Genomic DNA, 288,358 nt, shown 5'->3' with positions numbered 1-288,358 from the left:
CGTCGCTTTTAGCAATATTCCTGCAATATCACGGCGGGGGACACCAGAAATGGGCTTCGCACATTGTACCCATGTCGGGAATCGAACCCGCGTGAATTGGTTGAGCATATAGAGATCAGCTGCGCAGCATGGTTTTTACAACAGTAACTTAGTTGATCCTTCCGCCAGCATGTCACGCCCCCGTGGCTCATGCTCAAACATGATCGAGTTCTGAACTCAATTTAATTTTAAATAGGAAAACGGACCAAAACATATTAAAAGTAATAACTCACGACTTTCCAATTTCACACACAAAGACACTGATGGAGCAAGACTCATCCCGGCATGGTACTGATGGGGCGTATTGGAAACCCGGTTTCGCCATCTCCAACGTGTGAATACACAATGCCATTTAGAAAGTGGTCAAATGTAACACATGTTATATTTGGGATAACAATGTCTTAGTAAAGCACAGATTCTCGTACTTTTGGGGGGTTAAGTCCCGTCCGGGATTCGAACCCACACTTGCCAAGGTGAGGCACCTAATCGCCAGCACACAAGGTCAGCGATCCAACCCACTGAGCCACCGAGGCTTCCACAAAAATGAAAGTCCGACAACTAGACTACGAGAATCTGTTCTTTACTATGAAAGTGTTATCCCAAATATAACATTTGTTACATCTCCAGCGTGGTTAGATTCCCTCATCATCTTCCTGTTTTTGCAGCTGAACATTTGTCCATTTTGCACGCCCCGAGGACGGTAGATAAACATGACCACGAAGCGGTTATCGTTGCAGATTCCAAGGCAACAATTAAAGCTATAGTGAGTGAGTTAGTATGGTTTTACGCCGCTTTTAGCAATATTCCAGCAACATCACGGCGGGGGCACCAGAAATGGGCTTCACACATTGTACCCATGTCGGGAATCGAACCAGGGTCTTCAGCGTGACGAGCGAACGCTTTAACCACTAGGCTACCCGACCGCCCCATTAAAGCTATAGAAGCTGGTGCAATGGACTCGTGGATGATGGTTTTGTATGAAATATTAACATAAGACATTTTGTTAGGACAAACAACATTGCATGGGATAGTGTTTGGATTACAGCACATGTTGGAATACGTGGAAAGATATCGCAGATTTTTTAACCAAATCTAGATTACAAACTCACGTAGATGTATTAGGAAATTCGACCAAGCGCTGAAGATTTTGAAACTGTTTACTCAAAGTCTATTTCAAAAAGTTGTCAGCAAGTGTGGGATGCTGGCACGACCCGCCGAAATAAGTACAAACTTTGGCCATCTTTAAAATCTGGTCATAAATGTTGCCGTCGTAGAAGGCGTGATGAGGTCTCTCTGACCCGGCCCCGCCTGTGGACTGAATGCCTACAGGAGTATCACCGATAAGCGATCTCTTCTATAAGTAAAATGTGGCCATTGAAATTTGGAGACGCCTGAAAATGTGGAACACTACCTAATTAAAAGCTCTGGGCGTAATAATATAAGAGAAAAACTCACAAGTGCTGTGCTTGAAGTCGGCGATACATTTCTATAGCTACAGTTTTGTCTTTTCATCGTGAAAAATATTATGTAATTTAGCTTAAATATTAGCTAAACATGGCTTAGTTCGATTATTTTGAATCATTTTAACATTTTATTCTCTCTCTTCTACTTGTTTTATCGAACGAGTATTTAATGTTTCAGAAATGAAAGTGTCTGTTTAAGGTTTTCATTCATATCAAGTAGCAGAGGTTTTTCTTCTGTCTTTTATTTTTTCCCATCATTAATGTTCATCTATACGCGCATCCAAATGATAATAACTTATGCTGACGTCTCATTGATGTTATCTAAACGATTTGGCGATGGCTTTTTTGCGCTATAATACTTTATGATTCTTATTAAGTAAAGCCAATGTATTGGGCGCAAATACGCCTTCTGTGGGCCCGCGTCGCACTTACACTAAAACACCACCGGCAACAACGATTCTGCAAGGACAAAGGGACACAACTCTAGATCTGTATGGTGGATTCGGGCCACAGGACGCCGTGGTTGGTCACGAAAAAAGCCCGAAGGTGATGTTGCCCACTAGATAATCCAAGAGGGCAGAATGTTTCTCTGTCGTGTAATCTAAATGTTAAACTGATCCCCGTCACATGTGGAGACTCACTACTTTAAACAACCAAAGCACAGAAGGATGACAGCAGCACCACGTGCACATATCAGCTGCCACACAGAGTCACACTCATGGTGTTCATTCACATTTATAAATAGATAATTGCCAATCAAGGTGAATAGTTGGTAAATAGCAATACATTAATACATGATTAACTAAAAAAGCAAGTTAGTAAGGAATTAAGTAGCCATGACCCCAGTCGTATGTAAAGTTTTGAAGGAGCTCTGAATGATTTTTGTGCTGTTTTTTTATAATTTCTTCATTTTTCTAATCCATTCATAAGATAAAAAATGTATAATTTGTTAATTTCTAACATTCAGTGAGCTCCTTTTGTATAAATTGCAATTTAGGTGGATATTTCTTATTTCTAAATGTGAAAATTATTCATTTTGAGAACAATAACCATACGTTTTAAAGGACTTTTATTTTTCGATAATTAATCCAAAAGATTGGGATATTGTTATCGAGCTTGGCCTATGCGGGATTTCAGTTATATTAGCTTAAAGAAAAGTTACATATGATGCAGTGACGTTTCGAAATTGTGTATGGAGACTTGATATGTTTAAAACTAGATATATGTTCATATAAAACTATCAGCCTTAATATTTAAGAAAAACATCATATTTTTCTTTTTCATGCCTTAAGCAGAATCTTTTTTCACAATCGGTTTCCTGGGACAGTATATTTATTTCGAAAACATCCCTGCTCAAGAGCATATGTTTGGGCTAACAAATCTGGAAACACAATACCTTTTGATCAGAGCCCAAGATCATAGATTCCTGGCACGCCTAAGGGACGTAACCCTCACAAATAGTTTATAATTGATCAGCAGTAAGTTTTAATTTTATAATGTGTTTCACAACTGTCGATAGTGTAGGGCGGTTTCGATGTTAAAACACGTTAGAAGTGACTTGTTGTTACCCTGCGTAGTGCTTGGCATTAAGGGGGAAGAAACGACTGGTCGGCTCGGAGTCAATACATTGTGTCTGAGTGGGGTATCCATGTTTAATTGCGGCATAGTATCTCAGTAGAACTATAGAACCGATATTAGTCCGGACTACTACAAGCACGCACTCACGTACATACACGCACGTGGCTATATAAGTGCAATTCCTCTGAACATTTCAACTCACCTTCGAACACGGGTATGGTGCTGACAAACCTAGAAACATAATCAGGGCGAACCAGGATTCGAACCCACAATCATAGGTTTCTAGCGTGCCGAAGGGACGCAATTCTGCACAGGGAATCGCGGCGCCAAATACGACTGGGCCACCCGTGCCGCCTCTTAACATACGATAGTGATAGACAATGTTCATAAACTACCTGGCAAAACAAAGTGTACACTCCTGTATGATAGTGGCTAAATATTAAACAAAAGAAGAAATGGTTGTTTGAAGGAGTGAGTGAGTGAGTGAGTGAGTGAGTATGGTTTTACGCCGCCTTTAGCAATATTCCAGCAATATCACGGCGGGGGACACCAGACATAGGCTTCACACGTTGTACCCATGTCGGGAATCGAACCCGGGTCTTATGCGTGACGAGCGAACGCTTTAACCACTAGACTACCCGACCGCCCCTTGTTTGAAGGATGAATACGGGAATTATAGTTGTATTTGGGGCCTAAAATGTGCAATGGCCGACCGACTGTTTTCAGCCTGGTAACGTTTTGATAATGTTTGTATTTTACCGGTCAGTTGTCGAATAGCCTCCATTTTCCTTTCAGGTAACACTGTTTTTATCAAACTAAAAGTAAATCACATAATATAGAGTGGCACCTCATTAGTCCGAGCCTCGTTAATCCGGAAACCCCTCATTCCGGACGGTAGGTTTTGGGAACGTATATACAGCATTAAAGGGACAATACGAGGGTTTGTTTGTTAGTTTGCTTGTGTGTTTAAGGTCGCGCTCAGCAATATTCCAGCAATATGGCGACGGCCTGTTAATAATCAAGTCTGGACCAGAGAATCCAATGGTTGATATTGTAAGCACCAATCCACTCCATCGGGGTAGGATGACACGCTATTAACCAAGCCTGACCACCCGATCCATTTGGTTTACGGCCAGCACAGGTTGTTATGGATCTATGCTAACCTGGAATATACACGGGGAGAAAATACAAGGTACCCAGATTAATTATCTGGGTATTTGTTAATCCACATGATTCTCCAGGACAGGCACAGTCCGGGTTAACGAGGTTCCTGTCTTCCACCAGACCGCTTCAGTGCCGTCTCGTCATGGCTGTACGTACCTTTTGCGATGATTGCAGAAGTTGAGCACACGCGTGATAACGAGATCAATGTTATCAGTCGTACCAAGGCAATGTACAACCTTCTATTGTCAATCTCACACTGACCTACTTATCTGGACTGTCCGATCAACAGGTACGTTACTTTGACGTGATGTTAGTTTCAGTACAAAACGAATTATGGTTGCTATTCCATACATTATTATGAAGCTTATATACCATCTTAAGTAACGTAATTTAATCCTTAACCTTGGATGTTTTCACGCATTGTGCTCAGAGGCAAGTATATATGTGTTCAAAACTGTGCGTGTGACACCAGGTAGACACGTTCAAGTCGATTGTGAGTTTGTGGTCCATATATTATATATTTTCCAATGAGCATTCATATCTAACTTGATGAGGTGATATGGGTTTAACGTCGCGTCCAAGATTATTGCACTTATATAGCGACGTGCATGTACGTGTGTGGCTGCTTGTGCTAGTCCGGACTGATGCCGATTTATAGTGCTAGCTCACTGAGAAACCATGCCACAGTTTAACATGAATACCTCACTCAGACACAGTACACTGACTCCGAGCCGACCAGTCCTTGTTTTAGCCCCTAATGCCGAGCGCCAGACACGGTTACAACAAGTACCATCTTTTAACGTCTTTTGGTATGACGCGGCCGGGGATCGAACCCCGGACCTTCCGCTCTCCGGGCGGACCCTCTACCTACATATATAGGATGTAGATATATTATATAGCCAACTTACATATTTATATATATTTATATATATTTATATATGTGTGTGTGTGTGTGTGTGTGTGTGTGTGTGTGTGTGTGTGTGTGTGTGTGTGTGTGTGTGTGTGTGTGATGTTATACATTGTACAATGTACTGTGAATGTTTACTTTGTATCTGCATGTATGTATAGTAATTTAAGGGGCGTTGTGGTAGCCTAGTTGTTAAATTGTTCGTCACACAAAAGGCCCGGGTTCAATTCCCCTCATGGGTACAATATGTGAAGCCCATTTTGGTGTCTCCTGCACTGATATTGCTATTCCATTGCTAAAATCATACTCACTCACTATGTAATATAATATATATAAGTTTATGCGTACCCAAATAGGTGTATATTACGCAAATATTATTAATATTACTACTATTCATTTTACATCAGTATATAAGGGAATTTCTCCATTTATTCAAATATGTGAGAGAGAAAGCGCGTTTGTGTGTGTGAATGACTGTCTCTGTGTGGATAGGTGCTTGTGGGTGCCTCTGTGTCAGTGAGTGTGTATGTTTGTGTGACTGTGTGAATGCGTTTGTGTGTGTGCGTGTGTGTTTGCGGGTGTTCCTGTGTCTGTGAGTATGTTTGTGTGACTGTGTGAATGTGCTTGTGTTTGCGTGTATGTGTGTGTGTGTGTGACTGTGTGCTTCTGTATGTGTAAGTGTGTGTGTCTGTCTATCTGTGTGTGTTTGTGGCTGTCCCTGTGTCTGTGAGAGTGTATGTTTGTGTGACTGTGTGTGAGTGTGTGTGAGTGTGCTTGCGTGTGTGCTTGCGTGTGTGGTGACTGTGTGCCTCTGTGTGAGTGAGTGAGTGTGTGTTTATGTATGTCGGTGTGTGCGTGTGTAAGTTTGTACATGTGTTTGTGTGCTAATGTGTGTGAGCGAGAGTGTGTGGGTCTCTGCGTGTGTGTGAGTGTGTACTGTGTGTGTGCTGTGTTCGTGTGCTTATGTGTGTGAGTGTATTCGTCATTGTGTTGGTAAGTGTGTGTGTGTGTGTGTGTGTGTGTGTGTGTGTGTGTGTGTGTGTGTGTGTGTGTGTGTGTGTGTATTAGTGTGTGTGTGTGTGAGAGAGAGAGAGAGAGAGACAGACAGACAGACAGAGAGACAGAGACAGAGAGAGTGAGAGTTGGGTTTAACGCCGCTTTTAACAGTATTCCAGTTATATCGCGGCGTGTCAGCTTAATGTGGGAGGAAAGCCCGAAGTGATGCAGGTCTTAGACGTTTACCACTTCGGTGAAACCCACGAGCACGGGTATGGTGCTTACAAACCTAGAAACACCATTGGGGCGAACCGGGATTCGAACCCACAATCAAAGGTTTCTGGTGTGCCAAAGGGACGCAACTCTGCACAGCGAATCGAGGAGCCTTAGACGACTGGACCACCCGTGCACCCCTGTGGAATGAAAAATACGTGTTGCGCAGTGGAATGTTAACTATTAACCAAAGTGACAGATGTACGTCCTATCGCGACGACATCTCAAGCCAAAAGTGACGTTAACTCAAGCAAGTCCGATCTCCTCGCTCCGCACGTGCTCGAACAGCCCGTGCCATGCAATACTTTTTTCCGCGAAGCAAGATGCGTTTCCGCTATCTGTTCCCTCTTTGGCATGTCTTCAAACCAATACGTTTCGTACAGTGGTTCTCCGATCATCATGCTGAATGTATACAGACAATTCGTTAAAAAATCATTGTTCGGTTGTAGAATGTTGAGTCTCCTGATCGTGTGTCTTCTCTGTGTGCCGGCTGTGTCCGTACTACATGGGAGGGATAACGGCGTGTGTACTGTGCCCCAAAACACCAACACAGGTAAGTGTGTGTGTGAGTGTATGTATATGTGTGATAGCGTGTGTGTATGTGTGTGTATGTGTATGTGTGTATGTGAGTGTATATGGGTGTGTGAGCATAGTTCATAGAGAGTGTGTGAATGTGTGAATGTGAATGTGAATGTCAGTGTGAGTATGTGTATATGTGAGCGTGTGTGTATGTGTGTATGTGTGTATGTGTGTATGTGAGTGTATATGTATATGTGTGAGCATAGGTCATGGCGAGTATGTGAGTGAGTGTAGCCCCTTGTGTATGTGTGGCTAAATGTGCGTCATGTGCGGTAGATGCATCCCATCGATCCCAATTACGTGAATCGATGAACATGATTTAATCACCGGATTGTCTGGTCCAGACTCGATAATTTACCGACCGTCCTTATATAGCTGGAATACTGCTGAGTGCGGCGTTAAACAAACAAACAAACAAACTTGTGAGGGTAACTCATTGTAAGAGTATGTACTGCGTGTTCGAGTTCAGCCCATTGTGTGAGTAGTTTAGTCTGTGTAGCCCATTGTGTGTGTGTGTGTGTGTGTGTGTGTGTGTGTGTGTGTGTGAGAGAGAGAGAGAGAGTGTATCCCGTTGTGTGTGTGTTTGTGTGAGTATATCCCATTGTGTGTCTGAGTGTATCCCATTGTGTGTCTGAGTGTATCCCATTGTGTGTCTGAGGTATCCCATTGTGTGTCTGAGTGTATCCCATTGTGTGTCTGAGTGTATCCCATTGTGTGTCTCAGTGAGTATATCCCACTGTGTGTCTGAGTATATCCCATTATGTGTCTGAGTGTATCCCATTGTGTGTCTGAGTATATCCCATTGTGTGTCTGAGTGTATCCCATTGTGTGTCTGAGTGTATCCCATTGTGTGTCTGAGTGTATCCCATTGTGTGTCCGAGTTCATCCCATTGTGTGTCTGAGTGTATCCCATTGTGTGTCTGAGTGTATCCCATTGTGTGTCTGAGTGTATCCCACTGTGTGTCTGAGTATATCCCATTATGTGTCTGAGTGTATCCCATTGTGTTTGAGTATATCCCATTGTGTGTCTGAGTGTATCCCATTGTGTGTCTGAGTGTATCCCATTGTGTGTCTGAGTGTATCCCATTGTGTGTCTGAGTGTATCCCATTGTGTGTCTGAGTGTATCCCACTTTGTGTCCGAGTGTATCCCATTGTGTGTCTGAGTGTATCCTACTGTGTGTCCGAGTGTATCCCATTGTGTGTCTGAGTATATCCCATTGTGTCTGAGTCATTTTAACGCTATAAGATTGTCTTCAATACTGTCCTGCAAGGATCTTCTGATACAACATCAACTGGCTTTGTACGTACATCATTTTTGTTACGAAGTGAATTGTTACTTTGACTTTGTATGTTATGTAACTCCGTTGTTTACGGGCCTAAGGCCTTTCATACAATATTGAGTTGAGTTGAGCTGAGCTGAGCTGAGCTGAGTCATAACGTCACTTCCGGGTGTATCAGTTTTATTGATGTAAGTCAATATATACCTGCCCAGGCCCGACTCGCCCTAAGCTTCCGCCCGTCTACTCCGTGCACACTGAGTGCAACATCTTGAACAACGACTACACCATCGACACTCAGGAATGGTACGACGGCAGCAACAACAGGGCCCTGCTGTCACAGACGTCCGATGGCCAGAGGGCTCTGGGCTACTACGACTATAACCACAATGAGCTGCTTGTCGTCAACCCCCAACCTGGTAAGGCGAGAGGCATGACGGGCGATGGAAGGGGTTTGAGAGTGGGGTAGTGGTGGAGAGGGGGCTGGGGAGAGGCATGACGGGCGATGGAAGGGGTTTGAGAGTGGGGTGGTGGTGGAGAGACGGGCGATGGAAGGGGTTTGAGAGTGGGATGGTGGTGGAGAGACGGGCGATGGAAGGGGTTTGAGAGTGGGGTGGTGGTGGAGAGGGGGCTGGGGAGAGGCATGACGGGCGATGGAAGGGGTTTGAGAGTGGGGTAGCGGTGGAGAGACGGGCGATGGAAGGGGTTTGGGAGTGGGGTAGTGGTGGAGAGGGGGCTGGGGAGAGGCATGACGGGCGATGGAAGGGGTTTGAGAGTGGGGTAGTGGTGGAGAGGGGGCTGGGGAGAGGCATGACGGGCGATGGAAGGGGTTTGAGAGTGGGGTAGCGGTGGAGAGACGGGCGATGGAAGGGGTTTGGGAGTGGGGTAGTGGTGGAGAGGGGGCTGGGGAGAGGCATGACGGGCGATGGAAGGGGTTTGAGAGTGGGGTAGTGGTGGAGAGGGGGCTGGGGAGACGTATGGCGGGGACGGAAGGGGTTTGAGAGTGGGGTAGTGGTGGAGAGGGGGCTGGGGAGAGGCATGACGGGCGATGGAAGGGGTTTGAGAGTGGGGTAGTGGTGGAGAGGGGGCTGGGGAGAGGTATGACGGGCGATGGAAGGGGTTTGAGAGTAGGGTAGTGGTGGAGAGGAGGACTTGTCATCGGCGGTAATGTCATGATGCTTGAGATCTACAGAAACACTAGACAGAAACCCTATACTGAAACACTACACTGAAACACTATGCAGAAACACTGTAGTGAAACACTACACAGAAACACTACACAGAAACATTGTACAGAAACGCCATACAGAAACACTATACAGAAACACCATACAGAAACACCATACAGAAACACCATACAGAAACGCTATACAGAATCACAATATAGAAACACTATACAGAAACACCATACAGAAACACCATACAGAAACACGATACAGAAACGCTATACAGAATCACAATATAGAAACACTATACAGAAACACCATACAGAAACACCATACAGAAACGCTATACAGAATCACAATATAGAAACACTATACAGAAACACCATACAGAAACACCATACAGAAACGCTATACAGAATCACAATATAGAAACACTATACAGAAACACTACACAGAAACACCATACAGAAACGCTATACAGAAACGCTATACAGAAACGCTATACAGAAACACCATACAGAAACGCTATACAGAAACGCTATACAGAAACACAATATAGAAACACTATACAGAAACACTATACAGAAACACTATACAGAAACACTATACAGAAACACAATAAAGAAACACTACACAGAAACGCTATACAGAAACACTATACAGAAACACTACACAGAAACACGATACAGAAACACTATACAAAAACACTACACAAAAACACGATACAGAAACGCTACACAGAAACACTATACAGAAACACGATACAGAAACACGATACAGAAACACTATACAAAAACACGATACAGAAACACCATACACAAACACGATACAGAAACAATATACAAAAACACGATACAGAAACACTATACAAAAACACGATGCAGAAACACCATACAGAAACACGATACAGAAACACCATACAGAAACACGATACAGAAACACTATACAAAAACACGATACAGAAACACTATACAAAAACACGATACAGAAACACTTTACAAAAACACGATACAGAAACGCTATACAGAAACACGATACAGAAACACTATACAAAAACACGAAACAGAAACACGATACAGAAACACTATACAAAAACACTACACAGAGACACAATACAGAAACACTATACAAAAACACCATACATAAACACGATACAGAAACACTATACAAAAACACTTTACAGAAACGCGATACAGAAACACCATACAGAAACACGATACAAAAACACTATACAGAAACGCTATACAAAAACACGATACAGAAACACTATACAGAAACACTATACAAAAACACGATACAGAAACACCATACAGAAACACGATACAGAAACACTATACAAAAACATGATACAGAAACACTTTACAAAAACATGATACAGAAACACCATACAAAAACACGATACAGAAACACTATACAAAAACACGATACAGAAACACTATACAAAAACACTATACAGAAACGCTATACAGAAACACGATACAGAAACACTATACAAAAACACGATACAGAAACACGATACAGAAACACTATACAAAAACACTACACAGAAACACGATACAGAAACACCATACAGAAACACTATACAGAAACACTATACAAAAACACTACACAGAAACACGATACAGAAACACTATACAAAAACACTATACAGAAACACGATACAGAAACACTATACAAAAACACTATACAGAAACACGATACAGAAACACTATACAAAAACACTACACAGAAACACGATACAGAAACACTATACAGAAACACTATACAAAAACACTACACAGAAACACGATACAGAAACACTATACAAAAACACTATACAGAAACACGATACAGAAACACTATACAAAAACGCTATACAGAAACGCTATACAGAAACACGATACAGAAACACTATACAAAAACACTATACAGAAACGCTATACAAAAACACGATATAGAAACACTATACAGAAACACTACACAGAAACACGATACAGAAACACTATACAAAAACACTACACAGAAACACGATACAGAAACGCTATACAGAAACACGATACAGAAACACGATACAAAAAACACTATACAAAAACACTACACAGAAACACGATACAGAAACACGATACAGAAACACTATACAAAAACACTACACAGAAACACGATACAGAAACGCTATACAGAAACATGATACAGAAACACTACACAAAACACGATACAGAAACGCTATACAGAAACACTACACACAAACACTACACAGAAACACTACACAGAAACACTACACAGAAACACTATACAGAAACACTACACAGAAACACTACACAGAAACACTATACAAAAACACTACACAGAAACACGATACAGAAACGCTATACAGAAACACTATACAGAAACACTACACAAAACACGATACAGAAACGCTATACAGAAACGCTATACAGAAACACTACACAGAAACACAATGACGTCGGATCACCTGATGACAACTCGTTAATATTCGATAGTTTCCGGAATAGGAGTGGGTTTAAACGTTGTTGTCACTAACATTGCCTTTAGAATGTCTTTTTTCGAGATACTCGATGTCATATGCTTTATACATTTTTTAATCCCATGTTTGTAGTTTACTGTACCTCTCCTTCATCACTTTGTTCCCCAGCTTCCGGATACCCAACGTGCAAAGTCCAGAATCTCGCCACATCCGACAACAACTTCTTGTTTGGGTTGCAGAGGTTCCGAAATGGATCGGATGGGACATATCCGGCAGGTAGCGCTTTTGAGTTTGGCGGGAATATCCCCGAGCAGTACCTGGGTCACGTGACGGTGAGAGGCATCCAGACTGACGCGTGGAAGTCCTGTGTGTACTGGAAGTCACTGGACGCCACCATGAACGTCACGTGGTACTACACAGGTCAGTGGAGGCGATTCAGTGGTCAATTAAATGTACAATGCGTTTGCGAAATTAGAATACAATGTACAAAACATTTTTTCTCTTCATATCCTGTATGAAGGCCACATAGCCAAAAGAACAGTGAGTGAGTGGTTGGGTGGGTGGTTGGGTGGGTGGGTGAGTGAGTGAGTGTTTGTGTACATGGGTGGGTGAGTGAGTGAGTGAGTGCATGTGTGATCGAGTGAGTGCTTGTGTGAGTGAGTGAGTGAGTGTTTGTGTGCATGGGTGGGTGAGTGAGTGAGTGAGTGCATGTGTGATCGAGTGAGTGCTTGTGTGAGTGAGTGAGTGAGTGGGTGGGTGAGTGAGTGAGTGAGTGAGTGAGTGAGTGAGTGAGTGAGAAAGGCAATGTCTCTGTCATATTGTGACTTGAACAAATATTATACTGAAAACCTGCCGTCGAAGGACAGTAAACAACTAGAAATATTTGAAAAAAGAAAATATTAAAAGGTTTCGATTATTAAACACAGTCAACGAAAAGAAATACGATATTGATTCCCAGTTTGGCCACCATACTGGGGACCGTGGGGACTGATAGTACATCTGCTACCTACATGATACGACAGGGGGATTTATGCTACACCTTTACTTGGGATGGCCAGTGAAGAATTTGGAAGTAGATGACTTCGGCTATGTCAAAATTCGGAGTGAAGAGATAGTCATTCTTAAAATCTATTACTGTTGGGGAGTTATTTCAAACCAAGTGGTACATGAGAACAACTTCAGACTAACTAAAAAACTCTACTAATATATTTTTTGCCACTATTTCGATAACCTGCTACCCCATACAATGGAACCTGTCGTGTTGATTTCCAAGAAATAAATTGGTTGCCTCTAAGCAGTGCCATATGCAACAGGTTGCGATGAAATAAAACACGGATCTATGCGGTATTATATATTTCATCAAGTTTTTTTAGACTATTATTTGTCAAGAGATAAATAATTAATCTTGAATTTAAGTAATAAGTTTAATGTTTGTCACTACCGCTTTTCGGAACGTTCAAAGACAGCGGACCTCTTTGCCGATGTATAAGTACGCCTTCCACGATAGCGGACCTCTTTGCCGATGTATAAGTAGGGCCTTCCACGATAGCGGACCTCTTTGCCGATGTGTAAGTACGCCTTCCACGATAGCGGACCTCTTTGCCGATGTATAAGTACGCCTTCCAAGATAGCTGACCTCTTTGCCGATGTATAAGTACGCCTTCCAAGATAGCGGACCTCTTTGCCGATGTATAAGTACGCCTTCCAGGATAGCGGACCTCTTTGCCGATGTGTAAGCACGCGTTCCAAGATAGCGGACCTCTTTGCCGATGTGTAAGCACGCGTTCCAAGATAGCGGACCTCTTTGCCGATGTGTGAGTACCCGTTCCACGATAGCGGACCTCTTTGCCGATGTGTAAGTACCCGTTCCACGATAGCGGACCTCTTTGCCGATGTGTAAGCACGCGTTCCAAGATAGCGGACCTCTCTACCGATGTGTAAGTACGCGTTCCAAGATAGCGGACCTCTCTACCGATGTGTAAGTACGCGTTCCACGATAGCGGACCTCTTTGCCGATGTGTAAGTACGCGTTCCACGATAGCGGACCTCTTTGCCGATGTGTAAGTACGCGTTCCAAGATAGCGGACCTCTTTGCCGATGTGTAAGTACGCGTTCAAAGATAGCGGAACTCTTTGCCGATGTGTAAGTACGCCTTCCACGATAGCGGACCTCTTTGCCGATGTGTAAGTACGCGTTCCAAGATAGCGGACCTCTTTGCCGATGTGTAAGCACGCGTTCAAAGACAGCGGACCTCTTTGCCGATGTGTAAGTACGCGTTCCAAGACAGCGGACCTCTTTGCCGATGTGTAAGTACGCCTTCCACGATAGCGGACCTCTTTGCCGATGTGTAAGTACGCGTTCCAAGATAGCGGACCTCTTTGCCGATGTGTAAGCACGCGTTCAAAGACAGCGGACCTCTTTGCCGATGTGTAAGTATGCGTTCCAAGACAGCGGACCTCTTTGCCGATGTGTAAGTACGCCTTCCAAAATAGCGGACCTCTTTGCCGATGTATAAGCACGCGTTCCAAGACAGCGGACCTCTTTGCCGATGTGTAAGTACGCCTTCCAAAATAGCGGACCTCTTTGCCGATGTGTAAGTACGCGTTCCAATACAGCGGACCTCTTTGCCGATGTATAAGTACGCGTTCCAATACAGCGGACCTCTTTGCCGATGTATAAGTACGTCTTCAAAAATAGCGGACCTCTTTGCCGATGTGTAAGTACGCCTTCCAAAATAGCGGACCTCTTTGCCGATGTGTAAGTACGCGTTCCAAGACAGCGGACCTCTTTGCCGATGTATAAGCACATGTTCCAAAATAGCGGACCTCTTTGCCGATGTGTAAGTACGCGGTCCAAGATAGCGGACCTCTTTGCCGATGTGTAAGCACGCGTTCCATGAGAGCGCCATTTCTAAAGCGCCCTGTCGTTCTGGTAGATAAACCCTCTGTGTTTTCAATTGTGAGGTAGTTTCTGTATGTTAGCTGCCGCGTATTTATACATTAAAAACCGCTAACGCGCTCGCTTAACAAATACAATTCAGATGCATCTAATTTACAGTTAGACAACCTCATATTTCTATTCCTAAACACAGAAGGTTTATCTCCTTATTTTATAAGAAAGTTAAAGTAGCATCAGATAAAAAACTGTTTGTGTGGTTTTGTATACGTAACATTAACGGGTCAAAGACTGAACAGCCAATTTATTCCATAAGCTCAGAACAACTGGCAGACGGCCTCGAACACCAAACAGGTTCCGGTGCGATGTCATGTGACCGGAAGACGCTACACAGATGCGACAACATCTTATAACTTCGACCACATATACGAATTCTCGGATTATCTCCCCTACATTGACCTTGGTCCAACAGTTTTCGAGGTAAAGCTGTCTCCATCATTACAACGTGTGGTGTCCACTGTCATTGCAGCATTCACCCCCCCAGGCCCTGATACATACAGACAGACACATACACACACACACAAACATACACGTATATGCATTTACCCTGTATGCTGTATCAATGAGTGAGTGAGTATGGTTTTACGCCACTTTTAGCAATATTCCAGCAATATCATGGCGGGGGACACAGAAATGGGCTTCACACTTTGTACCCATGTCAGGAATCGAACCCGGGTCTTCGGCGTGACGAGCGAACGCGCTAACCACTAGGCTACCCGACCGCCCCGCTGTATCAATAAGTTTCGTTAAGAGTATACAGAAGCCAAAGACTACCAACACAAGATGATAAACTTTATATCAGAAGCAAAATAAAGGAAAATGAAAAAAAAGTATATAATTGTATTATGAACAGCTGTACATTTCCCATTTGTCATGATATCAAAGAAACATTAACAGTAATGTGTTCCATTATCCGAGATGTACCAACCAGAATAGTCATTTCTTGACGCCGGCAGACACCACAACATTCAAAGTGTGAAATAGGATGCACATTTTGTAACCTAATCAATATCGATGTATCGTTTCACCTTCATATGTCCATCCTCAGTAAACTTTCAAAAGCAAAACATACCTAATCAGACCTGCCATCCAACAATGTCCTCGCAATGTGACATCCACAAATTATCAACATTTAATATCTGTCATGTCATATTTCAAGAATGACTTCAAGAGCAGAAGTGGACTCAAATGAAACATTTGAATCTATTTGTAAACGAACCTACACTGTATTGTATACACTTTATGTAGTTGAGCATATGGCCTTCGGGCAATACGATCTGAAATGAACTTAACTTGTATTACCTCCTTGACAGGTGCCCGACAACACGATCTGTCCGGGGCGGAATAACACGAAGCCCTTCCCCAAGTACAGTGGTTACTTCAAGATGAAGTCGGAGATGGTAGTGCCGACATCCAACTTCGTCAGCTTTCTATGGGTAAGAGTGTACAGACGCGGGCCCAGAGAGGGTGTGTGTGCGCGCATGCTATGTATGTTAAACTTTGGTTTACACGACCAACAAAAGCAATGTTCCTACTACTTATATGCAAGTTGTATGGTAAATGCACCATCCCCTCCACCAAAACAACTACCCACCCCTGAAAGAACCTTTCCGCAAGAACTGTATCCACGGTCGGAATATTCAAGTATTCTTTTCGATATATGACATCATGATGATGTGAAGGTGTGACGGACACGTCATGCAAATGACATCTACAGTCCGTACATCCTGAGAGACTGAAATGTCCTGGTGATCAACGACGAAAGAGACGAAGTAAAAGAGGTTTGGCGACCGTAAAATTCTCTTAATCGATGTATCGAGGTTATAAATTTTACGTTAATGACGACGTTTCCCTGTATTGATCATAATGACATACGTTAATGACAATGCTTCTCTGTATCTATCATAATGACATACGTTAGTGACTACGTTTCTCTGTATTTATCATAATGACATACGTTAATGACGACGTTTCTCTGTATCTATCATAATGACATACGTTAATGACGATGTGTCTCTGTATTTATCATAATGACATACGTTAATGACGACGTTTCTCTGTATCTATCATAATGACATACGTTAATGACGATGTGTCTCTGTATCTATCATAATGACATACGTTAATGACGATGTGTCTCTGTATTTATCATAATGACATACGTTAATGACGACGTTTCTCTGTATCTATCATAATGACATACGTTAATGACGATGTGTCTCTGTATTTATCATAATGACATACGTTAATGACGACGTTTCTCTGTATCTATCATAATGACATACGTTAATGACGATGTGTCTCTGTATTTATCATAATGACATACGTCCACCGGTAACTCTTGCTGATGGGTTTCACCAAAGTGTAAAAACGTTTTCTCCCGAGACTTTCCTCTCCACTACCCCAGGAAAGCTGAGGTGCCCGACACGAATCGCCCCTGATGCACCCCGACACGACCGAGACACCTCCTTGACATTCCCTGACACGTTTTTGACTCACCCCTGATACGCCCCGACACGCCCCAGACATTACATGGTACGTTTATGGCACGCCCCGACACGAAACTGGCACCTCCCTGACATTCCCTGACAAGTTTATGGGACGCCCCAACACGCCCCGGGTACCTCCCTGACTTTCCCTGACACGTTTATGGCACGCCCCTGACAAGACCTGGATACGCCACTACACGCCCCAGACAACTCCCTGACATTCCGTGGCACCTTTATGGCACGCCCCCATTACGCACTCGATACTACCTGACTTTCCCTGACACGTTTATGGCACGCCCGACACGCACTTGATACGCCCCGACACGCCCCAGGTACCTCTCTGACTTTGCCTGACACGTTTATGGTACGCCCCTGACACGCCCTGGATACGCCACGACACGCCCCAGGCACCTCCCTGACTTTCCCTGACACGTTTATGGCACGCCCCTGACACGCCCAAACATGAAACTGACACGCCCCTCACATTTACCAATATTTGCCGTGTTAAACCCATTCGCTCACTGATTCAAGGAATGGTACGACTTCTCCACGAAGATGTCCAAGTTTCAGTACCGGCCGGCGCCCACAGCAGCCGTCTACAGCACCCACATGGTGTCCGAGATACACGACTACAACACAGGTAACCCTTCTTCCAAGGTGAAATGCAGCAAAACAGCTTCAGTGGCATGGGAGTGATTTGATTGTGACGCCATAGTAGCGATGACGCCACAATGGCCTGCAAAGCATTGCAAAGCAAAGATGTCACTCGATCTCCTTGCGCTCTGGTAAGGTTACCTTTCTTGAGACCTTACGCTCTGAACTGTTATAACGTCTTGTTACAGGTACAGCCTATGTGATTGACTCTGTGGGCGGCAACTGTACTGTCAGCGCCGTCAATGGTTTGGACGCCGTCAACGTGGACCCAACTCACGTCAAGATGGTGTCAACACAATACTATAAGAACTCCATATCTGGAACTCTAGCTTACGATGGGGTGGTGTGTATTTGGGCTTTTGTTTCCCACAGGAGAAGTACCCGTAAACATCCGGGGTAGAATAAGTCTTCAGCAACCCATGCTTGCCGTAAAAGGAGACTATGCTTGTCGTAAAAGGCGACTAACCGGATCGGGTGGTCAGGCTCGATGCCTTGGTTGATGCATGTCATCGATCCCAATTGCGTGGATCGATGTTCATGATATTAATCATTGGATTGTCTGGTCCAGACTCGATTATTTACAGACCGCCGTCATATAGCTGGAATATTGCTGAGTGCGGCGTAAAACAACCAACCGACCAACCAACTTTTTTTATCAAATTAGAGGACTGTATACGACATACGTTAGTCTTAACGAACTTTCTACAATTAATATTTTGAATAAGCCGTTAATAAGCCAGTTGTGACAGGGATGATGGTATGGTAGCTGTAGCAGACAGACTGACAGTCGTTGTTACGTGCGTCACTAGGTTATTAGTACGGCATTGACCTTGACATGTGTCCTTTGGCAAACATCGTCCTCACCAGAAGTGCTGAATTCTAAAGATGCACTTGGGTGTAAACTGACTGGGGAAAAGATAGGAACCACATTATTGATATATTGATGACACGAAGCTCGCAGATGTCACTGCATGCAAGAAGCCATGCAATACAATACACGTTTATGTATACAGCAGCTGTTCAGTTTGGGAAACGCCTTTGTTCATGTTCACAATTCATGTCAAAGATTTTAGATGAAGTTTCAGAATTAATTGGGGTGTAACGTTGCACTTCTATAGCGACGTGCTTGTACGTGTGTGTGTGTTTGTGTGTATGTGTGTGTGTGTGTGTGTGTGTGTGAGCTTGTACTAGCCCGGACTGATGCCGATTTATAGTGCTAGCTCACTGAGGTGAATCTGAAGATTGTGACAAGTTCAAATTTTGAATCTACTGTCATCACTCCACAGGTTTCTGAGTGCGGTGACAAACGTTGCCTTACTTGCAGCACTATAATTGAAGGCTGTTCAGTCCAAATTACAAAAGACACTAAATTTACTGTAAAAAAAAATATGACTTGTGATACTAGAAATGATATTTACTTGATTGTTTGTAGTGGATGCAATGAAAAGTATATCGGGAAGACAGAACATAAATTAAAAAGAAGAATGAATCTTCACCGTTCACAAATAAAGCAGCCACAAAACCGCACGATTCCACTAGTGAACATTTAGATACATGTGGAAGCGGCAACATGTTTAGTTTTCCCGCTTTAACCCTCTGGATGCCGAGGTTACTTTTATGGCGCGCATTTTCCTAAGATCGGAAAAGTGAAGGTTGTGCGAGAATTGCGCTCACGCGACACTGGATCTTCCTCTGGCTATAAAATTACGCAGCGGTGGGAAATATCAGATTTCCTATTTGATGGTGTAAATTTAAGCGCAAATATTAAACCTGTTTTTTTTTAAAAGAGACATTTCTAAGTGTTGTCCGAGAATTTATTCTGCAAGGAAAAACAGTAAATTTCTCCGCTTTTTATCGTACACCGATAAAAGTACTGTGCGACGATTTTTTTTATTTAGAAGCTTTACGGAATCTGTGAGCGAACAAAATACTGCCTAATATCTGAACGACATAGCTACATATCAAATAGAGTTATATGCGTATGTATAACGACATACATTCAATGCCAAAAATAGCGTAAATAACGAAAAGTAAATTATATTAAATTGTATATATTCATATTTGCCGATATTCATGATATATTTATTTTACCATCATTGTTTAAAACTACTCTGCACGACTTGTATGTATAGATCTTCTTATTTGTAAACAGATGGCACACTTATTATTTATATTATTGATATAACTGTCTGCTCAAGTTCTATATTATGTAAAATGCTGTCAACATAAACAAATACAAATTATTTCATAACACTCCAAATAGAGTTGTCATAATTGACAATAGTATACACTTGTCACATACAATAATACTGCCCGGTAAAATTGTATATTTTGTATATATTGGAATTTCGCCTTGTGGGTGGCCCATAAGGGACATGGAGTCTGTTTTTCAATATTTTTATATTTCACTTACTTTAATCATAACCTTTTGCAAATAAACACAATTTGGCATACAAATATGTGATAAATCATGTATAAAAACAACCGAAAATATACTTTCAAGTAACTATTGAATCGCCGAAATGTGAAGCGAAAATGTCAAAAATAAAATGGAAATGTCAAAAACAAATACGAAAAGGTCAAAAACTAAAATGAAAATGTCATAAACAAAAAGGAAAATGTCAAAAAAAAGCGAAAATGTCAAAAAATAAAATAATAAAACAAAAATATTTTCACCGCTGTGGAAATATTATCACCTCGTTGGAAATAGTTAGCACCGCGGTAGAAATAGTTTTCTGCATTTTCATTTTAGTGTTTAACATTTTCGCTTCACATTTCAGCAATTCAATATCTTCTTTATACATGATTTATCACATATTTGTATGACAAATCGTGTTAATTTGCAAAAGGTTACGATAACAGTAAGTGAAATATCAAAATATTGAAAAACAGACTCCACGTCCCTTATGGGCCACCGTATAATACAAATGGCGACATCTTGTTCCGAAAGGGTGCACCTGGGAATTGAAAATCGTCCTACAGTGACGTTACGTGTAACATCCTGAAAACAGATCACCCTGAAGAATGTACCTACTCGCTGTTACAGAGGTCAGTGCGTGGGATTGACTGCGACGTATGGGTGGAGGAACGGAACGACTGGCCGGCCCGGGGGTCAGGCGTTAACTCAACGTGGGAGTTTCTGTTCGCCACGGTAAGCACCAACCCAACGTCGTGAATCTTCATATTTGATGCGATATCTCACTTGATGTTGGCGGACGAACAGGCTGCGATTTTGGCATGGAAACGGCAGATTTTGGCATGGAAACGGCAGCATGTTATTTTAATTTTAAATAACAATAACAACGATTAACATGGGAGCGATATAGCTATTGGTGCCGCGTAGTTTAAACAACGGGTGTTTGTGTTAAGACACTGAATGGGACGAAGTTAATCCTTGTGGCACACATGCTTCACTTCTCTCCCAAAAGGGCGACTAAATTAGCCCTATGTGTGATTCTGAACAAAACTGATCTCAGGATAGGGTAACTGTGCGAGCTCACTCTCTCGCAGACAAAAAAGCACATGAAATTTTACTTTTGTAAATTATAGAATTAAGCTCCACACACTTCAGATCCAGGCCAAATCTCATTCTATTCGTACAACCTCTCAAAGATCCGCACACATGTATCCCCTCCTACGGCTCATTTATGACGTCCCCCGCCATGATGTTGCTGGAATATTGATAAAAACGGCGTAAAACAATACTCACTCACAATCCCCTCCTAGGTACATAACTTCATATCGCGTTTGCAGTCTTTAAGTTCTCAAAACGATCGAAAACAACATTTTATATGTATTCTTCTTCTCGTCAAGAACATGGTATTTTTGTGTTCACCAAAAATACGTTTATTCATTGAACGTGAGATCAGGCCCATGGCCATTAAAACGTTACATTTCAACATTTCAACTTCATTTTAAGTTCTTCAAATAATATGAAAGAAGTCATGATTTCTAGAATGCTCAACCGGAAGTTGCAGTGAGTAGTTTCTAATGATCCCGTTTCAGCCACTCTGGTTGTTTCAACATGGCTTCGGAAACAACTCTATACTTCCGGTCCAGCTGTCAATCGCCGCGGCATCGGTAATGTTTCGTTAATAAGTTAATAAGTGTGTGTGTGTGTGTGTGTGTGTGTGTGTGTGTGTGTGTGTGTGTGTGTGTGTGTGTGTGTGTGTGTGTGTGGTGTGTTTGCGTGTGTGTGGTGTGTCTGTGAGTGTTTGGCGTGTGTGTGTGTGGTTTGTCTCTGTGTGTGTGTGTGTGTGTGTGTGTGGTGCGTGTGTGTGTGGTGCGTGTGTGTGTGGTGCGTGCGTGCGTGCTTGCGTGTGTGTGTTGAATGTGTGCGGTGTGTTTGGCGTGTGTGTGTGGTTTGTTTCTGTGTGTGTAGTGCGTGTCAGTGGTGCATGCGTGTGTGTGTGTTGAGTGTGTGCGTGTGTGTTGAGTGTGTGTGTGTTGAGTGTGTGCGTGTGTGGTTGCAAAATATTATCTTTGTAGTTTGTTTATTTTCTGCAAACCCACTGGCACTGGTATGGTTCTGACAAACCTGGAAAGATAATTCGGGAGAAGCAGCATCGAAACCCACTATCTTTATTTTCTGCAGAGCTAATTGCTACCCCTCAATCCGTGCCCCCTCCCCCTCACCCCTCCCCCTCCCCCCTCCCCCCTCGGTTAAAGCTGCAGGCCACATGAATACAACGATCTTCGCCAGACAAGGTAAATCATATCCTCATTCCATAGCAGGAACGTGTTTAGGAGATTAATTTCATCCAGTGCCTCCTCCAACAGGTGAATTTCTACACCACCTTCAACATCTACGAGTACGACGACGACGAGCCGTCTCTCCTTGACTTTGACATCACACCTTGCTTCGGCCCCAACCACAAGAAGGATATAAAGTTTATTTTACCAGGTAGCTTTGACCGTGTACAACTCCAGTAGTGGTACCCCCCTCCCTCAACTCACAAGCTTCCGTTTATCAACTCTATCCCTCTGGGAAAAATACAAATTTAATAAAAGAAAGTTAAATTTTAAAAATACACAACTTACACAACTTTCAAATAAAGCCCAATTTCACTGATATAAATGCTGCATCGTTAATAGATTTTTAAAAGATACGAACCATAGTGGTAAACTGAAAAGGTTCTGATACTGGTTGATAGATGGAAGAAAGATGAAAGGAACGTTTTAATCTCATTCTCAGAATGTCTTTCAGGACATCCCACTTACCGAACGATTACTCACAGGAATGCCTGAACTTGGTCATCCGTTACATTGTGGTAGTTGTTGTTGATGTCCAAGGACTTGTAGTAATGTAGTAGCAGTTGTGGTAGCCGCAGTAGCATTTGTGGTAGTTGTTGTTGCAACTGTTGTTATGGTAGTTGTCGTAGATGTAGTAGTAGATGTTGCAGTAGAAGATGTGCTCACATCATTATCAGTAGTAGTAGTACAAGAAGTGTTAGTAGTAGTGTTAATAGTAGTAGTAGTAGTAGTAGTAGGACTTATAGTAGTAGTAGTTGTAGTAGAAGTAGTAATAGTTGTAGTAGTAGTGGTGGTGGTTGTAGTAAATATATCAGCTCTAGGAGAGTGGTAGTGGCAGTAGTGGTGGTTGCAGTAAATATATCAGCTCTAGGAGAGTGGTAGTGGCAGTAGTGGTGGTTGTAGTAAATATATCAGCTCTAGGAGAGTGGTAGTGGCAGTAGTGGTGGTTGTAGTAAATATATCAGCTCTAGGAGAGTGGTAGTTGTAGTAGTGGTGGTTGTAGTAAATATATCAGCTCTAGGAGAGTTGTAGTGGTGGTTGTAGTTAATATATCAGCTCTAGGAGAGTGGTAGTGGCAGTAGTGGTGGTTGTAGTAAATATATCAGCTCTAGGAGAGTGGTAGTGGTGGTTGCAGTAAATATATCAGCTCTAGGAGAGTGGTAGTGGCAGTAGTGGTGGTTGTAGGAAATATATCAGCTCTAGGAGAGTTGTAGTGGTGGTTGTAGTTAATATATCAGCTCTAGGAGAGTGGTAGTGGCAGTAGTGGTGGTTGTAGTAAATATATCAGCTCTAGGAGAGTGGTAGTGGCAGTAGTGGTGGTTGTAGTAAATATATCAGCTCTAGGAGAGTGGTAGTGGCAGTGGTGGTGGTTGTAGGAAATATATCAGCTCCAGGAGAGTGGTAGTGGCAGTAGTGGTGGTTGTAGTAAATATATCAGCTCCAGGAGAGTGGTAGTGGTAGTAGTGGTGGTTGTAGTAAATATATCAGCTCCAGGAGAGTGGTAGTGGCAGTAGTGGTGGGTGTAGTAAAGATATCAGCTCTAGGAGAGTGGAAGTGGTAGAAGAGGTGGTTGTAGTAAATATATCAGCTCTAGGAGAGTGGTAGTGGCAGTAGTGGTGGTTGTAGTAAATATATCAGCTCCAGGAGAGTGGTAGTGGTGGCAGGGGTGGTTGTAGTAAACATATCAGCTCTAGGAGAGTGGTAGTGGCAGTAGTGGTGGTTGTAGTTAATATATCAGCTCTAGGAGTGTGGTAGTGGTATTGGTGGTGGTTGTAGTAAATATATCAGCTCCAGGAGTGTGGTAGTGGCAGTAGTGGTGGTTGTAGTAAATATATCAGCTCTAGGAGAGTGGTAGTGGTAGTGGTGGTGGTTGTAGTAAATATATCAGCTCCAGGAGTGTGGTAGTGGTAGTGGTGGTGGTTGTAGTAAATATATCAGCTCTAGGAGAGTGGTAGTGGTATTAGTGGTAGTTGTAGTAAATATATCAGCTCTAGGAGTGTGGTAGTGGTAGTGGTAGTCATCCATCGTTTAATATCCATCCTGTCTCTCTTTCAGCTCAGTATAGTAAGCTCGTGGCAGATGAACTGACGATGTTCCGTTATTTCATCTTGGTGACAGTGGCAGGCTACACCACTATCTCTCCCATCAGAATAACAAACATCCAGGTACTCTCCAACTCAAGTCTTCCCTATTAGTGTGATAATCATCAAGGTACTCACCAACCCCCGTCGTCTCTATTAGAGTAACATTCAGCTATTCTCCAAATCTCGGGTTCTCCATAGGTGTAACAAACATTATGTTCTCTCCAATCCCCGTCTTTCCTATTAGTGTAAAAAAAATTCAGGTACTCTCCAACCCCCGTCGTCCCTATTTGTGTAAGAAACTCTCCAACGCCCGTCTTCCCTATTTGTGTAAGAAACTCTCCAACTCCCGTCTTCCCTATTTGTGTAAGAAACTCTCCAACTCCCGTCTTCCCTATTCGTGTAAGAAACTCTCCAATCCCCGTCTTCCCTATTCGTGTAAGAAACTCTCCAGCTCCCGTCTTCCCTATTCGTGTAAGAAACATTATGTACTCTCCAAACTCCGTCTTCCCCATCAGACTAACAAACGTAATTGTACTCTCTAACCTCAGTCTCCCCTTCAGTAAACAAACATTTAGTTTCTCTGCAACCATCTTAATTCAAGTTTGTGTAACACAATCAATATGGATTATGGTTCGAGAGTGCCGTGATGGAATGATGTGACCGCGGTTACAGGTGGATTTTCTGGACAGCAAGGATGTCCTGGTGTCGTTCCGACTGCTGGACAAGGCCCCCCTCCCCGGCGATGTCGCTAACCCCGTATCTCAGCTGCCATTGCAGGACGCAGTGGACATTCTCAAATACGGCATCAACTCCGGAAACTTCACCATCAACATCAACGTAAGAATTTCCCAGACAAGGCAATACTGATTTGTCATTCTCATACTGGACCCACGTGGGTACAATGTGTGAAGCCCATTTCTGATGTCCCCCGCCGTGATATTGCTGGAATATTGCTAAAAGCAGCATAAAGCCATACTCACTCACTCATACTGGGCTTGATACAGACTATAGTAGCCACGCAAATACGTCCTGGTGAACGCGTGATCGAGTGAGTTAGTGAGTGAGTTGAGTTTAACGCCGTTTTGAACAGTATTCCAGTTTTACCACGGCGTCTCAGCTTAATATGGATGGAAGCTTTTAGTGATGCAGGTCCTAGACGTTTACCACTTCGGTGAAACCCACGAGCACGGGCACTGTGCTGACAAACCTAGAAACATAATCGGGGCGAACCGGGATTCCAACCGACGATCATAGGTTTCTGGTGTGCACACGGGCCGCCACCCTGCGAACTGCGGCACCTCAGACGACTGTGCCACCCGTGCACCCTAGATTAATGGAATCATACACAAAATACAAATATTTCCTTTGTCTAAATTGCGAGTATTGTTTTACGCCGCTTTAAGCAATATTCAATGACTTTCACGGTGGAAGAGACCAGATATTGGCTTCACATATTGTACCAAAGTTGGATGAAAAGAACCCGTGCCTTCGGCGTGACGGGTGAACGCTTGACCTCAAGGCTACACCGCCGCCCCTCCAAATTAGACATTATCTCATTAAAGTGAATCGAGATCATAGGTATATTTATTTAATATATTTACGATGTCAAATCATAGTCTGTCACCAATACCCAGGACCACCTCCCAGGTGGGACCGGGGAGCGGAAGGTCGGTGGTGCTATCCTAGTCTGCGGCAAACACCAAAGACGTTATATGATGGTACTTGTTGTTGCCCTGCCTCACGCTCGGCATTATGAACGAGAGAGTATTTCTTACCTGTTGTTTCTGAGACAGTCTTCATTAGGGAGTGAATGAGTATTGTTTTACGCCGCTTTTAGCAAATTTCCAGTAATATCGCGGCGGGGGACACCAGACATGGGCTTCACACATTGTATCCATGTCGGGAATCGAACCCTGGTCTTTGGTGTGACGAGCCAACACTTTCATCACTACACTACCCCACCACCCCCTGTCTTCTGTAAAGTGGATGTATAGTTACGCTATGACTGTTGAGGAGAGACAATATTAATAATGATGCACGTCTCTGCAGGGAGTTATAATGAAGCCACGCCCCTACTCTGTGAGTGCTAAGGACACGGTGATAGTGGAGCATCCCTGGAAGAACGTCAAGCTGGAGTATACGGGAGGTGAGATATAAGCTGTAAACAGAAATGGTATCTACCGACGTCACATACAACAAACAGACGCTTTTTACAGGCAGCTGCCATATAGCTGGATCATTGCTGAGTGCGGCGATAAACAATAAACAAACAGACGGCTGTACAAGCCACCGTCATATAGCTTTGTTATTGCGGAGTGCTGCGATAAACAACAAACAGACGGCTTTACAGGCAGCTGCCATATAGCCGGATCATTGCTGAGTGCGGCGATTAACAACAAACAGACGCTTTACAGCCCACCGTCATATAGCCGGATCGTTGCTGAGTGCGGCGATAAACAACAAACAAACAGACGGCTTTACAGCCCACCGTCATAAAGCTTGATCATTGCTGAGTGCGGCGATAAACAACAAACAAACAGACGGCTGTACAAGCCACCGTCATATAGCTGGAATATTGCTGAGTGCGGCGATAAACAACAAACAAACAGACGGCTGTACAAGCCACCGTCATACAGCTTGAATGTTGCTGAGTGCGGCGATAAACAATAAACACAAATAACGTGAACATCAAAGGCCATACATATGACTGTTCACAGGGAGCGTGGTCGGCCTGGGGATAGGGATGCTGGTGGCGTCGTCTGTCGCCGGCTTCATCATCTACATGGTCATCAGGAAGAAGACGGTCATGAAACAGCAGCTGTGTGCGGTGAACTGTATCAATAAATGCATCGGGTGTCCACACTTCCTGGGACGAACAAGGAAGACACTGGTGATGGCCTGACGGCGTCCACATAAAACTGTTGTTTGAAAGTAGACATATCATTGTTGTTTTCATTACCACCAGAGACGTATATAATGTAAATATTCTCTTGAATAGATTCTGTTTAACGCATGAAGGACATGTTTGGTTATTTGAATATACTGCAAGTCAAAAGAAAGTATACACTTATGTTAGAGGGTGGTTAAAATGAAACAAGAAATGGTTGTTCTAAGGTATTCCATGTGATACGGGTATAAATGTTGTCTTGGATCTCAAGTTTGCAGTGTTTCGGTGACTGTTTTCAGCCCAGTAACGTTATGGTAATTGTTGTATCAAATCCTGTTTTCAAGCGTATACTTTCTTTTGCCCGTCAGTTTAGATGCAATGTATCATCGTGTAACATTATTCTTTATAAATGATACTTTTAATCAAAATTAGAGGGTTGTTCTTTAGAAGAACCTGCGTCCGTGTGGAATGGAGATGCATATCATTTTGTTTGTTTGTTGTTTAACGCCTCGTTATGCAATATTCCAGCTATATGACGGCGGTCTATAAATAGTCGAGTCTGGACCAGACAATCCAGTAATTGATATTGTAAGCATCGATCCATGCATTTGGAATACGATGACATGCACCAACCGAGTAAGCGAGTCTGACCACACGATCCCGTTCGTCGCCTCTTACGACAAGCATGGTCGCCTTTTAGGGCAAGCATGGGTTGCTGAAGACCTATTCTGCCCCGGAGTGATGCATCTCAGTGCGTATAGATCTGATACCTTCGACCTTCACCTTTACATCGTATGCAATGGTTGGTGTTTCCAAGTGAACATGCAATGACAGATGGAAACCCATGTCGTAGGCCCCGCCGGATGGGATGATCTCCATAAATTGGGGAGCAATGGCAAATTGTACGTTTTCACAAGGGATTGTTATGAACACTAAACCTGACTTCATGAGGACAGGGTGTCGGTACGACATTCCAGCCAAGTTTCTCCATATCCATCCAAGCACAAGCGGGGTCATGATTTGGCTGACAAGGCAGAGGCAGAGTAGTCCAGGCTAAGGAGGCCAGTTTTTCACTCAACTTGGAACAAATTGCAACAGAATTTATTACACCACAATTCATTTCTACAAGGTCCCGAAAACAACATACTAAAACTCCAAAGCAATCCCAGTTTGGGAAATATGTCGTATTTGCATAATCCAATATGGCCACCAATTATCAATATATCTTCCATATTACAGATGAGGTTCAATGTTTTGATGAAAAAAGCACGTGAAGATTGTGTTTAGAGATGTGATTAAAGATGTTGTGATTAGATGTTTTGTGATTAGAGATGTTGATATAACAGCTGTTTAACAGCTGGGGGGCATCACAGTGGAAGTGCAGTTGATTAGGTATCTTGTTATAACATGTGGAAACCCATCTAAATTAGGAATAGCGACTTTTACTTCCAGGGAATGGGAAGAAACTGCGTTGTTGGAACCATCCTACTGCTGACTGTGGCCCGTTTGACCAGCATGTATCTGAATATACACCATGGTACATGCGTATCTTCTATTAATAACCTTCGTTGGATCAATAACCCCAAAGTTACTGACTTGTACAACACACATGTCCAGACACATACAGCAGATGGAAGTGAGACGGAATACCTTGAAGATAGCCATGACGCACAGCGGAGTAAGACAGATGAAGCTTGTCCCTGGAACAATATGTCACCACCACTTGACGACAACACAAAGAAGAAATATAAAATCCACGATCTATTTCGAGTGGTAGGTTTTGGATTTTTTTCATCATTAGATTAATGTATAAGGACACTTTCCTGTATTCACAATAGATCCAGATTGTACAGCATGTTCAGAAAGGCGACACAACTCGTTCCATAATCATGAGAAGTCCTCACTAAAGGCAACAGCAATTTAAGATTCCCGATCCACTGGAAGAAATATATGTTCATCAACACGATCTATTAACGTTGACTGTCATGTATATCATTGCCCCCATATATACCGTAGATATAGCAATACATTTACGGGACATGGGTAATACATACGGCCATGGTACCACACTCTAAGCCTTCATATGTGCAGACCAATCCTTAAATTGCGCTGTGGAGTACATAGAGCAATGAATGTAAATGTCTTATAGAGTTTACACAGTCATGGTACAAGCATCAACGCTGAATATGCCTTATTATTTAGTTTGGGAGATTGTCATCCGTTGTGCCCCAGTCTTAGAACATAGCCGATGGATTAAGGAGTTCATCATACCATTCCGTGAAAAGTTATTTTCAAAATACATGTGTGCGTTTTAAACCTAATAATTACACAACGAGACTGAAGGTGATGTGATGATGGATATGTATTATCTATAAACATTGTGTGGAACACATTGACAAAAATGTAATAGCAGAGAAAACCGCAAAATATTTGCACAACGGAATGCAATACTATGAACGTCTTTATCTCATGAGTGAGTGAGTGAGTATGGTTTTACGCCGCTTTTAGCAATATTCCAGCAATATCACGGCGGGGGACACCAGAAATGGGCTTCACACATTGTACCCATGTCGGGAATCGAACCCGGGTCTTCGGCGTGACGAGCCAACGCTTTAACCACTAGGCTACCCGACCGCCCTTATCTCATGATAATTACCACAAGCTGAACCTTCAACATACGTATGTATTGCTTTTCATTGCACAGTTCGACGTGTTGTGTGTTCTCTCTCATTACCTATTGTCAAAAAAGTCCCGAACAATGCCACCTGGGTTATATAATGCAACCCTGGTAACAATGCCTGGTTACAATGCCACCTGGGTTATATAATGCAACCCTGGTTACAATGTCTGGTTACAATGCCACCTGGGTTATATAATGCAACCCTGGTTACAATGCCTGGTTACAATGCCACCCGGGTTATATAATTCAACCCTGCTTACAATCCCTGGTTACAATGCCACCTGGGTTATATAATGCAACCCTGGTTACAATGCCTGGTTACAATGCCACCCGGGTTATATAATGCAACCCTGGTTACAATGCCTGGTTACAATGCCACCCGGGGTATATAATGCAACCCTGGTTACAATGCCTGGTTACAATGCCACCTGGGTTATATAATGCAACCCTGGTTACAATGTCTGGTTACAATGCCACCTGGGTTATATAATGCAACCCTGGTTACAATGCCTGGTTACAATGCCACCTGGGTTATATAATGCAACCCTGGTTACAATGCCTGGTTACAATGCCACCTGGGTTATATAATGCAACCCTGGTTACAATGCCTGGTTACAATGCCACCTGGGTTATATAATGCAACCCTGGTTACAATGCCTGGTTACAATGCCACCCGGGTTATATAATGCAACCCTGGATACAATGCCTAGTTACAATGCCACCCGGGTTATATAATGCAACCCTGGTTATAATGCCAATTCCAATATTTTCAGTCCGAACGTTCCAACTCCCTGGTTGCAAAGACAATTTTTATATCAATTTCCAAACAGTTGAGATCATTCCTTCTTCTAAATCAACAAACTAACTGCATTGATGTCAGGCGGTTTTACAGCTAACCCCTGGTCAGTTCATTTATGCCTTCAGTCCCTTAGAGTAATTATCACCGGATCATTCAAGTCCCAATACAGTAAACCCGATGTAATAGACTGTATTGACAATCAACAGCCCCCAATGACGATGATGTAGTGACTATAACCTCACCCTGTTTATAATGTCAACATGATTATAATGCCTCCCTGTTATAACGCCACCCTGTTTATAATGCCACCTTGATTATAATGCTACCCTATTACAATGTCACCCTGTTATAATGCCACCTTGTGTATAATGCCACCCTGATTATAATGCCACACTGTGTATAATGCCACCCGGTTTATAATGCCACCCGGTTTATAATGCCACATGTTCTGCTGTACGAAAGGTGGCAACACAACCAGGGAGGACTGTAGATCATTTGTTTTGCTGTCTGGATTAACGTATATCATATAATGCTAGAATCTATAACATACACGCCCTTTTTACTACTGTGTCGATTACCGTCAGATATGATGCCAGAATCTATGAACATTTATATCCTTTGAAATGCCGTGTGGAATATAATATGCTATATAATGCTAGAGAATCTATTAACATATGTAACACATGTTATATTTGTGATAACACTTTCTTAGTAAAGTTCAGATTCTAGTATTCTTTTGGGTTTAGTCCCATCCGGTATTCGAACCTACACTCCCAGAGTAAGGCACGTAATCGCCAGCACACAAAGTCAGAGATCTAAACCACTCAGCCACCAAGGTTCCCACAAAATGAAAGTCCGGCAACTGGTAGCCTAGGTCACGTACTTTGTGTACCCCTCTGATAAGTGTAAATTCACATTACACGGTGACTCACGTAGACATTTGTCAAGTCACGCCAAACACGTGTAACAAACAAAATAGCCGCTCTTCCCAGAGAGTACTGGATTGTCGATTATTTACAGACCGCCGTGTTACAGCGGGACTATTGCTGACAAACAAACAACATTGTATCCCAATTCCGTGGATCGATGCTCATGATATCATCACTGGATTGTCTGTTCCAGACTCGATTATTTCCAGACCACCGTCATGTGGTTGAAATATTGCTGATTGCGGCGATAAACAACAAACAATCAATTAAAATCAGTCTTCCTAAAGCCTAACTATTTCGTGCTAGTTTCGCAGCTGGTCAATCCCTCTGATTTGGCGTTTTTCCATATTTCAGAAGAAACCTGCCTTCTTGTCAGACTACAAAAATCCATGTTGGAGGAAAAGCAACACCAGAAGACTAGTATGTCTCCCGTACTTTTATCTTGTCGGGTTTCCCAAATGCGGATCGACCTTCACCTTCAGTACCATAGTCGCTCATCCGGAAGTGGCCAAGCCTAAGAAAAAGGAAACTCATTGGCTTGCCAGAGGTAGATATAACGGTAAGTCCAGTTATTTCCTTTATGAAACCTAACCTGAAATAAAAGTGCTGCTAAAAAACATAAATAATTTTGTAAACATGTTTCAGCTGAGAGATGTGAAAAGATAAAGTGTGAAAAATGTAAAGGTATTACAAGAGGTAATGTAAAAAATATAATAGTGAGTGAGTGAGTTAAAATTAAACGTCGCATCGGCATTATTCCAGCCATATAGCGACGAGACCAAGTTAACATATTTACAATTCAGTCATTTATGCAAAAGAAATTATAATAGTTTATGCAGCACAATATTAGCAGCAATTTTTATTGGCAGTAAACAGTTTGGAACCATATAACAGCCAAATAGAAGCAAATTGTGGTATAAGACTTCACTTTATTACCCACGGGGTTATAAGTAACCGAGTACATAAAAGTCGCACTCGTGTAAATATCACTTCTCGGGCACCAGTGCATTGTTTCCGTCACCCGGACGGCATTGTTGACGTCATTCAAATCTCATTGTGACGTAAAGACGGAATGACGTCACACTAGAAATGACGTCATAGCTGCTGACGTCATTCGACAAATTGTGGTTTTCTATTACAGCGGTGGTGATCAGTGCATTTTTTTTTAAAAGGGGAGCTCATAAAGGATTAAGAAGCAATCGGTAAAAAAAGAAACTGCTACACTCACATGTGCGTCATACTGATGTTACACAATTCGTGCAAGAATTCATGTATAAATACAAGAATTCTGACATTCGTTTCCTAAAACCAGCATGACACACATGCTCGCATAATAAACCCTAATTACATTATATGCTTTCATTTTCAGTGAACTCAAATTTGAACAGATTCTTGGGCATGTTCTCAACAGTTGCAAAAGTGATAGAAGAGAATGTGATTGCTGATTCCCATACAGACAGAACATTCCACCCATTGATCACAGGTACGGCACAAGTCAAATTCCAGTCAGTTATGAATGTATAGTTAATTATTAATAAACCCTGACAGAATACAACAAAATTGGCCTTGGATCTTTGATTCCCAAGTGGCCAACATATAACTACATATGTCAAACATACACAGTGGCTTGTCACCGTGGATAATATAGTGACAGATGTCAAATACACATATATGGTTGTCTCCACGTGGATATGCAAAATAATGATCCAATAGAAAATAGTAACCTTCAATTCTCTTTTGTACTGGATTTTAAAGCTCCATAAATAGAAAAATATATTGCTGGGTCCAGCAAATCCCTCTCTCAAAGATTAGTCATAGTTTTTCTTAAAATCAAGAAATGTATTGAGACTAGATATGTTTTACAGCTGCATCCGCAAAAACAGATACTTATTTTAACTAAAACTGAGCGAAAAAGACCAATTGATTTTTTTGTGGCAGACATTTGTTTTTTATACTTCAACAGTCTGAAGTATGGATCACGTGGTCGGTCCCTCGGTGATCTTATTTCGTGCAATAATGGTCAAATAGACAAGTTCCTTCCGTTAAAGATCAAGACTGTATGATCAGAGTGATGACTTTGAAAGTCACATTTGATGTCGAGCAGTATTCTAACATCTACAGCCTTTGGCATCTACATTTCACAACTTTTGATGTACCGTCTAACATGCTCTTTCTTCGAAACACTCAACGTGTGTCATGCTCAAAAGTTATTTGATCAGGGTTATAACATTCGAGACCTCAGTAAGGATTTCAGAAAATCTATATGTTACATGCGTGCACCAAACCTATGTCCGATACAAATCCCTAGTTTGACTTAACCGTTTGTTCCCGTGATTTTTAAATGAAGAACACTTGACTTGCCTTTGTATGTTTTTGTAACGATTGCCATCGGTGGGGTAGGATACGCTTACCTTTTTGCGATCGCGAATTATAGTAATTTATAAAACACATGCTTTCGAAATATTTGGAATCGCACAATCGAATGTATAAGAGTTTATTCATATATATGTTATAGGAAATATGTATAATCAGTGAACATGTGGATTCCCTGAAATTTTCAGGGGTTATATTTAATGTCTGATTCACTCAAGGGACATACATAATCCCTTAAATTTTCAGTTATACACATTCCAAGATTTAACATCAAGTTGTTTTTTTCCCTGACTTATTCCCTGAAATTACTTTTGAGGCTCTCATATGCTCAAACTTGATGAAAGACATCGGGAAGACAAATTTATTTTGCATGATAACAAACACTTTTCACTTAACTTAAGAATTAGTCTTAACTGTAATCAAAACATAGGATAGAAATGAGATTAAAATACTGTAAATCGTGAAATGTATGCGTCTCCAGAAGAATGCGACCGATATGAATGTAACTCAATGCCACTCAAACACTAAATTGTTCTTGTTTGGTAGGGGTATATCCTAAGTTTGATGTAGCATTGTTTTGATTACAGTGAAGAAAAATTGTAAGTTAAGTTAAGTGAAAGGTATTTGTCATCATGTCAAATAAATTTGTCTTCTCATAAATAATTTGTTTGTTTTTTATCAAGTTTGACCATATAAGAGTCTCAAAAGTAATTTCAGGGAATATGTCTAAAAAACTTGATGTTAATCAGGGAATGTGTTTAATACCTGAAAAGTTTAGGGACAATGTGTATTCCCTGAGTGAATCAGACATTAAATATATTCCATGATTATACATAGTCCCTGTAACATATATATGCCAAGCATACAAGCTGAACCTATTATTATACATATTTATGTCAAGTAAACATATATGGTTGTCACACCCTTTCTGTAATCCAATCTAGCATAACCATCAACTTACCCTTTTGTCACAAGGTGATGGCTCCCCTTCTACAGTGTGGAACAACCCCAACTGGCGTTACCTCCCGGGCAACTACAACTGCACCGAGCCTCGTGTCCTCACCCCGCACTATATCCATCATCTCAACCCCTCCACTAACATCATCATCGTCATCAGGAACCCTACTGATATGTAGGTCTGCTACCTCCAGTACACATAACGATCTTCTCAACTGTCTTCATTTACATATTGGGGGCACGGGGCACGGGTGGCCCAATCGTCTAAGGCGCCGCGATTCGCCGTGTAGAGTTGCGTCTCTTGGGCACGCCAGAAACCTATCATCATGGGTTTGAATCCCGGTTCGTTCCGTTTATGTTTCTAGGGTTGTCAGCGTCATACCCGTGCTTTAGGGTTTCACCGAAGTGGTAAATGTCTGAGACCTGCATCATTTCGGGCTTTCCTCCAACATTAGGCTGACACGTCGCGATATAACTGGAATACTATTTGAGTCAAACCCAACTCACTCACTCACTCGCTCATTTACCTATTAGTCAGCACAGTTACAGTAATGGCTGATGCTACAAGAATGTATTACATTGGAATATATCACATTTATTCATGCTTATATTACGTTATATTAAATTATGTAATGCATCATGCAGTATGTGGGCTGGTGACGTAGGCTAGTGGTTAAGGTGTTCGTTCATCAAACCGCAGGCCCAGGATCGATTCCTCCCATGTAGGTAAACTTCTCAGTTCTAGAGTCTCCCGCCATGATATTGCTGGAATATTGCTAAAAGCGGCGCAAAACCATACTCACTCACTTACTTCGACCAGCATATGTTGTTCATATTCTAAAACGGAATTCCCACCATGTGAGATTTCTATGCGATGAACTATGCAACGTGAATGTATCTTACTAAATTTAAGTGTCATACATGTAAAGGGTGTAAAGTCTTTACTTTGCATCAACTAAATGTCCATATCTATTTCTTACTAACTAGGGGCACGGGTGGCCCAGTTGTCTAAGGCGCCGCGATTCGCTGTGCAGAGTTGCGTCCCTTGGGCACGCCAGAAATCTATGGTTGTGGGTTCGAACCCCGGTTCGCCCCGATTATGGTTCTAGGTTTGTCAGCACCATACCCGTGCTCGTGGGTTTCACCGAAGTGGTAAACGTCTGAGACCTGCTCACTTCAGGCTTTCCTCCCACATTAAGCTGACACGCCGTGATATAACTGGATAAACTGTTAAAAGCAGCGTTAAACCAAACTCACTCACACACTCTCACTAATTGCAGGAGGATATCCGACTACAACTACTTCTACAAAGGTCATATAACGGCAGAAAGCTTCCATGACAAAGTGGTTGATGACTTAAGAATGTTTAAAGATTGTTGTTCCAAGTTTCCCATGAGGACCTGTGCATACAACAGCAGCTTTAAGGAAAGAGTGAGTGGTTGGGGTGCAAGCTCTTTTTCTCCTGACAGGTGCGACCATGTAATATGATTTATAAATATGTTCCGTGTCCCTCCAGGGTTTAGATAAGGACATATATCTTTATATAAATGATAAATCGCAAAGAACAATGAGAAACGAAGCTTGGTTTATTACACGATAAAACATCATGGCGCCATTTCTGGAGATTCAAACATCCGCTCGCATCTTGATGACGTCGTAAATGTGGACGACCTTATGTTTCATGAGTTTAGTGAATTGATCCCTATAGATGTAGCTGGAAAACGTAGAGGAGCACATTGGCCGAACGAACGCATTCAAAAGTGGGAGAGATATGACAAACGGTATTGGGAGAAAGGGTGCAGACAATCGACGTGTGAATTGTGAGAATATTAAATAACAAACATAACTCTCCTGTTCATAGAATTGGCTTGTCCGACATTGCAGAGGTGGGGCTGTATTCAGGCAATCATCATTATTCAAATACGTGTAAATGTTTTAAAATTTGAACATGTTATTGGTATCAATAAAGAGGCTGCATCCCCCATGGCAGTGTTTTATTGTACGATAAACAACTCCCAATTGTCGTTTATTATTTTAATTGAACTTTTAGTTACCTTCATTAATTAAAGTCGATTGTATTGAACGATAAACAACTTCCACTTGTCGTTTAGTTACCTTCATGAATAACAGGAGATTCTATTGTACGAATATATATAGTGCCAAATCAAGACTGTTTATCAAATTGATCATGAATTGAACATGTGCTTAATTGCCCAGTTCAACAATTTGAAAACCAGGGGAGATAGTCCTACAGTATACGTCTTCTGTATTACCATGCATATCCACAGGATTATCTCCCTTGTCCAGCATACCACCCTCTAAATGCCAATTGATCAAGCAACTTAATCACCAAAGGGTTTCTGCAGGAGAGTGTTCCGATGACTACACGCGATGGGTCGAGTGTTTTGTTCTTAACAGGTATGGGGTTGAACACAGCTAATGCATTCTTAAAGTGAATTAATATTAATAATGACGTTGATGGATGTGTCACGTGCATGTTTACGTCTTCTCATTGTCAGATGTTGATCGGCCTGTACCACGTGTTCATCAGCGACTGGATGAAAGTTTTCCCTCGAGATCACATCTTGATTGCCAGACTGGAAGACATGCGCGATGATCCTTACGCGTCTTACTCAAAAATATTTGAGTTCCTCGGCCTGAGTATGATATAGTTTTCAGTACTTTGAAATGTTTGGTTAAACTTTGAATGGTAGTTATAAGTCAACATTAAATATCTGGTTCATTGTGAGTGAGTGAGTGAGTGAGTTTGGTTTTACGCCGCTTTAAGCAATATTCCAGCAATATCACGGCGGGGGACACCAGAAATGGGCTTCACACATTGTACCCATGTCGGGATTCGAACCCGGGTCTTCGGCGTGACGAACGAACGCTTTAACCACTAGGCTACCCGACCGCCCCTGGTTCATTGTGACCTCCTGAACAAAGGGTTATGAGGTGTAAAATTATGTTTCATGTTTAATGTTCATTAAGCCTCATAGTTACCGTGCATGTTAATACTTGACGTAAATATAGGGACACAACCATTTCCATAGCCACACGATTGTACGCTTCCGACCATGTCGTGAGCATCTGATGTCATTGGTGTGAGTGACGTAGTCTTTGTTTAAACTGCTCTTGCTTTATTTTTATTGCTTCCACATTAATCATTTGTGATTAAGGAGACTGACATGGTTGTTTATTTTGTGTGTAAACACGTGGCTTCATGATCGTTCTGGGGGCAGTCGGGTAGCCTTGTGGTTAAAGCGTTCGCTCGTCACGCCGAAGACCCGGTTTCGATTCCCAATATGGGTACAATGTGTTAAGCCCATTTCTGGTGCCCCCCGCCGTGATATTGCTGGAATATTGCTAAAAGCGGCGTAAAACCATACTCACTCACTCACTCATGATCTTTCTCCATCAGGTCAAGTGTCTCGATCAGAGCTACATCAGATCCTGAGCAAAAGCAACATGAATCAAAGCAGAAAGCGATTTCAGGTGAAGAACGAGACACGCCGTCTACTAGAGGACTTTTTTAGACCTCACAACATTGAGCTTGCAAAATTGATGAAAAATACGATTCCCATATACATTTAAACATGTACATTAGTAAATTGGTATAAAATTATGTTAATTTACAACTAATGCTTGATGTGTCATTGATATTATCTCCACGTGCTGCATGTATCATCACTACTTGTTTGGTGATGTGAAACTTATACAGTGACGACGATGCACGTGTGTGTCGGACTCCGTGCACAAACAAGTGCGGTTTCAGAGTGACATGGGGGGCGGTCGGGTAGCCTAGTGGTTAAAGCGTTCGCTCGTCACGCCGAAGACACGGGTTCGATTCCCGACATGGGTACAATGTGTGAAGCCCATTTCTGGTGTCCCCCGCCGTGATATTGCTGGAATATTGCTAAAAGCGGCGTAAAACCATACTCACTCACTCACTCAGAGTGACATGGATACCCCACGCAGACACAGCAGATTCACTCCGAGCCGACCAGTTAGTGTTTTACCCATTTAATCTCGCACGCCAGGCGGGGTAACAACTAGCCCACTTAGGATCGAACCACCGACCTCGGATTCTCAGGGCAGATGCTCTATCCACTAGACTACGGAGGCGGTCTCTGGTTCATAGTGATTTCACAGCGCATTCTTAGACGGTTGTAATCGAAAAATGAACTAAGTTTCATATGTTTTCCCGATTTAGCGAGGGACCGAGAAGAAATGTTTCGCGAGGATATATACTGAACCGCAAAAGAAACGTCACCATGGATAGATGTATGAGCAACCTTATTTGTCCAAACACTGTAAACATACTTTGAGACACATTAAAAAGATGAAACTTGCAAAACTGATCATCAAGGTTGAAATTAAAGTGTCAAATGTTCTTAAAGTGAAACACAACACCAGTCTCTGAGAAAATGGCATCACAAGTCAGTATCTCGTGTGTCCGCCATGTGCATTGATGACTGCCGTGCAATGTCGATACATGGAATGGATAAGGCGGCTGATGAAGGCCATAGGCACTTGAGCCCTCACTCTTGAAGAACGCCTGACGCAGTTCAGGTGCAGTTGTCGGCCTTTGTCGGACGTCATTCAGCCGTCTTTGAATCTCGTCCAACAGGTGCTCAATAGGATTTAAATCGGGACTGAAGACGGTGCAGGCGATAACGTGGTGTCAGAATGGGTCCTCGGTGTGGCCTGTGACAGTGGAGGTGTCTGCTCGTCAGTCGTCGACGCACGGTGTCCGCACTAATGTGTCGCTGGTGTGTCCCATGGTCTGTCGAGCAGTTTCCGCAGCAGTAACAAAGCGATCTTGAAGATGCTGTCGCACAATCTGACGATCCTGACGTCGGGTGGTGACCCTTCAACTACGTGGACGGCCATCTGTAGTATTGATGGTCTGGTACCGTTGCTGGAGCCTGTATATGGTCCTTACGTAGACTTGAAATGCATTGGCTACTAGCCGGGTGGCTTGTCTAGCTTGCAATCGTCGCTTTCTTCTCAATCTTGGCATGTGGTAGCAATTCAATAACGAATGGATGTTTTTCGATCTGGGTGGATTTTTATAGGGCAAGAAATGGGTGAACGCTTGTGCATATCAATTTGCACGGAACTCATGTGCATCGGGTTACCATGGCCGTTGCCGTGATGCTTTTGGGCGATCGGTTTTATTGTCATCTGCTTTGTTTTTTCATCATCAAATTTCATTTTTCCGGACAAGGTAATGTTAAATTTTAGAAACTTTGACAAAAATTACCTAGATATTTCAATGACAACCTTTCGTGCAATGTTACTTGGGTGACGTTTCTTTTGCGGTTCAGTATATTTGAATTGGAACGAGTTTTCACCTGTCATGAGCTTTACATATCATGACAGCAACATAGGTAAAACAAGAAAGAAGTGAGCAAAGCTCACATACCCCCGTTATCCCCGCTGGTCAACATCAAATAGTTAATAGTTTGTAAATTAATTAAATATTACATATTTCTAATTGATTTTAACTTCAATGTGTTAAAAACTACGATTGAGTTCCAGTGACAATTCACCCCCTCCCCCCCCCCCCCCCCCCCCCAATCTCCCATGTTACCAGTGTTCACTACGAGGAAGTAGATCAATTTTTGAAATTATATTAGCTATACAAAACCAGTCATCAAAATTTCTAAATTCCATCATGTTTCCATGAAAACAGCAAAAGAGAAAACTTTCAGAATCTTATAAAAAGATAAAAAAAACAATCATAGCGGTTAATGTAGCAAGTTTACTGAAGCTAGGATACATAATATTGTAAACATGGATCGTACAAAAACTCTACCCCAAATTTATGTTTCACCATGATTCCATGGAAACGGCAAAAATAAAAAAATTCAGAATCTTCAAACTAGCAAATAGCACAACTACTCATTGTGGTAAATGTGTGTAGAATGTTTGGTGAAGCTAGGGTGCATAGTTAAAAAGATATAGGCCGTACAAAACACCCACCCTAAAAATTTAAGTTTTTTAATGTTTCCATGGAAACGGCAAAAATTAAAAACTTCAGAATCTTCAAACTAGCCAAAGGCACAAGTACTCATTGTGGTAAATGTGTGTAGCAAGTTTGGTGAAGCTAGGGTGCATGGTTAAACAGTTATGTGCTGTACAATATTACAGTGTAGACATAAAACAAACATGAGCAATATTAAACAAAGATGTTTTCAGTCAATTAGTTATTAGAAAATAAAACCAGGCTATAGACCACAGGCCCTCAAAGCTAGACCACCTAACTGGGGATCATGGGGACTTACAGTGCTTTTGCTTCTGATTCCCAGCAGGATTTAGGCCATCACTTTGGACACGAATGGTTGTACGCAATGTTAACCAATATTAAAAAATCAAAGCACAATCAAGGAATTAAAACACTATGGATATTTAATAGTTCAATATAGATGGACTCACGTGCCACTGTTAGGGGAACAATAAATTTACACTACTTTAATCCCCTCAGTGGCACCGCCATCATACATCTCATTTGAGAATAATATCCCACTATTCTAAAACAATTCAAAATTATCAAATAATACTTCTTTTTTTAAAAATACGAGAATTAAATGAGCACTGATATTATATAAAATAAAATATCCTAGATGTTGAATGATAATAGTTATCCCTTATGAGCGAAAAATCAACGCAGTCAAGCAAAACATGCTTGACTGTGATTCTCTCATCACAAGGGACACAGAATGGAGTATCCTCGCCTTTTAATAGATACTCTTAGGCATATCGACTGTGTCCAATACGACATCGTCGCAAAACTACTTCGTCATGTCTCAAATGACAACCCAGTAAGTATATCCTATGGTTGTATTTTTAGCATGAAATTTGTTTATACCTTCTTGAGTGTTTCACTTCTTTTGCATTAGATCTTTGATGTGGCATCTAATTATTGGCTTGTAATCACTGTATGGTAACAGAATTGGTGTTACTGATTTTTTTTTAGTGCTGCCTTTGCAGCAATATCAGCCATAGTGTTGCCGGCGATTCCAAACCAGCAAAAGACGATGTCGTATTGGGCAGTAGCGAAAAAATTATGCAATTCTAAAATATTAAGTATCAACGGTATGACAAGGAATCAGAAAAGATGATGAACGGTTGAGATGATTGGTTAAACCAGGAAATAATATTTAATTAATGTACAAATTTTCAGTTGTGTCCTGTACTTGACACGACTGATAGGGAAATATGTTTATGACGTTGTAATATTGTTTTCATTTCAGTGGAATCGTAACTACTTCACCTGGAATCACATTTTATTACTTAAAACAGTTTAATTTCACATGCTGTTACGTGTCGATTCCCAAATTGAAGCATAACGTTAATCCTGAAGTCTTGCTGAAAATAAACGCTGTCTATAGTCATCAGAAATCCTTACTGAAAGCAGTCAGCTGAACGACGTATAAGCATGTGTTTACGAATCACTATCTGATAGTGAGGATACCTGAGGCGAAAAGGTGGGCGTATCCTGCCCAACCAGTGGCACAGGTCACAAACGCAGGCAAAGGCAAGTCTAGTGTTCAGTTGAACAGACACGGGCACATGGTGAACAAGTCGAAATAGGGAATTGCATCGAACCATTACATTCTCGTCACAACTTTTAAATATATATGGGGTTGGCAATTTGATCCAATATGTGCCTATGGTGGAAAATGCATCATCTTCCCGAGGCAAGTGAGTTAACTGACTATAAAAGTCCAGTTTCCACCCTTGCCGAACTAGGCTGGTATTATGGAGTTACATTTTTGCTGGGCTAACGAGTCTATCCATAGTCGAAATCCGGTTTGTAAAATGTCGTGCAGATTTCTGTCGATTGCAGGATTTGCAAAGCATGTGCACCGCCAACTCGTTGTCAACAAATATTTTCCAAGTCTTTTCATGTTTTTAATCAAGGTGATTTGATGCACTTCGCTATGTAAGACCCGTTTTATCACAATATAGATCTTGATTATCAATCAGATCGTTTTGACTGGGCGCCACCATTTTGTTTGAAACAAATGCAAGTGATTCGAGAGGTGGAATCTGATTGGTCCATAAAAGAGGCTTAGAAGAAACATAACTCGTAATAACCACTGGTGGCGCTACGGTCGAGCCCGGAAATTCCAGCCTAGTTCGGCAAGGGTGGAAACTGGACTTTTATAGTCAGTTAACTCCCTTGCCTCGGGAAGATGAAAATGCATATGGACAGCAATATGTATATAAGTAAGACCATACATATAAGTGTGAAACCCTATCGTTGATACGCGTTGCATGCTACACGTGAACTGAAGCAAGGCACTAAATCGCAAAACAGCAATATCGTTGCGCATTTGTAGATGGATGAATGTAAATATCTGATAATGATTTCTTGGTTATTAAATAAACTGCAACACTCTCATCGAAATGAAAATTTGTTTGAGAGATGATCTATATTATTTTAAGAGGCGTACCAACCAGTGACGTGGTCCTGAAATTCATAGTATTTGAATTTAAGGTATACATCGGATTATAAATATGATTTCACCTTCGTTTCTCTACAATTGCATCGATCAACGCAAGTGGGATACGATAACATGCCTCAACCAAGTCAGCTAGTCTGACCACCCGATCCCGTAAGTCGCCTCTTACGACAAGCATAATCGCCTTTTACGGCAGCATGGGTTGCTGAAGATCTATTCTATCCCGGATCTTCACGGGTCGGGATCTTTTCTTGAGGCCTTTGAGACGATGTTTTGGTGTCTGCATCTTATGCGTGACAACGGTATAAGGATCTATATCGAAACGTCGGCTTAACAGTAATTGCAGACGTTGTTATCCATAAAGTGGGTCTACTTTGTCATCCGTGAACTTCTAAGAAATGCCTATCAAACAATTCAGCTTTAATCGGGCCTTGTAATGTTGTAACGTTGATCAAACAGCCTCTGAGTCGTATGACGCTATTTAAAAGCTTGAGAAATATATTAACACCCGTCAACACTCTTGTGATATTATATATTCTCACAACATCGGCGGTTGTTTCAATAGCTACCATTGAGCTAGCATGTCCAAATATCACACCATGGAGACTGAATAGGCCATGTACATTATACGGAACACATTCATTGACAAAGACAAAGTACCAGTATATACAAATCATAGAATGTTCAAGCTGGGAGGGGGAGGCCAGAGTTGCGTCCCTTGGACCAGCCAGAAACCAAGGATCGCTGTTCTAGGTCCATCAGTACTCCAACCGTACTCGTTGGTTTCACCAAGGTGGTAAATATTTGAGACCTGCATCATATCGGCCCTTCCTCCCAGTGTAGCCGTGACATAACTGGAATACTGTTCAAATCAGCATTAAAACCAACTCACTCAATCACTCATTCACTCACGCAAGCTGTGAAAGGAAAATACATATTTCACTTTTCCGGTCAAACAGTAGGTGCTTTCAAATGTACAAACTGCGTGCTTCAAAATAATTTGATTATTCATTGATACCGATTTCTATGTTAACCTTTGCATTTCTAATTTGGAAATCCCCTCGTAACAGTTGGTTCATTGATACATAACACTCGTTATATTAGTAACAAGCATAACGTTGTTTGGAAGTATCATATTAAGGATACATCACCTCTTCTTTATACACAGTATACACGTGGCCAAGCGAACCAAAGGATCTTTATGACATCCTTTTCAGTATGAAATATGTACGAACACATTGTCACATAAATCACATCAAACATGTAACATAGAATTATGATGAAGATACACACTGACATAGACAGGCAGTGTATTGATGCCTTGGGAACACAGGGAATACACAGGTATCAACCAATAGCTGGAATATTGACCAGAAAGTTATTACCATTGTTAAGAGCAGGTATGCACATGTGATAGCATTTGTCTGTATATTCCAGAGGTCATCTGGACCTTTGGTTCAGATGAGGTAAGACCAAAATAATGATTTGAAATATTCATCAGGGAAGCTTCATGTTTAAGAACGGCACTGCACTGGAAAATGTTATAACTTCAGCGAAACATCATGTCGGCTCATCACTATGGCATCTTTTGCGCAGATTTGCCCATATCTTTAAAGTGAAAATTGTTTAGTTGCCGGGTTATCTGTGGTTTGTCTATTGTTATCTTTCTGAGAAAATCGTCTTTTTGAATGTCCCCACAACTGCCAGCGAACATCAGTCTCTCCACCACAGTGTCATGTGAGCCGAGAACCGCAAGATGCAAAGCTGTTCTGTTCTTAAGAGTACGCAGGTTGACATCACTACGGTCAGCAAGTAGTACCTCCACAACCTCCGTATGGCCATACAGTGCAGCCAGGTGAAGGGCACTGATACATTCGCTGTCATACTCTGACGTGCATGTGTCCTTTGTAATGTAATTTTGCCATATGTTTATGGACGCATCTAAGTAGTTATGTGATTCTCCTCCAGGTGATCTTGCACTCGTGAGTCCTGCATCTTCTCTATATCTTGTGGATCTCGGTTGTACCTTTCCTGTTGGTTCTGAGGGTATCTGTTGCATATATTGAGGTAGTGCATGGTACTTTTGTTGTACCGCCTCTGTTGACCATGAATTTATTTGTGTGCTGCTATCGGGGTCTGTTGAGTTGACTTGTACTGTAGGATCTGGACTCAGTGCAGAGTCCGACACTGCAATAATTTTACCATTGTTCCATGTCTGTGGCATCACCGTGGGAAATGTTTTAACGTTAGTCTCATCATCAAGGTGAAGTTTCTCATTTTCCGCGGAAACAGACAATTGTAGACTGTGTGGTGGATCATATGGCTGATTCTGTACGTTACCTTTCCTCAATTCAGATGCTTTATTGGACCTATGCATTCTCGTATCAGATACCCCTGCTGTCAGCAGTGCCTTGACTACACATGCGTATCCCCCTTTTGCTGCTAAGCGTAGAGCAAGTGGGAGCGGGGAGCATTCAGTCGTCCCACTCTTGACTTCATTTTCCTTGTCAATGAGAGTCATAGCCAAATCAACACGTCCACGTTCAAGTGCTGTGATGAGTGGATTCGTTGAACATGTTTTGGCACAGCTGTGATAGTCACACTTTTCAATAAAGAGGTTAACGATACCCAGGTGTCCGTTCATGCAACCAACTTCAAACAGTCTCAATCCTCTATGATCTCTTTCATTAATAGCTTCTTGTGCTGTGTAATATTTTAGCAGAAGCCCAGCAATGCCAGTATGTCCCTTCTCTATTGCAAGATGCAGAGGAGATTTCTCTTCGAAATCTTGTACTTTTCTATTGGGCATGTACCTTAATGTTTTTTCCAGGAATTCTTTATTTCCAGATAAGGCTGCCAAGTGGATAAATTGTTGGCCATTCTGTAGACACATTTTCACATCAGCCCCATTCCTCCTGAGTATGTCAAATATTTCATAGCTCTTCGTTTTAGCTGTTAAGTGTAGAGGAGTGAAGCCGCTTTTGTTTGATTGGTCAATTAAGAACCCATCTGTTCCTAAGACCTTATTGATTAAATATTCCACAGAATCACTGTTGTTGCTCTCCACAGCTAAATGTAGGGCTGAGTTTCCATCATTGTCTACTTCTCTGACGTCACAGTTGGTTCTCAAAATGTGTTTAATTATATCACAGTTGCCTGTAGCACATGCCAAAAGAAACTGAGTTTTCCCTTGTTTGTCCTCTATCTCATCACTGCAGCATGGAAGAAGTATATCAACTATTTCCAGATGTCCATTTTCAATTGCCAAATGAAGTGCAGTTTTGCCATTTTCATTTTGACAATTTACATCTGCACCATCATCTAACAATACCTGAACACATGGTGCGTGTCCAGCTTCTGCGGAAATATGCAGTGCAGTGTTGGATTCATTATCAAATACATTTGAATCTGCAGAATTACGCAAGAGCAGTTCTACGATGCCGGTGTGCCCAAACCGACAACACACATGCAAAGGTGTTTCCCCAAACTGACTACAATCCACAATTAGTATTTCTGCCCATTTGGCTAATATGCCTTGTAATCCTTGTATATTCCCAAACTCACAGCAACCATACATAGCATTTATTAACAACTCACTCGACAGTTCTGTGGTTGACAGAACGTTATAAAGAATGACGTTGGATCCACCGTGTGATATCAGATAAACGTTCATTTTCATAGATGGTGGATCTCTCCCGAGCAGGAACGTTTTATCAACAAACACAGGCATCATTCTCTGCATGAGTTCCGTTTTTCTCAGCAGCCTGCTCTTCAATGCACCAAGAAGATCACTTTTTGCCAAGTTAGTTAATCTTTGCAGAACAACATCCAGTAAAAAGTCTGGCACAGAAATATCCATGTCAGATTGCGAATTAGCTTCCATGGTAATATGTTCTTTGAGAAAGCTATCATCTCCATGATGCACAATGAACTCAGGATCTTCCTGTCCAATGGCCAATGCTGTGCTGTCATACACATGTCGGTGACAAAAAGTGGCAAAGTTACCATTTACTTCTATTATGGTTTCTGACAGGTTGTCCAGGCACCTTGCAACTGTCCTCAGTGGCGTTTGTAAGTCCACGTCTGCCAAAATATCTTCATATTCCTTTCTCTGTAACTTAGAATTTGATTTTAGTTTTACAACATCTAAGCGGCCACCTTCAGACAACATCAAATAGAAAAGACTTTTCTTCACCTCGTCTCTTGTCAGCGATTGCATCAGTGGTAAGAAGAATTTCATAGAGAAGGTGTTAGCATTCTCTAGGGTGTCAAGCATTTTGAATATCCATGGATATCCAAGCTGCGGGACAATGGCACACGCTGTGCTAATGTCCACACTTCTCTGTAGAAAATGTTTTGCAAATTCGGATTTCCTCAGTTTTCGTTCTGCATGATCATCATACAACTTGAAAACAGTAAATCTGCTTATCAGCTGTACAGTTCTTTCACGTGTGTCTCCCCTTGATTCTTTCAAAATATAATCCCTGCTGAGCAGTAGTATTCTTATATCGGTTGAGCTGGTGTCTAATTGGTGGAGAGCAGAAGCCCATTCCTTTGCTATTTGCCTGTCAAAATTGTGGTGACCAAAAACATCATCAATCATGATAACAACTTTCTGTCTCAAGCGTATTTGTAATATTTCGTTAGGTACTTTACATATGAATGGCGTAAACCCATCGCTACACATCCTGTTCAGGACTTGATACCCTATGGTTGTTTTGCCCTCGCCGGCCGGCCCCGTGAGCATGACAATTGGATTCTCAGCTAGGCAAGTTGATAGTTTCTGAACGACCTCTGTGTCCTTAAACAATTCCTCGAGACCTATCATCTCCTTTCCGGTTCTCTCTGAAATGTAGATATAAAAAACATTAGATACAACGGCATGTATTACACCTTGTCATGAGCACCTGGTACCACAACTATTTGATAGTGATACAGTCGGGATCGTTCAACAGTCTGCTCTCAGCCCAGATATACTATGATTAAGTGAAATGTATATATAGAAAAACATTACAAGTTCATTGAAACAACGTCATGTAATACACATTTTCGTGAGCACCTGGTATCACAACTATTTGATAGTGATACAGTTGAAATCGTACAACAGAGATATACTATGATTATGGAATAGGTTTTGTCGCATTTAGTATTGTGATAAAGTCGAAATCATACAATGGTCTCTGATTTTAGCAGACAAGTCTTATATTTATTGATAGGGTTTTGTCACTGTCTTGCATATTTCATGACATCAGTATCATTGTACTTAACACAGCCCATGGCTGGGACAAAAATAATTGTGTAATATCCATCAGTACATTATAAGCGTGTTCGTTATAAACGTAGTGTACTGCACGTGGGTACAACCACTAACAACGAGCTTTACGCTACTTGTTGTATTTTTTAAATATCACAGTGGGACGCACAAGAACTGAACTTCACACATTCCGGATAACTAAGTCCACGACGTTGGCATGACGAGCAAACGTTTAAATCACAGGGGATACTCAAAAAGATAAAGCAAGAATCATCACAATTAGTCTTACCTTGTAATTGTCGACTGATATTGGCATCTGATGGCTCGTCATTGCGACTGGGATCTTGCTTACCGGATGGTAGGTTGTCTCCAATATATGATCTTCCCACCCCTGTTGGTAAGATGATAAGTTAATAGATACACCTGTTTGGTGATTTTACAAAGGTAATGACAAACGTGGTTTGGTTGAATGATTTTTTAAAGGAAGTAATAATCAATTATGTAAAGTAATTATTGTTTACACACTATTGCTATTTACTTATGAGAGGAACACTTCATCAGATATTTCTCATGATTCATTCACACCGTTTTCAATTGACTTAGTTCGGTGAATTCAGGCTTGTCGTCCTTACCGTCACAATTGGCCACTGTGTATCTCGGTCTTTCAAGTATCCAATCGTTCGGCTCGATTGCTATAGCAAATCAAGTAAACATCATTTAAATTGACATCGCTATATGTGACATAGATCTACTATTATGTAAATTAAATATTTTTGCTAATTTAAATTGCGCACCACGGTTATATCTTTTTTATTCATATTAATTTTCAAGTATCATCTACACATGCCCTTAAATCTCAAATTAGCAACTACCAAATTCAAGTGATGATTCTTTGAATTTACGCTGATTATTTCCAGACTTTCGTGACAAAATCCAAGGCGCTATCTGTATTTAACGGATTACGACTGGATACAACGAACTGTGTTTTCAAATAGCTCACTTTCAAGAAAAATAACTTTTATCATCCCTCATAGGGTTTTGTAATATTCGCATACAAGTTGCTATGTTCTTTATCTAAGCAGGTTGCTATGTTCTTTATCTAAGCAGGTTGCTATGTTCTTCATCTAAGCCGGTTGCTATGTTCTTTGTCTAAGCAGGTTTTTATGTTCTTTATCTAAGCAGGTTGCTATGTTCTTTGTCTAAGCAGGTTGCTATGTTCTTTATCTAAGCAGGTTGCTGTGTTCTTTGTCTAAGCAGGTTGCTATGTTCTTTATCTAAGCAGGTTGCTATGTACTTTATCTAAGCAGGTTGCTATGTTCTTTATCTAAGCTGTTGCTTTGTTCTTTATCTAAGCAGGTTGCTATGTTCTTTGTCTAAGCAGGTTGCTATGTTCTTTATCTAAGCAGGTTGCTGTGTTCTTTTCTAAGCAGGTTGCTATGTTCTTTATCTAAGCAGGTTGCTATGTTCTTTATCTAAGCAGGTTGCTGTGTTCTTTTCTAAGCAGGTTGCTATGTACTTTATCTAGGTGTTTGTTATTAATACGTACGTATCCTGTGTTTGCTTGATAACAAATCTGAAACAGCAGAGAAAATGTATATATGCAGCAAAGGATGTAGGGTTAATAGGACACTTGTTGGCGACTTTAGTTGAACACCGCCTTGAACAGTTTTCCAGTTACGTAACGGCGTGTGAGCTTAATTTTGGATGAAAGCCTGAAATGATGCTCGATTGCAATTTGGTGACATCCCCGAGCACGGGTATGGTGCTGAAAAACCTTAAAACATAATCGGGGCGAACTGGGATTCGACCCCACGATCATTTTTGGCACAAATTGTTGACTGGGCTACTTGTGGTAAAGATAAAGATTACAATTATTTTGACATGTTTTCATAGCTTTATTACGCGATTAAAGATACTTGCGTTGCATCGATAGTTTGATCAATACATCCAAACTATCAAACATCAACTGCATAGGACATATTTTTTTGGTTGGGTTACACAATGCAAACATACAAGATGTTTCGGTCATACATGTATTTGTGTCAACAAGGTATGAAAACATATATACCTGACTCTGTATACAATGTATCCAGTGGGCCATGGAAGATCTACGAAAAGAGCAATGTGAATGAAAACATTTATTATTGTGTATATGTATTTTTCATAGCAATATAATTACAGTAAACTAAGGTTATAACGAACTCAAATGAACCACTAATTTTAGTTCGCTATAACCGTAGTTCGTTATAAGCGTATAACGAACATCTATACAGCAAATGGCTGGGACCAAAATTTAAGTTAGTAATATCCGTCAGTTCGTTATAAACGTGTTCGTTATAAACCCTTTTTACTGTATTGATAATATTCACTATGAGAAACTAAATTGGATATGCAGTAGAAGCCCATTGTCTCAAACCAAGCGTGAACGTGATGTAACTTCGAGATACCCGGACATGCCAGATAACGAGACATGAATATTGAGACAGATCAAGTGACAGTATTATAGATACGCAGCAATACGATTACATGCACAAGAAGTTAGAAACACAATACGTGGGTGTGAGGACATATTGAAATCTATTTCACCAGCAATAATTAATAACAACTGTGACAAAGTATGTACAGAGTACATGTACCTCATTAGGCATAGCAACCGACACTATATTAGTCTGGTCACCTGATAAAATAACAAAACCATTCTTGCCTCAAGCTTGTTAATTCACACCTTGAATATTGTGAGTAGCGTCAAACCTGTGAATGTGGCAAAGCCAACTTCGAGATAAAGGTACAAAACTCAATTCAATACTAGAAAACTAGAAAACTAGAAAACTAGTAAATATATATTGTCAATGCAAGACAAAGTAAGGACCTACTACAAGGTTCGACTTAATGCATTTTCTATCTAGAATTCGAGATAAGCCGGAACATTTATATGGTGTGACGGTCGGGTAGGGAGAATAGGTTCGACTGTAGTCAACACAATTACATTGATCTAATAACACATTACGTTATGTTGAAGATACGTCAATGTATATATTTCTAAATACACTTCTTATTCCTTCTTTTACTTTACTTTTCAAATCATACCAACCTCATTTTTCTTTTCATACAGTGAAGATGCATCCACGTTCTTCAATAAATCATCTTCATCTATGAATGTAAACATAATACAACCCTTTGTGAAAATACTTCCATAATTTGGATGCTGGCAAATAATAATAAATTAAAGCAAGGAAACACTGTCCTGATTCAAAAGAAAGCTCTGCCAACGGCAGAGTCGATTGTACGATTTTAACTTTATCCGGAGCATGCGTTTATGAATCATGTTCAAGTAGTGATGATACCAGGTGTTCGCGAAAAGTTGAGGGTATCCAGCCCCACCAGTGGCACCCGTCACAAATCCATGCAAGGCAAGTCATTTGTTCACACGAAAAAACACAAGATAAAAGGTACAAGTAATCTTTGTCACCGATGCGTCAAATTTGGAAATGTCCTCCACATGTCTACCATAAAACCTTATGAAAGCTCTACTGCATCTTCCTGAGACAAGGGAGTTAATTGACTTTAAAAGTCCAGTTTTCACCCTAGATGAACCAGGCAAAAATTGTGGTTTTACATGGCATAGTCTTATAAGGTGTATAATATAATTTCGTGTAACGAAATCGACAACAGGTTCATAAAGAACATGACAACTGCAGTGCAGATTTCGGTCGATTGCACAATTTGCAGAGCATGTGTGCCGTCTACAGGACGTCGACAGATATCTTCCATTTTTTTTCATGCTTTTAATCAAGGTGCTCAAATGATTTGATGCACATCGGGAGGTAAGACCTATTATAGTACAAGAGAGATCTTGATTATCTTGACTTCGGTGCCGCCATTTTGTTTGAAGCAAAAGCAGATAATTTGAGAGGCGGAATCTGATTGGTCAATAGGAGGGACATACTACGGACATAACTCGTAATAGCCACTTGTGGCACTACAATCACGCCACGAAATTCCAATCTTGTTCGGCGAGGGAGGAAACTGGACTTTTATAGTCAGTTAACTGACTGAGGCCTTGAATATTGTAACCTTGATCAAACAACTTCGGCGCAAGAGTCGTGTGAATTCTTGGTAGAAAGTACACGCTTGATTGTACCTCAAAAGTTGTGAAATGTAAACCAAAAAGTATGAAGCTGCAGAAATGTTAAAGGGATTCATAACTAATATAATGTGTATTATAACTAGCGATTTTACTGACGCCTCAATAATTGTACTAATCACCTAGATTGCATGTGTTGTTCGCCAAACAACGTCGTGTCTCAAGAAACATGGGTTATATAGTGTTGACAGAACTGTGGTCGTGTATGACGAGACAGACAGTATTACAGTGGGTAATCAATTATTTAAAAAAATGTATGTCTTCTTGTTCTTCGATCTTGTAAATACTTCAAAAACATGATCAACAATAGTCTTTAGTCGGTATGACTTTTGTGTATTTGAGAGGGAAAGTCAAAGACAATCAATTAAATAACATTGAAGGGGGATATCAAGCAGCTCTCACTATGGAGACAAGCAGCTATCATCTTTATGTGTCTAGAAAATATGAAAGTATAAATACCTGATTTTGTATTCAGTGAAGGAGCCAGTTTGTTGTTTCGGAGATTGTGATCACTGCCACATAACACTGAAAAAAATAAATAATAATAATAATAATAATCTGTACATAATTAGTTTAATCTGTACATAATAATGATAATAATCTTCACATTCTCCGAAGTCATCGGATAATCATGTACAACGCTCAATGACAACGTGTAAGAGCTTATTTGAAGTAAACCTAGGATGGGTGGGTTTGACTAGGCAGCGCTGCCTGGAAGAAGTCCCATTCGCTGTCTGGGATGCATGTAGAGTAGGGGGGCAAGGGCCCTGAGCTGATGATGAGCCTAACCAATATGACTGTGCCAGAATCAACCAAACCCTCTTTGCTGCATTTTCTTTTATTTTAGTCTGAACAAAATATCAATAAGAAGAAGAATGATGGATGAAGTCGTCTGGCCTGAAAGGTGAAACATCACTTTCGAAACGTCACCCTTACATCCCAAGTACCAAGTTGTCCGACTCCCCGTTGTTCGGGGTGCCTGAGGTTTTGAACCTCCCAATCTGTTGACTGACATTGGGAGAGTACCCGGGTTTGCTAGCAGGAATACAGCCCTGCTCACAATCTGGGCAATGCAGAAGTCTGCAGTGTTGGGGGGTCTTCACATGTGACAATATATGCCCAATTTCATCAGTGGAAAGCCAGTGATTTCAAAGAATTTGTAAAAATGATAAATACTTGAATTTAAACGTCACTTTCAAACACAAGAAAACGCTAACAAATGTCGGCACACCCCTTATCATAGGATGGAACCCCTGCCACAAGATCTAAATTACATTGTTTATAAAGCTTTAAGCAAGATACTAATTGAGTAGAACTAACCTTGTTCTGTAACTTCCACCACTTCCCTACTGGGATGATGTCTTTGCGTCGCTACAAAATACCATGCTCATTTCAGGATATTTAGGTAATTCATGTTCATATACATTAGTCTTCTTGGGCTTACATATTGTACCTCCTGATCAATAGTTCGAATTAAAGGCATTATAAACAGTTACGACATATATCCATTTCTATCCTTCTTGCAATGAAGTAATTGGTTATCGCTAATCACCGCATATACATGAGTTGAGTCGTTGCACGCAATAGTTGGGCCTAATCAGGATGACTTGTATGTAACTGTGCTTGGACAGGCAAATCGCATGTAACAAGAGGGATGGTTTAAATGCCAGGGTAACATTCAGGTAACAGATGTACCACATGTCCCCATGGTCCCCATTGTAGTGGCCAAACTTTTGTTGCTGATGACATATAGCCTGGTAGTTATGGCTTCGTTGTCTGATTGTCTAAATGAAAGTAAATATGTAATGTTCAATGCGAGACACAATCGAAAACCAACTTATATCAGCGAGCTTCTTGAAGAGTACGTGCCTGGGAGATCTCTCAGATCAAGCTGCCAGTCCCTACTCTCTGTGCCTAGTGCACTTTGTTTTACCTGTTAGAAATTAAGGGAATGGTAATGAAACTTACAATTGTCATGGTTGAAAAACCAGGTATTAGAAATATGACGGCGACTTTTGGAGGTCGGTGTTTCGCCAAAATTGCCCCTGAGCTATGGAATAGGCTGCCATTGGATATCAGGAACATTGACACTCCTACTTTGTTCCGATCAAGACTCAAAACCTTTTCACCAAATCGTTCTTAGAGTATTGAGGCTTTGTGTTTTTCTAGCTGTGTAATGTCTCTTTTTTTGTGTAGACTCAAATGACGCGCTTTTGAGCAATTTGAGCAGCGCTTTATAAATCTGTAGTTATGAATATATTACTCAGGATTGTCCTTGACTTCAGCTATTATAAGATACTGTTTTGTGTAAACTTGTTCACTATTGTAACATATTTCGGATTAGTTTTATCAATCCATAATTTATATAATAACCAGAGGAATTCAATGGTGTAACATGTGCGAGGGATCTACAATTAATTCTAAAATGTCATCTGGGCCAAATGTTGATATGTAATGCCCATCAAAAGATGGCAACCCTGTAGCGGAAATGTGGCCAAGATTACAGTAATTTGAACTCACGCACTTTCTTTTACCTGTTAGAAATCAAGGGAATGGTAATGAAACTTACAATTGTCATGGTTGAAAAACCAGGCATTAGAAATATGACGCTGATGTATGATGTCAGTCATCATCTCTTCTTCAATATCCAATGCTACAATATTCACAAAGTCTTCTTGTGGTTGTTTGTGAAACTCTGAGACCTCTGACACTTTAGAACACACCTTCCAACTGGAGAAGAACATCATGTTATCATTCATATAGCTCTTGCCACCATCACGTAGAACTGGAACTTCCTGACTATTATTGAACCTTCAACCATTTCTATCAATTTGATATTTTACATTATATGATCCAGGTCTGTGTGCTACAGATAATTCCCTCATATACTGTAAATATATTAGATTTTACTCAATTTAGAATAGAAACGAAAGTTTATCGAAATAATCTAACCAGTTATAATTGAGAACAGATGATGCAAACAAATCATTTTCGAAACAATATAACTTTCAATAATTTAGCAAAAGAAATAATCACCTTTGAATCTGGGCCATGTGCCTCTTGGTTGTTACTACAAGAGTTTTCCCCAAAGTTGTCAATCTATTGATTATCTCCCTTGTAATATCTAGCATAGAATGTTCACTTCTGCCAATAACTAAAACCCGGCTGTGATCAATGTTCTCTGAAATGACACAAAAATGTTCTTTACAAAGGAGTGACAAACCATCGTTTGCATTTGAACTCTTGACATGAGCAGTCCTGGTTGCTGCAGATGCTATGAGCGCTTCAGTCAAATGTCTGCACTTTTTATCTCCCATGCTCAGAGACTCTGGGATTGCGAACTTCGAGCCCTTCTCCTCTATGCACCGTATAGCATTTTGAAAGAGTTCTTCTGACTCTAAGTCAGATTCACTGATGACACCAGACAATAGAGTGAAATGTTCATCTGTGAATCCCTTCATTGTTGTGATTAATTCTTTGGTGAGAAACAAGTTGTAAGCTTTGGTATCCTTTGATATCAGGATACTTTTGCTGAGCGTCAGCACCAGTCCAGTCTGTCCTGGGACAAGCATACAAACATCGAGTACAGCATCCTCTGTGATAGCTTTGTTTGTGTTTAATCCAAAGGAGACTTTCAGTGATCGCCCAATATACACCAAACCGTTCTGACCAATATTTGGCAGTGCAGCTATTCGTCTCAGAAGGGATGCTTCTGTCTCTTTTAGGTATTGAGGTATTGTCCGTGGAAATGTCCTAAATGGAACTGCAAGGAAATAACAAGCATGTACACAAGTAAGATCGTCTAATTCATGGAAATAGTGGTAAGTACAATAAACATATTACCCATTTTGGGTAGCTAAAGGGTGTAAGATTTCTGTTTGATGTTTGTATTTTGATTTATACACTTAATGAATTATATATAAACCAAATACATCCTTTGAGTTAATGTACCAGTCCTAGGGAGAAATGTGCTTTACCGAGCTTGACAACCCATGGTTTATACAGTTAAGATATATATATATATATATGTGTGTGTGTGTGTGTGTGTGTGTGTGTGTGTGTGTGTGTGTGTGTGTGTGTGTGTGTGTGTGTCATTAGTGTCATTTGGGGGTTATCATCGTTACGTACAAGTACAATTGGATCCGCGCTTTATAGGCTATGCACTGGCTTTCAGATCTTAAAGTACTTGCCCTTGTGTGTAAGGTTCTGCATGGACTGCCACTAGAGAGCCTGGCTGACCTTACAGAACCAAAGAAATCCTTCATGTCCATCCATCATTCTACTCGCAGTGCAGAAAGCACACGCCAATCTGATGGCGATCGGGAATTGCTCACAGACGAACACCTTTGGTACGTTCCAGCTCAGATCACAGTGGGAAGCCGAGTACATCTTAGTGTATACTGAAGACCCACTGTTTTAGTGTGGAATATATTATCTTCAGCAACAGTGAACGTTTCAGGTCTGTATCATAGCGCTCACTCACTCACTCACTCACCCAACTAGAGTGAGGCACATGCTAACAAATTCACAAGCTATACTTACACTCCTGCCCATCGTTCATGAGAACATAGTTTACAATTTGATTCTTCGCATCCTTTGGTTCTTTGACAGAGGATGTAAAAGGGTATGAGGTCGGCATGCCCAATTCCACCAGATTACCATAGGTAGTGCAGTCTGGAATACGGATTTTACTTTAAAGCGTACTGCTGCAAAAATGTTAGCAAGCTTATATGCTCATGCTATATAATGAATTTACTTTTGTCACATATTTGCGTCAATCATGATGGAAAGTGATACAGGAAGCAGGGTATTTTACATCCCTATGATCCCCAATAAGCTGCTCTAGATATCTGAATTTGCACCTGGTTTATTTGATAACACTTGATGTACTGATTAATAATGTGCTTTAATTTTGACATGGATTGTTTTGTCCCAAAGTGTCATACCCGAATAAACTCATTTAATATCCTTTGTCTTTTCTATGTTCTCACCGCGTTATGGCTGAAATATTGCAGATGTGATGTAACATTTTAAGACACTCAATCACTGGATTCACTAAGTCTTTCCTGTCTGGCTCTGAATATGCTAATGTCTCACCTGATAACTGAACTCTACGGATCCCTTCTCGTCGGCTGGTATCTGATAACAAAAGTCATATTTTAAACCTGCCCAAGAGTTTACTCGTTTATCCCGTCTAAGAATTATGCGATGTCTTTAGTTTAAAAAGAAGTTGTATGACCTGTTCATAACACTATGTAGGGCGTTAACAGATTAAGTGTGTTTGTTTAATACATTCAGCATTCAGAATTCCAGAAATATGACGGCCTGTATATAATCAAGTCTGGACCAGACAATCCAGTGCTTGATGTCATGAGCAACGGTACACGTCATCAGAGCACGATTAGTATATATCAAACAAATCACCACGCGATCTGTTTGGTCGCCTCTTACGACCAGCGTAGGTTGTTGGGGACTGTTCTAACCTAGACCCCCCATGAAGCTGTATAAACATTACGCGGAGGCCTACCAGCTGCCGGAAATTCGTTCACTGGATCAGAGAAACCAGTGATTGATATTACGAGAGACACCCCATGCCATCGGACTACAATGGTAAAGTAAGTGCAGTTGTCATCAAATACTTTCTGAATAGACAATGAAAATTGAAAAGATATTGGAATTCTAATGAATATATTGTATATCGTTACCGTCTTTGTCCATAGTTTCGCTTGAAGTAAACGATATTGAGATGGCACAGGCGACTGAAACAGAAATATGTATTTAAATGTGATACAGGTGTCATTCCACTACAGGGTATTGTCAAGGTCACAAACTTACATGACAACAATGAAAAAAATGATTTAATTCGGACATTAATTTATTACCACACTGTAACCCATTAAATTATGTCTATTTGTAAAATACGTGTGTATACTTGTCCAATTATGCTTACTTGTATATACTTGTCCAATTATGCTTAGTTGTATATACTTGTCCAATTATGCTTACTTGTATAGTATCTGACCAATCATTGATGTCTTTTGGTGTGAAAACATGTCCATCCAATGCTCTCCATTGATATATTATTTGTCCATCCAATAATATCTATTTGTATAATGCGTGTCCATCTAATTACGTATACTTTCAAAACCAATAAGCAATATTCGAAAAAGCTGATCATTATAGAAATACACAGAGGTATCGAGGGATGTCAGTGTGGATGGGACAAAGGAAAGACTAGAAACAACCAATAAAGACCACAGGGATCTGTCGTCTGAAAATATGAACGTCAATGACGGGTCCAACACGTGAACGCCGAGTATGCAGATTAGCTGCAGGCAGACGAGTTACATTCTTCTGGTCAGTAAACTTGAACTAAACTGGTCTGCTGCAACTAAACAGCAAGTTGATTGGCTGTTTGGGCTTGATTTCTGAAAGCATGGTTAATGATTATTCGATGCTGGACTTGTGTTGTTGACCTAGGGCGCCGCGTTCTCGCGCCTTATTGATTTGGTGAATTTTAAACGTCCATATTTGAAACAGATATGTTTAACTTTCATGTGAAGAAAGGTATTGTTTCATTCTGTTTATACTTGTCTCTGGCTAAGTACATGTGTGTATGTTTTAACATGTTGATAGGGACTTCTTTACCACATTGAATATATAAATATTTTATGTTGCAGGTTTATTTGCAATTGGACATGCTGTAATTCTATGAATGTTAAAATCCATCGTCACCCGTGACGTTCACAGATAAACACGGATTCTAGACAAGTTTGGTCGTCATTGACATAGAATATATGAACTGGTTGAGTGGTTTCCCACGAAGAATGAAAGGATTAAAAATCCTTCGCACATCCTATCTGAATGGTGTTCACAAGTATTCACTGCCAATTTCTTCCAATAATAAACTGTTACCTTTGGTATTCCCAAGCACCAATACTCGGTATGGTCATTAAGCAATTGGAAAAAAACACAAACACACATGAAATCCTGTCTACATGGTCACATTCGATGATTGTTAAAATCACAATATAGAATACTAAACGAGCTCCCGTGTCATACCAATTTTATGAAATGAGTGAATAGTTCTGGTATTTGACGAGCGAAAAATTGGTATTACACGGGAGCAAGTTTAGTATTTTATTTATTACTTGCCATTTATAACTATTTTTAGAATGTCATTGTCGTGTATGAATTAGGCAGACACCTACACGATCCACAACGTGATCCAATTGAGTTTAACAGAATAATACTTCAAACACGTCAAACATTGATAGATATTGATTTAATGAAATACAGCGGCCCGCCTTTAGAATCCAGGCGTCCGTTCCACAAAGTTATGGTGGCGCTAATGTTATCGTTACTCACATGCTTTAACAGAAACTTACGACTGTCGTTGCGCTACAATCCGATCGCCTTGTGGAACGAGACCTCCACCACAAAGTTTACAATCACTTCACAATACTCTATGACGTGATTTGAATAATTTTGTTGCATGATCCATCGGCGAAACAATGTCATGTGACATCAGCCTAGCAACGGGGTTGCTGGGGTCATTGAGTGTGCATAAGCTCCTCTCAGTGTTCTATCATCTCCTCGCGCAATGTGGTTGAATAATCCAAGAGATGTTGAGAGCTTTCAATGTTTGTCAGTGGAACTGGTTCCCGCAGTACATGAGCACGAGCTTTGGTATTACACAATGTGTAATACAGCTGTATGTTGATTAAACAGGTGATCTCTTCACGGGCAAGTAATAAAATCCTATCTACAACACGGCAGTCTATATTCATTTTCAATATCATGTTATAATTAGTGGGGTTCACTCACAAAACGCAGGCCATAGGTTGATTTCTATTACAAAATGAATGCCGATCATATCTAATTAATGAATGAATCATTCCAAAATTCTACATACTTTATGAAGTTTAAATATCTTGTATTTAGAATAAAGATCAATGGGTCACTATACTAAGTTTTGATAACAAGACCTAGAGCAGATGGCTTATCCCTCAACATCTGTTTCATTTCAATTAATCAACACATATTTTATTGACACTAGACCATGGGCGGATACAGCTTTTTTGAAAAGGGGGGGTGCACAAATAAGATCTATTTATTGTCTTTGGTGGTAATTCATACAGAAATAAAAAAAAAAATTCGAAATAAAAAGAGGGAGGTGCGCAAATTCGCCATTGCTAGACTATTCAGTTTATGACGACCCATGTGCAACAGATACTCAACAAATCTTTGGAGGATACCAGTAGTGGCATATATTAGAAATACGCATTCTGAAAAGATATCCAGAGTCTCCGACCAAATTTCACCTTAAATATTCTTACAAAAAAAACACAAATGGGATAACTACAAAGTCACACCATTTTTTTCCTGAGATACCATTTGCCCCTCAACACGATAATATTTTGGTTATTCATATTTCAGTTTATTTTATTTGTCGTTAATTATTCACCTGCCTCCCTTATGTTTTAAGAAAAGTTTATTACCACTAGCCATAGAGGTAAGCCTAAAAAACTATAGACAAATGCATTTCCTTCATTGTAAGTGTGTATCTAACAAACTCCTTGACCACATTCTTTACCACAATTTTTATAACATATATGGCAGTGTATATTTCACCATTACGATGGAATATATTTACAATTCATTTGATCAATTGCGAAAATTAAATGCTGCACTAAACTTAAGTGATTTATGATTGTGTATCTCTTATAATCACGATGAAAAGAGGGACGGTCGGGTAGACTAGTGGTTAAAGCGTTCGCTCGTCACGCCGAAGACCCGGGTTCGATTCCCGACATGGGTGCAATGTGTGAAGGCCATTTCTGATGTCCCCCGCCGTGATATTGCTGGAATATTGCTAAAAGCGGCGTAAAACCATACTCACTCACTCACTCACTCACGATGAAAAGATACTATTTCAAATGATATGCAACTGACACTGAGTAATTTTAAGTTGGCATTGGTCGTTGTGCATGGCTGGCTTTTCCTGGTATTTCACTAGTTTCTTGCAGTTTCTCTTTTTTTTCGAGTGATTGATGTTGGTATGGATAATTTTGTATGTTTCAAGGAAATATTGTTGTCAGGGGGGTCATAATATCGAACCAACTTTTTGTACACATATACCCGTAACTCAATACTAATGAAGTCGACGTAAACAATAAAGTGGTTGTTATTCATGAACAAGTGTCACATATTCATCATGTGTCATACTTTGTTTTGACAATACGCGCCGAAAGTTTTTCTTTGGGGATTTCAGTATACCCATGGGCACCATCTATTGATAGACAACATATGGTGCAGGGATATGTCACAATGTCCTATTGGCTGCGTTGAAATGTTATCACTATGATATATCCACAAACAGGGCCGTTCAATTGACTTAATTGAATACTATTGGACATTAATTCCCCTAGGAAAATATGCCGCGAAAAAACGCCACCAATCGCTTTAAAAAAAAAGATTAAAACCAGGTCGGTCGAAACCAAGGCGTTTCAATTGTCCATAAACATCATAACGAGACTCTGGAACACCAAGGGAAAACAATGATCAAGGACCGCTCCATCCACGCTCTTCACATGTGATTGAGTGGCACCACAGCAGGACCACAATATAAAAGGAACAATGTTTCATGCTCAGAATGTTAGATATTATCTAAAGTACATATGACAAAACGTATCAATAGCCGCTAAATGTGGGTATATTAACGCAGGTCATAAACTAAAAGCGTATTCGAGTCATTATGAACACAAACCATAGATGTATATAAATATGGTATTCGGTTCATGTATTTTCTTATTTATGTAATAATCGTAAATGCCGTTCGTATATGGCACGGAGTTTAAAACCCTTGAAATCTAGTATGACCTGTTTTAGGTGTAGGCGTCAGTTTGTAACATCAACATTAGACATGAGGTCATTGGTAACACATATCGTGTTGATCCACATTGCTGTGCACCATTACCACATACAGACCACTGAAGTTTCCTGTGTACACTGCGTATATATTAATCAAGCCTTTTTCGACGCACTGCCTTTGTAGTTTGAGAATGGCTTAGAGCGACTAAGGTTTTTCTTAAGTTGAACTTTTTTATAGTTTCAAATGTCTAAAGGTGCGTTACACATCACTTGTGTGCACGTGTTAAAGAAAATTATTCAAATACATATTAAGGATAAGATATGTGGATGAACGACTTCTTATCACAATTAGGAGCGACGTTTGGGTGTCTTTGAGAAAATGTATCTTGAAGATTGGAAGAAATAAGATGATTCAAATACAAATCCCATACAAAGAAGTATGTGAATGTATACACAAAGAAAAAGGTTAAGCACATCCCTATTTCTAAACCATGACAAGTGACAAAAATCATGGCTTGGGATGACTGACCACAGGGGCTGGGCGATACCAATGTCATCGGATAGAACAAACATTTGACTTGTGATTGAAATTTACTGACAAAAAACATCATGGTAACACTGGTGCTGTTTTTGACCTTAGACAATACCTAAAAAAGGTATGGAGCTGCAGAATTAAGTAAACGAGTTACATTTGATGTTTCATGTGAAAATGTTCCTTAAAGTTTCTATTTGACTTGCAACATGAAACAGATGAGTAGCAGGTATAACCGCCACGTGCCCAGATGACGCATTCCACCCTACGTCTCATGCCTCCAGTCAGACGTTGGATCTGTTGATGGGTCAACAACAACCACGCCTGATGCAATGCTGCTTCCAATTGGCGTAAATCTTGTACAGGGGGATCTCATGCCTGTATGCGCTGCCCCAGAATATCCCAAACATGCGATTGCCCGTTCACGGAGCCCTATATACTATCGCTGCTTCCAGTCAAAGCTCCCCAGTGTAATATGTAGCCACAACAATGCTTGGAGTTGAACTCACAACCGCCTGACCATCATGTTTACAAACAGGTGATGACTGCCGTGACACCTAAATTGTCTCTACCGACTAAATTACTTTCTTCGTTTGTCAGTTTGATTTTCCAATCCATTTCAAATATCATGTAATTGGTAAGTAAGGGTTACGTTACCGAGAGTGATGCAAAGGTGTCACGCGCTGGGAAGGAGCTTGCCTAGAGAAAGAGAATTTAAGTTTAACTTTAAAGGGTTTGCAGGACTTTAACTTTTGTTTAACTGTACTAAAGTTCTTTAGCTACATAAAAGTCCATTTTCAGTCAATATTGGCCATGAAATACCAAGCGTACATACTTTTTGTTCGAAAGTTTCATATTCCAAAAACGATTTTTTGTAGGATACTGATGAGGTTCTATTATTATGTTAAAGTTGTACCATCATGTTAAGGTTGTAGTATCATGTTAAGGTTGTAGTATACCGTTAAGGTTGTAGTATCATGTTAACGATGTAGTATCCTGTTAAGGTTGTAGTATCATGTTCAGGTTGTAGAATACTGTTAAGGTTGTAGTATCATGTTACGTTGTAGTACACTGTTAAGTTTGTAGTATACTGTTAATGTTGTGGTATCATGTTGAGGTTGTAGTATCATGTTCACGTTGTAGCATACTGTTAAGGTTGTAGTATCATGTTAAGGTTGTAGTATCCTGTTAAGGTTGTGGGATACTGTTAAGGTTGTAGTATACTGTTAAGGTTGTAGTATACTGTTAAGGTTGTAGTTCACTGTTAAGTTTGTAGTATACTGTTAAGGTTGTAGTATACTGTTAAGGTTGTAGTATCCTGTTAAGGTTGTAGTATCATGTTACGTTGTAGTACACTGTTAAGTTTGTAGTATACTGTTAATGTTGTGGTATCATGTTGAGGTTGTAGTATCATGTTCACGTTGTAGCATACTGTTAAGGTTGTAGTATCATGTTAAGGTTGTAGTATCCTGTTAAGGTTGTGGGATACTGTTAAGGTTGTAGTATACTGTTAAGGTTGTAGTATACTGTTAAGGTTGTAGTTCACTGTTAAGTTTGTAGTATACTGTTAAGTTTGTAGTATACTGTTAAGGTTGTAGTATCCTGTTAAGGTTGTAGTATACTGTTAAGGTTGTAGTATCCTGTTAAGGTTGTAGTATACTGGTACGGTTGTAGCATACTGTTAAGGTTGTAGTATACTGTTAAGATTGTAGTATTACGTTAATGTTGTAGTATCCTGTTAAGGTTCTAGTATACTGTTAACGTTCTAGTATACTGTTAACGTTGCAGTATCATATTGATGTTGTAGTATATTCTTAAGGTTATAGTATCATCTTAAGGTTGTAGTATACTGTTAAGGTTGTAGCATCCTGTTAAGGTTGTAGTATCATGTTAAGGTTGTAGTACACTGTTAAGTTTGTAGTATACTGTTAAGGTTGTAGTATACTGTTAAGGTTGTAGTATACTGTTAAGTTTGTAGTATACTGTTAAGGTTGTAGTTCACTGTTAAGTTTGTAGTATACTGTTAAGGTTGTTGTATCCTGTTAAGGTTGTAGCATCAAGTTTATGTTGTAGTATAATGTTAAGGTGGTAGTATACCATTAAGGTTGTAGTATCCTGTTAAGGTTGTAGTATACTGTTAAGGTTGTAGTATACCGTTAAGGTTGTAGTAAATTGTTAAGGTTAAAGTATCACGTGAATGCTGTAGTATCATGTTCAGGTTGTTGTTAATGTTAAGGTTCTGGCATCATCTTAAGGTTTTGGCATACTGATAAGGTTGTACTATACTGTTAAGGTTGTAGTATACCGTTAAGGTTGTAGTACACTCTTAAGTTAGTAGTATACTGTTAAGTTTGTAGTATACTGTTAAGTTTGTAATATACTGTTAAGTTTGTAGTATACTGTTAAGTTTGTAGTATACTGTTAAGGTTGTAGTACACTGTTAAGTTTGTAGTATACTGTTAAGGTTGTAGCATCAAGTTAATGTTGTAGTATAATGTTAAGGTGGTAGTATACCATTAGGGTTGTAGTATCCTGTTAAGGTTGTAGTATACTGTTAAGGTTGTAGTATACTGTTAAGGTTGTAGTATCCTGTTAAGGTTGTAGCATAAAGTTAATGTTGTAGTATAATCTTAAGGTGGTAGTATACCATTAAGGTTGTAGTATCCTGTTAAGGTTGTAGTATCCTGTTAAGGTTGTAGTATCAAGTTAATGTTGTAGTATCATGGTGAGGTTGTAGTATCATGTTAAAGTTGTAGTATAATGTTAAGGTTGTAGTATACTGTTAAGGTTGTAGTATCATGTTAAGGTTGTAGTATACTGTTAAGGTTGTAGTATACTTTTAAGGTTGTAGTATACTGTTAAGGTTGTAGTATCCTGTTAAGGTTATAGGATCATGTTAAGGTTGTAGCATAAAGTTAATGTTGTAGTATAATGTTAAGGTGGTAGTATACCATTAAGGTTGTAGTATCCTGTTAAGGTTGTAGTATACTGTTAAGGTTGTAGTATACTGTTAAGATTGTAGCATACTGTTAAGGTTGTAGTATCATGTTAAGGTTGTAGCATAAAGTTAATGTTATAGTATCATGTTAAGGTTGTAGCATACTGTTAAGGTTGTAGTATCATGTTAAGGTTGTAGTATCCTGTTAAGGTTGTGGGATACTGTTAAGGTTGTAGTATACTGTTAAGGTTGTAGTATACTGTTAAGGTTGTAGTTCACTGTTAAGTTTGTAGTATACTGTTAAGGTTGTAGTATACTGTTAAGGTTGTAGTATCCTGTTAAGGTTGTAGTATCATGTTACGTTGTAGTACACTGTTAAGTTTGTAGTATACTGTTAATGTTGTGGTATCATGTTGAGGTTGTAGTATCATGTTCACGTTGTAGCATACTGTTAAGGTTGTAGTATCATGTTAAGGTTGTAGTATCCTGTTAAGGTTGTGGGATACTGTTAAGGTTGTAGTATACTGATAAGGTTGTAGTATACTGTTAAGATTGTAGTTCACTGTTAAGTTTGTAGTATAGTGTTAAGGTTGTAGTATACTGTTAAGGTTGTAGTATCCTGTTAAGGTTGTAGTATACTGTTAAGGTTGTAGTATCCTGTTAAGGTTGTAGTATACTGGTAAGGTTGTAGCATATTGTTAAGGTTGTAGTATACTGTTAAGATTGTAGTATTACGTTAATGTTGTAGTATCCTGTTAAGGTTCTAGTATACTGTTAAGGTTCTAGTATACTGTTAACGTTGCAGTATCATATTGATGTTGTAGTATATTGTTAAGGTTATAGTATCATCTTAAGGTTGTAGTATACTGTTAAGGTTGTAGTACACTGTTAAGTTTGTAGTATACTGTTAAGGTTGTAGCATCAAGTTAATGTTGTAGTATAATGTTAAGGTGGTAGTATACCATTAGGGTTGTAGTATCCTGTTAAGGTTGTAGTATACTGTTAAGGTTGTAGTATACTGTTAAGGTTGTAGTATCCTGTTAAGGTTGTAGCATAAAGTTAATGTTGTAGTATAATGTTAAGGTTGTAGTATACCATTAAGGTTGTAGTATCCTGTTAAGGTTGTAGTATCCTGTTAAGGTTGTAGTATCAAGTTAATGTTGTAGTATCATGGTGAGGTTGTAGTATCATGTTAAAGTTGTAGTATAATGTTAAGGTTGTAGTATACTGTTAAGGTTGTAGTATCCTGTTAAGGTTGTAGTATACTGTTAAGGTTGTAGTATTACGTTAATCCTGTAGTATCATGTTAAGGTTGTAGTATCATGTTATGGTTGTAGTATCATGTTAAGGTTGTAGTATCATGTTAAGGTTGTAGTATCATGTTAAGGTTTTAGTATCATGTTAAGGTTGTAGTATCATGTTAAGATTGTAGTATCATGTTAAGGTTGTAGTATCATGTTAAGGTTGTAGTATCATGTTAAGGTTGTAGTATCATGTTAAGGTTGTAGTATCATGTTAAGGTTGTACTATCATGTTAAGGTTCTAGTATCATGTTAAGGTTGTAGTATTATGTTAAGGTTGTAGTATCATGTTAAGGTTGTAGTATCATGTTCAGGTTGTAGTATCATGTTCAGGTTGTAGTATCATGTTAAGGTTTTAGTATCAGGTTAAGGTTGTAGTATCATGTTAAGGTTGTAGTATCATGTTAAGGTTGTAGTATTATGTTAAGGTTGTAGTATCACGTTAAGGTTGTAGTATCATGTTCAGGTTGTAGTATCATGTTCAGGTTGTAGTATCATGTTAAGGTTTTAGTATCATGTTAAGGTTGTAGTATCATGTTAAGGTTGTAGTATCATGTTAAGATTGTAGTATCATGTTCAGGTTCTAGTATCATGTTAAGGTTGTAGTATCATGTTCAGGTTGTAGTATTATGTTAAGGTTGTAGTATTATGTTAAGGTTGTAGTATCATGTTCAGGTTGTAGTATCATGTTCAGGTTGTAGTATCATGTTCAGGTTTTAGTATCATGTTAAGGTTGTAGTATCATGTTAAGGTTGTAGTATCATGTTAATGTTGTAGTATCATGTGAAGGATGTAGTATCATGTTAAGGTTGTAGTATTATGTTAAGGTTGTAGTATCATGTTAAGGTTGTAGTTTCATGTGAAGGCTGTAGTATCATGTGAAGGCTGTAGTATCATGTTAAGTCTGTAGTATACTGTTCAGGTTGTAGTATCATGTTAAGGTTGTAGTATCATTTTAAGGTTGTAGTATTATGTTAAGGTTGTAGTATCACGTTAAGGTTGTAGTATTATGTTAAGGTTGTACTATACTGTTCAGGTTGTAGTATCATGTTAAGGTTGTAGTATTATGTTAAGATTGTAGTATCATGTTAAGGTTGTAGTATCATGTTAAGGTTGTAGTATCATGTTCAGGTTGTAGTATCATGTTCAGGTTGTAGTATCATGTTAAGGTTTTAGTATCATGTTAAGGTTGTAGTATCATGTTAAGGTTGTAGTATCATGTTAAGGTTGTAGTATTATGTTAAGGTTGTAGTATCACGTTAAGGTTGTAGTATCATGTTCAGGTTGTAGTATCATGTTCAGGTTGTAGTATCATGTTAAGGTTTTAGTATCATGTTAAGGTTGTAGTATCATGTTAAGGTTGTAGTATCATGTTAAGATTGTAGTATCATGTTCAGGTTGTAGTATCATGTTAAGGTTGTAGTATCATGTTCAGGTTGTAGTATTATGTTAAGGTTGTAGTATTATGTTAAGGTTGTAGTATCATGTTCAGGTTGTAGTATCATGTTCAGGTTGTAGTATCATGTTCAGGTTGTAGTATCATGTTCAGGTTTTAGTATCATGTTAAGGTTGTAGTATCATGTTAAGGTTGTAGTATCATGTTAATGTTGTAGTATCATGTGAAGGCTGTAGTATCATGTTAAGGTTGTAGTATTATGTTAAGGTTGTAGTATCATGTTAAGGTTGTAGTTTCATGTGAAGGCTGTAGTATCATGTGAAGGCTGTAGTATCATGTTAAGTCTGTAGTATACTGTTCACGTTGTAGTATCATGTTAAGGTTGTAGTATCATTTTAAGGTTGTAGTATTATGTTAAGGTTGTAGTATCACGTTAAGGTTGTAGTATTATGTTAAGGTTGTACTATACTGTTCAGGTTGTACTATCATGTGAAGGTTGTACTATTATGTTAAGGTTGTAGTATCATGTTAAGGTTGTAGTATTATGTTAAGGTTGTAGTATCACGTTAAGATTGTAGTATCATGTTAAGGTTGTAGTATCATGTTAAGGTTGTAGTATCATGTTAAGATTGTAGTATCATGTTAAGGTTGTACTATCATGTTAAGGTTGTAGTATCATGTTAAGGTTGTAGTATCATGTTAAGGTTCTTGTATCATGTTAAGGCTGTAGTTGTGTAGTATCATGTTTAGGTTGTAGTATCATGTTGAGGTTGTAGTATTATGTTATGGTTGTAGTATTATGTTACGGTTGTAGTATCATGTTAAGGTTGTAGTATCATGTTAAGGTTGTAGTATCATGTTAAGGTTGTAGTATCATGTTAAGGTTGTAGTATACTGTTATGTTTGTAGTATACTTTTAAGGCTGTATTATTATGTTACGGTTGTACTATCATGTTAAGGTTGTAGTATCATGTTAAGGTTGTAGTTTCATGTTAAGGTTGTAGTATCATGTAAAGGTTGTAGTATCATGTTAAGGTTGTAGTATCATGTTCAGGTTGTAGTATCATGTTCAGGTTGTAGTATCATGTTAAGGTTGTAGTATCATGTTAAGGTTGTAGTATCATGTTAAGGTTGTAGTATCATGTTAAGGTTGTAGTATTATGTTAAGGTTGTAGTATTATGTTAGGGTTGTAGTATTATGTTAAGGTTGTAGTATCATGTTCAGGTTGTAGTATCATGTTCAGGTTGTAGTATCATGTTAAGGTTTTAGTATCATGTTAAGGTTGTAGTATCATGTTAAGGTTGTAGTATCATGTTAAGGTTGTAGTATTATGTTAAGGTTGTAGTATCACGTTAAGGTTGTAGTATCATGTTCAGGTTGTAGTATCATGTTCATGTTGTAGTATCATGTTAAGGTTTTAGTATCATGTTAAGGTTGTAGTATCATGTTAAAGTTGTAGTATCATGTTAAGGTTGTAGTATCATGTTCAGGTTGTAGTATCATGTTAAGGTTGTAGTATCATGTTCAGGTTGTAGTATTATGTTAAGGTTGTAGTATTATGTTAAGGTTGTAGTATCATGTTAAGGTTGTAGTATCATGTTCAGGTTGTAGTATCATGTTCAGGTTTTAGTATCATGTTAAGGTTGTAGTATCATGTTCAGGTTGTAGTATCATGTTCAGGTTGTAGTATCCTGTTAAGGTTGTAGTATCATGTTAAGGTTGTAGTATCATGTTAAGGTTGTACTATCATGTTAAGGTTGTAGTATCATGTTAATGTTGTAGTATCATGTTAAGGTTTTAGTATCATGTTAAGGTTGTAGTATCATATTAAGATTGTAGTATCATGTTAAGGTTGTAGTATTACGTTAATCCTGTAGTATCATGTTAAGGTTGTAGTATCATGTTATGTATGTAGTATCATGTTAAGGTTGTAGTATCATGTTAAGGTTTTAGTATCATGTTAAGGTTGTAGTGTCATGTTAAGATTGTAGTATCATGTTCAGGTTGTAGTATCATGTTCAGGTTGTAGTATCATGTTAAGGTTGTAGTATCATGTTAAGGTTGTAGTATCATGTTAAGGTTGTACTATCATGTTAAGGTTGTAGTATCATGTTAAGGTTGTAGTATTATGTTAGGTTATAGTATCATGTTAAGGTTGTAGTATCATGTTCAGGTTGTAGTATCATGTTCAGGTTGTAGTATCATGTTAAGGTTTTAGTATCATGTTAAGGTTTTAGTATCATGTTAAGGTTTTAGTATCATGTTAAGGTTGTAGTATCATGTTAAGGTTGTAGTATCATGTTCAGGTTGTAGTATCATGTTAAGGTTGTAGTATCATGTTCAGGTTGTAGTATTATGTTAAGGTTGTAGTATCATGTTCAGGTTGTAGTATCATGTTCAGGTTGTAGTATCATGTTCAGGTTGTAGTATCATGTTCAGGTTTTAGTATCATGTTAAGGTTGTAGTATCATGTTAAGGTTGTAGTATTATGTTAAGGTTGTAGTATCATGTTAAGGTTGTAGTTTCATGTGAAGGCTGTAGTATCATGTGAAGGCTGTAGTATCATGTTAAGTCTGTAGTATACTGTTCAGGTTGTAGTATCATGTTAAGGTTGTAGTATCATTTTAAGGTTGTAGTATTATGTTAAGGTTGTAGTATCACGTTAAGGTTGTAGTATTATGTTAAGGTTGTACTATACTGTTCAGGTTGTACTATCATGTGAAGGTTGTAGTATTATGTTAAGGTTGTAGTATCATGTTAAGGTTGTAGTATTATGTTAAGGTTGTAGTATCACGTTAAGGTTGTAGTATCATGTTAAGGTTGTAGTATCATGTTAAGGTTGTAGTATCATGTTAAGATTGTAGTATCATGTTAAGGTTGTACTATCATGTTAAGGTTGTAGTATCATGTTAAGGTTGTAGTATTATCTTAAGGTTGTAGTATCATGTTAAGGTTGTAGTATCATGTTCAGGTTGTAGTATCATGTTCAGGTTGTAGTATCATGTTAAGGTTTTAGTATCATGTTAAGGTTGTAGTATCAAGTTAAGGTTGTAGTATCATGTTAAGGTTGTAGTATCACGTTAATGCTGTAGTATCATGTTAAGGTTGTAGTATCATGTTAAGGTTGTAGTATCATGTTAAGGTTGTGGGATACTGTTAAGGTTGTAGTATCATGTTAATGTTGTAGTATCATGTTAAGGTTTTAGTATCATGTTAAGGTTGTAGTATCATGTTAAGATTGTAGTATCATGTTAAGGTTGTAGTATTACGTTAATCCTGTAGTATCATGTTAAGGTTGTAGTATCATGTTATGGTTGTAGTATCATGTTAAGGTTGTAGTATCACGTTAATGTTGTAGTATCATGTTAAGGTTTTAGTATCATGTTAAGGTTGTAGTATCATGTTAAGGTTGTAGTATCATGTTAAGGTTGTAGTATTACGTTAATCCTGTAGTATCATGTTAAGGTTGTAGTATCATGTTATGGTTGTACTATCATGTTAAGGTTGTAGTATCATGTTAAGGTTGTAGTATTATGTTAAGGTTGTAGTATCACGTTAAGGTTGTAGTATCATGTTCAGGTTGTAGTATCATGTTCAGGTTGTAGTATCATGTTCAGGTTGTAGTATTATGTTAAGGTTCTAGTATTATGTTAAGGTTGTAGTATCATCTTCAGGTTGTAGTATCATGTTCAGGTTGTAGTATCATGTTAAGGTTGTAGTATCATGTTCAGGTTTTAGTATCATGTTAAGGTTGTAGTATCATGTTAAGGTTGTAGTATCATGTTAATGTTGTAGTATCATGTGAAGGCTGTAATATCATGTTAAGGTTGTAGTATTATGTTAAGGTTGTAGTATCATGTTAAGGTTGTAGTTTCATGTGAAGGCTGTAGTATCATGTGAAGGCTGTAGTATCATGTTAAGTCTGTAGTATACTGTTCAGGTTGTAGTATCATGTTAAGGTTGTAGTATCAATTTAAGGTTGTAGTATTATGTTAAGGTTGTAGTATCACGTTAAGGTTGTAGTATTATGTTAAGGTTGTACTATACTGTTCAGGTTGTACTATCATGTGAAGGTTGTAGTATTATGTTAAGTTTGTAGTATCATGTTAAGGTTGTAGTATTATGTTAAGGTTGTAGTATCACGTTAAGGTTGTAGTATCATGTTAAGGTTGTAGTATCATGTTAAGGTTGTAGTATCATGTTAAGATTGTAGTATCATGTTAAGGTTGTACTATCATGTTAAGGTTGTAGTATCATGTTAAGGTTGTAGTATTATGTTAAGGTTGTAGTATCATGTTAAGGTTGTAGTATCATGTTCAGGTTGTAGTATCATGTTCAGGTTGTAGTATCATGTTAAGGTTTTAGTATCATGTTAAGGTTGTAGTATCAAGTTAAGGTTGTAGTATCATGTTAAGGTTGTAGTATCACGTTAATGCTGTAGTATCATGTTAAGGTTGTAGTATCATGTTCAGGTTTTAGTATCATGTTAAGGTTGTGGGATACTGTTCAGGTTGTAGTATCATGTTAATGTTGTAGTATCATGTTAAGGTTTTAGTATCATGTTAAGGTTGTAGTATCATGTTAAGATTGTAGTATCATGTTAAGGTTGTACTATCATGTTAAGGTTGTAGTATCATGTTAAGGTTGTAGTATCATGTTAAGGTTCTTGTATCATGTTAAGGCTGTAGTTGTGTAGTATCATGTTTAGGTTGTAGTATCATGTTGAGGTTGTAGTATTATGTTATGGTTGTAGTATTATGTTACGGTTGTAGTATCATGTTAAGGTTGTAGTATCATGTTAAGGTTGTAGTATCATGTTAAGGTTGTAGTATCATGTTAAGGTTGTAGTATACTGTTATGTTTGTAGTATACTTTTAAGGCTGTATTATTATGTTACGGTTGTACTATCATGTTAAGGTTGTAGTATCATGTTAAGGTTGTAGTTTCATGTTAAGGTTGTAGTATCATGTTAAGGTTGTAGTATCATGTTAAGGTTGTAGTATCATGTTAAGGTTGTAGTATCATGTTCAGGTTGTAGTATCATGTTCAGGTTGTAGTATCATGTTAAGGTTGTAGTATCATGTTAAGGTTGTAGTATCATGTTCAGGTTGTAGTATCATGTTCAGGTTGTAGTATCATGTTAAGGTTTTAGTATCATGTTAAGGTTGTAGTATCAAGTTAAGGTTGTAGTATCATGTTAAGGTTGTAGTATCACGTTAATGCTGTAGTATCATGTTAAGGTTGTAGTATCATGTTCAGGTTTTAGTATCATGTTAAGGTTGTGGGATACTGTTCAGGTTGTAGTATCATGTTAATGTTGTAGTATCATGTTAAGGTTTTAGTATCATGTTAAGGTTGTAGTATCATGTTAAGATTGTAGTATCATGTTAAGGTTGTACTATCATGTTAAGGTTGTAGTATCATGTTAAGGTTGTAGTATCATGTTAAGGTTCTTGTATCATGTTAAGGCTGTAGTTGTGTAGTATCATGTTTAGGTTGTAGTATCATGTTGAGGTTGTAGTATTATGTTATGGTTGTAGTATTATGTTACGGTTGTAGTATCATGTTAAGGTTGTAGTATCATGTTAAGGTTGTAGTATCATGTTAAGGTTGTAGTATCATGTTAAGGTTGTAGTATACTGTTATGTTTGTAGTATACTTTTAAGGCTGTATTATTATGTTACGGTTGTACTATCATGTTAAGGTTGTAGTATCATGTTAAGGTTGTAGTTTCATGTTAAGGTTGTAGTATCATGTTAAGGTTGTAGTATCATGTTAAGGTTGTAGTATCATGTTCAGGTTGTAGTATCATGTTCAGGGTGTAGTATCATGTTAAGGTTGTAGTATCATGTTAAGGTTGTAGTATCATGTTAAGGTTGTAGTATCATGTTAAGGTTGTAGTATCATGTTAAGGTTGTAGTATTATGTTAGGGTTGTAGTATTATGTTAAGGTTGTAGTATCATGTTCAGGTTGTAGTATCATGTTCAGGTTGTAGTATCATGTTAAGGTTTTAGTATCATGTTAAGGTTGTAGTATCATGTTAAGGTTGTAGTATCATGTTAAGGTTGTAGTATTATGTTAAGGTTGTAGTATCACGTTAAGGTTGTAGTATCATGTTCAGGTTGTAGTATCATGTTCAGGTTGTAGTATCATGTTAAGGTTTTAGTATCATGTTAAGGTTGTAGTATCATGTTAAAGTTGTAGTATCATGTTAAGGTTGTAGTATCATGTTCAGGTTGTAGTATCATGTTAAGGTTGTAGTATCATGTTCAGGTTGTAGTATTATGTTAAGGTTGTAGTATTATGTTAAGGTTGTAGTATCATGTTAAGGTTGTAGTATCATGTTCAGGTTGTAGTATCATGTTCAGGTTTTAGTATCATGTTAAGGTTGTAGTATCATGTTCAGGTTGTAGTATCATGTTCAGGTTGTAGTATCCTGTTAAGGTTGTAGTATCATGTTAAGGTTGTAGTATCATGTTAAGGTTGTACTATCATGTTAAGGTTGTAGTATCATGTTAATGTTGTAGTATCATGTTAAGGTTTTAGTATCATGTTAAGGTTGTAGTATCATATTAAGATTGTAGTATCATGTTAAGGTTGTAGTATTACGTTAATCCTGTAGTATCATGTTAAGGTTGTAGTATCATGTTATGTATGTAGTATCATGTTAAGGTTGTAGTATCATCTTAAGGTTTTAGTATCATGTTAAGGTTGTAGTGTCATGTTAAGATTCTAGTATCATGTTCAGGTTGTAGTATCATGTTCAGGTTGTAGTATCATGTTAAGGTTGTAGTATCATGTTAAGGTTGTAGTATCATGTTAAGGTTGTACTATCATGTTAAGGTTGTAGTATCATGTTAAGGTTGTAGTATTATGTTAAGGTTATAGTATCATGTTAAGGTTGTAGTATCATGTTCAGGTTGTAGTATCATGTTCAGGTTGTAGTATCATGTTAAGGTTTTAGTATCATGTTAAGGTTTTAGTATCATGTTAAGGTTTTAGTATCATGTTAAGGTTGTAGTATCATGTTAAGGTTGTAGTATCATGTTCAGGTTGTAGTATCATGTTAAGGTTGTAGTATCATGTTCAGGTTGTAGTATTATGTTTAGGTTGTAGTATTATGTTAAGGTTGTAGTATCATGTTCAGGTTGTAGTATCATGTTCAGGTTGTAGTATCATGTTCAGGTTGTAGTATCATGTTCAGGTTTTAGTATCATGTTAAGGTTGTAGTATCATGTTAAGGTTGTAGTATTATGTTAAGGTTGTAGTATCATGTTAAGGTTGTAGTTTCATGTGAAGGCTGTAGTATCATGTGAAGGCTGTAGTATCATGTTAAGTCTGTAGTATACTGTTCAGGTTGTAGTATCATGTTAAGGTTGTAGTATCATTTTAAGGTTGTAGTATTATGTTAAGGTTGTAGTATCACGTTAAGGTTGTAGTATTATGTTAAGGTTGTACTATACTGTTCAGGTTGTACTATCATGTGAAGGTTGTAGTATTATGTTAAGGTTGTAGTATCATGTTAAGGTTGTAGTATTATGTTAAGGTTGTAGTATCACGTTAAGGTTGTAGTATCATGTTAAGGTTGTAGTATCATGTTAAGGTTGTAGTATCATGTTAAGATTGTAGTATCATGTTAAGGTTGTACTATCATGTTAAGGTTGTAGTATCATGTTAAGGTTGTAGTATTATCTTAAGGTTGTAGTATCATGTTAAGGTTGTAGTATCATGTTCAGGTTGTAGTATCATGTTCAGGTTGTAGTATCATGTTAAGGTTTTAGTATCATGTTAAGGTTGTAGTATCAAGTTAAGGTTGTAGTATCATGTTAAGGTTGTAGTATCACGTTAATGCTGTAGTATCATGTTAAGGTTGTAGTATCATGTTAAGGTTGTAGTATCATGTTAAGGTTGTGGGATACTGTTAAGGTTGTAGTATCATGTTAATGTTGTAGTATCATGTTAAGGTTTTAGTATCATGTTAAGGTTGTAGTATCATGTTAAGATTGTAGTATCATGTTAAGGTTGTAGTATTACGTTAATCCTGTAGTATCATGTTAAGGTTGTAGTATCATGTTATGGTTGTAGTATCATGTTAAGGTTGTAGTATCACGTTAATGTTGTAGTATCATGTTAAGGTTTTAGTATCATGTTAAGGTTGTAGTATCATGTTAAGGTTGTAGTATCATGTTAAGGTTGTAGTATTACGTTAATCCTGTAGTATCATGTTAAGGTTGTAGTATCATGTTATGGTTGTACTATCATGTTAAGGTTGTAGTATCATGTTAAGGTTGTAGTATTATGTTAAGGTTGTAGTATCACGTTAAGGTTGTAGTATCATGTTCAGGTTGTAGTATCATGTTCAGGTTGTAGTATCATGTTCAGGTTGTAGTATTATGTTAAGGTTCTAGTATTATGTTAAGGTTGTAGTATCATCTTCAGGTTGTAGTATCATGTTAAGGTTGTAGTATCATGTTAAGGTTGTAGTATCATGTTCAGGTTTTAGTATCATGTTAAGGTTGTAGTATCATGTTAAGGTTGTAGTATCATGTTAATGTTGTAGTATCATGTGAAGGCTGTAATATCATGTTAAGGTTGTAGTATTATGTTAAGGTTGTAGTATCATGTTAAGGTTGTAGTTTCATGTGAAGGCTGTAGTATCATGTGAAGGCTGTAGTATCATGTTAAGTCTGTAGTATACTGTTCAGGTTGTAGTATCATGTTAAGGTTGTAGTATCAATTTAAGGTTGTAGTATTATGTTAAGGTTGTAGTATCACGTTAAGGTTGTAGTATTATGTTAAGGTTGTACTATACTGTTCAGGTTGTACTATCATGTGAAGGTTGTAGTATTATGTTAAGGTTGTAGTATCATGTTAAGGTTGTAGTATTATGTTAAGGTTGTAGTATCACGTTAAGGTTGTAGTATCATGTTAAGGTTGTAGTATCATGTTAAGGTTGTAGTATCATGTTAAGATTGTAGTATCATGTTAAGGTTGTACTATCATGTTAAGGTTGTAGTATCATGTTAAGGTTGTAGTATTATGTTAAGGTTGTAGTATCATGTTAAGGTTGTAGTATCATGTTCAGGTTGTAGTATCATGTTCAGGTTGTAGTATCATGTTAAGGTTTTAGTATCATGTTAAGGTTGTAGTATCAAGTTAAGGTTGTAGTATCATGTTAAGGTTGTAGTATCACGTTAATGCTGTAGTATCATGTTAAGGTTGTAGTATCATGTTCAGGTTTTAGTATCATGTTAAGGTTGTGGGATACTGTTCAGGTTGTAGTATCATGTTAATGTTGTAGTATCATGTTAAGGTTTTAGTATCATGTTAAGGTTGTAGTATCATGTTAAGATTGTAGTATCATGTTAAGGTTGTAGTATTACGTTAATCCTGTAGTATCATGTTAAGGTTGTAGTATCATGTTATGGTTGTAGTATCATGTTAAGGTTGTAGTATCACGTTAATGTTGTAGTATCATGTTAAGGTTTTAGTATCATGTTAAGGTTGTAGTATCATGTTAAGATTGTAGTATCATGTTAAGGTTGTAGTATTACGTTAATCCTGTAGTATCATGTTAAGGTTGTAGTATCATGTTATGGTTATACTATCATGTTAAGGTTGTAGTATCATGTTAAGGTTGTAGTATCATGTTAAGGTTGTAGTATTATGTTAAGGTTGTAGTATCATGTTAAGGTTGTAGTATCATGTTCAGGTTGTAGTATCATGTTCAGGTTGTAGTATCATGTTAAGGTTTTAGTATCATGTTAAGGTTGTAGTTTCATGTTAAGGTTGTAGTATCATGTTAAGGTTGTAGTATTATGTTAAGGTTGTAGTATCACGTTAAGGTTGTAGTATCATGTTCAGGTTGTAGTATCATGTTCAGGTTGTAGTATCATGTTAAGGTTTTAGTATCATGTTAAGGTTGTAGTATCATGTTAAGGTTGTAGTATCATGTTAAGGTTGTAGTATCATGTTCAGGTTGTAGTATCATGTTAAGGTTGTAGTATCATGTTCAGGTTGTAGTATTATGTTAAGGTTGTAGTATTATCTTAAGGTTGTAGTATCATGTTCAGGTTGTAGTATCATGTTAAGATTGTAGTATCATGTTCAGGTTTTAGTATCATGTTAAGGTTGTAGTATCATGTTCAGGTTGTAGTATCATGTTCAGGTTGTAGTATCATGTTAAGGTTGTAGTATCATGTTAAGGTTGTAGTATCATGTTAAGGTTGTACTATCATGTTAAGGTTGTAGTTTCATGTTAAGGTTGTAGTATTATGTTAAGGTTGTAGTATCATGTTAAGGTTGTAGTATGATGTTCAGGTTGTAGTATCATGTTCAGGTTGTAGTATCATGTTAAGGTTGTAGTATCATGTTAAGGTTGTAGTATCATGTTAAGGTTGTAGTATCATGTTAAGGTTGTAGTATTATGTTAAGGTTGTAGTATCATGTTCAGGTTGTACTATCATGTTCAGGTTGTAGTATCATGTTAAGGTTTTAGTATCATGTTAAGGTTGTAGTATCATGTTAAGGTTGTAGTATACTGTTAAGGTTGTAGTACACTGTTAAGGTTGTAGTATCCTGTTAAGGTTGTAGCATAAAGTTAATGTTGTAGTATCATGTTAAGGTTGTAGCATACTGTTAAGGTTGTAGTATCATGTTAAGGTTGTAGTATCCTGTTAAGGTTGTGGGATACTGTTAAGGTTGTAGTATACTGTTAAGGTTGTAGTATACTGTTAAGGTTGTAGTTCACTGTTAAGTTTGTACTATACTGTTAAGGTTGTAGTATACTGTTAAGGTTGTAGTATCCTGTTAAGGTTGTAGTATCATGTTACGTTGTAGTACACTGTTAAGTTTGTAGTATACTGTTAATGTTGTGGTATCATGTTGAGGTTGTAGTATCATGTTCACGTTGTAGCATACTGTTAAGGTTGTAGTATCATGTTAAGGTTGTAGTATCCTGTTAAGGTTGTGGGATACTGTTAAGGTTGTAGCATACTGTTAAGGTTGTAGTATACTGTTAAGGTTGTAGTTCACTGTTAAGTTTGTAGTATACTGTTAAGGTTTTAGTATCATGTTAAGGTTGTAGTATCCTGTTAAGGTTGTAGTATACTGTTAAGGTTGTAGTATCACGTTAATGCTGTAGTATCATGTTAAGGTTGTAGTATCATGTTAAGGTTGTAGTATCATGTTAAGGTTGTGGGATACTGTTAAGGTTGTAGTATCATGTTAATGTTGTAGTATCATGTTAAGGTTTTAGTATCATGTTAAGGTTGTAGTATCATGTTAAGATTGTAGTATCATGTTAAGGTTGTAGTATTACGTTAATCCTGTAGTATCATGTTAAGGTTGTAGTATCATGTTATGGTTGTAGTATCATGTTAAGGTTGTAGTATCACGTTAATGTTGTAGTATCATGTTAAGGTTTTAGTATCATGTTAAGGTTGTAGTATCATGTTAAGATTGTAGTATCATGTTAAGGTTGTAGTATTACGTTAATCCTGTAGTATCATGTTAAGGTTGTAGTATCATGTTATGGTTGTACTATCATGTTAAGGTTGTAGTATCATGTTAAGGTTGTAGTATCATGTTAAGGTTGTAGTATTATGTTAAGGTTGTAGTATCATGTTAAGGTTGTAGTATCATGTTCAGGTTGTAGTATCATGTTCAGGTTGTAGTATCATGTTAAGGTTTTAGTATCATGTTAAGGTTGTAGTATCATGTTAAGGTTGTAGTATCATGTTAGGTTGTAGTATTATGTTAAGGTTGTAGTATCACGTTAAGGTTGTAGTATCATGTTCAGGTTGTAGTATCATGTTCAGGTTGTAATATCATGTTAAGGTTTTAGTATCATGTTAAGGTTGTAGTATCATGTTAAGGTTGTAGTATCATGTTAAGGTTGTAGTATCATGTTCAGGTTGTAGTATCATGTTAAGGTTGTAGTATCATGTTCAGGTTGTAGTATTATGTTAAGGTTGTAGTATTATGTTAAGGTTGTAGTATCATGTTCAGGTTGTAGTATCATGTTAAGGTTGTAGTATCATGTTCAGGTTTTAGTATCATGTTAAGGTTGTAGTATCATGTTCAGGTTGTAGTATCATGTTCAGGTTGTAGTATCATGTGAAGGTTGTAGTATCATGTTAAGGTTGTAGTATCATGTGAAGGTTGTACTATCATGTTAAGGTTGTAGTATCATGTTAAGGTTGTAGTATTATGTTAAGGTTGTAGTATCATGTTAAGGTTGTAGTATCATGTTCAGGTTGTAGTATCATGTTCAGGTTGTAGTATCATGTTAAGGTTTTAGTATCATGTTAAGGTTGTAGTATCATGTTAAGGTTGTAGTATCATGTTAACGTTGTAGTATTATGTTAAGGTTGTAGTATCACGTTAAGGTTGTAGTATCATGTTCAGGTTGTACTATCATGTTCAGGTTGTAGTATCATGTTAAGGTTTTAGTATCATGTTAAGGTTGTAGTATCATGTTAAGGTTGTAGTATCATGTTAAGGTTGTAGTATCATGTTCAGGTTGTAGTATCATGTTAAGGTTGTAGTATCATGTTCAGGTTGTAGTATTATGTTAAGGTTGTAGTATCATGTTAAGGTTGTAGTATCATGTTAAGGTTGTAGTATCATGTTCACGTTGTAGTATTATGTTAAGGTTGTAGTATCATGTTAAGGTTGTAGTATCATGTTAAGGTTGAAGTATCATGTTAAGGTTGTAGTATCACATTAATGCTGTAGTATCATGTTAAGGTTGTAGTATCATGTTAAGGTTGTAGTATCATGTTAAGGTTGTAGTATCATGTTAAGGTTGTAGTATCATGTTAAGGTTGTAGTATCACGTTAATGCTGTAGTATCATGTTAAGGTTGAAGTATCATGTTAAGGTTGTAGTATCATGTTAAGGTTGTAGTATCATGTTAAGGTTGTAGTATCATGTTAAGGTTGTAGTATCATGTTAAGGTTGTAGTATCACGTTAATGCTGTAGTATCATGTTAAGGTTGTAGTATCATGTTCAGGTTGTAGTATCATGTTAAGGTTGTAGTATCATGTTCAGGTTGTAGTATTATGTTAAGGTTGTAGTATCATGTTAAGGTTGTAGTATCATGTTAAGGTTGTAGTATCATGTTTAGGTTGTAGTATCACGTTAATGCTGTAGTATCATGTTAAGGTTGTAGTATCATGCTATGGTTGTAGTATCATGTTAAGGTTGTAGTATCACGTTAATGTTGTAGTATCATGTTATGGTTGTAGTATCATGTTAAGGTTGTAGTATCATGTGAAGGCTGTAGTCTCATGTTAAGGCTGTAGTATCATGTTAGGCTGTAGTATCACGTTAATGTTGTAGTATACTGTTAAGGCTATAGTATCATGTTAAGGTTGTAGTGTCACGTTAATGTTGTAGTATACTGTTAAGGTTGTAGTATCATCTTTAGTTTGTAGTATCATGTTAAGGCTGTAGTATCATGTTAAGGTTCTAGTATCATGTTAAGGCTGTAGTTGTGTAGTATCATGTTTAGGTTGTAGTATCATGTTAAGGTTGTAGTATCACGTTAAGGTTGTAGTATACCGTTAAGGATGTAGTATCATGTTAAGGCTGTAGTATTATGTTAAGGTTGTAGTATCATGTTAAGGTTGTAGTATTATGTTAAGGTTTTAGTATCATGTTAAGGTTGTAGTATCATGTTAAGGTTGTAGTGTCACGTTAATGTTGCAGTATACTGTTAAGGCTATAGCATCATGTTAAGGTTGTAGTATCACGTTAATGTTGTAGTATACTGTTAAGGTTGTAGTATCATGTTAAGGTTGTAGTATCTCGTTAATGTTGTAGTATACTGTTAAGGCTGTAATATCATGTTAAGGTTGTAGTATCATTTTAAGGCTGTAGTATCATGTTAAGGTTGTAGTATCATGTTAAGGTTGTAGTATCATGTTAAGGTTGTAGTATCATGTTAAGGTTGTAGTATCATGTTAAGGTTGTAGTATACTGTTAAGGCTGAATTATACCGTTAAGGTTGTATTATCATGTTAAGGTTGTAGTATCATGTTATGTTTGTAGAATACTGTTAAGGTTGTAGTAACCTGTTAAGGTTGTAGTATCATGTTAAGGCTGTAGTATACTGTTAAGGCTGTAGTATCATGTTAAGGTTGTAGTATACTGTTAAGGCTGAATTATACCGTTAAGGTTGTATTATCATGTTAAGGTTGTAGTATACTGTTATGTTTGTAGAATACTGTTAAGGTTGTAGTATCATGTTAAGGTTGTAGTATCATGTTAAGTCTGTAGTATACTGTTAAGGTTGTAGTATCATGTTAAGGTTGTAGTATCATGTTAAGTTTGTAGTATCATGTTAAGGTTGTAGTATCATGTTAAGGCTGTAGTATCATGTTAAGGTTGTAGTATTATGTTAAGGTTGTAGTATCATGTTAAGGTTGTAGTATCATGTTAATGTTGTAGTGTCACGTTAATGTTGCAGTATACTGTTAAGGTTGTAGTATACTGTTAAGGCTGTAATATCATGTTAAGGTTGTAGTATCATGTTAAGGCTGTAGTATACTGTTAAGGTTGTAGTATCATGTTAAGGTTGTAGTATCATGTTAAGGCTGTAGTATCATGTTAAGGCTGTAGTATCATGGTAAGGTTGTAGTATACTGTTAAGGCTGAATTATACCGTTAAGGTTGTATTATCATGTTAAGGTTGTAGTATACTGTTATGTTTGTAGAATACTGTTAAGGTTGTAGTATCATGTTAAGGTTGTAGTATCATGTTAAGTCTGTAGTATACTGTTAAGGCTGTAGTATCGTGTTAAGGTTGTAGTATACTGTTAAGGTTGTAGTATCATGTTAAGGCTGCAGTATACTGTTAAGGTGGTAGTATCATGTTAAGGCTGTAGTATCATGTTAAGGCTGTAGTATCATGTTAAGGCTGTAGTATCATGTTAAGGCTGTAGTATCATGTTAAGGTTGTAGTGTCATGGTAAGGTTGTAGTATCATGTTAAGGTTGTAGTATCATGTTAAGGTTGCAGTATCACGTTAAGGTTGTAGTATCATGGTAAGGTTGTAGTATATGGTAAGGTTGTAGTATCATGTTAAGGTGGTAGTTTCATGTTAAGGGTGTATTATACTGTTAAGGTTGGAGTATCATGTTAAGGTTGTGGTATCATTTTAAGGCTGTAGTATACTGTTAAGTTTGCAGTATACTGTTAAGGTTGTAGTATACTGTTAAGGTTGTAGTATCATATTAAGGTTGTATTATACCGTTAAGGTTGTAGTATCATGTTAAGTTTGTAGTGTCATGTTAAGGTTGTAGTATCACGTTAAGATTATGGTATCATGTTATGTTTGTAGTATACTGTTAAGGTTGTAGTATCATGTTAAGATTGTTTTGTCATGTGAAGGTGGTAGTATACTTTTAAGGTTATAGTGTCATGTTTAGGTTGTAGTATACTTTTAATGTTGTAGTATGCCGTTAATGTTGTTACTGTCATTTTGCTGTTCACTTTTGGACCAATCATATCAACGATGGCACACATCACGCCTTTATTGTTCACATTTGGACCAATCATACCGACGGTGGCAGACATCGCCTTTTTATTGTTCACTTTTGGACCAATCATACCGACGGTGGCAGACATCGCCTTTTTATTGTTCACTTTTGGACCAATCATACCGACGGTGGCATACATCGCCTTTTTATTGTTCACATTTGGACCAATCACTTTCAACAATGGCGCACATCACGCTTCTGTTGTTCACTTTTGGACCAACCATATCAATATATTATTGTGTGGGTTCACTCGCTGTCCTGACAACGTACTCCATTAACACCGGCGTGTCGTTGTACGTGTCGTTATAGTTATAGATTATTGGGGGATTACAACTATTCATTGTGGTCAATATTTCTCACTTGGGTTATCAAAAACAAATCTTCACTGAAGGCTAAAGGCAACATGAAATAATACACGCTATTGGTGTATTAAGAAAACATTGAAGGTTCATTATGCTCTAGCATAATTTGACATATATACGATAAATATACATACAGAGAAAGCGTGAGCGAGAGAGAGAGAGAGAGAGCAATGAAATTCTATGTATATATATATGTGTGTGTGTGAAATGTATATGTATATATATTACACATATTTCGTGTGTGTGCATATATATATATGAAAGTTCATTTACCTACATAATTTTATTCTACTTACTTAATTCCCCAGAATCCTTCGGTACCACTCTTCTTCGGTAATCCTTTTGGGTGTATTGCTTTGGAGGTCCCAGTAATAAGCTCCTGGTCCCTTGGGGTCATAAAACAGGATGCCCGGCAAGAAACACACTGCAACTTCCAAGATGTACCTTGAATTTCCCAGGTCACGAAAACTTATGTGAAAGGATGTTTCTTTCGGGCGTTCAAAGTGTCCTTCATATGTACAGAAGAGCATTTCGTCCACACACCGACGTTTCAGTTGGTCCTTGCAGATATCTATTTGTTGCGGGGTTGCTAGGAACGAAGTGTCAATGCCCTTTTCAGACAAGACCTTCGTTTTATAACCGTCACTCTCGGTTTCTTGTTCCTCAATTCCCACATAAAATGATCCTCCGTCACTGCATTTGGCAAAGGCACTCAGATATTCTCTAAGGCGTAAAGTGTGCCATATGTAATCAGTGAGGGCCGATGTTTCAGGCAATGGGATGTTTGGTTGGAACCGCTTTGTCTGGATATTAAACGTTTCGTTGTCAGGTTTGGGGCGACTTAAGTTTAGTCTACTGGCAAATTCGTTTTTATTCTGTAAAATAGTCCTTACAACTGTTCCTGTGGCTTGTAGTATTCTGTCGTCAAGGGTGATTGCCGTATTAAGATTTGCAGTGACAAAGGGCTGGCCTTGCGCTACAACTAACAACAAATATCCCCAATAAGTGCTATCAAGGCTTTCAAGCCAAATCTTTTTGTATGCATTTGAAAACAAGGTGCCATTTTCAATAAGCCCATGTAGTTTTTCGTCAACCATTTCATCAAAGAAGCCATGGTATTTATCTTTCGTGGACACCCCGCCAATGTGAACCAACACAGCACCTCCCCCGGAGTTTCCAACAGCAGACACGAGGACTGCAAGGTTATCGGTAGCAGTGCGGCGTTGTTGACGACGTTCCTTTGGTGTAGGTTGCAACTGTTTGGTGGCAGGGGGGTTCACTAAAGTCACATCAAAATGTATGCAGAAAGGTATTGGGTATGTCAGTCCTTCATCTATATATACATCCGACTCCGGTAATGACGCTCGAACACTTTCACATCCATGACAAGTATGACCTTAAAGTAAAATAAGTACTGGAGTTCTTTAACTTGCAAAAAACAAGTTGTCATTATTGACAATTATTGGAATTGATTATGACTTATGTAAAACTTTTCATTGATAGAAAAATACCTACCCTCGAATTGTGACATATTTTGGAGTTTCGACCATGTTCACAGTTCATTTCACTGTTTAGGCCAGTCACAGATGGGAAATATACAGGAGGTCGGTATGACCCGTTTCATTGATGCGTGTCCTTTTAGCGGGAGTGATTCTGAAACGAAATGTTCACATGTTTATAATCTTAACACGAAATCCTGTGTCGCTTCAGAGAACGTGAAACTTATTTCACCCCCGATTGTCCAGAGTGAGTGAGTGAGTATGGTTTTACGCCGCTTTTAGCAATATTCCAGCAATATCACGGCGGGGGACACCAGAAATGGGCTTCACACATTGTACCCATGTCGGGAATCGAACCCGGGTCTTCGGCGTGACGAGCGAACGCTTTAACCACTAGGCTACCCGACCGCCCCCCGATTGTCCAGACCCGTGGGAATGCCGGGTACGAACATAGAACCTGTTGCTCCTCCTGCGCCGTATATACATTGAATAAGTCTTCGGCAACCCGTGCTTCTCGTAAGAGACGACTAACGGGATCGGATGGTCAGATTCGCTGACTTGGCTGATTCCATGCCTTCGTTTCCTCATTGCGTGGATTGATGCTTATGGTGTCAATGACTGTTGGTTCAGACTGATTTATATATAAAAAGCCTTTAAATGGATGGACTATTGCCGAGAGCGGCGCCGAACAACAAACACACTCTCTGCACGTCCTAAGCTATATCTCGGCGGCCAGGACACCCAGTAGCTGAATGCACGAGGGCCGACGATCCATGCCATGGAGGGGTAACCTCCCGTTTGTTAGACAGCCAGTTGTCAGACACCTTATAACAACAACGTTTCTGGTTGAGTGCACAGCACAGCATCATACTGGTATCATACTGGTGTCATACTGGCATCATACTGGCATCATACTGGCATCATACTGGTGTCATACTGGCATCATACTGGTATCATACTGGCATCATACTGGCATCATACTGGCATCATACTGGTGTCATACTGGCATCATACTGGTATCATACTGGTATCATACTGGCATCATACTGGTATCATAATGGTATCATACTGGAATCATACTGGCATCATACTGGTATCATACTGGTATCATACTGGTATCATACTGGCATCATACTGGTATCATACTGGCATCGTACTGGCATCATACTGGTATCGTAATGGTATCATACTGGCATCATACTGGTCTCATACTGGCATCATACTGGTACTTACAGGCATCATACTGGCATCATACTGGTATCATACTGGCATCATACTGGTATCATACTGGTATCATACTGGCATCATACTGGTATCATAATGGTATCATACTGGAATCATACTGGCATCATACTGGTATCATACTGGTATCATACTGGTATCATACTGGCATCATACTGGCATCGTACTGGCATCATACTGGTATCGTAATGGTATCATACTGGCATCATACTGGTCTCATACTGGCATCATACTGGTATCATACTGGTACCATACAGGCATCATACTGGCATCATACTGGTCTCATACTGGCATCATACTGGCATCATACTGGTATCATACTGGTACCATACTGGCATCATACTGGCATCATACTGGTATCATACTGGCATCATACTGGTCTCATACTGGCATCGTACTGGCATCATACTGGTATCATACTGGCATCATAATGGTATCATACTGGCATCATACTGGCATCATACTGGTATCGTACTGGCATCGTACTGGCATTGTACTGGTATCATACTGGTATCATACTGGTATCATACTGGCATCATACTGGTATCATAATGGTATCATACTGGAATCATACTGGCATCATACTGGTATCATACTGGTATCATACTGGTATCATACTGGCATCATACTGGCATCGTACTGGCATCATACTGGTATCGTAATGGTATCATACTGGCATCATACTGGTCTCATACTGGCATCATACTGGTATCATACTGGTACCATACATGCATCATACTGGCATCATACTGGTCTCATACTGGCATCATACTGGCATCATACTGGTATCATACTGGTACCATACTGGCATCATACTGGCATCATACTGGTATCATACTGGCATCATACTGGTCTCATACTGGCATCGTACTGGCATCATACTGGTATCATACTGGCATCATAATGGTATCATACTGGCATCATACTGGCATCATACTGGTATCGTACTGGCATCGTACTGGCATTGTACTGGTATCATACTGGTATCATACTGGCATCATACTGGCATCATACTAGTATCATACTGGCATCATACTGGTACCTCAGATGAATAATATGGATTGACCGATAGGCCTATACTCAACAAAGTGTTATGCGTTAAACATTCTTTATATTTGACAACATCTCATAGACAATGTTAGTATCATTCATAGCACTACAAAATGTAAATGATTATGAATATTAATTTTTTTTTATTTTATCAGTGCTGGGCAGGACTGTTCCATCATAGCTGTGGGTTTTGCCCCAATTAACCCTCTACTCCACTGTCCAACAACTGTCTGCCTAACGAAAGGGAGATAACCCATGACGGCACTGTAACATGCATCAACACCCGATAATCTATCATTGTCACCTCTTCAGCTATATCCTCGATACGACCATTAAATGGCAAAACAATCTTATACAACTAGCCGATACTTGATTCTTTGCAAATGCTAATTACAGGGGAATCACCTAACCCAAATGGAGGTTAAGATTCATGTGACAATCTCACACACACACCACATCTGCCTGTCTCTGTCTGAACAAGATACGACACAGTGGGTTACTGTAATCTAGATAATACAGGCGTCAAACCGGGCTTCGGCGGCGTGATGAGCGAACACAGAGCCAAGCCCCTATTAGCCTATGTCTGTCTCCGTGTGTCTCTCTCTCCGTCTCTCTCTCTCTCTCTCTCTCTCTCTCTCTCTCTCTCTCACACACACACACACACACACACACACACACACACTCAACTATTATAAGTGAACAATTTAAAACACTCACAATTTAGTTTAAAATCCTTGAACTGCCCGTAATTGAATTCTAGAAAATGATCCTACTAAGTAATTTGATAGTGCTCAGATTCTATGTTAACAACCAAGGTGGATTTTTATTCGTCACATTTCAATCCAAATGTGTAGCAAAGATGGCGGATACTACAATGTACATCTGGTTTCGGTTTAATCTGACATGGTGGAGATCACTCTAAATATAGACAACACTACATACATGTATTTAGATGCCCATTAACTTTTAAAGTCGATTGTTTTCATTAACGCAGGAAGTCTTGAGGCTTGACAGAAATCTGATTGTACTTACATGTAGGAGTAGATCACCCGATCGACAGTGTAGGTGTTCAGTGCATACAACAACCACAGCGAGGCTTGTGTTTATGTATTTCCTTGTTGTATTGACTTGTAGTTATGTGACACTAGGCTATGCAACTACCACAACAAATTACCTCCCTTAGAGTGGTGTATGCTCGACTAGCATTCCCCGTGATGTTATGGTATGTTACAAGCCTTAATTAAGACAATACTCTTATTGTAAGAAGAAATAAATTATATTAAGAGTGACAACCCGCAACCCTTAATGTAAAAAAATCATATTTTTTTTACATTAAGGTTTAATATCGTACATATCGCCCCTTACTGTAAAAGATTCTTATCAACAAAGTTTGATTGGAAATATAGGGTAAGTTTTACTATTTTCCCATTTTCAATTGCTTTTGTTCGGTTTCGTAATAAGCGACAGCGTTAGAAACTGACTTTGCTCAGATCAGAGAACATGAGTGAGTATTGTTTTACGCCGCTTTTAGCAATATTCCAGCAATATCACGGCGGGGGACACCAGAAATGGACTTCACACAATGTACCCATGTCGGGAATCGAACCCGGGTCTTCGGCGTGACGAGCGAACGCTTTAACCACTAGGCTACCCGACCGCCCCTCTGAGAACAAGAGGGGCTTTTATAAGAATGACAAGCTCGTTATTAAGGACATGCCAGCGTCTATACTCTCGAAGGTGATGAGCATCAGATCGCGACTCACGTGGAGCGGGTGCGGGTGCTGCGGTCAAGGTCGAAGGTTAACTCAGCCTCTGGGAAATAACAGGGTGGCCAGGGCTGTTACAGCTAGTCAACAGGCAAAAGCATATCTTACATCGCTTGGAATATAGAAGTCTTAAGCAACAAAGTGTCCGATATTGGCTTTGCTTCTTTTGTATCTTAACAGGACATTGTTGCTTAATATGAAATATAGTCAATAGAAAATGACTTTATTTGTTTACCAGCCACACAATTTGTCCCAGTTCGGGAGGTACCCGGGAGGAATACTGGTTTTGATGAAATATTCACTTGTAATACATGTTGTTGATGTTCGACACGGAGAAAATGCTATCACTATTCTGTTTATTAAAAGAGTGTTTGGTTTCAGAAGAGATACATTATGTGTGTTTACATATATCCATGCTGATAGATCGACCAGGTGAAGAAAGACAAACCGGGGTAGAGAATTTCCTGTAAATTTTATTGAGTACACTGGAAGTGTACCTAGCGGTTTCTATTATTGATCTTGGATTTGTTTATTTGTTTGTTGTTTTATCGCCGCACTCAGCAATATTCCAGCTATATGACAGCGGTCAGTAAATAATCGAGTCGGGACCAGATAATCCAGTGATTGGCATCATGTGCATCGATCTACGCAATTGCGATACGATGACATGCATCAACCGAATCAGTGAGCCTGACCACCCGATCGCGTTAGTCGCCTCTTACAAGCGTAGTCGGCTTTTATGGCAAGCATGGGTTGCTGAAGACCTATTCTCCCCCGGATCTTCACGGGTATAGTATTTGAAAAGGTTTTAATCATTCTGACATCTAATTGTCCTTTGTGACAGGTGTTTACCTATGTGAGTACTCTCGTCGCTATACGGCCGATGTGACGTTTAATTATAAACTCAGAGCACACACTGGCGTTTCACAGCTGTCATTCACACGCTGGCCCAATAGGTTAATCACGAATTTCTAATACAGTCGTAAGGTAAAGTTACTGTTTTTAGAACAATTACAGTTGATTTCAATCTCATTAAAAAGTCCCGTTACGGCTAATCAAATATCTGAGGAGATCGGGTCACATGACAACGGCCTTTCATCCGACCAATCAGTTGGAGCGACACTTGCCAAACTGAGTGAGTGAGTATGGTTTTACGCCGCTTTTAGCAATATTCCAGCAATATCACGGCGGGGGACACCAGAAAAGGGCTTCACACATTGTACCCATGTCGGGAATCGAACCCGTGTCTTCGGCGTGACGAGCGAACGCTTTAACCACTAGGCTACCCGACCGCCCCCTTGCCAAACTGAGAAAGTCGGAATGTGTTTTCTAATGACGTAACCTCGAAGTGGCTAAGACGGGGAATTCCAAACGACAGTTACGGGCTGTAGGACTGATTAAGTCTAAATCATTCTCAAGACTTTCCGTAGGCCGTGGGAAGTGTATGTACTGCAATAAAGTCCCGGTCATTGTTCTTAATTTTCGTGTGTACGGTTTTCAAATTTTGTCTAGAGAGCTTTAGAAAAAATATTTTTCAAAGTGTTGTCTGGTATGGTCGCCGCCAGTGCTTGTGTCGTACTGTATTTAGCTCAAGAAAGGTGTCAACATCTCGTTACATTCGTGACCAACTCGTGTTATTCCTGGACAAGCCGAATGCATCTCGTTAGACATTTCATTGGTCGGTCAAAGTTCGGAAAAGGTCGTTCTGACGTGAGCCTTAAACATTATTGAAATATGGATCGCCGTTTTCTTCGCGGACTCAAAATTTGATAATTTAGGCCTAAATTGTTTCGACTGGTTCAACTTGTCTTCGGTGATAATCTAGGTGCGCTGCTCGATGCAACACCAATTAGAGGAGCGAAGAAGGAGAAGCCGTGTATCACCAGGTAATGGATGAAGAGCTACATGCAAACTATCACTTTGCCGGCATTGCGGGCTAATTGAAACGGCACCGATAAGAACACTGAGAGTTGAAGTGTTGTTTCTTGATGCTATTTTGGCATGTGCATCAAGGGGTATTTTGGGTGTTCTACCGACTGGTTACGGCAAAACTGTTGTGATACAGTGCCTACCGTATTTGAACGATTCCGCCAGCACTGTCGTGGTTGTGAATCCACTAAATGCGATTCTCGAAGAGCAGCACAATCGCCTCCGTAGCCACAGTGTAATAATTAATCATGAAGATGTTGATTATTTATCTTATGGGTGTTCGGGATCTGCAGAGTCGGAGAAGAAAATGAAGCGAGTAAAGAGTGGCCAGGTTAACTTTATTTTGGGTCACCAAGAGCACCTGTGTAGTGTCTCTGTTAAACGATTTCTAATGTCAAAAGACATATCATTACAGGTAAGTTAGAAGTCAGCTCAAAACTCAAAGCAGATATTGTTAGATAAATGTCACCTACAGAAATCTAGGTCGATTTCATTTTGTTGTATGTTGTTAGTGTTTTCATATAACCATGGACACATAATACGAGTTAGGGTCCATTATATAACCTGAACATGCTGATTGAACACTTGATGAATTACTGAAACATGATCCAAAACATGTGACAATTATGCAAAGAATCACATTGAAATAAAGAAAATGTGTTGCATAGCCTATTGATATGGTCATGGTATTGTCTTCGTGAATTCTAAGAAAATTGTTATTATTATCATTATTATAATTGTTCATCAAACAAGATATTGGTGGAAAATAAATGTATGTTTCATGTTCGGAAAATAGTGCTATTTAATATTTAAACCTCCTGAAAGGGCGATACCTTGACGTGGTCAGGAGGCTTAATTCTCTTTGACTTTGATATGGTCGTAAGGGAAGACCAAAATCGCCTTGTTGTAGTGATTATTTTATGGCACATTTTGTTAAACGTTTTCTATAAATAAACATGTCTTAGTGTACTGTGTCCCATTATCCTCACCCCATATTCAAATTTCAGATCAGTCACATTATTGTTGATGAGGCACATTGTGTCATATCATGGGGGAAATCTAACTTTCGACCAGCCTTTCTCAAAGTAGGGGATTTACATACAATCCTTAAAGCCCAGCATGAAATTCAGCAGGCTTTGTACTGTCTTCCATCCGTTTGTATTATCATACCCTTATCATAGAACAACAGGAATCCATAACGAGCATAATTCATGTTAAAAGTTGGTTTATTCAATGTTTGAAATTAGCATACATCTTCTAGTCTAGGACTACTGACATTTCCTTTTGGACTACCACTTCATCCAAGTTAGATGCATGATAACTCTGAAGAAGATTATTTGTAGACTAGTGAAAATACCCCAATTATTTGCAATCAAAATAGATTTATAAACAAAACAGTATACAGAGACATGGCACGTCTGTGAGCGTATAGCAGGTGTGGCTGGTTCACTGATTGTATGTGTGTGTGAGTTGGGTTTAACGCTGCTTTTAACATTATTCCAGTTATATCACAGCGTGTCAGCTTAATGTGGGATGAAAGCCCGAAGTGATGCATGTCTCAGACGTTTACCACTTCGGTGAAACCCACGAGCACGGGTATGGTGCTGACAAACCTAGAAACATAATTGGGGCGAACTGGGATTCGAACCCACAATCATAGGTTTCTGGCGTTTCCAGGGGACGCAACTCTGCACAGCGAATCGCGGCGCCTGAGACGACTGGGCCACCCGTGCCCCCTCACTGACTGTAAGTGGTTGCGAGTAGGTTTGTTCGGGCACCAATAGGGAAGTGGCATCAGTTGACGGTATGTCAGAGACATGGCAGGTCTGTGAGCATATAGCAGGTGAGGCTGAGTATATATCTAATTAAGGATATGCGAATGAGTGGTATAAAGTGCATGACTGCTACATGCCCAGGTCACTTCAATCATAGGCCCAAAAGTTACATCAGTCTGTACACCCGTTTCTCTGGTCTTCGGCACAGTCCTTCCAATCTTTGTATTTGATATTTTCCACCACCCCCCTGCTCTCCACAAACTGTCAAAAAATTCTCCTCATCTCTAGTCCATCTCCCATTATGGCATGGTTCCTGCAAAATAATATATATTATTTTTTTTCAAATATTCTAAATTTAGGCAAATGGTGCAACATCAGTATGTTTATACAAAATTTGTGTCAACAGCTTAAAACAAATAAAATAATGTAGGGAGTCTCATATAAAACTTACTGTTTGCTTTGTCTTAATCTTTACCACCTAAACTTTGTATCAACGATTATGTTATGGTACGGTCAGTCACATCTTCCCGAGGTAACTGACTATAAAAGTCCAGTGTCCACCCTTGCCGAACTAGGCTGGTATTATGGAGTTACATTTTGGCTGTACTAACGAGTCTATGCATAGTCCAATCAAAATCGCGCACCGAAATCGAAATCCGGTTCGTAAAGTGTCATGCAGATTTCGGTCGCCTGCAGGATTTGCAAAGCATGTGTACCGCTAACTCGTTGTCAACAGATATTTTCTAAATCTTTTCATGTTTTTAATCAAGGTGCTCACGTGATTTGATGCCCTTCGCGATGTAAGACTCGTTTTATCACAATATAGATCTTGATTATCGATCAGATCGTCTTGACTGGTCGCCACCGTTTCGTTTGAAGCAAATGCAAGTGATACGAGAGGTTGAATCTGATTGGTCAATAGGAGAGGCATAGAAACGACATAACTCGGGTCAGATGGGTCAGTCATGACTTCATTCTTATAAAGTTCCTACAAACAAACATGTATGTGTATGCAGTTTGAATACAACTAATAATTACATGGTAATGAATGATTAAATATTAATAAATGAAGTATTGTCACGATAAAGTATTTGCAGCTAAATATTTACTCGTGCTTTCATTGCCTTTAATTTTTTTGATGCGGGAATCATCAAAACTATTCACAAAATATTTCTAGATTTTATTTCGGTCAAAATTCAGTTTCATGTGTCATCGTTGACATTTTGGCCGTGTCATGTTGTTGCCTAGAAATGACAATTTCGTATTACCAGACACAATGAAAAGCATATGAATTATGAATATAAGTGCACATGTAATAGTCTATGCAACTGATAGTTGATAACACGGCAGTTTCATACAGAATATCTCAGAAACTTAAATTTTCTTGCGTAAGAACTTCATGATAATCTGTTCAGAAGGTAAATTCATAAGAATAACATCGTCCTCCATTTAAAACAAAAACACTGCCGTGTCAATATTTGCACGAAATTAGCCAAAGAATACATTGACATCCCTTAGCCCTTATGTTGGTACCAATACTCACCTCTATGACTGGGAAAACAACAATTTTCCAGAGCTCACCAGCTTCGCCCAATGCATTTTGACAGCCGCCATCTTGTTGTAGCAGACGATGTTTCATGGTGGGCGATACCGGTCCATTGATTGGAAAGCGGAACGAGTGCAGCGATACCACGCGGGGGATCCGGGAACTAGTCTACATTATCCCAAGCTCTTTCCCAGCGCATGGCACGTTCGTTTACACTCTCGGAAACATCGCGATCGTACAGAGAGCTCCGCGAACGGGTTATCGCTGTGAGGAACTATGCTCACAATCCCTTCTAAGCTCCTCACAGCGATAACACCTTACCGAGAGGGTAACGAAGGTGTCACGCGCTGGGAAGGAGCTTGTCCCGTCAACTCAAGAGCAGATAACTCTATATCATTACACGTCTCCGTTTACAAACAAGTCCAGAACGCCGAGAGACGGTTGTCAGCTGATTGCGTGTTACATTCGACCCGTATCGCCATGGCATAGACGGTATGTGGCCTCAGCGAGATATTGCTTTGGTTTTTCGTAACTTGATATTCTGGGGTGGGAAACAAACACTTGTTTCTGTCAGTAAAGTAGGCCAGTTCTCAACTTTGACGTCACCTATTTTCGTGAGACATCTATTTTAGTCGTTATTTCTGTCTGTTAGTGTTAGACCTAATGATATTTCAATTTATCGTGTTTTAAAAACTGCAAAAATGATGCTGATTTGGCATATTTAAGTTGTATTTATATAAAATGGACTTAATAATTGTGTTTTGGTTTGCAATAGTTTAACATACAGCAGAGACTAGGGCTGGGACGGGTAACTCGGGTCCTCGGGTCGGGTGGGTCCTGAGTACGACTCGGGTACCCACAGGATGTAAGGTCACGTCTTGACAGTCAGACCCCATCTTTGCTCACATGATGTAGGGTCATGTCTTGACAGTCAGGCCCCATCGTTGCTCACATAATGTAGGGTCATGTCTTGACAGTCGGACCCCATCGTTGCTCACATAATGTAGGATCATGTCTTGACAGTCGGACACCATCGTTGCTCATATAATGTAGGATCATGTCTTGACAGTCAGACCCAATCGTTGCTCACATGGTGTATGGTCATTTCTTGACAATCAGACCCCATCTTTGCTCACATGATGTAGGGTCATGTCTTGACAGTCAGGCCCCATTGTTGCTCACATAATGTAGGGTCATGTCTTGACAGTCGGACCCCATCGTTGCTCACATAATGTAGGATCATGTCTTGACAGTCGGACACCATCGTTGCTCATATAATGTAGGATCATGTCTTGACAGTCAGACCCAATCGTTGCTCACATGGTGTATGGTCATTTCTTGACAGTCAGACCCCATCGTTGCTCACATGATGTAGGGTCACGTCTTCACAGTCTGATCTCATTGTTGCTCACATGATGTAGGGTCATGTCTTGACAGTCAGACCCCATTGTTGCTCACATGGTGTTGGGTCATGTCTTGACACTCTGACCCCATAGTTGCTCACATGGTAAAGGGTCATGTCTTGAAAGTCGGACCCCATCGTCGTCACATGGTGTAGGGTCATGTCTTGACAGTCTGAAACCATCGTTGCTCACATGGTGTAGGATCATATCTTGACAGTCAGACCCCATCGTTGCTCATATGATGTAGGGTCACGTCTTGACAGTCGGACCCCATCGTTGCTCACATGATGTAGGGTCACGTCTTGACAGTCGGACCCCATTGTTGCTCACATGATGTAGGGTCATGTCTTGACAGTCAGACCCCATTGTTGCTCACATAATGTAGGATCATGTCTTGACAGTCAGACCCCATTGCTGCTGTAGGGTCATTTCTTGACTAGGGGTGACTATTGGTCTGGAAATCACTATTGCAATAACTATTGATATTGAAAGAAACTATTGCGATAACTATTGGTATTGGAAGCAACTATTGTGATAAATATCGATAGTTTTCAGTGTATCATTTTAGATGGATTTTAGAGTTGAATTAAATCTTGGAACTGAAGTTTCCTTTGAATGTGATAACAATAACAACAAATAAAAAGTAAAGTTTGAGATGTGACTGATTTGTTGTTTATTTACCCTAATAATTTAAGAAAAAGAAAATTCATGTGTAAATTACTACCACTCATGATCAAAAGAAAAACAAATTTGTACAGCATTGCATGTAATTAATTGATGTATTTAATACAATCGAAACTATCAATATTCCTAACTGAAATTGATACTGTTGATCGGAAACTGATTTAACAATCGATTTATTGACTTTAAGTGCTTCCCAATAGCAATATATCGATATTTCGATTTATCATGACACCCCTAGTCTTGACAGTCGGACCCCATCGCTGCTGTAGGGTCATGTCTTGACAGTCTGACCCCATCGCTGCTGTAGGGTCATGTCTTGACAGGCGGAAGCCATCGTCGCTTTTGGTTGGCATAAATATCGTCCACAGCAACCTATGCTTGTCTTAAGGGGTTACAAACTCACTTGGGTCACGCTTTGTCAAACTGTTCAGTAGGTAGCCAGTATTAATCATAGTTGAACATTGCTCATAATGCCAGTCCCAGAGAGTCAAGTTCAGACTTGATTATTTACAGACCGCTGTCATATAGCTGGAATATTGCTGAGTGCGGCGTTAAGCAACAGAAAAGACAAACTACGACTCCTTTTTTTAAAACCAACAACAAATTTACACTTTGTTACAACAGTGAGCTGACTGCTGTGTGGTCGGTCGCCGATGTGGTCTTTTGTCGATGTGGTCACTTCCTGATGTTCCACCATGGACAGATTCAAACTGCGATGTCGTCGGTGTCGCTATGTCCTCCTTGTCAGTGACAACATCATCAATACCCACGGTCAACCGGTGAAAGGTCAGAAGTGTCAACATAAATCAAGTTTGCATTGATCAAATTGACATACATATTCCACACATTTACATGTAATTCAATACATTGACATATTACTCAACACAATTACAGAGCCACATCAATCACTGTATTGGGTTTTTCCTAAAATGAGTAAACATGTACGCAACTTACCTGTAGCTCTGCCACGTTTTCGAGCCCCTAAACAATACATGACCACACACTTAGTGACAAAATCAAAGTAGGCTCTTCAAAGCCCATTGCAAACATCATAGTATTTGCCCCTTGCAGTTAAAGGTTATGTTACGAGTTAAGCTACATGAGGTAAGATATTCAATAAGTAATGAAAACATAACTTGAAATTTACTTTTTTTTAAAAAGCACATTTTAATTAAACTTGATCTGATGATAATTTTGCATCAGAACAAGCCTATGCTCCAATGATGTATCAGTTGCTGTTTGTAAACTTCCTGTCTGGAATGTCATGTGACTGATCATGCTGTGCATCTATTTTTAACCTGACTGTTATGGAGGGGCTTGAAATCATGTGATGGTGACAAGACGGCGCCTGACTGACACATCTCACTCAGAGAGGCAATATCACAGTAAAATTAACAAGACATGGTATTTTGACCATCCAAGTGCTAACTAATAAATTTACATTAGTTTGGGTGAAATAGTGTCTGCACTGACTGCAGCACGTCACTTGAATTTACATTTCAGCTTTGTCCTTTAGTGGCTTTGACTGATGGATGGCCCAGCTGTCTCTTCACGGCTTTGTTGTCCTTTACGAAAGCCTTTCAACGCAAGTGTAAATGTCTTTGGAAATTCCATTCGGAGAGGGTGTGATCCAGGGATCCGGAAACTGGTCTGTGCGCCGGACTTGCCTGTTTGTATAGTGCAAACAGGACATTTTACAATTTGCCAACAGAACATTTTCGAAAAAGTATAAGCAGCACATCACAACTTGAGACCTGGATATCATAACAAAGGACACAAAATGTCAACCAACTGTGGTTTCTCATAGGGATTGTTTCAAATTTGGGGTCGTCGACTCTCATCCCAGTCAACATTTCCGGTGGGAAAATTCTACTCTGTAACAATTTTGAAATATTTTATATATCTCTAAAAACTAGCTTGTATGATAACCAGTTAATGAAACATTGTTCTAGAAGTAGAATTTGTACTTTACTACGAAAGTGTAATCCCAAATATGACATGTGTTATCTGTGACTACTTTCTGAAAGACAGTGTGTTTTCATAGCTTTTGGCCATGGGAGCTGTGCCAATTCCACAAGTTACATGATCTTGACTACCAGTTGTCGGACTTTCATTTTTGTGGAAGCCTCGGTGGCTGAGTGGGTTAGATCACTGACTTTGTGTGCTGGCGATTAGGTGCCTCACTCTGGCAGTGTGGGTTCGAATCCCGGATGGGACTCAACCCAAGAATTTGTACTTGTACTTTGTAATTTGAATTTGAGAAAGTGAAATCCCAAATATGACATTTCTTACTTTTGACCACTTTCCAAAAGGCAATGTGTATTCAAAAAGAAACCTAGTTTTTTTTTCTCTGAGATACTTTGCTCTGTTATATGATGTGAAACATCCAACATATTAGGAACGCCTTCCCCACTTAACAAACTCTACCTCACAGCCAACTAAACAAATAGCAAAAATTCCATCAAAAGAAAAATGCTTAACTTTGTACAGCGTTAGAAATTGGCACTAGTCCTGTAGTCCTTGCAAAACTGCACAACAGTTAAGTTGTCGTAAGGACAAGTACAAATTTGCCATTTTTGAGGGTTTTGCAGTATGTGGTGTAGTGGACTAAAACTGTTAGTCTCTACCACTGCTGTTTCCTTAACTATGCTTGTCGTAAGAGGTGATTATGCTTGTCGTAAGAGGAGACTATGCTTGTCGTAAGTAGGCGATTATGCTTGTCGTAAGAGGCGACTATGCTTGTCGTAAGAGGAGACTATGCTTGTCGTAAGAGGAGATTATGCTTGTCGTAAGAGGAGATTATGCCTGTCGTAAGAGGAGACTATGCTTGTCGTAAGAGGAGACTATGCTGGTCGTAAGAGGAGACTATGCTTGTCGTAAGAGGAGATTATGCTTGTCGTAAGAGGAGATTATGCCTGTCGTAAGAGGAGACTATGCTTGTCGTAAGAGGAGACTATGCTGGTCGTAAGAGGAGACTATGCTTGTCGTAAGAGGAGACTATGCTTGTCGTAAGAGGAGACTATGCTTGTCGTAAGAGGAGATCTAGACTATGCTTGACATAAGAGGAGACTATGCTTGTTGTAAGAGGCGACTTTGCTTGTCATAAGAAGAGACTCTGCTTGTCGTAAGAGGAGACTATGCTTGTCGTAAGAGGAGACTATGCTTGTCATAAGAAGAGACTATGCTTGTCATAAGACGCAACTAATGGGATCGGGTGGTCAGGTTGTGCTGACTTGGTTGATGCATGTCATCGTATCCCAATTGCGTGGATTGATGCTCATGATGTCAATCACTGGATTATCTGGTCCAGACTTGTCTATTTACAGACGCCACCACATAGCTCATTTCAGGGTTAAGAAACAAAATAAACCAAAAAGAACATACATCAGGGGCGATGGAGTAGCCCAGTGGTTAACATGGTTAAAGCATTTGCTCGTCAAGTTGATGACCCGGGTTCGACTCGTGACATGGGTACAGAGTGTGGTGTCCCCCCACTGCCTTGATATTACTAGAATATTGCTCAAAGCGGCGTAAAACCAAACTAACTCACTCTCTCACTCACTCATTCTGTCCACAGAATCATCATGTTCAAGTTCCTCCACCTTGTCAGTTTGGTACATCTCTATGGAGAATGAAGAGTTGTCATGGATACGGGAAGCTATCAATCAGGTGTAGTTGTGATACAATCTGGCTGAAATGTTTTTTCATTTCTTTGAGCATCTTGTGTATGTGATAAGTTTATGACCACTATAACCATGGTAACTGTGATGAACTTGACTGACGTTGCTATCTTGGCAGCCTGTAAGTTTGTTTGTCTGTATACTCTTTCATACCAGCAATATTCCAGCTATATGTCAAGTCTGGATCAGACAATCCAGTAATTGACATCATGAGCATCGATCCAAGCAATTGGGATACGATGACATGCATCAACCAAGTCAGCAAGCTTGACCACCTGATCTGGTTAGTCCGAATAGTCACCTCTTTTGACAAGCATGGGTTGCTGAAGACCAATTCTTCACCAGGATGTGAAGGAGCCTAGACTTGGCACGTCAACAAATGATATCCTGAGTATCGAATCCTTCCAGAATCAGCAAGGCCACACACTGGGACCACTCGATCCTTATGTTGGTCAGATACACCTGTGAAAATCCGGGGTAGAATAGTGCCTCAGCAATCCATGCTTGCAGTTAAAGGTGACTGACTATGTTTGTCAGAAGAGGTAACTGAAGGTCAGGTCTCTCGGACTTGGTTGATGCTTGTCATCATATCCCAATTGCGTGGATCAATGCTCATGATGTCAGTCACTATATTGTCTGGTCCAAACTTGATTACTTACAGACTGCCGTGTTATAGCTTGAATATTGCTGAGGGTGGCGTTAAACAACAAACAATCCAACAAATGTTTGTCAGCTATTACCATGAATATGGGATGCTAGGATTGGGGACGTATTTTGCCCATGAAACTTTATTAGGGTCTCATGTATTATAGGGATGGGGCACGAGAGACCCCACCCCTACCTAAATCCTATCTTTCTGATTTAATAATTTTTTATTTACATACACACCCACACCAACTGCTGTTGTGTTTGAAAAAAGATCCAGCTGTAATATGTTTCTGTTTCAGTCCCTGTGGATCAAGATCCAGCTGTGGCATGTTTCTCTCAATGTTTCAGTCCCTGTGGATCAAGATCCAGCTGTGACATGTTTCTCTCAATGTTTCAGGCCCTGTGGATCAAGATCCAGTTTTTACATGTTTCTCTCAATGTTTCAGGCCCTGTGGATCAAGATCCAGCTGTGACATGTTTCTGTTTCAGTCCCTGTGGATCAAGATCCAGCTGTGACATGTTTCTATTTCAGTCCCTGTGGATCAAGATCCAGCTGTGGCATGTTTCTCTCAATGTTTCAGTCCCTGTGGATCAAGATCCAGCTGTGACATGTTTCTCTCAATGTTTCAGGCCCTGTGGATCAAGGTCCAACAGTGATATAATTCTCTCAATGTTTCAGGCCCTGTGGATCAAGGTCCAACAGTGATATAATTCTCTCAATGTTTCAGGCCCTGTGGATCAAGGTCCAGCTGTGACATGTTTCTCTCAATGTTTCAGGCCCTGTGGACCAAGGGCAAGCTGTGATATAATTCTCTCAATGTTTCAGTCCCTCTGGATCAAGATCCAGCTGTGACATGTTTCTCTTAATGTTTCAGGCCCTGTGGATCAAGGTCCAGCTGTGACATGTTTCTCTCAATGTTTCAGGCCCTGTGGACCAAGGGCAAGCTGTGATATAATTCTCTCAATGTTTCAGGCCCTGTGGATCAAGATCCAGCTGTGGCATGTTTCTCTCAATGTTTCAGGCCCTGTGGATCAAGATCCAGCTGTGACATGTTTCTCTCAATGTTTCAGGCCCTCTGGATCAAGGTCCAACAGTGATATAATTCTCTCAATGTTTCAGGCCCTGTGGATCAAGGTCCAGCAGTGACATGTTTCACTCAATGTTTCAGGCCCTGTGTATCAAGGTCAAGCTGTGACATGTTTCTCTTAATGTTTCAGGCTCTGTGGATCAAGGGGAAGCTAAACTGCCCAAAGTGTAATGGCAGACTTGGGTCTTTTGATTTTGTGAACACCACACACTGCCCTTGTGGTGAACAGACCCTGCCAGGAGTTCACATACTTCGCGACCGAGTGGATAAAATGTTGCTGAAACAGGCAGCACAGCAGCAACATTTCAGCAGCAGGATGGCAAGATCAAATAGTCGTCTCATCAAAGGAACTTCCATTGATCTAAAACTGACTTCTTGTCAGGAGAGTACTGAGGGCAGCAGAAGTGTGGTGGGGGCCTCACAAAACCAGGGGACACTACCCCGGGGCTGTGATCCAGTGGGATGGTTAGATGAATCAGGAGATGACACCCAGGGACTGGTGTCCAGGACTGGGGGGCTCGTGTGTGGTGAGGATGAAGCAGACCAGCCACCCAGGTGGGATGTCATTACTGCAAATGCTGCTGACGAACATCCCTCCTTCACTCCGAGTGCTGTTGAGATAGATCGTTTGTTCAGTCTTGATGTTGGAGTGAACTCTGATTGGATGTGTGAGGGGTTTGGTGATTCTCTGCATAAACAGTCAGTAATTAATCCAGCTTGTGCTTCATTGAAACAAATCAATGTCAGTCAGACAGTTGTCCGACATGGGTGTGACCATGTTCACAGAACCACAAAGCAAGGCATTGGTGTTGGTGACAGATCGTCCAGCGTCAGTCAGACGACCCTATGCCAGGGTGGAAGTGAGAATGGCTGTAGTGTGCAACCATGCCAAACAAAGAAGATGTTGCGGTCCAGGCGGAGGGGAGCACAGTTTGTTGACGACGACAAGAGGGAGAGTTTTGTCATGGGGACTCTAAACCGGCTCCAGCAGCTGGAGGAGGAGCAGGTAGGGAGGTTCTGTCATGAGGAAGACTTGTAACCATTGAAACATTCTTTAGGGAATAGGAATATATACTTATCAACATTTGAGGACCACGCCTTTGACTAAAATTTCAACTTTTTGTCCTGTATAGCAAATGCTGAGAAGTATATGAATTTCTTTAAATTTGTGCTTGTCCGAGATAAAATAGTGCTGAAGACAAGGAAACATCTGATAATGGTATTCCTTATTGACGAGTAGTATTTGTGAGCTACAATTCTGAACCAGTTCTCATTGCACTTGTGAAGATCCGGGTTAGAAGAGGCGACAAATGGGATCAGATGGTCAGGCTTGCTGACTTGGTTGATGCATTCCATGGATCGATGCTCATGAAGTCAATCACTGGATTGTCTGGTCTAGACTTGATTATTTCCAGACCGCCATCATAGAGCTCGAATATTGCTGTGAATGGCGTAACAGCAAACAAACTAACTTCAATACAAGAGTATTAATGTTAAGATTTCACCTTTCGACCTCCACTGACTCTGAACCATTTTGGACATTACAGACTTCCTCTGATGACAGCGTCCTTGGGGAGGACATTCTGGAGGAACACACATGTCCCGTGTGTCTGGACATGTTTCTGCACCCCCACGCCTGCCTCCCATGCCATCATGTGTTCTGTGAGACGTGTCTGCGACAGCTGGCACAGAAATCCAACAACAGTACCACGTTCCCCTGTCCCATGTGTCGCATCCTCATCAAGTCTTGCTGTCTGGACATAGGTCAGTCAACATTCCCATAAAGCTGCATAAAACCATACTGACTTGTACTTTTCAGCTGAAACTTCTTTGTAATGGAGCGTGGTCCATAATTTTGGGGTATTTAGGGGGAAGCCATGAGATTTAAACAAATTTGTGGTCACTGAGATCTGCGGAAAATTGCGGATCCTCGGAAGATTCTCACCCCTGAACATTGTACAACTCCATCCTTATTTTGCAGTGAAGATTGAAACAAGAACTCTTCATGAAAAAATGTGCAACTTAGTACAACGGATTTTGCAGAAGAGCAGCAAGGCCGTTATTTTTTCACCAAACCATCTTTGTTTGTTTCACAGGTTAATGGAGATTATTATACAGCATGTCTCTCATACTGATTTTGCGAAACGAGTGTCAGAATTCTTTTTTTCGCGAGCAAGAGCAAGGGTAATCATGAATTTTTGCAAGAGTTTCGTAAAATCTGTATGACACACATATAAGTGTTATAATTTCTTTATTACCCATTTGACCGCCTCCCTCCGTGGTCTAGTGGTAGAGCGTGCCAGCACTATCAATCGGCATCAGTCCGGACTAGTACAAGCAGACACACGCACACACATGCGTGCATGCACGTCGTGATATAAGTGCAATAATCTTGGACACCACGTTAAACCCAGTTTGAGCTCCCCTTAAGAAAAATACACTGATCACCACTGCTTTCATAGAAAACCACAATTTGCCGAATGACGTCAACAATCTTCAGCTATGACGTCTTTTCTAGTGTAATATCATTCAGACCTTACGTCACAATTAAGAATTGACCTTCACTTTGTTTGAGTTCATTGGAGTATCAACCTTTATAGAGTGAGGGCCAAACTGTATGAACGTCCGAGCTTTCACACAAAGTGAAAGTCAATTCTTATAATTTTTTATCACAATTTCTTACCTCAAAGAATGTATGCCTAGATCTAAACACAATTTTATTTAGTACGTGTGACTTCATGTTTACACTGACAGCCATACAACAACCAGCTGTATCGCGGAGTAAAATAGTTCCTCAAAAAGAGAGGTGACATGGGCGTATGGATGCACAACTTGCTCTTCAGAAACATCTTCCACAGCACATGTGTTCAAATCATATCCTCATTAGATGAGAAAGGTCTGTAAAGAACTACTTCAGTAAGTCAGTCACAATGACAGCGTGTCGTAATACATTTACATCAAGTACAAGACGTCAAAATGGCCGACACGATAAACGTGACGGGAGAGATTTCCGAAGTTGTTAATGAACCTGTATCGGTTACATGTGTTAGTCATCATTGATCAACTGGCCGATCCTTGAAAGGTGAATAAACATGCGTCAAACAGACACAAAGGTAAATTCATAGATTGCTGGAGACGGTCAATGTCAGCCTGGGCACGGATCGAGTCGATACTACGATAGTTTAGATGTGCATTTCTTCGTTTGTTCATTAGGATGGGCCGTAGCGAGGATATTCGTGAACAATCATGCAGTCACGCTCTCTGACATTTCTCAAAGTATACTGAAACGCTGAGACCAAGAATAAATTGAGGTTCTTAATGATCAGAAAGAACGCTTATTCATGTTTTCGTGCTAGGGAATTCCCAGGGGTTTCCCCAGGAATGTGGAAGTCGTCCGTCAGTGTCATACACTTATGAACGTCAATTTCGCGGTCATGTGACCGACCTCGCGTCCAATGGAAAAGCCGTATATCGTGTAAACTTCAAATTAAAAAAAATATTAAGATTTGAATTATGCAACAATGCTGTCCTGGTGACGGAAACAATACACAGGTGTGCGAGAAGTCATATTTGCACTAGTGCACATACGATTTTTTTTTACTGGGTTATTTCTAACAGTATGGATAATAAATGGTACGATTAACCTCAGAATCCTTTTAAAAAGAGCATCACAAATTCTCGGAGGTTGACAGAAAAATCGTCATACACCCTGGATCCTCTGGTGAGAACCCATCAGTCAGTGCCCACTGGAAGACTGGACTTCTGGATGCTCTGGTGAGAACCCATCAGTCAGTGCCCACTGGAAGACTGGACTTCTGGATGCTCTGGTGAGAACCCATCAGTCAGTGCCCACTGGAAGACTGGACTTCTGGATCCTCTGGTGAGGACCCATCAGTCAGTGCCCACTGGAAGACTGGACTTCCAGCTGTGTAAGTCAGGGCTGTTGGTGCTTTGCTGCAGTGTTTTCGACCTGGCTTTGACCATAGGAACTTGCATGGGTTCATTTAAAACTGCATCATTCTAGCTCTTATTTATTCTTTCAGACTTGAATGCCACAATAAAGCTGAACTATCCCGTCTCCTACAAGTACCGTCGTACGACAGAGAGCAAGTACCTGTCACACCGCTACCCGCTCCCCCGGTCTATAGGGACTGCACACCCTCATACCATCAATCAACGCATTGCCTATGCCTTCGGAGGCCATGAGAACATATACGGCGTCATGTCTCGACTATGGCTAAAGTGTTTCACATTCCTTGGAGCTGTCATTCTAGTTTTGTTGGTGCTGTGTGTGTCTTTCGCTCTGTGATATTAAAGAGTCTTATTATCATCTTGAAAGTGTAAAATTATGTTATGTTTGGACCCACTGGGGATGCGGGCAGAATGTGTTGCCAGCACCCTGTTGCTAGTTGTTTGAGGCAACGAATTCATCGTTTCAATGACTGGATTGTCGGGTCCAGGGTCGATTATCCATAGATCGCTGTCATGTAACTGAAATATTGCTTAATGTATCGTTAAACAACAAACTTCCCGTGATTAGCATAGTGAGTGTATGCGACTTTCATCAACTAACACATACACAGTTGAAAGAAGTGGCTTAAGCAACTCCGCGATCTCATGACCATTTTGGTTCTGTCATGACCTACTTGGAGAGTTTTGTCAAACTGTGACTGTGTCCGTGTCTTAGTATGGCTGTCAGCAACTGACAGATTGATATGCATAGTACAATCTGATTTATCAGACAAACAATCTGTGTTTTTACTGACTTGCATTAACACGATCAAGTCAGCTGAGACTGTCAGTGGGCCCGAGCTTCACCCAACTGTAATCAGCCTGTGAAAATCCGGGGTAGAATAGGTCTTCTGCAACCCTTGTCGTAAGAGGCGACTAACGGGATCAGGTGGTCAGGCTCGATGCATGTCATCGTACCCCAATTGAGTGGATCGATGCTCATGATGTCAATCAAGGGATTGTCTGGTCCAGACTCTATTATTTACAGACCGCCGTCATATAGCTGGACTATTGCTGAGTGTTGCGTTAAACAACAAACAAACTCATATTATCAATCACTGGTTTGTCTGAGCCAAACATGCTTATGTACACATAAAGTTGGAATACTGCGGCGTGAAAACGACAAGAAAAAATGTAACCTGATACATTTTAAATAAAACAAACTATGAATAATGAGCGCAATGTAGCAAGGTCGCCGATTGGTTGCACCTTTCGCAGGACGGGCAACAGATTAATTACAGCGCAAATAACTTAATGAAGGATGAACCTGAACATGTTGGCTGTCAGTTTCTCGTCTCATGTTGGGGGTGGGGGTGGGGGTGGGGTTGGGGGTATGGATGACCCAGTCGTCTAAGGCGCAACAGAGATGATTTCGTTGGGCACGCCAGAAACCTATGATTGTGGGTTCATCAAAGCGGTAAACGCCAGAGACCTGCATCACCTTGGGCTTCCCTCCCACCTTAAGCTGACACTCCGTGATTTAGCTGTAATACTGTTCAAAGCGGCGTTAAACCCACCTCACTCACTCCTCCCACACTAAGTTCACACCTCCCTATATAACTGGAAAATTGTTCAAAGTGGCGTTAAACCCACCTCATTCACTCACTCCTCCCACACTTAGTTCACACGTCCCGATGTAACTGGAATACTGTTCAAAGTGGCGTTAAGCCCGGCTCACTCACTCATTCATTATTGGGATGCATGATATAACAGAGGTCGGGTATGGTTAATGAGCAGTTAATATCAGCTTATCAAACGGGGAATATGTTAGACATACATTTGTGTACAGAACTAGTACATTATGGTACTTTTTTACAACATATGTGAACCGTTTTCAAAGTTTTATGAATAATTAGCATCAATCCTCGTTTTGCTAAGTATCATCTTTTTTCTAATAAGAACTGGATAATCTGTAAGTTTTTTTACAAACTGTTTTATTAACACTATGTAATAACCGGTAAATGATCGTCGAACTTTTTGGGCGTGAACGCTCCCCCGCGAACACGGTAAACGACGTAGAGAACGATGAACCCGATGATGAAGCTGACCAGAATGAGGCCGACTGCCGTGCCGCCCATGACCCCTGCAACAGAACAAGTGAGTGAGTGAGTTGGGTTTAACGCCGCTTTTAACAGTATTCCAGTTATATCACGGCGTGTCAGCTTAATGTGGGAGGAAAGCCCGAAGTGATGCAGTGTCTCAGACGTTTACCACTTCGGTGAAACCCACGAGCATGGTGCTGACAAACCTAGAAACATAATTGGGGCGAACCGGGATTCGAACCCACAATCATAGGTTTCTGGCGTGTCCAAGGGACGCAACTCTGCACAGCGAATCGCGGCGCCTTAGACGACTGGGCCACCCGCGCCCCCTGCAACAGAACAAGGTCATGTTCTTAACTACACTGTAGAACGGAAATAATCGGGTACACTGGGGCCCAGTCGTTGAAGCCGCCGGGATATCGCTGTGGATATCTGTGATACTGCTGGTGTTGCATTTTAGAGCAGAATCATCGTGAATATCGGTGCTCGTGCTGATGTGGCCTTAAGCACAATCGCCGTGAGTATTTGTAATAGTGCAGATAGGATGTTAAACAAAATCGCCCTGTTTTGTTTTTGTTTGTTTGTTGTTTTACGCGGTCACTCAGCAATATTCAAGCTATATGACGGCGGACTTTGAATAATCAAGTCTGGACCAGACAATCCAGTGATAAATATGATGAGCGTTGATCCACGCAATTAGGATACGATGACATGCATCAAACAAGTCAGCGAGCCTGACTCCCTGATCCCGTTAGTCGCCTCTAACGACAAGCAAAGTCGCCTGGTATGGCAAGCTTGGGTTTCTAAAGACCAATTCTAACCCGGGTGGCGTCGCCGTGAACATCGGTGATAGTGCTGATGGGGTGTATAGGATACAACCCCGGGGCTTGGGTTAAAATTGTAAAGCCACGAGCTTGCTTTTCGCGAGATTAAGATTAAACAGTTTAACCAAAACCGAGAAGAAGTGTTTTATCCAACTTACGAACCGTCTAAATGCAAGAAATACCAGAAAAAATAACCTTCGAGATGCCTTGTAGTGAAACAATACAGCGTGTCGCAGTATAAAGGGAATTCGATCAAAGCCTGCGAGAGAAAAACCGCGTGCAACATGGACCAGCTGGAGTTATGACATGTAAAATTGAACAAGTTTTCTTCAGCTGCCCCAGTGGGAAAACGGTGGGTTAAAAAGCTTAATACAATATGTGAGGTTGAGGGTTCGATTCAAGTCATGGCACTTTCATGTACATGTACAAAAACGTTACTTTCTGTTCATATCAAGAGGCCAGTTTATAAAACGTCAATTGTAAGTTTGGAAGATGATCTGATTACCAGTTTTACCCGAGGTTGTCAGGAACCTAATGCAATGCAGGTAACACTGTGCTAAGTTTATAAGCAGAATGTCGGTGATATATATATGTGTGTGTGTGTGTGTGTGTGTGTGTGTGTGTGTGTGTGTGTGATAGTGCTGATGTGTTAAGCAGTATCGCTGTTAATATCGGTGATAGAGCCCATGTGGCGTTAAACAGAATCGCCGTGAAGAACTGTTATTTGTTGACGCAGCGTTAAGCAATATTCGTAGGAAAAGATATCCAGGTCTCAATGTTTATGCACTACTTGTGACCTGCTTGAAACAGACTGTCACAACATTTACACATGCACGGACAGAGGGATATGGTGACATTAGTTTTTCTTCGATACAAAAGAACACTAAATTAAAACGCCACCAAACGTTCTTACATTTCTCTTCTTCTCTGACTTAGGGGGTGGCCATTTGGTCATCTGAAAAAATATTGTTCTCAGATTCTACCCCCACCCCCACCCCCCCCCCCCCCCCCACCCCAACCCCCACCCCTCACCCCCCAAAAAAATTATTAACCCCCGGGGCCGGCGCCCTATTGTTCTACTCTGGATTTTCCTCTCCTAACATATACTCAATCACGTTGAAAGCCGTAGGCGACTAAGAAGTTATACTCACGGAACTGTGCTTCATAAGAGCGTTGTAAATGTTACGTGGTGGGTAGGGTTTGGGTGTGATAGTGATAAAGGTGCGGTCTTTGGTACCCACCTGCACTAAAGCCTACTCCAGGGTTGTAAACCGCTAGGGTGGGGGCATGGTAGAGGGGGATCAGCGGTACCCACCTTCACTATAGCCCACTCCAGGGTTGTAACCCGCTAGGGTGGGGCGTGGTAGAGGTGGATCAGCGGTACCCACCTGCACTATAGCCCACCCCAGGGTTGTAACCCGCTAGGTTGGGGGCATGGTAGAGGTGGATCTGCGGTACCCACCTTCACTATAGCCCACTCCAGGGTTGTACCCGCTAAGGTGGGGCATGGTAGAGGTGGATCAGCGGTACCCACCTTCACTATAGCCCACTCCAGGGTTGTACCCGCTAAGGTGGGGCATGGTAGAGGTAGATCAGCGGTACCCACCTTCACTATAGCCCACCCCAGGGTTGTAACCCGCTAGGGTGGGGCATGGTAGAGGTGGATCTGCGGTACCCACCTTCACTATAGCCCACTCCAGGGTTGTACCCACTAAGGTGGGGCATGGTAGAGGTGGATCAGCGGTACCCACCTGCACTATAGCCCACTCCAGGGTTGTAACCCGCTGGGGTGGGGGCATGGTAGAGGTAGATCAGCGGTACCCACCTGCTCTATAGCCCACTCCAGGGTTGTAAACCGCTGGGACGGGGCATGGTAGAGGTAGATCAGCGGTACCCACCTGCTCTATAGCCCACTCCAGGGTTGTAAACCGCTAGGACGGGGCATGGTAGAGGTAGATCAGCGGTACCCACCTGCTCTATAGCCAACTCCAGGGTTGTAAACCGCTGGGACGGGGCATGGTAGAGGTAGATCAGCGGTACCCACCTGCACTATAGCCCACGCCGGGTGTGGCTGTGTCCTCGTTGACCGTCACGTCCCAGCTGGAGGAGCTGTAGGCCTTGGCTGTCATCTGCACCGGCTGGAAAACAGCGAATGAATGAATGAATGAATGAATGAATGAATGAATTGTTTATATAAGTGTCACGCATAAAAAAAAGTTGTATAATTAAAACATGTTTTTAGTTTATGCAAGGCCAGTACAGGCCGAGGAGACACTATACACTAAAACATGTATTACTTATTTTCTATATTTTTAGCATAATTATAAAATGTACAGCAAGTGTATTAAATTTGAAAAAATGGAACTTTGATAAAATTAATTTGGTTAAACAACGTTTAAAAAGCGTTTTCGCCGGGGATACAGTATAAAACACATTTTGCCAAAGCCGGCGACATCTGGGGCATTTTACATTAATATCATTATTTTGCATCTTGTGTATTATTGACAAAAGCAGGGTTTTAAAATATATTGGGTAATTTATTAAGAGTCTGACGAATATCATTATCAAATGGACATGGTAGTAGAAAATTATTTTCGGAAAAAACTACGTTGGTAACGCTGGCAAGGGTGGCGGTGATGGTGGTGGTGGTAGGGGTGGTGGTTGTGGTAGTAGTAGTGGTACTTGATGTTAAATTTTGTTTATTTGTTGTTTAACGCCGCACTCTGCAATATTCCAGCCTGTAAATAATCGAGTCTAGACCTGACAATCCAGTGATTGACATCACGAGCATCGATCTATGCTATTTGGATACGATGTGATGTTGAAGTTGCAGTAGCAAAAGATGATAGAACTTGTATAGCAACGTGCATGTGCGTGTTTGTGTGCCGGACTCTAGTACTTGTATAGCAACGTGCTTGTGCGTGTTTGTGTGCCGGATTCTAGTACTTTAATGGGTTTGGTCCCATCCGATATTCGAACCCACACTGACAGATTGAGGCACCTATTCGCGAGCACACACAGTCAGGGCTCTAACCCACTCAGTCACCGAGGTTTCCACAAAAATGAAAGTCAGATAACTGGTAGAGGGGTACACAAAGTACGTGATCTAGAATACCAGTTGTCTGACATTCATTTTTTTCGGTGACTGAGTGGGTTAGATCGCTGATTTTGTGTACTGGCGACTTTGTCGGATGGGACTCAACCCCCAAAAGAACTAGAATCTGTAGTTTACTAAGAAAGTGTTATCCCAAATATGACATTTGTTACATGGGAAGGAGTAGTTGTGACATAAGCAGTCGTTGTAGTAGTTGTAGCTGTAGTAGCTGTAGCAGTAGTGGTTGGGTTTGTTAAAATAGCAGTAGTTGCAGCGGAAGCTCGCAGTAACATTATTATACTCCAAGTCAAAGCTTCGTTTAGTTTCGCACATTATTCTGTGAACAGTGTAAGAAATCAGCTTACGCCATTTAAACTTGGAGACACAATCCGCAATTTGAATTTCCCCTGGTTGACGGCCGTAGTCAGTTTCGTGACTGCAGCCGCCAGAGTTACTTCGATCACGTGGCTTGTGACGTCACCAGAGAGCGGCGGAACGTCTAGCAAGGTGAAGGACACAATGAGATCGGTTTGATCGTAGTCTACCTGTGACGAGGAAACAACGAGCATCACGCCTTGCAATAATAGGAACACATCGTAGTAACATTATTTTATCTACTTGGGGTATGGGTGGCCCAGTCGTCTAAGGTGCCGCAAGTCATCGTGCACTGTTTCGTTGCTTGGGCGCGTACATATGATTGTGGGTTCGATTCCCGTTTCTCCCCGATTATGTTTCCTGGTTTGACAGCACCATGCTCGGGAGTCGGGAGACCTGCATTAATTCGGGATTTCCTCCCACGTTAAGCTGACACGCCCTGATATAACTGGAATGCAGTTAAAAGAGGCGTGAAACCCAACGTACACACTCGCTTATCTACTTAGTCCTGTCCCTGAAACTTCGCTCTCGACAAAAGTTTCTCCTGTTCAAAATTTCTTCAATTCTCAAAAGTGTCGCCATATAAGGCGCTGACTTAGGATGTCGAAGGCTAATTACATGTGGACCTAACCTATCGTAGGTTAGGAGGTTGTTTACGATAAGGTGTAAAGTTAGGACATTTTGTGAAGCGGCACGCATATTTAAGTGTCGGTTCACGACGTGGTTTAAAACGTCGTAGCGCTTAGAGGCTTTTTGGACACCTTTGTTTGTTTATTTGTTGCCTAGCGCCGCACTCGGCAATATTCCAGCAGTATGACGGCGGTCTGTAAATAATCGAGTCTGGACCAGACAATCCAGTGATCGACATCATGAGCATCGATCCACGCAATTGGGATACGATGACATGCATCAACCAAGTCATCGTGTCTGACCACCCGATCCCGTTAGTCGCCTCTTACGACAAGCATATAGTCGCCTTTTACGGCAAGCATGGGTTGCTGAATTCTACCCCGGATCTTCACGAGTCTCCAACCTTTGTACCTGTTTGTAGCCTACCTTACCCTGATGTTGTTGATCCTGAGAGGGGTGACGTCTGTAACAGCCTGTACCTCCATTATAAGGTAATACTTGAACAAGTCCTCATCAACCTTCACGACCTGACGGAAGCTGCCTGGAATATTCCAAGCGAGAAGTAAGAGTGTGAGTTCGGTTTTACGCCGCTTTTAGCAGTATTCCAAAAATATCACAGCGGGGGCACCAGAAGTTAGAAGTAAGAGAATTGATGGTTGTGAAGATGTTCTTGTTAAACTTAACACGTGTATAACTGCGTCTATCATACCTCCTTGTCAGAATGGCAGGTGATTTTGATAAAATACTTTGTTACCGGCCTTGGATTTTAATAAATTTCTCAGCGGGGGAAATAAATCTTTTCTACCCTGCCACGAGCACTATAGGCTGCACGTGCATTTCCGAGAGACAGAATAAATCCTTTATACCCCGCTTCAAAGCAAAAAGCCAGACTCTTTTTCCGAGCCAATGGACGTCACGTGACATAGCGGAAGCTCACCTCTGTTCAATCGAACATCTGTTTTCTATCAATTTGGAATTTATTTGAATTACTTTACAATGTCATATTATAACTTGTCGGTAAGATAAATTCGATGAAGCAGGATCACGAGGGGTACATGGGGTTTATTGCGTCTGGCGTTAGTTTTTATACCACGAGCCGGGGGCATAAAACCGTCTGTACCCCTCGTGCTCCAGGCTGTCGGGCACTGACCGGGGAGGGCGAACTTGAAGGACTTTCTGTGAAGGTAGTTGAAACACGGGCTGATGTCGAAATTCCAAATCATAGGCTGGTCCTCGTCGTAGTCGTAGAAGTTGTACACGAAGTGGGCGTTCTGTTGAGTCTGCATCACACGTGGCACATTTATAGCGTTTGGGTTTCATCGCACATATTTTTAGTTGCCGGCTCCCCGTTTACCAATGTGTCCGATTCATCTGAGGGACCGGGGGCACGGGTGGCCCAGTCGTCTAAGGGGGCCGCGAGTTGCGTCCCTTGGGCATACCAGAAACCTATGATTGTGGGTTCCAATCCCAGTTCGCCCCAATTATGTTTCTAGGTTTGTCAGCACCATACCCGTGCTCGTGGGTTTCAACGAAGTAGTAAACGTTTGAGACCTGCATCACTTCGGGCTTTCCTCCCACATTATGCTGACACGCCGTGATATAACTGGAATACTGTTAAAAGAGGCGTTAAACCAAACTCACTATTAAAAAATCACATGCTAAATTTATCTAAAAAAATCAGCTTCCGCTGAGGACATCCCATTACAGGTCACGTCAGGATGATCTTTCGCGAACTTTGACCGACCAATGAGATAACAGGAAGTACACATCCATTCCAGACAGTTCTTTCAAAAGTATTTTGAATCAGTCAACAGTAATATTGTGTTAAGCTTTAGAGGTTGCATGCCTAGAAAACTTATTCCGCTAACACTGTAACAACAATTTGATTATTTCATATTTCATTTTTTATTACGTGTTTGCAGGAGTTATCTATCGTGTAGTTGTCCGATTTTCGATCACGAATATACATACCACTTAATTTCATTTATCCGACATACTCGTTAATCAGACATACTCATGTGCAACCAACCATGTCGGATTAACGGGACTTGACTGTATTTTCAAACTGAAGCAGACTGTCGGTCAGAGCTTCAATACGCTGCATGATGTTAACTTTGTTGTATTGTTGCCATGGCAATGAATGTGATAAAGGCAAGAACTGTTCTGTGAAGCCCGTATGTTCCACAGTTTAATATAAAAACAAAGATCCAGCAGTGTATGTGAAATCAGAGGACGTTTAGGTAAAAACACAATAACTTACCATGGCGACTGTGACCTCAAGCATGACGGGCACCTTGGTCTCCGCGTTATTGTAGCCGATCTCCTCCGTCACCTGGGGCTGCAGCAGCGTATAGCACCCGTCAGACACACTGCTACTACTGCTACTACTACTACTACTACTACCAAAAATACTACTACTACTACTGCTACTACTAAAACTACTACTACCACTACTTCTGCAACTGCTGCTACTACTATTACTACAACTACTACTGCTACCTCTACTGCCACTACAAAAAATACCTCTACTTCTACTACCCCTTCTGCTACTACTATTACTGCTACTACTACTTCTATTATTACCACTAATACTACTACTACCAAAAATACTACTATTACTACTACTGCTGCTGCTACTACCTCTACTACTACTACTAAAACTACTACTACTACTACTACTAAAACTACTACTACTACTACTACTACTGAAGATCCGGATTAGAAAAGGCCTTCAACAACCAATGCTTGGAAGAGGCGGCTAACGGGATCGGGTGGTTGATGCATGTCATCGTATTCCAGCTGATATCAATCACTGGATTGTCTGGTCCAGATTTGATTATTTACAGACCGAGCGGTCGGGTAGCCTAGTGGTTAAAGCGTTAACTCGTCACGCCGAAGACCCGGGTTCGATTCCCGACATGGGTACAATGTGTGAAGCCCATTTCTGGTGTCCCCCGCCGTGATCTTGCTGGAATATTGCTAAAAGCGGCGTAAAACCATACTCACTCACTCACTCACTATTTACAGACCGCCGTCATATAGTTGGAATATTGCTGAATGCATCGTTAAACAAGAAACAAAAACAGTGTAGTCTTATGTACAATAAGAAAACATCCAGTGAATAAAATTGTTAGTGTGGCTTTAATCATAAAATTATTCATATTAATCATTAGTTTTGGTGACAACAAGTTACATGAACATACGACAGCTTTTATTTCAAAGAGCGAGGATGCTAAAATTGGCGTCATGCAAGGGAAGGAATTCGTGCACACACCTTACTGTACTTGCGGAAGGTGTTTGGTAATAATTCCACTACTACATCTACAACTAGTGCTGCTGCTACAACTACCACCACCACCAGTACCACTACTACTACAACTACTGCTGCTACAACTACCACCACCACCAGTACCACTACTACTACAACTACTGCTACTACAACTACCACCACCACCAGTATCACTACTACTACAACTACTGCTACTACAACTACCACCACCACCAGTATCACTACTACTACAACTACTGCTACTACAACTACCACCACCACCAGTACCACTACTACTACAACTACTGCTCCTACAACTACCACCACCACCAGTACCACTACTACTACAACTACTGCTACTACAACTACCACCACCACCAGTATCACTACTACTACAACTACTGCTACTACAACTACCACCACCACCAGTACCACTACTACTACAACTACTGCTCCTACAACTACCACCACCACCACTATTACTACTAGCGACCCGTTCAGATCCGGGTTAGAATACGTCTTCAGCAACAAGTGCTTGTCATAAAAGGCGAGCATGCTTGTTGTAAGAGGCGAATAACGGGATCGGGTGGTCAGACTCTCTGACTTGGTTGATGCACGTCATCATATCCCAATTGCGTAGATCGATGCTCATGATGTCAATCATTGGGTTGTCTGGTCCAGACTCGATTATTTACAGACCACGGTCATATAGCTGGAATATTGCTAAGTGCGGCGTTAAACAACGATCAACATCAACCAGCGCTAATTGGAACAGCTACAACACTGCTGATGCGGCTTTGGATAATCCCTACACAGTGTTGCAGCTGCCAGTGCTACCTTGACATTTAGCTATTTCTTATCCTTTTCCGTGAGTTATGCATTGAGTTATGCCTTGTGGTTAAAGCGTTCTCCCGTCACACCGAAGACCCGGGTTCGATTTACTGCATGGGTACAATGTGTGACGCCTATTTCTGGTGCTCCCCGCCGTGATATTGCTGGAATATTGCTAAAAGCGGCGTAAAACAACACTCACTCACTCTCAAATATATCGCTATACATATATTGAGTCACCTGTGGTCAGTCAGTACCTGAGCAAAGTACCACTCAAACGTGGAGTTGACCCCCGTGACCCCTGCCGGCCAGTCATGCCGCAACGCAGTCCACACGTCGCACTTCACGTTCCGCACGGTCCGCTGCGGACGAGAACGTATACATAGAAACATAAGATACGCAACGTTTCCTGTCATCTCTGGGCAGATGGGTAGCCTAGTGGCTACATCTACTTACCCTAATGCTGACACGTTCCTTACTTAGGTTAAACGGGTCTTCTGACTATGAAACGACTATGCTTATCGTAAGAGGCAACTAACGGGATCGGGTTGTCAGGCTCGCTGACTTGGTTGATGCATGGAATCGTATCCCATTTGCGTAGATCGATGCTCATGACATCAGTCACTGGATTGTCTCGTCCAGACTCGATTATTTACAGACAGCCGTCATATAGCTGTAATGTTGCTGAGTGCGGTGTTAAACAACAAACAAACAAACAAAACTGATTTCAATAGACGATCATTTAACACAGACTTACCTCTCCGATGTAGTGGTAACTTGCGTTGTTGAAGTTGAAAAATTCCTGCGATGTTCGGATGCGGACGTCGTTGCCGTTGATGACATGGGCGTCCAAACTGGTACTTTCAATACGCCTGGCGGAACAGTTGCCCAGCATAGGGTCAGTTATATAGGCCACACCTGGAGCGGAGGAACAGACTAGCACCAGACTAGCAGCAGACTAGCCGCAGACTAGTTGACTCAATGTGACAACATGTTATCGATACTTGTATATCCTCGAATGCGTTTTAGGCTCGCTGTATACATCTACACAAGTACCTCACTAGTTTGTTTTATCATATACCTATCAATGCTATGATGCAGTTTGCATGAGCGATAGAGCCAACATAGAGACGGTCATATCACAGGGGGTGTCATAACCAGACCCGTATTACACCCACCGCCGGGTTCAAATGGCTTGTCAATGCATTTTGAATGGCCGTTTGATATCAGCCCGGGTGGTAAGAAATTAGAGTTACGTCCCTTAGTGCGTCGTCTGCTCGCCTGCCCAGCTGGGCTTCCCGTGACAATGACTTCTAAACAAGTTATGAGATATGGTGTATAACTCGCATGTGTTGTAGGCTTATATGGTGTATAACTCGCCGTTGTTGTAGGGAGATATGGTGTATTACTCACCTGTGTTGTAGGGAGATATGGTGTATGACTTACCTGTGTTGTAGGGAGATATGGTGTATAACTTACCTGTACTGTAGGGAGATATGGTGTATGACTTACCTGTGTTGTAGGGAGATATGGTGTATGACTTACCTGTGTTGTAGGGAGATATCGTGTATGACTTACCTGTGTTGTAGGGAGATATGGTGTATAACTTACCTGTACTGTAGGGAGATATGGTGTATAACTTGCCTGTGTTGTAGGGAGATATGGTGCATAACTCACCTGTACTGTAGGGAGATATGGTGTATAACTTGCCTGAGTTGTAGGGAGATATGGTGCATAACTTGCCTGTGTTGTTGGGGGAGGTATGATGTATAACTCGACTGTGTTGTAAGGAGATATGGTGTATAACTCGCCTGTGTTGTAGGGAGATATGGTGTATAACTTGCCTGTGTTGTAGGGAGATATGGTGTATAACTCGCCTGTGTTGTAAGGAGATATGGTGTATAACTCGCCTGAGTTGTAGTGGGAGATATGGTGTATAACTCGACTGTGTTGTAGAGGGAGATATGGTGTATAACTCCCTTGTGTTGTAGAGGGAGATATGGTGTATAACTCCCTTGTGTTGTAGAGGGAGATATGGTGTATAACTTGCCTGTGTTGTAAGGAGATATGGTGTATAACTCGCCTGAGTTGTAGTGGGAGATATGGTGTATAACTCGACTGTGTTGTAGAGGGAGATATGGTGTATAACTCCCTTGTGTTGTAGAGGGAGATATGGTGTATAACTCCCTTGTGTTGTAGAGGGAGATATGGTGTATAACTCGCCTGTGTTGTAGTGGGAGATATGGTGTATAACTCGACTGTGTTGTAGTGGGAGATATGGTGTATAACTCGACTGTGTTGTAGAGGGATATATGGTGTATAACTCGCCTGTGTTGTAGGGGGAGATATGGTGTATAACTCCCCTGTGTTGTAGAGGGAGATATGATGTATAACTCGCCTGTGTTGTAGAGGGAGATATGGTGTATAACTCCCCTGTGTTGTAGGGGGAGATATGGTGTATAATTCGCCTGTGTTGTAGGGGGAGATATGATGTATAACACGTCTGCCCTGTAGAGGGAGATATGATGTATAACTTGCCTCTGTTGTAGGGGGAGATATGGTGTATAACTCGCCTTTGCTGTCGAGGGAGATATGGTGTATAACTCGCCTGTGTTGAGGGGGAGATATGGTGTATAATTCGCCCCTGTTGTGTAGGGAGATTTGGTGTATCACTCGACTGTGTTGTAGAGGGAAATAGGGTGTATAACCCCTCTGTGTTGTAGGGGGAGATATGGTGTATAATACGCCTGTGTTGTAGAGGGAGATTTGCTGTATCACTCGACTGTGTTGTAGAGGGAAATATGGTGTATAACTCCCCTGTATTGTAGGAATGTATTGTACGTAACCCACTTGTGTTGTGGGGCGATATACTGCATAGCTCACCTGTGTTGTAGTCGTGCACCTCCACGAGGACGTCGGTGCCGTATGGGGAGTGGGCCGGGGGATAGTACTTGTAGCTCACCAGGTTGATTGTGTAGTCGTAACTCTCCTGCAAATGAAAAGAAACTAGATAACATTTAATCATTTAATGTCAGGACGTGACCATTATTTCATTTGGTCTCTCGGGGTGTCAGCTTAATGTGGGAGGAAGTGATGCAGGTCTTCGATGTTAACCACTTTGGTGAAACCCACGAGCAGGGTATGGTGCCGACAAACCTAGAAGCATAATCGGGGCGCACCGGGATTCGTAGTAACATCAAAATATATCCCTCCTTATAAACGTGACGCAGTAATAGAATCAGGCGGACCTCAGGCATGTGCATGCTGTGACGACACATGACCCTGTGTATGCTGTGACGACACATGACCCTGTGCATGATGTGACTACACATGACCCTGTCCATGCTGTGACTACACATGACCCTGTCAATGCTGTGACTACACATGACCCTGTGTATGCTGTTCTTGTTTATATGTTGCTAACAAACATTGTAGAATACCAGATGAGGCTGATATATCAAGGTTTGTCAGCCCCCCAACCAAAGTAGTAAACGTTCAATATTTGCATGAGTAATATTGGTTTAATTACATGTTGGTGTTTAATTTGTTTATCTATTGACATTTTTCCCATGGGTCCAATAAAACAAACATACTTTCCCAAAACGGAAACGCACAGGTGATTTTCTTTAAAAACATTCCTGATATTTCGCCTACAATGATTGATGATGTTACTTATTTCATAAATGTCACTTTACAGTGAGTTTGGATTGCATTTCATGGCCCAAACATACTATTTGGTAATTAATTATTTTAGAATAAATTTAAACCGATTTTTCGAAATTGTCACGAAATATGAGTGGAATAACATCTGAATGCCGATGGTAGAGGTGTTGAGTATAAAAGGGTGGTACTGCCCGATTTAAGCCCAATTGATTTGTTTGTTTATTTGTTTGTTGTTAAACGCCGCACTCAGCAATATTCCAGCTATATGATGGCGGTCTGTATATAATCGAGTCAGACAATCCAGTGATTGACATCATGAACATCGATCCACGCAATTGGGATTAATGACATGCATCAACCAAGTCAGCGAGCCCGACCACCCAATCCCGTTAGTCGCCTCATACGACAAGCATAGTCGCCTCTTACGGCAAGCATGGGTTAGTGAAGATCTATTCTCCCCCGGATCGTCACGGGTCCAATTGCAGCGGTATACCCAATTGAACATCTATCGAATGAACCCGATCGTCGTATCCGAAGACGTCAACCGCCGACTCAAACGCTTCCGCAGCCTCGCCGGGCATTGCAGGAAACATGGCCACGAATACCACAGGATCTAATTCAGCGACTCATTCAGTCAAAGAGTAGCGTTGTAGAACTGTGATACAGGTCAATGGTGACCATGACAGGTACTGACGTTACCGCTGCCATATCACGCTGTCTATATCAACACCTGCATCTCTGTGTGAACCTTTGTATGACATTTATTTCAGTCATATTTGACAACAGCTTTTCATCATGCCAAGTTTTACGTTCAGTTTGACATTTGCCTCGGTTCAGACACATCATTTAAAGTGAAGGCGACGCATGTAAATATTTTCACCCGAGCGTTTCTTTTTGGGGGAGTATCGGTTAGGAAAAGGAGACATGCATCATACTACACTACCGTGTCTGTGTCTGTGCCTCCCTCACGCATGGTAGAAACCTATGATAATAGCAGAGCTCCAGATAACTGTGTGGGCAATTGAGTTCTTACTCTGGAGTTTCTATTTTATTTGGGTTATTACATGTTTCATTGGGTAACCATTTTTTTACTCATCTATTCATCACACTAATGGGTTGTTTTCCCAAAACTAGAAAACATTTTAAGATTTCAAAAAAGTGAAATAATGTTTTAGATGTATATAACTGTTCTAGATATATAGGCTTGACTCGGAAAGTAAATTAGCTCGTAATTGTGCTCCGGAAAGTGGCTCCGTTGTTCGTGTGCTGCAAAAGTTTAATTGGGAGATTACGTGAGCTGTTTTTATACACATGTGTTCTCATTTAATGCATGCGTTGCTATACGCAAGTTAAGTGAAGGTAATTGGGTTTTGTATATTTTTGGGGTATATACTGCACAAATACGCTGCTTAACTGAAGCTCTGTAATGGGTTTAAATCTTTGCCCTGATAATGTTTCAAGGTATGTCACGTGCTCGGTGGTTTCACCGAAGTGACAATCGTGGAATACTTGTATCACTTCCGCCTTTCCTCCAACCTCAGGTTGACACGCTGCGATACAACCGACATACTGTTCAAGGAGGCGTCACACGAAACACACTCTCATCATGACCAACGCATTGGGGTTTTAAATCATGTCCTAATATGGTTTAAACGGGGCGTTCGGGTAGCCTGGTGGTTAAAGCTTTCGCTCGTCACGCCGAAGACCCTGGTTCGATTCCCGACATGGGTACAATGTGTGAAGCCCATTTCTGGTGTCCCCGCCGTGATATTGCTGGAATATTGCTAAAAGCGGCGTAAAACCATACTCGCTCACTTTAAACACCTGTTAATCTCACCTTGATAAAGCCGATGCTCTTTTCCTCGGGGATTACAATCTCGGCATAATAGTGGAAGAAATCGTTCAAAGATGGCAGCGACTTTGTATTCTTGCGGTGTGGGCAGTAGGCACCTTTTGGGATCTGTAGATATAGGAGACCAGTTTAACTTGTTTGTTTGTTTGTTGTTTAACGCCGCACTCAGTTATATTCCAGCTATATGACGGCGGTACGTATATAATCGAGTCTCGACCAGTGATTGACATCATGAGCATCGATCCACACAATCTAAATACGATGACATGCATCAAACCAAGTCAGCGAGCCTGACCACCCGATCCCGAGTGAGTGAGTGAGTGAGTGAGTGAGTGAGTGAGTGAGTGAGTGAGTGGAGTGAGTGAGGGGCGGTGGACGGTTTTTTTAGGGTTTTTTAAAAAAAGAAGAAGATATTTTGTGGCAGAAGCATCAGAATAAAATCACTGAATCTCAGGTTTGCAAAATTCAAACATGTTGTTCTCTGAGTGTTCGACTCCTCCGTACAGAGAAAAAGACAGTATGTCCTGAGGCAGCGACCGAAATCGTGTATTAAATGGCGAGACTGCCGAGTAGGTCATAAATACACAATGCGGTCAGGTGTAGCAAATGTTATGTCTAGGAAAACACTTTCTTAGTAAGGTAATGTAAGGCCACATCATTCAAAGTACATTATTCATACCTCAGTTTTAAACGTAGAATATTTGTTTATTTTAACTAATGGCTTCATTGCGTACCATCAGCAGCAGCTGAAGGGATGGTGTAAATCTTGCTGTGGAACCGTGCAGGTAGCAAAAGTATTGTAAGTCCCCACGGTTCCTAGCTAGTAAGGTGGCCCATCACACAAAGTCAGCGTGTTGAGCGATCTGACTTTGTTGAAATTGGCGACTAGGTGGCAGTGTGGATAGGACTCAACTCCAAAAAAGTACTAGAATCTGTACTTTACTAAGAAAGTGTTTTCTTACACACCTGTGGGTAAGAAACCCATTTGAATTAACTGGAATCAAACATATGTGTGAGATCGAATTCCAGGTCCGTGATGACCTGATATAAGATTATGACGGACTACTTTCCTGATTGTAAGTCATTATAAGTTGCTCGTGCTTCGGTCGAATGTTCACCTACGTCTGTGTTGAACATTACGTTATTTAGATTGTAAACCCACAACAACATATACTACTCAAAAGAAGTTAAGGATCACCTGATTCTTTCATATTACAATAGTTAATCTCTCATGCCATGACAGATTAACCTTCCCATTATGAAAGAATCTGGTGATCCTTAACTTCTTTTGAGTAGTATATATGTCTCTCCTCTTCAGCCCCGGGGCGGTCGGGTAGCCTCGTGGTTAAAGCGTTAGCTCGTCACGCAGAAGACCCGGGTTCGATTCCCGACATGGGTACAATGTGTGAAGCCCATTTCTGGTGTCCCCCGCGGTGATATTGCTGGAATATTGCTAAAAGTGGCGTAAAACCTAACTCACTAACTCACTCACTCCTCTTCAACCCTCATTTCGAAGTCGAATACAATTCAAAATACACTACGCACACTCATTCACTTCTTCTTCTGTGATATTACTCACTGTCATTTCAGGCAAAGCAAAATTACTGAAAATGACCCCTGAAAATTAGGTACGTATCGTAAATCTCGCCATTTTTGACAAATTACAAAATCAAATCACCATTCACGGCGTTATTTACTGAGTGTTTAGAAATCTAAATGTCGGATATTTACTCGAAGAAATGAATTTCAAAAATATGATATTAATGGTTTATATCCAATCACTAATGAGTTGAGGTGAGGTGAAATTGGGTTTAACGTCGCGTCCAAGATTATTGCACTTATATAGCGACGTGCATGCACGTGTATGTGTGTGGCTGCTTGTACTAGTCCGGACTGATGCCGATTTATAGTGCTAGCTCACTGAGATACCATGCCGCAGTTTAACATGAATACTCCACTCAGACACAGTATACTGACTCCGACCAGTCCTTGTTTTAGCCCCTTAATGCCGAGCGCCAGACAGGGTAACAACAAGTACAATCTTTTAACGTCTTTTTGTATGACGCGGCCCGGGATCGAACCCTGGACCTTCCGCTCTCCGGGCGGACGCTCTACCACAAGACCACGGAGGCGGTCTAAATCACTAATGATAATTCTGCAACGTCACTGATATGTCTAGAACCGTTTGTGCGATTTTAGGGTGGGTAAGAAAGAGATTACTGCACTCGTGTCTGTCAGATACTATTGATCATGCAACTCGTTGTTTCAAAGCGCGTCTAACTCGCTTTCTCTCGTTAGAGACTTTTTGAAGCAACTCGTTGCAAGATAAATGGTGTCTGACAGACACTCGTGTAGTAATCTCTATATCCCAAATATAACTTTTTTTTACATCTGACCTCTTTCTAAATGGCATCGTGTGTTAATAACTTTCTTAGTAAAGTTCATATTCTAGTGCCTATTGGGGTTGACTCCCACCCGGGATGTTATATTTGGGATAACAAAAGTACAAGAGTTTAGGATACATTTTGTATTCCTGGCATTCGGCCAAGTGCTAATTTACACTTGTCAAAGGGGTACACAAAGTACGTGATCTAGGCTACCAGTTTCATTTTGAGGAAGCCTCGGTGGCTGAGTGGGTTAGATCGCTGACTTTGTGTGCTGGGCGATTAGGTGTGTGGGTTCGAATCCCGCATGGGACTCAACCTAAAAGAACCTAAGAAAGTATTATCCCAAATATAACATTTCTTACATTAGTGAGTGAGATGGGTTTAACGCCGCTTTTAACAGTATTCCAGTTACATATTACGGCATGTCAGCTTGAAAGCCCGACTTTATGCAGGTCTTAGACATTTACCACTTCGGTGAGACCCAGGAGTACGGGTATGGTGCTGACAAACCTTAAAACATGATCAGGAAGAACCGGTATTCGAACCCACAACCATGGGTTTCTGGCGTGCCCAAGTGACGCAAATCTGCACAGCGAACCGCGGCGCCTTAGACGACTGGACCACCCGTGTCCCCATTTGTGACAATAGTTCATTGACGAACCTCATACTTGTCATCCTCGACGCTGGTCTGGAAGTCGGTGAAGTCGTAGATGTGGTGGAAGGGTGAGCTGGTGCCGGCGTTCACCGTCTTCTTGCCCACGATCTCGCAGCGGACAGGCACCTGCGTCCTGGCTATAGCAGTGTTCCAGGAGTCCTTGGCTGCGACGGACAGAGTCAAGTTCTTGTTTAACGCCGCACTCAGCAATATGCCAGTGGTTTGTAAGTGATCGAGTCTGGATCAGACAATCCAGTAATATCATGAGCATCGATCCACGCAATTGGGATTAATGACATACATCAACCGAGTCAGCCTGACCACCCGATCCCGTTAGTCGCCTCTTACGGCCAGCGTAGTCGTCTTTTACGGCAAGCATGGGTTGCTGAAGACCTATTCTACCCCAGACCTTCACGGGTAGACATAGTAAAGAGAAGATAGGATCGGACACACTGGCACCTGGATTTAAATCTTTCAGTTATCGCCTCCTTTGTCTGCGTACTTAGTTTATGGTGTAGACCAATTATACAGACCCCTGTGACGTATTCCGACGTCAACATGATTTAAGCTCTGTCCCAACGGCATGTACAGAATCAGCTTCACTTGCTCAGCCACTAACTCTCTCAACCATTCATTATCAACTTCTTCATCACTCAACAACATCCAACAATTCACTCAACCACTCTCTCAACCAGTCACTCAACCACCCACTCACCCACTCACTCAGCCACTCACTCAACCACTCACTCAACCACTCACTCAGCCACTCGCTCAACCACTCACTCACCCACTCACTCAACCAGTCATTCAACCACTCACTCAACCACTCACTCAACCACTCGCTCAACCACTCATCCAACATTTCACTCAACAATTCACTCAACAATTCACTCAACCACTCACTCAACCACCCGCTCAACCACTCATCCAACATTTCACTCAACAATTCACTCAACCACTTACTCAACCACTCACTCAACCACTCATCCAACCACTCACTCAATCATTCCCTCAACATCACATCCGACCCCTCACCCTACCATTCACTCACAAACCACCTACCCAATCAGAACCAAATTCTCCATTATTCACTAACTTCCACTCATCACGGCAGCCAGTTGACATATCTCCCCACTCACTCACCCAACCACTCACTCAACACTACACCCGACCACTCACCCAACCATTCACCAAAGCACTCACCCAACCACTCACTCAACCGCTCACTCAACACCACACCCGACCACTCACCCAACAACTCACCAAAGCACTCACCCAACCACTCACCCAACCACTCACCCAACCACTCACTCAACCGCTCACTCAACACCACACCCGACCACTCACCCAACCACTCACCAAACCACCCACCAAACCACTCACCAAAGCACTCACCCAACCACTCACCAAAGCACTCACCCAACCATTCACCAAAGCACTCACCCAACCATTCACCAAAGCACTCACCCAACCATTCACCAAAGCACTCACCCAACCACTCACCAAAGCACTCACCCAACCACTCACCAAAGCACTCACCCAACCATTCACCAAAGCACTCACCCAACCACTCACCAAAGCACTCACCCAACCATTCACCAAAGCACTCACCCAACCACTCACCAAAGCACTCACCCAACCATTCACCAAAGCACTCACCCAACCACTCACCATAGCACTCACCAACCACTAACCAAAGCACTCACCCAACTACTAACCAAAGCACTCACCCAACCACTCACCAAAGCACTCACCCAACCACTCACCAAAGCACTCACCCAACCACTCACCAAAGCACTTATGTATCCACTTGACAAGACATTCCTTTATTCAATCATCAAACCACCCATCCAATCTGTACTCAACCAAATTGTGTACAGTCAATCACTCACCTACTCACCAATTCATCCGCTCATTACGGCAGACAGTCGACACATCTCACCTGTGAATGACCAGAGGATCTTGGCTGAGGCATTGAAGTCTTGCAGATACGCACAGGACTCAAACTGGTCCACCAGGATCCCCCTAACGCGCTTCACCCCTAAGTACGTCTCCTTCAGAGTCCTCCCAAATCTCATCGCCCCTCCAACGGAATAAATACTCTCAGACCCATTCGGACTTTTCGTCATCCCAAACAGGTACTTGTTGCTTGTCTGTGAGAGAGGCTGGACGACACATCCCTCGAACGTGCCATCTGAAACAGGAACAGATGGTATGATGTTTGTTTATGTGCAATATTCGAGTAATATGGCAGCGGTTTAAAAATGGTCGAGTCCATCCAGTGATTGACACGATAAGCATTGATCTACGCATTTGGGACAGGATGATACAATTGACTTGCCTTTGCATGTGTTTGTGACGGGTCCCACCAGTGTGTCAGGACGCGCTTACCTTTTCGCGAACACCTGGTATCATACCAGACGCGTTCGAACATGTGATGTACCCTGATTCCACCACGTGTCCAGCTCACCGACACCCTCCAACATGTGATGTACCCTGATTCCACCACCTGCTCATCTTACCGACGCTCTCCAACATGTGATGTACCCTGTTTCCACCACGTGTCCATCTTACCGACACCCTCCAACATGTGATGTACCCCGATTCCACCACATGTCCATCTTACCGACACCCTCCAACACACTGATGTACCCTGATTCAACCACGTGTCCATCTTACCGACACCCTCCAACATGTGATGTACCCCGATTCCACCACCTGCCCATCTTACCGACACCCTCCAACATATGATGTACCCTGATTCCACCCCCTGTCCATCTTACCGACTCCCTCCAACATGTCATGTACCCTGATTCCACCACGTGTCCATCTTACCGACACCCTCCAACATGTGAAGTACCCTGATTCCACCACCTGCCCATCTTACCGACACCCTCCAACATGTCATGTACCCTGATTCCACCACCTGCCCATCTTACCGACACCCTCCAACATGTGATGTACCCTGATTCCACCCCCTGTCCATCTTACCGACTCCCTCCAACATGTCATGTACCCTGATTCCACCACGTGTCGATCTTACCGACACCCTCCAACATATGATGTACCCTGATTCCACCCCCTGTCCATCTTACCGACTCCCTCCAACATGTCATGTACCCTGATTCCACCACGTGTCCATCTTACCGACACCCTCCAACATGTGAAGTACCCTGATTCCACCACCTGCCCATCTTACCGACACCCTCCAACATGTCATGTACCCTGATTCCACCACGTGTCGATCTTACCGACACCCTCCAACATATGATGTACCCTGATTCCACCCCCTGTCCATCTTTCCGATGCCCTCCAACATGTGATGTACCCTGATTCCACCACGTGTCCATCTTACCGACACCCTCCAACATGTGATGTACCCCGATTCCACCACGCGTCCATCTTACCGACACCCTCCAACATGTCATGTACCCCGATTCCACCACATGTCCATCTTACCGACACCCTCCAACATGTCATGTACCCCGATTCCACCACATGTCCATCTTACCGACGCCCTCCAACATGTGATGTACCCCGATTCCACCACATGTCCATCTTACCGACTCCCTCCAACATGTGATGTACCCTGATTCCACCACCTGCCCATCTTACCGACACCCTCCAACATGTGATATACCCTGATTCCACCACATGTCCATCTTACCGACTCCCTCCAACATGTCATGTACCCTGATTCCACCACATGTCCATCTTACCGACGCCCTCCAACATGTGATGTACCCCGATTCCACCACATGTCCATCTTACCGACACCCTCCAACATGTGATGTACCCTGATTCCACCACCTGCCCATCTTACCGACACCCTCCAACATGTGATGTACCCTGATTCCACCACATGTCCATCTTACCGACACCCTCCAACATGTGATGTACCCTGATTCCACCACATGTCCATCTTACCGACGCCCTCCAACATGTGATGTACCCCGATTCCACCACATGTCCATCTTACCGACTCCCTCCAACATGTGATGTACCCTGATTCCACCACCTGCCCATCTTACCGACACCCTCCAACATGTGATGTACCCTGATTCCACCACCTGCCCATCTTACCGACACCCTCCAACATGTGATGTACCCTGATTCAACCACATGTCCATCTTACCGACACCCTCCAACACACTGATGTACCCTGATTCCACCACATGTCCATCCTACCGACACCCTCCAATCTGTGATGTACCCCGATTCCACCACATGTCCATCTTACCGACACCCTCCAACATATGATGTACCCTGATTCCACCACCTGCCCATCTTACCGACGCCCTGCAATATGTGATGTACCCCGATTCCACCACATGTCCATCTTACCGATGGCCTCCAACACCATGATGTATTCGCCGGCCGTGTAGTCATAGATGATGTTTGCCTTGACGCCCATCTCCCACTGTTGTACGGCGCCCCTGTTGCCGACCTGGTCGTACCATTCTTCCACGTCCGTCGTGTAGTTCTTGTCGAGGATGTTGCACTCCACTCGAGCGCTGAACGTGTCGGGCAGCTTGGGCGTCGGTCCTTAACACAATGGTCATATAAACTCATCTTATAATTCAGAAATGATCAGGCCGCGATATAACTGGAATAATGTTAAAAGCGGCGTTAAACCCTACTCACTCACTAGAAATGATCAACTACATTAATCAAGGCGTGGAGTCTTCCGCATATATAAATATTTACCAAAAAATGAATTTACCTTAGGTGCCACGATTTTACGACAGACCCCACAGGGCCGCGTGGCGGGCCTCACGGGTCGTAGTATGTGCCGGCTTAGTGGACATTACTAGATATTCGTTCTGTCATGACACGGTCCATTTTCTGATGATGTATATTATATCAATGACTTGCGCATGATGTACAGTCTGTACAGGCTGGTATGGACGTGTATACTCTTGCAATGGTACTGAATGGGGACCTAACGCCATGATACTGCAGGACGAACGCAGAACATCAACCGCGACTATTGTGGCGCGGAAAACAGCTATGTCAACGCCAACACAGGGTAAACATGATGTACTGCTGCTGCCGTTCCAACGTCTCCTGACACCGCATCTCAACATCCACCACTACCACTACCCCAGCGAGGACGTTCTTTAGAGACTGGCCGCTGCCTCAACCGCATTCCCGCCCCTTCCACAATGTCCGCCCCAACATCCACCCATATGATTTTCCCTACACCCACCGCCACGTCATTCCCCCGTGTGACCCCCCACAAGTACTACGAAAGTTGGTCAAAATGTTCTAGGTTTAACAAACAAAACCAACAATTGTGAAAGTGTTTTTAATCTTATTTTTCAACACAGTCGCCCTGCTTTTCAATGCACTTCTCATATCGATAGTGAAGTTTTTCAATTCCAGTCAGGAGGACAGGAGGAAGTTTTCTGAAGCCACTTGGAAAATAACATCCACGGGAGCTTTGAGTTCTTCGTTTTTGTCATAGTGCTTGCCACGAAGGTGTTTCTTCAGTTCAGGAAACAGGCGGAAATCACTTGGTGCAGGGTCTGGCGAGTATGGAGGGTGAAAAAGCTCTTCGAACCCACATTGCCGCAGAGCAGCCCTTCCACGTCGAGAGGTGTCAGAAGAGGTGGGGGTAGAACTCCAGCAGTCAACATTCCTCGCCGCTTTTCTTTGACAAAATTATCAGGCGATGACGCAAATCAGCATGGTAGGCACCGGTAATCGTCTTTTTGACTTTGTAAGTAATCAACAAGGATCACACCCTTTGCATCCCAGAATCCAGTGGTCATAACTTTCTTCACTTATCTTGAAGATTTGAATTTCTTTGGAGAAGGGCCGGACAAGTGGAATGGTGTCATTCCATGGATTGACGTTGTCACTCGGGATCATAGTGGAAGACCCATGGTTCACCACCCGTTACTAATTATCTCTTTTTGAATTTGACGAAATCCTCCCCGATTTGCCCTAAATTTACTGGCATTGTCAGTTCACATTTCCTTAAAATCAGAATATAGAACCTTTGGCACCCAACGAGCAGATATGTTATCTATCTGTAAATGTTCATGAATAATATCTGATACGAGTCTGCGGTTTATTCAAGTAATTATTTGTTAATTTTTCAAGTAATGTGATAAAAATAACTTTCATATTTATAGAAAATAGGATTAGATTTTTCAAATGGTCTATGCCATGTAATTGCAAAGATGTTTCACAAGCTGATAATTTCCTGATAAATGCAGCCTTTATCTATCACCGCCGAGTCTCCTGGAACTCGGGGTGAAAGCAGTAAAAGCTTCTGGTTGACTGGTTGTGTTTTGGAATTTATATGGTGAAAGTATGTCTACCTGTTTTAGCAAAAAAATGTTTGGGCCTACATTTTTTTTCACTGGGCCTACAGTTTTTAAGATGTCTTGGCCCTTAAGGCCAACTCTGCTGAGTTTCAGAAATTGTACAACATTGCCTTGTTCACTTTGTTGTGGCCCATAGTTGAAAGTTAGGCTCAGATCTTACTGACCAGCTCTCGTAGTAGCTCCATCCCACACCAACCCTCACCACTACATTCCACCCACCCCCACCAGTACTACTAGCTCCGTCCCACACCCACCCTCACCACTACATTCCACCCCAACCCCACCAGTACTACTAGCTCCATCCCACCCCCACCAGTACTACTAGCTCCGTCCCACACCCACCCTCACCACTACATTCCACCCACCCCCACCAGTACTACTAGCTCCGTCCCACCCCCACCAGTACTACTAGCTCCATCCCACCCCCACCAGTACTACTAGCTCCGTCCCACACCCACCCTCACCACTACATTCCACCCATCCCCACCAGTACTACTAGCTCCATCCCACCCCCACCAGTACTACTAGCTCCATCCCACCCCCACCAGTACTACTAGCTCCGTCCCACACCCACCCTCACCACTACATTCCACCCATCCCCACCAGTACTACTAGCTCCGTCCTACACCCACCCTCACCACTACATTCCACCCCACCCCCACCAGTACTACTAGCTCCGTCCCACATCCACCCTCACCACTACATTCCACCCACTCCCACCAGTACTACTAGCTCCGTCCCACACCCACCCTCACCACTACATTCCACCCACTCCCACCAGTACTACTAGCTCCGTCCCACACCCACCCTCACCACTACATTCCACCCCACCCCCACCAGTACTACTAGCTCCGTCCCACACCCACCCTCACCACTACATTCCACCCCACCCCCACCAGTACTACTAGCTCCGTCCCACATCCACCCTCACCACTACATTCCACCCCACCCCCACCAGTACTACTAGCTCCGTCCTACACCAACCCTCACCACTACATTCCACCCCAACCCCACCAGTACTACTAGCTCCGTCCCACACCCACCCTCACCACTACATTCCACCCCACCCCCACCAGTACTACTACATTCCACCCACCCCCACCAGTACTACTAGCTCCATCCCACCCCCACCAGTACTACTAGCTCCATCCCACCCCCACCAGTACTACTAGCTCCGTCCCACACCCACCCTCACCACTACATTCCACCCCACACCCACCCTCACCACTACATTCCACCCACCCCCACCAGTACTACTAGCTCCATCCCACCCCCACCAGTACTACTAGCTCCATCCCACCCCCAACAGTACTACTAGCTCCGTCCCACACCCACCCTCACCACTACATTCCACCCATCCCCACCAGTACTACTAGCTCCGTCCTACACCCACCCTCACCACTACATTCCACCCCACCCCCACCAGTACTACTAGCTCCGTCCGACACCCACCCTCACCACTACATTCCACCCCAGCCCCACCAGTACTACTAGCTCCGTCACTCACCCACCCTCACCACTACATTCCACCCCACCCCCACCAGTACTACTAGCTCCGTCCCACACCCACCCTCACCACTACATTCCACCCCTACCCCACCAGTACTACTAGCTCCGTCCCACACCCACCCTCACCACTACATTCCACCCACTCCCACCAGTACTACTAGCTCCGTCCCACACCCACCCTCACCACTACATTCCACCCCACCCCCACCAGTACTACTAGCTCCGTCCCACACCCACCCTCACCACTACATTCCACCCCACCCCCACCAGTACTACTAGCTCCGTCCCACATCCACCCTCACCACTACATTCCACCCCACCCCCACCAGTACTACTAGCTCCGTCCTACACCAACCCTCACCACTACATTCCACCCCAACCCCACCAGTACTACTAGCTCCGTCCCACACCCACCCTCACCACTACATTCCACCCCACCCCCACCAGTACTACTAGCTCCGTCCCACATCCACCCTCACCACTACATTCCACCCCACCCCCACCAGTACTACTAGCTCCGTCCTACACCAACCCTCACCACTACATTCCACCCCAACCCCACCAGTACTACTAGCTCCGTTCCACACCAACCCTCACCACTACATTCCACCCCACCCCCACTAGTACTACTAGCTCCGTCCCACATCTACCCTCACCAATACATTCCATCCCACCCCCACCAATACTACTAGCACCGTCCACCGCCTGCCCTCACCAGTACATTCCACCCCACCCCGAACAGTACTACTAGCTCCGTCCCACACCTACCCTCACCACCACATTCCACGCCAACACCACCCCCACCAGTACTACTAGCTCCGTCCACCGCCTGCCCTCACCACTACATTCCACCCCACCCCGAACAGTACTACTAGCTCCGTCCACCGCCTGCCCTCACCACTACATTCCACCCCACCCCCACCAATACTACTAGCTCCGCCCACCGCCTGCCCTCACCAGTACATTCCACCCCACCCCCACCAATACTACTAGCTCCGTCCCACATCTACCCTCACCACTACATTCCACCCCACCCCCACCAATACTACTAGCTCCGCCCACCGCCTGCCCTCACCAGTACATTCCACCCCACCCCCACTAGTACTACTAGCTCCGTCCCACATCTACCCTCACCACTACATTCCACCCCACCCCCACCAGTACTACTAGCTCCGCCCACCGCCTGCCCTCACCAGTACATTCCACCCCACCCCCACCAGTACTACTACCTCCGCCCACCGCCTGCCCTCACCAGTACATTCCACCCCACCCCCACCAGTACTACTACCTCCGCCCACCCCCTGCCCTCACCACTACATTCCACCCCACCCCCACCAGTACTACTACCTCCGCCCACCCCCTGCCCTCACCACTACATTCCACCCCACCCCCACCAGTACTACTAGCTCCGCCCACCGCCTGCCCTCACCAGTACATTCCACCCCAACCCCACCAGTACTACTAGCTCCGCCCACCGCCTGCCCTCACCACCACACCCACCTGGGTTGCTGCCGTCGGAGGGAGTGCACACGCTGGGATCCGGGGCCTGGATAGTCTGGGACGACGTCAGCGTGAGCAACGACAACATCCAAAGGTAGATCGAGAATCCCCACATCCTTGGATGGAGAAACACATAAAACCTTAGTCTGGATAAACAACATGATGGCATGGGCACCATGAGGGTTGCTGATCTGATCATTCAATACTGCACCTAGAACAATACACATGACATTCCCTTTGTTTTTCAATGTGTGATATATTCTTTCCGTAACTTCTAGAATTAAATGTGGCGGCCTAGTAGCCCAGTTCGCTCGTCACGCTGAAGACCCGGGTTCGATTCCCGACATTGGTACAATGTGTGAAGCCCATTTCTGGTGTCCCCCTAAAAGCGGCGTAAAACCATATTCACTCACTCACCCAAGAATAAAATACTTAGAGAATAACCTATTCACGCACTCACCCACCCAAGAATAGAATACTTAGAGAATAACCTATTCACGCACTCACCCGCCCAAGAATAAAGTACTTAGAGAATAACCTATTCACTCACTCACCCACCCAAGAATAAAATACTTAGAGAATAACCTATTCACTCACCCACCCACCAAAGAATAAAATACTTAGAGAATAACCTATTCACTACTCACCCACCCAAGAATAAAATACTTAGAGAATAACCTATTCACTCACTCACCCACCCAAGAATAAAATACTTAGAGAATAACCTATTCACTACTCACCCACCCAAGAATAAAATACTTAGAGAATAACCTATTCACTACTCACCCACCCAAGAATAAAATACTTAGAGAATAACCTATTCACTCACTCATCCACATTATGAGCATCGATCCACGCAATTGGCACACGATTACATGCATCAACAAAGCCAGCGAGTCTGACCACCCGACCCCGTTACTCGCCTCTTGGGTTGCTGAAGACTTATTTATTCTACCCCGGATCTTCATGGGTCGAACAATGTATGAAGGCATCTTCAAATATTACTGTAATTATTAGTATATTACCAACAGGGAAAATATATCGGTGCATTTTTTCTAGCCATTCTCATAGAGCATCATTAATTTTGCTTTAACACCTATTGGTCCATTGTTTTCATGTTTTGGATTTATGTGACGTCGTACAGTCATATGATTGACCGACCTGTTTCTCGTAGTGATCCTGAAACCCATACATTTTCTCAGTAAAATGCCTATAACATAAGCTACTCTCAGCTACAAATTACGGAAGGTTAGTCACCCGCCAATGTGCGGGGCTTAATTCACACACAGAGTAAACCATAATTCCTCGTTGCTCGCAGGTTGAAACCTGAGAAACACGTTCCTGAACATTTCAAATAGGAAAACATTCTGATGCACCGACTCGTGTTGCACTAGACAGTGGTAAGTACACGAGGACACAATGTGTTGATAACTCACAATCAGGGCGCCATTCTTCAATGTGGTGTCAGCGTGGCGATTGTCGCAAGTCAGTGTTAAACTAAGATCAGGTTTAGTGCTAATATCGCTTTGTTGAATGGGGCCCAGATCACAACCTTGTAAATAGCAGTACTCTACCACGCAACATCAAAACAATGCTTTACACATTCGTTAAATGTACCAAATTTATGTTAACATCAGGATCACATTCATTATGTATTCTAGCAGACTTTCACTAAGCGTATATTGAATGGAAATCTTACTTCAAGACACCGCCAGTTCAATACCGTATAAGAACGATGTATATATAAATGCAGTATATTTACCTGTGTTGCTGTGATGACGAAGTGATAGCGGCCATATTTCAGTCCACGCCCCTCACCTATTATCTCCTATCGTCCTGCCACCCTGCAGATATCTCCAGTAAACACAAGGACGTCACATAGTCCCCGCGGTAGATACAGATAGCTACATCCATACTGTCATACTGACGTTATGAAACGACTGTATTGTATCACTTAGTATTCACCCCGTAGGGATTACAGATTATAATTAGTCTCTACCAACCTATGGATGTTTGTTTTTTTGTTTTTGTAGATCGCACTCAGCAATATGACGGCTGTCTGTAATTAGTCGAGTCTGGATCAAACAGTCCAGTGATTGACATTATGAGCATCGATCCACGCATTTGGGATACAATGACATGCATCAACCAAGTCAGCGAACCTGACGATCTGGTCCCATTAGTAGCCTCTTACGACGAGCAAAGTCGCTTTTTGCGGCAAGCATGGGTTGCTTAAGACCTATTCTACCCCGGATCTTCACGGGTCTCACGGCAAGCATGAGTTGCTGAAGACCTATTCTACCCCGGATCTTCACGGGTCTCACGGCAAGCATGGGTTGCTTAAGACCTATTCTACCCCGGATCTTCACGGGTCTCACGGCAAGCATGGGTTGCTGAAGACCTATTCTACCCCGGATCTTCACGGGTCTCACGGCAAGCATGGGTTGCTGAAGATCTATTCTACCCCGGATCTTCACGGGTCTCACGGCAAGCATGAGTTGCTGAAGACCTATTCTACCCCGGATCTTCACGGGGGACCCATGGATGTAATTAAAGGGCTACTAAATGGATCGGATGGTCAGGCTCCATGACTTGGTGAAAGTCTGTCACCGACGGCGTGGGCAGGTGCCCAACATATTAATCACTGACGTCTCTGGTCCGAATGCGATTATTTACAGGCGGCTGTCACAGCTTTTCTGTTGTTGATTGCGGCGTAAAACAAATAAAAAAAGCATTAGCTGTATTTTCGAGCGAGTGTCGTAAAATGCCTTTGATACAAGCATGAACACATACATAATATGTTTTGAATGTTACCCCTTCAGGTAAACTAGGGGCGGTCGGGTAACCTAGTGGTTGAAGCGTTCGCTCGTCACGCTGAAGACCCGGGTTCGATTCCCGACATGGGTACAATGTGTGAAGCCCATTTCTGGTGTTCCCCGCCGTGATATTGCTGGAATATTGCTAAAAGCGGCGTAAAATCATACTCACTCACTCACTCAGGTAAACTAAAGCGACTACTTTGTGAGAAATTGAAACAGATGAGACAGCTACCGATACATCGAAAAGAACAACGGATAACGAGGTGGGTTTTATTTAATGACAATACATTGTTCTATCATGACGTCATTTCTGGAGATTCGAACATGCCTTCGCAACTAAATGATGCCGTAAATGGCGGGGGTAGTGAGATATTCTCATTAGATGTAGCTATAGCTTGGCAAAACAGATGCACGCAATGCCAGGACGATGGCATCCAAGCGTAGGCGACAGTGGGAGAAAAGGTAGAGTTATGGCCGTCAATTGTTTGTGTTTGTGAGAATATTCAGGAGATACCAAACTTTTATACCTCTGTTCATAAAATAGACGTGTCCGACATTCCCGAGATCAGATTGTCTTGCATGACATTTTCTCTCTCTTTTATTACTGGATAACAACCATCGGTGGTATATGAGTTGTACAACAACAAAAAACACAGTAATAGATGTACAGCTAGATAGCATACATGGTAGAATACGTCACAGTATAGCATTCAAATGTCTGAGGAACTTTGACAGTTTAGGATATGTAATCATGTTTGGCCAGTGTGTGTAGTATTCATTGACACATCCAGTACGTAATGTTAAAGGTGAATTACAGCTGAATAAATAGTGGAACTCGTCACCAATTACTTGGGAGTCACACAATGAACATATCCTTCTCGTTCTCGTGATATAGTTTCCCATCATATTATTAGGATAAGTTAATACTTACTTACACCAGTATGGTATGACACGTTTAGCAATATTAATGCTTAGTGGTGGTACTAGTGTGTGTGTGTGTGTGTGTGTGTGTGTGTGCGCGTGTGTGTGTGTGTGTGTGTGTGTGTGTGTGTGTGTGTGTGTGTGTGTGTGTGTGTGTGTGTGTGTGTGTGTGTGTGTGTGTGTATATTATATAAATAACTTTTTGGCTTTCAACAGTCACTACATTTCCACGTGTGCAAGTCTGGACTTAAAGCTACAATAAAGACACAAATTTTGGCTAGCTCAGCCAGTTCCTTTTACGAGTACAGGAAAAGAAACACACCAATCAGGTTTAGTCATCCTGTTTAAAAAGACAAAACTTAATATTGAAAAATCGTGGTCACTTTTAATTGACTCAATAGATGTACATTTGAAAACATCAACAAATCTCACACAAGTTCATCCAATCACAGCTGCCACATTTCTCAATCTACATTAAATCGTCCTCTACGAAAGCTGCTGGCCGAACAACTGATTCTGATTTGGTGTGGTAGGAGTAGAAATCCTGTAGACTGGCACCAGCACTCTCAGAGTTGCAGATTTGTTTTTTTCTGAAACCAGTTCAGACTTTAGATAATATACGTCGAGCCGGCGAAACCCGTCTTCGTCCGGAACAGGCGCACCCGTGGTTTGGGGTTAAGCGAAACGCAAATGTTTTCGCATGGACTTCTTTTTTTCTATCCTTCTTTCATTACACGATATAACCCTCCGTGGTACATGAGTTGAACAACAACAACAACAACAAAAACAGACACCGGAATATATGGTACAGGTCGATATAAGGAATTGCATCCGACGTCATGTTTGTCACTGAAATTTGGCAATTGTCTCCACGTGTCTACCATAAAACTTGTTCACAGCTTTACCGAGGCCTTGAACGCTGTAACCATTATCAACCAACTTCAAAGCATGTGTGGTTTAGCGTTTAATAACATGTAGCGAGTGTTTTAAACGTTACAGCTTTACAAAAGACATTAAAAAGTTACACAATCAGTGAAAAACAGTTTTCGTACATTTTTTTTATATTATTGTCTTTCCCCAGCCCGCTCTCTTGTTTTCAGTTTTCTAACACGAATATTTCAACAAGAGAGAAACCTGCAGTGAGTGAGAAATTGGCTTCACACATTGTACCAATGTCGGGAATCGAACCCGGGTCTTTGGTGTAAGCAGCGAACGCTTTAACCACTTGGCTACCCGACCGCCCCTCTAGAATGAATGAAAACCGTAAAAAATAGTTATAAAATACTAAAACGTTACTGACAAGGGACAAGTACACTTAACATTTTTGCAAGCAGCTGTTATATTTAACCCGCTGGATGCCGAGTTTTGTTCTGACGCACATTTTCCTAAGATCGAAAAAGTGAAGGTTGAACGTGAATTGCGATCACGCGGCACTGGATCTACCTCCGGCTATACACTTACGCAGAGATGTAGAATATTAAATTTCCTAGCTGATGGTGTAAATTTAACTGCAAATGTTTAAACGGTTTGAAAAAAATGACACTGCTAAGTGTTGTCCGATAATTTATTCTGCGTTGAAAAACAGGAATTTCCTCCGCTTTTTATCGTATACCGATAAAAATACTGTGCGACGAATTATTTTTATTTAGCAGCTTTACGGAATTGTGAGCGAACAAAACACTGCCTAATATCTGAACGACAAAACGGAATGACTGCTTTTACAATTTCAATGATGTCTTGAATAGTTAAACAATTAGACAGTTTACGGTGTATCGATCTTAAGTGGACAACACATTCACCTGTTTCGCATCAGTTTTACTTAATCAAATACTCAAAAGAATATTTCAAAACATACAAAATTATATTCACCAATGGATGTATTTGTTTATTATTATATCATTATTTCTCTTCATCTGATGTCTGAATTACACAATAAAAGATGCGGGAAAAGCTCTAATAGTACAGAATTTTCAGGATAATCGTATGAGGCTCCACCAACGGGATACATGGCACGGGTTACAGTTTCAAACTTTTTTTCAATTCCTGGAGAAACAAAGTGAAACAGTTTAATATCCTGTGGTCACACTATTTAACAAAGGATGAGCCCATTGAATATATTATGCAAAACGAGAGGAATAATGCGTAGATCGTTTAATTGTGACCAACACACACCTGGCGAATTGTTAGACTGTTCTGTATCTCAAATGACATAAAAAAAATAATTCTTCTAGAAATGTGTGTATATATTTAACGAAACATATTATCCATTTTGTTGGACGTTTCAATGTCAACATCAACTTTGAGATATGAATGAATTAAACCATTGTTCTATAAAAATAGCTGTAAATAAACTAAACTTTACATAAATAAACGTTCAATGATTTGATAATATTGAGATATTTGAATATGCTGATTTAGAACTGTGTCCCGTTTTGCTGTTTCTGGTCGTTGAAGACATCGGCAGCTGGGTTGTTAACTCCGGTATTGGTTTCGTTGTTCTCTTTATATGATAGTCCATACACAGGCATAGGTCCCGACCCGTCCAGGGGTAACTTCTCCCTGCTGGAGCTGCTGACAAGATCACCAGACGCTGGTATCACAATCTCCCCATCCTTTTCAGATGCTATTTCCTGATAGGAACAAAATAACACAGTGAGAAAGTGAATAATTTTGTTTAAAATGATTATAAATTATTAAAGATTTACGACTTTGAAATTGACCCTATTCCCGTCAGTAGATAACTTTGAGAATCAGGAACTCTTTCACAAGACAACCTTCGCAATTCCACCAAACCTGAAACGTCTCGCTACATCCGTTTCACAAACAACGTGTCGCTCAAGTCGACCTTCATCTAAACTGGGCTACATTTCTTTTCAACCCGCAGCTTCCGCAATTACAGCACAGGTAGCCTTTGCGAAATATTGAGGCACGTGCGTTTCAGAAAGCAGCCTCAGCTGCCTTGCCTCAATCTTGATTGGTTTACTGAAACAATTATGTGAGACGGGCAGGCTTCAACCTACATCTGGGTCTCTGAACTCCTGGTTACAGCGGAGACACCTACCTCCGGGTTCCTGAACTCCTGGTTACAGCGGAGACACCTACCTCCGGGTCTCTGAACTCCTGGTTACAGCGGAGACACCTACCTCCGGGTCTCTGAACTCCTGGTTACAGCGGAGACACCTGCCTCCGGGTCTCTGAACTCCTGGTTACAGGGGAGACACCTACCTCCGGGTCTCTGAACTCCTGGTTACAGCGGAGACATCTACCTCCGGGTCTCTGAACTCCTGGTTACAGCGGAGACACCTACATCTGGGTCTCTGAACTCCTGGTTACAGCGGAGACACCTACCTCCGGGTTTCTGAACTCCTGGTTACAGCAGAGACACCTACCTCCGGGTCTCTGAACTCCTGGTTACAGGGGAGACACCTACCTCCGGGTCTCTGAACTCCTGGTTACAGTGGAGACACCTACCTCCGGGTCTCTGAACTCCTGGTTACAGCAGAGACACCTGCCTCCGGGCCTCTGAACTCCTGGTTACAGTGTAGACACCTACCTCCGAGTCTCTGTACTCCTGGTTACAGTGGAGACACCTACCTCTGGGTCTCTGAACTCCTGGTTACAGTGTAGACACCTACCTCCGGGTCTCTGAACTCCTGGTTACAGCAGAGACACCTGCCTCCGGGCCTCTGAACTCCTGGTTACAGTGTAGACACCTACCTCCGGGTCTCTGTACTCCTGGTTACAGTGGAGACACCTACCTCTGGGTCTCTGAACTCCTGGTTACAGCAGAGACACCTACCTCTGGGTCTCTGAACTCCTGGTTACAGCAGAGACACCTACCTCCGGGTCTCTGAACTCCTGGTTACAGCAGAGACACCTAACCCCGGGTCCCTGAACTCCTGGTTACAGCGGAGACACCTACCTCCGGGTCTCTGAACTCCTGGTTACAGCGGAGACACCTACCTCCGGGTCTCTGAACTCCTGGTTACAGTGGAGACACCTACCTCCGGGTCTCTGAACTCCTGGTTACAGCAGAGACACCTGCCTCCGGGCCTCTGAACTCCTGGTTACAGTGTAGACACCTACCTCCGAGTCTCTGTACTCCTGGTTACAGTGGAGACACCTACCTCTGGGTCTCTGAACTCCTGGTTACAGTGTAGACACCTACCTCCGGGTCTCTGAACTCCTGGTTACAGCAGAGACACCTGCCTCCGGGCCTCTGAACTCCTGGTTACAGTGTAGACACCTACCTCCGGGTCTCTGTACTCCTGGTTACAGCGGAGACACCTACCTCTGGGTCTCTGAACTCCTGGTTACAGCAGAGACACCTACCTCTGGGTCTCTGAACTCCTGGTTACAGCAGAGACACCTACCTCCGGGTCTCTGAACTCCTGGTTACAGCAGAGACACCTAACCCCGGGTCCCTGAACTCCTGGTTACAGCGGAGACACCTACCTCCGGGTCTCTGAACTCCTGGTTACAGCGGAGACACCTACCTCCGGGTCTCTGAACTACTGGTTACGATGGAAATACCTACCTCCGGGTCTCTGTACTTCTGGTTATAGCAGAGACACCTACCTCCGGGTCCCTGAACTCCTGGTTACAGTGAAGACACCTACCCCCGGGTCCCTGAACTCCTGGTTACAGCGGAGACACCTACCTCCGGGTCTCTGAACTCCTGGTTACAGCAGAGACACCTACCTCCGGGTCCCTGAACTCCTGGTTACAGCGGAGACACCTGCTGATTGGGCCGGGAAGGCAACAGAAGAGTCGGTCGAAGAAAGGTACCAGATACTTTGTGTCCACATCACCCAGTCGATTCATACCTGCGAGTACAGGGAACGAGTGAATGGATCTTGGTGAAATCGATTTTCTGCAGAATATACCTGGGACAAGGAGACTGTCAATACAATATACCTGGGATAGAGAGGTTTTCAAGACAATATACCTGGGATAGAGGGGTTTTCAATACAATATACCTGGGATAGAGGGGTTTTCAAGACAATATATCTGGGATAGAGGGGTTTTCAAGACAATATACCTGGGATAGAGGGGTTTTCAATACAATATATCTTGGATAGAGGGGTTTTCAAGACAATATACCTGGGATAGAGGGGTTTTCAATACATTATACTTGGGATAGAGGGGTTTTCAATACAATATACCTGGATAGAGGGGCTGTCAATACAATATACCTGGGATAGAGGGGTTTTCAAGACAATGTACCTGGTATAGAGGGGTTTTCAATACAATATACCTGGATAGAGGGGCTGTCAATACAATATACCTGGGATAGAGGGGTTTTCAAGACAATATACCTGGGATAGAGGGGTTTTCAATACAATATACCTGGGATAGAGGGGCTGGCAATACAATATACCTGGGATAGAGGGGCTGGCAATACAATATACCATGGATAGAGGGGCGTTCAATAGAATATACTTGGGACAGAGGGGCTGGCAAAACAATATACCTGGGATAGAGGGCGTTCAATACAATATACCATGGATAGAAGGGCGTTCAATAGAATATACCTGGGATAGAGGGGTTTTCAATACAATATACCTTGATAGAGGGGCTGGCAATACAATATACCTGGGATAGAGGGGCGTTCAATACAAAATACCTTGGAAAGAGGGGTTTTCAATAGAATCTACCTGGGATAGAGGGGTTTTCAATACAATATACCTTGGATAGAGGGGCGTTCAATACCATATACCTGGGATAGAGGGGCTGTCAATACACTATACCTGGGAAAGAGGGGCTGTCAATACAATATACCTGGGAAAGAGGGGTTTCCAATACAATATACCTGGATAGAGGGGATGTCAATACAATATACCTGGATAGAGGGGATGTCAATACAATTTACCTGGATAGAGGGGATGTCACTACAATATACCTGGGATAGAGGGGTTTCCAATACAATTTACCTGGATAGAGGGTTTCCAATATAATTTACCTGGATAGAGGGTTTAAAATACAATATACCTAGATAGAGGGTTTCCAATACAATTTACCTGGATAGAGGATTTACAATACAATATACCTTGATAGAGGGTTTACAATACAATTTACCTGGATATAGGGTTTACAATACAATATACCTGGATAGAGGGGATGTCAATACAATATACCTGGATAGAGGGGATGTCAATACAATATACCTGGATAGCGGGGATGTCAATACAATATACCTGGGATAGAGGGGTTTTCAATACAATATACCTGGATAGAGGGGATGTCAATACAATATACCTGGGATAGAGGGGATGTCAATACAATATACCTCGATAGATGGGATGTCAATACAATATACCTGGGATAGAGGGGATGTCAATACAATATACCTGGATAGAGGGTTTCCAATACAATTTACCTGGATAGAGGGTTTAAAATACAATATACCTGGATAGAGGATTTACAATACAATTTACCTGGATAGAGGGTTTCCAATATAATTTACCTGGATAGAGGGTTTAAAATACAATATACCTAGATAGAGGGTTTCCAATACAATTTACCTGGATATAGGATTTACAATACAATATACCTTGATAGAGGGTTTACAATACAATTTACCTGGATATAGGGTTTACAATACAATATACCTGGATAGAGGGGATGTCAATACAATATACCTGGATAGAGGGGATGTCAATACAATATACCTGGATAGCGGGGATGTCAATACAATATACCTGGGATAGAGGGGTTTTCAATACAATATACCTGGATAGAGGGGATGTCAATACAATATACCTGGGATAGAGGGGATGTCAATACAACATACCTCGATAGATGGGATGTCAATACAATATACCTGGGATAGAGGGGATGTCAATACAATATACCTGGATAGAGGGTTTCCAATACAATTTACCTGGATAGAGGGTTTAAAATACAATATACCTGGATAGAGGGTTTACAATACAATTTACCTGGATAGAGGATTAACAATACAATATACCATGATAGAGGGTTTACAATACAATTTACCTGGATATAGGGTTTACAATACAATATACCTGGATAGAGGGGATGTCAATACAATATACCTGGATAGAGGGGATGTCAATACAATATACCTGGATAGAGGGGATGTCAATACAATATACCTGGATAGAGGGGATGTCAATACAATATACCTTGATAGCGGGGATGTCAATACAATATACCTGGGATAGAGGGGTTTTCAATACAATATACCTGGACAGAGGGGATGTCAATACAATATACCTTGATAGAGGGGATGTCAATACACTATACCTTGATAGAGGGGATGTCAATACAATATACCTGGGATAGAGGGGATGTCAATACAATATACCTGGATAGAGGGGATGTCAATACAATATACCTGGGATAAAGGGGATGTCAATACAATATACCTGGATAGAGGGGATGTCAATACAATATACTTCGATAGAGGGGATGTCAATACAATATACCTGGGATAGAGCGGATGTCAATACAATATACCTGGATAGAGGGTTTCCAATACAATTTACCTGGATAGAGGGTTTACAATACAATTTACCTGGATAGAGGGTTTACAATTCAATATACCTGGATAGAGGGGATGTCAATACAATATACCTGGGTAGAGGGGTTTTCAATACAATATACCCGGGGTAGTCTGCATAAAGCGCCTGGTGAAAGGCTACTTAACGAAAAAAATTAATAGGATGACGTCACAAGAGGTTTATAACCATCACGACACGAAAAAGTCTATTTCGTGACGTTTGGAATAGTGTAGGTATTAATTTTAATGCACATATTTCAAAGTATTCACAATGATTCGGTTATATTTACATGCATGCTTAGTTTGGAAATTACTTGACTGTTGAAGCGATACACATAGTTACATCCATATCCACAATCGTCACTGTCCTGGCCGGTGTGTTATGTCAATACTTTTGATGTCTTGGAACCAAATTCTCTCTTGTCATTTCAGCTACCTGAAAGTTTGTGAAGTGTCCAGTTATGTTTTCTACAGTTGCTCTTAACACAGCTGTGATAACTGTTAATATCAAACATTATTTGTCCACATTATAGATATAGTCAGAATATTCTGGTCCGATCGTCTCTGTGCCTGACATATCAGTATTGTCTGTTGAGAAATGAGAAAACCAAGATTCACAAGCCCGAATGACCGTGGATACTCGTTTTTACATGTTCATGTAGGGGCTGTGGGGTAGCCTAGTGGTTAAAGCGTTCGCCCGTCACGCCGAAGACCCGGGTTCGATTCAAGACATTGGTACAATGTGTGAAGTCCATTTCGGGTGCCCCCTGCTGTGATATTGCAGGAATATTGCTAAAAGCGGATACACTCACATGTTAATGTCGTCATTGTATGTCAAATAGGCCCCATTTTGGTATCAACAATCGTGTTTCTGCTAAAACAGTTTTTGTCATCACATTGTCAATTCAAAGTAAAAGACAATTATCACAGCCACAGACGTGACCGTTCACACCTGCCCCCTAAGATTGTATAATCAATCAGGTTGTGTTGGATGGATGGTGTTGTTTTGTGTACTCTAAGTTGCGAGAATAATTAAAGAAAACTACAGTAAACATATTCAAAGGTCGCTGATCCTTTGTATGTCGTTGTACTTATGACTAGGTGACCGCCTCCGTGGTCTAGTGGTAGAGCGTCCGCCCGGAGAGCGGAAGGTCCGGGGCTCCATTCCCGGCCGCGTCATACAAAAAGACGTTAAAAGATGGTACTTGTTGTTACCCTGTTTGACCCTCGGCATTACGGGGCCCAAACAAGGACTGGTCGGCTCGGAGTCAGTATACTGTGTCTGAGTGGGGTATTAATGTTAAACTGCGGCGTGCTATCTCTGTGAGCTAGCACTATAAATCGGCATCAGTCCGGACTAGTACGAGCAGCCACACACACACACGTGCATGCACGTCGCATATAAGTGCAATAATCTTGGACGTGACGTTAAACCCAATTTCACCTAACCTACATGTATGACTATGTTTCACGGACTGTGGGGGTCAAAAGATAACAATAGCCACTGTGCCACTGCCACACAGAGACTGACAACATGTAGTGATATATCGAACGAGAACTGAACTCAACAACAAATGAGGTGACTGACCTGTGATAGCGCTCACAATGAGACCAACCACTATCACTGTCGATGCTCCAATAGCCGGGTACCACAAATATGACACGGTGTACAGGGCCGAGATACCAGTACTGAAACATGATAGAGTAGAGATGAGGTAGAGAGGACACTGTGTACAGGGCAGAGACACCAGTACTGAAACATGATGGAGTAGAGATTAGGTAGAGAGGACACTGTGTACAGGGCGGAGACACCAGTACTGAAACATGATGGAGTAGAGATTAGGTAGAGAGGACACTGTGTACAGGGCGGAGATACCAGTACTGAAACATGATAGAGTAGAGATGAGGTAGAGAGGACACTGTGTACAGGGCGGAGACACCAGTACTGAAACATGATAGAGTAGAGATGAGGTAGAGAGGACACTGTGTACAGGGCGGAGACACCAGTACTGAAACATGACAGAGTAGAGATGAGGTAGAGAGGACACTGTGTAGAGGGCGGAGATACCAGTACTGAAACATGACAGAGTAGAGATGAGGTAGAGAGGACACTGTGTAGAGGGCGGAGATACCAGTACTGAAACATGATAGAGTAGAGATGAGGTAGGGAGGGCACTGTGTAGAGGGCCGAGAAACCAGTACTGAAACATGATAGAGTAGAAATGAGGTAGAGAGGACACTGTGTACAGGGCGGAGACACCAGTACTGAAACATGACAGAGTAGAGATGAGGTAGAGAGGACACTGTGTAGAGGGCCGACACACCCGTACTGAAACATGATAGAGTAGAGATGAGGTAGAGAGGACACTGTGTACAGGTCGGAGACAATACTACTGAAACATGATAGAATAGAGATGAGGTAGAGAGGACACTGTGTACAGGGCGGAGACACCAGTACTGAAACATGATAGAGTAGAGATGAGGTAGAGAGGACACTGTGTACAGGGCGGAGACACCAGTACTGAAACATGACAGACTATACATTAACTCCACACGTGTACACCCTAACCAACTCACTGACATTGACATCACCACACGTGTACACGCTAACCCACTCACTGACATTAACACCACTACACGTGTACATGCTAACCCACTCACTGACATTGACACCACTACACGTGTACACGTAACCCACTCACTGACATTAACACCACTACACGTGTACACGCTAACCCACTCACTGACATTGACACCACTACACGTGTACACGCTAACCCACTCACTGACATTGACACCACTACACGTGTACATGCTAACCCACTCACTGACATTAACACCACTACACGTGTACACGCTAACCCACTCACTGACATTAACACCACTACACGTGTACACGCTAACCCACTCACTGACATTGACACCACTACACGTGTACACGTAACCCACTCACTGACATTGACACCACTACACGTGTAGACGCTAACCCACTCACTGACATTAACACCACTACACGTGTAGACGCTAACCCACTCACTGACATTGACACCACTACACGTGTACACGCTAACCCACTCACTGACATTAACACCACTACACGTGTACATGCTAACCCACGCACTGACATTAACATCACTACACGTGTACACGCTAACCCACTCACTACTCGACAGTTCCTCCAGCTGTGGTCATGATGGAGGACATTGTTGTTGTCATGGAGTCGGTGATGTTGGGGACGCTGCAGTTGTATGTGGGGAACTCAAGGCTAGTTGGGGCTCCCACAACCGTATAGGCTCCTATGCTGATCCACAAGGGAAACGCCAACCCCAGAATACCGCCGACCACTGCTCCCTAAAAGACATATAGTGAGTGAGTGAGTGAGTGAGTGAGTGCGTGCGTGCGTGCGTGCGTGCGTGCGTGCGTGCGTGCGTGCGTGCGTGCGTGCGTGCGTGCGTGCGTGCGTGAGTGAGTGAGTGAGTGAGTTTTGAGGCTGCTTATAGCAATATTCGCGTGGGTTGCTAGAAATGATATTCACACAATGTGGAATATCAAACCCGGTCATTCTTCACGCCAATTGTTTTAAGAAAGGCAGATTCGACTATGTACAATACAAAAATATATCTATAATTGAGATATGTGACCATGAAGTAAGAAAACTCTCCGATATTTGGCAACCTGTTTTTCATATTACAACCTTGGTTACTTATGCGCATAAAGGGGCGACGATATATTTGTAAGTGAGAGTAGAAATTACCCTTGAAATATGCCTTTTTACATACACCTCAATTACTATGGAAGACATACAGTATCGATAACGACTAAATCTAAAGGTGTCCGCTATATCTGACTGAACTTACAATCCAGTTGGCCCACGGGAAGAAGGCGCCGAGAGCAAACATCCCCAGCAGAGGCCCCGAGGCAGCCCCAGTGAAGCTCAACGATGCCTTAGTGACGACATAGAACAAAGGTGTCATCTCAACACTCGATCAAAATGTTTTGAAAAAACCCATCAGATCAAACTACGTCAGCAAACACAGTTTTGTGCCCGGGGAACTGTCACACGAATTTGCCTACTCAATATGTTTACACTTTTATTATTAATATTGAACTGATGTAGATCCGGTAACGCTGTTTAATATAATACAACAACTCACCTGTAAAACTGTTCAGAATGCTGTAGATCCGGTAACGCTGTTTAACATAATACAACATCTCACCTGTAAAACTGTTCCTCCCAACGTCATTGCCATAAAAGACATCCCGATACCAGTGCCACCGAAGAACAGCACTACAAGATGGAAATATTATTTGATTTTGTTGTGCAAAGTTAAATAAACGACAATTGGACAAGACAAATTCTAAGGGTTCTCCGGGTAACCTTGCTTTACACTGTACAAATGCGATCTACATCTCATTCAAAGAAAATAAAATAGCGCTGTTTATACTTTGATATTGATCTGAAGACCTCTACCTCTGTTGTAATCATTATGAATAACTTAGAAAAACTAACCCAAAAATTTTGTGACGAGTGTTTTCTGTCTTTCGTTGAGTCTTTCCCCGAGGACTGGCTTCAGGAAGTCCTCCCAGCACACAGCAGCCAGGGCGTTCAGACAGGAGGACATCGTGCTGCAAGAAGTTACAAGATTGCCGATTAAAATATGGTGATGTTCCCGGTAAGGCTATGTAAGACGACAAAGACGGATAACGTTAAGAAGTCCTCACCTGTTGCTAGGCCCACCTACATGGTATTATTAAAAGACGGTGATGTTTGAGGGTTACGGTATATGAGCAGACACCAAGACATAAACACTGATAATTTTGGCACACACGCAATAATTACACATCCGAGGGGACAGTTCTCGTCAAAAGGGATCGGTTCCTACCTGAGTGTTCCACCAATCAGAACAGTTCCTACCTGAGTGTTCCACCAATCAGAACAGTTCCTACCTGAGTGCTCGACCAATCAGAACGGTTTCTACCTGAGTGCTCCACCAATCAGAACAGTTTCTACCTGAGTGCTCCATCACTCAGAACAGTTCCTACCTGAGTGCTCCACCAATCAGAACGGTGTCTACCTGAGTGCTCCACCAATCAGAACAGTTCCTACCTGAGTGTTCCACCAATCAGAACAGTTCCTACCTGAGTGTTCCACCAATCAGAACAGTTCCTACCTGAGTGCTCCATCAATCAGAACAGGTCCTACCTGAGTGCTCCATCAATCAGAACAGTTCCTACCTGAGTGCTCCACTAAAGAGACATGAGATGAACAATCCTGGGAGACCGGGATATCCGAGCACCTCCATCACGAAGTAGGGTATCAGCTGGAAAGAAAAGAGTGCGCGAGGATACTTCTAAACCGTTTCAGCAGTATTCCAGAAACATCCCGTCGAGGGACATCAGAACTTAGCTTTATATGATAGAGTAGTGGCCAGACCCTCAAACTGCCGACATACACCTCCCCATATATAATAGAACAAAGCAAACTTAGATTTACTTATGTTTTTGTACACGGACTAGAAAATAATAGTTGTGATCAAATGTTTTGGTGGCAGATACTGTTTAAGTGCACTTTCATTTTGTGAAAATACAGAAAATGAAATAAAGTCTCCTTAAATGGTAATGTATGCATTAAAGAAGTCCGTGTTTCTATCATGTATGGTTAACAACCAAGCCATTTGATATCTCAAAATTATTTCGTTTATAATAGATTATACAACACATACATGTCACCGTTTGAAAATATCATGTCTATATTGGATATTATTAAAGGTTTTGCCCAAAGTCAATGATTATTTTAAATACCGAGGAGGTACATTTGAAGGCCAATGTCACTTTAAAGGACAAGTTCTAAATTAATACATAGATAGTATTAAAAAATGCACATACAACTTTCGTTACTGGTTCTGGATATGCGTGGTTAAGCCCCATAGATTATACGAGGAAACAAACAAAAAATGTGCACAAAAAGATCAAAATAGCTGCTCCCCCTATAAATGGACAAGCAGATGACACTGTGGACTCAATCTCAAGACACAGAGGTATATAAGGTATAGATTTATGTTTGTCAATTTCTTTATTATGAGGAACAAAACGTTTAGGAGTTTATACCCCTCTATGAAGCAGAGAACGTATATTTTCCTGTGTGAACAACAAAAGTAATAAGATAACAAAGATGTAAACATCACAAGGGAAGCCAACAGTTAATTGGCGCTGATAGCAATGGACGAAGGTCTCCGAGCCAATGGCAGAGGCACCAGCAGCGCAAGTCCCAGTCCCAGAGGATGTATATACCAGATCCCCTGCAACTGTGGCCACCAATACATTGGAGAAACCCTCAGATTCCTCATCACCAGACTCAAAGAACATCAGTCCTGTGTCAACAAACTGGACCTGAAATCCGCGATTAAATCAGCCGTTGGCTTCCCTTGCTTAGTTTCCACCTTTGTTATCTTATTACTTTTTTGTTCTTACAGGTACATATATATATATATATATATATATACAAAAATGAGGTAAATGTTCACTCGGTGTACATGTAATATATAATAAAATAATAAAGTCCACGTTAGTCCATCATCTTTTTTATATCAGTTTCATACATAGTACTTTCGCTGTCTCATGACAGCAAAGACTACATTAAGGTACCGAAACCTCATAATCTGATGGGCGGTCGTGTAGCCTAGTGGTTAAAGCGTTCGCTCGTCACGCCGAAGACTCGGGTTAGATATATATATGTTCTGTGCTTCATAGCATTTGGGCGGTCGGGTAGCCTAGCGGTTAAAGCGTTCGCTCGTCACGCATAAGACCCGGGTTCGATTCCCGACATGGGTACAATGTATGAAGCCCTTTTCTGGTGTCCCCTGCCGTGATATTGCTGGAATATTGCTAAAAGCGGAGTAAAACCTTACTCACTCACTTATAGCATTTATTCATCTGATGAAGGAGTAAGTATATTCTTCGAAATGTTTGCTCATAATAAAGAAGTCTTCCTTATGTGTATCACTTCTAAATGTCATTCAAAGACTACATAAAGGTACCGAAACCTCATAATCTGATGGGCGGTCGTGTAGCCTAGTGGTTAAAGCGTTCGCTCGTCACGCCGAAGACTCGGGTTAGATTCCCGACATGGATGCAATGTGTGAAGCCCATTTCTGGTGTCCCTCGACGTGATATTGCTGGAATATTGCTAAAAGCGGCGTAAAACCATACTCACACACTCATAATCTGACATATATCAGAATATTTATAAATATACTGTTGCTCTCAACACCCAAGGAGTGAACTATATGAATATATTTGTAATTATATACATGATTCTTCATAACAGGACGTTACTTAAACCGCGTACAGTTCGGAATGACTAGACTGTCAAGTGTAACAACAAATTAATATGACCGAGATATAACCGACAAATATCTTTACTTATGGCATAAAAACAATAGTGTGGCTATGTAGCCATGCTGCGTTCCAAACACACTTCTCTTGTACACAGCAGACGGAATTCAAAATAAACATGTAAGTTTTTAGTTTCCACAGTTAATACATTATCGTGTCACAGGATATTCTGTCTGGTCCATTTCTTGATTCTATGGTCTTTTTAAACACTGCCGTCGCATGGAACGCATACAACGCTAAGGTTAAGGCAAATTTTGTGAGTGCAGGTGTTACCGGTAGGGCAGTATATGATAACCATTCTGAATGATTTTCAGTGATCTACTCCTATAATTGTCACGGCTATTTTGCTGTTTTCCCACTAGAATCTGTATTGGCGGATATTCGAGACTGGTTATCCTCTGGTGTTGACGTTCAATTATTCAACAATATTTTGTGATGTTATCTGCTGCAGTACTGAATGTTACCATGTTTGTAGACCGTCATAATGTGTTGTGGTATAAGAAAGTTTTAAACATACTTAGCTGTAAACATGTTTGGGATTTATGTAGCTGAAAGTCTTTGTGTGTTGACATTACGTTTACATACATCTACTGTCGTAACAATCGTTCTATCAAGAGTCAAGAAGAGTCAAGAAGAGATATGTCAACCGTCTGCGATGTCAGTCAGCCCAAGCTTCAATAGCCTAATTGCACTGAGCTGAGATAATGAAGATTGGAAATTCTCTGGATCTAGAACATTGTGAAACGTGATATTCTTATGGTGATGTCTGGTTATAAATTCAAAGAAGACAGCTTCTCAATATTGCTGACACATGTTGAAATGTTGAAGAACTTGTCAAGTTGGATTGCGCCAGCTGGAAGTGTCCCTAAACTCGGCTAGATCAGTTGTCCTCCTGCCACACCCTGGATGACCAAGGCTAAGTCCAGGCTTCCAACACTGACAAGGCAGCTACTGTGTTCCCACCTTCAGCAGATGCCTTCAAGCAACACATGGTGAGTGCCATGTTTCAGAAGACAATATGGCTGCAGACATATCTGTCATCTCATCTGCAGCAACAGATCTGGACTGCCACATACTGAACACTGCACCTGCTCTGGTAGCCAAAACTCGGCCTACGATGATGAATCTGAAGGCTTGAGTGACAGTGACAGTGGCGGCACTGACTAAATGTTTCTTACTGTATTGGAGAAAAATAATGGATTCATTAATGAGTTACTGACAATGTTGAAGCAATTGTATAGAAGTGCTTCACATTGACACTTCAAAGTAAGTCAATATCATCAGCAACTGTAGCACAAAACATAGGTGAATTATCTTAAAAAGGACAATAACACGATAGATGGAGTTCCTGGTCGAAACCTAAATTTTGACATTTACATTTATCACGCAGTCCGATGTGAAGACGAAATATTGTCATTTTCCTGTATTTGTGGCCCTCTTGGAGGCCATTTTGTCCGCCATATTGGATAAATCAAATTTCTCAAGCTCATATATGGAAGATACCTAAACGATTCATGTGTTCAAATAAAACAATTTGGTGTACAAGAATGCTATTTTTTATTTGTGGGTTTTAAACAGGATGTTTGGTGGGATCACATATAGTAAACTGTCATACATTATATTATACCTATATTAATTGTTGATTTTTTTATAAGATCTTGAAGCATTCAAGCAGATTGTGAGATATCACACGACATGATTGTCACTATGAAGGTTACATTATCTTTAGTTTTGTAATAATTTGAAATTGAAAATTGAGTGATTTTTCCTGTTTTTGGCACATTTTGGTCGATAACTCGACATAAACCATTTTGCAACTTGTTTATTTGTTCTATGTTAATTTTCCTAAGTCAGCTTACTGAATTTGATTATAAAATGAGCATTGCAATATGCAAACTGATTTGTTATTTTATTTGAGCCATTTATTTGATTTACTAAATTCTGTCATACAAATGTGCATTTCACCACCAAAAACCATGTCTGCCACCAAAGGGAATCACCACAACCATCATTTTCTAACGCATAAATGATATCTGGTGACGAAAATGTGGTTGTGCTTTGTTCTACTGTGGGAGGGGTTACTCCTTAGATAAGTCCTCTTTTTAAGGCTTGGCCGCTACTCTATAATGTACCCATGTGGGAATTCGAACATGGGCCTTGAAAACTTGAAGACCTCAGATCACACACACACACACACACACACACACACACACACACACACACACACACACACACACACACACACACACACACACACACGCACGCACACACGCACACACAAACACACACACGCAAACACGCACGCACGCACGCAAACACACACACACACAAACACACACAAACACACGCACAAATACGCACGCACGCACGCACGCACGCACACACACCATAAAGAAAACAAACACACACACACACACGCACGCACGCACGCACGCACACGCACACGCACACGCACACGCACACACCATAAAGAAAACACACACACAGCTATCTTCCAGTATAGTGTACACCTTTGCAGACATATGGATGTACTCTTTCTGTATGGTGCTAATATCTGAATGGCTGTTACTTTGCTTTCTGCCAGATAAAACATGCCTTATGGGATTTTTCCACTCAATAAATGGTACCCGTTCTATCAGGTCTTACTTGGTTTGAGTTACTGATGTATTTTGCAGACAGTGGATCACATCCTTTCTGTGTGTAATAGGCGAAGGTAATGATTCCGGCTAGACACACGATGGTCAATAGAATGAGGACACCAAGGACATTCAGCATCACCGACCTGAATAAAATGTTTTGAATTAGTGGTAAAAATATTACCACAACAAATAAACATATAAATGATATATGACAAACAAAGATGAATGTATATCAGGGTCGTTGGTCAGGCTATAGCTTTTAGCTTTCCCGGGCAGGAGGAGAGCAAACAATATTTTAACTTGCGTTAATGAAAGGTGCCACGGATCTGTTGCTTTATATCGCCATGTGCGTATTCGAAATCCTCAGGTAGTCCTAGTAAAATACTTTTACACAAACGTTTTAAAGTGTGCGCGGTTAATTTTGTCAGTGTAGCCTGGATATAAACTAGTATACATCCTAGCCATACACACACCCTGTGGTATCATTCAGATATCAGCTGTGTCACATTGCATCTTACAGTTTGGCCTTCTGCAGTGTTGGCAGTGCACAGTAGCGCTGGACACTGGCCTGGTTGACCCCGAAAGTCGCCGTCCAAGATATCATCCCACCAATGACCAGTGACCAGAAGGAATGGCGGACAGTCGGATCTGGATCAAAGCTGAAACGGGAACGTAAACGTGCATGTCAGAGTGATTGAGCAGTTGTCCAGTAATGGCACGGCTTATGTAGAAGAAAGGGACACGTTCACGCCCGGGGATTTATGTGGATGACGAAGGTCGGCTATTAAATTTGTAAGTAAACAGAACGATAGACAAAATGGGTATGATTTTATTGATGAACATGAGGGTGTACACACTTTAACAATGGGAGCGATCGTCATGTTTCCAACTTCCCAAATGAAAAAACTGATGTAGCGACGCCATGTGTTGGTGCATCGATATCAGCGTCGACAATATTAGCATCAGACAATAGACTTCCGCGGTCCATCTGAATGAAATCTTTATTTATTATGTTTTATTCAGTGTCTTTTCGTATTAAAATATGATGGCAGTTGACTCAAAAGAAAGGATCTCTGAAAATCATTGATGAGAAAATCATTGACAGCGACATGCAGTTGGTCGACAGCGTTCCGCCGCACAGTGGTAGGATCACGCTATCATCATTTTGTGACTGCCACCACACACAGAAATGATCTGCGGAACGCCAGCGGTAATATATTTCTACTCAGACAGTGCGTTATCATCACCGTGAGGCTGGCATCCCACTGACCCGACATCAGACACGTTTTAATTGGACAGACGATTAACTGATGAATCGAGATACTGTCTAGACTTCACAGATCATCGTGCCCGAGTGTGGCGAGGACAATTGAAATATTTCAGGATTCCAACGTAGTCGAACAGGACCGGTATGGAGGGGGCTCAATCGCTAAGTGTAGTGTGTTTCCTGAACAGCGTAAATAAACCTCTGTGTGCATGTGATTTTCTCTTTTAACAAAAAAATGAATGTTTGGTAAATATCATATGTAAACCTACAAAGCATGCTTCACTAACATCCCCTGAAAGAACATTTCGTAGAGGCTCAGTAGAAAGTATATTCTTATACACACACATGAACATAATTGGGGCCAGACTAACAAACAGCGAATGAGAAGAATGTGATGCATACTTAAAGAAATTAATTCTTCCCCATTCTTCGTTTATTCTCCAAACTTCTCCCATGCCGCCAACCACGATGGATCCCTGAAATCATGGAATGGAACATTGATTATAAGGTCAACCCAGTCACTTTTATACGTTTTGAAGCATGTATTCAACCAGTCTATCCATTATTTCACTTTAAATCTGATGAACGATGTATTACAAGGTCTGCCAATTTACCCATTATTTTACCGCAAACACAATGAGCCACACATTGAAGGGTCAACCACTTTACCCATTATTTTACCGCAAACACAACGAGCCACACATTGAAGGGTCAACCACTTTACCCATTATTTTACCGCAAATACAACGAGCCACACATTGAAGGGTCAACCACTTTACCCATTATTTTACCGCAAACACAACGAGCCACACATTGAAGGGTCAACCACTTTACCCATCCTTATTACTATTATTGCCACTATAAGGCCAGCCACTTTACCCATTTCTAACTTTAAACGCGAAAAACTATTTATTATAAGATCAACTGACGCACCTATTGTTTCTTTCTCTAAACGCGATGAACCATCAATAATAAGGTCCGACTATTTGCCTATTTCGTTTTACTTTGAACGTGAAGAACCATATATTATAAGGTCAACTGAAGAAGCCATTATATTTACCTGACACGCTGGGAACCATATTTTGTTGGGTCAACCAATATACCCATATGCGCCCCTCATGGTTTATTCTCCCTGCAGTGTTTTATTGAGCGATAAACAACGAGCATGAGTCGTTTATTTCTTATATATAATATTGGTATTCTCATAATTTCTACGTCGATTATCTGCACCTTTTCTCCCAATATTGATCGTCATATCTCTCCTACTGCTGGGAACGATCGTTTGGCCATTGCGTTCATCTGCGCTGTCCAGCTTCTCTCTCAAAAATAACGTTGTCCAATTTACGACGTAATCAAGTTGCGAGCGAATGTTCGAATCTCCAGAAATGACGTCATGCTAGAACAGTGTTGTATAGTGAAATATACTACGCTTCGTTCTTCATTGTTAGTTGCGATTATTTTGCGAAGGGGTCTTATATTTTACTCCAAACGAGAGGAATCATTTACTATAGGGGGAACCATTTTACCCATTCTGTTTACTTTCAACGTGATAAACCATGTATTATAAAGTCTACCAATGTACCAATTACTTTTACTTCAAACGAGATGAACATATACTGTAGGGTCAACCAATTCATCCATTTGTTTTACTTTTAACGCGATGAACCATGCATTATCAGGTCAGCCACTTTCCAATTTTTGCACTGTAAACCTGAACAATTATGCATTACAAGGTCAAGCAATGTATCCGTTGTTTAAACTTTAAACGCTATGAACTATGCATTATAATGTCTACAAATTCTGTTTACTTGAAACTTGATATAGCATTAGCATACTGTCTACCAATTTTAATGTCTACCAATATTATTTCGAAATGTAAATATTGTATTTTAATGTGTCGAAACCTCTTCAGAAATTACATTTGTTTTAATAATGCGTCCTGATAAAAAAGGGAGACTTTAATTATGTTTAATGACGGCTTCAGTAACTGTAACTGTGCATTCTGACATTATTCTCCACGATCATACCTGAATGACTATTGCTAGAAGTCCGGCAAACATCACCACTGACTGAAACATGTCTGTCCACACAACTGCTTTCATTCCACCCTAAAATAAATTGAAATACCCCACATATAATACACAGAGACGTGAGTGAAATGACGTTAAGTTACTGTACCATCCGTGTGGAAGTGTTGTTTGAGCCGAGAGGCAACACAGAGGGTGGCCGAGCAATTATCATACAACGAATTTATCTAACCGCCATGTTTATCATTTTTCACCATTAAAAACAAATGGAGATTGAGATGCGAAGCCCATGTTTGTCACCATTTCCATATTGCCATTAGAGCTCCACATCGCCACGCCTGAAGTCGACTATAACACACACTACGCAACGCTGTTTTGTTGGAAGGAGCTTGAATTATTATGTCTGTTGCCAGGATGGCGGGTCATATATGCAGTTGTACTCACTGTAGCGGTTAAATGAACTGTATGAAAACGTTATTAATCACCAAAATGGACGTATTTGAGTTCTAGTGAGTGAGTATGGTTTTACGCCGCTTTAAGCAATATTCCAGCAAGATCAGAAATGGGCTTCACACATTGTACACAATTCGGGAATCGACCTCGGGTTTTAGGCCTGACGAGCGAACGCTTTAACCACTAGGCTACCTAAAGGTAAGGATACAGGCAAACCCTCAAAAACATTCAGGCGACTCTATGATTGGGGGGCGGTCGGGTAGCCTAGTGGTTAAAGCGTTCGCTCGTCACGCAGAAGACCCGGGTTCGATTCCCGACATTGGTACAGTGTGCGAAGCCCATTTCTGGTGTCCCCTGCCGTGATATTGCTGGAATATTGCTAAAAGCGGCGTAAAACCATACTCACTCACTCACTATGATTGGACTCAACGATCTGCGGATCCAGACGTGACGCAGCTTTGGGACATGTGGCGCTTACCTTAATAATCCAACTATAATGACTGAAGATCTTACTGCGTGTTATGTTAAACGCCGTATTCACTCCAACTATTGCAGAGTGCGCTGTACCCACCAGTGAGGTGTAGAACGTTGACACCAGCCCGACAGTGATGATGGTGGCCCATGTCGGAAACCCAGTCACTGAAATGTATAGAACAACTTCAACCAGTCACCATACGTTATACTGAGCGCCCAACAGTGGTTTAGTAACAAAACGGACATTGTATGATAAAGATTTTTTTCACAGAAGTTCTGTAGTCATCATACGTCTTTACCTTTCGTATAGTTTTTTTTATTAAAAAGGGATCTTTTTCGGCATGTTTAAGACAACTGGCTTTGGTAGCTGTAACTATGGTTACTGTGATGAAGGTGAAATCCATATGTTAATTACAGGAACAATATCGACAAGTTTCATTACTGGTATTCAAGTTGGTAAATCTATGGACGGCCCCCACGGGGTGTCTCGCACTTTGTAAAATTAAATTAAATTCGAGAAACACTAAAGACTTTCTTAAACAGAATATAGACATTTTCTGAAGCCATTTTTGGTCAAATAAAATAGTTAATATACATACCCGCTTCTAAAGCCGTTGATGGAGCAAACGATGCAACTCCCATGTACAACACCTTGAAGTGAAATTATAATTGAACGTCATATTACAAAGCACTGGTATAAATGGATGTAGCGATGGAAAGAAAGCAATTTACAGACGCACTCACTCACTCACTCACCTGCTGAACTATCATGATACATGTCCCTGTCAGTTTGGCGGCACGGGAGTCGAACCGCTTCTCCAGATACTGAAACATAGCTACACATATCATGATAAGGTACGCGTCAGTTAAGCAATGCGTTAGTCGGCGCTCGGGTAGCCTAGTGGTTAAAGCGTTCGCTCGTCACGCTGAAGACCCGGGTTCTATTTCCGGGTTCTGTCGGGTACGACATAGGTACAATGATATTGCTGGAATATTGCTAAAAGCGGCTCACTTACTCACTCATTCAAGCAAGTGTACGTCACTGGTGAAGTGTGTTTGGGAGGGAAGCGTACGTCACTGGTGCAGTGTGTTTGGTAGGGAAGCGTACGTCACTGGTGCAGTGTGTTTGGTAGGGAAGCGTACGTCACTGATGCAGTGTGTTTGGTAGGGAAGCGTACGTCACGGGTACAGTTTGTTTGGTAGGGAAGCGTACGTCACCGGTGCAGTGTGTTTGGTAGGGAAGCGTACGTCACTGGTGCAGTGTGTTTGGTAGGGAAGTGTACGTCACGGGTGCAGTGCGTTTGGTAGGGAAGCGTACGTCACTGAGCGGTGTGTTTAGTAGGGATGAGTACGTCACTGAGCGGTGTGTTTGGTAGGGAAGTGTACGTCACTGGTGCAGTGTTTTTGGTAGGGAAGTGTACGTCACTGGTGCAGTGTGTTTGGTAGGGAAGCGTACGTCACTGGTGCAGTGTGTTTGGTAGGGAAGCGTACGTCACCGGTGCAGTTTGTTTGGTAGGGAAGCGTACGTCACTGAGCGGTGTGTTTAGTAGGGGTGAGTACGTCACTGAGCGGTGTGTTTGGTAGGGAAGCGTACATCACCGGTGCAGTGTGTTTGGTAGGGAAGCGTACGTCACCGGTGCAGTTTGTTTGGTAGGGAAGCGTACGTCACTGGTGCAGTGTGTTTGGTAGGGAAGCGTACGTCATTGGTGCAGTGTGTTTGGTAGTGAAGCGTACGTCACCGATGCAGTCTGTTTGGTAGTGAAGCGTACGTCACCGGTGCAGTGTGTTTGGTAGTGAAGCGTACGCCACTGGTGCAGTGTGTTTGGTAGTGAAGCGTACGTCACTGGTGCAGTGTGTTTGGTAGGGAAGCGTACGTCATTGGTGCAGTGTGTTTGGTAGGGAAGCGTACGTCACCGGTGCAGTGTGTTTGGTAGTGAAGCGTACGTCACCGGTGCAGTGTGTTTGGTAGTGAAGCGTACGCCACTGGTGCAGTGAGTTTGCTACATGATAATGCTCCATATGCATCTGCTGCGTGTTCGTCATAACTGAGACAGTGTGTACGATACGAGAATGTTTACTACAGTTGCCGTTACATGCTTGTGTATGTCTGCTACATGTGTCTTTGTGCAGGATATACGTCTGCTACATGCGTGTGTATGTCTGCTACATGTGCCTTTGTGCACGATATATGTCTCCTACATGCGTGTGTATGTCTGCTGCATGCGTGTGTATGTCTGCTAGATGTGCCTTTGTGCATGATATATGTCTGCTACATGCGTGTGTATGTCTGCTACATGTGCCTTTGTGCAGGATATACGTCTGCTACATGCGTGTGTATGTCTGCTACATGTGCCTTTGTGCATGATATATGTCTGCTACATGCATGTGTATGTCTGCTACATGTGCCTTTGTGCAGGATATATGTCTGCTACATGCGCGTGTATGTCTGCTACATGTGTCTTTGTGCATGATATATGTCTGCTACATGCGTGTGTATGTCTGCTACATGTGCCTTTGTGCAGGATATATGTCTGTTACATGCGTGTGTATGTCTGCTACATGTGCCTTTGTGCAGGATATATGTCTCCTACATGCGTGTGTATGTCTGCTACATGTGTCTTTGTGCATGATATATGTCTGCTACATGCGTGTGTATGTCTGCTACATGTGTCTTTGTGCAGCATATACGTCTGCTACATGCATGTGTATGTCTGCTACATGTGCCTTTGAGCAGGATATACGTCTGCTACATGCATGTGTATGTCTGCTACATGCGCCTTTGTGCAGGACGTACGTCTGCTACATGCGTGTGTATGTCTGCTACATGTGCCTTTGTGCAGGATATACGTCTGCTACATGCGTGTGTATGTCTGCTACATGTGCCTTTGTGCAGGATATATGTCTGCTGCTGGCGTGTGTATGTCTGCTACATGTGCCTTTGTGCAGGATATATGTCTGCTGCAGGCGTGTGTATGTCTGCTACATGTGCCTTTGTGCAGCATATACTTCTGCTACATGCGTGTTTTTGTCTGCTACATGTGCCTTTGCGCAGGATATACGTCTGCTGCAGGCGTGTGTATGTCTGCTACATGTGCCTTTTTGCAGGATATACGTCTGCTGCATGCTTGTGTATGTCTGCTACATGTGCCTTTGTACAGGATATATGTCTCCTACATGCGTGTGTATGTCTGCTACATCTGTCTTTGTGCAGGATATATGTCTGCTACATGCTTGTGTATGTCTGCTACATGTGTCTTTGTGCAGGATATACGTCTGCTGCAGGTTTGTGTATGTCTGCTTCATGTGCCTTTGTGCAGGATATACGTCTGCTACATGCGTGTGTATGTCTGCTACATGTGCCTTTGTGCAGGATATACGTCTCCTACATGCGTGTGTATGTCTGCTAGATGTGCCTTTGTGCAGGAAATACGTCTGCCTCACGCGTGTGTATGTCTGCTACATGTGCCTTTGTGCAGGATAAACGTCTGTTACAGTTGTCCGTGAGTTCAACATGTGTGCCTGATAAGTGTGTCTTTGTGTGCATCACATGTGTCTGCTGCAGGCTTCTTATATTCCACTCCGAATTCCTCAAACCCACGTGCACAACACGATAGGCCAAGGATCATAATCAGTGCGAATTCAAACCCGCGGAAAGGGAATCCTGACAAAAGAAGCATGTCTGCACCCCGACATGAGATAGATTCGGCAACTCATAACATGTGTAGTACATGTATCTACAACCCAATGATTTCCCATAGTATGGGTGGACACTCTCGCTAACACTACCTGACTCATGATCAGTTTTGTATGGGTGGACGCTCAGGCAGACACTAAAATTTGAGTTAGTTTGTTACTCGAGGGACACTCTAGCTAACTCTCCCTGAGTTTGTTTGGTACACGCCGGACGTATTGTACGGGGTGGACGTACATGTACATATTGTGATGTAATCAGAGAAATTATTGACATTCAAAACCATGATTTTGTACGCCACTTTCAAACATTGTGGTTCATTCCTTCAAGTGTTTCACTTACCGAAAATGTGCTTGTTAATTTCTGAGGGTAAAGCATGGGGACAAACAGGAGCGCTGCTAAAGCACAGCCAAGCATGTTGCCGAGCACCTGCAGGTAAAACTGGGTTCCTGCTGTGTACATCTCTGCAGGGAAACCAAGGATGAAGATGGCGGACATGAAGGAGAGAAGCAGCGACATAGCCACAGGTACAACGCCCATATTTCCAGAAGCCTTCAGAAATTCTTGAATTGTACTTTCATTCCTTGATTTGATGGCGTAGTAAACACCTATAGCAGCAGAGAGTAGTAACGTCAGTGAAAACACCACATAGTCCCACACTCCAAGATATGCTGTCGCCATGTCAAAGAGTGTACAACTTCAAGCGGATTTATTCTCTGCTTTCAAGATTTCTTGATGCCGTATAATATTCAACGCTGTATGTAGAGATATGACGCAACATTTGGTTCAAGAGCCTTATACTTCCTCGCAAGGGCAAAAGAAATATACACTCGAAAATTGGATGCACCAAACAATTACACACGTTACCAGAACGTAAATAGTCTGAAACAGTCGCCGAAACACTGCAAACGTGATGTTCCAAACACAACTATGATAGCCGTGTCAAATACATCACCATCGAATGGCTATTTCTTGTGTGGTTCATTTTTAGCCACAATATAACATGGCCACATATGTTCTTTCGCGCGTCAGTTCAGTCTGATAAACCGCCCTAATACAGTGAATAGATACTGAACTTAGCAACGCAACACTTCTCAATGACAAAGCAACAATGTGCGTGTGTGCACTATTTACTTTCCAGTTGGAACTGTGCCTCCTCATCGAGACATTACTAGACATTTTGGAATAGTCGCTTGATTCCTTTGTATTTTGCGAAGCAAGCGGTATGAGTAATATCCAGTAGTTTTAATCTCAGGGTATGAAATAACCCTTCATTAAAATCAGATAAGCACGCGTGCAAATATCACTTCGATCACGCGCACCAGTGTTCAGTTTACGTCATCTAGATGGCATTGTTGGCGTCATTCAAATCTTATTGTCGGAATGTCGTCACAATAGAAACGACGTCAAAGCTGAATATTGATGAATTTATTCGTCAATTATCTATTTTTATGACAGCAGTCGTGATTAGTGAATTTCCCTTAAAGGAAGCTCAAGATGATAAGATCTAATGGGTAATAAGGAAATTGATGCACTCGCATGTGTGTTTTACGAAACTCGTGTAGGAATTGATGCATTGCCCTCACACTCGGATCGTGAAATACAAGAATTCTGACACTCGTTTCGGAAAATCAGTTGAACACATATGCTCGTATAATGATCTCTATTATATTGTTTGTCGAGGTATGATTAGTCATATAGCAATCTCTCTATAGCAATTGCTAATTGTTGGAAGCACACCTGTATTCTGCCACAATTATCAGATGGCTTAAGTCAAAAACCTTTTTTTCACCGAAGTGGTAAACGTCTAAAACCCGCATTACTTCGGGCTTTCCTCCCACATTAAGCTGACTCACCGTGATATAACTGGAATACTGTTAAAAGCGGCGTTAAACACAACGTACTCACTCACTCAGTGAATAAATAGCTTGGATTGAATGGAAATGTCTTGGTTCTTATTTTGGTTACAAGCTACATGCCACCTACGATTGTTCTCGGAATCGCTTTGCACTGAACTCGTCATGATCAGAATGAAGATTCACCTTCTAATGAAAGATTACCTTTCTTTGTGTTACCGCACAGAGCCTGAAACTTGAGATTTATTTCTTTACGAAGAATATACCCGGGGACCTATTCGAACCCAGACTCACTGGTCTTTCACGCATGGTAAAAGTACACGCACAGTTATAATAATGTTGTATTTTCCTTTGCACTAAACTGGTATGGTTGGTAAAAAAATATGTATCAAGATAGATCATCTCCTATCTTGGCATAGCATTGCTGCTATGTACACTACAGTGTCATGGCGTCCTGTGTGTGATAACATGTTGCAGTCAGTATGTGGAACGCATTTGGACTCGATGTTGACTGTGATGTGTTTGTTGTTTGAAGATGCACAATAATACAGATAAATGACGGTGGCGTGTAATCGAGCATGGACAATCCAGTGACTGATATCCTGAGCATCGAATTGGGATACGATGAAATGCATCAACCAAGTCAGTGAGCCTGACCAGGGCCAGTCCATCCTGTTTGTCGTCACTGTCGACGAGCATGGTTTGCTGAAGACTAACTCAAACCAGGGGATCTGAAACAAGCGACTCAGAATGAACGTTATTTTGAACTCACCCCTCCAATATGTGAAGTGAGGTGAAAATAGCGACGTGCATGCACGTGTGTGTGGCTGCTTGTACTAGTCCGGACTAATGCCGATTTATAGTGCTAGCCCACTGAGATACCATGCGGCAGTTTAACATGAATACCCCACTCAGACACAGTACACTGACTCCGAGACGACCATTACTTGTTTTAGCCCCCTAATGCCGAGCGCCAGACAGGGTAACAACAAGTACCATTTTGTAACGTCTTTTGGTATGACGCGGCCGGGGATCGAACCCCGGAGCTTCCGCTCTCCGGGCGGACGCTCTACCAGTAGACCACTTCAAAGGGACTGTCCAAAACATGAGCGAAATACTTTTATAACGCCACAATTTAGTTAAATTAGATTTAAATGAGTTGAATCACGTGTCACGATGATTGTAGAAAACCTTTATGTATTTGCCAAAGAAAAACATATTTTAATAAAGCCACAAATTAGATGAATTAAGTTAAAATGAGTTGAATCATGTGTCATGATGCTTGTAGACAAACCTTTATGTATTTGCCAGAGTTTTGAGCAAAAGCCCATGGGCGACATAGTTTGAATTTTAAGTATTCAAAAGATATTTTTTACATTTTTTTCTTCCTTTTTATGTACCCATGAGAACAGCACGTTCATTTTTGTAAATACCTTTGACAGAGACTGGCCACAGCATGGAGAGTTTCCGGACAAATGGGTTTCCAGAATTAAAATGGGACGTGTTATATATAACAATGCCTTATACTTCTCTATAAAGGTTACCTTTCTAATGAGTGAGTAAGTGAGTTTGCTTTAACGCTGCTTTTAACAGTATTCCGGTTATATCACGGCGTGTCAGCTTAATGTGGGAGGAAAGCCGGAAGTGATGCATGTCTCAGACGTTTACCACTTCGGCGAAACCCACGAGCACGGGTATGGTGCTGACAAACCTAGAAACATAATCAGGGCGAAACGGGATTCGAACTCACAGTCATAGGTTTCTGGCGTCTCCAAGGGACGCAACTCTGGACAGCGCCTTAGACGGTATTGGTTTACATTGTAAAACCAGCGGGATGCAGTCACTGAGGTAGTAAAACTGAGAGCGTTAGGAGTGTTTTATCCGACTTATGAACCGTCGACACACCATTTATAAATATGTCCTTAATATTATGTTTTAGGTGAGTTACCGCAGTCTAAACACACGATCGTAAACTGTACCTCGACTCCCTCTGATCCTTGTTGCCGACACAAACGTTTCCAGTGTAATAACTGTATGGATGTTATAAAAGCTAGTTTCATAATGATTTATTATTTCGCATGTACACATATCATTATACATATGTGATGCACAGATAAAGTTTCTTTTCAAAGTCTGTTAACATCTGTCCAACTATTTCTTGTATCATATTACCCATACATCTTTCTAAAATCAAAAACAAACAAAGCAAAATGGCGCCGTGCAGTAACCTTTAGAAATAGAAAATACAAACGATATGCTAAACTTGAATTACATACAAGTGGGAGATTCGGCTGCTTATAAGTATGGGAAAACATTTAAGAAATACGTTGGCAGCATGAACAGTTCTTTTGAAATTGATAAATGCTGCAGAGCTTATGATGAAACGTGGGGACTTCAGTCCACGTGCAGAAACATCAACCCAGTTCCAGCCATCATGAAACGTCACCGCCATTCGAAATCCAAATTCGAAATCTCAGTGTGTCTCATATCTTTGTGTAAGTCAACAGTTGTGGCATGTAGGATGGAAATATCCAATAGACACAAAGCGGACTGTGTGTTGTGATACTTATATCACGTATGTAGGCAGATCTGCAGGTTTCTCTCTTGTTGAAACATCCGTGTTGAAAACTGTTGCTGCATTGCTACATGTCTCACTGCGCTTCTTATACTGGATACAATGGTTATGAACATAATCATTATTTTCTGAATATCTAAAACTACGACGATGAATGATTCCTGATGACTGAAGATGCTGACATGATAGGTAAAATGACAGTTTCTGATTGTATTCATAGCCTTGAATAATCCATGATGGTGAGATATTAGTTTTAAATTAGCTAGAATATATTTTGTTCTAGAAACTATTTTAATAAAAACTAAACATCAAATGAATGAACGTCAAAAGATTTGGTAACGTTGAGACTATTGGAAAGCGAGATTTAGAACTGTGTTCCGTTTTGCTCTTTCTGGTCATTGAAGACATCGGCAGCTGGGTTTTTAACTCCGGTATTGGTTTCGTTGTTCTCTTTATATGATAGTCCATACACAGGCATAGGTCCCGACCCGTCCAGGGGTAACTTCTCCCTGCTGGAACTGCTGACAAGATCACCCGACGCTGGTACCACAATCTCCCCATCCTTTTCAGATGCTATTTCCTGATAGTAACAAAATAACACAGTGAGAAAGTAAATGATTTTGTTATTTTGTTGTAAATGATTACAACCTGAACAGACTGTTACGACTTTGAAATCGTCCCTGTTCCCGCCAGTAAATAGCCTCGAGAACCTGACCTCTTTCACAAGGCAACTTTCGTGCAGTTCAACCTTGCAAAAACGTTTTGTAACATTCGTTGCATAAGACAACTTTTCGCTCAATTCGCCGTCAACAAAACTTAGTATAATATTCATTTTAAACACGCAGTTTAAGCAGTCTCAGCACGGTTAACCTTGTCACAAATTGAGGTACACTCGTTTCACAAAGCAAACTCAGCAGTCTCAGTACAGTTAACCTTGTCACAAATTGAGGTACACCCGTTTCACAAAGCAAACTCAGCACCAGTCAACAATAGCCACAAATTGAGGTACCCCGTTTTACAAAGCAAACATAGCAGTCTCAGCACAGTAAACCTTGTCACAAATTGAGGTACGACCGTTTCACAAAGCAAACATAGCAGTCTCAGTACAGTTAACCTTGTCACAAATTGAGGTACACCCGGTTCACAAAGCAAACTCAGCAGTCTCAGTTCAGTTAACCTTGTCACAAATTGAGGTACACCCGTTTCACAAAGCAAACTTATCAGCCTCAGCACAGTTAACCTTGTCACAAATTGAGGTACACCCGTTTCACAAAGCAAACTTATCAGTCTCAGTACAGTTTACCTTGTCACAAATTAAGGTACACCCGTTTCACAAAGCAAACTTATCAGCCTCAGCACAGTTAACCTTGTCACAAATTGAGGTTCACCCGTTTCACAAAGCAACCTTATCAGTCTCAGCACAGTTAACCTTGTCACAAATTGAGGTTCACCCGTTTCACAAAGCAAACTTATCAGTCTCAGCACAGTTAACCTTGTCACAAATTGAGGTACACCCGGTTCACAAACCCAACTCAGCAGTCTCAGCACGGTTAACCTTGTCACAAATTGAGGTACACCCGTTTAACAAAGCAAACTTATCAGTCTCAGCACAGTTAACCTTGTCACAAATTGAGGTACACCCGTTTCACAAAGCAAACTCAGCACCAGTCAACAATAGCCACAAGTTGAGGTACCCCCCGTTTCACAACAAAACCTCAGCACCATTCAACTTAAGCCAGAAACTGAGGTACACCCGTTTCACAAAGCAACCTCAGCAGCAGTCAACCTTAGCCCAAGTGAAGTTACTTCTGTTTTACAAAGCAGCCTTGTCCAAACCTGAACCCGATATGTCAGTCATAGAGCTAGGATTTTGATTATTTTACTGAGACCGACAGGCTGAAACCTATCTCCGAGTCTCTGAACTCCTGGTTACAGTGGAGACACCTACCTCTGGGTCTCTGAACTCCTGGTTACAGCGGAGACACCTACCTCCAGGTCTCTGAACTCCTGGTTACAGCGGAGACACCTACCTCCAGGTCTCTGAACTCCTGGTTACAGCGGAGACACCTACCTCTGGGTCTCTGAACTCCTGGTTACAGCGGAGACACCTACCTCTGGGTCTCTGAACTCCTGGTTACAGCGGAGACACCTACCTCCGGGTCTCTGAACTCCTGGTTACAGCGGAGACACCTACCTCCGGGTCTCTGAACTCCTGGTTACAGTGGAGACACCTACCTCTGGGTCTCTGAACTCCTGGTTACAGCGGAGACACCTACCTCCGGGCCTCTGAACTCCTGGTTACAGCGGAGACACCTACCTCCGGGTCTCTGAACTCCTGGTTACAGCGGAGACACCTACCTCCGGGTCTCTGAACTCCTGGTTACAGTGGAGACACCTACCTCCGGGTCTCTGAACTCCTGGTTACAGCGGAGACACCTACCTCTGGGTCTCTGAACTCCTGGTTACAGTGGAGACACCTACCTCCGGGTCTCTGAACTCCTGGTTACAGCGGAGACACCTACCTCCGGGTCTCTGAACTCCTGGTTACAGCGGAGACACCTACCTCCGGGTCTCTGAACTCCTGGTTACAGCGGAGACACCTACCTCCGGGCCTCTGAACTCCTGGTTACAGCGGAGACACCTGCCTCCGGGTATCTGAACTCCTGGTTACAGTGGAGACACCTACCTTCTGGTCTCTGAACTCCTGGTTACAGTGGAGACACCTACCTCTGGGTCTCTGAACTCCTGGTTACAGCAGAGACACCTACCTCTGGGTCTCTGAACTCCTGGTTACAGTGGAGACACCTACCTCCGGGTCTATGAACTCCTGGTTACAGCGGAGACACCTACCTCCGGGTCTCTGAACTCCTGGTTACAGCGGAGACACCTACCTCCGGGTCTCTGAACTCCTGGTTACAGCGGAGACACCTACCTCCGGGTCTCTGAACTCCTGGTTACAGCAGAGACACCTACCTCCTGGTCTCTGACCCCCTGGTTACAGGGGAGACACCTACCTCCGGGTCTCTGAACTCCTGTTTACAGCGGAGACACCTACCTCCGGGTCTCTGAACTCCTGGTTACAGCAGAGACACCTACCTCTGGGTCTCTGAACTCCTGGTTACAGTGGAGACACCTACCTCCGGGTCTATGAACTCCTGGTTACAGTGGAGACACCTACCTCCGGGTCTATGAACTCCTGGTTACAGCGGAGACACCTACATCCGCGTCTATGAACTCTTGGTTACAGCGGAGACACCTATCTCCGGGTCTCTGAACTCCTGGTTACAGCGGAGACACCTACCTCCGGGTCTCTAACCCCCTGGTTACAGGGGAGACACCTTCCTCCGGGTCTCTGAACTCCTGGTTACAGCGGAGACACCTACCTCCGGGTCTCTGAACTCCTGGTTACAGCGGAGACACCTGCTGATGGGAGCAGGGAGGCAGCAGAAGAGTCGGTCGAAGAATGGTACCAGATACTTTGCGTCCACATCACCCAGTCGATTCACACCTGCGAGTACAATGGGAATAGATATCATATCCACGGTATGGTGTGAACGAGTTGGTCGAAGAAAGGTACAACATACTTTGTGTCCACATCACCCAGTCGATTCCTACCTGTAAGTACAGTGAGTGAGTGAGTGAGTGAGTGAGTGAATGGATCTCGGAGAAGTCGACGAAAGTAGATACAAAGCGTAAGTGAAAGTAGATACAAAGCGTAAGTGAAAGTGTAAACCTAAGGGTAAGTGAATTTAAAAGCTTAGGTGTAGGCGTAGTCGGAAGTGCCAGCTTAACGTGACATGTAAATGTTGGTGTAAATCTAAGGCTAGGCCCTAGCAAGCAAGAAAGTGTAAGTGTAAGTGTTAGTTTACGCTTAGATGTAAGTGTAAGTGTAAGTTAAAAGTCTTGTTATATGACGCGGCCAGGCGATCGAACCAACGACCTTCCTCTTTCCGGGCCTATCCAAATGACAATCCAAATGGTTGCTAAGTGAACGACAAAAAAAACTCTGAGTTCTTGACTGAGAATGTAGTCCCTAAGGCCTGACCCAATTTCCCGATTTCCCAGGCTTACAGTTTCAGTCAAGACCGAGGAGGAGGCTTTTACCCATTTCCTGAACTGAAAGACAAATCTGAAAGTTTTAGCAACAATGGTGTGTTACCAACGCACTTCATTGAACCTTTGTAATCTTTCTCTTGCGGGCGTACATGTTATTGCAAAAAATGATTATTAATAGTAATGAGGGGCATCAACGCTCCTGTTGCCAAGTGGTTTTCTAAGTAGGCTAGTTTAGGTTATTTGTTGTTTAACGCGGCACTCAGCAATATTCCAGCTATATGACGGCGGTCTGTAAATAATCAAGTCTAAACCAGACAATCCAGGGATTGACATCATGAGCATCGATCCACTTAATTTGGATACGATGACATGCATAAACCAAATCAGCGAGCCTGAGCACCCGGTCCCGTTAGTCGCCTCTTACGACATATTCGCCTTTTATGGGATACATGGTTAGCCGAAGATCTATTCTACCCCGGATTTTCACGGGTCTTTCTCAGTAGACTCCAAATTGCGGGAACTATTGTTTTATGTTACAGCATTTCCTTAAGTCAGCATTTGTATCTAGATAATACCTGCGGCATAAGGGCTTTCAATAGTATATACCTGGGACAAGGGTTGTATTTTTCAACAGAACATACCTCGGACCAAGGGGGGCTTTCAACAGGATGCACTTGGGACAAGGAGCTTTCAATAGAACATACCTCTGACAAGGGGGCTTTCAACAGGATGCACTTGGGACAAGAAGCTTCAATTGAACATACCTCGGACAAGGGGGCTTTCAACAGGATGTACTTGGGACAAGGAGCTTTCAGTTGAATATACCTCGGACAAGGGGGCTTTCAACAGCATGTACTTGGGACAAGGAGCTTTCAGTTGAATATACCTCGGACAAGGGGGCTTTCAACAGGATGTACTTGGGACAAGGAGCTTTCAGTTGAACATACCCCGGACAAGGGGGCTTTCAACAGGATGCACTTGGGACAAGGAGCTTTCAATTGAACATACCTCGGACAAGGGGGCTTTCAACAGGATGCACTTGGGACAAGGAGCTTTCAATTGAACATACCTCGGACAAGGGGGCGTTTAACAGGATGCACTTGGGACAAGGAGCTTTCAATAAAATATACTTGTAACTTTCAATAGAATATACCTGGAATAGAAGAATGTCCCTGCTGAGAGGTAAATCTCTGAGAGGAAACACCCATGAAACACTATAATGACTTCACTCGAGGTTTAGAACCATTTATAGATAGATCGAACACCTGAACCCAGGAATGAGTTACCTGCAAATACAAATATGGAAACTGACCTGTTATAGCGCTTACAATGAGACCAACGACGATTGATGTCGCTGCTCCAATAGCCGGGTACCACAAATATGACACTGTGTACAGAGCGGAGATACCAGTACTGAAACATGACAGAGTAGAGATAAGGTAGAGAGGACACTGTGTACAGAGCGGAGATACCAGTACTGAAACATGATAGAGTAGAGATGAGGTAGAGAGGACACTGTGTACAGAGCGGAGATACCAGTACTGAAACATGATAGAGTAGAGATGAGGTAGAGAGGACACTGTGTACAGGGCGGAGATACCAGTACTGAAACATGATAGAGTAGAGATGAGGTAGAGAGGACACTGTGTACAGAGCGGAGATACCAGTACTGAAACATGATAGAGTAAGGATGAGGTAGAGAGGACACTGTGTACAGGGCGGAGATACCAGTACTGAAACATGATAGAGTAGAGATGAGGTAGAGAGGACACTGTGTACAGAGCGGAGATACCAGTACTGAAACATGATAGAGTAAGGATGAGGTAGAGAGGACACTGTGTACAGGGCGGAGATACCAGTACTGAAACATGATAGAGTAGAGATGAGGTAGAGAGGACACTGTGTACAGAGCGGAGATACCAGTACTGAAACATGATAGAGTAAGGATGAGGTAGAGAGGACACTGTGTACAGGGCGGAGATACCAGTACTGAAACATGATAGAGTAGAGATGAGGTAGAGAGGACACTGTGTACAGAGCGGAGATACCAGTACTGAAACATGATAGAGTAAGGATGAGGTAGAGAGGACACTGTGTACAGGGCGGAGATACCAGTACTGAAACATGATAGAGTAGAGATGAGGTAGAGAGGACACTGTGTACAGAGCGGAGATACCAGTACTGAAACATGATAGAGTAAGGATGAGGTAGAGAGGACACTGTGTACAGGGCGGAGATACCAGTACTGAAACATGATAGAGTAGAGATGAGGTAGAGAGGACATTGTGTACAGGGTGGAGATGCCACTGAAACAAAACAAAATAATGACTACGTGTACCACTAATAAGACCGGACTTGAAGCGACACCTACTTAAGTGAGAGGCATACAGAACCAAAGGGCGTTTAAAAGTAACACTACTGATATACAGAGAAACTACGGGGAAAGCGAGGTCATCGCATATCCAAACATCTTCTGTCAGACCCAAAGGCCATCTCACCAATATGTATTTACGCACACATATGGCAGCGATCAGATGTTTTCATGCTGTTGTAATGCTTCCTTATTTGGAAACAAAATCCATGTGGAAATACGAATAATGTTAATCACAATAAGAAAACAGTAGATACTCCTCACTGACAGTATACCGTAAAGGTTAATTAGTTACCACCAAAAAACTATAGAAATGGGTTCGAATCTTTGTCAGTACCATACGGTATCATGTGTCTGCTCAGTTTTAAAACATTAAGACTTACATACTTCGTGTTTTCCTCCCACATCAAATATGCTTTAAACCAAACTCACTCACTTACTGTGAGTGGCTCAGGAACAGAAGTGGTAAACGATTAACGTAAGTCTGATCTTCCTAACAACATGGAATGTCTTAAATTATTATTATTGTACTTCGGACATAGGTGTGCTGACATTAACACCACTACACGTGTACACGCTAACCCACTCACTGACATTAACACCACTACACGTGTACACGCTACCCCACTCACTGACATTAACACCACTACACGTGTACACGCTAGCCCACTCACTACTCGACAGTCCCTCCAGCTGTTGTCATGATGGTGGACATTGTTGTTGTCATGGAGTCGGTGATGTTGGGGACGCTGCAGTTGTATGTTGGGTAGTCAAGGCCAGGTGGAGCTCCCACAACCGTGTAGGCTCCTATGCTGATCCACAAGGGAAACGCCAACCCCAGAATACCGCCGACCACTGCTCCCTACAAGACATATGATCTGATTCAGGCTCACGCTGCATATAGAAACATTCCATCCAGAAATGTTCACACAATCGAACTATCGAAACCGGCCCTTCTTCACACTGATTGTTTTAAAAATAGCAGATACAAATAGGTAAAATAAAAATATTATATTTAGCTATATATGTGACCATGAAGTGAGAAAACACTTTGATATTGGAAACTTATTTTCAAATTATTGATCGCCAATGCACTGAAAAAAGAGGACGGATTCTTTGTAAATGAGTAGAAATAACACCTGCAACACACCTGCATTTTGACACATTAATTACTGACGTGAAGTGAAACACATATATTATCGATAAATGGCGAAGCTAAAGGTGTCCGCTATATCTGTGTGTCAACTTACAATCCAGTTGGCCCACGGGAAGAAGGCGCCGAGAGCAAACATCCCCAGCAGAGGCCCCGAGGCAGCCCCAGAGAAGCTCAATGATGCCTTAAAGGTAACATTTATATCTAAAAAAAGAAATAACTTAAAAGTACCGAAACTGAAAGATAGACTAGTTTCTAGTAACATGATAATATTCAAGGAGTTGGGAACACATCATAACCAGTAGTGCAGTGTGACTGTGGATCTTTATGACCATCAACGATCTTGAAGGACGATAGGGGGTAAGAATGGACATTTGACGTTTGTTGACGTTGCGTGATACCGCCACGATTTTATCAATTCACTTGACGAGGTATAATGCGCATGACGTCTCCGAATGTAGATTTCAAAGAGTCTGTCCCACTCCTCTGGCAGATACTTGCCAAATTCAGCTTACATGGTCCGTGACCTACAACGTCGACGCACACGTTCTGGGCTCATGACGGGCAATGACATCCTATTGGTGTTGTGGTGCTAGAGGTCACCTTCGGCCATTCGTGGATGGTGAGCACGTTGTCGTCCTCAAAGACAAAACGTCGACCCATGCCTTGTAAACGGTCAGTATGTCCCCATAGTCCTGTCCAGTGACCCTTCCTTGCACAATATGGAGTGGGGTTCGCTCAGTCACAGTGATGCCATCCCATACCATAACCATCCTCCGCCAAATTGTCAGGTCTCTGGTGTACATTGGCTTGACGTTCATGTCGACGTTGCCAGACGCGACCACGCCTATCAAGGAAGTGCAGGGTGTATCGGGACTCATCTGAAAAGATGACACATGACAAGCGACGACTCCCCCAGTTTCGACCTCGTGTACGCCGTTGACGTCTGTTGGCAATATGACGCCGCATCGCTAGTTCATACACAAACAACGAATGAAATGAAGAACATCTGAATGGGAAGCAGAATCAGTAAGATTGACAGAAATAGTTGTGCACAGAGATCAATCGACCTGCCTTGAAAGTGTCAAAACAGACTGAAGCTCCCGCAAACTGTAGGATCTGTTTTGGTGTTTTTCAGAAATAAACGTCCTTGCATGGGATGTGTGTCATCAACACTTATCTTTGTTTCAATACTTGGTATTAACATAATATATTTCATGGTTCCCTACTTTCTGTAAGGGTATATAACAAAGATATCATCTGAACATTTTATCAATGTATGTTTTGAAAAGTCATAGCTTAAGCTATGTTTGAAAATACAGTTTTGTGAACGAATTGTAACATCTCTTTGCCTACTTAATATGTTTACCCGTTTCCCGTTGATATTGAACCCATTTAGATCCGGTAACGTTGTTCAATAAAACGCTACATCTCACCTGTAAAACTGTTCCTCCTAAGTTCATTGCTATAAAAGACATGCCAATACCAGCGCCACCGAAAAACAGAACTGCAAAGTGAAATTATTATATAGTTTTGTTGTCAAGTTCAATGTAGGGCTTCACTAATTTAACGCAGCTAATTCTACAGGTGACCTTGCTCTCCATTGAAAACACGAGATCTACATTCCTTTCCACTGAAATGAATGGTGTTCTCTTCATGTTCTACACATGTGGATATGGATCTGATAAACGCTTTCCATTCCAAGAAAATGATATACGAGTATTAGCCGAGTATTGGGCAGGGGGTGTTTTCTTTTATGCTCTTCAATACTTTGATATTGATCTGAAGAACTCGTACCTCTATTGTAATGAAAATGAATAACTTAGACAAGCTAACCCAACAATTTTGTGACGAGTGTTTTCTGTCCCTCGCTCAGTCTTTCCCCGAGGACTGGCTTCAGGAAGTCCTCCCAGCACACAGCAGCCAGGGCGTTCAGACAGGAGGACATCGTGCTGCAAGAAGTTACAAGATTGCTTATCAAAAGATGGTGATGTGAGTGGGTAAGACTATAAGAGAAGACACCAAGCTATAAACACTGATGAACTTGACAACTCGAAATAATTCCACATCAGAGAGGTTTGGCAAAAGCGTGGACGGGGTTGTTCCCATATGGGATCAGTGCATATATAAGATCCACAAAAGAGAAAAGGTTCAACCTCTTTGCTTCAGTAACATGAAATGTGCACCCCCTCGTCTAGAGGGATCGGTTTATATATAACTGTTCTATTAAATTGAACAGTTCCTACCTGAGTGCTGCACTAAACCAAACACTTCCTACCTGAGTGATCCACTATACTGATCTGTTCCTACCAAAGTGATCCACTGTACTGATCAGTTCCTACCTGAGTGCTGCACTAAACCAAACACTTCCTACCTGAGTGATCCACTATACTGATCTGTTCCTACCAAAGTGATCCACTGTACTGATCAGTTCCTACCTGAGTGCTGCACTAAACAAAACACTTCCTACCTGAGTGATCCGCTATACTGAACAGTTCCTACGTATGTGTTCCACTATACTGAAGACTTCCTACCTGAGTGCTCCACTAAAGAGACATGAGATGAACAATCCTGGGAGACCGGGATATCCGAGCACCTCCATCACGAAGTAGGGTATCAGCTGGAAAAAAAGAAGTGACAAACAATTCCCAAACAGATAATTGAACACTGCCTGGAGGAGGCTACCCTCAGTCCACGATACGTTGCTAACATCTTTATGACTGCTACTTTCTTTTGAGCCAGATACTGTAAAACAGGAAATTAATGCGAGCAGAATATAAATGCAAAAAATTAGTGACGGAAGGTCGTATTAATTTTATGCGCATTAATTTTGTACCATCAAAATAAGGAAACAATAAACAAACGAAGTGGCGTTTGCGTAACAGATCCAGGAAATCTTGACATCGATGGGCTGCAAAAACATCCAAAATGAGAAGAGATTTCTGTCGCACTGGCAACTTCAGTTCTTTCTTGATTGTCTTGTGTAGGGCACAAGCACATTACCGAGACAGTATAACATTGTGTCTTCGGGGCGAACCGGGATTCGAACCAACAATCATAGGTTTCTGGCGTGCCCAAGGGACGCAACTCTGCACAGCGAATGGCGGCGCCTTAAAAGATTGGGCCCCCCGTGCCCCCTCAATAAATGATACCCATTCTATCAGTTCTTACTTGGTTCGAGTTACTGACGTATTTTGCAGACAGTGGGTCACATCCTTTTTTAGCGTAATAGGCGAAGACAATGATTCCGGCTAGACTCACGATGGTGAACAGAATGAAGATACCAATTACATTCAGCATCACCGACCTGCAATACAAGGTCAAAAATAATACAACAACGGACAACATATTAAATAACCAAACGTGTTAGAAATGGCAGCACAAACTGAATACATGTATATCAGGGCTGTGGGTCATGCCATGGCTTTCTCAGAAAAGGGAATTTATGGTTGTCCACTTCTTTATTCTGAGGAAACATCAGGTGAATAAATGTTATGAGGCACAGAGCATATATATATATGTACATGTAAGGACAATTAACAAAGGAAATAAGATAACAAATGGGGAAACTAACAAGGGAGGACAAGAGATAATTGGCGCTGATAGGTGATTAGCAAAAGACCATGGAAGCCAACAGATAATTGGCGCTGATAGGTGATTAGCAAAAGACCATGGAAGCCAACAGATAATTGGCGCTGATAGGTTTAGCAAAAGACCATGGAAGCCAACAGATAATTGGTGCTGATAGGTGATTAGCAAAAGACCATGGAAGCCAACAGATGATTGGCGCTGATAGGTGATTAGCAAAAGACCATGGAAGCCAACAGATGATTGGCGCTGATAGATGATTAGCAAAAGACCATGGAAGCCAACATATAATTGGCGCTGATAGGTGATTAGCAAAAGACCATGGAAGCCAACACTCTACAGTAATTAGCGCTGATTGTTATGGTTCAGGTTATGGACAACTGGACAACTATATGTTGTTTGTTGTTTTATATACGAATTCGAAATCTTCCGGAAGCCGTCGTTAAATAAGTTTGCATAAAAGTTTCAAAGTGTGTGCGGGTAATATTGTCAGTGTAGCCTGGATATAAACATGCATACATCCTAGCCATACACACACCCCCGTGGTATCATTCAGATATCAGCTGTGTCACATTGCATCTTACAGTTTGGCCTTCTGCAGTGTTGGCAGTGCACAGTAGCGCTGGACACTGGCCTGGTTGACCCCGTACGTCGATGTCCAAGATATCATCCCACCAATGACCAGTGACCAGAAGGAATGGCGGACAGTGGGATCTGGATCAAAGCTGAAACGTGAAGCACACACATCCATGTCAGAGTGATTGAAACTTTCAGAACATCCCTTTGGAACAATATTAGTAGCGGAACATGTTACAAATTAATCTTAGCCAGCGACTGACAGAAAGTGTATTTATGTAATGTTCTCCTTTAACAGTAAGAATGAATGTTTGATGAATGAACCTACAATATTGTTTCATAGACAGCAGCTGAAAGATTATTTCATAGAGGGTCATTTGAAGTATATTCTTTATTCGAGTAGAAATGCAAAACACATCGGGTCAGACTAATGGAACATCTCTTCAGCAGAATGTGATACAGACTTAAAGAAATTAATTCGTCCCCATTCTTCGTTAATTCTCCAAACTTCTCCCATGCCGCCAACCACGATGGATCCCTGAAATCATGGAATTGAACATTATTTTAAGGTCAGTCTATACACCCATTATTTTTACATTAAACTTGATGTACCATTTATTAAAACGTTCACCAATATCACTGTCTACCAATATTACAAGGAATTTTAAAATAGTCTATTGTAATGTGTGGAGACGTATTCACTAATTACATTTGCTTGAATAGTTGTTGTATGGCTGCTGCAGTAGCTGTACTGGGTATATACATGTATGCATTCTGACATAATTATCCACGATCATACCTGAATGACTATTGCTAGTAGTCCGGTAAACATCACCACTGACTGAAATGCGTCTGTCCACACAACTGCTTTCATTCCACCCTAAAATGATATAGACGTGAAATATCACAAAAAACATCCACAAAGATTTGAGACAATTGATATTAGTTGTAGGCTTATGTGTTGGTGCCCCTCCAACAGATAGGCAACACAGATGGCATATCAAAACGTATTGCCCGGGGAATAATGATTCAACGAATGTATCTTATCCCTACGTTTTTTACTTTCCACAATTTCAAATAAACGGTTTGAGGAGAGGAACGCTTGTTTGTATCCATTTGCTTACTACCAGCTGCCCTCCGCATGTCAATGTTAATATACACGGCGTAGCTTTACTATAATGAGTTTGAATTACAAAGTCTGTTGCCAGGACGTTGGGGTATATATGCAGTTGTACACACTGTAGCGGATACAGGGAATATATCAAAACGTTATTAACGAATTAAATGTAAATAGGATACAAGACAATATATATCAACAGAGATATCGTATCGTATTAATCCAGTGCTGCAGTTAGTTCACGGTGTGAAGCCAGTGAGTGCAGTAAAGATGCAAGCAAAACTGAAAAATACCAAGGCGAGTCTATGATTCGTCCCCGAGATCAACGGATCCAGACATATCCAAGGGACGCAACTCACGGAAATGTGGCGCATATGTCTTATAATCCGCCTTTAATAACTGAAGATCTTACTCCGTGTTATGTTAAATACCGTATTCACTCCAACTATTGCAGAGTGCGCTGTACCCACCAGTGAGGTGTAGAACGTTGACACCAGTCCTACAGTGATGATGGTGGCCCATGTCGGAAACCCAGTCACTGAAATACAAACAATCATTTCACACAGTCATCATATGTCCTTACCCTTCGTACTGGGTTTCGTATTGAAATTCGAGAAACACTAAAGATTTTCCCAAACAGAAAAGGGACGTTTTCAGATAAACGTTTTGTGAAACTTAAAGCAAATAAATATACACACCCGCTTCTAAAGCCGTTGATGGAGCAAACGATGCAACTCCCATGTACAACACCTGGAAGGGAAAGAGTCTTATTGAGGATGTCACAAGAAGGTGATGAGGGATCACACAGAGTTGTTGATTTAAATACCCACTGTGTCTTTGCAAAGGCAGGTTTACATTGCAATCACGGTAAAAATCAAAACAGACATGACATCGATCGTCCCCCTCCCTGTTTCACTCACTCACTCACTCACTCACTCACTCACTCACCTGCTGAATTATCATGATACATGTCCCTGTCAGTTTGGCGGCACGGGAGTCGAACCGCTTCTCCAGATACTGAAACACAACAAGGCATATTATGATAAGGTAGACTCCATGTTGGTCTTCGCGTGTCGGTTAGTGCAACAAGCGTCTCTGCTAATTATGCAAGTGTATCCATTACGGATGTGTCTGTCACTGGTACAGTGTGTCTGCTACATGTTAGTCTGCTACTGCTACAGGTGTGTCTGCAATAAGTTGATAACATGTGTGGCCCGTGAAGATCCGATTTAGAAAAAATCTTCAGCAACCCATGCTTGTCGTAAAAAGCGACTATGCTTGTCGTAATAGGCGATTAACTTATTTGATGCATGTCATCGAATCCCAATTATGTGGATCGATGCTCATGATGTTAATCACTGAATTGTCTGGTCCAGACTCGATTATTTACAGACCACCCTCATGTAGCTTGAATATTGCTGAGTGCGGCGTTAAACAACAAACAAAACAAAACAAAAAATGTGCCTTTGTGCATGATATATGTCTTTTACACGCGTGTGTATGTCTGCTACATATGTCTTTGGGCAGGGTATATATGTCTTTTACACGCGTGTGTATGTCTGCTACATATGTCTTTGGGCAGGGTATATATGTCTGTTACATGCGTGTGTATGTCTGCTAAATATGTCTTTGGGCAGGGTATATATGTCTGTTACATGCGTGTGTATGTCTGCTAAATATGTCTTTGGGCAGGGTATATATGTCTGTTACATGCGTGTGTATGTCTGCTAAATATGTCTTTGGGCAGGGTATATATGTCTGTTACATGCGTGTGTATGTCTGCTAAATATGTCTTTGGGCAGGGTATATATGTCTGTTACATGCGTGTGTATGTCTGCTACATATGTCTTTGGGCAGGGTATATATGTCTGTTACATGCGTGTGTATGTCTGCTACATATGACTTTGGGCAGGGTATATATGTCTGTTACATGCGTGTGTATGTCTGCTACATATGTCTTTGGGCAGGGTATATATGTCTGTTACATGCGTGTGTATGTCTGCTACATATGTCTTTGGGCAGGGTATATATGTCTGTTACATGCGTGTGTATGTCTGCTACATATGTCTTTGGGCAGGGTATATATGTCTGTTACATGCGTGTGTATGTCTGCTACATATGTCTTTGGGCAGGGTATATATGTCTGTAACATGCGTGTGTATGTCTGCTACATATGTCTTTGGGCAGGGTATATATGTCTGTAACACGCGTGTGTATGTCTGCTACATATGTCTTTGGGCAGGGTATATATGTCTGTAACATGCGTGTGTATGTCTGCTACAGACGTCAGTGTGCAGCATAGGTGTCTGTTACATGCGACCCGTGAAGATCCGGGGTAGAATAGGTCTTCAGCAACCCATGCTTGCCGTAAAAGGCGACTATGTTTGTCGTAAAAGGGATCCGGTGGTCAGGCTCGCTGACTTGGTTGATGCATGTCATCGATCCCAAGTGCGTGGATCGATGCTCATGATGTCAATCACTGGATTGTCTGGTCCAGACTGGATTATTTACAGACTGGCGTCATATAACTGGAATATTGCTGAGTGCGGCGTTAAACAACAAACCAACAAACCAACTGTTGCATGTTTCTGTATGTCTCCTACAGGCGTCAGTGAGTTCAACATGTGTGCCTGCTGATAGTATCTTTGTCCGCTTCACATGTGTTTGCTGCGGGCGTGTCTTCTACTTCTGCGGTATGTCTGCTCTTAATGTGTGACGCCCACGAGAATAGCAAGAGCAGAGAAGGGATCATCATCAGTCGGAATTTAAACTCGCGATCAGCGAATCCTGACAAAAGGCGCAACTCTGCACAGCGAAACGCGGCGAATTGGAACACTAGAACACTGCTATCTACTCTGCACAGCGATCTACCATATATGGGTTTATATTTTCGCGCAGTAGCGGGATCATCTAATAATTGAAGATATTTCTCTTGTATTTATGGTCAATTTTGCCACCTCAATCATTGTCCTGTTTGCAAATTGTTAGTGTTACCGTTGGATAGCTTGTGTTCAGCGCTTTATTTTGTTGTCTTCATTTCCCGTATTGGTTTTGTAGTTGGTTTCCCTATGTTAGACAGCACAATTAAATGTACTGTCGGAAATGCTAGAAAACTGCTTTTCTTGCTTCATTAATAAATACGAGTCATAGCACTATAAAAAGAGCATATATCAAAATAACGCTAATTGCCTTAATCTAGCCTGTCCTAACTGACATTGTGATTACCCTTTAAATGTACTTTTACAGGTAAAATGATGATCAACTTAGAAAATATTCGTGTGTTGTCATGCATGTATGAAATGGCCTATACCCTGATATAATTACCTAACACCTGTCCCGAGGTGATGACCTCACATCGTCCCGTGCATTCTCACAGGTGCAAATGTCACCGAGTTGGGGGTGATCTTAAAATATTGCTGGTATTGTACTTAATTGACATGCGTTGATGGGGTAGCAATTAAGGATATGCACTGCATTATATTTGCTTGGAAACATGATGGACTAGTTAAGAGCTATGAAACGGGATGAGTATTGGAAGGTCTCGGTTTTGGAATCTAAAAGTATTTGTTGTTCTACAGATGATTTCTTGAGGTAGCATTTATCTCCGCTGATGACGTATATGAATCTGTACTTTTGAATGTTGTGTTATGTCTTGCCACGAAACCTGTACACTTAGCCAATGATGGGCACAACAGGGTTGAGCTCACAATGTCTGACTGGCGTACGTAAGACATCGTGACCGTGTTGTGCCGCCAGCACATATGTCCTGTACTTTACAGGGTTTGTATTCAGCCGAATTTTCTCAAAGAGTTGAACTTTCGTCTCATATGGTCTGAAGTCGACCAATGTCATATATTCCTGTATGGTCACCTTCAGACTACTCATGGTTTGGGCGAGAGTATCTGATTCCCGGACGTAATATTAACTCGCCTCATCTATGACAATGACACTGACGTTGTTTAAAATGGCCAATAGCTGAAGTTCCAACCAGTCTATGAACACATCACCTCCTGAAAATTGCTCGGTCATCGTCGTAATCCCATCTCCTGGAGGGCAATAGTTAGTGCAGTTAACATTAATTGTATCTTTAATTCCTTCCAAATTCTACTACAAGTCAGGTTACCTTCTGCTCATAAAGCTTGTATACTATACGCCTAATCACCCTGTATTAAAGCTGTCTAATATCCTTTTACGTCCCAGTTTTGTTTTTGAGACCACCCCTATACCTGTTTTGTTTTATTTATTACGCCGTAGGCTTGATGGTATGAATTGAAAACCCCATAGCTTGGGCAGTTCGGTAATTTAAATTATCTAAATTAATAAATGTTTTCCCTCTATCTCTCTAAAGTGTAAAGAACCTGTATAGATTTCCCAATACAGACTCCATATCGTGTACCATGGTTATGGCTATGCAAGTGTAATGTAACATGCATCATGGGAGCAATGTTAACGAAACAAACGCAGTGTCATTTTGTCATTTTAGAAGATGCACATCTAGAATTTTCTCAAAATGATTTTTGTGTGTGGATTAGATATTTTATGAAGACTACATTATTATTATTATTACGGAGTCACGTGCGCATATTTCTATAGTCCGTTTCAGACTGCCATCAATGGACTTAGAATAAATGTTAACTTCCTGTTTTCGTTCGAATTTGTCTCCTGTAAACTTGTCGATATGACTCCTTGTGACTGAAATACTTCAAACCACAGGTAGGGCGATCGGTAGCTACTCGATATTTCAATAACTGTCTGCAAAAAATTCTATCCTTTTTTAAAGGCAAAAAGCAGTTTTCTAGCATTTCCGACAGAACTTTAGTTTAGCATTCCCCAGGCTGACCGGGACAGGTTGTCTTCTCCGAGGTCCGCGCACACTCATACAACCCTTGGCGAAATCATGTGTCTTTACTGTCAGAGATCGCTTGACCGTAATGGGTCGTCTTGCTACTGGGTGGTCAATCGAAACTCAGGTTTCGTTTGTAAGTTATTACTAGGCAGTGTTTATCTCTTGCTGACTTACTCTGGTTGTATTGATATAAACTTAATTGCATGGGTTTTTCTAACTTCGTTTTTATAGTAATCCGTGGATAAACGATTTCCCCCTGATTGCCTGGTTTAGATGAAGGACCTATCTACGATTGGGAGTGAAGTTACTTTTTTGGTCAAGTACCTGTCTTAATGATTGTGAGCCTGGATAGTCCTTAGGTCAAGCTTAGAATTGCCTTGCTAAATCTATGAGTCTTTAGTCATTAGTTGGTTATTCAGGCGTGTTCCGGCTATTTTATTGTCCAAAAGACTTTTTTTAAGGATAGGCCCTCTGCGTTTACTTCTCCCACATTAACCCAGCCGAGGTTATTCACTCCTTAGAGTGTTGAGTTATTTATCTCCCAGGTGTTAACTGGTCGCAGTCGACTTAATTGGCTGTCTATGCAACTTGTCATAACTTGTCTAAGTGTTGTTTCAGCTACCCTCTTTTTATTACTGTTATACAGTTGCTTAGTTAATCAGCTTGTATAGTTGTGTTTTAATTAATCAGTGATCTTTGTCAGAGTAAATTGGAATTTAGATCCTTTTGATTGTGGTCTATACTTACGACTAGCTGATAGTAATTAACCTGTGAACCTATTACCACGTTTTCATTATTACTTTATTCTTGTTCAATGACATCCTGGACACTGGAGCAAAGCTTCGTGAGTAGTTGGCAGCAGTATTCTGGTTACCACTCCTTGCTTCTGATTGGTCGATTCTGTGATGACGTCACTTCCGGTTTCGGTTTGGTCACGTGACCACTGATGATGTCATCAGGCCACGTGACCTGCACAGGGCATTGTGGTTCATGCGTGCGCCTCCAAGATGGCGGCACTTCCGGTTCCGGTGCTGCGCGCGCATTCAAGATGGCGACACGTCCATTTCCGGGAGGGTCATCTCCCAATCAAAGATGGCGGCTCGGCGCCTCCAAGAGGGTGGGAGGAGAGAGGGCGGGAAGGCGAGAAGGCGGGAGGGAGGAGGAGGGAGGAGGAGGAGGTGGGTTCTTTGTTTTGGTTTGAGGGTAGTCAACGCAAAGGATGAAAAGCATTCTTTTGGGAGAGATAGGTGGCCCTGAAAAGGGCCGTTTTGGAGAAGTAGAACAAACATAAGTGTTATGTTGTCTGTAGGATGGAAATCGCCATGCACAACCCAGAGAAAAACAAAAACAAAACAAGATCGACATCTGACCGCTTCTTGCATTCCTACACCACGTCTATGTCTGTGCATGTCGATTCACCTTTAGAATTCAGGCGTCCGTTCCACACCATTATCGTAGCGCTAAGGTGATCACCACTCGCCTACTGAAACTTAGACGAACGACTGTCATTGCGCTACAATACGATCGCCTTGTGGAACGAGACCTTGCACCTCAAAGTTTACAATCACATCATCATACCCGATGACATGTTTGTGGAATGTTGTTGCAAGATCCTTCGCCGATATGACGTCAACCTAGCAACAAAGTTGCTGGGTCGTCGACTGTGTATTAAAAGGTCGTCTCAGTGATCTATCATCTCCACATGCCAACGCCACACCAGTCAGTCAGGGGACAGGTGGAAGAAGAAGTAATCTACTTTTCAGGGCCACCCATCTCTCCCGAAAGAATGTTTTTCATCCTTTGCGTTGACTACCCTCAAACCAAAACAAGAAAACCACCTCCTCCTCCTCCCTCCCGCCCTCTCTCCTCTCACCCTTTTGGAGGCGCCGAGTCTACATCTTGGATGGGGAGATGACCCTCCCGGAAACGGACGTGCCGCCATCTTGGAGGCGCACGCATGACCCACAATGCCCTGCGCTGGTCACGTGACCAAACCGAAACCGGAAGTGACGTCATCACAGAATCGACCAATCAGAAACCAGGAGTGGTAACCAGAGTACTGCTACCAACTTCTTTCGTGATACTTTTAAAATAAAAACAAGCCCTTCCGTCGATTTGGAATATTGCTTACAGCAATGAAAGAAAATTCAAAGTGCCCTTTTCAAGAACTGTCCATTTTCTTAGCGATGAACATCATCATTGAGTTTTGATCACGTGGTTGCAATCCGGGGAAGAATTGACAGTCAGATGCCCGCGAGCAGATATATTTAGCAGCGCGTGCAGCGTACGTACATTAACAGCACGAACTGAAAGAAAAATATGTGCAGATGTATTATTTAATGCTTGTTTGTTTCCTGTTTAACGCCACATTCAACAATATGCCAGCTATATGGCGGCGGTCTGAATAATCGAGTCTGGACCAAACAATCCAGTGGTTGATATCATGAGCATCGATCGACGCTCTTTACAAGTAATGTTCCTCATCGGCGGAATGGTTTGTTTTCGCTATATAAATATTAGCAAACGTGCAGCTTTATTATTCAATTAATCATCGCGATATTTCGTGATTCTCTTTAAATGGCGAGGTCTATAAATAGTGATTAACCATGGGTGACGCTGAATATTATAAATGTTTACTCAATCTGAAGAATATAATCCTACAAACAAGTATTTTTTAAGACGTGTTACCTACCTGAAAAACGCTTGTTGTATGCAGTGAGTAGAAGAGAGGGACAAAAATAACGGACGCGATTGCGCATCCGAGACTCCCTATCACTCTAGTGTAAAACTGGGTTCCTTCTGTGTACATCTCCGCTGGGTTTCCGAGAACCAAGATGGCTGACATGAAGGAGAGAAGGATGGACAAAGCCACAGGGAGTACTCCCATGCCACTACTCGCCAGTAGAAATTCCTTCGTACTTTTCTGTTTACTTCCAACCAAGGCATAATACACACCAATTGCTGCACTTATAAATAGCATGGCGCCAAATACTACATAGTCCCAGGCATCGAATCCCCGAACCTGGTCCGCCATGTTGAACGTTTTGTCTGATAAGACTAGGTGAATGTGTTGCATGTGACGGACGAGTATTTGCACTAACACCAGTATCTGGCAACACTGACATGGTGGCCTCTGCATGCTATACAGATGATATACGTATGATATACTGCTGTGAATGCTCTGTAAGCAAACTGCACCCTGTATGAACAAGCATGACAAACTGTTTTTATTACTACATGTTGACAAGACATTGTTTTAAAAGAAAATGCGACAAAGTTCATTAACCATTTATCATTATCTGAACGAAACAAAGGCATGACACCATGTACAGGCCCCAAGCAAGTAGATGCTGTCGAACGCTGCAGTGAGCAATAATCCCGTGTCACTTTGGCCGATACATTATCGAGTGTGAAGGCAAGGAGTGAGTGAGTGAGTGAGTTGGGTTTAACGCCGCTTTTAACATTATTCCAGTTATATCGCTGCGTGTCAGCTTAATGTGGGAGGAAAGCTCGAAGTGATGCAGGTCTCAGATGTTTACCACTTCGGTGAAACCAACGAGCACGCGTATGGTGCTGACAAACCTAGAAACATAACTGGGGCGAACCGGGATTCGAACCCACAATCATAGGTTTCTGGCGTGCCCAAGGGCCGCAACTCTGCACAGCGAAGCGCGGCGCCATAGACGGTGACACACATCAGGCAGGTCACCCATTGTAGTCAGGGGCACGATGACACACATCAGACAGGTCACACAGTGTAGTCAGGGTCACGATAACACACATCAGACAGGTCACACATTGTAGTCAGGGGCACGATGACTAACATCAGACAGGTCACCCATTGTAGTCAGAGTCACGATTACACACATCAGACAGGTCAACCATTGTAGTCAGAGTCACGATAACACATTGTAGTCAGGGTCACGATGACATACATCAGACAGGTCGCCCATTGTAGTCAGGGGCACGATGACACATATCAGACAGGTCGCCCATTGTAGTCAGGGGCACGATGACACACATCAGACAGGTCGCCCATTGTAGTCAGGGTCACGATGACATACATCAGACAGGTCGCCCATTGTAGTCAGGGACACGATGACACATATCAGACAGGTCGCCCATTGTAGTCAGGGGCACGATGACACACATCAGACAGGTCGCCCATTGTAGTCAGGGTCACGATGACACATATCAGACAGGTCGCCCATTGTAGTCAGGGGCACGATGACACATATCAGACAGGTCGCCCATTGTAGTCAGGGGCACGATGACACATATCAGACAGGTCGCCCATTGTAGTCAGGGTCACGATGACACATATCAGACAGGTCGCCCATTGTAGTCAGGGTCACGATGACACACATCAGACAGGTCGCCCATTGTAGTCAGGGGCACGATGACACATATCAGAAAGGTCTACCATTGTCGCCAGGGGCACGATGAGACATATCAGACAGGTCTACCATTGTCGTCAGGGGCACGATGAGACATATCAGACAGGTCACCCATTGTAGTCAGGGGACGATGACACATATCAGACAGGTCACCCATTGTAGTCAGAGCCACGATGACACATATCAGACAGGTCACACATTGTAGTCAGGGTCACGATGACACACATCAGACAGGTCACACATTGTAGTCAGAGTCACGGTGACACACATCAGACAGGTCACACATTGTAGTCAGAGTCACGATGACACAAATCAGACAGGTCACACATTGTAGTCAGGGGCACGATGACACACATCAGACAGGTCACACATTGTAGTCAGGGGCACGATGACAAACATCAGACAGGTCACCCATTGTAGTCAGGGCCACGATGACACATATCAGACAGGTCGCCCATTGTAGTCAGGGGCACGATGACACATATCAGACAGGTCACACAATGTAGTCAGGGCCACGATGACACATATCAGACAGGTCACACAATGTAGTCAGGGGCACGATGACACATATCAGACAGGTCACACATTGTAGTCAGGGTCACGATGAGACACATCAGACAGGTCACCCATTGTAGTCAGGGGCACGATGACACACATCAGGCATCAACTGTCTTGTTACTGTGGTGGTCGGCGATGTCCGTAAGGTACCCCAAACTGCCCGAGTGTCGTGACAAGTGCCGTAGGTGCGAGGGGACCCATTAGGGCGGTAGTCGAGATTTCAGCAAGTAAAGTAAGTACGCGTCTATAATGGCCCCTCACTGACGTGTGCTACAAGATACTGATTCACCATTGTGTCAGCTGTTGTCAGTGACACTATTATTGTCGGGATAGTGTTGGCACCGGTTATCATTATATTATCAACACTTCTCATTATTCTAATACTGAACAGGGACGCTTTCACTGAAGTATTTGCCGAGAGAAGCCTTTACACTCTTCAATGAAGGTAGTCTGTGTGCGGCTGCGGTATGAGTAATGTCTATTTCTTGAAGACAATTGCTACTGCTCCACACTGTCTGCCAGGGCTCACGTTTTCCGAGTAAGTGAACACGTTCATAAAATGCTGAAGCGTGCATAAAATCATTGAAAGACGCTCAAGCCCTTGATTTAGATTTACCTGACAGTTTTGAGGTCCATCTTCTTTTGTCTCCAAAAGGACAGCTATAAAGTGGTATCCATGACAGAAAGTATTGGCCCGTGTTTTTAGTTCCTTCGCCGTGTAGATGACCTGTGCCAGCTCAGCGGAGTGCCATATCACACTCAACAAAATCAATAATAGTTTATAATGCACTAGGGGCGGTCGGGTAGCCTTGTGGTTAAAGCGAAGACATCACGCCGAAGACCCGGGTTCGATTCCCGACATGGGTACAATGTGTGAAGCCCATTTCTGGTGTCCCCCGCCGTGATGTTGCTGGAATACTGCTGAAAGCGGCGTAAAACCATACTCACTCACTATAATGCACTAATTGGGAACAGACCCATTCAGGATGATGTTAAAAAGAGTTTGAGTTTGATTCTAAAAACGACATGCAATTTTGAATTACATCTGTTGTGTACAAGTGCAGGCACTCTACTGCTTGTAAGTTAAGGAAGCGTCAAAGAAATATGCTCGTCTTGCAACACATTATGTATGTAAGATAGGGATGCAGTTTTCTTTTGTAGTTTACTGATTGATAACATGAAACAGTCCACCAGCAAAAACAAATACACGTGTATGAAGTATTTTTAATACATCTCCGAATTAAATATCTTACGGCCATAGTTGGTGAGTCACAAACGTTATATTTCGTTTTGGGGAAAATCTTCATTACAAAAGGTTATCTACCTGCTGAATTATGACAATAACATCACATCCCTAGCTGCCATGGTGTCGCAAATGTTCGACCGATGAAGGTCAACACTTGCTGATATATAATTATGTACATTACTAACTTATTTATTAACAATTTCACACCCTTTCATCATACATGATATATATTTGTCATTGTTACCTTTATATATCTTAAAACAATATCTATAAACTATATTTTAACAGACATTTATTGAATTGTAGTGTCTCATAGGCCAAATCTGGCCAGAAACATTTATATGTGTGTGACACTTTAATAAAATATCTCCTTCTTCTTCTTCTTCTATTTCTCGATTCCCGACATGGGTACAATGTGTGAAGCCCAATTCTGGTGTCCCCAGCCATGATATTGCTGGAATATTGCTGGAATATTGCTAAAAGCGGCGTGAAGCCAAACTCACTCATTCACGCAAATGTGGCCAGGCGCAGGGAAACCACATCGTTATTGATAATTCTCGGTCGTTCTTCATTTGAGGCCATCGCTTCTTAGGTGTAACTTCATCAGCATAAACTGCCCAGAGACATATTGTGACCCGCTCCACTGTGTTCAGCCGACTGCGTCATCATGGTTCTCGAGCGCAAAGACATTCCTTGACCCGTTAACAACAACGTCAAAGACAGGTGGGCGCACTGTAAAACGATGGCAGAAGTGGAACCGGCAGAGAATCATGATTTCTAAAAGCAGTTCCAGTTCTTTAGAGCAGATATTAGAGTACGTGTGTCGTAACGATTTGGGCCGGGAGGTTACATCCTACAACAGATCCCAAGGATCTTGTTTCACCATGACAACGCAAGATCACACACATCACTCATCATACGTTATTTTCTGCACAGTAATAACGTTTTACCTCGGTCAGCTCCGGGGCGGTCGGGTAGCCTAGTGGATAAAGTGTTCGCTCTACAATGTGTGAAGCCCATTTCTGGTATCCCCGCCGTAATATTGCTGGAATATTGCTAAAAGCGGCGTTAAGCCATACTCACTCACTCACTTGGTCAGCTCACTCTGAACTCCGGGACCACCTTGGTCGTTAGATTCGAACCCACGCTAACCCTCTTGCAGACAGACGTCACTTCATAGAGGCATTTAGTACCGTATGACGTCAAACGAAGCCAATGGGGAACACGCGCGGTATTGAAAATGATCATTTGAAACTCCGCCAATGTGTAGTGAGTGAGTGAGTGAGTTGGGTTTAACGCCGCCAATGTATAGAGAGTGAGTGAGTGAGTGAGTTGGGTTTAACACCGCCAATGTATAGAGAGTGAGTGAGTGAGTGAGTGAGTTGGGTGTAACGCCGCCAATGTATAGAGAGTGAGTGAGTGAGTGAGTTGGGTTTAACACCGCCAATGTATAGAGAGTGAGTGAGTGAGTGAGTTGGGTTTAACACCGCCAATGTATAGAGAGTGAGTGAGTGATTGAGTTGGGTTTAACGCCGCCAATATATAGTGAGTGAGTGCGTGAATTGGGTTTGACGCCGCTCGTCTAAAGCGACTTTAATCTGAACCAAAATGTGTTCAGGTGCTGACAATACATCCTCATCTTCTCCTCGTGAGCTTCAGGCGCATCTCTGCTGTCTATATGCTTATTTCATTACGACATAACACAACATTTTAAAATCTTTTTTTTTGTTAATCCTTGTACATAGTCCGGCAAATCTTCCTGTGCTCATCAGAACATACTACCTGTGCGTTTCTTTTTTTGAAGAGTGTATATCTATTTTCGGGAGGACAGGGAAGTGATGGCCGGGTCAGCCCACTTCAGGGAGCACAATGCGTCGTAAACTACTCAGTAAGTTTGCACTGGGGTCGATCGTGACAAACATGTTGACATACGGTGTTGGTTAAACCCACAAGGAACGCTCTGGGTTTTTACAGCACACAGCGTGATCATGGAATATGACAATGCCAGGCGTTGTGTATTCCTCCAATTTAATTAGGTGTCGAAGGTCATTGTGTTTGTTTGTTGTTTAACGCCGCACTCAGCAATATTCAAGCTATATGACGGCGGTCTGTACATAATCGAGTCTGGACCAGACAATCCAGTGATTGACATTATGAGCATCGCTACACGCAATTGGGATCGATCAACCAGGTCAGCCAGCCTGACCACCCGACCTTATAGTCGTCGTAAGAGAGACAACTTATGTCAACGAACAATTTTGCAACGAAAAGTGAATCTTAATGGTTGTTAAGAGCCACATTATGTGATATTGCGATGCTACATGGATAGTAGGACATAATGGGAGTGAGTGAGTATTGTTTAATGCCGCTTTTAGCAATAGTCCAGCAATATCACGGCCGGGGACACCAGAAATGGGCTTCCCAAATTGCGCCCATATGGGGAATCGAACCCGGGTCCTCGGCGCGACGAGCGGACACTTTAACCACTAGGCTACCCCAAAAACGCAGGACATCATGGCAAGACGTTTACCTTTATTCAAGCCATGCTACTATACCTCTGTACTCGCAGCGTGAAGCGGTCACTAACAGCCCTGACGAGATGATGCTTACTCATACTTCAGCCGTGTTAGAATATCAGTGTACTCGCTGCGTGGATCACTGGGATATGTCCGGGAAAGACGTTTACTATATATGTATATCATTGTACTCGAAGCGTGAATCACTGGGATATGTCCTGGAAATACCTTTTCCATTAATCTGGCTATATATGTATATCATTGTACTCGCTGCGTGAATCAGTCACTGGGATATGTCCGGGAAAGACGTTTACTATATATGTATATCATTGTACTCGCTGCGTGGATCAGTCACTGGAATATGTCCTGGAAATACCTTTTCCATTAATCTGGCTATATATGTATATCATTGTACTCGCTGCGTGGATCAGTCACTGGGATATGTCCTCGAAAGACGTTTGCTATTAATCTGGCTATATAAATATATGTATAGTATTGTACTCGCAGCGATAAAGTCACTACAAGCTGCCATGAGAACATATAAAGTATAAATCTGGCCATGCTTGTGTTCCATTTTACTCGCAGCGTGAATCAGTCACCAGAAGCCCTCACATGAAGACGTTTACAATTCACCTGGCCATGCTTGTATACTATTTTACTCGTAGCATGAATCAGTCACAAGAAGCCCTCATGGGAAGACGTTTACAATTTATCTGGCCATGCTTGTATACCATTTTACTCGCAACGTGAATCACTCATCCGAAGCCCTCACAGGAAGACGCTTACAATTTATCTGTACATGCATTTATACCATTGTCCTCGCATAAGAAGTCGCCAGTGCTATCCCAAGGCTACGGAAACCCATCACCCCGACTACATTGGTGAAGTACAAAGGGTGAGTGAGTGAATATGGTTTCACGCCGCTTTTAGCAATATTCCAACAATATCACCACGACGGGAACCACCAGAAATGGGCTTCGCACATTGTACCCATATAAGGAATCAAACCTCGGCCTTCGGCATGACGAAGGAGCACTTTAACCACTAGGCTACCCCACCACGGGTGAACTGCAATGGGTGAAGGACAATGGTTGTCATCGTGACCCGACAGTGCACGGCGTCCCCCATGCTTTCAGTCACTGGTGTGTCTGGTCAAGAATCCATAATGTACCAGCCGCCGTGACATTGCTGGAATATTGCTCATTGCGGCTTCAGACAACAACCAATCACCAGTTGGCCTAGGACCTATATATGCTACCATGTCATTGTTGTTTTCAGATAATGATAAATGGAATATGAACCTTGTCGTATATATACTGACCCGCTTTGAAAAGGCGCCAACATGAATCCATGGAATTAACAAGTTAGTTCGAAAAGAACAACGAAAATAGCCAATGGTTAGGACTTGACGAAGCTCCAAAACTGTTCACCCGTGAAGATCCGGGTAAGAATTGGTCTTCAGCAACCCATGCTTGCCGTAAAAGGTGACTATGCTTGTCGTAAAAGGCGACTAACGGGATCGGGTGGTCAGGCTCGCTGACTTGGTTGATGCATGTCATCGATCCCAATTGCGTAGATCGATGCTCATGATATTAATCACTGGATTGTCTGATCCAGACTGGATAATTTACAGACAGCCGTCATATAGCTGGAATATTGCTGTGTGCGGCGTTAAACAACAAACCAACCAAACCATCCAAAACTGTTGTCAGTCGTCATCAAACCGCAAAAGGGAACAGTGCTCAAATACACGTTTTTTACACGTTCAAAGCCCGAAAAAACTCAAGATGTCATTACCTATTCGTGCAGAAATGGAGTATAATGGGAAGACATTCAAAGGCTACCCGCATAATCCCTGTAGCCGCTGAATTGCACGGGGGACGCAATGCCGAGGGTGAGTGAGTGAGTTTTGATTTTACGCCGCTTTTAGCAATATCCCAGCAATATCACCACGGCGGGGGACACCAAGAAATGGGCTTCACACATTGTACCCATGTCGGGAATCGAACCCGGGTCTTCGGCGTGACGAGCGAACGCTTTAACCACTAGGCTACTCGACCGCCCCTCAATGCCGAGATTGACACTTAAGGAACGGGAACGTGCCGTCATCCTGTCGAAAGCTCGATTTTGACTCTGAGGCACCGAAATGCACGTTTACAATGGCCGTCGGGGCACGTGAGTGGCGTAGGATACCACACGCTGTTGTCTAGAGACTGACAGTGTCCGTGAGAAGGCGCTGTGTGGCATGCACTGCAGCCAGGGGCTGTCATACCCGGAACTGACTCTGTCTTTTGACCCCTTGTGTGTCCAGGTCCTCTACATTAAGATTGTGTACTTTCCAATGAAACTTGTCTGTACTAATGTGGAACAAAGTTATCTGAGTGTGATTGTAGTACACAGCCAACACCATATCAAATTTGGTTAAGGGTCAATTTCACTTTTTACCTCTGGTGCGTTTTCAATGCGTTTCAGTATAATACTTAAACAATGCCTTGTCAACTTTGTTAAATAAAAAAATAAACATTTCAGACCCGTTCTGCGTGTCAGTCCGTCAGTGGTTTATAGGGTACTGTTTGCTAACAGGAGTCACAGCAGTATATCATATGTATGAATCTGTATATCGTATGAAGAGCCTCCTTTTTGCAGCCTTACCACCTAGTAGTGTCAGCACAAGTACCAGTCAGTCAACACTACCACATCCCACACAGCCACCCATTCTTGTCACCCCAAACGTTCAACATGGCGGACCAGGCTCGACGATTCGAAGCCTGGGACTATGCAGTGTTTGGCGCCATGCTGTTTATAAGTGCGGCAATTGGTGTGTATTATGCTGTGGTTGGAAGAAAACAGAAAAGTACGAAGGAATTTCTACTGGCGAGTAGTGGCATGGGAGTACTCCCTGTGGCTATATCCATCCTTCTCTCCTTCATGTCCGCCATCTTGGTTCTCGGCAGCCCAGCGGAGATGTACACAGAAGGAACCCAGTTTTACATGAGAGTGATAGGGTCTCTTGGATGCGCAATCGCGTCCGTTATTTTTGTGCCTCTCTTCTACTCCCTTCATACAGCAAGTGCTTTTCAGGTAGGTAACAAGTCTGATAGAATTAATTAGTTGTAGGATCCTATTTTTAGGTTGACTAAACAGTTATAATATAAAGCATGGCCGATGGTAAGTTACCATGGAGTCGGCCCTGGAGTGCCAAATTTGATATTTAGGAGGAAAACACCTCTGGGCGTTCCCGGGACCAGTTGGTTTGTTGTTTAACGCCGGACTAAGCAATTCCAGCTATATGACGGCGGTCTGTTAATTATCGAGTCTGGACCAGAGAATCCAGTGATTGACATCATGAGCATCGTTCTGGACCAGTAAGGACTCGGGAGACTCAGAGAGGGGATTTTGCAAATCAAACGAGAACAAAGGAGTACCGCTCATACCGTTTTTTAAAATGTACATATTCATTTTAATGTTTAGTCCCGGTTAAGAAGTTCGGAAAGGTTAATGTTTAGTTAGGGGCGGTCGGGTAGCCTAGTGGTTAAAGCGTATGCTCGTCACGCCGAAGACCCGGGTTCGATTCCCGACATGGGTACAATGTGTGAAGCCCGTTATTGGTGTCCCCCGCCGTGATATTGCTGGAATATTGCTAAAAGCGGCGTAAAACCATACTCACTCACTCACTAATGTTTAGTTAATGCATTTTAAGTTAAAAAGTTCAAAATGTATATATTCATAATAATCCATCAATGTTCCATCAAAGAGTCCCTCGAATTATGTGTTGGCTTTGTTTAATGTCCAGGTGAAGATGTTCCGACAGTGGTCTGTATAGTCGGTCGGAAAGGATGAGTGTGGGCCAGTCCTTCAACCTTGTTAAGTCTGTCGTCACGGGTTGAAAGGCAGGCAGTCCATCCGACGACAGCACATCTCCCATATTTCGTTTCATTATGAACACTTTTGCGACGAAATCTCTTCCCGCCAAAGTACTGTTGGAAGCGGCGTTAAATCCAACTCACACATTCACTCACTCGCGAACATGCAATGGCCCTTTGTTGTGGAAATTGGATCACAAAGGGCATAAAACACGGATAGGTCGGCTCGGCTAATGTGTATGTGTATTGTATCTATGTTAAACTGCGGCTTGGCATCTCAGTGGGCTAGCACTTAGGCATTGGCAATACACACACACACACACCACATACCACACACACACGCACACATCATACACCACACACACATAAAACACACACATACACGACACACACACAAACACCACACACACACAACACGCACAGAGAGCACACACATATAGCACACACACATACACACACACCGAGCACACACATATAGCACACACAGAGCACACACATACAGCACACACACCACACATACACAACACACACACACAAAGCACACACATATAGCACACACACAGAGCACACACACACATACACCACACACACACACACCACACACACAGAGCACATCCATACATTCACCACACACAGAGAGCACACACACACACACACACACACACACACACACACACACACACACACACACAAACACATGCGCGCAATTAGCTATACTGGCGCAATGATGGTGGATGAGACACCTAGTTCCATTTCACCACACCTTGTGACGTTCTCGCTCATCTTGATGTATCTGTCACGGTATAAAATCAGCTGATAATACTGGCTCATGTGACACGATGAACACATTGAAAGTCATATCACCGTATCACGTGCACCGTAACTGATTAAATACCAGCTTGATATGTCCCAGGATTTAATAACTATGATAGCTGTATCTAGGTTATTTATATTCACACAAGTTTGTACACAATGGTTCTCGAGAAAGAAACCAACGTTTTAGGAGTATGGGACTACATCGTTTTTGCAGCGATGTTGCTTATTTCGGCGGCCATTGGGATATATTACGCTTTGTCCGGTGGAAAACAAAAGACTACAGACGAATTCTTATTGGCGAATAGAGACATGGCCGTACTTCCGGTTGCTATTTCAATACTATTGTCGTTTATATCCGCCATCATGGTGCTGGGTTATCCTGCAGAGATGTATAACGATGGGACACAGTTTTACATCCGGGTTCTGGCAAGTATTGGGATAGCCTTTGGAGCTGTTGTGTTCGTGCCACTGTTCTATCCGTTAAAAGTCACGAGCAGTTTTGAGGTGAGTTGTTTCCCTTTAACAAAGGTCAGATACGAGGTGTATGTTAATGTGTAATGTGTGTATGAAATAGACAAACATGTACATTCGATACCCTCATTTCTGATTTTGTAACAAGTACTATGGATTGTATTGGTATTGAATCTATTTTTGAGGATTTTAAAATTGTTTAATATAAGCATTTTCTGGGGTTTTAAATCGCTCTCTATACGTGGTATGACCGCCTCCGTGGTCTAATGGATCTGGCGTCTGCCTGGAAAGCGCAAGGTCTTGGGTTCTATCCCCGGCCGCCATAACGTTCATAACAAAAAAACGTTAAAAGACGGTACTTATTGTTACCCTGCCTGACGCTCGGAATTTAGGGGCTAAAACAAGGACTGGTTGAAGTCAGTATTTTGTGTCTGAGTGGGGTATTCATGTTAAGCTGCGGCATGGTATCTCAGTGGGCTAGCACTAAAACTCGTTGTGTATAAGTGCACTAATCTTGAACGTGACGTTAAACCCCATTTCACCTCAACACAACTGTACTTGGTATTTGAGGTCATGTGGTTTTCCTACTTGTAACAGGAAGTTGCTGTTCTATAACATGTCGTTACTTTTCTGACTGGTTGTACGGACGTAATGATGTCCATGTGACGTCACTTTCTCATCTGACACTGTTTGATTTACCATATGAGTGTCGAGTGGTGAACCACACGCTCATGCAAACAGATAAATAAACATAATAAATAATAATAATAATAATAATACTGCTTATAATTATCCACGCACTAAAACCATGCTAAAAAAAAATAGTAATTGATCAGTGAACCATCTCATCCATGTCATATACACAACTAATCCGAATAGATGTGTGCAATCATAAATTCGTTATCTGTTTCAATAGCTTTGCGTTCTGGAGACAAAAAGCTCAAGGTCAATCAGTGTGCAGGTAGAACTATAAAGGTAACTTCAAATATCAACTCTCTGCAACTGTAAATATGAAACGTCAGCAACAGAGAGTAAACGGTCTCTATTATCCGCCGAAAAGATTCCATTGGTCGAAAAAGGCAAAATGCGGTCGGGTAGCCTAGTGGTTAAAGCGTTCGCTCGTCACGCCGAAGACCCGGGTTCGATTCCCGACATGGGTACAATGTGTGAAGCCCATTTCTGGTGTCCCCCGCCGTGATGTTGCTGAAATATTGCTAAAAGCGGCGTAAAACCATACTCACTCACTCACTCTGAAAGTCACAGCACAATAAACAGCACTGGATGTATACGTCTGTGTCTAGCTATGGGGCCAGCAGTCTCACTACAGTCAAATTAACAGCTGTTAAAACTTATCAGGAAATCTATTGTCTCGAAATCAACTTGTATCCTTTCAGAATCTGTATCGATTGAAAAATGTGTTCGAGTTGGTCTTGTCTGAAATATATAATGTTCCGGAACATGTATTTCATGCCCGGGGCATGGGCTAGCGTCGTGGTTAATGCGTTCGGTCGTCATGGCGAAGACCCGCGTTTGATTGACCTCATTGGCACAGTGTGGGATCCCAGTACTGGCGTCCCCAGTCGTCATGGCGAAGACCCGCGTTTGATTGACCTCATTGGTACAGTGTGGGATCCCAGTACTGGCGTCCCCAGTCGTCATGGCGAAGACCCGCGTTTAATTGACCTCATTGGTACAGTGTGGGATCCCAGTACTGGCGTCCCCAGTCGTCATATTACAACAATGTTGCTATAAAACGGTACAAAAAAATACTCACTCACTAACGCATTTCATCACCGAATCGCTAAAAGTAGGTGTCCGGGCTAGCAAGGTGTCACGTGTACAGCTTGTCGGTTAAATTCGGACAGAGTGTCTGCCCGGAGACCAGAATGGCGGTGGTTGTATCGCCGGCCGCGTCATACAAGACGTTATGATGGTACTTGTTGTTGCCCTGCCAGTGTTGTTTGTTCGTTTGTTGTTTAACGCCGCACTCAGCAATATTCCAGCTATATGAAGGCAGTCGGTAAATAATCGAGTCTGCATCAGATAATCCAGTGATTGATATTATGAGCATCAATAAACGCAATTTGGATACGATGACATGCATCAAACCAAGTCAGCGAGCCTTACCACCCGATCCCGTTAGTCCCCTCATCGACAGGCATAGTCGCTTTTTGAGGCAAGCATGGGTTGTTGAAGACCTGTTCTACCCCGGGTCTTCACGCCCTGCCAGGGAGTGACATTTGGTGTAATAGGGACAGTTAAGACATACAGGGTCCACACCGTCCACGTTTTCTGTGTATAGATATATAACAGCTGCATCATCGTATCACGTTGATGTCAGCGTGTCATTGTCTTAATCCAGCGTGCCATCAGAAGCACTGTGTTATCAGCTAGATAACATACATACCGTGTTGTACACACACCTAGATAGATACTCAGTCAATGCAATATGATCTGATTGAGACACTATAAGTTCCCTTGGGACAAACAATTATCTAAGACACGCTCCATGATCATTGTGCCATAGGATGCCTCGACTATGCTACCATTGATTTGATGTTTGAAAAGCCAGATCTTTAGAAGACTAAAGATTTATTATTGAACAAGATGGCCAAATACTATCTCGAAGCACTGGACTACGTTCTTTTTGTTGGAATGCTGGCTGTCTCCGGTGCCATTGGGATTTACTACGCATGCGCGGGAGGACGGCAGAAAACAACCAAAGAATTCCTGTTGGCTGACAGAAGTCTTGGAGTAATACCAGTGGCAGTCTCAATTCTGCTTTCGTTTATGTCTGCAATTCTGATTCTTGGAACTCCTGCTGAGGTATACTCGGAAGGGGTTGAGTTCTGGCTGCAGGCTTTTGGGGGGTTCGGGGCGATCGTTGCTGCCCAGCTCTTCGTCCCGCTGCTGTTTCCACTGAGAGTAACGAGTTCGTTTGAGGTAAGACTAATGCAACCTTCGAGGCATGTTTATAAGACGGGTGATATCGGTGATTAGGTTGAAAACAAATTGTGCGTGTCATCGTGTGTGGGTGAGTGAGTATGGTTTTACGCGGCTTTTAGCAATATTCCAGCAATATCACGGGTGTGTGTGTGTGTGTGGGGGGGGGGGGGGGGGGGGGGGGGGGGCGGGGGCGGCATCAGAAATAGGCTTCACACATAGTACCCATGTCGAAATCGAAGCCCGGTGTTCGGCGTGACGAGCGAACGCTTTAACCACTAGGCTACCCGACCACCCCGGGTGTCATCGTACAGGGGCGGTGTTGATCATTAGTCGTAATAGAAATCACCAGATTGTCTGGCCGAGTGTCGTCGTATTGCTGGAAGTGGGGCGTAAAAAAACATCAAAACATTGCTTGCCGAAGCATGAGGCAGTGAAAGTCAGTATTAGTTGGGGCGGTCGGGTAGCCTAGTGGTTAAAGCGTTCGCTCGTCACGCCGAAGACCCGGGTTCGATTCCCGACATAGGTACAATGTGTGAAGCCCATTTCTGGTGTCCCCCGCCGTGATATTGCTGGAATATTGCTAAAAGCGGCGTAAAACCATACTCACTCACTCACTCAGTATTAGTTGAATTTGTAGGAACCATGTTACAATTACACACTGTACGATATATGGGCTACGCTATTTGCCTGAAGCCACACAAGTCTTACATGATGTAAGAACGTCACTCACATGCTTTAAGATATCATTATTATAATGCGAGATGACGTAAACTGAAACGGCAACTTTGGAGATACATATAATTGTTTCAATTAAATGGTATCGAAAGTACTTTGACAATTGTACGTGAGTTAGTCAATGATAATTAGAGCTGTAATCCAGACAAACATATTTAGAAGAAAACAAGCAAATAATGACATCTGAGTTGATCCCTGAGAAATCATAAAAACGTAAAATGCTTCCGAAATCATAGATAAATAAATTGTCACATGTACGTGAAGAGCATTTGCACGTGGAGCCGCGATCATAACCTCTGACACCCGCAGGATCACTGTGATTCACCTTCACTGTGAAAAGCATTCATTATTCCTAAAAGTAGCAACTGTCGGATTTGATGAATGGACTTGATTAAAAACGACTTTACATTTGTGTTCTAAGTTCATCAATGCTGTGTCATGTCTATCAAAATACTTTGAGTATTGGGTAATATACTGAACAACAAAAGTTCCTGTGACATTGAATAAGATTTAATGCAAAGTTATGTTTTTTTACCAAATCTGAAACAATTTCGGTTTGCAACAGATAAAAAAACTCCTGCAAGTGTTCAAATGGTTTAATTTGCCATACTGACTTCAGAAAAGGCGTGATTTCATAAAAAAAAAAAACATGAACATGCCAAAATGTCAATTTACAAATCAATAGCGTGTGTGTCCACCTCTGGTCTTCGTCTCATGGAATGGACCAGGCGTCGCACAAAGTCCTGTGGGATATCTGTCCATATCTGCTGGAGCTTGTTTCGAAGTTCCTGGAGTGTCTGTGGAACACGCGGTTGTCGTCGAAGGCGCAGATCCATCTCATCCCACTTGTGCTCGATGGGTGAGAGATCAGGGGAGCGAGCCAACCAGGGAATGGCATTCGCGTTGTTTTGTTGAAGAGAATCCTGAACGAGTCAAGCAATATGAGGCCGGGCGTTGTCATGTTGAAAGGTAATGCCTGGGCCATGACGACGCGAAAACGGTAGAACAACATGGCCGATGATCTCGGCGCGGTACCGCTGTCCATTGAGATTTCCCTCTACCACTATCAAACGGATCCCCTGTCTTGCTGTAATAACAGTCCATACCATAACACTGCCGCACCCGAACAGATCGCTTTCCATGACACAATGATTGACGTAACGTTCACCTCGACGTGGGTACACTCGAATCCGTCCATCGCTGTGGCTGAGGTGAAAACGAGACTCGTCAGTGGATAGAACTTGTCCCCACTGCATGGCCGTCCAGCATAGACGCTGTCGGCACCACTGTAGACGTGCTTGACGGTGGTTTCCTGTCAAAATAGGACGTCTGGCGGGTCTTCTGGCAACAGTCCCTGCACATCTGAGGCGACGACGTACGGTTTGTGAAGATATTCGTCGAAGGCCAGGGATGCTTCTTGCAGTCACTGTTGCTGGCTGGAATCGATTTCGTAGGTGTGTTGTTCGAATCCAGTGTTTTGTCGATTATTGGTTACGCGTGGCCTGCCACTCCGAGGATGGTCTCTGACTGCATTCGGCTGTCGCCAAAGTTGACATAAACAACAAATGGTGTTTCTGTGGACGTTAAATTGTCTTGCAACATCACGTTGACACGATCCTGCTTCAAAGATACCAATGGCTCACCAAGACGCTCATTTTCGGACAGTCGTGGCATTTCGTAATGTTGAATAATTGCGTAATTTTGTTGTTTTTCTGATTGGTTGTTGTCAGCACGATGCTAAGCAATGCATATGGAATCCTGTTAACGCACATGTTTTTATACCCATTCTTTGGTAGTGAAATGCATGGGGCTTGCATAAAAGTCAACTTTTGCATGGAATGCATGCTTTTTTGTAACAGTTTCGTTTTTGTAACTTGATTCCATACATGTACTACAATATTGAAAACCAAACCTTACTTGTTTGAAAAATACACTAAAATATTGGTGTCACAGGAACTTTTGTTGTTGAGTATAGTTTCTGTAACAGCCTAACGCACGTTGTTAGACACATATAACACATACAAAGTATAGAAAGCATCTATTCATAATACATACAAGTTCTGGTAAAAAGCATATCGTAAACATACAAATTATGTTGATTATGTTGACGATCTTTCATATTAACATAGGTAATAATGAACACTTCTCTGTACAAAAACACAATGTGTAAACGTTTCTTTCCTTAATAGTAAGAAGAGGGGAGATTACGGCCAAGCAGTTTACTGTCAGTGGTGTAGTGTACTGACCAGTGAAGATGCCTGACCTTTATAGTAATCGCCTTCTGTGTTTTGACTTTGAGTGATTCCTTAGTCAGTGAATTGTGTGTTGTCTTGACGTGAATCGAAACCGACGATACTTCACCGGGTAACGATACTGTATTATTACATAATTATAACTGCGGCCGCTCGACCATGAAACTTGATATAGCATTTATACTAAGTTTTCATATAATAATTAGATCCAGAGGGAGTGCTTTTACAAGTTATGATGGTGTAACATTTATACGACATTTCATATAATTATAGAACAGCAAGTAATAAAATAGTAGTAGTTTTAGTTATAGCTTTTTAGATAGATGCTAGCCTGAGGTAACGAGAACCCATCTGCCAGACATACTATTCAAAAAGACAAAAGTCATGTCTACATAGTTTAATAGATTTAAAGCTTTTAGATAAATACTAGCCTCAGGTAACACGATCCCGTTTCATATAATTATAGAACAGCAAGTAATACAAAATATTAGTAGTTTCAATTATAGATTTTTTGATAGATGCTAGCCTAAGGTAACACGATCCCATCTCCCAGACATACTATTCAATAAGACAAAAGTTATGTCTACATAGTTTAAAGATGTAAAGCTTTAAGATAAATACTAGCCTAAGGTAAAACCATCTCATCTCCCAGACATACTATTCAATAAGACAAAAGTTATGTCTACATAGTTTAAAGATGTAAAGCTTTAAGATAAATACTAGCCTAAGGTAAAACCATCTCATCTCCCAGACATACTATTCAATAAGACAAAAGTTATGTCTACATAGTTTAAAGATGTAAAGCTTTAAGATAAATACTAGCCTAAGGTAAAACCATCTCATCACCCAGACATACTATTCATAAGACAAAAGTTATGTCTACATAGTTTAATAGATTTAAAGCTTTTAGATAAAAACTAGCTTTAGGTAACATGATCTCTTCTCACAGACATACTATTCAATAAGACAAAAGTTATGTCTACATAGTTTAAAGATTTAAAGCTTTTGAGATAAATACTAGCTTTAGGTAACAAGATCCCTTCTCCCAGACATACTATTCAATAAGACAAAAGTTATGTCTACATAGTTTTATAGATTGCCTTGGACTATTTTATTTAAGTAAATCTGCCATCACCTATATTAGAATAACATTCAGCAAATACAAGCCCTTATGTAACACGATCCCATTTCATATAATTATAGAGCAGCAAGTAATACAAAATATTAGTAGTTTCAATTATAGTTTTTTTGATAGATGCTAGCCTAAGGTAAAACTATCCCATCTCCCAGACATACTATTCAATAAGACAAAAGTTATGTCTACATAGTTTTATAGATTGCCTTGAACTATTTTATTTAAGTAAATCTGTCATCACCTATATTAGAATAACATTCTTCAAATACTTCAATTTAGACTCATTGAGGATTAGCCCCAAACAAGCTCGTCTACAGTGATACCATAATCTCGTTCAAAGCATCCAGTAAATGTCAACATGATTAGTGCTAGTCCAACAGGATTAAATATTAACACCCTCGGAGCGCTATGGGTTTGATGGATGTCTTACGTCACAATAGCCTATTTCTGTATACAGCTAGTTACCTATGTTGACTATAGCAAGATACCTATGCAATATATAGCAAGATACCTATGCAATATATAGCAAGATACCTTTGCAATATATAGCAAGATACCTGTTATTGACACTTGTAAAAGACTCATACTGTTTGAGTACAGAAATGAAAATCACAATGACTGTTCAAAATAAGGGCACTGAACTGGTAATGTCAAGGATGTCATACATCATATTTGTGACTGAACCTGTCGAATGACTGTGTGTGTTTTTGTGCAGACTTTGATCCCCGTCGGGGAGTCACAAGTCTCACTGGCAAGGAAACAGAGGACTTCAAATACACTCACCTGTTTGTTCAATCACTGAGACGTGTTACGTTCACATCCAGTCAAGCTACACTATAACACGGCTCCTGTAATAGCGTGTCCAGCTACCTCTGGAATGTGTGACGTCTTCACGACATCTTGAAAGCAGAGAATATACCTGCTAACAGGTGTACACTCTCTAAGCATGGAGACGACATATCTTGGAGTGTGGGACTATGTGGTGTTTTCACTGACGTTACTACTCTCTGCTGCTATAGGTGTTTACTACGCCATCAAATCAAGGAATGAAAGTTCAATTCAAGAATTTCTGATGGCTTCTGGAAATATGGGCGTTATACCTGTGGCTATGTCCATTCTACTCTCCTTCATGTCCGCCATCTTCATCCTTGGTTTCCCCGCGGAGATTTACACGGAAGGGACCCAGTTTTACCTGCAGGTGCTCGCCAGTATGTCGGGCTGTGTTGTGTCTGCGCTACTGTATGTCCCCATGCTTTACCCACTGAAACTAACAAGCGCATTTGCGGTAAGTGAAAATCGAACCACATGAACCAACAGTTTGGAACTGATTGAGTTGATGGCGTTATTAATCAGCAATGTACTTTGAATTTGTCTAAAATTTTGTTGTTTACATCACAGCATTTATTTATGGTCAGTACATTAGCTTACATTCCTTTCATAAATTTCCTTACATTACTTTCTTAATACTTTAACATTGTGGTTGGTTTATTTGTGCGTGTCCGACGCAAATACTGACAGGGCATAGTTCCAAACTAAACCAGGGGGTGTTAGCTGGAGCGTCCATCATGTGCCAAACTAAACCAGGGGGTGTCAGCTGGATCGTCCACCATGTGCCACACTAAACCAGGGGGTGTTAGCTGGAGCGTCCACCGTGTGCCACACTCATCCAGGGAGTGTTAGCTGGAACGTACCCCATGTGCCACACTCAACCAGGGGGGTGTTAGCTGGAGCGGCCACCATGTGCCACACTAAACCAGGGGAGTGTTAGCTGGAGCGGCCACCATGTGCCACACTCAACCAGGGGGTGTTAGCTGGAGCGGCCACCATGTGCCACACTAAACCAGGGGAGAGTTAGCTGGAGCGGCCACCATGTGCCACACTCATCCAGGGCGTGTTAGCTAGAGCGTCCACCATGTGGCACACTAAACCAGGGGGTGTTAGCTGGAACGTACCCCATGTGCCAAACTAAACCAGGGGGTGTTAGCTAGAGCGTCCACCATGTGCCACACTAAACCAGGGGGTGTTAGCTGGAGCGTCCACCATGTGCCAAACTAAACCAGTTGGTGTTAGCTGCAGCGTCCACCATGTGCCACACTCAACCAGGGAGTGTTAGCTGCAGCGTCCACCATGTGCCAAACTAAACCAGGGGGTGTTAGCTGCAGCGTCCACCATGTGCCACACTCAACCAGGGGGTGTTAGCTGGAGCGTCCACCATGTGCCACACTCAACCAGGGAGCGTTAGCTGGAGCGTCCACCAAGTGCCACACTCAACCAGGGAGTGTTAGCTGGAGCGTCCACCATGTGCCACACTCAACCAGGGGATGTCAGCTGGATCGTCCACCATGTGCCAAACTAACTCAGGTTTTCAATCAGGGCAGGCCCACTATACCAGTGAATCTAGAACGTCTACTCTGTATTTTTGGTTACAGGCCGCCTAAGCCACATTTTGAAAATAGATAGCCAAAATTGATGTGGCTCGCGGGGCAATGGTTTCAGGGTGTAAGCGTGTGTCAGTTATAAACCACATGGTAGATTGCACGTGTGTATTGGCAATCGAGCGTCTACCGAATATACTTTCAGTGTATAGTGTATAGCTAAACACGTGATCCCAATAGGGACAACGCTGTAAGTATAGAGGGACTGAACATGTGCTGTGTCACAGCAATAAAAGATGATTGATAATCCAACGAGTTGTACTTGTGGTGACAAGAGTGAACACACAGGGGGATCGAAGGAACTATATATGGTGCTGTCAGTAGGCCACTCACAATGGTGTGGTAAACACTTTATGATCAACACTTTACATTGAAATGGACAGCATGGTTGGTTCAATCATTCAAGACGCCGCACTGCACTGCTGAATTACGTCCCTTAGGGTCACATAAACCTCTGATTCCTGTTTCGAATCCCAGGTTTGTTATCATCACATCACCAAATTTCACCAAAGTGGTAGACACCTAAAAGCTGCATCCTATCGGACTTTCCTCCCACACTAAGCTGCGTTATAACTGAACAGCTCACTCACTCAGCCACCCAAAAACATCCGTGTGAATAAATGGAGTTTTTATTTTACAGTGAAAACTGTGTTGACAAAGCAATACGTCATTCATGATACACTGTAATGGCATTGTAATCGTGACATCATGCTGTGGTGTAATTGTTGGCATGTATGTCCTGCTCGTATACACTGTAATGGCATTGTAATCGTGACATCATGCTGTGGTGTAATTGTTGGCATGTATGTCATGTTCGTATACCTGTACGACTCGCACCTTAACTGGGTGGAACATGATGTATGATTTGAACGAGGATTTATGCGTAACTGACACGCGGTACATGGTGATGATGTCACTTCCGATGCTGCGGAACGTGACGTCATAGCGTAATGGCGTGTACACATTTGCGCTGACATAATATAAACAAACCTAACACAACAATAAGTCATTACCTAAAAAATATGCTTGTTTTTGTGCAAATAGCTAAACTTAACTTCATCTATATCGACGATCTGATATTGTACAATGATGCTCAAACAGCTAATTCCATTCCCAGAGTGAAACCGGCTAATCTGATTCATATTCAGAACCATGCATACGGATTCAAACTAGCAACAACATATCCACATGACTGTATGGAAAGAGGGATGACTTTCTACTATTTCCCTCTACGTCGAGCAATATTCCTGCAGTTCCAACCTTTGGTGTCTACATTATGCATGTTTTAGGTACAATGGAGCATGCTTTTTCTTCGATGATTTTAAAGAGCGTCAAGCGAGTCTTGCTAAGAAATTGCTTGATCAGGGTAACAGAATTGAAGGCTTTTAAAAACGTTTTACGGTCGAGATGCTGAGGACATTTCCAAATTTTTCGAATCAGTGACAAAAATGATGTATCCTGTTCTCCCGTGTTTGTTGACAACCGTGTAGGTATTTGCGCACAAACGCTAAACAGTATGACCAGCCTACAGCCGGGGATGTGCTCATACATTCATCCATACTTGTATTGATATTTAATGGTGATAATTTATGCAATGATATATCTGTATATCTAATAAACAAATAAAATGATGTTACTAATATCCTGTAATTGAAGGTGTTTTTTTCTCCGGTCTGACACAGGAGACTCCGGTCTAAAGAAAATATCTTAGTTTTACATTGTGAATAAATTATATTAAACTAAATAAAATGTAGAATTTGTAAAGGGCATTTTCCAATTAACAACTGCCAAAATGCGCTTACACAATGACTGATCTAGTCAAAGACTCCCCATCTTCCCGAGGCTAGAGCGCCCACTAGCCTTTCTATCAAAATCTTGTAGAAACTAGGCTTTGATACAAGCTAGTGGACACGCTTGCCTCGGGAAGATAAGGGCGTTCTTGAAGAGAAAGTTCTTAAGTGCCTGTTTAAAGTTTGTCAGGTTTTCTGTTCTCAGAGTTCTTGTGTCAGATTGTTCCATATCGATAATATAATCTATCGCCATATAATTTGGGACGTGACTTTGGTACCACAGGCAGTTCCTGTAAGTTTGCAGGAGCCTAGCCACGCGTTGCCTTGACAACCAGAGTGAGTAGTAGCACGCTTGGTTGGATTGGCTCACTATTGAGATTATATCATCCTGTAACAGAGGACTGGCATCCTACTGAGAATGGTCGAGTTCTCTATCCCTATAAATGTATAGTGTGCATATATCAGGTGAGGTGAGGTGAAATGGGGTTTAACGTCGCGTCCAAGATTATTGCACTTATATAGCGACGTGCATGCACGTGTGTGTGTGGCTGCTTGTACTAGTCCGGACTGATGCCGATTTATAGTGCTAGCTCACTGAGATACCATGCCGCAGTTTAACATGAATACCCCACTCAGACACAGTATACTGACTCCGAGCCGACCATTCCTTGTTTTAGCCCCTTAATGCCGAGCCCCAGACAGGGAAACAACAAGTACCATCTTTTAACGTCTTTTGGTATGACGCGGCCGGGGATCGAACTCCGGAACTTCCGCTCTCCGGGCGGACGCTCTACCACTAGACCACGGAGGCGGTCTGTGCACATATCAACTTTTAGTTATTTTATACATTTGACTGACTGATTGTGAACCATGGCGTTTACGGGACTAATGTCGCTACTTACATATAGTTCCTGTCTAAACTGCAACCGTTCTGTTCTTCAAAAATCATTCTTTTCTTGTGGGCACGCCCGATACCTATGCTCGTGGATGCGAATCTCGGTTCGCTCTGATTATGTTTCTAGGTTTGTCATATCCGTGCACGTGCGATTCTCCAAAGTGGTAAAACGCTGAGTGGATGGAGCGTCTTCCCTGAGTGTGGAATGCTAGTGGTTCGATCCCCTGCCGCGTTATACAAAAAGATATGAAAACATGTTATTTGTTGTTACCCTGCCTAGCAGAGTGTACACTGTGTCTGAGCGAGGTATTCGTGACAAAACTGCGGCGTGGTCTCTCAGTGGGCTAGCACTATAAAACCGGCCATGGTCAGGACTAGTACAAGCAGCCACACACACATGCATGTCGCTATGTAAGTGCAATAATCATGGAAGCGACATTAAACCCCATTTCGCGTTACCTTGGCCTTTATGGAGGTAAAAAATAAAACGCCTTGCGCCATGAGGGACTATTTGAAGATATATGCATCTGATGCAGTACATACTTAGATACTGGCGCGCACACGTCCCTACGCGGAACTTCACGTTTATACCTCTATAAACGCATAAATCAGTTTTTAATGAGAGAAGCAAATTTATGGCCGTATTGTCCTCAAATCACGTGACTCCACACGGTGCTTAGGAATGATCGGGTCTATCTCTAATTCCGCACGAATGTCTAAAGGACACACTAGGAATCATCTCACTTATTGCTGGGGAAAATGGCAGAAGAGCAACGAGTTTTCGGAGTAGCAGATTATGTGGTGTTTTCCCTCATACTGGCTGTGTCCGCAGCAATCGGCATCTTCTATGCCTGCTGGGGAAACAAACAGAAAACAACAGGAGAGTTTCTAATGGGCGGAAGAGACATGCAAATTGTTCCCGTCGCCATTTCCATCCTCGTGTCCTTCATGTCCGCCATCTTGATCCTGGGAACCCCCGCTGAGATGTACAGCGAGGGCACTGAGTACTTCGTGTATCTCTTTGGCCTGATGGCGGCCATTGTGATTGCTGCTGTGCTGTACGTCCCTCTCTTGTATCCATTGAAGTTTACAAGCTCATTCGAGGTAAAGTACTTGCAACAATATATCCTGTCAAATCAGGAGAAACTTTAGAGACGTTTGTTGATTTTCTCGCGCCCCATGAGACGACTGTCTATAGTGAGTGATACAGTATGGTGTTACGGCGCATAAAGCAATATTCCAGCAACGTGGCGTGATGGTTGAATGCTTGAACCACATGCCACCCGATCGCCCCGACTGCCAATACGCCAGATATTCCAGTGATTGATATTATAAGCAAAGTTCCTCGACATCTAGATACGATGACACTCAGTCATCCAAGTCATACAATACACCATCGATTGAAGTCACTGGGGGCGGTCGGGTAGCCTAGTGGTTAAAGCGTTCGCTCGTCACGCCGAAGACTCGGGTTCGATTCCCGATATGGGTACAATGTGTGAAGCCCATGTCTGGTGTCCCCCGCCGTGATATTGCTGGAATATTGCTAAAAACGGCGTAAAACCACACTCACTCACTCACTCACTCCGAGTCACTGGCCCTAATCACCCCATGCATTACACGCCTCGTACAATAAGCATATGGTTTCTGGGAACCAAGTTCCACCCAGAATTCTCGTGGAGCTATAGGAAAGTGTTAATGTCCCTGATCTGCTGTAAAGAACACAATCCCCATCACTTTGCTACTGGGCATCTTTCAACTGACGCAGAAACATTTCTTTACATTTACTATTGTATGTATTTATTGCATACAACTTCCCTTGTCCGGATTAACAAGTGTCCGGATTAACAAGGTGAGGTGAGGTGAAATGGGGTTTAACGTCGCGACTGACTGATATAGAAGATTTAACGTGCGCTTTCCGACTGCAGCGTATTTCGCACACGTCGCGTCCAAGATTATGCACTTATATAGCGACGTTCCGGATTAACAACTGTCGGGGATAAGAAGTGACCGGAATAGCATGTGGCGGTTTAACTACTGTCCGTTTTAGCAATGAGAGAACGTTGTCCCCAACAGTTTCTGTAATAACAGTGTCCGAACTAACACTGTCCATCACGCCTGTGTTGTAGCTTATAATGATATTAGGGTCGGTCGGGTAGCCTAGTGGTTAAAGCGTTAGCTCGTCACGCCGAAGACCCGGGTTCGATTCCCGACATGGGTACAATGTGTGAAGCCCATTTCCGGTGTCCCCCGCCGTGATATTACTGGAATATTGCTAAAAGCGGCGTAAAACCAAACTCACTCACTCACTCACACACTATAATGATATTATCGCAGGGATTTCTACATTATTTTGTTCCTTGAACTTTTTAACTTGCAATGTTTCACATTTGTGAATCGATGTAGTTGGCATATGCAGGACTGTTCTGTATGGTCGCTACGGTCTGTCCGGTTCACATTTGAGGTGATTCATATTTGTTTCTTTTTAGTCATAGGAAACCAAACACAACCCATACATATATACTGGACGCGAAAAGAAACGCGCACCATAGAAAAATAGTGAGAAGTATGTACGTTAATTATAAGAAGAGATGTTTCCAATGTGTTCCAATTAATGATAATACTAATAATCAGTCAAGTGTTACCACAGTGACTTTATTCTTATCACGATATGCTGCACGTGATTTCCAAACTTTACACGCTAATCCTGCACGAGACAAATGGTGCATCTCGAGTCATGGATCTATGACGTCCCACGTGATGCGTTCATGAGCGTCGGGAAACACAACGTACCAGTATGTTCTTGCTTCAAACCAATCTAACCTCTCTTGAACATGAGTAAATCTTCAAGTATTAACTAACATGTATGGTATTTGCGTTTCTTTTGTCGGTGAGTATATAAGAAGTCAGCAAGAAGCTCTATGTTCATTAATATTCGTCTGGAACGAGTCAAAGAGTAGATGCTTGTCCTACATGCTGTTATCTGCACCCTGAAAGTGAACAACGATAATGATTTAGTGCACACGTGATTATCACTCTGTGTGAGTGAGTATGGTTTTACGCCGCTTAAGCAATATTCCGGCAATATCTGGAACACAAGAAATGGGCTTCACAGATAATACCCATTTGTGGTATCGAACCCGGGTCTTCGGCGTGACGAGCGAACGCTTTAACCTCTAGGCTACCCTAGCCCCGATTAACCATGGAGGCGACAGTTGTCTTGTTTGGACACATATGAATCCGCGGTAGAATAGGTCTTCAGCAACCCAAGCTCTCCGCGAAAGGCGACTATGCTTGTCGTAAGAGGCGACTAACGGGATCGGGTGGTCAGGCTCGCTGACTTGGTTGATGCATGTCATCGATCCCAATTGCGTAGATCGATGTTCATGATGTCAATCACTGGATTGTCGGATCGATTATTTACAGACCGCCGTCATAAAGATGGAATATTGCTGAGTGCGGCGTTAAACAACAAACAACAACAACGACACATGTCCAAAGTGAATGATGATGTTTCCACATCTTTGAAAGGTGTTGTGGGCATACCACTGCGTATCAGGTTATACAGGGAGGAAATAATAATATCTTTATAACTACTTTCATGACAATAAATTGTTATATAAATACCAGTCGGGCTTTCAAAAAGGCCATTCCACTGTCCATCAATTAATTGAATTGTATAATCAAATTTGTATATCTTTAGATAATAGAGTAAAATATTGCATGTTTTTTGCGATGTATCAAAAGCATTTGATCGTGTCTGGCATAGAGGGCTTATGTACAAATTAGAAATGTATGGTATAAAAGGGAATTTACTTGAATGGCTGTCCAGTTACATAAGCAATCGTACTCAATCAGCGTTTGTAAGCGGGGCTCTATCCAAGCCAAGGATTTTGAAGGCTGGCGTTCCACAGGGGTCGGTGTTAGGTCCCTTTTTATTCATTGTGTTTGTTAACGACATTGCTGATGAATTAGATTGCATAACAAGACTCTTTGCTGACGATACAGCACTCGGCTTTTCTTCACCAGACAATCAACTTGTTGAATCAACTCTAAATTTAAATCGGAGCAAGGTGTGTAACTGGGCAAAACGCTGGTTAATTAAATACAACCCAGATAAAACAGAAGCGGTTATATTTTCCTTAAAAGATGAATCAGACCTCATTACCTTGTACTTTGATGAATGTAAAGTTAGGAATGTTCAAAATCATAAACATTTGGGTATAACGTTTGCATCAAACGGAAAATGGTCCTGTCACGTAGATAACATAATTAAGTCAACATCAAAAATGATAAATTCAATGAGAAAATTAAAATTCATATTGAACAGAAATACATTAAATAAAGTATATACAATCTTCATAAGACCCCATTTCCAATATGCGTGTGAAGTGTGGGATAGGTGTAATATAGAATTATCAACTCAGTTAGAAAATCTCCAACTAGAAGCTGCCAGAGTAGTTACTGGGCTCCCAAAGTATACTTCGCACACACATCTGTATTATGAAACAGGATGGGAAACGTTAATAAAACGAAGAAGGAAACGCAAGCTATGTTTGTTCTACAAAATACAAAGTAATATTGCCCCAACTTACCTTAAAGACATTGAACCAACCACTGTAGGTTCAAATATATCATATAATTTAAGAAATTCAGACAATATTGAGATTCCATATACTAGATTAAAACACTCAACGTGTTCTTTTATTCCATCAACTGTAAGGTTATGGAACACTATTCCTGCAGCAGGTAGAAGTTGTACATCTAGATCCCAATTCAAGACATACATAAAAAAAGAGCAAGTCATTGCACCTCCATAATTTTCCTATGGTGTTAGAAAGTTGAATATTTATCATACTCGATTAAGATACATGAAAAGCCAGTTAAATTATGATTTATACAGAATAGAGGTAAAATGTGATCCAACATGTCAATGTGGTGATCCATGTGAAAACGCATATCATTATTTATTAAAGTGTCCATCGTACGTCCACCAAAGAAAAACTATGTTAATAATAATTCGGGACATTTTACAGAACGCCGTGAACAAAAATGCTAAATTAGATTTAAATTTGATGTTAAACGGAAATGAATGTTTGTCCATTATCGAAAATCAACACATCTTTAAAGCAGTGCAAATGTTTATAAGTCATACAAAGAGATTTGGGTAACACTTTAATGTACATATACTAGTCTCTCTCTTTTGTACATTTTTTGTTATCTTTACACTCATCTTCTTTTCTGTTTTCCTTGTATATGATTTACTGTACAAGCTTTGTAAATACCATGGAGAGGGAGTCCTAAGTTGGATAACTTGTTCCCAATCCATTTCAATCTGAATAAAATATGTTTAAATCAAACAGGGAGGAAAGCAGAACCGATGTAGGTCGTTAACGCGACATCATCAAGCGCAAGGATGTTGGTTATAGATCAAGGTCGAATATAAGATTCGAACCACTGACAAATAGAACCTGCTACGCCTAGGAGGCGCACCATTGCACAGCGAATAAGGTGCCTTACATCAGATGAGTGATGAGGCGATGAGGCGACCTAATTGCTGTGCTGTGGTCACGCAATGATCCGCTGGGTATGGGTTCGAATCCCAGATGCGTTTAACTTTATCCAAGTATTCGTGGAGTATTGTTCATGCCGAATTGATTTCAAGGTTGTCGATGATTATCTGTGAATCACATCCTGAAACACTTTTGTCAGTTATATATTGCCTATGTACCCTGAATAGTTCGCGATATACTCCCGCAGTTGTATATCTAGTCCAACTCCACTCTCCGTGATTCTGAAGTGTGGCAAAGATTTATGACAAGACAGTACGCAAACAGTCGCAGTGATTTATATAAGTATAGTATACTTTCGGAGATCTACACGCACAAGAACCTACTTGCACTTCATCTGGAGTGTGTTTTCCATTTCTACACCCTGGTTGAGCTGGCACCACATTCACAATGAGATATTAGGTAAACAATTTTTTGAAAGTGTGTTAATATATACACTGATATTTTGTTTCAGTGGTCTAGTGGCCAAATCAGCTGCATGTCGACGTGCAGAGGTACATATGTTGTGTGACAGCAACAGACACCTGTAGATACATACTGTGAACACACAGATACATCTAGCAGACACACATGTTACAGACAAATACATTGCACACATGTTGCTGGCACACATGTAGCAGACACATATGTAGCAGACGCAGACACCAGCACGGAGACACGTATGTAGCAGACACAGACACCAAATCGGAGACACATATGTAGACGACACATGTAGCAGACAGACACCAGCATGGAGACACATATGTGGCAGACACAGACACCAGCACGGAGACACACATGTAGCAGGCACATGTAGTAGACACAAACACCAGCATGGAGACACATATGTAGCAGACACAGACACCAGCACGGAGACACGTATGTAGCAGACACAGACACCAGCACGGAGACACGTATGTAGCAGACACAGACACCAACACGGAGACACATATGTAGCAGGCACATGTAGCAGACAGACACCAGCATGGAGACACATATGTAGCAGACAGACACCAGCATGGAGACACATATGTGGCAGACACAGACACCAGCACGGAGACACACATGTAGCAGGCACATGTAGTAGACACAGACACCAGCACGGAGACACACATGTAGCCGACACAGACACCAGCACGGAGACACACATGTAGCAGGCACATGTAGTAGATACAGACACCAGCACGGAGACACACATGTAGCAGACACATGTAGCAGACACACGTGTAGCAGACACAGACACCAGCACGGAGACACTCATGTAGCAGGCACAGACACCAGCACGTAGACACATATGTAGCAGACACCAGCACGGAGACACTCATGTAGCAGGCACAGACACAAACACGTAGACACATATGTAGCAGACACAGACACCAGCACGGAGACACACATGTAGGAGAGACACAGACACCAACACGGAGACACATATGTAGCAGACACAGACACCAGCACGGAGACACATATGTAGCAGACACAGACACCAGCACGGAGACACATATGTAGCAGGCACAGACACCAGCATGTAGACACATGTAGCAGACAGAGACACCAGCACGGAGACACATATGTGGCAGACACAGACACCAGCACGGAGACACATATGTAGCAGACACAGACACCAGCACGGAGACACACATGTAGCACAAAACAGACACTAGCACGGAGACACACATGTAGCAGACACAGACACCAGCACGGAGACACACATGTAGCAGGCACAGACACCAGCACGGAGACACACATGTAGCAGACACATGTAGCAGACACAGACACCAGCACGGAGACACACATGTAGCAGGCACAGACACCAGCAGGGAGACACACATGTAGCAGACACATGTACGGTATTGAATTTCACGCATGCGCATATACAGATCGGAGTCTACCCTAAAATAATATGCCTTGCTGTGTTTCAGTATCTGGAGAAGCGGTTCGACTCCCGTGCCGCCAAACTGACAGGGACATGCATCATGATAATTCAGCAGGTGAGTGTGTGAGTGAGTGAGTGAGTGAGTGAGTGAGTGAGTGAGTGAGTGAGTGAAGTGATCGATGACATGTCTGTTTTGATTTCTACCGTGATTGTAATATACCCGCCTTTGCAAAGACACAGTGGGTATTTAAATCAACAACAGCTCTGTGTGATCCCTCATCAAGATACCCGAAAAAAAGTTATAATATGATGCTTCTCTACGACAGCCATGGGAAACAAAATTGGGCATCAAAAGTTAAAAACATGTTATACGAATGTGGATATGGTTATATTTGGTTACAGCAACATGTAGATATGCCACAACATTTCTTCTCCCGTTTGACACAGACTTTAAAAGATATGTACATTCAAAAATGGCATTGTTCTTTGTCCAGTCCTAGAAAAAGCAAACTACTACACTACATTTAAGACTACTATTATACTAGAACCTTATCTATTAAGTGTAAATTTACATAAGTTTAGAACAGCTTTCTCGATTTCGTTGTGGCTCACATGATCTATTTATTGAAACAGGCAGATATGAAGGTATTGCAAAAGAACACAGACTTTGTAGGATTTGTAAAACTGATTGTACTGAAGATGAATATCACTTTTTATGTGTATGTCCAGTGTATGAAGATTTAAGAGCAAAATATCTAAATAACTATTTCTACCGCAACCCAAACGGTAACAAATTTTGTAAATTAATGACTTGTGATTGTACAGAAACTATTAGAAATCTATCAATGTTCATTTATCATGCCATGAAACTAAGAAAATGTATGAATTTGTAACACGCCCCACACAATGTACTATAGGCCTTTGGCCTCATAAGTACCATGAATAAAGATTGATTGATCCCTCATCACCTTCTTGTGACATCCTCAATAAGACTCTTTCACTTCCAGGTGTTGTACATGGGAATTGCATCGTTTGCTCCATCAACGGCTTTAGAAGCGGGTGTGTATATTTATTTGCTTTAAGTTTCACAAAACGTTTATCTGAAAACGTCCCTTTTCTGTTTGGGAAAATCTTAAGTGTTTCTCGAATTTCAATACGAAACCAAGTAGGAAGGCTGAGGGCATATGAATACTGTGTGAAATGGCTTCTGAAAATGTACAAATTCTGTTCAAGAACATTTTTTATGTTTCTCGAATTTAATTTTATTTTACAAATTGCGAGACACCCCGTGAGATCCGTCACTAGATCTACCAACTTGAATACCAGTAATGAAACTTTTCGATATTGTTCCTGTAATTGACACATGGGTTTCACCTTCATCACAGTAACCATAGTTACAGCTTCCAAAGCCAGTTGTCCTAAACATGCCGAAAAGGTCTCTTTTTAATAAAAAAAAGACTATACGAAAGGTAAAGATGTATGATGACTGCCGAACTTCTGTGAAAAAAATCTAGATCATACAATGTCCTTTTTGTTACTAAACCACTGTATGGCGCTCTATACAACGTATGGCTAGTGAGTGAATTTGTTCTATGCATTTCAGTCACTGGGTTTCCGACATGGGCCACCATCATCACTGTAGGACTGGTGTCAACGTTCTACACCTCACTGGTGGGTACAGCGCACTCTGCAACAGTTGTAGTGAATACGGTGTTTAACATTAACAGGAGTTAAACATATTTTTTAGGAAAAGTGAAGAGTATACGTCTTAAGTGCCACATTGCGCTGAATCGTGTCCCTTTGTCGTGCCAGGATCCGTATGTTTGAATCATAGAGTCGCCTTAAGCGAAGTACAGCACTTGATTATTACGATTGCATGCGATTACACTATAGATATATATATTGTATAACAAGTAATATGCAGCAGCTCATTGCTGAGAAAACTGAAGTCATGGTAGTCAGCTTAGTAGCACATGCGACTACCATCATCGGGCCTTTGGCGGCATCAGAACACTGATAACGACTGATGCAGGAGGTGTCCTTGTCCAGACAAAGTGATGTGTGTCTGCTTGATTACTGACACTCTAGCTTCTTACTGTCTTATATCTTGTATAAGTCAAAAAGATCTCTCAAAATTACAAAACATCCAAAATACAGCAGCGAGCATCATCAGTAGATCGTCCAAAACCTCCCATATCACACCCACGATCTCCACTGGCGAGCGATCAAAGCAAGAATTGACAGGTCCTGCCTGTCTCTCTGATATTATCACGCCTCATTCTCCTGTACGTGAGCTCCGTTCTCAAAACCAAAATCTCCTGGCAGTCTCTCGCTACAAGCCCATGCCTTATGGAAACTGTACTGTCTACCTAAACGTGATCTAGCAGTCATCAGTTTACCGATCCAACACCAAGGCACAATCTTGTAAAATATTGGACAAAATTGAGATCCCACATTCCAAGTTTATTACCTCTGCGCACGTCTGTGTACCTGTACACGCCATTGTTCAAGGATGTATTTGGTAAAAGACTACAACAAAACAAAACAAAGTAATTATTCCTTATGCAATAAGGAAAACACACATGTACGTGGGTACTTTTACTACCGTGAGGTAGACTGTAACTTTACATACATCGGAGTCATCCTTGCATAGCATAAACACTGACAGAAGCGTCAGAGCAATCATTAAGCTTATCCCTATACAGCAAACGTCTATTTATAAACTACGTGGAGATTTTAAGTGCGCATCATAAAATTTACACGTGGTTTCTGATGCCACATTACACTAGAATTTTCACATACGGAATAAACACAAAATAAAGCATAAGTTACACCCAAAACCTATCTGAAACGTTTTTAACGATATAACTGATACATTTACACTATGGATGGCTGAAGTTCGACTTGATATAGCATGCAATGCTGAAAACCAATGTGGGAACCCACGGAACCAATGTCACTACTGCGACCGACGAACGTTCTAAAACTAGCACTTCCGGTCCTAAGCGAAGCGCATGATTGCGAACCACTATTAAAATATCACTGTTACTTGTACTGGCACAGAAACAGATCTTTCTCCTACTGTGTGCCAGTCTTGTGCCAGTTTTGTGGAAATGTCTACCCCTTGACAATCATTAAGTATTTTACTTTTGAGAAAAGTACTCCCCAAGAAATTGAAGACCGTATGTCACAAGTCTATGAGGATGAGTGCCCTAGCAATTCCACTGTTAATAGTTGCATTGGCACCTATGTTGAAGGCTTGGAGGGCAAGTCTTGATGATGACCCTTAGTCCCTTAACTTCCATCAATGAAGATTCAATCAAGCAGATAGAAAATCCGACTCCCCATTGTTCTCGGTGCCTTAGGTTTGGTACCTCGCAATCTGTTGACTGACATTGGGAGAATACCCGAGTTTGCTACCAGGAATACAGCCCTTCTGACATTCTAGGTAATGCAGAAGGCTGCAGTGTGGGGAAGTCTTCACATTTTTCTGGGTCGGTTCGAATAAGCAGCGCTTCCTGGGATAAACATGGCGGTGTGAGACTTCAAACCATATTCCCCTTGTGAAAAGCCTACAAGTAATATCAATATTCTCATGATTATTCGGGCAATACGTTTTGATGTGTCCTCTGTTTGGGCTCTCCGCTCAAGGTACAGTCCACACAGAGGGTACACCAAACAGTATTTTCCTTGGGTCAAGCCTAAAACCATTCAGTCTTGCCATATCTTTGTTGATAATATTTGGAACATTTCATGTCTGTATTATTTTAGGGTGGAATGAAAGCAGTTGTGTGGACAGACGTGTTTCAGTCAGTGGTGATGCTTGCCGGGCTACTAGCAATAGTCATTCAGGTATGATCGTTGGGAATTGTGTCAGAATGCATAGTTACAGTTACTGTAGCCGTCATGAAACAGAATTAATGTCCTCTGCTTTCTCAGCAAATAAAGCCATAAATATAATTTAAATATAATTCGAAGACCTGTATACATTTCTAATGGTATACTAGTATACTAGTTGATTTATTTTTTATTTAATGTTGTATTTATGACATCAATTTTAAAGTGAACCGAATCGGTAAATAGGTGAACCTAAAAATAGATGGTCCATCATGTCTAAAGTGAAACAAATTGGTATATTGGTAGACCGTGTACCAAATGGTTAGACACTTATAAAGTAAAAGTAATGGTTGCTCTTGTTCACCTTATAATACATGGTTCCTCGCGTTTAATGTATGAACAATGGATACATTGGTTGACTTAAAAATACATGGTTCATAACACTCAAAGTATTGGGTGTATTGGTTGACCTGAGAGTAAGTGTTCCATTCCATGATTTCAGGGATCCATCGTGGTTGGCGGCATGGGAGAAGTGTGGAGAATTAACGAAGAATGGGGAAGAATTAATTTCTTTAAGTATGTATCACATTCTGCTCATGAGATTTATGGGCTGACCCCGATCAAGTTCATATAGTTAAAGGCGAACGGAACAGTTCTTCTAGTCTTTTGGCTTAAAATTAGTTTGAAACATATTATGTTGCAAGTATTGTTTCATGCTTGGAATGTTTAAAAGACAAAACAAATTCGGAAAACACCTGACATTTGAAGAGCTTTCCCGACATTCAGGAAACACCGACATTTAATGGCGAGGTGAGATGAAATGGGGTTTAACATCGCATCCACGATTATTGCACTTATATAGCGACGTGTGTGTGTGGCTGTTTGTACTCGTCCGGACGTATAGTGCTAGCCCGCTGAGGTACCATGCCGTAGTTTAACATGAATACCCCACTCAGACACAGTATGCTGACGTCGAGCCGACCAGTCCTTGTTTAAGCCCCTTAATGCCGAGCGCCAGACAGGGTAACAACAAATACCATCTTTTAACGTCTTTTGGTATGACGCGCTCTCGGGGCGGACGCTTTATCACAAAACACGGAGGAGGTCCTGGCACTTAATGAGCTGATAGGCTTATAACAGATATAACGTATACTATAACGCACTCCAGTGTAAACTTGCGTGTTAGTGCTCGCATATGTGGAGGTCAAAATAGTCTAAGATAAATAAGCCAAGCAGTGAGTGTGCACAGTACAGAACGTTCAGAATCCCGCGACAATAGTTTTTTTTACCTTAACCTTATGTGCCATGGTTGTGTCCGTTTCAATTACAAACACCTGGAGTCATAACTAATTATCAGTGATCCGGATCCATTCCTGTGTATCAACATTTTTCCTTTTACGCCCAGTGAAGTCTGTTTAGGCAGAGTCGTGATTGTTTTCTGTCGTGGACGTTTTGAGTTTACCTTACATACTGCTTCAGGCGAGAGTCCGGTTTCCACCCGCCGAATTAGCCGAACTAGGCTGGAATTCTGGAGTTATATTTTGGCTGGACATAGTCCAATCAAAATCGAGTGACAAAATCAAATGCGGTTCAAAAAATAACATGGCCGTGCAGATTTCGGTCGATTGCAGGTTTACCGACAATTGGGCGTCCCAAGATATTTTCCAAGTCTTTTCATGTTCTTAACCAAGGTGCAAGAGTGATATGATGCACCCAGTTTTATTACAATATAGATCTTGATTATCGATCAGATCGTCTTGACTGGGAGCCGCCATTTTGTTTGAAGCAAATTCAAGTGATATGAGATGTGGAATCTTAATCAATTGGAGACATAGCTCGTTATAGCCACACATAGCTCGTTATAGCAACACATAGCTCGTTATAGCCACACATAGCACGTTATAGCCACACATAGCTCGTTATAGCCACACATAGCTCGTTATAGCCACACATAGCTCGTTATAGCCACACATAGCTCGTTATAGCAACACATAGCTCGTTATAGCCACACATAGCTCGTTATAGCCACACATAGCTCGTTATAGCCACACATAGCTCGTTATAGCCACACATAGCTCGTTATAGCCGCACATAGCTCGTTATAGCCACACATAGCTCGTTATAGCCACGCATAGCTCGTTATAGCCACACATAGCTCGTTATAGCCACGCATAGCTCGTTATAGCCACACATAGCTCGTTATAGCCACACATAGCTCGTTATAGCCACACATAGCTCGTTATAGCCACACATAGCTCGTTATAGCCACACATAGCTCGTTATAGCCACGCATAGCTCGTTATAGCCACACATAGCTCGTTATAGCCACGCATAGCTCGTTATAGCCACACATAGCTCGTTATAGCCACACATAGCTCGTTATAGCCACACATAGCTCGTTATAGCCACACATAGCTCGTTATAGCCACACATAGCTCGTTATAGCCACACATAGCTCGTTATAGCCACACATAGCTCGTTATAGCCACACATAGCTCGTTATAGCCACACATAGCTCGTTATAGCCGCACATAGCTCGTTATAGCCACACATAGCTCGTCATAGCCACACATAGCTCGTCATAGCCACACATAGCTCGTTATAGCCACACATAGCTCGTTATAGCCACACATAGCTCGTTATAGCCACACATAGCTCGTTATAGCCACACATAGCTCGTTATAGCCACACATAGCTCGTTATAGCCACACATAGCTCGTTATAGCCACACATAGCACGTTATAGCCACACATAGCTCGTTATAGCCACACATAGCTCGTTATAGCCACACATAGCACGTTATAGCCACGCATAGCACGTTATAGCCACACATAGCTCGTTATAGCCGCACATAGCTCGTTATAGCCGCACATAGCACGTTATAGCCACACATAGCACGTTATAGCAACACATAGCTCGTTGTAGCCACACATAGCTCGTTATAGCCACTGGTGGCTGTACGATTGAGCCAGGAAAGTCCAACCTAGTTCGGCGAGGGTGGAAACTGGACATTAAGTCGGTTAACTCCCTTGACCCGGAAAGATGGCTTCAGCTGCTGTCACGTCGCAACAGGAAAGGCCTCAATGGAAACAGAATAATACAGAAAACATAATGATTCGACGGATAAAGATTTCATTCAGATGGCTCACGGAAATATATATTCTGATGCTAATAGTGTTGAGGCTGATGTCGCTGGACATTGAGTCTCGATGCATCAGTTTCCTCATCTGACAATTTGAAAAAGCCACGATTGATCCCATTGTTAATAGAATGTGTACAATGTACATGCTTACACTCCACAAATAACGCTAGCATAAATGAGCAAAACGTCGTCTGTCGTGTAGCCCATACGTCTATCGTATTAGCATTATTTACTAACAAAATAGCCGAACTTGGTCATATGTGACGTCACAAGCTAAAGGCCCCCAGAACAAGGCCACCTTTATATGCATAGATAAATGCAGTTACATATATATTATATATGAACCATTCCGAACACAATATATGCGTGGGAATATGAGTCATGTATCAGTATGTACATAGGTATGCTACCAGGTGCATGCGAATAGAAAATATGGTGCAATAACTGGTGCAAGTTCTCAGTTGTGCAGTGGCTCACGGGAGTCCTGGGAGGTTCCGCGTTGTGGTTCGAATCCCAGAATCGCCCTGATTCACGTGTCCTCTCAGTAACCGTGCTTGTTGGATTCACTAAAGTAGTATTAATTTGAGATCTGCATCGCTAAGTCCTTTTCGTCCACATTAACTTTAGAAAACTGAAACATGTTCACTCGCTCTGACATGGATGTGTGTGTTTTACGTTTCAGCTTTGATCCAGATCCCACTGTCCGCCATTCCTTCTGGTCACTGGTCATTGGTGGGATGATAGGCTGGACGGCGACTTACGGGGTCAACCAGGCCAGTGTCCAGCGCTACTGTGCACTGCCAACACTACAGAAGGCCAAACTGTAAGGACTGTATGGAAAAGCTGGGATAAAATAATGTGTCCTCGGTTTTTACAAAATGAAATCATTCACTGGACTTTCTGACAAGAAATATTGTGTGTAAAAAAACACTGGGCGTGGCTCCTCCAAGTCCAGTCGATTTCTATGATGTTAACTCCCAAATCTTATTGCTAACTACAGTAAACTACAGTTATAAAGAACTCGAGGGGACCACTCATTTTAGTTCGTAATAACCGTAGTTCGTTATAAGCATACATACAGCATATATACAACAAATAGCCGGGACTAAAATTAAGTTCGTTATATCCGTCAGTTCGTTATAAGCGTGTTCGTTATAAACGTAGTTTACTGTACATTAAATGGTGAAGGAACGTCACCTCGTTTCGTTTGTTCCAACATATTTGAAAGGGACTACAGACCTATTTCAGAGAGATTTGCAGTTTGTGTAAAATCTCTACGGTGATGCAGCGTTCATGCAATCAGAGGTCGTTATTGTTTTTGGAAACCTCTGATTGACCAAACAAATTCATTGACCAAATTGATCAAAACAACAATCATGATAGAGCGATCATTGATAACACTGTGAGAGCAGCCCGCTGTGCCTTGTGAGAAGTGTTGACTGTTTTCATAGTCAAGAGACAACATGGATTTCAAATTCTTTTTTTTACGGGGAACACAACATTTCGTTGTAATTACTTACGTATTCATCAGGTGAATGAATGCTAACTTCTTTGATAGGCATTTAGAAGTTGGAGTACTTAGTACGGATAAGAATTTATGGATGAACAACTTCTTTATTACAATTAAGAGCGACGTTTCGGTGTAGGTTCTAACACCGTTATCAAGCAAGTGATATACGGAGTATGGTTGACAAGTATATATACAGGTAGGAGGCAATGTTTATACAGTAGAGTAGATATCAGATGTAGTTATACTGGAGTGGAGAAGCCTGTTATGTGCAGACAACGGTAGTAACTGATGCTACTATGTTTAGAGCCTACATACATACATATATTAAGCTGCACGTGTAAAACAACAATACACATAAGATAACAAAGGTGGAAACTTAACAAGGAAAGGCAACTGTTAACTAGCCCTGGTTGGTGATTAGCAATAGACAAATGGAAGCCTGGAGTTGAATAAGCACTGATTGGTAATAAGAAATGGACACCCAAGGCACATGTGTTCTCTGGTCACGGTAAATGGCTGGCTCGTATCTCCTGATGTCAATGGTCTCTAGTAGATTCCTTGGAGGCCAGTTGTTGTTGGTTGTGGGCAGGACTTTGGGTAGTATCATATTCTTCCTAATCCAAGACTAATGAATATCTATCCGATAAAACGATAGACACATTTTTTGTTTGGCATACGTTTTGTTATATAATGTCTGTCCGATGAGGTATGAACGCTAATTGAAAACATTTAATTGCAGTTCGGTGATGCTGAATGTCATTGGCGTTATCATTCTATTGACCATCGTGTGTCTTGCCGGAATCATTATCTTCGCCTATTACGCTAAAAAAGGATGTGACCCACTGTCTGCAAAATACGTCACTAACTCGAACCAAGTAAGAACTGATAGAATGAATAATAACTACTGAATGGGAAGGCTTAGTAATGATTTATCTGTCTGAAAACAAAGTAGCAGTCAGTGTTCGATTTTCAACTTGTTAAAACTGTTTGGTGTCAGCCGTCGTCTTTGGAAGCATTGTAAGCAGCGCTGTAATACCATGCTCACTCATTCACTCATTCTCACACTTACCTTTCCAGCTGATACCCTACTTCGTGATGGAGGTGCTCGGATATCCCGGTCTCCCAGGATTGTTCATCTCATGTCTCTTTAGTGGAGCACTCAGGTAGGAAGTCTTCAGTATAGTGGAGCACTCAGATAGAAACTGTTCTGTTAAGTGGAGCACTCAGGTAGGAAGTCTTCAGTATAGTGGAGCACGCAGGTAGGAACTGTTCAATATAGTGGAGCACTCAAGTAGGAACTGTTCAGTATAGTGGAACACCCAGGTAGGAAGTCCTCAGTATAGTGGAGCAATCAGGTAGGAACTGTTCAATATAGTGGAGCACTCAGGTAGGAACTGTTCAATATAGTGGAGCACTCAGGTAGGAACTGTTCAATATAGTGGAGCAATCAGGTAGGAACTGTTCAATATAGTGGAGCAATCAGGTAGGAACTGTTCAATATAGTGGAGCACTCAGGTAGGAAGTCTTCAGTATAGTGGTCTTCAGTATAGTGTAGAAACAGTTGACTTGGATTGATTATGTGAGATAATACCATGTAGGTGGGCCGAGCAACAGGTGAGGACTTCTTAACGTTATCCGTCTTTGTCGTCTCACATAGCCTTACCCAGAACATCACCATATTTTAATCGGCAATCTTGTAACTTCTTACAGCACGATGTCCTCCTGTCTGAACGCCCTGGCTGCTGTCTGCTGGGAGGACTTCCTGAAGCCAGTCCTCGGGGAAAGACTGACCGAGGGACAGAAAACACTCGTTACAAAATTGTTGGGTTAGCTTTTCTAAGTTATTCATTTTCATTACAGTAGAGGTACGAGTTCTTCAGATCCAAATCCACTTATGTAGGAAAGAAAAGAGTACAGCCTCTGCCTAACACTCGGCGCAATTCATTCCAGTGGAATGAAATGAGTAGCCTGTGGTTTCGATGTAGAGCTAGATTACCTGTATAATTAATAATAATAATAATAATAATAATAATGACCTCCTCAGCGCAGATCCCCAACATTCCTTACTAACCTCCTTTACATGGATGACCTTGAAGTTATTGCCAATGGAGGATCCACTAAAAAAACAGATTCTCCTTGTTGGGTCCTTTACTAATGACATTGGCATGTCCTTTGGACTCGACAAATGCAACATTATTCATCTGAATTGTGGCAAGGTAGAAGAGCGAGGATCAGTCAGTTTACTTGGAGGAGGAGTTTTTGACCATCTCGTTGAAGGTCAGGCCTATACGTACTTAGGGATGCAGAAACTACAGAATGCCCATATCAAGGAAAACCTTCGGGCAGATTTCAAATGTAGGCTTAAGAAAAGCTGAAGTTCAGAGCTGAACTCTTATGATAAAATTAAAGCCACAACTGCTTATGTTGTACCCGTCCTTTCACATTCCTTTTGATGCTGTTGATTGGACGTAACAAGAGCTTGACAGCCTCACACGAAGATTCATGTCACACAATAGATCCAATCACCCTCGCTCTTCCCACAATCGCTTATATTTACCAGTCATAATGGGAGGGCATGGTTTGATTAACGTTGGGGTTCTTCGTGATAGAATTTTTTTGTGCACTTTTGCACATATTTATTTGTATGATGATCCTCTTGTGAAGCATGTCAAGACTCGTGACGAAAACAAGGAATTCCACAGTTTTCTAGAACGAGCAAAGGATGTGGTACACAATCTCGATGCCAATGGTTCTGTACTGATGGACCGTACAGAAATGAGTGTCATCCTGTTGGATGAAGCAGAAGGCTTTCTGTTTGCTGCTCAAGACCAGTCACTTCCCACTCGAAACCATCAATTTCTGATTTTGCATCAAAATGTAATGTAGAATATGCAATGAATTTAATGAGACTGTCCAACATATTGTCAGTGGATGCCCAGCTTTGGCACTCCATCATATCTTAAGCGATATGATGGAGTGGCTCGATCCTTTTGTTACCGGCTTTGCCATGCTCGAACTTTCACACGACCAAGAATATGTTTGAGTTCGAACGGTATGCACTATTTGACGGAAGTCAACAAGATTCCAAAAATGATATCATTTGTGTTTGTTCTGAGGTTCATGCTTGCAGCAGTGGTCTGCAAGCGTTACAGGTGGCAGTGTCATTCCACAGAGCATTGCAGTACTCTTAGCGTGACACGTAACTGTGAATGACCAGTTGTGCTCGCCTTGTCTAAATATCTACGGATTCCGCACTGAATAATTATACGTTGAATATGAACCCGCTGACTTCAACGGATGTAGCTGGAAGCTTCACGAGTACCAAGGATGAGGGATCCCCTCTTGTCAGCTTTCAGATTTAGCTAATATGCCACAACGGACATTGTGGGTGCATCCCTACGATTGACCTTGCAATGTTGTACTTTGACTGGCTTGATTCAAAGCTATAACTGAATGTCATTATCATATCCGTGGAAACTGAATCCATGCTACATTATTATGCTGCCAACTGGTTGGATGTATAGTGAAAGCAAAGAAGGCCCCACGGGAAGTTCATTAAAGGCGAATTCATTGGTGTTCGCAAAAATATTGAATGAAATGGTATTAGTTAGGTTCCTATTTTTTGGTGAGTGAGTGGGTCTGGTTTTACGCCGCTTTTTGCAATATTCCAACAATATCACGGCGGGGGACCCCAGAAATGGGCTTTACACATTGTGCCCATGTGGGGAATCGAACCCGGGTCCTCAGCGGGACGAGCGAACGCTTTCACCACAAGGCTACTCCCGTGCCTCATCTTTTAGCTTTCAGTCTGAAATTAGGAAATATGCCCGTAAACAAAGCATGGCCGGGTGGGTTTACTGTGTTTGACGCCTTAGCCTCAATACATTCAAAAAATATTCTCTGCAAAGGAGGTCCAAACAGTTTTACTTGTTGTATTTTATTGTTCTAACAGTCTGTAATTTTACCCACTTATCTTTTAGGAACGGATTATTTGCACAGGTCTTGGTCCGGAGTGTTAGACTGTTGCATGGAATATTTTCGGCTTATGCTTACATGTGCAAGATCGGCAGCTAAACCTTTTTAAAGAGGCATTATGAAGTTGGAGCACTTCCTTGATAACGGTGTTAGAACCTACACCGAAACGTCGCTCCTAATTGTGATAAAGAAGTTGTCATCCATATATCTTATTCTTACTAAGCACTCCAACTTCTTAATGCCTCTCAAAGAAACTTTGGTGCCCTGTTAGAAAAGATCTATAGCATCCAGATTGTCCTTCACGGATTGGTTTGCGTCATTTAGGGTACTTCATTATTACAACAAAACTAAACAATACTTTCACTTTGCAGTTCTGTTTTTCGGTGGCGCTGGTATCGGGATGTCTTTTATGGCAATGAATTTAGGAGGAACAGTTTTACAGGTGCGTGATGGGGTGTTTTATTAAACAGCGTTACTGGATCTAAATGGACTCAATATCAACAAATAAAAGAGTAAGCATATTGAATCAGCAAAAAACGTTTGAAATGCTTTCAAATAGCTGATATTGCAGACAAAGTTTAAGCTGATGAATTTTTTAAAACATTTTGATCGAATGTTGAGATGAGACCTTTGTTCTGTGTCGTCACTAAGGCATCGTTGAGCTTCACTGGGGCTGCCTCGGGGCCTCTGCTGGGGATGTTTGCTCTCGGCGCCTTCTTCCCATGGGCCAATTGGATTGTAAGTTCAGTCAGATATAGCGGACACCAATAATGTATGTTTCATTTCACGCTGGTATTTGACGTGTCAAAATGCAAATAAATTTTAAGTGTGATTTCTCCTTTCTTCTAAAGAAATAGTCCTTTAATTTCAGTGCATAAGTGGTTCAAAAAAAGGTTTATGAATATAAAAGTTTGTTGTTTTGCTTTTCTTACTTCATGGTCAAGTTCCCTAAAAATATATAATGTTTTTGTATATATATATATTGAGCTGTACCTTTCTTTTAAAGATTGGAGTGGAGGAGAATTCTAGATTGATTTTCACGCCGAATACCATGGCTCGATTCCCCACACGGAAACATTGCGTTGAATCCTTTTCTAGTTACCCCCGCACTGATAATGCAGAATATTGCTTAGAGCGGCGTAAACTCACTCACTCACTCACTCACTCAAAGTGAAATAGCGAGTATGAGATCATATATGTCTTGTAGGGAGCAGTGGTCGGAGGTATTCTAGGGTTGGCGTTTCCCTTGTGGATCAGCATAGGAGCCTACACGGTTGTGGGAGCTCCAACTGGCCTTGACTACCCAACATACAACTGCAGCGTCCCCAACACCACCGACTCCATGACAACAACAATGTCCTCCATCATGACAACTGGGCCCGTCGAATAGTGAGTGTTGTGTGCGCACGAAGTAAGGCCTTTTAGCTTTTATTTGATGAAATGACTGGCCTAAAAGTCAATGAAGGTGGTCGATGCTGAAGAAATTTCATTTTCGAGATTTGTTCTGCTGCTGCTGAATGAAAAACAAACTGGAAAGTCACATCATCCAGGACGTACGACTGTCAAACGGTAACGAAAGATTGATCGAGGACAGATTGTATTTCTAGAAGATTTCACATTAAAACTGCCGACCTACACCTTTCAGAAAGTAAGATTGAATGCACTAACAATTAATTGCAATTAAATTACGATATTAAAAATTTCACCTATATCTAGATACATGTAGGTACCTTTGTGATCTAAGTCCAATCAATGGTATGTAATGAAAAAAATCTGATTTAATGAAAACAGTATCTAGATGACAGCCCGATTGTTTCCAGACCGTTCACCTATGGCGGGAGTACTTTCTGTGCGGACAAACCTTTTGATACATACGGTGTGAATGGCGGGTGCGGTACCCTCTTTCCGAACACCTGGTATCATCACAGATATTCAGTGATGCATTCATATAATTTTCATCACTATTTAGCCCTTTACTACCAAAGGAATGTTGCACGGCTGATAATGGAGACTGATTGTGCTCTAGCGCTGGCATTATATATTTAGACTGGTGTCTCCGCCCTCAACACAGTGTCCACTCTACCTCATCTCTACTCTATCATGTTTCAGTACTGGCGTCTCCGCCCTGTACACAGTGTCCTCTCTACCTCATTTCTACTCTGTCATGTTTCAGTACTGGCGTCTCCGCCCTGTACACAGTGTCCTCTCTACCTCATCTCTACTCTATCATGTTTCGGTACTGGTGTCTCCGCCCTGTACACAGTGTCCTCTCTACCTCATCTCTACCCTATCATGTTTCGGTATTGGTGTCTCCGCCCTGTACACAGTGTCCTCTCTACCTCATCTCTACTCTGTCATGTTTCAGTACTGGTGTCTCCGCTCTGTACACAGTGTCCTCTCTACCTCATCTCTACTCTGTCATGTTTCAGTACTGGTGTCTCCGCCCTCAACACAGTGTCCTCTCTACCTCAGCTTTACTCTATCATGTTTCAGTACTGGTGTCTCCGCTCTAGACACAGTGTCCACTCTACCTCATCTCTACTCTATCACGTTTCAGTACTGGTGTCTCCGCCCTGTACACAGTGTCATCTCTACCTCATCTCTACTCTATCATGTTTCAGTACTGGTATCAACGCCCTGTACACCGTGTCATATTTGTGGTACCCGGCTATTGGAGCAGCGACAGTGATCATTGTTGGTCTCATTGTGAGCGCTATCACGGGTAAGTTATCGTATTTATTTTTCAAGATAATTGACATCTTGTTCACATCATACCGTATATTAAATATCTTTTTCCGCTGTACTCGCAGGTATGAATCGACTAGGTGATGTGGACACAAAGTATCTGGTACCTTTCTTCGACCGACTCTTCTGCTGCCTCCCCGGCCCAATCAGCAGGTGTCTCCGTTGTAACCAGGAGTTCAGAGACCCGGAGGTAGGTGTCTCCACTGTAACCAGGAGTTCAGAGACCCGGAGGTAGGTGTCTCCGCTGTAACCAGGAGTTCAGAGACCCGGAGGTAGGTGTCTCCCCTGTAACCAGGGGGTCAGAGATCCGGAGGTAGGTGTCTCCACTGTAACCAGGAGTTTAGAGACCCGGAGGTAGGTGTCTCCGCTGTAACCAGGAGTTCAGAGACCCGGAGGTAGGTGTCTCCACTGTAACCAGGAGTTCAGAGGCCCGGAGGTTGGTGTCCCCGCTGTAACCAGGAGTTCAGAGACCCGGAGGTAGGTGTCTCCGCTGTAACCAGGAGCTCAGAGACCCGGAGGTAGGTGTCTCCGATGTAACCAGGGGGTCAGAGACCCGGAGGTAGGTGTCTCCGCTGTAACCAGGAGCTCAGAGACCCGGAGGTAGGTGTCTCCGCTGTAACCAGGAGTTTAGAGACCCGGAACTACGTGTCTCCGCTGTAACCAGGAGTTTAGAGACCCGGAACTACGTGTCTCCGTTGTAACCAGTAGTTTAGAGACCCGGAGGTAGGTATTTCCACTGTAAACAGGAGTTCAGAGACCCGGAGGTTGGTGTCCCCGCTGTAACCAGGAGTTCAGAGACCCGGAGGTAGGTGTCTCCGCTGTAACCAGGAGTTCAGAGACCCGGAGGTAGGTGTCTCCGCTGTAACCAGGAGTTCAGAGACACAGATGTAGGTGTCTCCGCTGTAACCAGGAGTTCAGAGACCCGGAGGTAGGTGTCTCCACTGTAACCAGGAGTTCAGAGACCAGGAGGTTTGTGTCCCCGCTGTAACCAGGAGTTCAGAGGCCCGGAGGTTGGTGTCCCCGCTGTAAGCAGGAGTTCAGAGACCAGGAGGTTTGTGTCCCCGCTGTAACCAGGAGTTCAGAGGCCCGGAGGTAGGTGTCTCCGCTGTAACCAGGAGTTCAGAGGCCCGGAGGTAGGTTTCTCCATTGTAACCAGGAGTTCAGAGACCAGGAGGTTTGTGTCCCCGCTGTAACCAGGAGTTCAGAGGCCCGGAGGTAGGTGTCCCCGCTGTAAGCAGGAGTTCAGAGGCCCGGAGGTAGGTGTCTCCGCTGTAACCAGGAGTTGAGAGACCCGGAGGTAGGTGTCTCCGCTGTAACCAGGAGTTCAGAGACCCGGAGGTAGGTGTCTCCGATGTAACCAGGAGTTCAGAGACCCGGAGGTAGGTGTCTCCGCTGTAACCAGGAGTTCAGAGACCCAGAGGTAGGTTTCAAGCCCCATTTGCATAAAACAACCTTTAGCTGATACCGTTTTAAGCTGTTGACCACGGCTGAGACTGGTTTGTGAAACAGAAGTATCTAAAGCTGGTGGCTTGGGTTGACTCATCAATGTCTGGTGTAAATGGTGATCAGCTGGTCCCACTGCCTGGAATGACTGTAAATGATAATCAGCTGATCACACTGCCTAGAATGACTGTAAAAGATAATCAGTTGATCACACTGCCTGATATTACAGAAAATGATAATCAGATGATCACACTGCCTAGAATGACTGTAAATGATAATCAGTTGATCACACTGCCTAGAATGACTGTAAAAGATAATCAGTTGATCACACTGCCTGATATTACAGAAAATGATAATCAGTTGATCACACTGCCTAGAATGACTGTAAATGATAATCAGTTGATCACACTGCCTAGAATGACTTTAAATGATAATCAGTTGATCACACTGCCTGGAATGACTGTAAAAGATAATCAGTTGATCACACTGCCTGATATTACAGAAAATGGTGATCAGCTGGTCCCACTGCCTGGAATGACTGTAAATGATAATCAGTTGATCACACTGCCTAGAATGACTGTAAAAGATAATCAGTTGATCACACTGCCTGATATTACAGAAAATGATAATCAGATGATCACACTGCCTAGAATGACTTTAAATGATAATCAGTTGATCACACTGTCTGATATTACAGAAAATGATAATCAGTTGATCACACTGCCTGGAATGACTTTAAATGATAATCAGTTGATCACACTGCCTCGAATGACTTTAAATGATAATCAGTTGATCACACTGCCTGGAATGACTGTAAAAGATAATCAGTTGGTCACAAGGCCTGGCGCCAATCTAAATGGTAATTAGCAGCTCACAATGGCTGACGTCACTGTAGATGGTAATCAGTAGCTCACAATGACTGATGCCACTGTAACTGGTAATCAGTAGCTCGCAATGACTGATGCCACTGTAACTGGTAATCAGTAGCTCGCAATGACTGATGCCACTGTAACTGGTAATCAGTAGCTCGCAATGACTGATGCCACTGTAACTGGTAATCAGTAGCTCGCAATGACTGACGCCACTGTAACTGGTAATCAGTAGCTCGCAATGACTGACGCCACTGTAACTGGTAATCAGTAGCTCGCAATGACTGATGCCACTGTAAATGGTAATCAGTAGCTCACAATGACTGATGCCACTGTAACTGGTAATCAGTAGCTCGCAATGACTGAAGCCACTGTAAATGGTAATCAGTAGCTCACAATGACTGAAGCCACTGTAAATGGTAATCAGTAGCTCACAATGATTGATGACACTGTTAATGGTAATCGGTAGCTCACAATGATTGATGACACTGTAAATGGTAACCAGTTAGTCACAATGACTGATGCCACTGTAAATGGCAATCGGTAGCTCATAATAACTGATGCCACTGTCAATGGTAATAAGTAGCTCACAATGACTGATGCCACTGTAAATGGTAATCAGTAGCTCGCAATGACTGATGCCACTGTAGATGGTAATCAGTAGCTCATAATGTCTGATGCCACTGTAAATGGTAATCAACTAGTCACAATGACTGATGCCACTGTTAATAGTAATAAGTCGGTCACAGTTTGGTGTAGCTACTGAATATTTCAATGGTCTTGAAACAGCAACTTAGAAAACTGCCGGGCCTAAGAAAATATATCCAATAGTTTTGTAGTGGCTAAGAGTTAAACAAACACAGTTATTCGATGCCGAAACGTATTTGAAATGGATATTATAGTTGTGTCTTGGATCTTTACAGTTTTTCTATGACTGTTGTCTAGTTATGTTTAAATAACGTTTGTAATATTATGGTGAAATCCAGTTTTCAAGTCTATACTTTCCTCTGCCTCGTCTTGTTTGCTATTGTTTTAAACGGGGAACCGGTGTGTGAGTGAGTGAGTGAGTGAGTATGTTTTATCTCCACTTTTAGACATTTTTCCAGCAATTTCACGGCGGCATTTCATGGACATTGTACCCATGTCGGGAATCGATCCCGGGTGTTTGGCGTGACGAGCTTACGTTTTAACCATTGGGCTACCCGACCGCCGCAACTAAATTGAAATTCGTTAACAAAATTATCTTTGGATGCTATGCGTTGAGTCTCCGGCATTTGCACCATGTACCCCAAGGGCCCCACTGACAACAATTTGAAAATAATACATGAGTCTAAGCCCTTGTATCTGAAATGATATAACGAACTCCCCGGCAGCATGCTAACGACGTAAACACATTCATAGTTATCTCCCTTGCATTACATTCGGATATGCTGGTTTACGTTCACTAAAATAATTTTACAGGTCTTACGTTTCGAGATAATATGATTATATAATTACACTGATATTGTTTACAAAAAATCAACACTTCCCAGCGGGATATATGAATTGGGTTTTTTCTAATCTGTCAGCGGGGTACAAGGCAAGCCTTGTGCATTAGCCAATCAGAAAGTAGAATAAGATAATGCCTGAGAGTAATTTGAAAGATCCCATGTGTTGAAGCTGTCATATCGCAGTGGTTAAATCATTACATTTGCTTTCTCACCATGTTATTTGTTTACTATCAGGAAATAGCATCTGAAAAGGATGAGGAGATTGTGATACCAGCGTCTGGTGATCTTGTCAGCAGTTCCGGCAAGGAGAAGTTACCCCTGAACGGGTCGGGACATATGCCTGTGTATGGATTATCATATAAAGAGAACAACGAAAATAAAACCGGATTTATCAACCCAGCTGCCGATGTCTTCAACGATCAGAAACAGCAAAACGGAACAAAGTTCTGAATCACTCTTTATAAGGATCTCAAATTGATAAATGTATTCAAATGTGACCTGTCAGGAGAAAAGGAACCTTATGCGTGCTGTAGAAAGACGTTTCACGCAACCTACTTCCTTAAAAATCTCCATTTAGATCTATGTGAACTGTACAAACATATCTTATTTTCTCTTGCTAGGTCGTAATGTAATAAAAACATTACGCCAAAACAAAGTAGCACATATGTCTACTATCGATTCATCGGTCACTATATCGAAATTTGTACTACAGTTCCAAGGCTGAAAATGGGATTTGCAGAACATTAGTCCAACTGTTTGAAGCCAGGTATCTCTTGAATGAATATGTATTGAAGCCAGTGGATTGTGTTCCTGTGTTCCTGAGATGCTGTAGTAATAAAATATGATGAGAAGTCTAAATGTGACGTTTCACCCATAAGGTCCCTTATCTCATAGTTGGTCACGCATGTTGATTCATGTACGGTCACGTTGATATCCAACAACTATTTTATACAACACAATGTGTTGTAGAGGATTTCTTTTTGTTATATCATCATTTCATAGTGATTCATAAACACATGCTCATGACACAGTCGGAATCGTACAATCGACTCTTCTTTGAGCAGAGCTTTCGTTCAGGGGTTTTCTGTTTGATACACACCTCTGTATGTATCAGTATGTATCTGTATGTCTCTGTAGATTCATTACAACATGTAGCAGGCTTTCAAATTTCGAATGTATCAACAAGTGAACAACACTTTACGTACAGTACGTATTTAATATCGCTGAACATACGCCCGTCGACGTGGTTCAGTGGATCGAGTGTCTCCCTGCAGAGCGGAATGTCAGGGTTTTGATCCCGGCCGCGTCATACGAACTACGTAACACGCTCACACACACTATGGCAATTTCTCACACACACGCACACACACGTGCATGCACGTCAATTTTCGTCAAATGATCTTAAACCACAATTCCTTTCACCTTATATAGTCAGGTTTTTCCTTTTCTTTGTGAGATTGTTTTACCTGTATGCAAAACCTATTAATAAAACCAATACAATGCCATTTTGAACTCTGATTATATATCGATGTGTATATAGTTTTAAGATATGTGAATGTTGCTTGTGTAAAAAGTGAATACAATATGTCTCTACCCATCATCATTAGATGTGTATATTCATGAATAAACAGTTTTATACTTTTACTAAAATCACTTTTTATGAGTTATTTTCTACAATGACTAAGAACGGTGTAGCAACCCATGCTTGCCGTAAAAGACGACTTTGCTTGTCGTAAGAGGCGACTAACGGGATCGGGTGGTCAGGCTTGGGGACTTGGTTGATGCATGTCATCGATCACAATTGCGTGGATCGATGCTCATGATGTCAGTCACTGGATTATCTGGTCCAAACTCGACCATTTACAGACCGCCGTCATTTAGCTGGAATATTGCTGAGTGTGTGTGAGTGAGTTGGGTTTAACGCCGCTTTTAACAGTATTCCAGTTATATCGCGGCGTGTCAGCTGAATGTGGGAGGAAAGCCCGAAGTGATGCAGGTCTTAGACGTTTACCACTTCAGTGAAACCCACGAGCACGGGTATGGTGCTGACAAACCTAGAAACATAATTGGGGCGAACCGGGATTCGAACCCACATTCATAGGTTTCTGGCTTGCCCAAGGGACGCAACTCTGCACAGCAAATCGCGGCGCCTCAGACGACTGGGTCACCCGTGCCCCCGGATATTGCTGACTGTAGCATTAAACAACAAACAAACAAAAGAACAATGCGTATGTGTTGTTGATTCAGTAAACATGCAGTTAAGGCAGGATTTATTTTCAGCAATGACATTTTACAAATACTTGCCTTTCAAAGAGTAACGATAACTGCGTGATAACCATGAGCAAGTCATGTTTCTTTGTTTGTTTGTATTTTGCTTAACGCCTGCACTCAGCAATATCCCTGGTATATAACGGCCTGTAAAGAATCGAGTCTACACCAGACAACCCAGTGATCTGCGCCTTCCTGGTAAGATGACAAGGAACTAAGCAGGTCACTCAGTCTGACCACCCGATTCATTTAGTTCCCTCATTTGGTTGCTAGGTACCAATTCTCATCCGGAATAAAGGAGTCAGTCATGACATGGCACACCAGCTAAACCGTGTGTTGAACTGTGGTTTGTATCACGGCAGGGAACGCCAAAAATGGGCTTCTCGTCGCATTGTGCCAACGGATGGAATCGAACCAGGGCATTCAGCATAACAAGCTAACGCCTGTCCTGGGCAACCTGATCTCTTTAAGAGAACATGAAATGTCATATATTTTGTCTACATTTCACGTGCTGCAGAAAGGCTGAGTTCTCTTCCTCCAATGGGGAGGATGTGTGAAGCCCAGTGTTGGTGTCCCCCGCCGTGATGTTGCTGGAATATTGCCAAAAGAGACGTAAAACCATACTCACTCACTCAGCCAATAGCAGTGTTGACATATCATCTGACCCATTAGAGTAGAGTGACAATAATGTCCATAACGACTTGTAGTTATTGATGAAAATTATATGTAAATAACCTTTGGTCTATTTTCATGGTTGCTATGTTATTTTAATATATATGCACAAACAATAATAAGTGTTTTTAGTCTATACTGAGTACAATTTATTTTCTCTATCAATATGTCCCACTGCCGTTGATACTTATGTTACTGCAGACGAAGATGATGTTCTCAAGACACATCCGCTCCAAGTTTATTTATTTAACCAAGCTACCCATTTCTTAAATATAAGTGATGACAAAATCCTCCTGCCTTTTATACTCCTTGCCTTAAGTATATATTAGAAACGATTGACTTGATACGTCTCAAGCAAAATGCCCAACAATAGAAAGGAAGGCAATACTATTTATGTTACTGCCAAGTTGCAGATTTACCTGGGAAACACAGCACGACTTCTTTGGTGTTAATGTCGTTGTCTCCCATATATTGTCCACGTTCCTATAGCAAATCGAAACCAATACATATTCAGGTGTATTCATGTCAGCGTTGCTTCTGACAACATTTCCAATGCATATTATTAATGATCGGTCAGTCCATTTAGTGCAATGTCCAACAATTGAACAGATGGATTCCCTACACGCTGTTCTTGTCTGGGCGGCTGTTTTCATCCTACATCCCACGACGAGAGCCATCACAATAACGCACCTTCACCGCCAAGCTCTGCCTGAAGCTGCGGACAGTGACGACTATGAAGTCACAGTCGGGTTGGACTTGTTAGCTTGCAGTGTCAGATGCATCACTGAGGGATCTTGTGTTGGAATGTCCCACAAGCAGAACCCATCTACGTGTGTGTGGCGAGGGACCCCGCCCTCAGAGATGGTTAAAGATGTTTCGGACTGGGGGTATTGGAAGGTTTGTTTGTTGTTTAATGCCTCAGTTAGCAATATTCCAGCCGGCACGGAGTAATCAACGTGTTCTCGTCTTTGAAAAGTTTGAATTGTTTGTTTGTTTAATGCTGCAAGTCTTCAGAATTCTAGCTATAGGGCATGACGGTCTGTCGAATAGAATCTGTTTCAGACGAGGGGTAAAACGGGTACTCGAGTGCCCGAGAAAGGGGGATAACCCATATCTTCCTTAACAGCTTGTTGGAGAAAGACCGGCTACGGCTGTCAGCATGTTAGAGTGAGTGAGTGAGTGAGTATGGTTTTACGCCGCTTTTAGCAATATTCCAGCAATATCACGGCGGGGGACACCAGAAATGGGCTTCACACATTGTACCCATGTCGGGAATCGAACACGGGTCTTCGGCGTAACGAGCGAACGCTTTAACCACTAGGCTACCCGACCGCCCCTCAGCATGTTAGAAGCATGGAGAGTCGGCTAATATGGGGGGCTAGACATAGTTACATTTCTATCGTTAGGTATTAGATAGATTAATTCTTTTAATTTTTTAGTTTTGAATACGGCCAGCTTAAAATATTGGCTTATTTTGACATATGTATGATTGTTTGGCGAAGTTTGACTTCGTGATTACATTTCGTTTTTTGCAGCAGAACTTATAGCAATTCTACAGGCATTGACAGGCAGGCATAAATATGACGATGAAGCAGTCATTTCTACCGATTCATTGACAGCCATTAAGACTATTGACTCTGGAGTTAATGGGTCCAGATATGATATTCTGAACGAAATTTTGAAACTGGACACATTTTCAATACTAAATACTAATCTCATGTAGTATTGCTTGGGTTCCATATCATGATGGTTTTCATGGTAATTAAATAGCAGATACGTTTTCTAGGTCATTTTCAGTGAACATTCGCCTCAAACAGTTAGAATGTCCTCAATATGACATCGTTTTCCCCTGCTGCAATAGTGGGCCCCAGTATCGCAGTACAGTTTTATTACTTTTAAATCGTTTCTTTTTCTGCACTGTCTTCTGTTGTTTTACTGAGAGAGTATCGTCTTCCTAATCAAACTTGTATTTGCTTCATGTTCTAATCCCAATCACCGAGCAGAGGATCCTGTCATTTCATCAGGGTATTCGTGTTCAATGTCATACATTTTTAAACATTTAAAATATTGACAGTAGCGGGTGACCTCGCCTAGGTGAACACTACTAAACTGACTATCGTTCATTTCCCGATGAACGTCAGTATATCACGTGATTACGTTGTCAATCGAGCGGAGACATACAGAACCTTACGGGAATTCCTCAATGTCTACAAATAACATCAAACATCATTAGGGATTATCATACCCATGAAGATCCAGTGTAGAATAGGTCTTCATCAACCCATGCTTGTCGTAAAAGGCGACTATGCTTGTCGTGAGAAGGGAATAACGGGATCGGGTGGTCAGGCTCGCTGACTTGGTTGATGCATGTCATCGTATCCCAATTTCGATGATCGATGCTCATGATATCAATCACTGGATTATCTGGTCCAGACTCGATTATTTAGAGACCGCCATCATATAGCTGGAATTAAAAAAAACAAATTAAAAACAATTAAAACCCAATGTTTCAAGGTGCAGCATATCATATATCAGTAAATATGACTTAATCTCAATGAAATGCAACAGTTACCAAAGCAATTAATTAAACGACTTTGAACGTCTACATATACGACTAGCGTTTTCAATAGAGTAAGGAGAAGTAATTTCTTTTCCCAGATGGCAGATCCCATGAAGCTGTGGGTATTACAGATCCATGACGAAGGTGTGGGCGTTTATCATTATGACAGCACAAGGGAGACACCTTTGTCCAAGATAAGAGACGTTTCGGGCACTGAAAATATTTATGCAGACACGACAAACAACCGAGTCTACTTCCTTCGTTCTTCACCTTTCGTCCACGCGCTGTATTCCATCCATAAGGATGAGGATGAGGAGTACCTGATGTCATTCAGGACAGAAATTACAGGTAGATGGATTTCAAATCTTACTTAAAATTCTACTTTGTTGTTTTCATCATGCTGTTAATACTAATCGAGTCTTGACTACACTATCCAGTGATTGATACTATCGGCAATGATCCACGTCATATGGGTACGATGACACATTGTCAACTGATCCACGCTATAGGGGTGCGATGACACAGTGTCAACGAAGTCACCGAGCGTGACCACCCGCGTCGATTCATCTGGTCACCTCTTGGTCCAGCATAGATTGCTGGGGACCTACTCTGACCCGCAACCCCCAAACCATGCACATTCCAAGTGAGAAAGTATAATACAGTGAGACATTGTTATACCAAAACCGTTTAATTTTAAGCAACATTACACATTCGTTTGACCAGCAACATCATCCTGAGGCAAGGGAGTTCACTGGCTGTAAAAGTCCAGTTTCTAGTCTTGCCGAACTAGGCTGGAACTTATGTGCACGATCGTAGCGCCACCAGTGGCTATGTCGAGTAATGTCCCTTTTATGTCCCCCTACTGACCAATCAGATGCCACCTCTCAGATTACTTACATTCGCTTCAAACAAAATGGCGGCGCCTAGTCAAGACGATCTGATTGGTAATCAAGATCTGTATGTAACAAAGAGGGTGTTACCTCGCGAAGTGCATCCATTTGCTTGAGCACCTTGATTAAAAACATGCTGAGTTTACGGTGCGCATGCGCTGCAAATCTTGCATTTAATCGAAATCTGCACGGCAGTCGCCATGTTGTTTATAAATCGAATGTTGGTCTCGTTTTGTGTTTTGACCATCATTTTACTGTATGGGCACTACAAGTTGGATATTCCGCCCGTTCAATGAACAGATAGTCTATATCACGTATCTCTGCTAAAGCTAGATGATTTGGTTGTTTGTGCCTAACGATATTCGGATAGCGTTTGGCAGACACTTCTTATGGATATGGAAAAGGTTTTGTCGCTTTTATTAGCATGTGCGGGCACGGGTGGCCCAGTCGTCTAAGGCGCGTCCCTTGGGACCGCCAGAAATCTATGATTGTTGGTTCGAATCCCGGTTCGCCCCGATTATGTTTCTAGGTTTGTCAGCACCATACCCGTGCTGGTGGGTTTCACCTCAGTGAGATCTGCATTACTTCGGGCTTTCCTCCCACTAGCTGACAAGCCGCGATATAACTGGAATACTTTTAAAAGCGGCGTTAAACCCAACTCACTCACTCACTCACTTTATGAGCATGTTTGGTATTCCCGCCGCTTTCAGCAAATATCCAGCAGTATCACAAGGGGAACATCACCAATGTGCTTCACACACAGTGTCCACGTGGGGAAAGCACCCGGGGACTTTAGCGTTACGGGCGAACACTTTCACCGAATCAGACATGCGTCACAAATGCGGAAGCAACAGTGCAATAAACTCCAGTCAGGGACTATTTTTGTTGCACGCAGGAATTTCGAACTCGAAATTCTTCTGTAATCAGAGTACAGATACACTCGTTGCGTGTGTGTCACTATGCGGGTGTAGGACATTTCACTCCACATACTATTAACACTAATTGTTACTCACATTGCAGGGTGGTGTGATAGCTAGAAATTTAAATGCTGCACCCGCATGGACACAATGCTCCATTTGACTAAAATCAAGTCTCACTGACTCGACTAACATTGTGGTACATACAGGTGAAATAGGGAGGTTTCTACACAGAGACCAGATGTTCTTTGCATTGACAGAGGACGATGTGTACTCGTGCCACATAACCAATTGCACGTCACCACAACGTCTCTTCCTGGACAAGGACGGATGTGATGCCATGCGAATAGGTCTACATCGCACACAAAGGTAATATAGATATTAAACGTCAACGCCAGAGAATATCCAGCCTCCATAATCAGATGATTTCATTGTGCCTGGAATGATTGTCGTAAGAAGCGACTAACGGGATCGGGTGGTCAGGCTCGCTGACTTGATTGATGCATGTCATCGTATCCCAATTGTGTGGATCGATGCTCATAATGTCAATCACTGGATTGTCTGGTCCAGACACGATTATATACAGACCGCCGACATATAGCTGGAATAGTGCTGAGTGCGGCGTAAAACATCAAACAAACAAACAAACAAACACCAGCCACTTACACAATGTGCATGACATGTATGTGTTGCCTGACACCTCACAGACGAAGCAGACAATCACGTGATAGACAAGTTCAGCACTTTTACTGATGTTGTATGAATTAAAAACTAAATCTTTATTTTTGTCATAACTGTGTACAAGTGCAGTGGTTCTGCTTCTGTAGAAAATATGTTCATTCTGCAATCCAGTGGAGGTCAGTTTTAAAGTCTCGACTCAACCAGGTTACAAAACTGAAATAAAAAACATGGCAATCTTGACATAGTGTTCTTGCTTGTGGGTAATAACCCTTCCTGTGAGAAGGGGAAGTGCCGCGTTACTCATTTTTCGTGTATTTGCTTTAGAGTCATGTAGTCCGGTAATGGATATGTGAACACTGACGTTCTTGGAGAATGACAACCTTTTCATCCCAGTCCTGGAACATGTCAATCACAAAACAGCTTCACTCTCTGTTCCACAGGAGATTATTTTATAGCTGCCGTTAAGTACACAAATTGACAGAGCACGCATCGTACTGAATGTAGGTACACTTTTACTTGTATTGTTTGATGACTGCATGATAGGGGCAATTGGACTTGTGAGAAGTCCAAAAATAAAACAACTGTTCAAGAAGAGTTCACTCTATCTGCTGAATAACTAAAATTGACAAATTCTTTTCCAGTATCTTAAGACATATAAAAACAAAACAAAGAATCCATCGTATGATTTATGTGACAAATACACGCAAAGGCACGTCAAATGTTCATCTGATCAAACATGGTAACATATTATAAATCACTTCAACTTGAAAAACCGTGGAAAGCATGACCAAGTCCCGTTAGTCGCCTCTTACAAGCAACTCCAACCCGGGTTTTCACAGGTCGATAGCGAGTGAAATGTGTGGAGTGGGTTTTTTGGGTAAGAATATTGGAAAAGTGAAGGTACAGTGACTGTTTCTGAAATAGAAGGATTTAAGTGGTACATATTTTAGTCAAACGACTGTTTGTCTTCTTCTACAACATATATCCCAAACCCCACCCACCACAAACATCCACCCACACACCCAAGCCAAGCCCCGTCTCTGAGACGGAGCATAGAGATGAGAGAAGCGCACACACGTAGGCTGGGCGGCGTTGGTGGAAACGTATCAATATAATCTCTTTGTTTCAGGGTCTTGTATGTCTACTGTCAATATGCCGATGAGTCACATGCAATCCTAAGGATGTCTTTTCATGGCAACGATAGAAAAACGTTCTTCACCTTTATCAATCCACTTGTTTGTGCGTTCGTGAACCAAGAAGGTGAGTATTGTGAGAATATGCGGGAAAAAACAAACTTAACCCACCTGTTCGTAATATGGACTGTTCAGACATTTCCGAAGTCGGATGCTATTCAAGGAGTCATCATAATTATAATTTCGGTAAATATTTTAAAAGCTTGTACATTTAAAAACATCCTTAAAGAGGCTGTACATAATTTTAAGTACATATAATGACGTTACTTTTGAGAGGCGAGTGTCAAGTGGGTTGCTTCCCAAGGATGTAGCTTGACAACGCAGATAAACATCCAGAGAATGATGACATAATGATGCCTGGGTGTTATTTAGGAAATGAGGAGGGACATCTGGTATAAGAACATAAAAAACCATGAATCAGGTCTCCATCGAGCACAGCTGATTTCCGTAAAAACCTGAGTAGGAATCCTTACCACAGAAATACTTGTAGGGAGCCCGGGATGGAAGGGGGCCGCAGCAGTGTAAGAGGCAACTTAATGGAACAAGTAGTTAGTGACTTTGTTAATGACGTGAACGTACCCCGACGGAGTAGGTTGCTGATCATATCATATCATTGTCTGGTCTGGGGTCGATTATATACAGGCGGAAGTCATACAGCAGGAATTAACGATAAACATACACATAACCTCAGAAAAACCGTCAGTTTGAGGATATTCAGAATACCTAGAATACTTATATATTTTGTTATCACACAACGCAATGTTGTTTTGAGAGTATGCACAGCTTCGTGAATATCCGTGGGATGGGATCACTGGATTGTCTGGTGCAGACTCGAGTATTTTATGATCGCCGTCATAAAGTTGGGTATTGCTGAGTGCGATGTTAAACAACAAACAAACAAACACCTCCTCTCATCCCAGCTGCATGTTTCAGGTTCATATTCCTACGTGTACGTATGTGACCAATCCTCGGTGACCAAGTACTCACTGGATGGAGCGGCCGTGAAAGGCTTCAAAATACCAGTCGATAAAACGGGTGATCTTCTTGATAGAATGTGCCATGGAATGGTTGCGGGAGAAACACACATCTATACAATATTGGATGCCAAGTAAGTATTGTATGAAGAATGTATGTTTCAATTGAACAAGACTGTCTGCAAAAATGATTCCAGCAAGGCCCCAGCTTCACCACACCCTCGACTCCACCCTCACCCACACCCCCATCTTCACCCACACCTCCACCCTCACCCCCATCCCACCCTCACCCACACCTCCACCCAAACCCCCAACCCCCACGCACATAATCAAAAAGCAACCCCATTAACAGATAAAACTATTATAAGTCAATGTAAGCCCCAGATCCTTTCTGCTTTTCTGGTTTTGTATGTACTGCGTCTTGTGTACTTGTCTCAACTGTGTTATATAACCCTAACCATGCAGGTATTTTGGAAAGGTTGTGAAAACCTGTTTTCAAACCCTTTCCTTCTGAATATTATGTGTCTAACTCAGTCTGAAATGGTCGATGCTCGTATTGGGTATTACTATAGGGTCCTTATATAATGCCTGAATACGAGCATTAATGTAGTGACAGGACCAGTGTCCTTAGTATCTGTATCTGAAAGGCTTTTTTTAGTTTGCCGGGTTGTTTTTGCGTTTACCAGTCCTTTATATGATCAGTCTTTGACAAATTAAGCACGTACATTTTTATGACGCTTTTAGCAGTACTCCAGCAATATCACGGCGGCGACTCCAGAAATGGGTTTCACACATTGCACGCATGTAGGTAATCTATCCCAGCCTTCAGTGTGACGAGCAAATGCTTTAACCGCTAGGTACCCCCACTCTGGCCTTTGGACATAACGGTAAAGTGTGTGTTCAATATTGTTACAAATCATGTTGCATGTGGCATACAACTTCGATAAGTGCGTCTATCTTTGTAAATCTGTTCCATCGTGTGGCCACATCGTATAAGTTACATCACTTACCTTCCTGGTCCAATACGTTGTCAATGGCTCAGGTGAGGTGAGGCGGAAACGGGTTTAATGTCGCACTTATTGCACTTATAGTCCTTACTGATGCCGATTTAAAGTGCTAGCTCACTGATATACCATGCCGCAGTTCAACATGAACCCTCCACTCCGAGCCCATCAGCCCATCCTTTAGCCCCTCGAGCGCTAGACAGGGTACCAACAAGTACCATCGTCAATGGCTCAGACTGTCCTCCAAGATCATACATGCCCGCCCTTAAATATTTGTTTATTCACTCACACTATTTGAATTTGTTTTGTTAATATATGTTGTTCTTTTTCCAGTAATTTAATTGTGTTCTCTGCCACAAGTGGACGTTTCCTAAGGGGCATTGAGATTTCATTTGAAAGGAACTATGGTCAACAAACCGTGGCAATACAGGTACCCATTGGCATAGTGACGGTAACTTAAGGATCGCCAACGAGCGTTCAATCCACGCGCTGCTTCATCCCAAAACGAGGTTCACACTTACGTACTATTTCTGGTTGGTCTACAGAGAGGTGTTATACGTACATCCTAGTTTGTAGTTATTACTCCGGGAACCTTTGGTGACCTTTGAACTATTTAAATCACGTGATAGGTTATACGGTGGATGCTGCTCGATGGCGTCCTCTAAGAGAAATAGAGGGTATTTAGCTGATCTTGTCCCAATACATCTATAACGAATTGTGTATCCCGAATTGATAGTGACGTTAAACCGAACTCACTCACATTGCACACGAATAAGGTTTACATAGAAAAGTTGAATCTTGAAAAGTAAAAACATGTTCCTGTAAACAAAAGACGAAACTTAGTAACGCTAACGATGTATTATAGATCGGATTTTGACAAGTTGTGAAACGTCAGCGCCAGTGAAAACCCAGTCTCGATTATCCGACGCAAACAACAATTTTCCAGTTTTTGCTTACTCGAAATCATTGTTTAGTAAACTCCTAATTTTCATTGTTTCGTGCATATCGGCCGTGACAAACTGCTGTTCTCAGTTACGTATTATCAGTACCAATTATCAGGCGAAACATATTCTACGGTGGCCCATAAGGGACATGGAGTCTGTTTTTTCATATTTTGATATTTCACTTACATTTATCGTAACCTTTTGCAAATTAACACGATTTGTCTTACAATGAATCATGTGTAAAGAAGATATTGAATCGCTGAAAAACGGAACGAAAATGTCAAAATAATATTTACACTGAGGTGAAAACTATTTCCATCGCGGTGATAATATTTACACCGCGGTGGAAATAGTTTTCTGTGTATTCATTTTAGTTTTTGACATTTTCGTTTTGTGTTTTTGACATTTTCATTTTAGTTTTTGACCTTTTCGTTTTGGTTTTTGACATTTCCATTTTAGTTTTTGACATTTTCACAGCGACTCAAAAGCTACTTAAAAGTACATTTTCTATGTTTTCGGATGTTTTAATACATGATTTATCACATATTTGTATGGCAGATTGTGTTAATTTGCAAAAGGTTAAGATAAAAGTAAGTTAAACATCAAAATGTTGAAAAACAGACTCCATGTCCCTTATGGGCCACGGTAATATTCCATCGGGCATAAAGGCAAAGTAGCAGTGACAATTAAATGAATGGATCACTGAACATCAGTGAGGAAACCGGGTATTCACGAATAGGGTCAGCATGTCCTGTCTACCGGTAGCTCCAGCCACTGACACGCTTCTATTTCTTTTGTACCTCAGGTGGAGAATTAGATGGGAAGAACCGCTACCACGGACGACTCCTGTGCTCGTTTTCTTTCTTGTGTACCTATCAAATATATAATAACAACAATATGATGCGGGTGTTCAGTTAATGTGCTTCGTATTGTATATTCCTGCCTTTGGATATGGGAAGCAACAATCTTGATGTTGCTATGGAGTATGATTTTCATTAATATTCATCAGAGAGGTGTATGTTGTAACCATCTGCACAGCGTGTCATCATGATTAACTTATCTCACATATTCTCATCTGTATAATGACTATTCTTTCCTAAAAAGTTCCATAGGCGTGCCAGTAACCTACGTTCCTGGGTTCGAATCCCAGTATTGCCTCATTATGTTTATAAGTCTGCCAGCTTCATACCCTCGCTTTGGGAATTGACACAAGAGGTACACGCCTCGTCATAACAGAAATATTGCTCGCATCCACACACTCACTGACTGAAAAAAAATATTTTAAGGAAATTGTTCCGTACTGTTTCAAAACCAATTTTTAAAACCCCATCTACATTTAAAATTTAAAACAGAACACGACACTGAATACTTTCCTTAACAAGTTGCATTCGCATCATCAGAGAAAAATGAAGAGGATTATGAATACACTGAATATGACGTCACGGAAGAGACGTTGTAGCGGTATGCAACATGTACATTGATTTTGACGTCATCTGAAAGGATCCATGTTTTTAGCCCCAGCCTGACTATAAATAGCACGTAAGGTGGCAGTGTTTGAGTTTCGATCAGTGACAGACAATGTAAATACAACCGAGTGTCGAGAAAAGCTTTTTGATAACGGTGGGTAAACAAGATTACCAAAGACCATCAAACTTCGTATTAACTTGAATGACAAACCCTGGATTCTACAAATGGCTCCATATCCAGATGTAAAGTCAATAACGTTTCTGTCGTTTTATCATAAAAAATCGTACCCGTCGTGTTTGAGCGTCTGATTAAACACAGCAGGCGGATCTCATTTAGGGTTGCGCTGCAATTCGACACATTCAATGTATTTGTGGTATATTTGTATTGAGATGTATATATTTATGAATGAAGCACAACAGTTTCGGTAAATATGACAGTAACGATACATAAATTCGCAAACAGCGTTATTTACATGTGTATTAGTGATAAGATTTAGTTTTGGTCACTTCCCTTTCAACACTTATTATACCACACAATAATCAGATGATATTTGTAAAACTTCAATTATCACACAGATTTTTCAACTAGTGTTTTGGAAAAGGTTTATTTTGAAACACTAGAATTTACACCATTTCTTACCTTGACAACAATATATGAATATGTCACGTGAAAATTCACATAACAAACTGATAAATATGTAATGAAAACAAGATGTTTTGAACTATATAAGGTCTATCTATATTATATATTGTACTTTTGATCAACAAAAAATCCAGGAAATTTATTTTATTCCATATAATTTTCGTACACAAAACTGAGTGTGGATTTGGTTTATAGTTATAAGTTTTAAAACACAATCTAAAATCACTTCCCGTTTTGTTCACACCATCCTTCCATCTCCTCCTACGTTTAATATCCATTTCCTCAAGTCCAAGTTTCTTGGACCACCTCCAAACACTTGGTCTATTCAGTTCAGCGTAGAAGTATTTGTAGCGTTGTCTCCGAATCGACGAATTTGTTTAATGTGGTGGTCGAACAATTCCCAACGCAGCACTGCCTGTGCCTGCCTTCTTCTCTGTGCGTAGTCTGCGATCTCTACCTGGGAAATGTTGAACTCAAATCATTGTCAGATCTGGCCATGCGTTGAATGATTGGGGCTGACTACGAGGTGGCATAAGTATGATTTCAAAGAAACATGCCAAAGCCACAACCCTCATTTAGAAGCATTATAACCTTAAGGATCGAAGGAATGATCTACTTGATGAATTGGGACGATCACATTATATATGGGTAGGCTATGTCTCAGTCACTCTATGAACGGGACTTTCACTGTGTCAGTCCCGATCAGCTTGACACTTTAGATATTGTGAACATTTCAGATACTGCTGATACGGGCTACACATAAGACGTGGACATGGAATATCCCTTAACTCAAAATGACTACCCTCTTGCTCCAGAAGCAATGGTCTTTATGGATTGTATGTTATTCCCTTTTTCAAAGCAATCGAAAGCGAAAATATGCATTAAGTCGATATGCATTTTTGTCTAAAAACTGGTTCCAAATCTTTTAAGATCCAAGAATGCGTTGCGTTACAGGAATTTAAAATTCCTCTTGAAACAAGGAAGGACACTGACTAAGATTCATAAGGCTTTTCAGTTTCAACAGTTTCCTTGGTTACAGCTATGCACTGAGAACAACACTAAGAGGAGAAAGTATGCAAATAATTGAAGTAGATAAACTTTTTTTACACTTTTCAGTAACTCTTGCTTTGGTCGTTCTTGGATGAATATGCAACTAACATGTAAATGTAGAACTGCTAAATTCACCTAAACGGTCTAGAAAACTAGGTTCCAAACACACTTTTAAGGCATTTCAAATCTTTAGTTTTGATCATGCAGCTGACCACCTGAGAAAGGCTACTCTCTTCTTCAACCAACCCGTGTATGTAGGTTAAGACCAGGTACCATTACTTAGACATGCAGCAACATGCATACCTATTTGACCAATTATTATATACCCACATTTATGATTTAAAAAATCCCTTCGTTTCAAAATACAATGCCAAAGTTTTGGACAAAATGAAGGACGAACTTGGGAGCTTTGACACGGGAGAGTGTGTAGGCCTGAGGCCAAAAAGGTATTACGAAAACGAAATATAGACTTATAAACGAAAAACACACAACTGAAGGTGTCTCCAAAATTGTCATCAGGAAACAATTCAGGCATACTTTGTACAAAGAGTGTTTGCTTGGCCATGTACAGATGAGACATGACATGAAGCAGATTCAAATACAAGTTATGTCACATTCAAGAAAGTCAGTCTCATGTAACACTATTTGCCATGGGCATTTTGTGAGCCCTAATAACTGCACCGTTTAGTCGTGCAACTGCACTGTATACTTGATCAACTCAGCAGAATAGTAATTGGTCAGCTGACGTACTTATTATAAGCAGCCTTATTGCTGACATAGTAAATGTCAAGTACTTATGTAAACAGCATAATTGCTGACATAGCGACTGTCAAGTTAATCAGAACCGACTAGCTCAGCGGAATAATGATCAGTCAGCTGCCTTTAAAAGCAGGCAGGTTGTGCTAACAAGAGAGAACCGGCAAACCATAGAAGTAGAGTGGAAAGCCAGGGACAAGGAGCGACGAGCACTGATCAGCCAGTCCAGCTCTCAGCTGCCTAAGTGTCAACGTGACTTCGTCGTCTTCCTATATGTTCGAGTCTGTAACTACTGATCGCCTGGTTCTGTAGTTCTACTGTGTTAATAAACAAACCATTCTTTGCCACCACCATGACTTGTTGTTCTTAGTGCACAGAGGTGTTACACTCAGCCCTTTTGATAACAAACGATATGTCATTGACATGACAGTTTTCAATGCCTTTGTAGAACGACAACATGTAACTGTCGAGCTCCAAAATTTCATATTTATATTTATTAAATTAGTTTAAATATATCGACTCCATTAGGTACAATATTTTTTTACAAATCTACCGGTACGTTTCTTGAAGAGTGTAAGTCTTAACCCTTTTGATAACAAACGATATGTACTTGTACTTTCCTCATAGTCATTACAAGATAAAATCTGACAACCAAATAAGTTGTCCATATGTGTATTTCTTTCATAGCATGTCATACATTTGACACTGTATATAACTTATGTATATTGATATATACGGTTAAAGAGGAATTACAGTTGAATACATTATGGAACTCGTCACCCCATTTAACCAACCATTCTTCTGGTGTCTTACCAGTATGAAATATTATTTTGAAGAATTTAAGCTAACCAGTCATCTTTTCGCCTGATAATGCCGACGTGCCGTCAAATTTTGCCTCACTCGCTTTCTGCTTGACCCAAGCCAAGGCAGGCGAAAATCCGTCTCTCTCTCTCTCTCTCTCTCTCTCTCTCTCTCTCTCTCTCTCTCTCTCTCTCTCTCTCTCTCTCTCTCTCTTTTGTTACTCGACAACAACCATCGGTGGTACATGAGTTGTACAAAAACAAAACTACAGTAATAGATGTACAGCTTGATGGCATATATTGTAGAATACGTCACAGTATAGTATTCAAATGTCTAAGGAACTTTGAGAAGTTTTTTTAAAAGTACCTACTTTACCATTTGTGTACGATATCTACTTATGTTTGGCCAGTGTGTGTAGTATCCATTAACTCATTCAGCGCGTAAGGTTAAAGAGGAATTACAGTTGAATACATAATGGAACTCGTCACCAATTACTTGGCAATCACACAATATACATAAATTTTGTTCTCGTGATATAATTTCCCATCGGCCTGTGTCTATTGGTAGTTTGTGCTTACCAGTTCCAGAAACAGTAAAAGTTTAGAAATATGATCAGTGAAAAGTAAATAGTATATATCATCCTGTTCAAAAAGACAACACTAAATATGGGAAAAACTTGGACATATCCAAGTAGATGCAATGATCCGATAACCATTACTATCATACTTTGTTAAAATGGATTTCAAGAAACAAGTTTCACGAAACCATGCAACCTTATAAGTTTTTCGAATAAAACAATAGTGCACGATCACTATTTGCCTACATTTGACGCATTCAAATATGCTTAGCAATGTGACACTGTCGTTTATGCGATGCTTCAGCTACAAGGAGTGAGGAAAGCTTTTTTAAAATAGATTTTATGTTCAGCAATATATTTTATATTAAATATAGAGTAAGACCTTTGGAGACGTGCCCTAAAATGACACAAAAGAGTAGCAAACAAAACCAACCACAACAAAACACAAACCACTCCGACAACAAAACAAACAGCGCACAAAGACCATAGCAATCACAGTAAACAATAAGAAATCCCAAAATAATTAAATAAGATTGACAAAAATATATTGGACTATCTAACCCTAGTTGCGGCGCAAACAAAACGCTCAAAAAACGCCACAAAACGCACGCGCGCGCACGACAACGGGGAACTGCAGACATCAAAAACACCACCAACGCTCCGCAACGTCCCGACCCAGCCGTGGGACCTCCAAAAATCCACCGAAACATCGAAAAAAAGCTAAATCAATTTAACCCTATCTAACCCCCTAACTCTCTAGGGTTAGCTCTAACCCTAGCTAAGCCCAGTTTAGGTCAAAATGACCCCAAACGAGCCAAACTAGTGTGAAAAAACGTCTATTTTCAACCTCCTACCTCCGAACGCCCACACCTAGGGGCACCCAAGGCCATTTCTACCTCTTTCCACACCTCGTTCTTACAAAATAATAAGTTAAGATCATTAAGAGCACATGCGCCAAACACATAGACACAATCATTCATACATTCTGGGATTGCAGCGAGGTAAACTTCATATGGAAATTACCTGAAAAATACCTTCAGCTTAAACTAGAACTAAAACTTGATATTACGAGCAGACGAATACCACTACATTATCCAAAGTAGATACAATGATCGGATACCCATTACTATCATACTTTGTTAAAATGGATTTAAAAAAACAAGTTTAACGAAACCATGCCACCTTATACGTTTTTGAGTAAAACAATAGTGCACGATCACTCACAGAGCGAACAGCGCAATCATGTTCTGCTCTACTGATAGCACTCACAGAGCGAACAGCGCAATCATGTTCTGGTCTACTGATAGCATTCACAGAGCGAACAGTGCAATCATGTTCTGGTCTACTGATAGCACTCACAGAGTGAACAGCGCAATCATGTTCTGGTCTACTGATAGCATTCACAGAGCGAACACCGCAATCATGTTCTGGTCTACTGATAGCACTCACAGAGCGAACAGCGCAATCATGGTCTGCTCTACTGATAGCACTCACAGAGCGAACAGCGCAATCATGTTCTGGTCTACTGATAGCCAGCTGGGAATGCCTCACGTAAGCAAAATTGGGCCTATCGCTGGGCGTCAGGACCGGTTGCGTGCGGTTCTGCCACTTATCAGTCTCAACCCAAGAATTGTCCGAGCTCTTAAAGTGGGAAGTTTGGTGTCGTTTCCGTAGATGCACCAACCGAATGTAGTAGATTTGTTAAAAATACGTTACACGACTGGCTCTTAAGAGTCTTGCGTGTTGGGCTGCTGCAGATAGCCTCTTCATTTTCGATTTGAAGAATATTAAAGTACCTGTCAACTTCTGTTTACAGCATACCCACCACGATGACATTTCATAAGCGTCACTTATGGTTAAACAAAAGGGTTCCAAGAGCACCTAATAGCTAAACAATCGTGGTGTGTATTTCACATTAAAACCCGCATGTGTGAGTATCATGTTACAAAGAGCATCCAAATTGTGTGCCGCGCATTAACATGCACGTGCATACAATGTTTGGCCCCCCAATCTGTGAAGGTTCATACTGCAATAAACTCACGCAAAGTGAAAGTCATTTTTTTACCACAGTTTTTGCCTCAAAGTATATAGGCCTAGATCTATACACAATTTCATTTAGGACGTGTGACTTCATGTTTACACAGACAGCAATACAACAATCCACTCTAACGAAAAACAAATTATTTCCTCAATAAGAGCGTATGTTTGCGCAACTTTCTCTTCAGAAACATCTAACAAAACGCATGTATTCAAATATCACCATCAGATGACAAAGGTCTGTTAAGAAGTCAGCCACAATGAAGGCGTGTCGTAATTCATTTACAAGACGTTAAAATGGCCGAAACGATAAACAAGACAGGAGAGATTTCGGAAGTTGTAGTGAGGTAATTCATAAACGATCTCACGGTCAACCTCTCTGACGTTTCTCAAACTATACCGAAACGCCGTGTTCAAGATTAAAGGGTCTATATGATCAGAAAGAACGCTTCTGTATGTATTCGTGCTAGGAGTGAGTGAGTGAGTATGGTTTTACGCCGCTTTTAGCAATATTCCAGCAATATCACGGCGGGAGACACCAGAAACGGGCTTCACACATTGTACCCATGTCGGGAATCGAACCCGGGTCTTCGGCGTGACGAGCCAACGCTTTAACCACTAGGCTACCCGACCGCCCCTATTCGTGCTAGGGAACAACAATACCCATTGTCTCATGATATCAACCACTGGGTAGTGTAGACTGGACTTCATTGTTTAAAGGTGTGATATAGCTAAGTTATTGTTTTCCGTGGCATTAAACATTATGTTTGTGTTTTTAATATATTTATCACAAACCTATGTGCAAATCTAAAACATTGATAACATGGCAGTAATACTCTCCACGATAAAACATGAAATCAGGACTCGACACGGTGCATAGTGTGACTTAATCTAAATGTCCAAAGTTTTAACATTGAACCGATAGCTACACTTATATATATTCATCCTCAAACGTGTTAAGTCAAAAGGGACATAGATGAATGCGAGCGCCTGATTTACGCACTTTGTCACTTTAGCCCATCAGGTTCAAAGCAAGTCCCAAGTTTCGCATGCTTGTAAAATGCAGATTTAATCGTGGTTTTGGTGGTCAGGTGGGCTGCCCGCATATCAACATCGCGTGAATCGCTTATATTTCTTTCAGTATCACATTTGATTCGTACAAAAAATATTTTTACCAGCTTTGATTTTAATACAGGGAGCTGAATCATTGCTGGCAGCAGCGTTACACTTAGCCTCACATACGGTCGAACGAATAAGTGAACTGGCGAACTAACGAGATAAAGATTTAGACATTTTACCAAGGGTGGAGGAGAAGTTGGAAACATTCAGTTTTGAAGCCATGCTTCAGTCCCAGCTTACCTAACTGATCCTCTAAATATGAATGTAAAATACACTGATTTCAAGTGAGAAGTGCCGCCTCAACCTGTTCTTCCTCTAACCAAGCTATCACTTCAGTGGCTCACCCTGCTTTCAACCCTGTCTGGTGTTCCGTTGTCTCACACTTTCTTTACGACTACAGCCTTGAGTCTGTCACACTCCAGTGAGTTGTCTTCTTCCAGTGATTCATATCAAACAGCTTCATGCGGCGTTCAGTGAGTGGCAAATAACAAGCAGAATAGATACGTTCAGTTTAATGTGATATTCAAAGGTCAACTCAAATGTCACATTGGAATATTGAAATGCATTATTTATATCTCGGGAGTGAGAGTTTGACGACCTTTCAAAATTTAGGGAATTAACTTTTTCGAAGGTATTTCAGTCAGTTTCTTGTACATTCAAAGAACAAAAACTTAATCTAGATGGATAAAACAACATTTTAACAATGCACGAGATTCTAAATTTGAATACACTGAACAACTTTTTCAGTCATCCTTTCGCGGCATATACGTTATTTTTGTATTAAGTTTCACCAGCAATAAACATTCTGACAAGGTTTTTTAATTGATTGGTGAATTGCCTGTTGACACGCAAAGCTGTTTTGACAGTAAAGTTAATGGCATTGCTTTAGACCAATACACAAGTAAGTCATCAGTCTAGGAATACTACTGGCAGTAGCAAAGATCCGCCACATTTGAACAACGACGTAGACATCAGTGACTGGTTGGCGACAATACACAGTGATAAGTATACGTGTGTCTTTGTGTTGGTCGAATCATGTTTTGTTTGCAATTGCTATACTTTTTATCCTTTTAACATTCAGGTCCGTTTATCCATAACTTTCTGACGTCAAACCATAGGTGAGGTGAGGTGAAATTGGGTTTAACGTCGCGTCCAAGATTATTGCACTTATATAGCGACGTGCGTGCACGTGTATTTGTGTGTGTGGCTGCTTGTACTAGTCCGGACTGATGCCGATTTATAGTGCTAGCTCACTGAGATACCATGCCGCAGTTTAACATGAATACCCCACTCAGACACAGTATACTGACTCCGAGCCGACCAGTCCTTGTTTTAGCCCCTTAATGCCGAGCGCCAGACATGGTAACAACAAGTACAATCTTTTAACGTCTTTTTGTATGACGCGGCCCGGAATCGAACCCTGGACCTTCCGCTCTCCGGGCGGACGCTCTACCACAAGACCACGGAGGCGGTCTCAAACCATAGGTGTGTCTTGGTCTGATTGATAGACATATTCGCTAACTTAAATAATAAATGTACCGTGACTCGCCTGCACCAGTCCTGTTGATAACATGTGTACTGATCAATTCAGTTTGTGCATAATACCCTTACAGTTGTATGGCAACGAAAATTTTCACTCTCATGTCCTTGATGCTCTTCAGCCAAACACAATAAGGAGATGGGTGTCATACTGTGGGGACTTGTGTATGCAGCATTATCAGCACACTTGATTTTCTGTGGGGCTTCGGACACCCTCACGAGGTCACCGTTTGGTATCAGGATGTGTCAAAAGCTGTGCTCGAACGTTGTAGGATGTTCCACGTACTATTATTCAAGTACTAAACATCTCTGTCGCCTGAAGGCTTCTGTAAATGACAAACCTTCCCCCGATGAAGTGACTTATAATGTTAACATCACACAGGTAAGCAACGATGTGTATTGTTATACCTCTCTTAAGAATATTTGAATTGCATTGGTTAATCTATCTCATGTGACTCAACAATACATTTCAATGCTGACATAACAATAGAAAACTGCGCCGAACAGCTTTGGTTAAATCACGATACTGACACTGACCTCAAATATAGACTCATCACGTAATCACTATTGGTCTGAGGTCCGTAGGGGTCGAATACTCGGGGAATCATTATTTGCATAACACACTGACATTCTGGGCATTTTCGTTTAAAAGATATATCATAGGCTAAAATCAAAATGAATTTGATCTGTGGACTCCAGTAACAAATCCACAGCCGACTCAGAACGACCTTCTTAATATTGATCCTATGCCTAACAGACAAATATATAATAGTATAACTGTGCTTCACTTATTCTATGTTTAGGACAGAAACACGAGCATGTGTCCACACTTTGCGAAGAGTTTTTATGATCGAAAACATCACGGGCATTGTGAGACAATGCATAAGGAAGGTAAACACTGTAGTTTGAGAAACCCTTTAAATTCGGTCAGAAAACAATAAAACATTTCGAACTTACCTGCTTACAATAAAATTGCCAGGCATATCATCAACTAGATTACCAGGTAACCGAATCATAGGCCATTTAACAGTTATAGCATATATAGTTTTCATTTAATTCTTGATTTTGTAAATGGAATTGATTGACATGTTTTGTATAAAATAAAGTACTTTTTGGTAAATGGTACAGTAAATGTGATAACTGAGAATGTTAGTGGCTGTACCCTCGAAGGGGGTAAAGCGGTGTACAATGATTGTCCCTCAGAGAGGCGATGTGAGACCACATCATTCAAGGTAGTGTTATTTCTACAACGATTTTAATAGAAGAATGTGTGGTATTATTAGTTTTGGGCTAAATCTGTCAATAATCGCCAACAGCTGAAGGGCTGATGTAGATCCTTAACATAGATATTAATGAATAATATTTTCCAGTCACGATATGGATGCAATACTGCCCATGTGACTATAATTGTTTACTCACAATTTAACACATGTTCTGCAAACATTTTATCATTCTGTTTTTCAGTTGATACAATCAATGGAAAGCAGGAACTCTTCAACAACAAGACAAGACTTTTAGTATCGCATATGTTTACAAAGCCAATTATTCAGGTTAATTTACAAAGCATGTCGGTTCAGAAGGAACCTTATCTGACCATAGGGTTAATGGACGCCATGGCATATGATTCTCGTCTAAAAACAGTTCTTGTTGCAAAACAACGACAGATCCTGTCATATCCTTTAGACACGGATGTTGGTACTGTTTTATTTACAGGCATTGACGTCCTTGGGCTGACAGTAGATGAAGGTAGACAGCTGATATTTGCTTCAACTCGACCTCGTACAGTGGTCGTGATGACAACAAAGGGCAAACAATTCAATGTAATTCTGCCTAGGCAGCATTTTGAACGGCCTCCTTATTCCATAGCGGTGGATCCTGAGAGGACAATGATGTATGTACATTGTCAAAAGTATATTGTTATCAGTACATATAAAGCAGAAAATGTGACAAAGTTGCAAGTATATACTGAAGATGTTGCTTTAAGTTATGACAACAAGAGACACGTCGTATATGCCCAAGACGGTCAGGCTGTCACGCGGATTTCCAATTCGCTAAAATATGAAACAATTATCAGGTTATCATATCGACCATGCAGTGTGTCGTACCACAGTGACAAAATCTATGTATTCGGTGTTTCGGGTACGGATGTGTATGCCTTGAAAGGAGAGGATGTTTATCTTTATAAACATATATCAATGGGACTTCGTTGTGCACCTTTACTCGTTTGCTTTGTGTGGTAATCTTGATTAAAATATGAGTGTACTGTCGATGTATGCGGTATTGAAACCAGATAACTTTCAGGTAAAGCATATGTGTCACGGGTTAAGGAATGTTCAAGAACTCCTAAGATGATACACTATGGAGACTTTCTCCAAATGAACACGCATATATTACATTGCTATTCTTATATGCAGAAATAAAGACGTATTCCCATTTAATGTTTCCTTTATAATTGATAAAAAATACAGGTGTGGGTACCATATCAGCTACCAAGAGTGAGTTAGTTAGTGAGTTAAACTGCCTTGGTAGTGTTTTCAGTGATATAAGTTGTCAGTGCAACGTGGAAGGGGAGCCGACAGAAGACGGATCTCACTTCCAGGTAGATCAAGACACGTGGGTATGACTCTGTCGGACACAGGATCATAATCTGTTTCCTGATCACCTATCCACATACACTTCTTTCGTAATTATACTCTGCAAAAAGAGAAACGCAACTAAGAAAATCGTAAAGTTCTGACAGAGTGTTGCTGATATCCATACACAATTAAAAACAGAAAATTAATTCGTCATTCCGCATCGATTAGGATTAATTTTGGTTGAGAATGAGAATGAGGCAGTGCAGAAAGTTGGTGAAAAGAAATAAAAAACACAACCACGTGAGAGCCTGGCGCCGAAACACAGCAACATGAAATGCACGTGCAACATCACTGTTTGGGCTATATAAACCTTGTGTTTTTTATTTGTATACCATCACAAGCTTACAGCAAGTGAACAGCGAAAACGGAAGCCAAACGCATCAACGCCATCGGCCGACTGCAGACAGGTAAATGATATTCGGCCGTAGCGAGGTTCTTCAACGGGGCAACAAGAACCATTACAAGACTGTGGAATCGTTATCAGACACACGGGACAATCTGTGACATTCACAGATCCGGTCAACAATGTATCACTACCATGGCACAGGACAGATTCATACGGCTACGTAACTCATGTGAAAAAACCACGACGGCCACCTCTACAGATATAACCATACCATGGTTGTGTGGGATGTCAGCCCAGATAGTGAGGAACCGTTTACGCGCAAAAGATATTCGCTTTAGATTGCCATTTCGAAGTGTCAATTTGACAGACCTGCACCGTCGGCTGCGAAGTCGATGGGTTCAAGGCAACAGGGTATGGCCACCACAGCGTTGAAGACAAGTTTGGTTTTGTGATGAGTCATGTTTTATGCTTCGTCGTGTTCACAGACATCGAAGGGAACGTTATGCATGAAATTACATACAGGAAGTGGACAGATTTAGAAAGCAAACGATATTTTCCAACAGACAACGCCCGAACTCACATGGCACGAACGACAACAGCCTTTTTGATGAACCATAATATCCTTGTGCTGCCATGGCCCGCCAGGTTTGTTTATTTGTTTGTTTGTTTGTTTAGCGATGTTAGTCTGAGATACAAAATTGAGAAGAATATAGCCTTTACAAATGGTAATGTAGCTACATTTTATAAATCATGGATCTTTTATCACATATTGTTTGAAGAAGCAGAGCAGCAATAACATATGTATCTCTCTCTCATATTTGTTTCTTGCCAGGATCAGTGTTTGAATAATATTTTGAATGCTTGACTGTGTGTATGTTTTGTTATATTTCTTAAAAATCACCTTGGCACCATTTCCAATACTTGTATTTAATTTTCCCCAAATGTATACATACATTGTCTTCAGAATGTGAGGATGACCATTGCCCTGGATGGCCATCCTCCTCATGTAACAGGGAAAAGGTGAAATAAAATGTGTAAAACAAAAAACAAAAAAAACAAAAATAATCGAGCTATATGAAGGCGGTCTGTAAATAATCGAGTCTGGACCAGACAATTCAGTTATTGATGTCATGAGCATCTATCCACGCAATTGAGATATGATGACATGCATCAACCAAGTCAGAGAGTCTGACCACCCGATCCCATTAGTCACCTCTTACGACAATCATCGTCGCCTTTTACGGCAAGCATGGGTTTCTGAAGACCGGACCTCCAGATTTAAACCCAATCAAACATTTATAGGATGAACTTGATCAACGTTTGAGACCACGTCAGCACAACCCCCAGAACACACGAAGTTGGGCAACAACTACAGGAAGCTTGGGTGAACATTCCCCAGGCCACAATCCAGTCTGATTGTTTCCATGAGTAGCACCCGACTCGCCTAAAAAAATCTGACCCGACTCGCCTAAAATATATATATAATATTTTGGTATGCATTTGGCAAATATAACTTAGGTTAGGCCTAATGATCACAATTACTAGTATATTCATACACAAGTATGGACATAATTAAAATTGTCTTTGTCTTCTGTGTCAATCAGTGATGTGATGTCACCGAGAGTGACACCGATTGTATCAAAACAACGCCATGACATCGTTCACTCAATCTAGAAATGTTCCCAAAGCAATATTAAAACGATAGACAACACCTGCAAATCATTCAATCTCTGAAAATGTCAGATAACTGCGTGTACTGCTCTGAGCCTTGCCAAAAACCGACCGTAGTTCGCTCAAAATTGTTTTAGGCGAGTCGTGTCAAAATCTTTTTAGGCGAGTCGGATTTTAGGCGAGTCGGGTGTGTCCCGTTTCCATGGGATGACGCTGCCTGTCCGTTTTCTAATCGAATGGTGGCCATACAAGATATTGAGCACACATGACATTCACCTTGAAAATCTACTGTTCAACGTGTGCCACATAGAACCTGGGTCACAATCGATTACCATCTGTTGATTATTTATGTTATATAAAATATACATGTAAAAATCATTTTTGCGGTGTTTTTTGGGGCAGTGTATATTTCAGTGATATCAGTAGACTGTAGACACACATCACTTCAAGGTAGATCAACACAAGTTCTGTCGGACACAAGGTCGTAATCTGTGTCCTGATGAACTATACAATGCTTTTGTCGATATTTCAGTGCTATAAGTGGACATAGTTATGACAATATGCATTTGCATTATTCTAGAAATCGCACATGTTACGGCTATTTTACCTGACACGAGACATGAACTTCACGTTTTTCCAGATAAGTGGTCCCCTTGAAACTATTATATTTGTTTTGTTTGTTTGTTGTTTAACACTACACCCAGAAATAGTACAGCTTTATGACGGCGGTCTGTAAATACTCGAGTCTGAGATATGTATGGTGTACCATGCTTTGTGCGTGTAACTTTTTTTGGTTTGGTGTTTAGGTTATGTTTGGTTTGTTTTTTTTGGTTTTTTTGTTGTTGTTGTTTTTGTTTTCAGTTTTTGTTTGTTGTTGTTGTTTGTTGTTGTTGTTTTTGGTGGGTTTTTTTGTTTGTTTGTTGTTGTTGTTTGTTTGTTTGTTTGTTTGTGGGGGGGGGGGGTGAAAAGGACATTGGATGTGTCTAGAGGGTCATATTCAAGTCTAAATCAAAATTCACCCTACGTAATTATAAGTCGCTAAGTCTGTACAGAGTTAAATCTCGACCATGTAGAGGTGAGGTGAAATTGGGTTTGTGTGGCTGCTTGTACTAGTCCGGACTGATGCCGATTTATAGTGCTAGCTCACTGAGATACCATGCCGCAGTTTAACATGAATACCCCACTCAGACACAGTATACTGACTCCGAGCCGACCAGTCCTTGTTTTAGCCCCTTAATGCCGAGCGCCAGACAGGGTAACAACAAGTACAATCTTTTAACGTCTTTTTGTATGACGCGGCCCGGGATCGAACCCTGGACCTTCCGCTCTCCGGGCGGACGCTCTAACACTAGACCACGGAGGCGGTCTTGGTCATGTAGAGCAGGCGGTGGTCTAATCATATATGTAAGGGAGGACATAAACGATAAAGAAATACCAATAAAAACCTTAAATCTAGAAGCTAACGGTATACAAATAACTCCTCACAACCAAAAAATAAACATTGTAAACATATAAAACTGAACAGTAAAACAATTTACACCTGATGACTTAGAAATCCTAAGTCAACTCGGCCATAAATCCACCATCTTCTTGGGGGAATTCAAAGCCCACCACCCCTCCTGGGGTGTTAAGATAAAACAGACCAAAACGGCAAACTCATCGCTGAATGGATCGAACAAAAAAAACGAAGGCTACTAAATAACAACCAAACAAATAGATATGATAAAATTAATCAAAATACATCGTCTATACACCTAATAATCTGTACCCCTGATCTCGCCAAAAGCACTTTGTGGGATGGGAAGTGCACGAGGAGCCACTTTCCAATCCACATAACCATAGGAAACATAATATCCAAACCCCAAATGAACCCTAAGAACCAAAATTCAAAAACACCAAGGCAGACTGGGACAAATGCAAAGCACTTTGCAAACAGATCAACCCAGCGGATCTCGAAAATAAAGACCCCGAACAATACTGCCAAAACTTAACAGAACGCATAATTAACAAAGCCAAAAAACTATCCACTACATAACACCAATAATAGGAAAAAACACGGTACCCAGGTGGACCGAGGAAATTTAAAAAAAACGAGAAAAAAACGTATAGGTGCATTTAATGAAGCTAAACATTCCAAACAAATGTAAAATTAAAATAAATTCTCAAAATTATCCAAAGATGATAACCTAGACATTAACCAACAATATACACTGGAGGAACTGGTACATGTAATCAAAATAATAGAAAAAAGGAACAGTCCTCGGACTAGACCTAACCGCATACCAAATAATTAAACAGCTACCCAAAAATCATCTGGAATCACAACTAAAACTATGCAATCTCATCTTCCAAAATGGTCAGGTTCCTACTTCATGGAAAGAGGCATTGGTCATCCCAACACCAAAGCCGAACAAACCGTCAAACGAGGCAAACTCTTACAGACCAATCTCCCTAACCTCAAACTCATGTAAAATCATGGAGGCTGTGGTCAAGTATAGACTCCGACAGTATCTAGACCAAAACAATATAATAAACCATAATCAAAGTGGATTCACCACAGGCCGCTCAACCTTAGACAACCTCACCCGATTACAACAACACATCAAACTGGGCCATCTAAAGCTTTCGATATGGCAGTGTTCGAAATACCTGCCTGCCCGACCGTCCGAGACGGGTTGATTTCAACTGGGGCTGCCAGATTTTCAAATCCCCCTGCCCGACGGTCGGGTTATATTTCATATGTGACAATATTCTAAATATTTCCCGATGATAATCATTAATTCACATGTAAAGATGAATGATAAAATGTAACCAAAAAGAAACCCTGTTAGCTTATCCTGAGAAATATAAGTTATAGTGGGCAGGCTGGTTTTTGTCAGGGCTGGCAAGTATTTCAGCTAGCCAGTCCTGTGGTCTGGCTGAAATTTTTGGGAGTTTCATACCCTGGATATGGTATGGCACAAGGGGCTAATACAAAAACTAAAAATAAGCAGTACACAAAGGCCAAATAATAAACTATATCCAAGACTTCCTAACACCGCAAGATAAACGTTGGTGTCGACTAAACGCTATCGGACCAGTGTCCCTTAGAAAATGGCACACCCCGAGGTAGCATTTGAAGCCCAAAACTCTTCAACATTATGATCAATAACCTATTTGAGGGAATACCTAATAAAATTCAAACTTCCAAATACGCGGATGATGGAGCCCTCTTGATCTGCACCATAAGCATAAATATGACTGAAAAATTCGTGCAGAATGTATTTAATAAAATTCAAATATGGGCAAATAAATGGGGCTTCTCACTAAATGCCAAAAAAACTACAGGGATAGTACTCAAACACAGAAATATGCGTGCAAACACCCCCAAACTACAACTAATAAAAAAACCATACAATTCAAAAAAGAAACCAAATTTCTTGGACCAATCTTTGATGAACACCTCAACTGGGGTGCTCACATTAAAAACCTAACAAATAGATGCACTAAAGACCTAAACACACTACGCTGCCTGACAGGTTCGAACTGGGGGGGCCTCCAAGGAGACAATTGACTTACATATTTATGCATTCTTGTCTGTCATCCTTAGTGTGCAACTAGAATGTTTTAGAAAGTCAAACCTGTGGTATAGTGATGGAAAGCTGAAACATAGTGTGAGAAATATGTAATAAAAGTTGTGTTAAAATGTATGAACGCTGTAGTATGGAGATTGAAACTTCCAGTATAGACAAAAAGCTGTAACATAGTAAGTATATGTATCATGTAATGTCATTGCCTCTTATCAATCATGAGGCAAATTATGACATTGCCGTGACTTACTGATAATACAATTTTAAATTATAACTCACTCACTTACTCAGGTACACTTTACCAGTTGTGAACAGTTTACGATATCTACTTATGTTTAGCCAGTGAGTGTAGTATTCATTTACTCATTCAGCGCGCAAGGTTAAAGAAGAATTACAGTTGAATACAGAATGGAACTCGTCACCCATTACTTGGCAGACACACAATGTTCATATCTTTTGTTCTCGTGATATAATTCCCATCGACCTGTTTCTATTGGTAGTTTGTGCTTACCAGTTTCAGAAACAGTAAAAGCTTAGAAATATGATCAGTGAAAAAGTAAATAGTATATATCATCCTGTTCAAAAAGACAACACTAAATATTGGAAAAACTTGGACACTTTTAATTTACTCAATAGATGTACATTTGACAAAATCGTCAATTCTCACACAAGATCATCCAAACACAGCTGCCAGATCTCTCAATCCACATTTCATCTTACTCTATGAAAGCTGCTGGCCGAACGACTGATTCTGATTTGGTGTGGTTGTTCTTGATATCCTGTAGGCTGGCGCCAGCACTCTCAGAGAGTTGCAAAGTAGTTCTTTCTGAAACCAGTTCAGACTTCAGATAAAATAATATCCATTTACTTCAATGAAAGTAGTGAATATATTGTCAACAAGAAAAGTAAAAAAAAATACCCAAGCATCTTGCACGTGTTAATGGAAGTGGTTTGTAGTTGTTTGGTAACAAAGGCTTACCTTTCTTATAAATTGGCTTAATTACACCCCATTTAACCAACCATTCTCCTGGTGTCTTACCAGTATGAAATATTATTTTGAAGAATTTAAGCTAAACAGTCATCTTTTCGCCTTATAATGCCGACGTGCCGTCAAATTTTAACTCATTCGCTTTCAGGTTGACACAAGCCGACTTGGCGAGGTTCCTAGCTGTCGGACGGGCGCTCGTCTGAGTGATTGGACCCAAGCCGGGTCGGGTGGTCCCTTGCCGGCGTTTCCCTCGCCGGCTGCTCCCTGGCGAAAATCCGTCTTTGTCCGGCGCAGGCGCACTCGTGGATTTTGGGGTTACGCGAAAAGCAAATGTTTTCCCAGGGACCTTTTTTATATTTATTTATTCATTCTCTCTCTCTCTCTCTCTTATTACTCGACAACAACCATTGGTGGTACATGAGTTGTACAACAACAAAAACTACAGTAATAGATGTACAGCTTGATGACATATATTGTAGCATACGTCACAGTATAGCATTCAAATGTCTGAGGACCTTTGAGAGGTTTTTTTAAAGTACCTACTTTACCAGTTGTGAACAGTTTACGATATCTACTTATGTTTAGCCAGTGTGTGTAGTATTCATTAACTCATTCAGCGCGCAAGGTTAAAGAAGAATTACAGTTGAATACAGAATGGAACTCGTCACCCATTACTTGGCAGACACACAATGTTCATATCTTTTGTTCTCGTGATATAATTCCCATCGACCTGTTTCTATTGGTAGTTTGTGCTTACCAGTTTCAGAAACAGTAAAAGCTTAGAAATATGATCAGTGAAAAGTAAATAGTATATATCACCCTGTTCAAAAAGACAACACTAAATATTGGAAAAACTTGGACACTTTTAATTTACTCAATAGATGTACATTTGACAAAATCGTCAATTCTCACACAAGATCATCCAAACACAGCTGCCAGATCTCTCAATCCACATTTCATCTTACTCTATGAAAGCTGCTGGCCGAACGACTGATTCTGATTTGGTGTGGTTGTTCTTGATATCCTGTAGGCTGGCGCCAGCACTCTCAGAGTTGCAAAGTAGTTCTTTCTAAAACCAGTTCAGACTTCAGATAAAATAATATCCATTTACTTCAATGAAAGTAGTGAATATATTGTCAACAAGAAAAGTAAAAAAATATACCCAAGCATCTTGCAAGTGTTAATGGAAGTGGTTTGTAGTTGTTTGGTAACAAAGGCTTACCTTTCTTATAAATTGGCTTAATTACACCCCATTTAACCAACCATTCTTCTGGTGTCTTACCAGTATGAAATATTATTTTGAAGAATTTAAGCTAAACAGTCATCTTTTCGCCTTATAATGCCGACGTGCCGTCAAATTTTAACTCATTCGCTTTCAGGTTGACACAAGCCGACTTGGCGAGGTTCCTAGCTGTCGGACGGGCGCTCGTCTGAGTGATTGGACCCAAGCCGGGTCGGGTGGTCCCTTGCCGGCGTTTCCCTCGCCGGCTGCTCCCTGGCGAAAATCCGTCTTTGTCCGGCGCAGGCGCACTCGTGGATTTTGGGGTTACGCGAAAAGCAAATGTTTTCCCAGGGACCTTTTTTATATTTATTTATTTATTCTCTCTCTCTCTCTCTCTCTCTCTCTCTCTCTCTCTCTCTCTCTCTCTCTCTCTCTCTCTCTCTCTCTTATTACTCGACAACAACCATCGGTGGTACATGAGTTGTACAACAACAAAAACTACAGTAATAGATGTACAGCTTGATGACATATATTGTAGCATACGTCACAGTATAGCATTCAAATGTCTGAGGACCTTTGAGAGGTATTTTTAAAGTACCTACTTTACCAGTTGTGAACAGTTTACGATATCTACTTATGTTTAGCCAGTGTGTGTAGTATTCATTAACTCATTCAGCGCGCAAGGTTAAAGAAGAATTACAGTTGAATACAGAATGGAACTCGTCACCCATTACTTGGCAGACACACAATGTTCATATCTTTTGTTCTCGTGATATAATTCCCATCGACCTGTTTCTATTGGTAGTTTGTGCTTACCAGTTTCAGAAACAGTAAAAGCTTAGAAATATGATCAGTGAAAAGTAAATAGTATATATCACCCTGTTCAAAAAGACAACACTAAATATTGGAAAAACTTGGACACTTTTAATTTACTCAATAGATGTACATTTGACAAAATCGTCAATTCTCACACAAGATCATCCAAACACAGCTGCCAGATCTCTCAATCCACATTTCATCTTACTCTATGAAAGCTGCTGGCCGAACGACTGATTCTGATTTGGTGTGGTTGTTCTTGATATCCTGTAGGCTGGCGCCAGCACTCTCAGAGTTGCAAAGTAGTTCTTTCTAAAACCAGTTCAGACTTCAGATAAAATAATATCCATTTACTTCAATGAAAGTAGTGAATTTATTGTCAACAAGAAAAGTAAAAAAAAATACCCAAGCATCTTGCAAGTGTTAATGGAAGTGGTTTGTAGTTGTTTGGTAACAAAGGCTTACCTTTCTTATAAATTGGCTTAATTACACCCCATTTAACCAACCATTCTTCTGGTGTCTTCCCAGTATGAAATAATATTTTGAAGAATTTAAGCTAAACAGTCATCTTTTCGCCTTATAATGCCGACGTGCCGTCAAATTTAAACTCATTCGCTTTCAGGTTGACACAAGCCGACTTGGCGAGGTTCCTAGCTGTAGGACGGGCGCTCGTCTGAGTGATTGGACCCAAGCCGGGTCGGGTGGTCCCTTGCCGGCGTTTCCCTCGCCGGCTGCTCCCTGGCGAAAATCCGTCTTTGTCCGGCGCAGGCGCACTCGTGGATTTTGGGGTTACGCGAAAAGCAAATGTTTTCCCAGGGACCTTTTTTATATTTATTTATTTATTCTCTCTCTCTCTCTCTCTCTCTCTCTCTCTCTCTCTCTCTCTCTCTCTCTCTCTCTCTCTCTCTCTCTCTCTCTCTCTCTCTCTCTCTCTTATTACTCGACAACAACCATCGGTGGTACATGAGTTGTACAACAACAAAAACTACAGTAATAGATGTACAGCTTGATGACATATATTGTAGCATACGTCACAGTATAGCATTCAAATGTCTGAGGACCTTTGAGAGGTATTTTTAAAGTACCTACTTTACCAGTTGTGAACAGTTTACGATATCTACTTATGTTTAGCCAGTGTGTGTAGTATTCATTAACTCATTCAGCGCGCAAGGTTAAAGAAGAATTACAGTTGAATACAGAATGGAACTCGTCACCCATTACTTGGCAGACACACAATGTTCATATCTTTTGTTCTCGTGATATAATTCCCATCGACCTGTTTCTATTGGTAGTTTGTGCTTACCAGTTTCAGAAACAGTAAAAGCTTAGAAATATGATCAGTGAAAAGTAAATAGTATATATCACCCTGTTCAAAAAGACAACACTAAATATTGGAAAAACTTGGACACTTTTAATTTACTCAATAGATGTACATTTGACAAAATCGTCAATTCTCACACAAGATCATCCAAACACAGCTGCCAGATCTCTCAATCCACATTTCATCTTACTCTATGAAAGCTGCTGGCCGAACGACTGATTCTGATTTGGTGTGGTTGTTCTTGATATCCTGTAGGCTGGCGCCAGCACTCTCAGAGTTGCAAAGTAGTTCTTTCTAAAACCAGTTCAGACTTCAGATAAAATAATATCCGTTTACTTCAATGAAAGTAGTGAATTTATTGTCAACAAGAAAAGTAAAAAAAAATACCCAAGCATCTTGCAAGTGTTAATGGAAGTGGTTTGTAGTTGTTTGGTAACAAAGGCTTACCTTTCTTATAAATTGGCTTAATTACACCCCATTTAACCAACCATTCTTCTGGTGTCTTACCAGTATGAAATAATATTTTGAAGAATTTAAGCTAAACAGTCATCTTTTCGCCTTATAATGCCGACGTGCCGTCAAATTTAAACTCATTCGCTTTCAGGTTGACACAAGCCGACTTGGCGAGTTTCCTAGCTGTCGGATGGGCGCTCGTCTGAGTGATTGGACCCAAGCCGGGTCGGGTGGTCCCTTGCCGGCGTTTCCCTCGCCGGCTGCTCCCTGGCGAAAATCCGTCTTTGTCCGGCGCAGGCGCACTCGTGGATTTTGGGGTTACGCGAAAAGCAAATGTTTTCCCAGGGACCTTTTTTATATTTATTTATTTATTCTCTCTCTCTCTCTCTCTCTCTCTCTCTCTCTCTCTCTCTCTCTCTCTCTCTCTCTCTCTCTCTCTCTTATTACTCGACAACAACCATCGGTGGTACATGAGTTGTACAACAACAAAAACTACAGTAATAGATGTACAGCTTGATGACATATATTGTAGCATACGTCACAGTATGGCATTCAAATGTCTGAGGACCTTTGAGACGTTTTTTTAAAGTACCTACTTTACCAGTTGTGAACAGTTTACGATATCTACTTATGTTTAGCCAGTGTGTGTAGTATTCATTAACTCATTCAGCGCGCAAGGTTAAAGAAGAATTACAGTTGAATACAGAATGGAACTCGTCACCCATTACTTGGCAGACACACAATGTTCATATCCTTTGTTCTCGTGATATAATTCCCATCGACCTGTTTCTATTGGTAGTTTGTGCTTACCAGTTTCAGAAACAGTAAAAGTTTAGAAATATGATCAGTGAAAAGTAAATAGTATATATCACCCTGTTCAAAAAGACAACACTAAATATTGGAAAAAATTGGACACTTTTAATTTACTCCATAGATGTACATTTGACAAAATCGTCAATTCTCACACAAGATCATCCAAACACAGCTGCCAGATCTCTCAATCCACATTTCATCTTACTCTATGAAAGCTGCTGGCCGAACGACTGATTCTGATTTGGTGTGGTTGTTCTTGATATCCTGTAGGCTGGCGCCAGCACTCTCAGAGTTGCAAAGTAGTTCTTTCTAAAACCAGTTCAGACTTCAGATAAAATAATATCCATTTACTTCAATGAAAGTAGTGAATATATTGTCAACAAGAAAAGTAAAAAAAAAATACCCAAGCATCTTGCAAGTGTTAATGGAAGTGGTTTGTAGTTGTTTGGTAACAAAGGCTTACCTTTCTTATAAATTGGCTTAATTACACCCCATTTAACCAACCATTCTTCTGGTGTCTTACCAGTATGAAATATTATTTTGAAGAATTTAAGCTAAACAGTCATCTTTTCGCCTTATAATGCCGACGTGCCGTCAAATTTTAACTCATTCGCTTTCAGGTTGACACAAGCCGACTTGGCGAGGTTCCTAGCTGTCGGACGGGCGCTCGTCTGAGTGATTGGACCCAAGCCGGGTCGGGTGGTCCCTTGCCGGTGTTTCCCTCGTCGGGTGCTCCCTGGCGATAATCCGTCTTTGTCCGGCGCATGAGTTGTACAACAATAAACACTACAGTAATAGATGTACAGCTTGATGACATATATTGTAGCATAAGTCACAGTACCTTCTTTACCAGTTGTTAACAGTTTACGATATCTACTTATGTTTAGCCATAATTTGAATGCTTTCAAAATTCACTTAATTTTCTTTTTGCCTTTTCTGACAAACAGCAACCGAATTCGTGAGTCCAGCATTCTTGTATTGAAACTAGCGCCATGTCTAGACTGACGAAGAATAATAGAAACCAGGCGTTACGATCTTTGCCGACGACGTTGTACTTAACTCGTATTCTGTTCGGGGCTTGCATGGGGATTGTGTGTAACTCTTGATAAATCAAATGTTGTATTTAGAAACGGAGGGATAATAACTAAGTATGAATCATGGACACTGGATAATGTGACGATAAAGACGGTAACGTACCATAAATATCTTGACATTACGCACCAAGTATTACGCACAACGCATTACTCATTACGGGCACAGGGAATCATTTCTTTAAATTAAGTAAAAGGTGTTCTGTACGCAGTACGGACTATGCATCATCATTTTGGAATGTTCGCTTGAGCTTTCTTGACATTACGCACTACATATTATGCACTACGCATTATGCATTGTGCATTACGGACACATTAAGTAAAAGGTATTCTGTACGCAGTACGGACTACACATCATCGTTTCGGAAGACTCGCTTGAGCGTTCTTGACATTCAGACTACATATTATGCACTACGCATTACGGGCACATGGAACCATTTCTTTGTATTAAGTACAAGGTGTTCTGTACGCATCATGGACTACGCATCATCGTTTTGGAATCATAACTTGAGCGTTCTTGACATTACGCACTACCTATTATGCACTACGTATTATGCACTACGCATTACGGAAACATGGAAACATTTCTTTAAATTAAGTAAAAGGTGTTCTGTACGCATCACAGACTACGCATCATGGGCTACAGCCACATGGAATCTAAGCTTTACTCGGTCATTGCTACATGTACCATAAATGTAAAGTTAGTAAAGGACTATGAGAGTTAAATAATAATGATGCTTTATGTAAAATATGTAAAGTTCCCAAAGATGAAAATCATATCTTGTATCACTGTGTCTTACATAACAGCATATGGAATGTATTACTCCCAAAAAGATAGGACAATATGTATCACAACATTAGATCTATTTGTTCAATCTGTAATTCAGATTCTCTCATTAAACTTGCCATATATATCATATGTGTATTTAACATTCGGGAAGAATTGTAAACTCTTTGTAGCTCTCATTAGACAACATTTCAACTATATTTGTACACTTGTTTGATAGGCATTACTTAGAAGTTGGCGGATGACAAGATAGACACAATTTTATGGATAACAACTTCTTTAATACTGTAAAAAGCGACGTTTCGGTATAGATCCTTATACCGTTGTCAAGCAAGACTGTATGAGGGACATAATGCAGAATATATATAGCAAGTGGAGGATTAACAGTGGAGGATTAACAGTAACAACAAGGGCATACATGAGTGGGATAACATAGGTAGGTGTGACAACAAGGATGATGCTATCACAACACGATGGACAGAAACCACATAGCTAGAAGCCAATGGGGCATGAAGCCAATAACAGGTGATTATTGTTTGATGAGTTCATAGTAGGCGGATGGGATGAAATAGCCTTGATCTCTGTTGATTGATGGGTTGTGGCGGCGAATGTGGACTGCTTCTGTTAGTTTTCTTTTGGTGAAATCATGGAGGTTGTTGGCAAGGATTTGGACGTTGTCCCAGTTGATGATGTGATTGGGACAGTTGATGATATGGTCCGAGATGGCTATATTTGTACAGCTGGTCTTTAGGCCTGATCTCATTTGTATCTTGTATCTTGTATATTGTATCACATGAAATTTCATACATGAAGTATATGGATTTCTTTGTCAATTCATCTTCCGGAGGCAGGAGAGTAAACAGACTGTAAAAGTCTAGGCTCTCCCAACTAGGCTGGAAATTCCTTGCTCGATCGCAGCACTACCAGCGGCTATTACGAGTTATGTCCCTTCTATGAGCCGCCTATTGACCAATCAGATTCCAACTCTCATATCACTTGCATTTGTTTCACACAAAATGGCGTCGCCCAGTGATGAAGATCTGATCGATAATCAAGATATTAAGATCGAACCAAAGCAGGTTTTACCTCGCGAAGTGTATCAAGTCGCTTGAGCAAACTTATGAAAACATGAAAAGATTTCAATGCCCAGTTGACAATAAACAAGCTTTGCATATCTTGCAATCGACCGAAAATTGCACGACAGTCGCCATGTTGCTGGCGTACCAAATGTCGATTTCGTTACACGAATTTGGATTGGACCATGCATGGACTCGTCAGGCCAGCCAAAACATAACTCAGAAATTCCCGCCAATTTCGTTAAGGGTGGAAACTCAACTTTATACTCAGTTAAATCCCATTCCTCTTGTCTTCAGAAACAACTGGACAAATAAAGCTGAAACTTGCTTTGTTTCGACAGAGGTTGACACCTGCATTGTTCGAATCTTATATTTTTGGCCATAATTTAATCATTGTCGTTCAAAATGTTACAAAATTTGGTACATGTGTAGTAAATAGTGGCACCACGACAGTCACATTTGAAAATATATATATTTGGCAATTACTTGCCCATTTTGGAACAAAATGTAATGAAGCTTAGTAAATCCAGATTGTAGACCATATCCTGTTTTTTTGCGTTATTTTTACCGTTACACTTTTACAATTCTCCTAAGATCTCCTCAAAATGCGGGGGGCATGTACGGATGGCCCAATCGTTTTCGGCGCCGCCCATTAGGCTTGCCAGCAACCAATGATCGTGGGTTCGAATCCCATTTGGTCCCGATTGGACGTTAAAACCAATTTTCTCGCTCTCTCTCTTTCTCTCTCGATTAAATTGTTTTTTTTATAGGCCTTACTTAGAAGTTGACGGGTGACAAAGTAGACACAATTTAATTACTGTAAACGTACCGAAACGTACCGAAACGTCGCCTTTACAACACTTAAAGAAGATGTTATCAATAAAATGTTTCTACTTGGTCATAAGTTGATGATCAGATTGGGATAAAGTCACGCAAGCTTGAACTTGTACCGTATGTCTAACGTACATCTACTTACCGCATCAGTGAACCGGTAAGACAAATTTATGCCACACATGTTTTTACTGCATATTTAAATGTTCAAAGAATGCGTTAATTAGTCATTATGATTGCAATGGAGTGTGTATAATACTGCCTTCGGCAGTTAATTGAGCTTATTGAAATATTATTGTTTGATAATTGATCGGATGAGTACTTTTAACGTTGCTCATGTTTGTTGTTTAACGCTGCACACAGCCATATTCCAGCTTTATGAGGGCGGTCTGTAAATAATTGAGTTCAGACCAGACAATCCAGTGATTGACATCATGAACATCCATCCACGCAATTGGGATATGATGACAAGCAAGGGACACAACTGTGTACAGCGAAATGAGGCGCCTTAGACAACTGGACCACCCGTGTCAACTAGATATCATGAATATGTGTTCAAATACCATGCTTTTATTGATGTTATGTGGTTGTCTAGATAACTTCAATGTATGTTTTGATGTTTGTTTGTTTGTTGTTTAACTCCACAATATTTCAGCTATACGACGGCGGTCCTTAAATATTTTAGTCTGGACCAGACAATCCAGTGATTGACATTATGCTCATCGATGCATCAACGAGCCCGACCACCCAATTCCGTAAGTCGCCTCTTACACAAGCATAGGTATTTTTTATTACCGTTGATCTTTACTTGAAAAAATGCATTAAAAAGTTCAAACCAAATATAAATTTCATTTCCTCCGCAAGTGTAAAGCAAAGGAAAGTCACTCTGGGATTTCTCGCTGGAATCATTCTCTAATTTCATCGAAGCATGTCACCGCAAAACACAGTGGTGACCAGTTTAACACATTTAAATTATTATTTCCATCTTTTCATGCGATCGCAAGTAATGTAAGTCAAATGACATCTTGGCTTTCGTTGCTTTGATTTCTCGGCTCAAAACACAATGTTTTATGCCAAAATAATATGCATAGGAAATCTTTGTCACAGCTCGTAACCCACGATACTTCAATGAAGCTCCATATTTTTAACATAGATCACGATTTCCTGCTTAAAACCTTCAGAATAACATGATCTAACCAAACCCTTTTTTCACAATCTGAAAATTATCATACACGAGGACGGTACCAATGCTGTAATTTGATTGGCTGCATTAGGTCACGTGCCTAAATTTGATCAATCATGAACCATGTAGCAGATTTCGGCAAGAAAGCGTCACTAGAAACCAATTTTTATTCAATTAATCCGCCTGTTACAGCAAAGAAAAGCCTCCAGTGGATGTTACTATTATGATTATGTCGGTGAAACAATATAATCTTATTCATAAGAAGCTTCGAAAATAGAGGTATTTTCTCATGTGAGTGAGCCGACAGCCACTATTATCGGGAATTCTACCATGATATTGATGAATGCTTGATTCTGATTGGTTAAAAAAGAGGTTTCCTTTTAGCTACAGAAACCCCTTTCAAATATATTAAGCCTTATCAAAAAAAACGTGCGTATGAATACATAGCCTACATCAGAGCTCCAGATAAGCTTTTGGTGTTGTGGGTATTTTACCCATGCATTTTAAAATCATTGGGTATCAGTAATTCTATCTGCGTATTCAAATTTCTGTTACCCACTAGTTTTTACACATGTGGGTATTTAAGTTAAATATTTAAAAACACTATTCATCTAGTCCCTGCAAACTGGTGTCGTGTGGGTTTGAGAGCTTTATAGGACTCAAAAATACCACGATACTTCCACACGAAAGTGTGATGGCAAATGATCATGATGTGACTGTCATCGTGGAGTTTGGCAAGGTTGACGGAATGCCCGTTTATAATTTCAAAAGAAGTTGCTGATTTGCTAATCGAATACGCAGGGTTACTTCACAATATTTTGATGATACGCACAAATTGTAGCGTATCTGTAATGTTCGTTGCGTATTTGATAGGCTTGGATTATATTTTACTGCGGATTTCTGCATTTCTGATGCGTATTTCACGCAGATACGCAGCTTATCTGGAGCTCTGCTACATATCGATTCATAAAAAATGGCTGCCAATCGATCACCCCCGATATGAACCATAAAACGTATCTATATATTCTCCAATACACGCTGGGTCTCTAATACCAGTCAGGTCTCTAATACATGCTGAGTCAAGCTCGCTAGCAAAATTAATAGACGTCTGGCGTCAAATACGGTAGTTTGATATCGGATGTTTTGGGCTTTCTAGGCTGCAACCCTGACTGCTTCGATGATGACATAAAAAGATTTAACGAAGGCATATCTTTTGCATACAAATGAAATGTTCATGAAACTGTTAGGGAAGTGTTCTATGGTGACCAGAATCGGAACAATTTAAGCCATTTCCCTTTATTGAAACAAACGACAATGAAAGTAAAATATAACATTATACAAATTGTTTGAAAAACTTTATTCATGACAACATGTTGTTTACAAACCTTTTGTGATTGATATTCATTGCAATCTCCGTCAAACCCCACAGTTAGAATTTGGCAGGAGGGGTCAAAGTGGTGTGTTAGGCAAAAGGAACACTGTACTTGGCTCCAGTGCCCTCAACCACCAGAATCCCTTCCCCCATCAACACAGGGGCGCAATCCACGGCAAACAGGTCGATCATTCCCAGTAAATCTACAGGTTAATATTGAACCACATCATAGATCGGGGTTGTCATCTTGCTTCATTTAACAAACAACGGAGAATGTAAACACAAGATTGTTAGCCACTGACAGCTGCGAGATGTGAGTAATCTTGATGTAGGTCAAGTTCTGCCACATCCAAGTTCGGGGTTGAGAGGCATTTATTTTGATGTTATTATTGTTTACTGGGGATAATTGCTAACTAACTAATAACACTTACACATGTTAATTGTATATTAGAATGTTAATTCGAAAAGTTTGTTGTAGAAATATATTCGTTTAGCATTTTAAAACCTTTTTTCTACAACCTGTCACCACTACAATAGAAATGATGGCATGTTCGATTTCCAAATAATTACCTCTCTCGCAAAATTCCAAGAATTGACAGTCAGTCCACAGTGTACAACAGTGTACAAGAGGTTGGTAGAAATTAAAACATCTGTTTTTGGACTAAGTTTGTAGTGTTATTTGTCAACTTCTTTTGAAAAACTATGTGTTTTGAGCACTTATTTTGAAGTACTCACGTCTATGGTGTTTTTAATCTTGATCTTTAGTAATACTTGTTTCATATATGACTACCTGTGACCACTTTTTGGAATATTCTAAGATTGCGGACTTGTGTACCTGTGTTGTTACGCGTTGCAAGAGAGTACCGTTTTCAAAGCGTTGTTGCCGTCATGGTTGAATGGATATAAACCTACTGTGTTTTGAAATTTGATGTAGTCCCACTCCAAATTATAATAAAGAGGTATCTACTCTACAGTGGGACTACATCAAATTTCAAAACACAGTAGGTTTATCTCCCAAATGGGTGATGACAGATACTATTTGTAATTCTTTTTTTAAATAATTTTCCGATTACGTAAACAATAAAAAGAAAAAAGAAATAGGTAAGTGGATTTATAAAATCTTACATTTCCCGGAAATAGTTAAATTTTCGATAACTTGGTCCTTAATCTGAACGTTATGAATGTGTTAAAATTTAAAACGAATTTAATTAAATTGTAAATAAATTATTGAAATAATGTGATACACATAAGTTTCATATTTATAAACAGAAGGATTAATTAGACCCTTCAAATGGTGTATGGTCAAACATGTAGTAGCAAAGATGTTTAACAAGCAGATAATTTCGTTGATAAATGTTGGTCTTCATGCATCTATCACACAAGAGACTCTGGGAACTCGGTGACACAGCAGTAAAATCTTTTGGTTGACTGGTGTTAATTATCGCCCATGCTGCTAAAATGGCGCCGTTTTTCATGCACTTCACCATAACATGAATATTCTTATGTGTGCACAAGCTGTGTGCCACGGTTATAATAAAATGTTCTTGAAAAATTTAGTTGCTTTACTTTTGTTACTCCAGAATATTGTTATTATGCTTTTTCAGATATAAGTCAAGTTAAGAAATCTGAGTGGTTTTCTTTTTTGTTTTTTTTAGATTGGCCTACCTAACTTTTGAAATGAGTTTGAAAGCCATCAACCAAGAAATAAAAAATGTGTTGCCTTAGGCTGCAGTATGCAATATTACAGCTCCATCCTGTTGACACTATAACAGCTTCATCCCGTCTCATAAAAGGGTGGTCGGGAAGCCTAGTGGATAAAGTGTTAGGTCGTCATGCCGAAGACCCAGGTTGACAAGTATAACAATATCTACTCTACTGTATAAACATTGCCTCCTACTTGTATATATACTTGCCTACTACACTCTGTAAATCACTTGCTTTATAACGGTGTTAGAACCTACACCGAAACGTCGCTCTTAATTCTAATAAAGAAGTTGTTCATCCATAAATTCTTATCCTTACTTAGTACTCCAACTTCTAAATGCCTATCGAAGAAGTCACATATTTACATCCGGCAACCGTAACATACTCTGCATTATATCTGTCAATCACAGATTCAAATATATACAATGAATTTGAATGGTAAGTTCATGATCACCTTTGTGTCCATGACCATTTTCCGACAGTAATTACAGCTATCAATCCCGCCGGTAATCCACCTAAAACACGATGGAATATTTCCAAGGCCAATTGGCTATTGTTTCAGGCCATCTGTACTGACAAATTGCAACAAGACCTTTGTCTGGATGTTCATGACCCAATTCAATTGTTCTCCGATCAACAATCGATCAGTTTGGTTTTTAGAAACCAACAATCTAATCAGTGATATCCAATGCGGTTTTCGTAAAAACCAAAGTACAATTGACCATTTGGTTCGTTTTGAATCATTTATTAAGAATCCTTTTTTTTAAATAACATGCTGTATCTATCCTTTTTTAATCTTGAAAAAGCTTATGATACTACTTTGAAGCATGGTATTTTAAAAGATTTACATGACTTTGGTTTAAGAGGCTGCTTGCCTCAATTTGTAGCGCAGTTTTTAACAGACAGACAATTTCAAGTTCGTGTTGGATCAACACAGGGCTCACATTGTCTCACATTGTTTAGTATAAAAATAAATAGTTTATTTGAACAATTAAATGACTCAATTGATTGATCATTGTTTGTGGATGACGTTAATATTTCATGTCGTGGTAAAAATATGCGTACCATTGAAAGACAATTACAGTTGTGTCTTGATAAAATTCATTAATGGTGTCTTGAGAATGGATTCGCTGTGCAGAGTTGCCTCCCTTGGGCACGCCAGAAACCTATGATTGTGATTGAATCCCGTTTCGCCCCGATTATGTTTCTAGGTTTGTCAGCACCATACCCGTGCTCGTAGGTTTCACTGAAGTGGTAAACGTCTGAGATTTGCATCACTTCGGGCTTTCCTCCCACATTAAGCTGACACGCCATGGTATAACTGGAATACTGCTAAAAGCGGCGTTAAACCCAACTCACTCACTCTATTTTTACAGCTGATGCCAACGATATCCTTACAGCCTTAGTATTAAACAAACAAAAAATATAAACAATTTTTCATCTTTTCTGATTCTTTATCTTGTTTATAAATCACAAAAAAGTCTGTTCTAATCATCCAATTATTTTAGGTATTTTAAAACTTTAAAATGATCTTTCAACTGGCCAATATGACATTTTTTGGTTGGTTGCCCAGTCATGTGGGCATAAAAAGCAACACAATGGCTGATGCTGCTGCACTCAACAAATCTAAGACACCGCTTCTATTTCCATATACTGATTATAAACCTGTGATCAGATGTTACATCCGAGATCTTCTGCACAAGAAGTGGGACACCAAAGTAGGTATCAATAAATTACATTAAATTAAGCCAACTGTCCGTTACACCTACTTGGATTGTCAGTCCAGATTTGAAGAGGTCATTTTACGACGATGTCGTATTGACATTCAAGATATACACACACATATCTATTAAAAGGTAAAGATCCTCCGTTTTTTATCCCTTTTGATGAGAGAATCAGTCAAGCACATACTGCTTTACTAAACTGATTTTGCCATTACAAGGGATCACTATTTCAAAGTTTCATCCATGAAGGATCTTTTTATTAATCTAAGTTCTCTTTTAATCATAGGTTTTTTTAAAGAAAAAGAATTAATTGATAAATTTTGATGTACATAGATATGTTTTACGAAATGGTCGTATCCTAGATTGTTTCTGGCTGTGCCCTCGAGGGGGGTTGAATTGGCATAAAATTATTGTCCTCTGGAGAGGGTGTCATAAGACCAAATCATTCACAGCAATATATTTACAATATTAGAGCCTCATCCTGTCAGCAAAATCACAGCAATATATTTTAGACCTTCATTGTATCAGCGATATTAAAGCTTCGTCATGTCATCAATATTAGAGCGTTATCATATTTACAATATTACAGCTTCGTCGTGACAAAATTACAGTTACATCATGTGACAAAAATCACAGCTTCATCACATAACAAAATCATAGCTTAATCATGTGACAAAATTACAGCTTAATCATGTGACAAAATCACAGATTAATCATGCGACAAAATTACAGCATTATCATAATTACAATATTACAGCTTCAACAGCAATACTAGTATTTCAGCTTCGTCATGTCAGCAAAATTAGAGCGTTATTATATTTACAATATAACAGCTTCATCGTATCAGCAATATTACAGCTTCGTCATATCAGCAAAATTACAGCTTTATCATATTTACAATCTTACAGCTCCTTCAAACACTACAGCAATATCATATGATAAAATCACACATTCAACAATTGACAAAATCACAGCTATGTTATGGGACAAATCACCTATTTGATCAGTTCGTACAAAATCACACCTTCATCACATGAAAAACATCACAGCTTCATCACGTGACAAAATCACAGCTTCATCACGTGACAAAATCACAGCTTCATCACGTGACAAAATCACACCTTCATTACGTGACAAAATCACAGCTATATTATGGGACAAAATCACACATTCATCACGTGACAAAATCACAGCTTCATCACGTGACAAAATCACAGCTTCATCACGTGACAAAATCACAGCTTCATCACGTGACAAAATCACAGCTATGTTATGGGACAAAATCACAGCTTAATCACGTGACAAAATCACAGCTTCATCACGTGACAAAATCACAGCTTCATCACGTGACAAAATCACAGCTTCATCACGTGACAAAATCACAGCTTCAGCAAATTTGATCAGTTCGTACTCAGAAACTTCCCTTGTGTTAAGAAACCAATCTGCATATTCTGAACCAGGATCCCATATGTTGTTAGAAGGAAAATACTACATATTAAAACGTTCCAAAAATCCACCAAAAATGCAAATAGAAAAAAGAATAGTCCATTGTACGATTCCGACTATATCATACACAGCTTTTTGAAAGCGTTACTAAGGCCTTGAGTGTTGTAACTCTGCTCTTGGAGCGAGAGTGACATGGCACTCTTTTAGTACAGTTAATATTGTCTATAACGCCTGAGTCAGGGTTTCCTGCTCTCTGTCGTCCATTGCTAGATCATCTTTGTTGTCTTGTGGAATGAATGCTCTGGCCAATCTCTGGATAAAAGTTGGTAAACAAAAAGTTCGTAATTCAATATGTGCATGCATGATTTTATTGCAAGTATAGTTCAAGTATTGAATTTTCTCACGTATAAGGTATTCGTTGTTTTGGAGGGTGTAACATTAAACATTAGAAGACATTGAACATCGCAAAATCAGCATTCAGCCACAAAATACCAACTACAAAACACAAAACACAGGGAGTTTGTTGTTTAACGCCGCACTCAAAAATATTCTAGCTATATGACGGCGGTCTGTAAATAACTAAGTCTGGACCAGACAATCCAGTGATTGCCAACATGAGTATCGATCCATGCAATCGGGATACGATGACATGCATCAACCAAATCAGCGAGCCTGACCACCCGATCCCGTTAGTCGCCTTTTACGACAAGCATAGGTTGCTGAAGACCAAGTCTAACCCGAGATGTTCTCTTTAATAGTATACAGCCGGACATATAGTCGAAATATAGAACAGATCCTTTCAGCACTTTG

General features: G+C 41.5%; 8 protein-coding genes across 15 annotated transcripts; 4 read left to right on the top strand and 4 right to left on the bottom strand.

Moving 5' to 3' along the window:
* The first annotated feature begins 4,420 nt into the window (after positions 1–4,420).
* Positions 4,421–28,156, top strand: LOC124150291. Its single transcript, XM_046522264.2, has 15 exons — positions 4,421–4,533; positions 6,870–6,973; positions 8,493–8,696; positions 12,076–12,327; positions 15,119–15,282; positions 16,176–16,298; positions 17,883–17,991; positions 18,194–18,348; positions 21,052–21,156; positions 22,011–22,085; positions 22,785–22,908; positions 24,813–24,922; positions 25,514–25,678; positions 26,891–26,987; positions 27,559–28,156. The coding sequence occupies exons 2-15, from the start codon at positions 6,871–6,873 to the stop codon at positions 27,741–27,743; spliced, it is 1,971 nt and encodes a 656-aa protein (XP_046378220.2). The 5' UTR covers positions 4,421–4,533; position 6,870; the 3' UTR covers positions 27,744–28,156.
* A 250-nt stretch (positions 28,157–28,406) lies between these two features.
* On the top strand, positions 28,407–39,074 carry LOC124150292 (carbohydrate sulfotransferase 15-like). Its single transcript, XM_046522265.2, has 7 exons — positions 28,407–29,501; positions 32,491–32,695; positions 33,506–33,619; positions 35,485–35,641; positions 36,747–36,897; positions 37,986–38,127; positions 38,888–39,074. Exons 1-7 carry the CDS (start codon positions 29,184–29,186, stop codon positions 39,058–39,060), a joined length of 1,260 nt encoding a protein of 419 aa, XP_046378221.2. The 5' UTR covers positions 28,407–29,183; the 3' UTR covers positions 39,061–39,074.
* A 5,274-nt stretch (positions 39,075–44,348) lies between these two features.
* Positions 44,349–90,208, bottom strand: LOC124150293. Of its 2 annotated transcripts, none has more exons than XM_046522267.2 (16): positions 90,112–90,208; positions 86,804–86,941; positions 85,585–86,684; positions 59,044–59,097; positions 58,436–58,477; positions 57,881–58,012; positions 56,375–57,101; positions 55,908–56,068; positions 54,659–54,709; positions 53,798–53,863; positions 52,286–52,344; positions 51,263–51,302; positions 50,741–50,767; positions 49,827–49,886; positions 49,484–49,585; positions 44,349–48,785 (listed from the first exon to the last, which is right to left on the bottom strand). In XM_046522267.2, the coding sequence occupies exons 4-16, from the start codon at positions 59,054–59,056 to the stop codon at positions 45,517–45,519; spliced, it is 4,749 nt and encodes a 1,582-aa protein (XP_046378223.2). In that variant the 5' UTR covers positions 59,057–59,097; positions 85,585–86,684; positions 86,804–86,941; positions 90,112–90,208; the 3' UTR covers positions 44,349–45,516. The 2 variants fall into 2 exon arrangements, with proteins under 2 accessions (XP_046378223.2, XP_048236722.1); XM_048380765.1 differs by having other exon boundaries at positions 85,585–86,567.
* Positions 90,209–96,286: 6,078 nt separating this feature from the next.
* LOC124150294 lies at positions 96,287–107,936 on the top strand. 2 transcript variants are annotated; one of them, XM_046522268.2, is made up of 6 exons: positions 96,287–96,587; positions 98,807–98,968; positions 101,760–101,851; positions 103,729–104,604; positions 105,146–105,362; positions 107,642–107,936. In XM_046522268.2, exons 2-6 carry the CDS (start codon positions 98,878–98,880, stop codon positions 107,905–107,907), a joined length of 1,542 nt encoding a protein of 513 aa, XP_046378224.2. In that variant the 5' UTR covers positions 96,287–96,587; positions 98,807–98,877; the 3' UTR covers positions 107,908–107,936. The 2 variants fall into 2 exon arrangements, with proteins under 2 accessions (XP_046378224.2, XP_046378225.2); XM_046522269.2 differs by lacking the exon at positions 98,807–98,968.
* A 1,586-nt stretch (positions 107,937–109,522) lies between these two features.
* On the bottom strand, positions 109,523–138,461 carry LOC124150295. Its single transcript, XM_048380871.1, has 15 exons — positions 138,337–138,461; positions 136,575–136,690; positions 131,575–131,775; positions 129,173–129,424; positions 127,237–127,394; positions 124,174–124,296; positions 121,557–121,662; positions 119,431–119,591; positions 118,931–119,035; positions 116,835–116,912; positions 115,725–115,854; positions 115,006–115,115; positions 113,935–114,114; positions 112,520–112,613; positions 109,523–109,692 (listed from the first exon to the last, which is right to left on the bottom strand). The coding sequence occupies exons 1-15, from the start codon at positions 138,369–138,371 to the stop codon at positions 109,553–109,555; spliced, it is 1,989 nt and encodes a 662-aa protein (XP_048236828.1). The 5' UTR covers positions 138,372–138,461; the 3' UTR covers positions 109,523–109,552.
* A 2,218-nt stretch (positions 138,462–140,679) lies between these two features.
* Positions 140,680–166,837, bottom strand: LOC124150256 (sodium-coupled monocarboxylate transporter 1-like). The gene is made up of 16 exons (XM_048380817.1): positions 166,128–166,837; positions 162,851–162,919; positions 162,694–162,745; positions 162,192–162,259; positions 161,168–161,248; positions 159,543–159,616; positions 158,392–158,532; positions 157,881–158,016; positions 153,075–153,160; positions 152,350–152,465; positions 152,057–152,127; positions 151,697–151,783; positions 151,003–151,190; positions 149,428–149,528; positions 145,016–145,140; positions 140,680–142,944 (listed from the first exon to the last, which is right to left on the bottom strand). Exons 1-16 carry the CDS (start codon positions 166,464–166,466, stop codon positions 142,729–142,731), a joined length of 1,950 nt encoding a protein of 649 aa, XP_048236774.1. The 5' UTR covers positions 166,467–166,837; the 3' UTR covers positions 140,680–142,728.
* A 2,857-nt stretch (positions 166,838–169,694) lies between these two features.
* On the bottom strand, positions 169,695–190,968 carry LOC124150257 (sodium-coupled monocarboxylate transporter 1-like). Of its 2 annotated transcripts, XM_048380815.1 has the most exons (17): positions 190,616–190,968; positions 184,026–184,094; positions 183,776–183,827; positions 183,548–183,615; positions 182,760–182,840; positions 182,425–182,498; positions 181,969–182,109; positions 180,968–181,103; positions 180,331–180,416; positions 179,633–179,748; positions 179,233–179,303; positions 177,894–177,980; positions 177,318–177,505; positions 175,585–175,685; positions 173,600–173,724; positions 170,551–170,796; positions 169,695–170,411 (listed from the first exon to the last, which is right to left on the bottom strand). In XM_048380815.1, exons 1-16 carry the CDS (start codon positions 190,955–190,957, stop codon positions 170,581–170,583), a joined length of 1,953 nt encoding a protein of 650 aa, XP_048236772.1. In that variant the 5' UTR covers positions 190,958–190,968; the 3' UTR covers positions 169,695–170,411; positions 170,551–170,580. The 2 variants fall into 2 exon arrangements, with proteins under 2 accessions (XP_048236772.1, XP_048236773.1); XM_048380816.1 differs by lacking the exon at positions 169,695–170,411 and having other exon boundaries at positions 170,663–170,796; positions 173,559–173,724.
* Positions 190,969–199,289: 8,321 nt separating this feature from the next.
* LOC124150299 (sodium-coupled monocarboxylate transporter 1-like) lies at positions 199,290–242,058 on the top strand. Of its 5 annotated transcripts, none has more exons than XM_046522274.2 (16): positions 199,290–199,721; positions 221,444–221,512; positions 222,405–222,456; positions 223,001–223,068; positions 225,169–225,249; positions 225,737–225,810; positions 229,059–229,199; positions 230,626–230,761; positions 230,964–231,049; positions 231,597–231,712; positions 234,233–234,303; positions 234,513–234,599; positions 235,069–235,250; positions 236,483–236,583; positions 236,672–236,796; positions 240,643–242,058. In XM_046522274.2, exons 1-16 carry the CDS (start codon positions 199,380–199,382, stop codon positions 240,856–240,858), a joined length of 1,947 nt encoding a protein of 648 aa, XP_046378230.2. In that variant the 5' UTR covers positions 199,290–199,379; the 3' UTR covers positions 240,859–242,058. The 5 variants fall into 5 exon arrangements, with proteins under 5 accessions (XP_046378230.2, XP_046378228.2, XP_046378232.2 ...); XM_046522272.2 differs by lacking the exon at positions 199,290–199,721 and adding an exon at positions 201,423–201,823; XM_046522276.2 differs by lacking the exon at positions 199,290–199,721 and adding an exon at positions 204,249–204,733.
* The last annotated feature ends 46,300 nt before the right edge of the window (positions 242,059–288,358 follow it).

The sequence above is a fragment of the Haliotis rufescens genome, unplaced genomic scaffold, assembly GCF_023055435.1.
Source record: "Haliotis rufescens isolate VD_foot unplaced genomic scaffold, xgHalRufe1.0.p SCAF_33, whole genome shotgun sequence".
Classification (NCBI taxonomy): domain Eukaryota; kingdom Metazoa; phylum Mollusca; class Gastropoda; order Lepetellida; family Haliotidae; genus Haliotis; species Haliotis rufescens.
This window is presented reverse-complemented; position numbering and strand designations above follow the sequence as displayed.

Excerpts from the sequence above, each read along its gene's own strand:
- LOC124150291 (XM_046522264.2), top strand. The coding sequence starts at position 6,871 with ATGTTGAGTCTCCTGATCGTGTGTCTTCTCTGTGTGCCGGCTGTGTCC. Across the intron at positions 12,328-15,118 it reads CGTCACGTGGTACTACACAG|CTCAGAACAACTGGCAGACG; the intron begins GTCAGTGGAGGC and ends TTATTCCATAAG. Across the intron at positions 15,283-16,175 it reads TTGGTCCAACAGTTTTCGAG|GTGCCCGACAACACGATCTG; the intron begins GTAAAGCTGTCT and ends CCTCCTTGACAG.
- LOC124150292 (XM_046522265.2), top strand. The coding sequence starts at position 29,184 with ATGGGAAGAAACTGCGTTGTTGGAACCATCCTACTGCTGACTGTGGCC. Across the intron at positions 33,620-35,484 it reads ATTCCACCCATTGATCACAG|GTGATGGCTCCCCTTCTACA; the intron begins GTACGGCACAAG and ends TTTTGTCACAAG. Across the intron at positions 38,128-38,887 it reads ATTTGAGTTCCTCGGCCTGA|GTCAAGTGTCTCGATCAGAG; the intron begins GTATGATATAGT and ends TTTCTCCATCAG.
- LOC124150256 (XM_048380817.1), bottom strand. The coding sequence starts at position 166,466 with ATGGCGACAGCATATCTTGGAGTGTGGGACTATGTGGTGTTTTCACTG. Across the intron at positions 152,466-153,074 it reads CTCTTTAGTGGAGCACTCAG|CACGATGTCCTCCTGTCTGA; the intron begins GTAGGAACTGTT and ends AACTTCTTGCAG. Across the intron at positions 151,191-151,696 it reads TCCCGTGGGCCAACTGGATT|GGAGCAGTGGTCGGCGGTAT; the intron begins GTAAGTTCAGTC and ends TATGTCTTTTAG.
- LOC124150257 (XM_048380815.1), bottom strand. The coding sequence starts at position 190,957 with ATGGCGGACCAGGTTCGGGGATTCGATGCCTGGGACTATGTAGTATTT. Across the intron at positions 179,304-179,632 it reads ACTCGTCACAAAATTGTTGG|TTCTGTTTTTCGGTGGCGCT; the intron begins GTTAGCTTGTCT and ends TTCACTTTGCAG. Across the intron at positions 175,686-177,317 it reads GCTGGAGGGACTGTCGAGTA|TACTGGTATCTCCGCTCTGT; the intron begins GTGAGTGGGCTA and ends GTCATGTTTCAG.
- LOC124150295 (XM_048380871.1), bottom strand. The coding sequence starts at position 138,371 with ATGGCCGCTATCACTTCGTCATCACAGCAACACAG. Across the intron at positions 115,855-116,834 it reads TTGAGGTCACAGTCGCCATG|ACTCAACAGAACGCCCACTT; the intron begins GTAAGTTATTGT and ends CGTGTGATGCAG. Across the intron at positions 112,614-113,934 it reads TGTCTCCAAGTTTAAATGGC|CCGGTGCAGATGACAGCCAA; the intron begins GTAAGCTGATTT and ends GCTGTTTTCCAG.
- LOC124150293 (XM_046522267.2), bottom strand. Across the intron at positions 56,069-56,374 it reads CACATGGCCCAGATTCAAAG|TTGGAAGGTGTGTTCTAAAG; the intron begins GTGATTATTTCT and ends GTTCTTCTCCAG. Across the intron at positions 51,303-52,285 it reads TGTATGAAAAGAAAAATGAG|ATCTTCCATGGCCCACTGGA; the intron begins GTTGGTATGATT and ends CTCTTTTCGTAG.
- LOC124150294 (XM_046522268.2), top strand. The coding sequence starts at position 98,878 with ATGGACAGATTCAAACTGCGATGTCGTCGGTGTCGCTATGTCCTCCTT. Across the intron at positions 98,969-101,759 it reads CCACGGTCAACCGGTGAAAG|AATCATCATGTTCAAGTTCC; the intron begins GTCAGAAGTGTC and ends TTCTGTCCACAG. Across the intron at positions 101,852-103,728 it reads TACGGGAAGCTATCAATCAG|GCTCTGTGGATCAAGGGGAA; the intron begins GTGTAGTTGTGA and ends TTAATGTTTCAG.
- LOC124150299 (XM_046522272.2), top strand. The coding sequence starts at position 201,476 with ATGGTTCTCGAGAAAGAAACCAACGTTTTAGGAGTATGGGACTACATC. Across the intron at positions 201,824-221,443 it reads AAGTCACGAGCAGTTTTGAG|TATCTGGAGAAGCGGTTCGA; the intron begins GTGAGTTGTTTC and ends GCTGTGTTTCAG. Across the intron at positions 231,050-231,596 it reads CTCTTTAGTGGAGCACTCAG|CACGATGTCCTCCTGTCTGA; the intron begins GTAGGAAGTCTT and ends AACTTCTTACAG.